Genomic DNA, 243,967 nt, shown 5'->3' on the forward strand with positions numbered 1-243,967 from the left:
ATAAGTGTGTCCTAACCCTAGGAACGTGGTGGTGGGAGGATCCTGAGTTCCAGGCCAGCCTGAGGAAAAGTCAGGAAGAAGAAGGGATGGAGAAAGAAGGTACTGGGGAGGGGAATAGGTGAAGTTAAAGAAAGAAGAGGGGAAAGAGGGTAGAGAAGAGAAGGAGAGGGCAGGGAAGGGCAAGGAAGGGTAGCTGACCCATTGATGGTACCCAGACCCCAGCATCCCAGAAGTCATCTCCATTCTTCCCTCATCACCAGGCTTCCCATCACTACCCCAGCTAATGGCAGTCTATGCCTCAGTTTCCTCATTTGTAAACTGACTTAGAACTATAACTTCTGTTTTCATCTTTTTCCTAGAGTACCAGGAAGCCCCCAGGCCCCGGTACAGACAGAGAAGCACTCAGGCCTCCTGGCTCCACTTCGGTTTCCAGGCAAACCTTTCGTTGTTAGTCTCAACAAACTGCATAGATCCCCGGACTCAGATGAGCCAGCAGCTGACATCCTGGGTTTCACACAGAGGCCTTAGGGACCACCTGGGGATTATTCCATAGGCAACTTCTATCCATGATTTCATTTGGGGACCACCAACTCCCTGCCCTTCCTTCTGTCCTGTGCTTGGTAGAGGTCCTCCAGGCAGGGAGTGTGTGGTTTTCCTATGACTCATTCTCTCTCCCTGCTCAAAGCACACAAGGCTTGGATTTCTGATCCCCACAAGCGCAGAGCCCAGGCCTAGCTGGAAGCTGGAAGACCTGGTCTAACTCAGACTAACTATAATACTAAGGCTGCCTGAACTGCAAGTCCAAGAGGCCCATGACTCCGGAACTTACTTACTGCAGGAGGCAGTGCCCTGACAACAGGTCAAGTGCAACGAATTCACACTCATCACCGAAGGCCAAGGGGCTTTGCCTCCTCCTGCCCTGGCATCTAAGTTAGCTGTGAGAGTCAGCACCCAGTCACTCAGGACCAGGCCCTTCTCTGCCCACAGTTCCCATGAGTGGGGGTGGGGAGAGACTGGCCAATAGGAGGTGACAAGGAAAGCTGGAGGGCATCAGACCCCCTGGAACAGGAGTTACAAGTGGCCATGGGCCACTATATGGGTGATGGGAATCAAACCCAGGTCCTCTGCAAGAGCATCCCATGCTCTTAACCACTGAGCCATCTCTCCAGCCCCTCAAGCTTTGTTCTTGAGGCTACAGGACAGAACAGCTGTCACAGCTCCCATCATCCACAAGTTTATCCAAGCCAAATTTGAAAGTTGAGAACAAAGATAATTTCATCTTGCTTGCTGCATTTCACCAGGAAAATAAACCCTTCCCATAACTATGTCAACGTTCATATTCTAGCCAGAAGAGGGGTGACCAGGATATTTAGCAACTCTTATTCGAGATGGGCCTACCCAGAAGTCCCCATCTTGTAGCTCCCTGAAATCTAGGCAGAGCAGGGGATAGTCCTGAAGTCACTAACCAGATGACCCTCATAGTTACTGAAGGTTCCAAGACAGGAGGGGATGGGGGTGTAACTGTTGAGTGAGCAACCAGCCATGGCTGCCTCATGCCCCTCGAGTATGACCCTGGTTTAGTCACTCCCTTCTGTTCCTCAGCTTTCTCATCTGCAAAATGAGGGAGCTTGGTGAAATTTGGGGCTTCAGGCTATTTACCAGGTCCCTTTGGTTTCAAAGATGTGCCTTGGGGCCACTGTTAGAAACAGGAGACAGGATGCTGGCCCAGGATCAACAGGGTAATTTTATTTTATTGCTTTGGAAATAAAAGATTCTGCTTGCTGGGTAGTGGTAGTGCACACCTTAATCCCAGCACTCAGAAAGCAGAGGCAGGTGGATCTCTGTGAGTTCGAAGCCAACCTGGTCTACAGAGTGAGTTCCAGGACAGTCAGAAGTATTAATTGTTACACAAAGAAACCATGTCTTGAAAAACAAAAATAAAAACAAAAAACAAAACAACAACAACAACAAAAGATTCTGCCATGTGTACTTGTGCTTGCTGGGTTGTTTTGTTTTGAGATAGGGTCTCATGTAGCCCAGGATGGCCTCAAACTCAATATATTGAAGGATAACCTTGGACTTCAAATTCTCCTACCTTCCCCTCCTAAGTGCTAGGGTTACATGTGTAAGCTACTTCCACAGTTTATCAGTGCTGTAGAAAAAAAACCCAGGGCATCATGCATGGTAGGCGAGCTCCCTACCAACTAAGCCACACCCCTAGTCCCAGGATACATTGATTTTTTTTTTTAATGTCTCTTGCAGCTTTCTCAAGGACCCAAATAGAAAGCCAGAGATCAATTTATAAAACTAGTGAATCATGATAGCACAAACCTTTAATTCCAATGCTCAGGAAACAGAGGCAGGCAGATCTCTGGGAATCTGAGGCCAGCCTGGTCTATATAGTGAGTTCCAGGCTAGCCAGGGCTACGAAGTTATACCCTGTCAGGAGAGGAGAGGGAAAGAAAGAGAGAGAGAGAGAGAGAGAGAGAGAGAGAGAGAGAGAGAGAGAGAGAGAAGAGATAAACCAGAATGGTGTTCATACAAAGAACGATCCATTCACTTTGAGGTTGTTCATAATTAACTTATAGATTGATTAAGGTTTTTTTGTTCAATGCCAGCTCCTTGTCCATCTGTAGGATATCACAGTCTCTCTGTCTTGGAGTACAAGACATTTGCCTGGACTCCGTGTTTTCTTCAAATAAGAGAAAGCAAACCCTTTACATATACACAATTATTTTAAACGACTTATCTTGTACAGGCGCATTGATCTCTGTGGGTCTTTCTCCATGGCCTCGATACTGATAGATCTCCCAGGAGATGCTCTCAGAGAGGGCAGATGCAGCCCCTAATGGATAGCTCTCCTCAGCTTCCCCTGAGGGTCTTCTCCATCTGGAACTTCCTTGTTTCTTTTGTGGATTTAACTCTGTAAGCACCATTAAGAAGACCAAACTCCCTTTACCTCTGTCATCAAAAGACCTAATCAAAGGTCCCAAGATACAGACTAAGAAAACAGTGAAGTACCAAGAACCTCCAGGACTTTGCCAAGTCTTGGCTCTCCACTGAATACTTCAACACCCTTCATAATGATCAGTTTGAATGCCAATTCACCACAAATTAGGATTACTTCAGTCGGGAGCCTCAACTGAAGACTCATCCTAATCACCTTAGTTGACTTGGGAAGACCCACCCCAAATGTGGGTGGCACCTTCTGGGAGCACCCCAGATTTTAAAGGGAGTAGGGCACAGCAGGAAGATTATTCCCTTTGGCTCCCTTGGCCTTCCCACTTGCCTCAGAATTGATCTACCTTGTGGCTGCCGCTGCTTCCCTCACTGATGACAGAACCAGTGTTTCCAGATGATCTTTGTTGACTGAGGACCAGTAGCTCTCAGGAATCCTCCAGGTTTTTGGAGCTAGATTGGGAATGCTGGCTGAGGTGCCCAGCCTCAAGGACTGAGCAATGATTGGATTTCCGCCTCTAAGATGTGAGACGGCTGTTGTGATTACTTCAACGTAAGCTGATTTAATAAAGTATATACACACAGACACATATGTATTCTTTGCTTTGTTTTGTTTTTCGAGACAGAGTTTCTCTATGAAACAACAGTCCTGACTGTCCTAGAACTCGCTCTGTAGACCAGGCTGGCCTTGAATTCAGAGATCCATCTGCCTCTGCCTCCTGAGTGCTGGGATTAAAGGCATGCACCATCACCACCTGGCTCACACATCTATCTATTCTATTGGTTCTCTTGCTCTAGAGAACCTGATTCATACAACCCCCATCAGCTGTCTCCCAGAAAAATAACTTCATCTTCTCTCCTGTGACCCAGGTATTCATAGAACAATACCAGCCCAGCCTCCAATTTGTGTGGGGTGGTGGGTGGGATGTCTGGAGAGTAAACCCAAGGCCTCACAATGCTGCATGAGTACTCTACCCTTGAGTTACTTGACCATCATCTTCTAACTTAAAACAGCTCCCCTCCCCTACACACACACACACACACACACACACACACACACACACACACACATTGCCCAGACTGGCTTTGAACTCATTTTGGAGTCTGGACAGGCTTTGAAATTATAATCTTTCTACGTCAGCCTTCTGAGTCACTGGAACTAGAAGCCTGTATTACCAGGCCAAGCCATCCCACTAGACCCAGGATTTGTGTAGCCCCTTTGTAACAGAGGTCTATGGGACCCTGGAGGCTGTGCTGTCCAATCAGCACCTCACATTTTTCCTGGCTGCAAATAAGTCACCGCATCCCCATTTTACAGATGACAAAGAAACAAAGACCAGAGGTGCCGAATGGGTAGAGGTCTCATACAAGGTCATACAGGTAATTTGACAAGGTCAACGCTTGAATTTAGCGCAGATGTTTCTGAACTGAATGTCCCCACAGGGACTGACTGTACTGATAGAGTTGATGTTCTAACTCCTCCATGAGTGCCTAGTTCCTCTTATTCCTCCCTCTCCTCACTCTCTCCCTCTTCCCCCCTCCTTCCTCATTGCCTCATGATTCAGCACAGATGAAACGAGAGGTCCAATGGCCAGACGTCACAGGATTTGTCAGGGTACTTGTTAAATGTCAGTTCTCTGTGTCAATCATCTGTGCCACGTGAAAAATGAAGGCAGTTTCACACTGAAACATTGCGGAGCTGGGTTTTGGTTTTTTGTTTTTGTTTTTGTTTTTGTTTTTCCAAGACAGGGTTTCTCTGTGCAGCTCTAGTTGTCCTGGAACTCACTTGTAGACCAGGCTAGCCTCAAACTCAGCGATCCTCCTGCCTGTGCCTCCCGAGTGCTGGGATTAAAGGAGTGTGTCACAACCGCCCAACTTCAGTGCAATTTCTACCTGGTATTTCCCTGGCAGATCAGTGTGCTATGCTCACATTGCTCATTTACAGTGAGGCCTGCATCCAGGATGTCCTCGGGCCCAGGAGGGTGGGGTGTAGATAGTAGGAACCATGCACTTGATTGCATAGACTTAGGGTGACCCGGACTCCCTCCAGCAGCCAAGCAGCAATGTCTGCACTGGGCTTCTGGCCTTGGGCTTTCCATCAACTGGCCTTGTTCCCAGGGGACATTGATTCCCTCTGGAATGGTGGGACCTTTTGTGGGACAATCAGATGGTTCTGAAGAGACCACACATGAAGCTCATTTGGGGAGTTCCCCCAAGCAACTTGAGAATCTTCGTCCTGTGTCACAACTCTCGGGTGACTCACGAAGGCCAGAATATCCAGGCACATGTCCTCTCTAATCCTCTCAAAGTGGGGAATCCTTTACCCTCCTCTACCCAAGGAATGCCTTGTGGTCCCTGAGCCCAACTTGGTGACAAGCATCTCCAGCTGGCCAAACCCAGCACAGTGGCTCTGTCTTAACACCATGGCTGGCTCCAAGATTCTGCCCTTGGGGAGGGCTGGATCGTCAGCACTCAGTCCCATGTCCTGTACCTGCCACATCACCACTGGCCAGATCACAGCAGGACGACAGGCCAGACCACACAACCGCTTCACCAGGCACACGCTTCCCCCCAGGAGCAGCAGCAGCTGTTTCAAAGCTGGTTTATGAACTTGCAGTCATTCTGTGACGAAGCCTGGGGAGCGGAGATGACAGCCGCCCTTGTTTCCCGTAACTGCAATGGGCCTTTCCGAAAGGACGGGCAAAGATAAAAATCCATGAAAGTCACAAAGCCAGTTTATGTGAAAGGAATGACAGCCTATAAAGTCAAACATAAATAAACAACTCCAAACTATTGGGAAGCTAGCTGGCTGGAGCTCTCTAACTCAGGGAACATTGGAGTCATGTTTGGAGGACAGAAGGGGCCTTAGGAAACCCCTCCCTGGTCTTTCAGGAACCAGAGCTAACTTGGAGACCCTCAGCCCATCCAGGCAGATCCTATGATTGCACCAGCCAGACAAAACCTGGGGCCTATAGCAGGTTCTCTGTGAAAAACACCCAGATCTGCAATATCCCTGCAAATATTTCCTATTTTTAATAACATAGTATCAATTTGCAAACAGAGTAATGATCTCTGTTACTTTTCAGGAAATTATGTTTAATATCATTTACTAGAGCTAAGGAAGAACAATTTAATTGAAAGAGCCGCTCTGAACCATATTTAACCTCACATGTACTAAATGGAGTGTCTCGGAGATAAGTTATGGTTTTTAATTTAACGTAAACTAGTCTGCGCATAAGCACTATTTTGTTGCCGCACTAATAATGACTGGTTTGGGCTTAGGAAGTTCGAGGGTTTTTTGTTGTTTTGGGGGGTCTTGTTTTTTTTTTTTTTTCTGATTGACTCTTTTCTCTGATGAGGAAGAAAACGTTCCTTGTGAAGTTTAAACATGATCTGGGGGTTTTTCACACAGACTCTCAGCGAGGGGTTTACAGCCTGGCAGACGCACAGCCTCAAGACGTCAGTGCCCCTAACGTGAGCTACTTCATGCTAGGTAAAAGCCCCAGTTTCTGAGAAGTGCCCATATTTCACTGGCAGGGCTGATGCCTCGCCAGGCTGGCTCCTTCACCCCTGATTAATGAATGCCAACCACTGTAGTGGCACGTTCAATGAACTTTAGTGCTCGCCAAGATTAATAGCTGGATGAGAAACACTGGGACTTTATTATTCATATAATTCACTTGAAGGGATAATCCCAGGAAAATGTAGTGTGTGGCTGAAGTTAGTCATTTGACAGTAATCGATGGGAATCCAGCCGGAGGGAACAGGTGCAGCATCTCACAGCCTAGCTACCCACAATGAGGGCTCAGGTAAACTGGGATCGGCCTGGTAGAACAGCTGCTTGCTCACCCATTGGTGGTCCAGAAGAGTTTGCTTCCAGGCCCTCCTCTCCCCACGCCTGACTCTGCAGGTCCTCAGGTGGCTGGCCTGTTGCTACCCTGTTTGACTTCCTTCATCTTTTCTTTGGCTTATGTTCTGGTCAACAGAGCGTCGGTGTTGTGACTCCCCCCCCCTCCCCCCATCTCCGTTTGAGTTTCTGTCTTTTCCACAGGCAGTACTCTCTAGGGAAAAGCATCAACAAGATGACTGCATGCCTCTGGCCAAGTGTTTAGCTCAGAAACAAACACATAGGAACTGGAGAGATGGTTCAGCTTTCAAAAGCACCTGCTGCTCCTCCAGAGGACCTAAGTAAAGTTCCCAGCACCCATATCAGACAGCTCACAACCAGTTGTAACTCCAGCTCCCGATGGTCCAATACCCTTTTCTGGCCTCTGCAGGCAACGGCACACATGTGTGCATGTACACATAGACACACAGACATACTCATAAATAAAAATAAAAAAGTAAGTAATGGACACATGGCCTAATCAGGGCCAATGAGAGATGGCAAGACAGATGATAGACAGGGAGTTTGAAAGCTCAGGAGCCACCATGCCAACACAGGAGGATAAGGGTGAGGCCATTTAGGTCTTTGGTGCATGATGCTAGGCGTAATTCTGAACACTGAACACTTTTCAATATGTGAGTCATGGCTGACCCTTGAAGCCACTTTGAATGAGATGTTTTCCTTAGGAATCCTTAGTAAAATGATGAAAAGACAAGGAATCTTAGCTAGAGGCATCACGACTGGGGTCTCTCCCCCACCCTCAAGACTCCTGAAATGGTCTGGTAATGTGTGTCTTCAAGCTAGAAGCCATCTAGGGCCAGTGAAATGGCTTAGTGGATAAAGGCTGCCAAACCTGACAATTGGAGTTCTGTCCCCAGGTCCCATATGGAGAAAGGAGAGAACTGACGCCTGCAAGTTGTTCTCTCACCTCCACACGTGGATCATGGCACACATGTGACTCTTGCCCCAATAGATAAAAAATAAATGTAATTTGAAAAGTTTTAAAAATAATTTGAGTGCTGCAGAGTTATATCAGTAGTTAAGAACACTTGTTCTTGCAAAGGGACCTCAGTTTAGTTCCCGGCACCCACATGGTGGCTCACAATCATCTGTAACTCCAGTTCCAGGAAATCAAACACCCTCTTCTGACTTTGGCACGTACCAGGCACACATGTAGCACACATACATATGTGCAGGCAAAAAACTCATACACCTAAAATAAATGAATCTAAATTTTTTTTGGACAGAGTTTCTCTGTACAACAGTCAGTCCTGGCTGTCCTGGAACTCACTTTGTAAACCAGGCTGGTCTTGAACTCACATAGATCTGCCTCTGCTTTCCGGGTTCTGGAATTAAAGAAGTATGCCACCACATCCTACTAAAAATTTTTTTTAAAGATTTATTTATTTCATGTGCATTGATGTTTTGCCCGCATGTATGCCTGTGTGAGGATGTCGGATCCCCTGGAACTGGAGTTACAGACAGTTGTGAACTGCCATGTGGGTGTCAGGAATTGAACCTGGGTCCTCCGGAAGAACAGCCAGTGCTCCTAACCATTGAGCCAACTCTCCAGTCCCTGCTAAGAATTTTTTTAATAATTATTTGGGCCATTTAATAGCCTGCCAATGGACTCATTTTCAACTCAAGTTATTGGGATATCAGTTCCCCTTGCCCACACCTCAGGCTCCCTGACACAGCGCTGAGCTGTCGGTGCAGACTGTTCCTGGGCTTCTAGGCTCTGTCACTGTGGTCTCAGGCAACATAGACCCATCACCTCTTTCATCTTCAGACCTGAATCTGCACACATCACCAAGGACAGAATCGATGGACAGACAGCTGAAGGGTAAGTCACATTGCAGAAGGACATCACCTATGGACCGTTCACACACAAACACTAGAGTGTCTAGAGAGGCACACGTGTGGGCAAGATGTCAAGCCTGAAGAGGAAGGCTACAGGCCAGGTTCCTGTCAGCAGCTCCCTCTCGGCAGAGGGGGAGGAGAAAGGTGCTGACCAGGGTCATGAAGGAAGTCTCTGCAGGATCTGCAGTGTTTCATTTCTGAAACAGGCCTAAAAGCTAGGGGTGCAGCGCATTTCAGTTGGCAGCACGACTTCCTGACATGCATGAGACCCTGGGTACAGTCTCTAATGCCACCTGAAGCTAAGCATGCTGATGCATGCCTGTATCCCAGCTCTTGGAAGGTGGAGACAGGAGGATCAGAAGTCGAAGCTTATCATTGGCTACCTTGTAAGTTGAAGGCTAGACTACTACATGAGACTCCACTCCTACCCCCACCTCAAAATAAATGAGTAAATAAATAATAATATGTAGCTAGAGTTTTCCTGCCTGGCCCACAGTCAGGACAAATCTCTCTTACCTGCCAGTCCCACATCCGCTCAGACCCGACCAAGTAAACACAGAGACTTATATTGCTTACAAACTGTATGGCCATGGCAGGCTTCTTGCTAACTGTTCTTACAGCTTAAATTAATCCATTTCTATTAATCTATACCTTGCCACATGGCTCGTGGCTTACCGGCATCTTCACATGCTGTTTGTCATCTTGGCGGCTCACAGTGTCTCTAACTCAGCCTTCCACTTCCCAGCTTTATTCTCCTCCTTGTCCCACCTATACTTCCTGCCTGGCCACTGGCCAATCAGTGATTTATTTATTGACCAATCAGCAACACACTTGACATACAGACCATCCCACAGCAATAATAAATAAATGAATAAATAAATAGATAGATAGATAGATAGATAGATAGATAGATAGATAGATAGATAGATAGATAGATAAAGCAAGCAAGCAAAACAGACCTGACATCGTGAAAGTACCAACAGGCATGGATTCTGGTGTGCTGGGCAAAGGTGATGGGTGAATCATGCTCTCAGATACTATGATTCTTCTCAAGCTTTCCTTTTTTTTTTCTATTTTGTGTGTATGAATGTTTAGGTACCACATGTATGCTCAGTGCCCCTGAAGATACCAGAAGAATCCCCTGAACTATAGTTACAGATGGCTACGAGTTGCTGTTAATTCCACCAGTGGAGAATAAGACCACTACCACAATTTAAAGCCAAACTTGAAGCAGGCTTTAATTAAATACTGGCAAGGTCCATCTCTAGATTTCCAGAAGATGGCCCCAAATCAAGTTTTGCAGCAGCTTAACTATTTTCCATCAGGTCCAATCAGGGGCAAGCATACATCCTGATGTATTTCCTGCCTGTGTACCTCCTGCCCCCATGTGATCAAAAGCACCTCAGTGCAGATGGGTCAAACAAACTTGTTTAGGGGAGTGAAAACATGTGGCTTGTTATTTCCCATAAGCAATAGCCTCCAGCATTTCAGGAACTATCTGTCCCTGGGCAAAGGGCTTGCAGATCAGAGACATTTTTGTTTCATGGATCTCTTAGGCATAGTAGTTAAAATGTAACTTTGGCTCTCACACTGCCACATAGGTACTGGGAATCGAACCTAGGTCCTCTGGAAGAGCAGCCAGTGCTTTTAACTTCTCTGTCATCTTTCAAGCCTCTGGATTTTTTTTTTAAATAGGGTCTCATGTAACTCAGAATAGCCTCAAAATCAACAGATAGTCAAGCATGGTCTTGAATTTCTCCTGCCTCTACCTCCCATGTGTTCGGATTATAGGCACGCACCACCATCCAGCTGTGAGTTTTTGTTCTAAAATCAAACACAGCCCCCACAACCAGTGCGAAGAGTTACCAGCTGAGATGATTGTTGGACCCTGGGAGTGGAAGGTCCTCCTGAGGAAGATCCTGACCATGGCTTTTACCTTGGTCTTTAGGAGTCAACTTGGAACTGGGCAGTGGTGGCACATGCCTTTAATCCCAGCACTCGGGAGGCAGAGGCAGGCAGATCTCCGTGAGTTGGAGGCCAGCCTGGTCCACAGAGTGAGTTCCAGGACAGCCAGGGCTGTTACACAGAAAAACTTTGTCTCAAAAAAAAAAAAAATCCTTAATCTTTTATTTCTGGTACCGTTACCACAATTTACAGGACAATATACCTGAAGCAATGAAAAGAAAACGAAAAAGACAAAGCTACAACAGGTAAAAGACGGCAGGAGTGTCCATCTAATCGACATGACATTGCCTGAATCAATAGCTGGACGTTTCATCAACCGTGGCTGTGACAGTCCTGAACAAGAAGGGTTTCCTGTTTAAGCCGCAGTAACTCTTCTGACTATGGATCATCGCTCCTTCTGTGGCAGATTTTTACAGTTCCTCTAATCATTTAGGACGACCTGTAGCTTTCCTGACAATTCCTCACGCTCTCTCCTGCTAAGAACTGGAGCCTTTTCTGCTGTTTCTGCTACCGTATCCACCACCTCCGCCCCCAGATCCATAGCCACCCCCATGGGGACCGCCTGAGCTTCTTCCACCAAAACTGACCGCCTTCCTGGGCCCATAATTTGATTGCTGTTGTCCACTATAATTTCCAACAACGTTATGATTCCCACCACCACCATAGTTACCTCCACCAAAATTTCCTCCTTTATTGTAACCATCATATCCTCCTCCTCCACCACCATGGTTTCCATATCCTGGTCCACCACCACTGGATCCTCCTCCCCTACTGTAGCCAGGACCACCACCATAGCTGCCACCATCACCTCCAAACCCATTACATCCACCATCACCACCTCCATAACTACCTCTGCTGCCAACACCTCCGCCACCATAGCCTCCTCTTCCACCAAAGTTTCCACCACAACCACCATTACCTCCACCACCTCCAAAGTTTCTTCCACGACCCTTAAAGTTGCCAGATCCACCTCCACAACCTCTCTGTGACCCAGCAGATTGCATCTCTTGTTTAGAAAAGGCCTTTTCCACTTCACAGTTATGCCCGTTAATAGTGTGGTATTTCTGAACAACAATTTTGTCACCTGGGTCCTGGTCATCAAACGTTACAAAAGCAAATCCTCTCTTTTTTTCCACTCTGCCTGTCTTCTATAACTTCCACAGTTTCAGTCTTACCATACTTTTCAAAGTGGTCTCTCAGGTTATATTCTTCTGTAATAACGTTATTCTTCTTTAATTCCACCAACAACCATTGTCTTCCCTGTTAAGCGGGCACCAGGCTTTACTGAATCCTCTTTAGAAGTGGCTCTTCGGTTCCACCACACGCCCATCAACCTTGCGTGGCCGAGCACACATTGCAGCATCCACCTCTTCAACACAAGAGTAGGTCACAAAACCAAAGCCCCTGGAAGGTTTTGTTTGGGGAATCTCTCATTACCACGCAGTCTGTAAGTGTGCCCCATTTCTCAAAATGTTCTCTTAAGCTATCATCTGTGGTTTCGAAGCTCGGACCACCAATAAACAGCTTCCTTAACCGTTCTGGTTCCTTTGGATCGTGGCTCTCCATTCTGAGACCGGATTCGCCTCTTCCAACTCAAGTTCAATATTATTTCTAGTTTTTTAATTTAAAAAAATACACTAAACGTAAAGAGCTGCAAAAGTCTAAGAAAAACATGACTACCTGTGACCTCTCTCTACAGCTGGTACCCACTCTGGACAGTTAATTGGCCCCTTGTACAGCAGCTACAAAAGACAATACTCTTCCGGACCTCAATATAAACTTTTAAATGAATTTGGGAGTCAGGGAAGGGCTGATGGTCAGCCTTGATTGTCAACTTGCCTAGATGTAGATACCATGGAAACACACCTCTGCGTGTGTCTATGAGGGGTTTTTCTAGATTAGGTTAACTGAGGCAGCCCCAGCCTGTGGTTGGGGTCCTAGACTGTGTAAAATGGAGAAAGTGAACTGAGCACAGACATTCTTCTCTTTGCTTCCCGACTGCAGACCCAGGTGACCATCTACCTCACACTCCTGCCGCCGTGACTCCCCCGCCGTGATGGACTGTACCCTCCAACTGGGAGCCAAAATGAGCCCACTTCCCTCAAGTTGCTTTTTGGTACCTAACACCAGGCACGCCGCTTGATGGCTGGTTTCTCTGTTGGGACCAAATGAACAACAGCAAACCCTCATGTTCACCACAGGCAGGTGCGTGTGCGAAACGCTTTCAGAACACCAACTCCTTCAGGCCCCCACAACCCAGTAAAGCAGGTGGCTGTTAAAATCCCCACTTTCCAGAGGAGGAAACTGAGGCCCAGGGAAATAAGAGTCTGCCTGGGGTCACGCAGCTGGCATGGACATCTGGGTTTCAAAACGGGAAGATCCTTTTCTCCCCTGCTGCCCTGCTTCTCAAGGGGGCTGCCATCTGCCGAAAACAAGCCAGCGTGTGTGTGGCCACGATGCGTGCACTGTGTGTTCTCAGACGTAGCTCTCTCCACCCACGCAGTAAAGACTCTCACTCAGCCATCCCATCGTACCGGTGGGGTTCAGAGAGGGGCATCACACTGAAGAAAAGGCCGGTGTGGCTGACTTCCGACCCCAGCTCTTCCCCTCAGCTGGGGGTCTTTGAGGCCATAGGATTTCTGAGCTGGCTCATTCCTGACCCTTGTGATATTTTCCATGCCGAGCCAGGCAGCCAGCGAGCCCTGGATAGCTCTGCACACGTCTCCTTGGCAGAGGTTAGCTCTGAAGGCAGCGTAGGCCTCCGCATCCCAGCCAGCCTCCCGCTGGCGAGTTCACCCGAGCACAACTCTGCGCATCCAACCAATGAATAATAAATTTAATAATTAAAGAATAATTAATTACACCTGAAACTTCTCACTTGGGGGTACAATTAGCCTCTGGCTCCTTTAGAATGAGTTGCCAGTGACTAATGGTGCCCTCAAGGAAGCATTTTGTAAGTACAGTTAATTGTGTGCAAAATTGAACCCACAAATACTTGGGAGCATAAAAATTATTCCCACAAAAACAGTTTGTTCAAAATCCAGCCCTCAGTTTTTTTTAAAAGAGCCCTGTGGCTGGTTCCATAGAGCCAGGAAGATGTTGGAGGCCTGCGTGGGGGGCCGTCCTCCCCTGCACCAGGGTCACCTGAGGGCAGAGGCTCCAGGAGGCAGAAACCCAGGCAGCCACACAGCAGAGCAGCGCGTTGTGCAGAATCCATAAGGAATTAATGAGAAGTTATGGGAAAGATCCGAGCAGGATAAAGCAAAATTTAAGGGCAAACCTCCTTCTTTGTTCTATCAAACTTCTCAGCCAAAGCCAAATCCCTCCGAAGGCAGGAGACTGGTGAGCGGCTTCTTGCTCTCTGCCGCACCTGAAATACCCCTGTCTGTGGATGAGTTTAAGCATCCTGCCACAAACAGAATGGGAGGGACACTTCACCTGCCCTGGGCAAGCCTCTCTCTTACTCATCAGTGATGCTCCGGGACTCATAGACGCAGTCCTGAGTCCTCAGGTGGTCTCCAAGGAGGAAAAAAAAATTTCGAGTCCTCTCACCATCTGGTACGTAGCACCTCTTGCTCAATATCCCACCATGTCCACTCCCAGCCTTATGTCTCCACCACCTGCTGTTTCCTCTGCCCAACATGCCCTTCCAGAGAGTCACAATGTACACATGTATACACTGAACTCACAGACACAGATAGATGCATATGTACAGACAGGTTTAAGGCAGTGCACATTTATCCGAATGCATATTTATACATACACATGAACACACATGCTCATAATCATAATACACATTCGCAATGCTACATGTATATACTAAACACACAAACAAATGTATATGAACAAACGTATGTTTGATGCATATGTTTGAGACAATGCACTTATACATACATGTATGCTCATACAGTGTACATATATATATATGCCAAACTCCCACATATACACATACTCATAATGCACACATAGATACTGAACACAGAATATATATAAATGCATATGAATAGATATGTATAAGCCAGCGCACACTTATGCACCTGCATGATCATACACACTTATAAACACATATCCTCATAATCACACATGCAAACACCCACATACATACATTTACAATGCACATATGTATAAATGTAACATACACACACACTTTTGTACATATATTACAGATACATAAATATGTATTCAGACATCCATTCTTACACACACACACACACACATACACACACACACACACACCCTTATACACATATGTACAGATACATAAATATGTACTAGCCATCCACACTGACACTTGTACACATATAAAAACAACAGGGTCGCTGGGCAGTGGTGGCGCATGCCTTTAATCCCAGCACTCGGGAGGCAGAGCCAGGCGGATCTCTGAGAGTTTGAGGCCAGTCTGGGCTACAGAGTGAGTTCCAGGAAAGGCACAAAGCTACACAAAGAAACCCTGTCTCGAAAAAAACAAACAAACAAAAAACTAGGGTCACTTGAGTACAGAAGTCACACATGTGACAAATATGTGTATATATGTTTTCTTTTCTCAGATGGTACACCAATGTTTCCAAGGCTGCAAGCTTTTCCTAGCCACCCACAGATAAGCTCTCTCTCTCTCTCCCCTCTGGGCACTCTCAGACCCTACCTTCCTTCTTCTCTGACTTCCTGTCAGCCCTGTGACCGACTGACTCCCCTCCTGTTTAGAAGGCCTTCATGACAGGATCTGTGACCATCCCTTTGTACCCAGTGGCATGACAGTGACACACACACACACACACACACACACACACACACACACACACACACGGCAAATGTTCCTTATGTGTTTAGGGGTATAAATGACAAGAGAATAAGGAAGGATCTCAGGTCTGTGTGCCTGTGAGGAATCCACGTGGACTTACTCTAGACCATTGACCCAGGAAACACCGAGGTGGTAGTCACCTTCCGGAACTGCCCTCTTGAAGGCACCAAGCAAAGGAGACCCTAGTTCATTCCCTCGTTCAGGGAGAGGTCTGCTCACAGTTCTCGGAAGACGGAAGCCGCTGCCCTCAGCTCTGAGACTGAGGGGGTTTCTCCAGGAACACCATCCTGTGCTGTGTGCCAAGGGTCTGCCAGGGCAACAGACAGCCCCAGAGGGGGAACAAAACAGGACACACATGAGATGAAGCTGAGGAGGTGAGCCTTCCAGGCGGAAGACAAAAGGGACCGGGCTGGGGGGCTGAAGAGATGGCTCAATGGTTAAGAGCACAGGATACTTTTCCAGAGGCCCCGGGTTCAATTCCTAGCACCTACCTGACAGCTTATAATCACCTATAACTCCAGTTCCAGGGGATCCGATGCTTTCTTCTGACCTCTGAGGGCACCAGGTATGCATGTGACACACAGATGTATATACAGGTAAAATACTCATACACATAAAAAGAAAAAAATAATAATTTCCTTAAGGATGGAGCTGGAGGAAGCAAGCGATGGCAAGATGTAGGGAGGTGGTTATTTTGTGTGTGGCCTCTGCTGCACGTGAAAGAGGTTTTGTCACAGCCTGGAAGAACTGAACTGGGGAGCCACCGCAGTCTCCAAAGGAGAGGAACACAGACCAGATGTTTTTCAACTCCAGCAGAGAAACTTGGACTATGTCTGCTAGGGACCAGTAGGTACTTGACATAGTGTACTGTGTGCTCTTGTTACACACTATGGAACCCTATCAACCCTTCCACATGTCACTCTGAAGCCATGGCCTGGAAGAAGCCCATTTCCCACCAGGAGCAAGCATCATACCACCAGGAGGCATCTTAGAGTCTTTGGTTATTCGATGGCTGCCCTGTCCTCACCTCAGGCACAGATTTCTTCGCTACCTATCCCAGGGCCAATCAACATTTGGTGCCAGCAAAGGGTAGGAGAAAAGTGGTCGGCCCAGGATGGCAATTGCTCTGCCTGCGGCCTCATGCCCAAAGAAGTGATAGACGAAGGCCATTTCACACACCCAGATGCTTGGTCCTGGTTTTCGTCATGCTGCTGCTGGAAGGCAGACATCCTTGGGGCCACAAACATGTGTCCTGGGTCTCTGGTTAGAAGTCTGCATTCCTTTATTCGTTTTCTTCTTGGAAGTTTCTTAGAGTGTCATTCCACTGTCTTCTGGTGCGGATGTGGGGTCCTGAGTATCTAGAAGCCCCTGGAAAGTCACAGCGGGGCAAAGCATCAGCTCTGTCTCTTCAGAACTTGGAGAAATTTTAATGAGTCCCTAGGAGGGGCTCAATTACAAAATAAAACCAGCCACTTAAGAAAGCCTGATACTTGGCCTGGGGAGAGTTCTGTCCATTAAATTTTGCCTTGAAAAGCACAAGGAATTGAGTTTAATCTCTAGAGCCTATGTGTGGGAGTTTGAATGTAATTGGCCCCCATAAGCTCATAGGGAGGGGCACTATTAGGAGGTGTGGTCTTGTTGGAGGAAGTGTGTCACTGTGGAGGTGGGCACTGAGGTCTCGGATCTACTCAAGCCACAGCCAGTGAGACAGTTCACTTCCTGCTGCCTGTGGATCAAGATGTAGGGCTCTCAGCTCCTTCTCCCACACCCTGTCTGCCTGAGTGCTGCCATGTCCCACCATGATGATAATGGACTAAACGTCTGAAATTGTAAGCCACCCCATTAAATGGTTTCCTTTATAACAGTTGCCGTAGTCACGAGGTCTCTTCACAGCAATAGAAACCCTAAGATACTATGTTTAAAAAAAAAAAAAAAGCCAGGCATGGTGGCAAACACTAGTACTCCCAGCATCCGGGAGGGACAGAAAGGATGTAAGAGCTGGAGGATACTATGAATGGATGTCTTCTGGACGTGGCATGGCCGTTGCATCCTGAACTCACAGCAGGTAGCTACAGTGACCTAAACAAGACCTGTGCAAAACCAAGCCAGCCAAAATTCCAGCGTGGGTACGGGAGGGGCTTGAATGGCTCCCTCCTAACTGAGCACCAGACTTGGGTCTTCTGCAAGAGCAGGAAATGCTGTTAACCACTGTGCGGTCTCCAGCCCTCTTCTCTGCTTTTCATACCACATGTCTGTTCTGCCGTCCCTTCCACCACTGAAGATTTCCCACAGCCCTCGTGAACGGAGCAAATGAGGCTTCACGGGCACAGGTGAATGTCATTTGTCTGTGCCATGTTCCTGGCCTGGGTGACTTGGTACAGATTGGTGCATTTTCCTGTCTGACCCTCCACATCTCAATTCTGAGTCTGTGTTGAAAGTCCTCCCTAATTAGGAGGCTCCCTGCTCCCTGCTGGACTGACCTTTTGGGCCATGTTTATAATTAGAGTGTTGGACTGGCATTCTATTAACTGTAAAAATGGTGATTCTTAGATTGAGTTAATTGCTGGTATCTATGTGCAATGGTCCCCGAAGATACTATACGTTACAGTAAATAAACCTCTGGTCCGAATCTTGTGATGTGCTCACAGGCTTGATAAATGCTCTGTCATACTGATGGAAGCCCCAATCATCTAGGCCCCTCCCAAGCACCCTCTGGGCAAGCTTTTCAAAAGTAAGTCTACTCCTGGGAAAAGTAGCCTCCTGGTTCTCAATGCTGTTTGTTTTTATTATTTCAAATTATACATAGGTGTGTGTGTGTGTGTGTGTGTGTGTGTGTGTGTGTGTTCTCACATATGTGGATATGTGCATATGACTACAGGTACCAGGGTGGCCAGAGGCCATGGATACCTTAGAGCTGCAGCTGCAGACCGTTGTGAGCAGCCTGACATGTGTGCCGGGAACCAAGCTTGGGTCCTCCGGAAGAGCAGCACATGGTATTAACCACTGAACCATCTATCCAGGCTGTTCCTTTGATTTTTCAAGAAAATAGGCCAGCCAGGCAGATACAGTGATGTACACCTTTAACCCACAATTTGAGAGGCAGAAATAGGTAGCTATCCGAGTTCAAAGCCAGCTTTGTCTATACAGTGAGTTCCAGGCCAGCAAGGACTACACAATGAGGACCTGTTTACAAAATAAAAGGTGGGGGAGAAAAGCAACCATCAGACTTCCCAGCCAAGACTCTTGTCACTCCTTTGCAGACACATGTCAACAAACCAAGTAAGATGTTGCAAATGATTTTCACTGGTTGTGACGGAGACGGCTACACACTGGTAGTGGAGTGGTTCTTACCCATCCAACCCATTGGGAAGTATTTGTTAATAGAGTCAAGAACCCTAAAAATGCCCACCTTTTTTTTTTTTTCCCATAAAATAATGTTGCATTAGTTACCTGTCTTGTTGTTGCAGAGGATCTGAGTTCAGTTCCCAGCACCCACTTCTGGCAATTTACAACCTGTAACTCTCTTCTGGCTTCCAAAGGCACCTGAACTCATATGCACATACCCACAGGCAAACACACACATGCATACATGTAATTTAAAAAATAATAATAATAGAAGCCAGGCGTGGTGGCTCATGTCTTTAATCCCAGCACTTGGGAGGCAGAAGCAGGTGGATCTCTGTGAGTTTGAGACCAGCCTGGGCTACAAAGTGAGTTCCAGGACAGCTAGGGCTGTTTACACAGAGAAACCCTGTCTTGAAAAACCCATAATAATAATAATAATAATAATAATAATAATAATAATAATAAAAAGGCATGGTGGAGCACACCTGTGGTGATATATTGTGTACCCTAGTAAATCTGCCTGAAGATCAGAGAACAGAACAACCATTAGATTAAACATAGAGGCCAGGCAGTGGTGGCATACACCTTTAATCCTAGCACTCGGGAGTCAGAGATCCATCTAGATCTCTGTGAGTTCAAAGCCACCTTGGACTACATGAGATTGACTCAGTCTAGGAGAGAAACAGAGCCAGGCAGTGGTGGTACATGCCTTTAATCCCAGCACTAGGAAAGTTGAGACAGGAAATGATATGAGTGGGCAGAAAAAGGTATATAAGGAGTGAGGAGACAGGAACTAAAGCCTTTTCAGCTGAGGAAGCTCATTCAGCTAAAGGTCTGTCGGCTGAGGCTTTTCAGGCTGAGGAGTCCTGGAGGTAAGAGGTGGCTTGTTCCGTTGTCTCTCTGATCTTTCAGCATTCACCACAATATTCTGGCTCTGGATTTTTATTAAAAGAACGTTTAGAATTCGTGTTACACACACCTTTAATCCCAGCACTCAGGAGGCAGAGGCAGGTGGATATCAGTGAGTCGAGGCCAGCCAAGGTCTACAGAGCGAGTTCCAGGACAACCAGGGCTACATGGAAAAACCCTGTCTTCAAAAAGAAAAAGAAAAAAAAAAAAAAAAAACGAAAGAAAAGAAAAAAAGAAAGAAAATTACATTATGAACTTGAGGTGGCTAATTAAACTCCAAGTTAAAAATAGACCCTTGCCTGTCTCAAACTTCCTTCAAAACGATCACAGTCATTTTTTCTCAGGCTTGACGTCCCGGCAACATCTACTAGGCTCAGGGCTGTGTGCTCCATCGTAGAAGCGAAGCGGGATTGACTGTGAGGGAGCAGGCTTCTATTCAAGTGTGTTGAAAATGCCGTTGTTCTCAGATAATACAGATCACTCCTTGGGCGCACTCGGGCAGCACTCCAATCCCAGCACCTACTCCGTCAAAGCAGAAGCGTCACCGGCATTCTCTGCCGCTGAATGGAGTCTGGAGTCTGAAAATGGACAGTCGGGCCCACTTGCAGGAGAGCGCTCCCGCTCAAGTGCATTGCCCGCTTCTTCCTGAAACATCAGACACACGGTCTTTCTGGGCCTCACTCCCCCAAGACAGGCTCTGCTCCAAGAGTCACGGCTCCTCCTCTGGCCATGAGCTCACTCACACATGCTCTCTGGGCGTGGGATGGCACCACCAAACACCTTGCTTCCCCCAGAACTGAGGGCCTCAAATGAGAAGGGCTTCCGCCTGTCCTGCTGACGAGCGCTTTTTATATTGAGTCTCTTAAAAGCCAGGATCCTAAAAAGACATCTGGTGGGAGTGAATTGGAAAAAGGGTTGACAGTAACTACACAGTTAGCTTTGACCTTGTTCTCCTTTTTCAATTATAAAAGCATTTCGTGTTGCGGGGTGGTGGTGATGCACACTTTTAATTCCAGCACTCAGGAGCAGAGGCAGGAGGATCTCTGTGAGTGCGTGGCCAGCCTGGTCTAGAGAGTGAGTTCCAGTGACACAGAGAAACCCTGTTTCAGAGGCAGGTGGGGAGTGGTACTTGTTAAAGGTTTTTGTTTGTTTGTTTTTAATTAAAAATGGCTGGCAAGATGGCTCAGTATGCAGAGCAATTACTGCCGAGACTCATGGCCTGAGTTCAACCCTGGGGACTCACATAATGGAAGGAGAGAACTGAGGTTTGCAGATTGTAGTCTGACCTCCACAAGCAGGACAAGTGTGCTTGCGTGCACAGGCTCACACACCCCATCCCAAATACACACACACACACACACACACACACAAAATATTCTTTTAAAAAAGCTTATAAGGTAAAAAGTGAAAGTTAGCTGGGCGATGGTGGTGCACTCCTTTAATCCCAGCACTCAGGAGGCAGAGCCAGGCGGATCTCTGTGAGTTCGAGGCCAGCCTGGGCTACCAAGTGAGTTCCAGGAAAGGCGCAAAGCTACACAGAGAAACCCTGTCTCGAAAAACCAAAAAAAAAAAAAAAGTGAAAGTTACTTCTCAGCTCTCTAGGTTTCACTTTCCAGAGTGTGCCGGTGATGTAGTCTACTTGAGAATTTGTTTTTATTATTCTATCCTTTAAAATTTGTTATGTCCTGGCTGAATATGATGGGTCATGTCATGTCTGCAGTATCAGCACTCATGAAGCAGAGGCAGGAAGATCTCAAATTTGAGGTCACCTTGGCATGGCTTCATAGTAAATTTGAGGCCAGCCTTGGCTGGATGCTGAGAGACCTTGTCTGAAAAGGAAAAAAAAAAAAAAAAAAGGCAAAAAAATGCTTATAGTCAGCAAGATGGTTCAGCAGGGAAAGGTACCTATCACTAAGCCTGATAATCTGATTGTGGAGAGCCATATGGTAGAAGGAAAGACTAGATTCCCAGAAACTGTCACTTGATCTACACACATATACACACACAATACACTAATGTAACAAAAATTTAATTGCTTATTTATATTACAAAACTGATATGAATTTGTCTTAGAAAATAGATTCAAACACAAGACTATATAAAGCCTAGTTCTAACCCAGATGCCTTTGTTCATTTTCAATGTAAACCTTCCAATTTTAATTCCGTATATATGCACATGAAACAATCAAAGTTGGGACCACATTGTAATTCTAAGTTCTTTTTACTAGGTTTTTTTTTTTTTTTTTTTTTGGTTTTTCGAGACAGGGTTTCTCTGTGTAGCTTTGCGCCTTTCCTGGAACTCACTTGGTAGCCCAGGCTGGCCTCGAACTCACAAAGATCCACCTGCCTCTGCCTCCCAAGTGCTGGGATTAAAGGCATGCGCCACCACCGCCCGGCTGTAATTCTAAGTTCTAATGTGCCTTTTCTTTTTTATTTATCATTTATTTTTATTATATGTGTCTGGATGTTTTGCCGACATTCATGTTTATCACATGCATGCCTGGTACCTTCAGAGGCCAGAAGAGGGCATCAGATCCCCAGGAACTAGAGCTACAGATGGTTGTGAGGTGCCATGTGGATGCTGGGAACCAAACCCAGGTCCTCAGCAAGAGCAGCAAGTGCTCTTAACCACTGAGCCATCCCTCCAGCCCCAAGCTTAGCCACCTTTTATGAGTAAATTTATCCCACTGAACATCAGTGATATTTCTCCTTGCTCCCGTCTTCTGCTCGCTGAAGTTTTCCTGCTTGTGTGACCTTGAGATGCCTTGTACATGTAGAATCCTACGGTGTTAGTTCCCTGGGGCTGACTTATTTCACTTAGTTCAATGTCTTCTAGGTTTACCCATGTTGTCACACATTACAGTGTCTCCTCTTCCTTCTCTTCCTTCATCCCTTCTCCTTCTCCACTCCCCCCTTCCTCCTCCTCTTACTCCCATCTTTTTCCTTTTCTCCCGTCTCCCATTTCTTCTTTCTCTCCTTTGCTCTCCCCTTTCCCTTCTTCCTTTACCTCCATCTCGCTTTCATCTTCCACTTCATCTCCTCTATCTTTTCTTCCTATACCTCCATCTCCTCCTCTTCTTCCTCTCCATTACCTCGACCGTCTCCTCCACTTCTTCCTTTTCCTCCATCTCCTCCTCTATCTCTACCTCATCTTTCCCCTCCTCCTTCAACTGGGCCTTGCTATAGCCCGAACTGGCCTGAGCTCATGATCTACCTTCCTCTACCCTCTTCCCAGGGCTGGGATTCCAGCATGTGCTACCATGCCCAGCTTGGATTTCCTAGTCTTTAAAGGCTTCTTGATATTTTGTTGCATGTTTAATGCCACGTTTTGTTTATCTCTTAATCTATCAATGGACATTTGAGTTGTTTCCACCCCATTGGTTTATTGTGGAAAATCCTACAGTGAGCACATGTATACAAATAGCTCTTTAAATATTGCTTTGAATTTCTTTAGCTGTATCCCCAGAAGCTGGAGTGCTGGATCATATCATAATTCTATTTTTAATTTGTTGAGGAGCCTCCATACTGTTTCTGTGGAGGATGCACCATGTGGCACTCCCACCCACAGTACACTAGGGTCCCCTCCTGTCTCTCCACATCGTCAACAAGGCTTTTTTTCCCCCAGTTCTTTTGATGGGTGTTGGGGGAGAAACCTCAGAATGGTTTTTTGTTTCATTGTTTTTAATTTGTGAATTTCACAAATTGAATTTCTGTAGCCCTGGGTGATCTGGAACTCTAGATATCCCATACTGGCCTTCATGGTAATCCTTCTGCCTCCATCTCTTGAGTGCTGGGATTATACTGGCCTTACTATGACTTTCATTTGCCTTTTACTGATGGTTTTTGCTGGTGTTTAGCATACTTTCATGTGTTAATTGACCATTTCAGCCTCTTTTTTCCTTTGTAGATATGTGTGATGTGTTTGCAGGTGTAGCATGCATGTGTACATGGAGTTGGAGTGGGAAGGTTCACATATGTATGCAGGTGTGTGTGGAGGGTGTCTTCCTGGATCACTTGTACCCAGAGCTCATCAATTCAACTAGTCTAGCTGGCCAACTTGCTGAGGGGATCCCCTGTCTCCACTTTCCAAATGCTGGAATTATAGGTGGGTTGTTTGCCACACTTGCTTGGCATTGACATGGGTGTTAGACTAAAGTCCTCAGTAGGTACCATGCACATGAAGCCATCTTCCCAGCTGCACATGGAGCCACCTCCCCAGCCCTAAGCTCTTTTTCTTTTCTTCTCTTGTTGTTATTCTTTCTTGAGACGGGGTCTTATTATGGACCACCCCCATACCTGATTCTAGTTTTCTTTTTAGAAAGAAACTTACTCTATTACCCAGGCTGGTCTCTAACTTTTAGGCTTAAGCTGTCCTCTTTCTTCTACCTCCCAAGTGGCTGGGACTGCAGGCACTCAACACCACATCAGAGCTCAAATGGATTTTTGTTTGTTTGGTTGGTTGGTTGGCTGGTTTTTCGAGACAGGGTTTCTCTGTGTATCCCTGGCTGTTCTGGAACTCACTCTGTAGACCAGACTGGCGTTGAACTCACAGAAACCCATCTGCCTCTGCCTCCCAAGTGCTGCGATTTAAGGTATGCACCACCACGCCAGGCCATTTTTGTAGTTTTCCTGTTCTAAATAGCTGCCTTGTTTCCGAGTTTTATCGCTGAGATTTAAATGGCCATTGGCTCTGGCATAAGCAAATGGCTGAGGAGACCTCGCTTCCTTTCTCCATGTTCCTCCACCTCCAACAGAGCCCATTGTCTTGCTCTGCTGTTCCTGCTAGCTCTTACAGAATACAGTAAGAAACAGACCTTAGGTAATAGGGGGTTATTTGCAAGTGTTATTCTGTTTCCCTGAGCACAACTGTTCCCTGTTAATAAATGAAACTTACTGAAAACTCTTTGGGAATCCTCAGGAGTGGGCAGAGTTGGACAGTCTGTTCCCAGCCACCAGTGGTGACTGATGAAAGCAGGAAAATGGCTCCTTGTCAGCCTGACAGCCCTCCCAAGGAGTCTCTTTGAAAAGCGAGGGCTTCAGTCATTCCTCCGTGTGGGCCTTCCCATGAACTGACAAGCTGTGACCACTCTGCAGCCCAGCCATCCAATGGGAGCTGCTTCAACCTTACTTCAGCCAAGGCAGTGAGCCACTCTCAAAATGGAGCCACCAAGCCTCCCCCGACGAGACTTCAGAAGTGACAGGGTTGGTGAGGTTGAGCACTCTCATGATTTTTTTTTTTAATATATTTTACTCTTATGTGCATCAATGTTTTGCCATGGATGTCAGGTCCCCCGAAACTGGAGTTACAGACAGGTAGGTATGAGATGCCACATGGGCTGGGTATTGAACCTGGGTCCTCTGGAAGAGCAGACAGTGCTCTCAATGGCTGAACCATCACTGCAGCCCCTCTGGTTTTTGTTTTTGTTTTTGTTTTAAATATATACATTTGGGGAAAGGACACACATGCCACACTCCATGTATGGAAGTCAGAAGACAACTTACAGGAGTTCGTTTGTTTGTTTGTTTTTCAAGACAGAGTTTCTCTGTATAGCCCTTGCTGTCCTGGAACTCACTCTGTAGCCCAGGCTGGCCTCAAACTCAGAGATCTGCCTGTCTCTGTCTCTCAAGTGCTGGGATAAAAGGCTTGCACCACCACTGCCTGGCAAATCCCCAAGATTCTTAGAACCAAGCAATCCTCAGTCCTCGGCAATAGGCTTGAGAAGGAACCACCCATCAATGTGTTGTTATCAGCAGACCTGCTATGTATCTAGTTCAGTCCAAATTTATTATGAAAAAGCACATAAACTATATTATGGAAATCCATGCAAAATATACACCATGTGTGAGGAAATTGGGTGTCACAAAGGACCCCAATAGGATACAAAGACAGATCCCAAATGGAATGTTCTGAAGAGGAAAATCCCCCACAAGGTAGTGCAGCTGCCTGGGGCTACGCTCACTCCTAGGGCCCAAGGGCAAGAAAAGAAGAAGTTCCAGGATGCCAGAAAGATGTACCGGTAGTGTCAAAAGGATGCCTGAGGGAATTCAGGCTCATGTAACCAGAGGGATGAACCTTGAAAACAGGTGAGGAAGCCAGAAGGCCAGCTGTTGTGTTTTCATTCATACAAAAGGCAAAGGGACAGAAGGTAGATTCCTGGATGCTGGGAGATGGGAAAAAGGAAGGCTGGGGACTACTGACAAGTTACAGTTTTCTTTGAGGGTGACAAAAATATACGGGAATTGAAGCTGGAGAGATGACTTGGTGGTTAAGAGCACTCGTTGCTCTTGCAGAAGACCTGAGCTCAGTTCACAGCTCCCACATGGCAGCTCGCAACCATCTACAACTCCAATTCCAGGGATTCTGACACCCTCTTCTGACATATAAGGGCACTGTGCACATACGGCACTGTTGTGGGTTATTTGCACACCGTGTGAAGATTCATTGCTGTGATTGGCTTAATAAAGAGCTGAATGGTCAATAGCTAGGCAGGAGGTATAGGTGGGACTTTCAGGCAGAGAGAGGAAGTAGGAGATGAATCTAGGTGCACGAAATATACCACGGAGACGAGCAAAGAATCGGACACAAAGAATGGGAAGAGGTAAAAGCAACATGGTAGAACATAGATTAATAAAAATATGGGTTACTTTAAGTTATAAGAGCCACTGAAATGGAACACTTTAAAATGGAGACATTGCCAAAGGCACATGCCTTTAATCCCAGCACTCTGGAGGCAAAAGTGGGCAAATTTCTAAGACATCAAGGCAGCCTGGTCTACATGAGTTCCAGGACAGTCAGGGCTACATAGAGAGGCCCTATCTCAAGAAAAAATAAATAGAAACAAACAAAAAACAAATAATAGAGACACAAAAGTGAGGTAGACCTCAACATTTAATTGAGGGGGCATAACCTTTGATGGAAAAACACAGCCAGCCTAAGGCAGCCTAAGGAGAGTGGGAGAGAGAGGATCAAAGGAGATCAGAGAAACAGATACACTGACCTCCCTTACACTGACCTCCCTTACCCTTCCTCTGGGCAACTGGTTTCCATTGGCTGGCTAATAGATAGCTACCCTGGAAAGACAGCAGTGATGGAGCAGCTATGTAGTTCTTGGATGAAGTCAAGACCACGAGGAAGGTAAAAACTAGGTTTTCTAGCAACTAGCACAGAGAGAACTCTGCCAGATGGGGAATGCTCATGGCAGGCTTGCGGGAACGCAAAGTAGAGGGATGGACACAACAGTTTGCTCCAACTGGGCATGTGGGAAAGGTGCGGCTCTTCCCTGGCAGCCCAAGGCTTCCTACTCTCACCGATGGGTCAGTGCCCCTTCCCAAGTGAGATCAGTACTGCACAATCACGGAACATGAAGGAAGACGGCACAGTGGCCTTGTTAAGAGTTTGGTCCTGAGGCCAGGTGGTAGTGGTACACATCTTTAATACTAGCACTTGGGAGGCAGAAGCAGGCAGATCTCTGAGTTCGAGGCCAGCCTGGTCTACAGAGCTAGTTCCAGGACAGCTAGGGCTGTTACACAAAGAAACCCTGTCTCAAAATAAATAAATAAATAAATAAATAAATAAATAAATAAATAAATAAATAAATAAATAAATATGTCCTAGAGCTGGAGAGATGGCTCAGGGATTAAGAGCACTGGCTGCTCTTCCAGAGGTTCTAAGTTCAATTCCCAGCAACCACATGGTACCTCACAACCATCTCTAGTGGGATCAGATACCCTCTTCTGGCATGCAGGTATACATGCAGAGCACACTCATACATAGAATATAAATAAATAAAAGAGTTTGGTCCTGGCATCGGAGGGCACTGTATATGACTATTCTCCAAGCCAATGCTGCTGTCTTCATGAGTTTAACAGTAATGGGAATGCAAGTGCCCACTTGCAAAAGATAATCCCAGCCGGGCTTGTTGACTGTTTCCATCACTTCTCGAGGGGCAGGGAGGGTCACGGGACCCTCACCTAAATATGCAGTTGCTCTATGCAAGTCTGCCTCAGGGAAGGAAGGGCTAGAGCACATAGGTTGGAGAAGAGGGGAGAGACCTCAATCTATGTGTCCCAGGGAAAGTCACTATCTCTGCTGGGTAAACACTATCCAGTGGCATTTTGCAGGAGATCATCCACTCACCTATCCTCTGAAAGGAATTTCAACAAACTCGTTGGTTCCCCCAGAGTGAACTGTAGTGGAATCATACTTTGGTTTGTTGTTGGCACCTTAGGAAGAGGGGTAGACATGGCTTATGTCTCCTCTGAGAAGGATTTTAGCTGCAGACAGCTTGAGCCAGACCCCTGCTCTAACAGTTAATTCACTTTGACCTGTGAAAACAGACTTAATCTTTCTAAGGATTTATTTGTTTTTCTTCCTACCTTCCTTTTTTTGTTTTGTGGGTTTGTTTTTGTTTGGTTGGTTTTTTGTTTGTTTGTTTTTTGTTTTGAGACAGGGTTTCTCTGTGTAACCTTCCTGGCTGTCCTGGAATTCAATTTGTAGACCAGGATGGCCTCGAACTCACAGAGATACACCGGCCTCTGCCTCCCAAGTACTGAGAATAAAGGCATGTGCCACCACCTGGCTCTTTCCTTACTTTCTTATTTGGTTTGATTTTTGTTTTTTGTTTGTTTGTTTGTTTGTTTGTTTGAGAAAAGATCTTGCTATGTGGCTCTGGCTGACCTAGAACTTGCTGTGTAGACCAGGCTGGCCTCCTCAAACTTGCAGCAATCCTCCTGCCTCTGAATCTAGAGTACTGTATTTACAGGCCTGTACTACCATGTTTGACTAAGCCATAGTTTCTACATCAGCAAAATGGGAACAGTTTTCAGCTGGGCATAGTAACAAACACCTTTGATCCCAACACTTGGGAGGCAGAGGCAGGAGGATCTCTGTGAGTTCAAGGCTGGCCTGGTCCACATAGTGGGTTCCAGAACAGCCAGAATTACGTAATGAGACCCTGTCTTAAAAAAAACCAAAAAGGCCAGGTGGTGGCGGCACATGTCTTTAATCCTAGCACTTAGATCTCAGTGAGTTCGAGGCCAGAGAAACCCTGTCTTGAAAAAACAAACAAACAAACAAAAGGGTATAGTTTTCTTTTTGAGGTGGGGTCATTCTATGTTGCCAAGGCTGACCTTGACTCCAGAGCATACTGTCTTGGCCTTCTAGATAGTATGTGCAGTAGAACTCAGCTAAAATGAACTAGTCTCAAATCTAGATCTTATAGGAATATTGTGAAGATTAAATGCAATGATGTTTGGCAAGTACACCATACTATTCCTGAAACACAGTAGGTGCTTAGCAAATGTCTAGGTTGGTACAGTAGGTTATGATGATGATGGAGGTTTGAGTCCCTACTTTTTTTGTATTTTTAATTATGTGTGTGTGTGCCCCATATGTACAATGCCCACAGAGGCCAAAAGAGAGTTATCAGATCCCCTAGAACAGGAGTTAAAGGTTAATTCTAGGCTGCCTAATATGGGTGCTAGGAACTAAACCTGAATCCTCTGTAAGAGCAGCAAGCATTCTTAACTGCTGAGTCATCTCTCCAGCCCCCCCCCCCCTTCCTATTTTGAAACAGGATCTCATGTACCCCAGGCTTGCTTCAAACCTACTATGTAGCCAACCATCCTGTCTCCATCTCCCAAGTGCTTGGATCACAGGCGTGCACCACCACACCCAGTTCATGCTTATATACTGGGTATCGAACCAGAGGCTCTATGCGTTTTAAGCAAGCACCCTTCCCACTGAATTTCATCTCCAGTCCCTCTAGCCTCTCATCTAATTTGCTCAGTTTTAAATTTATTATTACTGTGTCTATATGTGCATGCTGTGCGAGGCAGCCCATGTGAAGGCCCACATGTGGGGGTCAGAGACAACTTTGTGGAGTCAGCTCTCTCCTTCCACATTTACATGGGTTCTGGGGATTGAACTTACGCCACCAGGCTTGCAAAGCAGATGCTTTTACATGCTGAGCCTCATCATTAGCTCATCTTTATAGAGAAAAGAAGGAGGCCCAGAGAGAGCCATGAACCACCTGGTCAGAAGAAAACGGTGAGTCAGGCAGAGATCCTAGTTTGCAGGCTGAGTGCCCCATGGAAGCTTTCTGCAATGACTCTTGTGTTTAGGTACTTTGCCTTGGACAGCCCAATCAGATTGCAGATGGGACGAGAGCAAAGACCACAAAACCAGGTTGTGCTATGCATACAGCAGGCATTAATAAGTGCACCTGTGTGCACTTGTGAATTACTACCATTGCCTAATGGACCAGAGCTCCTGACGGACTAAGTCTGTGCCGGATTCCTCTTTGTCTTGCTAGTGCCTGGCACAAGAGCCTGGCATGAATAAAGTGTTTAATAAATGTTTTATATGTATTAATAATTAACACCTGAGGCTATTTATAAATATCTCTGTGGGAAAAGCCCAGTTGGGATTGTGGCCTGTATCAAAAGTTAAATTCTCAGCTCATTTACCAAAGGCTATGTCAACACAGGCTTCCGATCTCCCCAAGAAGCCTAGCTTTGTTTAGAGTGATACAAGAGTGTCAATATTGTCCGTTTAAGGTAACCATTTTATTTTAAGTCATTTCCATTTTTTATCTCTGGTGGACAGAATGTGGTGAGGGTCAGCTTCTAACCCCTGGTACCTGTGAATGGGACTGTATTTGGAAAGAGAGTCTCAGCAGCAGTAACGGAGTTCAGGTGAGGTGGATTAGGAGGGACCTTCGAGCTAAGGGAAGAAAAACAAGATGCAGACACAGAAACCCAGTAAATGGTCACATGATGGCACAGGCAGATGCTGGAACAGTGTGTCCACAAGCCGCAAGAGCATGAAGGAGGCAGGAAGGACCGATCTTCCCTGGGCTTTCAGAAGGACAGCCATAGAGACAGAGAACTCGAATGCTGTTTCTTGCTTCTGGAACTGGGAGATAATAAAAATCTGTCGATTCAAGCACCTAGTTTTGCTAACTGGTCACCCAAGAATATATGGAAGGGGATAAGCACAAGGGCCCTAGGGCTAGACTATGCTGAGAACTCTGAGAAGTGCACAGAACACGTTCCAGGACGTCTCTCTAAAGGGCAAGAGCCCAGCACTTTGCTCCTGCCCTTCAGTGACAGCTGCCCATGGGTTTCCCTCTTGCCCATTATCTCCCTGTGCTCCATGACGGTCTGAGGGGTGAGTGAGTGGGTGGCATCTTCTGGTGTCGGAGGTAATCAAAGCCAAATGTAGCATGTAGGGCTCCCTGTGCTACAAGTATCTGCTGAGGTGTGAAAGGAGTGAGCTTACACCCAGCTGTTGGCTGCACCTGCTGTGAAGCTCACAGGTGGGCCAGACAGTTATGGAGAGGAACACCAGCCACAGAGCTACAGAGAGCAAAAGGAAATACAAGACTCTTATTAGTAACTATTAATGATGATTGTCTAGGAGGGGCATATTGATACAGGGTCTCCCTCTGTAGCCCTGACCACCCTGCTATTTACTATGCATCTAGGTTGACCTCAAACTTGTGTGCCTGCTTCACCCTCCCATGTTCTGGGATTACCACCACCAGACTAAGAATTTCAAGATAGATAAGAGTTGTAGAGCATTAAAGAAAATATGGGTGTTTCTAAGAACGGGGCTCCAAGCTCCTACATAGACTGTAACTTAGGCAGAGCCCAGTGGTACCTGCTCTAAGCACCATGCACCTCACACCGTGTTGATGCTTTACACAGGCAGTGAATGGTGGCATTACCTTATGGAGCCTACCTTGTGAATCATTCCTCTGCAGTAGGACTGGATTTAGAGGGATGGATGGTGCTTCTCAACTCAGCAGTCCCTAGACCAACACTGGGACCTGTATTCAATAGCTGAAAATCACCTGGAACCTAAATTGCACGGCATTCAAATTATTTTTTTTTTTTTTATTTTTTTTATTTTTTTTGAGATAGGGTCTCTTTATACAGCCCTGGCTGTCTTGGAACTCACTATGTAGACCAGGCTGACCTCAAATTTACAGAGCTCAGCTTGCCTCTCTGCCTTCTCAGTGGTGGGATTAAAGGCGTGGATCACCATGCCCAGCTCACAGCACTCAATTATTGTGCAAAGGTTTTCCCCAGAACTTCAGGTCATTCTCAATGGCATATTGAGTTTGGGTCAGCCTATTTAAAAAAAAATGTTTAAAAGAAAGTGATGAGGCTGAAGAGAAGGCTCAGTGGTTAAGAGCACTCGTTGCTTTCACAGAGGACCAGGCTTCTTTCCACACGGCAGCTTACAAACATCTGTAACTCTAGTTCTAGAGGACCCGACACTCTCTTTTGACCTCCACAGGCACCGGGCTGATTCACGTGGTACACATACATACATGCAGACACAGGCACCAGACATGCATGTAGTGCACATGCATACATGCAAATGAAACTTCGACAAACGAAATGAAGAGAAGGGAAAGGAAATGAACTTTCAGATTGCGGATTTTGCATTTTTACTACTTTACAGGCAATAATTTCTCTTAGATCTCATATTCAACAAGTGATATACCCTCTTACCCAGTCTACCTTTTCAACCATCCATCCACCCAACCACCCATCTATTCACTCAACCATCCATCCAACCACTGCATTCACTCGTCCATCCACTTATCCATCTATCCACCCACTCATCTATCCTTCTACCGACACATCAACCATCCACCCATCCATTCATCTGTCTATCCATCCACCTATCCCCATACCCACACATCCATCAATCTTCCCACCCACCCACCCAACCGTCCAAGCAATATCCTGAGTGCCTCTGAGGGGCCAGACCTACGAGTAGATGAACTCATCATACTAGTACATGTTTGCAAACACCGGGGGCTGGGGAGATGGCTCAGTAGGTAAAACACAAATGTGAGGACGTGAGTTCGGATCCCCAGAAGCCACAGAAAACAGCCAGGCGTGGTAGTGTGTGTCTGTAATCCTGGTGCTGCTATGGCAAGAAAAGAAGCCCAAAAGAGTCCTGGGAAGCTCGCAGGCCAGGTTGCTTGAGCAACATGAGATCCTGTTTCAAGTGCTGCCCCCTAAAAAAGTTTTTTTTTTTCTAAATAGGATCATATGAAAAAATTTACAATGCCTTTGAAACACCACTAACCACCTTTCTCCCGCAGCAAGTGCAAAAAGGGGATGTGGCTTCATAGAAAATAGTACTAGAATGGTGATATTTTATTTGTATTAAAATGTTATTTGTATGTTAATAAATAAAGTTGCCCGGGGGTCAGAGCTATTAGCAAGCCATAGGAAAGCAGGGCAGTGGTGGCATATGCTTGTAATCCCAGCACTTGGTAGGCAGAGCTAGGTAAGTCTCTGTGTGTTCAGGGATACAGCCAGTATTGGATACACATGCCTTTAATTTCAATACCAATCACAGAAAACCTGGAGGCCTATACAGACAGGCCGGGACGACGTGGTCATGTGGTTTGGTTTACAACCAATGAGAAGGCAGAACAAGAACTCTATATAAAGACTTTAACATAGGGGTAGCTCTGGTTCGGAGAGGTAGGACCACCGCAGGAGGAAGGGTAAGGTTTTAGCTCTTAGCTCTGACCTCTTGGCTTTCTTCTTTGCATTGGTTCTGTGTTTCTTATTTAAAAGAAGGTTGGTTACATCTACACTAGATGGCAGGTGGCGGCGGCCCATGTCTTTAATCCTGGCACTCTGGAGGCAGAGGTAGGCAGGTCTCTGATTTCAAACCCAGCCTGGTCTACAGAGTGAGTTCCAGGATAATCAGGGCTACACAGAGAAACCCTGTCTTGAAAAATCAAAGCCCAAACCAGTAGTAGTAGTAGTAATAATAATAATAATAGTAATGAAAAGAAAAAGGATAAAAGACAGGCAGAAAGGAAGGAAGGAAGGAAGGAAGGGAGGAAGGAAGAAAATAGTACCAGAATGCTAGAATGGCTGGTATTCTTTTTTTTTTTTTTTTTTTTTTTTGGTTTTTCGAGACAGGGTTTCTCTGTGTAGCTTTGCGCCTCTCCTGGAACTCACTTGGTAGCCCAGGCTGGCCTCGAACTCACAGAGATCCGCCTGGCTCTGCCTCCCGAGTGCTGGGATTAAAGGCGTGCGCCACCACCGCCCGGCTTATGGCTGGTATTCTTAAGCACTAAATTTAATTTTGAACGTCCTGTGGGCTGAGGTAACACTGAATCTGGGTGGCTTGCAGTTTTAAGGATCTGTTAGGAAGCAAATTCATTAACTCTTTAAGAGAGATGCGCTTTGTTTTGTTGTTCGGGGGTTTTTTTTTTTGTTTGTTTGTTTGTTTATTTTTGTTTTTGTTTCGTTTTGAGACAGAGTCTCTTTCTACACAGGCCCAGCTGTCCTGGAACTCGCTGTGTAGGTTAGATTTGCCTCAGACTCGTTGAGATCAGCCTGCTTGTACCTCTTGACGGCTGGAGTCAAAGGCATCTGACACCATTATGTCCGGCTCAGAGATAACACTTTGTTTCTCTTGTAGGTAGCAATGCAGAACAGAGGTGACAGACACTAACCAGCAGGTGGCTGGCTTTGGCTTTTTGTCAGCGTCTCAGATAGTGTAGGCCGGACTTGAACTTCCTGTGTAGCTGAAGATGACCTTGAACTTCTGATTCTCCTGCCTCCACATCTGGAGGAGTGTTGGGATTATGGGTGTGCACCACAGAGCCTCTTTTTGTGCCAGGTGTTGATGAAGCGTCTAGGCCAGCGTTCACTGTCCCTTCCCTGGGATACTAGTGGTGAATGCAGAAGCGTGATCTGATGGCAAACTGTGAGAATGTCTCCACTCCCTTTCACTGAGGCCAGATGGAACCCCAGGCCGAGAGGCAAAGAATAGGCACTGCAAATTAAGGGAAGAATGGCAACACCAGCGGTCTTGGTGAGGGCAGCAGACTGTGCCCTTACACCTGCCCCAGGCACACCTGCCTACACCTTGCTGGCCTGGAAGGCCAGTCTGGTCTCCAACTTGCCGTCATCCCCTAGCTCCAATCTCTCAATTGCTGGACGAACTGTGAGCCACCAGGCCTGGCCTGATCATAAATACTATGAGAAAAAAAAAAAAAAAAGTTTGCTGTCAACTTTGTGAACTCATGTTACTTCCTCTTAAATATAAAAGCACATACGGCTTTTTTATTTCCAGCCTGTCAGAATTTCCCTCTGGCTTTCTCATTACCACAACTTTGCCAATGTGCAGAAATTGAGGCTCAGGAGCCACCCCTCCGTACCCAACTTTGTCTCCTCACCTTCTTTCTTCCATTCCACGGCAGTGTCTCACTCTGTAGGTCAGGATGGACTAGAATTCATGGCCATCCTCCTGCCCCAGCTAGAATTGCACATGTGAACCACCCCATCTGCCTTTGTCTTTCCCGTCTTGTAAAAAATAAGTTATTGTAACTTTCTGTGTGTATGTATGGACACATGCATGTGGTTCCGGGGCTCCAACTCAGGTCACCAGTCTGGCAGGGCAAGCGCTTTACAACCTGAACAACAATGCCCACACTGCCTCCCTTCAATTCCAATCACCATCACCGTGCTTCTTACGGTTTTGCCCATTTACTTACCACATGTAAATGGAGGTACAAATTATTTGTCCTCGGTGCCCGGTTTGCTTCATTAGCCTTTTTTTTCAATGTTCATCTATATTTTAACAATTCAGAATTTCCTCTTTTTAATGGTATGTGTGTGTGTGTGTGTGTGTATGTATACAGCTGTGCATACCCATGCCACTGCACAGGCCAGAAGAGGATGTGGGTGTCCTGATCTGTCACTCTCCACTTTAGCCCCCGAGACAGGGCCTTTTATTGAACTGGGGACATTTTTTCACCTAGACTGGTTGGCTATCAAGCCCTAGTGACTCTCTCGTCTCTTCCCACACTATACCCCACTCCAGTGCTGAAGTGACATTTCTGGTCATATAGCAATCCCGTGTTAACTTTCTAAGGAGCTGGCACTCCCACTGTGGGGGAAGCACCCACACCGCCATCAGCACTGCACAAGCGCTCCCATTTCTCCACATCATTTCCCCTTCTGTTGATAATAGTCATCCCAGTGGATAATTAGTGGTATCTTACTGTGGTTTTCATTTGTATTTCCCTAATGACTGAGGCTGAACATTTTCTGAGCGTGCTTATTGGCCATTCGTACATCATCCTCAGAGAAGTATCTATTAGAGCCTGTTTATATTTTTAAAATTTAAAGGGGGCTGGAGAGATGGCTCAGTGGCTAAGAGCATCGGCTGGTCTTCCGAAGGACTCTGGTTTAATTCCCAGCACCCACATGGCAGCTCACAATTGTCTGTAACTCAAGTTCCAGTGGATCTGACTTCCTCACACAGACATATGCACAGGGCAAAATACCAACACACATTACAAATGAAATAAATATTAAGTAAGTAAAGAAATAAATTACTTAACACTTCAAGATTTTTGAGTGTGTGTGTATGCACACACACATGTTGGTATCCATGTAGATCAGAAGAGGGCATCAGATCCCTTTAGAGCTGGAGTTACAGGTGATTGTAAGCCACCCCATGTAGTTACTGGGAACTGAAATCAGGTCCTCTGGAAGAGCAGCAAGTGCTCCTAACTGCTTAGCTATCTCTCTAGGACTGGGTTTTTGTTTCTGGTTTTGTTGTCTATATTCAACATCTTTTTAAAAAATGGTTACTATCTGAACTAATTTACATGCTGATGGTAACTGGACTTACGTTTCTTTTCTTTTAATTTTGTTTTTAATTTTATGTTCATTGGTGTTTTGTCTGCATGTACGTCTGTGTGAGAGTGTCAGAAGCCCTGGAACTGGAGTTATAGATATGTGTGTACTGCCACGTGGGTTGCTGGCAATTGAACCCAGGTCTTCTGGAAGAGCAGCTGGTGTTCTTAACCTGAGCCATCTCTCCAGCCCCGGACTTACATTTCTTGAAAATGTTAGTACACTTATTTATATTTTGTGTGGTGGGCATGCCGTCCATGATACATGTATGGTGGCCGGAGGAAGTCGGTTTGCTCTTTCTAGGTTGTCCGGCTTGGGGGCAAGTACCTGACACACTGAGTCATCTTGCCAGCCCCAAAGTATTACCAGTGCAACATCACCTGGGTGGTTGCCAGATCCCTTGTCCCCAGGAGCAAGGGATGAACCTAGGACCTCCTATAAGCCAGTCCAGTGTTCTGCGTACAGCACTACTTCCCCCAGGCTGGGCTCCATATTTTAAAATGCAGGCTGTCAGTCAGAAGTTCGAAATGATTTTTAGTTCTGAGTTCCCAAGAGGGTAGTGTTTTTTTATGGTTGTGTGATAGGTGATGCATGAGCAGGGGTCTGAGGACAATTTAGTCTGCTCTTTCCTTTTACTTTTTTGTTTGTTTTTTCGAGACAGGGTTTCTCTGTGTAGTTTTGGTGCCTTTTACTAGGCACTGGGGATTGAACTCAGATCCTTGCAGGCTGTGCCACCCTGAAGGACCCACCATGGTATTTTTCTCAAGTGGAATTCAAAATTAGACCGGAGGAAAGCTGAACAAGCAATAAGAAAAGCCAGCCGGCTGTGGTTTCTTGGTAAGAAGAGAGGGCCATGAAGGGCAAAGATCTGAGAAACAAGACGCAGGAGCCTTCACTACCACAGCTTAGGGCCAAGGAACTCATGAAGCAGGAACTGGTGGCACAGGAGCCTGGGTTATGCGACGAGGTCAGTTTACAAGCAGGTCTTGGGCCCCACGACCTTGGAGGGAAGCTGCTGGGGAAACAGTGGATTCTTTAGAGCAATTTATGAGAACACAAAGCCCTGACAGATGGAGGGGTTGGGGTGGGTGCACACCTGTGAATTCTCTCACAGGACATCAAGATGGTGAGCTACTTCGTGACTGACCAGCCCCAGGCCTATTAGGGGCACGTAAAAACCATGTTAAGTGTGTTTGGGAGGGACCATTCCCGCGTTGCCATTCAGAAAAGGTTTGTAAACTAGTTTTAAAACCAGTTTGACTATGCCACAACCATAGAAACCACACATTGCCAGTCTTGCAGGCAGCATCTGGGTGTGCACTTTAGCAAACAGGACAAGATAAAGTGCTCTCCAGAACGCACAGAGATGGGTCCAGGAGCTCGGAGGCCTCACGCGGCTCAGGTCCGCTATAAATTTCTCCGGTCCTTAGAAGGCCACACCACTCGAAGTGGCTCTCTGAATGGCAGTCTCTGTGACCTTCAAAGTTATGACACTAGACCCCCTCCTCTCGATCATACAGTCCAACATCTCAATCCAATCGCTAGCACCCAAAAGATTTAAAAACAATTGCACCCAAGGGCTCTGCTCAGCGCTATAGGGGTCCTTAGAAGCCGCTCGCCTAAAGTCTGGTTAGTAAGCTAGGGAGGCCCTAGGCGCAAGGAACTGGCTCCCTTCCGGGGACAGCGCTCGGATGTCGCGGGTCATGGCCAAGGAATCTAGCCCAGATGCTGTCTAGTCTCACGCGGCCGCAGTGCCCGCAGTGCCCCATCGTCGTTGGGTGTCCAGATTCCAATCGCTGAACACCGAGATACTTGTGGACCCGTGAAGGGGCACCGCGCAAGCGACCCTCGGGCCCCCAAGGCCTCAGTGAGGCTGGGGATCCCTCCCAAGGCAAGGCTTTCAAAATAGCCCCAGCGACATCTAGACAGCAGAAAGACAATTTTTTTAAATGTGTAAAAACATTTGGCTTCTCGTAGCGAACACACTGCGGCAAGTTCCAGCACACAGACCAGTCTCCGCGCGCACCCACAGCCGGCACGGTCTCCGGGATCCGGGATCGGGGAACGCAAGTGCCCCCTGTGGCCGGCCCGCGCCTGACCTCGCGGGCCTGGGACGGCACCGGTGGCCTGCGCAGGGCCCAGGAGGAAGTTGGAGCCTCGGGGCCGAGTAGAGGGCAGGTCTGCTGCGCGGGCGTGGTGGGGGCCCTACCCAGCCGTGGCCACCCGGGGGACCGCGGCGAGGCCCGCTAGAGCTCGCGTCTCCCCACGTGGCGGGCCCCACGTGGAAGGGGCGGAGGAGGAAGGAAGGCGAGGGCGGGTGGAGTCACCGCACCGGCCTCGGGACCCCCGCGCCTCCCCAGAGCCTCCAGGGTGTGGTGGGGCTGGGCCGGGGAGTGCCGGCTTTGCCCGGCCCCCTCGGCTGCCCGCAGCGCCAGTGTGCACTTTCGCGTAGCCGCTAATCCCTGGAGAGAGCCGATTTGTAGTGAGAAGTATCTGTAGGGGCGAGACCGGACCATGTGGGGTTGTGTCATTGGTTTGCAAAGAGAGACCCCGCCTTTGAAAAAAAAAAAAGCGAGTGAGCGAGCGGGGACCCTCACCTCGCCTCCCGCCTCGCTCCTGCGCAGCCGGAGGGCACCGGAGCAGCGGCCCGCGCCGCTTCCGTCCTTCCTTTCCTTTTCTCTGCGCTTTCCTCCTCCTTCCCCGGAGGAGAAAACAAATAAAGAAGAGCAAATAGCCAGGAGGCGCTCGGCTTCTAGGACCTTCCCTCCCCGGATCCAAGTTGCAGCCAGCATCCTCTGGGGGGTGAGCGCGGTGCGGCGCGGGCGCGGGCCGGGGACCCCCAGCGCAGCCCCCGCCTGGCCCCGGGGCTGGCGAGAGGGCGCGCGGCCGGGATGGGGGGGGTGATCGGGAGCCGGTGGGCGGGGGAAGGGGGTGGGGTGGGTGGGGAAGTAGGAAGAGGCTCAGCGGCGACGGGAGGAGGAAGGGAAGGGAAGGAAGGGAGGGAAGGGAAGGGAAAGGAAGGGAGGGGAGGGAGGGAGGGGGTGGGGCGCGGAGCTGGAGAGATTAAGTTTTTGTGTGTGTGTCTCTGTGTGCGCGTGTCATTTTAAGGTGGCTCGGGAGCGGCCCAGAGGAGCCAGCGGCGCCCAGAGGAGCGGGAGACCGAGCTGGGAGCCATGCCGCGCTGAGGGGGGGCCTCACCGCCAGCGCCACCACCACCGCCGCCGGGTGGGGTGGGAGGGGCGGGAGCCGCCGCTACCGCCGCCGCCTCCCGGGTGGGCGCCCTTCTCCGTGGACGCCAGCGACCCAGGACGAGGTAAGAAGGGGGGGTCCTCGGGGAGGGCTGGGGCTGCCGCCGCCCCCGCCTCACCTGCGGCCGCTGGCTGGGGCGCCGTGCCCGCGCCTCACTGCGCCACTCCGGGAGGAGGAGGAGGGCGAAGGACACCGGGCCGGCATCCGAGGACATCTTTGGTCAGCGCCCCCGGCCCCGTGTCCGCACGCTGCGCCCGGGGGTGGACGCCCGCCTGGGGGTTATCGCCCGCCGCCCCTCGCCACCGATTGCGCCTGCTGGCCGCCCTTTGCGCCAGGATTTTTGTTGTTGTGATGAGAGTTGATGAATGCGAAGTAGGCGGTCACCTTCCTTCCCATCAGGATTGGAAAAAAAAAGGAAAGAAAAACCCGGAGCGCAGCGGCGTCCAGAGGGCAGCGGCGGCGGCGTCTGGCGACGGTTTCCTAGGCGCCCCCGGCTTGCTCCTGGAGCCCGGTGGGTACGCGCGCGGGGGCAGCTGGCGATCTTGGACGAGCGCGCTGCGCGCCGCAGGGACAATACGGCCGGATCCCTGGGGACCAGGAGTCCGAGCGTACCGGGGTGCGGCAGGCCTTGCGCCTGTGAGGCGGGCGGAGGGTGGGGGGAAAGGAGAGGCCGGGGTCGGCGGGGACAAGTCGGGGCGCGCGTGGCTCGGGGCCCCTGGGGGCGCGGCCCCTGTCGGCCCGGGATCCCGCGCGTCTCCCCGAGAGTGTAAGTGAGAGGCCGGGAAGGAGGCGAAGCGGATCCCTTTTGTTTTGCCGGCCCGGCATTGTTGGCTCCTTGGGGCAGCCGGGGCCACATCTGCCGCCGCCGCCGCCAGTGGCGCGCGGGGCTCGGCCCGCCAAAGTCGCGGCGGGGCGGGGGGCCGGGGCGGGCTGCAAGGGCGGGGGCGGGCGGCGCGGGCATTTCCTCTGCCCGGCCGCGCTCCCGCGGGCACCACTTCCTCCTCGCCCTCCGCCGGCTGTCCTCGGCGCCCTCGCCCGGGCCGCACTTTTCGGGTGGGGCGAAGCAAAAAAGAAAGTTTCGTAGAAGGGGCTGACTAGGGCGCGCCTTGGGCAGCAGGGACCCAGCGTGGCGTGGGCACGGCCGGGCCGCCGCGGTCGCTTCCCTGCTCCTGGTCTGCTTCGCGGAGCCGGACCGACCTGCGGAAAGAGCCTTTCTTCTCCGGCTCGCGCCCTCCCCAGTGCCTTGGGCGACCCGGGCTGGGCAGTGCGGGAGTGCCGGCGCGCCCAGGCCTTGCTCCTGCGGGAGGCCCCGCGGCGTGGCCGGTCGCCTGCAGCCCATGCTGCGCCCTGGGGCTCGGAGGCCGCGGGCCCGAGAGCTTGGCGCGGTCACCGCGGGCACACACTCGCGCGCACACACTCCCTCCGGTGGCTTGCTTTCCGCCGGCGACGACGGTCGCGGACACCCAGGGTGCGAGTGCGCGTGTTCGTGGTACCCCTGCCCAGCCCCCACCCCTACTTTTCCCAGAGGCGGCCCAAGCAGGGGATGGCTCCAGGAGACCCCCTCGTTTGGGATTTTGTAGGGGAGCAGGGGGGATATTTATGAAATCTCTGCGTGCTTGGAGGTTGCTGGCAATGGCCTACGTCGCCACGCCAGGCTCCCATCCTCGGGCAAACAGACCTTTCTAGATATTTGCCCTCTTTTCTTTAAAAATTAGAAATGGGGGGAACTTCTTAAAGAGTCCTTGGTGGCGAGTGGCTGGAAGGGTAGGAAAGAGAACTCGATGCATTGGAAATTTAAAATGCTAAACGCCTTTATTTGCGATTCTTTGGGACGTGTGTATTTTTATCTTAGGTGGGTGACTTTTGGGGGAACATTGCATTGTAGGGTAGGGGGGTTACAAAAGTGGTTCTGCTTTCTAACTTTGACGGGATGCATCAAACTATCGGACCTCTTTTCGGAGGGAGATACCGCCTCCTCTCCTCGTGCTGGGTTCAAAGACGGTTTAAAAATTACCTCGCGTTCAGCTCCTGGGGCTGCTGTTTGCCTTTAGATAGATTCTCAAAGAACTAGTTTCCATCTACTTCGGAGAATTCTGGTTTGAAACATTTTTCAAAATAAATCTTTTACGTCTTGAGTAATGGGATTTTAAAAGGATCTTGTTTTTATACTCACTTGATTTCAAAGAGTACTTCTTAACAGCAATTACAAAGTAATATTTTAAATGCTAATTCAACATTTTCAGCCCCAGCAACTTTAATGTGAAAACAAGGTTTCCTTTTTATTTTAATAAATAGCAACTGTATCTTAAAGTTGGAACATTGAATATCCTTTTGTCTGGCTCTGACACACTCCTGGAAAAACCCCCAGTGCCCTTTTTATAGCCCCCCAAAGAAAAGTTAATGAGCTGGTCGGTTTCAAGCAAGAAGCAGGTCCTCCCTCTTGCAAAATATGCTTATAGTCGCCATTGAAGTTGAATGCTAGCCGTGAATGTACTTGCCTTTAATGAAACCAGTTTAATCGTTCACACTTGATCAAGTATAACATGACCAAACAAAGGAAATAAGCCAGCATATTTCTGTAGAGCATTGAGGGGTTTAGTGTAAGTGTTGATGTTGGGTCGCCCCTCCCCCCACCCGCCCCAGTCCAAGAGAGAGAGAGAGTTGAAAGCTAGGGGGATTTATGACACTGATTGGTTTTTCTGTGCCCCAGGGGTAGGGGACCCGGGTACGTCTCTGTGGAAAGCAGCTATTAGAGGGAATTAAAAGATCCCAGGTTTGGAGCTAGTTCCGAACCTGACAAGGTGTGTTTTGGTTCCTTGTTTGGGGAGATAGTTAAGCTGAAGGAGTATATCCCCTCCCCACCTGGTAATGGCACGTTAAGAAGGGAGGGTGGAGGGCGGTGTGGTGTGCCTGCTGAGGGGGAGCTCACGACTACGTGAGTTATTTACGGTTTCGCTTGGGAGCTTTGAAACTGGCCCTTGAATGGGTGTTCTTCTGGGGGAGGGGCGGGGTGAATTACCTTTTCTTAGCTGTGATTTAAAAAAAAAGAAAAAAAACCTTTGTCCCTCATGCATTTCCTTGCTAAGCGTGAGTTGCAATTTATGTGTGGGATTCAGTCGTCAACTTAAGTGAAGAAATGTCTATAAAATGCAAAGGTGTCACTTCAGAGTTAAGAAAGTTAAAAAAAAGTTTACCCACCAAAAACCAAACATAGCCACTGTTTAAAAAAAAAAAACAAACAAAAACAAAAATCCAGCACCAGTGACATACTTTGTGAAATATTTTGGCCTTTTAAGACTTGGGCACACCTGTTCCTGTCCCTGCTGAGTCGTTTGCTTTCCCTGGCATTGTTAATCTGGCCCTTGTACACAAGATGAAAGAGTCAAACTTGGTAGTGGAATAATTATTAACTACTCCATCCGTTCCCCTTTCAGGGAATAATCAATAACTTCACTCTCGACTTGAAAAACTCCAGACAGAAATTCTACTCCTATAAGTCTAGAGAGTGTTTGGAAGAAAAATGGATTCAGAGAAACAAATGGTAGCAACAGACAAAACTGTAAAAACCAACTTGTACCATTCTCAATGTTCTCGAAAGCACTCAGTAAATGGGTATACTGAACCAGCAGCGCCCTGAATTAAAAAAATACTGTCATCCGGAAGCTTTTTTTTTTTTTTGGACACAGGGTCTCTCTACATGGCCCTGGCTGTTCTAGAACTTATTATGTAGACCAGGCTGGCCTAGAACTCACAGAGAGATCTGCCAGCTTCTGCCTCCCCATCCTAGGATTAAAGGCTTGTGCCACCACACTCTGCCTTTCTTATTCTTATGCTTGACTTATTAAAGAACAGAAAAGGACATCCAAAAGGACATCTTTGAGGGAGGGCTCCTGCTGCGCGGTAGCCCCGGGAATGTCATTTGCCAACAACAGACCCTGGCATCATGAATCAGTTATCCCCTCTGTACTCAGTGCTTTTCATAAATGGGGGGAAAAAATGTGAAGTAGAATGGTGGCCCCAGTTGTCATTTTTTACCTCTGTCACTGCAGTCTAGAGGGGCTGTCATCGTAATGTATGTGAGTTCAGTCTGGGTCCCTCTGTTAATAATCTTTCTATCAGCCGAAAGCAGCAGGCCAAGTGTCCCAGGTGCCTGATGGAAACATAAGCATCCACGGAGCACATGGTTGCACAGCACATGGTTGGGAAGGGACATTTACCCATCGTGCTTGGTATGAACAGCTCAGTTAATATTTCTATGTCCAGGTGATAACAGTTCCATGATAGACGGTGGAACACTATTTTTCAGTCTTTACCAAAAAAAAACAAAAAACAAAAAAACATAGTGAGCTGGGCGGTGGTCATGCATGCCTTTACTCTCAGTACTTAAGGTACAGGCAGGTGGATCTTGTGAGTTCAAGGTCAGCCAGATCTACAGAGCGAGTTCCAGGACAGCCAAGGCTACATAGAGAAACCCTGTCTAGAAACCCCACCCTTCCAAAAAAAAAAAAAAAAAAAGAATAGTGTAGTTTGACCCTTCACAGGAAAGTCCTTGTGCTTAATAGAGGTGGCACCTTTTGGTGAAATCTTGGGGTATCTTACTAACAGTCTTTCTGTGGACTGGTAGCTCAGGAATGCTCAAGAGGCCTGTGTGTGCCGAAAAGTTTTGCGGGCACAGGGATGCTTAGTGGGTAATTTGTAGGTGTGCTGCCTAGGTAGATCTCCTTAACCCTTACAGCTGGTAAGCGTGACCTAATTTACCTTGACTGCAACTTAATGTTACAGCCCCCACAGAAAGTAGGGAAAATTTGAGGCTTTCCCCAAACCCATCTTTTGAAGATAGTTTTTATTCACATCTGGATTTAATGGAATATGTGTCATAGAGTTTGAAAGGTTTTTTTTTTTTAAGCTTTATCTCTGAGCTTAGAAAATTATATTTAATAATCGCCAAAAACTTCAGAACCATTTTTAAAGGTTTTCAGTGGCTCTTTTGATCACGGTTTAATGAAAAGTATCCCAAAGCCATCCCTGTGATGCTGACGATGGCCACAAATGAATGTTTGGGCCTAATCTGGAGTTTGCTTTTAGATGTCATTATTAATGTTGAAGGCCTAAATTATGGCTACACTTGGGCATTCAGAAGCTCTCCTATGAAAAGAAGGGCTTTGCACATTGTGTGGAAGAGGGGGGATTCACAGATGAATATAGAATGTACAATGGTGAGAGAACCAGGCCATTGTTTGTGTGGAATGTTGACAATGGGAGCCAAGGGGCAGTTTTGCCTTCTGCAGGAGAACAGAATGGGGATGGGAACCAGCCTGGCATTCATCTGCCTTGGTCAGGCATGGAAATTTGGCCAGCTTCCCTTCCTGAGTTTTTCTTAGAAGGTGGTCTTACTGGACTCCTAGGGAATGCATGCTTTGGCTTCTTAGCAATCTGCATTCTTTTTTAGGAAAGATTACAAGAGCAAATAGAAACGTTTCCAAGAAAAGCGTTAAGAATCCAAACTTTTTCTCCCCCGCCCCCCCTTCAAATTTGATATTAGGAGAATAATATATATGCCAGACACTGAGGCACCTGACGTCCCAGGAAGGAGCTGTGTTTGTTTTTAAATCCTCCCTGTGCCTCTGTGCAGCCTTTAGGGACACTCACTGTAGGTAGGGCCTGATTGTGGCTCCTGCTAGTCTTTCTGAGTCTTCATTCTCAAAGCCTCCCCTCTCCCTTCCACATGGGGCCCATGATGGCTCAGGTGACAGGCATTCCTGGTACCTTGTAAAAGCCTCCATCCAAACTGGAATCATGTGGGTAATTGTCTATTCCCAGGGCTCCTTCTGTTTGGTGTTTAGCAATGCGCAGTCATAACTTGGAGGCCCCTTGGCAGTTTCCATCTGTACCTAGCTAGGTCTCCAGTGGGTGCTTAGAAATGGCCTGCTTTAGCTGCGCACCTAACTTAGATTTAACAGATGACTGCTAGAGTGGACTTGAATTTCATAGAAATTGTGATAAAATGGTTGGGTTCTGACTAATGGGGCAAGCAGTCATGTTAGTTTCATAGGGAATTATGACTTCTGTCCTAGGTAATAATAGAATTTTCTTCCCCATCCCACCCAAGCTGGTTGGTGTATGGAGGATGTTAACCATGAATAACTGCCTGGTGACTAGGTTTGCCTTGGCCTCTGGTGACCAGGAAAAGCCCCGATAAAGAGGAGGTGCTTTTTATTCATTGTGGTTATAAAAATCCTTTTCATTTGTAAACTACAAAAGTAGACTTTGCCCTATGTTATTCTTTTGGTCTGGGCTCATGTAGCACAGGCTAGACTTGAATTTGTTCCTGGTCACGTTTAGTGGACTACCACACCTGGTTTATGTTGTGAATTTTTTTTTTCTGGATTCTGGTCAGCAGAAGTGTGCTTCTTGCATTACATCTTGAATTATGATTTAAATTGCCTGGTTTAAAGATTGGTTGTTAGGAGACAGCAGCAGTAGCTTTGTGTGTTATTGGAGCCCAGATTGAGGCCCTCTCAGAGGATGTGGAATACAGCACCAGGCCTCCTCAGACCTTGTCAGTTCATCCTCACTGTGGCTCTGCTCCCATCATGCTTGAAATTTGGCCCCCAGCTATCTCACCAAGCTCAGGACAAACAAAACCTTTATTATTGGAGTCATGGAATCCTAGGAGTTTGTCTGAAGGAACTAAGAGACCTACCTCATGACCTATTGGGATACTTGGTGGTTCTTCTTGGTCCTATTATGACAGTTAAAAAAAAAAAAACAACCACCTTAATATGGAGGCTAGCAAAGTAGTGCTTTATGGATGCAAACGGGCATAATAAAACCTCGAAGTGTATTTTATTATATCTGATCTCAGAGCTGAGAAGAGAGTCCTGGGAGGGTGGGGTAGGAGGACCAGGTGAAAATGAGTTGCTGGAGAAGAGGGTTCCTGCAGCCTTCCCTGGTTGTGACTATTCTATTGCTGATGGAGAATTTTAGTGTGGTCTGCCCAGGAAATAAAGTGCTTCTCTACTGTTAGGTCCGGCCCATGTAGGCCCGAGGACAGGTGGGGGTAATGCCTCGCACATACTTGAAACGCTGGTGTCCTTACACCCAGACTGGCCCACCTGAAAGCCATGTGAACACGGCCGAGAGAGCACTTTAAAACCAAGTCTCAGGGATGGTTGAAGGAAAGAGGTTAACATCCTGAACCCCCAACCCCCATTTCCAGCTCAACAGTGCCCTCGGCGATCACGTGGCCTGGCATTACTCAGGAATGGAGAGGGCAGGGCAGGGGGCGCTGCTTGTTGGAGCTGCCAGGCCAGATAGGACCAGACAGTGTGGGCTCCCGCAGTGGCAAAACTTAAGGGACCACTGGGGCCCGGGTTTGGCTACTGGTTTCCAAACACCAGGTGGAGGCTGAGCCTAATAGGATTCCTTAGGAAGATGCCGTTTCATTTTCTTTCCTAATGTAGTGGATGGCCGATATTTTCAAAGTTTGATTTTCACTGCCTTCTCCAGATGTTCTGCCAGTCTGCATCGCTGGCTGGATATGCTAGCCTGCCTTTTGGGGCGAGGCTAGAGCAGGTGGCTCGGGTGGGTGCCAGGGGTCAGATTCTGTCCCGAGAGCACCCACCCATCGCTTTCTCTGTTAGTCTGAGATCTGGTGATGAAAATGTGACTTGGGAAGCGTGGTAAAGAGTGTATCAGACATCCATATGCATATATGAGTGCCTACAAGTAAGATCTTGGAATTTTTTTTATCTTAAAAACAGTTCACAGCCATTAATCTTAACGAGGCTCCTGCGAGCTGGGTAAATACAGCAATTCCTGTTTATTTGCGAGAAAGAAATACTGAGTTGCTTCCTCCAAGTCACGAAGGGACTGTTTTTTTCGCTCCTAGTTCCTGTATCGCAGAGTTGGGGAGGTGGATCAGGCCACCCGGGACCCTCTGCCTTCTGCCCAGCGGGACACCAGGACGACTTCCGGTGTCCCGCGCGACCTTCCAGGCGGGGAAGAGGAGAGGCTGGGTGTGAGGAAGGCCTCCGCCACACCTGGCCCCGCCCCTGGAGTGGGCGGGGTCTGGCTTGGGGACCCTGGGGAAGAGCGGGGGGCGGGGGCGGGGGGGGCTTAACGACTTGACTTTCTAAGGATCCCAGGACCCGAATCGCACACAGGTGGAGTGGGCTGCTTGCCCCTGGGGTGCGCGCACCTGGCGACCCCGCCCGCCTATCTCTGCGCCCGGGGTGGGGCACCTGACACCGGGAAAACTCCCTTTGCCCGCGACTTTTCACTTGCTAATCAAAACAGCAGGGAAGTCTTTAGGAGATGGAAATGGACCCCGGTTCCCAGCCCCCACTTCCTTCCTCCTGCAAGCTTCCCTCACCAGCTGGCCTCCGTGGCGGGGAGGGAGCTGCGGGGTGACATGAGACAGTCTTTACAATGTGGCCGGCTTGCGGTTGTGTGATAAGTTTTTTCAGTGCTGCGTTATTTGTACTACACACCGGGCCATAGGGTTGACGCAGGTAACTGCCAGGACCGAGGCCTGCCGATTACCCCAACTGCTGGGGTGTTGATTATGGCGGTAGTTCTGGTGTCTGGGGCTTATGACCGGAGGTGCCTGGGCATTGAGGGGCAGCAGGCTTTAGATTTTTGAATTGGGGGTTCTCCATGGTGAAACAAACTGAACGATTGGCCTTCTGTCTTTGTAGACTTAGAATTCTTCACAGCATTGTCACTTTTGATGGAGTAACAGTGTAGACAGAGGCCACCTATTGAGTCCTTACTTGGCATCTGGCCGTGACTGGTCTACACTAACTAGCCTTTGTTTCTCCTAAGGTGGAATGATGGCTGACCCAGGAAGCACTTTGAGCTGCTTTGCCTACGTGTGCCCACAGAGCTGGGACCTGAAGTGTGGAAAGCTCACACTTCCTGGTTGGAAAGACCTTCTCCCTGGGTGGAGCCTCCTCCCATCTCCCTTTCCTCTCTGCCTTCAGAGCAGAGGGAAGGAGCAGGTTCTGTGTTCTTCCAGACTTCAGGCAGACTTCACAGAAGTAATTATTCCTTACCCTGCCTCCACCACACAGCTTTCCCAGAGCTCATGGAGCTGTAAGAAGTCCAGCTTGTTTTCATTTTGTCCTTTGGGTGATCTTTTTGTTAGAGTGGCCCAGTCCAAAGCAGGGAGTGCTTCCTGCAGGCCTTTAAAAGTTTATTGCACTTAAAAACATTTTAAATCACATTTATTTGTGTGTACGTGGGGAAAAGAATCAAAGTGTGTAAGTGTGCACCACCACCTGCTGGTAGGTTCTTGCACTCTTGTCCTGGAGATCTAGCCTAGGGTCTCATACAAGCTGAGTAAGCACGCTAAGCTATAGTTCATCCCTTTTCTCTCTTAAGATATGCAGGCTGGCCTGAAATTCACTCTGCAGCCTCAGTCTGCAGTATCTAGAGTTCCAGTGACCCAGTCTTCTTGATACTTTAAAATAACATTTATTTCTGTTTCATGTGTATGGGTGTTTTGTCTGCACACAGTACACGCAGAGGCCAGAAGAGGGCATCTGACCCCCTGGAACTGGAGTTAACAGAGCTTTGTAGCCATTACCAGTGCATGCTGGGAATTGAACCCTGGTCCTGGAGGAAGAGCAGTCAGTGATCTTAACCATTGAGCCGTCTCCACCCACTCTTCACTGTCATTTTAAAGTGACTATTCACACCTGGGAGGTCTCTGGGAGCTTCCAGCTGTGTGGAAAGAATTCTCTGGATTACCTGTATGCCCCACTCCCCTAAAATGCACGCCCCCCCAGGATTGCACAGACAACGCCTAGTACTTAAGGACAGCCATCACTTTTTCAGTAGTTAACACTTGAATTTCCGTTTTGTAGGCTGGGTTAGCAGGATCTCAGTCTCCTCAAAGCAGGTACTACCATTCTAGTGCATGCCCCTCCCTACACCCCACTGTTCCTCAATTTCTGCACATAGATATTTGGAGGATATAGCAGGATAGTAGAGTCCCCCCTAAGGAGGATGGGATGGTCTTTCTGTTCAACTCCTGCAAAACCAGTAAAAACTTCCTTTCAAGGAAGTTCTAGGTTACAGCCATGCATTTGTGTAACACTGGCCTAAGCAAGGAAAATGAGTGAATTCTCCAGAACAAAAAAAAGGATTAGTCTTCTTTTCAAAGTGGGGATCAGAACTGAAAGGGAATGGCACGAATTTGGGTGTGTCCTAAAAATCCAGAGCCTAGCCCTGCCCTTGTGGTGATTAACTCACCTCAAAGGCACCCGGGGCAGGAGCTCTGGACCTAAGGTCCCCATATGGTGGGGATTTTCCTGAAAAACAGGCTTTCATTAAGAGAGTACCTTCCTGCTCTGCAGCCCTTCCTTCCCGATCGAGAACAGGTGTGGGCCTGTGAACTGGGAAATCCCTTTAGTTATGCTGGGGAGGGGTATGAGCCTGAAAGAGTGGGTGCTGGGGACACAGGTTCCGCCCTGACTGAGGACAACATGCTGGATGGTCTCTTAACAAATTACTCATGTTTGCCCTGGTGTCCTGGCCCTGCTCCAACTTGGGTAATGATTATATTACTGTCTATTTTAAGGTCCCCCTCCTCCTGGGTTTCAAACAGGTCTCCATTGTGTGCTTTACATCACTCAGAGGAGGTCAGTTGGGGGTGGGGGCTGTATTCTCTGTTAGCTTTTACTGTACAGGTCTAGATGATGAGACATGAGAGGATAAAGCCCCTTCTTCAGAGGCTGTTTGCCTGGAAGGTGGGCACAGCTGAGTCTTGCAGATAGCTGAGCACCAGTGTGACTTCTGTGGTTCTCGCAGCCTTTGCTGACTGACTCCTGTATGTAACTTCTTCGGGACAGTCATCCCCTGCTAGCCACAGTTTCAGGTGGTCTCCGAACCATGCAGGTGGGTCTGGGATGCAGGAAGTGTATACACACACACACACACACACACACACACACACACACACATTCCTGGCTTGCTTCAAGGGCTCAGGGGTCCTTTGCCCTGCAGAAAAGCCACTGAGGCTGGCATCTAAGTTAACTCCCTCAACGCAGGGTAGGGGCCAGGGCAGATGATCTGCCTACCGTGGAGGTGCACACTAGTCTCCTGATCATCTAGTTTTTCCCATCCCGTGCGTGTACAGTTCCATTTGTTTCCTTTGGCCTTTCACAGCGCTTTTGACTTGGGGATGGAGACTCCTATTCCTCACCCTCACCGGAAGACATCCTTTCACTTCTCAACTAAATGGAGGATGAAGAATGTGATTTAAGCTGTGAGGCACACACCTTTAATCCCAGCATTGGGAGGTAGTTGCAAGCAGATCTCTGAGTTCAAGGCTAGCCTGGTGTACAGAGTGAGTTTCAGGACAGCCAGGGTTGTTACACAGAAAAACCCTGTCTCCAAAAACAAAAACAAAGAATGTGAAAGTCTCTCTTCTTGAGTATACTGGACTAGTGGGTCATTCCTTTCCTTCCTAAGCTGGTCAGGTGTACCACAGGGTACTATCACAAACTCATTTGGGGTTGCTTCTGACTTTGTTTTTTTCCCCAGTAATGACTGGGGACTTCTTATAGCTTGTGTATAAGGATCGCAGGGGGATGTAGTGATCCCTGGTTGGTTGGACTCTGTTCACACATGCCAGTTAGGCCTGTGAACTTCAAGTATAAGTTCATAACTGTTAGCCAAAAAACGAACTTAGGAAAAGACTTCCCATCATCTAGAGCAGGGTCAGGCTTGAAGCTGCATTCCAGGAGCATTTCAAGCTGGTGATAACTAAATGGTGCTCTAGGGACCCTCCCAGCGGCAGCCCAGTTGGGGAGCACTGGGGGCCTTGTACTGTATGGAGGCGAGGAAGAGAGCTAGTGCAGGGCCCCCTTTGACAAACCTATCTCCAGAAATAGTTATATTATGATTCATAACAGCAAAATGATAGGAAGTAGCAATGAAAATAATTTTGTGATTGGGGGGTCATCACAACGTGAGAAACTGTATTAAAGGGTCATGAAGCATTAGGAAGCTTGAGAACCACTGGGCTAGTAGGATGATTGGACTTGCCCCAGAAGACATACGGTTAGACCTAAGAGAGATACCCTTCTAGAGCTTAGTAGAAGCATCAGATACACAGGGGTTAGACTCTTCTAGAAAGTGTGGCGAAGATGGGGTGGAAAACGCTTGCGCCCTTACTGCATTGCATTTGCTAAGCTCTTTTCAAGGGCTTCAGTTTCTGAGTATGTAGACTTAGAGGTATGTTAAAAGATCCCACGAGGTAATGTTTATAAGTGCTCAGAACAGACTGACACGTTGGTTTGATAAATTAAAAAATAAATAAATAGTGTAAAGTGAAGTAAATCTGCCGTTCTTGTACTAAGGAAGCCCATTGTGCCCTTCAAACTGGGTGGATGTTGAAGGGTCCCCATCAGGCATCCAGAGAGTTAAAGGGTCTGGAACAGCAGAGAGAATCCATGGGCTCAGGACTGACTGGGGGCATTATAAAGGATATTTGGAATATGTAGTGACCAGCCTAGGGAAAGGCACTGGGTTTGGTTTGCTTCTCATTGGTTCCTGGGGCCAAAGTGAATGAACTAAAGAAACTTTCAAGATGCTGTTTTTAGACAGGGGCCCATTACTGTACATGCGTTAAGTCCAAGAAGCCTAGTAAAATATTCATGTGTTATTGGAGACCTATTCCTTTTCCATGAAAGGAAAATAAATTGGCTCTCCTGCCTGGTGGGCAGTCAACACGGGGACCTCGCCTGGTCCAGCAGCTTGAGACAGGTGGAACCTTCTGAGAAAAATGGCCCAGGGTTTGGTTGTCTCCCCTAGGAGCCTAGCTCCCACTGCACAGAGCAGGAAGCCATGGCATGGGCAGGAAGACAACACTCCCAGAGTCTTCCCCTGCCCCTTCCCTTGTGACGGACTGGCCTTTCTTATTTCTTAGCCTTTCTTAGTTCATTTCCCTGGTCCCCAGGCAGGAGGATCTGTGCTCATGGAATCTTGTGTGTGTCATCTGCTTGGTACGTGGTAGTGAGTTCTTGGTTGGTAAGAACAGCTTTGGTGCCTGGGTCAGATTCAGTGGGGTAGTGGTTTTGCGTGTCTAGGCAGGTTTCTGATCCAGGCCCTTCCAACCCTGGACACGGTCTCCAATATATCCATCCACTATCAGATATTGAGAAAGCACCCGTTATGAGCCAGGCTGATCATGGATGTGCCTTTGAGATTCCAATTTTAACCCTCCCCCCTTTTTGTGTTTTGTTTATTTGGGGTTTTTTGTTGCTGTTGTTTTTTTTAAGACAGACTCTTGCTGCATAGCCCAGTCTGGCCTTGAACTCTTGACCTATCTGCCTCAGCTTCCCAAACGCCAAGTTCACAAGGCTGATTCCAGTTTCAGCATGAGCTGCTCTCTCTAGGCAGTGCCACTCCTCTGTGCTACCCATCAAGTTCCAGGTGTGAGTAGTAAGGCTGTGCACATGTGCCAGTGTGGAAGACACTGTTTGTTACCTCCGAGGAGGCCTGGTCGTTTCATGGACCAGCAATTTCTTTGCTCAATTCATGCCATTGAAAATTTAATTTTGAGATGGTCCTTGAAGATGCCCTTGGAAAAACGGGTCTGCAGTGCAAGGGTGTGTGTGTGTGTGTGTGTGTGTGTGTGTGTGTGTGTGTGTTTATATACATAGTAGGCCATTTGTGAGAATCTGAAGGTCCTCCACCAGATTATGAGAGGGGATGGGTAAGTCCATATGATGCTGATGCCTGTGGCATTTGCATAGTTGGTTCTATTGCCTCTGTGGTTTTGGTAGTAGCCCCAGGGGGAGGAACATCAAAGTTAGAGCAGCATTAATAGAGCTCAGAAGAAGAAGTTGTCTTCACCTACCTTGTGTTGCATGTAGTATTCTAGCTCCCTGCTCCCTCTGCATTGCCGACTGGCATGGGGGTGGAGTTAGGGGCCTCCCAGGAGCACAGAGAGGTCCTCTGGGGGGAGTGCCAGGATCCTTTAACCAAGGAGCCCTTACTCTCCAGGTTAACCCATGCATGTTGGGTTAAGAAACGGGCTGTGGGTTTGGTGGTTTTCACATGAGTGACTTCCCACAGTCCCCAGGGAGGACCTGATGGCTGGGTGGTTCCAGAGAGGCTGGCTGCCAGAGCAGGGGGATCCCCGGGGCACCCCTTCTAGGAGTCCGTCTCCTGGGCCCTGCACGCCATCGTGTTGGACAACCCCCAACATCTGTATTTTTAGCCAACTCCTCCAGGTGGTTCTCCCTGTAGTCAGCTCAGAACCTGCCAACCACACACAGTCTGTCTTTCTTTAAACACAAACCACTCCCCCAGCGCTACACCCACACACTTGAGTCTGGTTATTGAACATTTGGCATGCAAACGTGGTTGAAAGAAGGTTATATATAGCTTGAATAACCCCCAGATTGAATGAAGACATTTGGAGTTTGAAGCATGTATTTGTGCCTTTCTGTCTTCTCTTTAAAAGCCTCTAGAACATCACCAGACATTCCTAGGAACCTGGGAGGAAGTTTCCCCGTGTGTGTGTCTGTTACTCTTGGGGCTGGTTCCATGTGCAGATGGACTTGACATTGAACTGTGTCTGTGCGCAGCAGTGTTTACTCAGATGAGCCTGCACCGAGAGTCGTGTCTTAGCATGCCAGAAGGAAAGGAACTTTTTAAGACTTGGCTTGGTGAAGTGCACCATGAACATCGCCTGTCAGAGATGGATGCATGAAGTCAGCTTGTTGGTTTTGAGACACGGGGTCTTACTCGCTAGCCCAGACTGGCCTGGAATTGGTGGCAGTCCTCCTGCCTGAATGTCCTGCCCTGGGATTAGAGATAAGAGCCACCTTGTTCTGTGTGGAAGTTGATATGCTTAATACTAGCTGATAGGAGCATTAACATGCGTAGATTATAGACACTTCTGCCTCTCCCAACAGACCAAATCCACCTTTACCCATGCAGACAGCGTTGTTTGGTAATAATGCTAGGCACTACGCAGATTTAGGAACAATACCTTCTGTTTTAGAAATGACATCCCCACATGGGAGGCAGAGGCAGGCAGATCTCTTGTGTTTGAGGCCAGCCTGGGCTATACAGAGAAATCCCATCTCCAAAAAGAAAAAGAAAAAAAAAAGAAATGACATTGAATGCATTTGTGGACAATCCTTTTTATTTTTTTCATGAGATGGTCAAATTACCCTCCTGTTTTATTTGAGCGTTAACTGCTGGGGCTTTTGGATGATCACCTGATGCAGCTTTGTTTATCATTAGTGTTTCCAAGGCTGGTTGGTAGATTGATTGATTGATTCCTTCCTTTCTTCCTTCCTTCTTTCCAATAAGGTCTTATGTAGTCCAAGCTGGTCTTTTAATTCAATATTTAACTGAGGTTGGCCTTAAACAGATCCCAAATGCTGGGATTACAACATCTCACTACACCCAGCTGCCTAGCTCGTTTTCTTTTCTTTCTTTCTTTTTTATTTTTTGTGTTTGTTTGGTTGGTTTTTTTTTTTTTTTTTTTTTTTTTTTTTTTTTTTTTTTTTTTTTTTTTTTTTTTGTGGTGTTTCTCTGTGTAGCTTTTGCGCCTTTTCCTATAACTCACTTTGTAGCCCAGGCTGGCCTCGAACTCACAGAGATCCACCTGGCTCTGCCTCCCAAGTGCTGGGATTAAAGGCGTGAGCCATCATTGCCTGGCTTCTTCTTCTTCTTCTTTTTTTTTTTAAAGATTGATTTATTCTACTTTATGTGAATGAATGTTTTGCCTGCCTGCATGTGTGTGCACCATGTGCATGCCTGTTAGATCCACTAGAACTGGAGTTAGATGGTTATGAACCACCATATGAGTGCTGGGAGTTGAACCCAGGTCCTCTGGAAGAGCAGCTGATGTTCTTAACTGCTGAGTCACCTCTCTGGCTCCTACCTCATTTATACAAATGCCTTGTCACCCATTGGCTTATTTTTTTACTAACAACCCTGTGTGATGCAGTAAGGGACAGTGGTTATTTCCCACTTTCACCCTGTCAAAGCTGTGTGGAGCGATCACCTCACAGTTCTGAAGAGTGAGACCCTGAGGTGGGGTTCTCTGCTAGTGCCAAGCTATATAAAGAATGGCCGGGTTCTTAAATAATATGAGTCTAGGAATGGGTAAGTGCAAATTTGAAGACTATTTGTGTGTGTACATGTCTGTGTGTGGGTGTATATGTGTGAGTTTATCCAGTTGAGTCTCAATCCTCTAGTGGTAATTTCCTGAGTTCACAGGGGAAATGGACTTAACTTTGAGAACGTTCTTAGGTCTCTTCAGATGAGGGACAGCGTAAGGGACCTCAGTTTGCTTGAGTACAAGATTGGTAACTGGGACCTTAGACAGAAAAGCCTCACTGGTAGTGTGGGTAGCTGCTTTCTGGGGTGCTTTTGGAGCATCATGCAGCTGTGACTGCGAGAGCCCTTGTAGCCATGACCTGAACTCTTGTGGCCTGGCTCACTGAAGCTTGGGTACACTAGGGCCACCTGAAGAAAAAGCAAGAGGCTAGCCTGCTTGAATATATGGAAAATGGAATCTTTGGGGCCAGCCAGCTTCTTTTGGGGGCTGCTTTTGTTCTACCAAAACAATGACTTTGTGATTTATGGTGTTTATGAAGTCTAGCACACCTATCTGCTCTCATACAGACAACTTAATAGAGACTAAGTACAGAATAAAGCTGATGCATGAGCCGAGGTTCTCCCATAAGCAATATTGGAGTTTTAGACAGTCTAATTATGTTTAGTACGCTTCCCATTTAAACAGACATCGCTGGAGGAACTATCTGTAAGTGATTTGGAAAAGATTTATAATTTAGTAAATCATACGAAAATAGATGTCCAGTGTGGGGGGTGTCACATAAGGGTACTACTTTAGAAAATAAATGCCTATCTGACCTGATCAGATAGAGCTCCTACTGTGTGCTGTAGTTCGAGGGGGGCCTGGAGCTTAATGGGCAGCTGGAATTGGGACAAGAGGTTGGGTCATCCCCAGGCCCAGAGCTGTAGTGGGTGGGCCCACTGGAAGAAAAGGACATACTTGGTTGTCTTCTGCAGTATTGTGGTGAGGTATATCATCTCCAGGTATGTGCTCCAGGTACTTGCTGGGGACGCTGGGCCGAAGACTCCACCTCCCTGGCATTCTGGTATTATGCAGGGTGTGGAGTGAGTGTTCCTTCTTTCTCTCTGGAGTAAGGAACATTGGGAGAGATGAGTCTGGAGAGAAGGGATGTCTGGGAGTCTGGGACTGTGAGTTTGACATCATTTGAAGATGATGGTGGGCTGCTGAGAGATTATTGTGTCCAGGGCCTAAGAATGTAGCTCAATTGATAAAAATGCTTCCTTAGCATGTGTGAAGCTCTGAGTTCGATCCCCTGTACCACATAAACACTAGGAAGGTTGGCACATGCTTGTAATTCTAGCACTTGGGAGATGGGGGCAGATGGATCAGTTTCAGCTACATAGCAAATATGACAGACAGCCTGGGCTACAGAGTCTGCCTCTGCCTCTGCCTCCTGAGTGCTGGGATTAAAGGTGTGTGCTACCAAACTCAGCTGAAGTTATTTCATATAAAAGCCATTGCTGTGCCTGGGAAAATGAATCAGTGGGCTCACTTGCAGTTTGAATCTAACGCGGAAGAGCTGTAAACACTGGTGTGAAGCTTGCTGTAGGGCAGACGGGAAGAGCGCTGGGATGCACAGGCAGTAGTTGTGGGGTGGGCAGAGAAGGTGAAACTTGTCTTTTAATTCGTCGTGCGTAAGGTGTCTTCCTGCTTACGAGTGGAATAGCAGTATGAGGCATGTGGAATCAATCCCAGGGGCCATTGGTACCGACCTCAGGTGCAGAGCATCCATGGAGCTCTTTGGCCATGTTCGATTGTGTGGCACAGGATTGTAGTGTATTCTAGTTGCCAGGTGGTGCTGACTTGTGTACATTGGTCAGGTCTGTGGTCATTGGGTACTGACTGTAATGTCTTCTAAAAGAGGACTGCTGTGTGCTAGGTGCTGTTCTGGGACTTTTGAGCTACCCCCTGTGTCATAGATGAGGACCTTGAGAGCAGAGAGAGGTGTGCTGTTGTGTCATAGATGAGGACCTTGAGAGCAGAGAGAGGTGTGCTGTTGTGTCATAGATGAGGACCTTGAGAGCAGAGAGAAGTGTGGTGTGTGGTCATGTGATTCAGAGCATGGCTAAGTCGTGGTTGAACCTTAATCTTAATGAAGCCCAAGCTCATCCATGGTCCCATTATGTCCTGCCAAGAGAGGGCTGACCTTTGAGAACCTCCCCTCAGGTAACTCGGGTTGCTGCTGGTTTGCCTTACGCATGCTTTTTCTAGATGTCCACGGAAGGGACAGAGTTGGATTCTGGAGTGGAAGTTTACTGGGGGTCCTGATGTCAATCACAGACAAGTACAGGTCCCTTTTTTGGGGTACGAAGTTCCTCCAGCAACTTGGACCAGCCAAGAGAGTGGGACTGTACCTTCCTGCTTAAATAGGCACTACTGGGTTTGAGGCTATACAGAGGGGGGATGTATGTAATGCACCAGCTGTGATGGGTAAGAGCTGTGATGAGGTTTAAGCTGATCAGGAAAGTGACTGGAGGGGAATTCCTTCCACATTTCCCTGGCCATGAAATTTCCAGAGGTAGCCAAAAGATTTTCCCTCACAATGTTGTTTGTAGCATTACTGTGAGTCTACAAAGAATCTACAAGTGTTTTCCAAACGTCTGCTTCTGCGGTTGGGCTCCCCTTCAGTTCTTTCCAGGGAGCTGGGGGTAGATGGTTGTAGGGCCAGACTTCAAGGCCACTGCTGAGTTAATGAGCTTTGCAGTTTATCCTACAAAGTCATTGCTATTACTCATTTTTTAAAAAATTTTTTTATTTTAGAAAAGGTGCCAACTCCCTACAATGTCGTGTAGATATACTTGTAGACAGTAGAACTCGCTTGTAGTGTGGAATTCTGCAAACTTTGCAAAATGAGATAAATATCACTTGGTTGCAGAACAGTGCTGTGCTTTGGAAAATATTCTGCTTCCCTGTATGTCTCCCTGCAGGCATGCGGAGGTGAGAAGACAACTTTCAGGACTCAGTTCTTGCCTTCCACCATCTGCGTTCTGGGATTGAACTAAGGTAGTCTGGCTGGGCTGCAAGCAAGTCTTACCTATTGAGCTGTCTTGCTGAGCCAAGTCGCTTCTTTTTGTTAGTAGAAAGACTTAGGAAGTTAATAGAAGTTGGTAGATGTTCATGCAAGAGGCTGGGAGTTTCTGGGTCCTTCGTAAATGACTAAGGAGCGTGCATGCCCACAAGGATAGCCCAGGCACAGCAGATGGGCACGCCTGGGTGACCTCCTACTGGTGCCATGCCAGGCATGCCTAAGACTTAAGGACAGACTTTGGCTCATACTAGACAGCTAGCATTAAAAGCCAGTCACTGAAACCCAAGTCTTGTGTGCCACATTAAGCCACCTGTCACCTCAAAGTACCCTCCCATCTCAGACGAGCAGTTCTGGGCTCTCACACTTGAGGGCCCGGTGCATCTAAGGCCATGCCATGATCCTTGGGCTCCCTGGGGACACAAAACAGCTGCTCACTGCCTTTCCACAGCTTCTCCGCAGTGTCCCATCAGCCCCTCTTGGAAGGGCCTGGGAACACGTGTCTGTACTGCCTGCCGTGGCTCCAGGTCTGGAGGGACACTGTCTGCTTCGTCCTCTCTCCTTTTTTTCTTCATTCTTTCTTGGTTTGGGAGATAGCTGGGTGGTGTGCCGCTCACAGCTCTGGGGCTGCTTGTGTTCCCGGGACTCCCTGGGTGGCTCATGGGTCATGATTTGTTTATTGAAGGTAGAGGCCAGCTGAGCCAGCCGGCTTCCTGTGGTCAAGGAGTGTGGTTTGTGAATAGCCCAGAGAACTGGAGCAGTTCCCAGGTGGGGAAGGTCAGCCACATGGATCCTTTGCAGGTAGTGGAGTATGGAGTGCCTGAGTTTGAGTCCTCGGTGTCCAGTCCTACGCCCCTACATCTCTGGTCCCTGTGGATATACGGGGCCGTTTTTTAAGGAGGAGAAAGGAGCCTGTGCTCTTGATGCAGCTGCTGGAGGAAGCCAGCATAGTGAGACACTAGGTCACTTGCTCTGTTGCGCTCTGGGATGTGAGTAGAAAACCATTTGCTTTCTTTGTAGTAATATATCCTCTTACTTCCATCTATCTGTTTGGAAAACATCTCTGGGTGTCTTTATTTTCTCTCTCTCTCTCTCTCTCTCTCTCTCTCTCTCTCTCTCTCTCTGTGTGTGTGTGTGTGTGTGTGTGTGTGTGTGTGTGTGTGTTTCAAGACAGGGTTTCTCTGTGTAGTTCTGACTGTCTTGGAACCAGGCTGGCCTTGAACTCTGAGATCTGCCTACCATCCCTGTCTGGCTACAGATTTTTAAGATGATTATGTGAGGAATCACTGCTGGCTATTTCTGGACCTATCTTTTTTTTTTTTTTTTTCTTTTCAGACAGGATTTCTCTGTGTATAGCCCTGGCTGTCTGGAAACTCACTTTGTAGACCAGGCTGGACTTGAACTCAGAGATCCGCCTGCCATTGCCTCCCAAGTGCTCTAAAGGTGTTTGCTGCCACCACCGCCTGGCTGGAACCATCTTTTTAAGGCTTGTGATCATTTCTGCTCTTAACATTAATTATACCAGTCCAGGGCTGGGTGGCTGCCCCTCACTGACCCAGTGTTGCCTGGGAAAACCCTTAGATGTGGGAGCCGAGACCAGAAGTGACCTGGACTCCTGCCTTAGACTAATGCGTGTGTGGCCTTGGGTTCTTTGGGGTGGTCATCTGAGGAGGTGTGGAGACACAGGCAGTGGCCTACAGAATTCTGGGTTGGGAGCCTTGAAAGTGTAAGCTGAAGGGGAGTCTGGATGAGGAGCTAAAAAGTGGATAGGGCACATACCTCAAAGACTCCAGGGCCGTGCATGGGGCAAGGTCTGTTAATATGGAAGTGCTCTACTCAGCAGAAGTCGGCTTCCTCACAGGTGTTGGTATGAGAGGGCCTACAGAGTGGAGAAATCAACTCTGTTGTCGGGCCGCATGCCCACCCCCACCCCCACCCCCATCCCATGGCAGTTCTCTCCTCCATCCTTGGACAGCCTAAATGTTGAGATTTTCTTACGGGGCAAGTTGAATACTGGATTTCAATCGAACACAGGGGCAGCAGTTGGGAGTTTGAGGGGGGGGATATGTTTATCACCATAGTTGTGGCAAAGGGTTCACAGGTGTATGCATTTTTTTTTAATTATACCTTAAATAGGCTCTTTAAGCATAAGGAGGAAAGTGCTCGGCTGGCATGAAGAACATTGGCAAACTTATTAAGAGCCGTCATCCCCAACAGGAAGCAGCCCACAAACCTCCTCAGCCAGAATCCTTCTGTGAAAGACAAGGCTGGTGGGCACAGCAAAGCCGCAGGGCTCAGCAGCCACAGGGCCCGGTGGTGACGGGGGCACAGGCTGCCCTCTCTCCACCTGTGGGCTGGCATGTTTCTTGTGGATTGGGAAACCCCAGCTGGCTTCTTGGAGAAGGGCAGACAGCTTGCCAGCTGATTAGGGAAGCCCAGCGCTTGATCTGGACTTAGAGTTTGAAAGTTCCCACCCAGTGTGTCTGCAGTGGAGAAAACCAAGGGTGTGTTAGGTGATGGAATCTTTGAGAGGAGCCTCTTCAGAAAGGCCTCTCCTTAGATGTACCTTAAGAAACAACACCACTTACTGTTTATAAATGAGGTTCCTTCGAGGGAGGAGGTGGAAATATATCTCGTGGGTCCCTCATAGTCACGGGTTGAGTGCCCTTTATCTGAAATGCTTGGGACTAGGAGTGTTACATTTGATTTTGGAATTTTTAAACTACGCCTATACATAATGATGTGTCCGTCCCCACACCCCACACCCCCCCCCCCCCCCCCCCCCCCCCCCCCCGGTTTCTCTGTCCTAGAACTCACTTTGTGGATCAGTCTGGCCTCTATCTAACTCAAAGAGATCCGCCTGCCTCTGCCTCCCAAGTTCTGGGATTAAAGGCATGCACCACCACTGCCTGGCTGATGGAAGGTGTATATATTAATCAGGGATCTCTGGAGGAACAGAACCGATAGAATGAATATATATACACATATATACGTACCATATATACATATATTGAGTTCAAGGCCAGCCTGGTCTACAGAGCTAGTTCCAGGACAGCTAGAGCTGCAGAGAAACCCTGTCTTGAAAAACCAAAAAAAAGGGGAGAAAAAAAAAAGATTGCTATAGCAAGAAAGTCTAACCTATTCCGGTGTTCTCTTCCTCATGAGACAAGCCGTTATAAAGGCTCAAACAATATTAAAATAAAAATAAAAAATAAAAAAAAATTTACTTTATGCACACAAATATTTGCCTGCCTGCCTTTATGTATGTATGTGCACCACATGCATGAAGTTCCTATGAAGGTCAGAAGAGCGTGTGGGATCTCCTGGAACTGGGGATAGTTGTGAGCCACCATATGGAACTGGGAACTGAACCCAGGTCCTATGGAAGAGCAGCCAGTGAGTGCTCTTAACCACTGAGCCAATTCTCCAGCCCCTCTCCCCACGAGATCTTTTGCATATACATAATGAGGTCCTGAGTCTAAGTGCAGAGCTGATTAATGGTTTACCTTTCCCTGATACACAGATGTAAGTAAGTGGTTAGCCTTTCACAGTGTTAGCAGCTTGGCCCATAGAACTTTTTACCTGGGCTGTGCCAGCACTCAAAACGATTTTGAAGCATTTTCAGACTGGTGATGCTCATCATATAAATGTCATACCCCACAGACTGGGCTCTATTACCCAGCAGGCACCAGTGAAGCACGGTTAGCCATACAGAGATCATACTGGGTCTTTTGGTGCTATATAGGAACCTCAGCAGAACTTCAGATCCACTTTGTTCAGCTAAGCATGAAGGAAGAGATGTCAACAGACGTACCTTTTGCTTTCTGAAGCGGTGTATCTCACACCCAAGTCAAAGTCTTGAGGTGAAGGTATGTAGCAGTTTTAAGTCTGTGCCTTGCTGAAAATCCATGTTTAGTCACTTTTCTGGATAGCGGTTAGCTGGGCTGCATTTCTTTGTAACCTTTTGGCTTGGAGGACTGTCCCCTTTAGTCATGGTAATTACCCTTTTGTGTGATATGTAAATTGATTACTGCAGCTCTTTCTAGGGTGCAGTTTGATTATCCACCCAGCTTCCTTTTGCCTCTTATTTCAACTTATTTTTAGCACAGTCCTTGAAGTCCTGGTGTGAGACTGTCCATCTTGATGGGTTCTGAACTTGGAAGGTCATTCTCATCAGACCCATCACAACCTTGCCTCAAGACCTCTGCTGTACTCCGGTTATACATTACCGGAGTAAGAAGAAAGCAAGTACGCTTCTCAGTTTGATTTGTTTGCAAGTAGTTCAGTACGAAGGCAGGAGGAACAAGAGGGTCTGCTGGAGGTGACTGCTCAAGGCTGCCGGGGGTTATTTACAGAGTTTTGCTGACAACGAACCTTGTTTAAAGGAATTCCCTGTGAGATTTATGAAGCCCTTCCAATTTATTGTCTTTCCAAGTAAGGTAAGCAAATAAATAAGTTATTCTATTTTATTATAAACACAGCCAGTGTGAGATTAAAAAATAAGAGGAAACGGGCTCCATTTTTCCACCCAGTGTGTTTCAGGAATTTGGAAAGCATCCTGGAAAGGCCTTTTGTTTTGTTTTTGGCCCGAGCACATTGTGCATTTAGAAGATAAAGTCTGATCCTTGATGTTGGAATGTACAGTTCCCCATCCGTGAAGAGAACCGGCTGCAGCTAACTGGGGCGGGCCAGAGTGGCAAGGGCCCGATGGGGTGTTGGTCCTGAGAATAGCCGCTCTCTGTAGTCACCGGGCCACACCAGGCCAAGGGACTCGAGGCTCTGTGCTTGTTTTAGTACATACACTGTGAAAACTCACCTTGTACCGATTTTCAGAATTGCTAGGTTTCCCTTACATTTCGGTGAATCATGGTTTTGGTGACCAGTGTGTGAAGCCCCAGCTGGAAAAATGTAGATTTTTAAATAAAAGAATATGCAGATTATAATAAATAAATACATGAGACTATAATAAATAGACAGTTCTCTTCCTGGTGGTAATGTCAAGCTAAGGGATTGACCTTCCCCTCTGCCTGCTCAGGGTCCATTTGAAGTCACCTGGCTCTTACCAGACCATAGGCTACACCTGTAGTAGGAAAGCTTCTGGTTACCATTCTGGGAGGATACATGCTCTCTGTCTTTGCTCCTACATGTTGCTGGGGGAGGGGGTTTAATAGTGTTCTGGATGACATCTTGTAACACCGATGGGTTCAAGTTCCTCAAGCCCTGGCATGTAGAATATGCAGTGAGGCCAAGCGAATGCATTCCCTGCAGGAGTTTGTTTTGGAGCAGGTCAGTCTTAAGTGGGAGGCTTGGAGGTGTTAAAGGCACAATGCCCACAAGAACAGGCTTGTGGGCTTCATTTCTTATCCTTCTCGCCTGCATTAGAGAGGTGGATCTTCACTCACCTTTTGTTGAGTCATGGGGAGGGGGCAGCACAGTGTGGCCTGAACAAGTCTGACTGAGCCAGCCCTGCTGGAAAGGATCCCATCACCCTCCCAGAGGGCAGTGGACAATCAAAACCCAGCAGTAGGAACTTGGGAGTCCTGGGGGGAGGTGTCTCACACACACACACACACACACACACACACACACACACACACACATACGCCTTGAGGTCATGGGCTGCAAGGGTAGGGGCTAGGCCACAGCCCCTTTCTTTTGGTCTTCTGCCCGGGCTGCCTCATACTCCATACTCCGAATCCTCATCCCTGTGTGGACCTGAGAATCATCTGGGAAAGTTCAAAGCCCCATCCTCTCAGACTGTTAGTGGCCTAGGGAGAGACCTGCCTTGGCTAGTTTTAAAGTTTCAGGTGATTCTAATGGACCTCCAGCACAACTATAACGTTGTCCCACCAGCAAACTCTGAGTTTCACCTGAGGCGGAAGGTACCGTCACAGAGAAACCCAAATTACCTGCCTCCCAGGCTCAGCAGAGTCTGAACACAGTGGCTAAGGGCTGCTGTGAGAACTTCAACTCTTCACACGCTACCTGAGCGAGGGTATGTAATCTCCCTTGGTGTGGGCTACACAGGAGGGCGATACCATGAAACCCCTCCACTTTACCTTGAAAAGGGATACCTGGCTTCCCATTAACAGGATGAGGGGCGTCTTACATAGCTTTGCCATTATGTTAGCCCACCCCTACCCCTCAACAGGGAAATACTTATAAATGAGGCTGCTGTGAGGTAGTTGATGACAACCCAGCCAGCGCTTTTGCCCGTGAATCTCAAACCATTGTGAAGATCTGGGAGCAGGGACTGGTCCCCGTGAAGCTGAAAAGAAAAAGCAGCTGTTGCCTAGGAAACAGTTTTAGTGCTGAACTCAGGTTGGGCGAGCACCCTGGGGACGTCCAATGCTCCATCCTAGGTGGAGGGGGATGAACCCCATAAAGGGAGATGGGTGGGGGAAGGGTCATGTGCATTTTCATAGCAAAAGGGCCACTTTCTCCAGGAACTCATTCTTGGTCCACAAAAGTTGGAGGCCCAGGAGGTAGTGTTCTTGGGTAGGGAGTGAATGAGGGTAGGGAAAACTGGAGGGTGAGTTGACTGGTTCTTGACACTGAACCCCTGCAGACCTGGTTGCTGGGGTGCGGAGAACATTGTACTAGCTTATCAGGAAGCTTATCCTCAGAGGGCTCCTGCAGGTGGAAGGTCTAGAAGCATGTGGCTTCTGCCTGAGGTTACCCAGATCAACCTCAGACTCAGTTGAAACCACACCCCTGACTGCCAGTCTTGAGGGGCGGGGGCATGGGAAGCAGATGGTCCCGTATTCCCTGTGAGGTGGTCCACACCGATATTTTCATTCATTTCCTCCAGTTGGGTTGGGGCATCACAGGTGGGCTCAACTTGAGTTTCAGTCTGTTTCTGTTGTGAGCTCTTGAACAGGACACTGAGTCTCGGCCCATCTGCTTATGAGTTGGAAAGGACATGGCATTACTGACTGGGAGTAGTGCTACGTTCTTTCAGAGTCACACAGAATTTAATCGAGTACTTGGGACAGTCTTGATTTTTTTTTTTTTCTCCCATGGCAGGGGGACCCAGGACCCAGCTTTGATGTGGCTTTCTAGTCTTACCTAGAAATGTCGTTTTTAGTTTCTCATGGAATGTGGTCGTACCTTTGAATTTCTTCGTGTGTCTGCGACTTCCAGATTTCTCCTCATGCAGAATAAGCTCTAGTCTTGGGAAATGTCGTGGTGTGTGCTTGCCATAAAAGGACAGTTTTTGGGTATTGCCTTCCATACAGTGGGATCCACAGAAATGAAGCATCCTTGTCCCCAAGGCCCCCAGGTTGGGCAAAGATGCTATACTTCTGTCTTAGGGAAGTGGTTAGGCTTTAGGATTCTTTGTAAAAACAACTGGAGGAATTTGTTGCCTTATTATTTACAAGGCTGAAAATGTCATTTCAATAGATTGGTCTGGTGTTCACATACTGATTGACAGATGTTGTACAGTCATATTCAGATGTGTCCTGATCAATCTCCATACCAAAGCCTCTGTTCACAGGGAGAGGGCCTCAGCTTAAGGAGCCTCCAGCCTGCATCCCACTAGGCTGCAAAGCATATGGCTGGGGTTTCAGTGTGTGTCCCTGGCTCCTGGTTTTTTGTATGCAGCCTGCTAACTGCATACTTGTGGTCAGTTGGTTCAACTCCGGGACTTGAACTTGGGTGTTTTCAGTGCAGTGAGGGACTTGACACAGATTGTAGCATTATACAGCAAGGTGAGTAGTCTTGGTCTACCTTAGCCTTCATCTTAACACCTCCATGTTCTTCCAAATACCGTGATGCTGCCCAGGAATCCTCACTTGATGCTGATGGTCTTAGTGAGGTGGATGCCCTCTGTGTTGATAATGTGTGCTGACCCACCTGCTGCATTCTCAGTTACACACATACCAGACACCTGTTACCGGAATATGCCTTAGCAGGGGTAAGGGGTCTCGGGGCTCTGATGTTTCATGTGCAAGCACACATCAGACATCCATTCTTCACCTTTTCTGAGACAGGGTCCCATATTGAACTTGGAGCCCTGGGATCCACCTATTCTCCCCTATCCCCTCCTTGAGGGCACCCCACCCCCACATCCATACCAAGATTATGGACAGACATCTACATTTTTAGGTCTTTGCCAGGGCGTCTGAACTCAGATCCCCATGGCAAGCACTCTATGACTGAGCCATCTCCCTAGTCCTGTGTCTCAAACTCCTTCCTGCTTCAGCCACCATTCAGAGCCCAGTTCACATACACAGACCACGAGGGAGACCCTTTGAACAGAGTCATCCCTTACATTTTTTTCTTATTGGCATCCATACTCAGCAAAAAAGAGTTCATTTTTTTTTTTTTTTTTTTTTTGGAGCTGGCATTCTGAGTTTCATTTTGCACCATACCATTAGAATTTTGAGTGTCTGCTTGATTTGTGTTTATTGAAACTAAATTCATTAGGATGTGAAAATAACACTCAACAGTTTACCAAATTGGATTCTTATTTTTGATATTTTTGTACATCATTCGTTCTCACTTGAATATCATGGAATTTTGTTGAAGTGTTACAGATGAAAAATCATGTTTTAGTGGCTTTTTTTTTAAATTCGAGAGTTGATAAGAATATGCTTGGTTTGCCATTGTGGCGGAGTCTGATGTGTGAGGTCTTGGAGCTTGGCATGGTCATTTGGAGTTTGTGTGGCAGGAGGCAGCAGTGTGGAGCTTAGCCTCACGTCAGGCACTGATTCAGAGGCTGGCTGGAAACTCCCTCCCTGTCTGCCAGTGGAGTGACAGGCAGGTCTCCTAACCCTGGGGAGCCCCAGTTTTTATCTGAAGTGGGGGTTCCTTGTGTTCCTAACCTTATTGGAGGTCTTCAGTGAGAGTACTTGTATTTTACAGGTTGACAACATTTTAACATCTCTGGAATCAAATGGTCATTAAATAAATAGATCCAGTGCCATGTCTCGGCAGCAATTTTTCCTTGTTTGTGGTTTAAAGTCATGCTGGCCTAAGCTTTGTTTTATGGTGCTGAGGATGAACCTCGGGCATCTCTTGTGTGCCAGGCAAATTGGCTCCACCAGACTTCTTTTGCTTTCTATTTGGAGACAGAGTCTCAACTAAGTGTGTAACCCTCCTGTCTCAGCTTCCTTACCCTGCTCCCCTGCCATCTCTGGACCACACTGCGTGGATGGCCATTTCCTTCTGCCTCCCAGGTCCTCTAGCTTCCCCCAAGAGTCTATTGGCTTGGCTTCTGTGTGTGGAAGAGACTGAGTCTAACACACATCTGTTTACCATCTTGTGGGTTAGAGGGCCTGAGACCAGGAGGCCAATTTCTTCCCTAGAATTTCAGGATGCCTCCCCTAAAATGATGAGCCTCCACCAGGTGATTTCAGAATCTTCCCCGATGAGAGAGATAGCTAGGATTCCATTGAGGGTCACAGCAGTTGAGTCTTTTATCAGAGGATGTGCTTTTATCACAGTGTCCTGCCATCTGGCAATAAAAATGGAGTGGATGCCGCCTCGACCTTTTAGAGTGTCTGCACTCTATTTTAACTGGGGAGTTACGTGTATTTTCTCTACTTAATACTTTAAAAAGCCTCTTGGGTACTAAGAGAGGCTTGTAAGTACCGCTGCATGTGACCTACCCTGAAAAGGAAACTTCAGATTGAGAAGTCACTTTATTTAATGGCAGCCTTGTTAGAGTCACGTGCTATTTAGCAGCATCCTTCCAAAGGGACCCTGGCAGAAATAGTTATGCTCTTCCAGAGCTGTTGAGCCAAAAAGGCTGCACTGCCCAGACAAGGCTTGGATGGGAGAGTCAGGTGACCCCATGGGCTGGCTTTAACAAGACTCAAAGCCACGTGGAAACTTGTGTGTTGCCACCCTCGCATTCTGGTCCTTTTCTGGTAAGAGATCTCAAGTTTTTGTATTTTTTTACTCCATGTATTATGTGGTGTGTGTGTGTGTGTGTGTGTGTGTGTGTGTGTACACGTGTACACATGGGTGTCTTCCTCCACTGCTTTCCACCCAGAGCATACCGATTCAGCTGGATAGCCAGGTCTCTTAGAGACATTCTCTTAGAGAATCCCATCTCTGTCTCCCACTTCCCAGCACCGGGATTAAAGGCAGGCTGTTAATACTTGTTGAGCCATCAAAACTTGAGGTCTTTTGTTTTTTTGTTTTTTTTTTTAATTGTGGGTTTTTTCTTTATAGTGCATTGGTGTTTTGCCAAGGGTGTCGGGTCTCCTGGAACTGGAGTTACAGACAGTTGTGAGCTGCCATGTGGGTGCTGGGAATTGAACCTGGGTCCTCTGGAAAAGCAATCAATGCTCTTAACCACTGAACCATCTCTCCAGCCTGCATTTGCTGGTTTAAGCGGGAGCCCCTGACAGTCAAGTCTGTTCATCATAGAGTACTGCTGGTCCTTGGTGGTTGCAGTGGTCTGCGTTCCCAGGACAAGCCCTGGGCTGATGAGTGAATGGTTCACCTAACGAGCTGCTGAGGTTTCTGTGGAATATCAGCCGGGTAACTCTTTACCTTTGGCTACAAGTGTCAATCTACAGCAAGCCCGGCTCAGCCACCCTAGGCTCTCCTGCCAGCACTGTACACTCCACCTCTGCCCTCTGCTCCAACCTGGTCTTGGCCACATTACTGGGATGCGTTTCAGAGCTCAGCTTCACCTAGAATAATTCAGCTTCCTGTCATGTAAAGGAAGTACTAATGGGCTGCAGTGGGGATTGGTTGAGAAAGAGCAGGCACGTGACCTATGTTGGTCATCAGTGTGCCATCAATGAGTTCTGACAGGTACACTTGCATCTTGGACCCCATCAAGATAATAGAACTTAGCTGCTCCATCCAGAAAGTCCCCTGGTGGCCTTGTCTGGACCTCTACCACCTCAGGCAATCACTTTTTTTTTTTTTTTTTTTTTTTTGGTTGGTAGGTTTAGCTTGGTTTTCCCAACAAGATTAGTCTTGCTTGTTCTAGGATTTTCTATATAATACCGCATATGTATATTATATGCAATACACATGCAAACACACAGTATCATGTGCATTGGCATGGTGTATACTTTTTCCTTCAATCAACACATTTTCAAGTGTATGTAGTCGCAGGCTAAGCTATGATATTGGGACCCCATGTCAAAAAAGAAAAAGTCAGATGTTTTGTAACCCACTTACTGGAATTCTGGCTTTCTGCTTGGCTGGATTGGGGAGCAAGTCCAGGTCTCTGACTTATTCCTTGATCTGCCCTTAACAAGATGGTTTCAGGGTGTGCACCCTTTTTTCTGTTGGAAGTAGGGTGTGGAGTCTCTGCTGGGAGAGAGCACGCTCACTTTTCCTGCTTATTCTGTGTGATTGGCTCTTCCCTTCTTTTTCCTGCTGCCTCGCCCCATCAAAATGCTAGGCTTCCCAGTAAAGCTTCCTAGAGGAAGCATGACAGTCTTGTTCCTGAGGTCTGCCTGGGGACTTTACTGAGGCATGTTTTATAGGGTTACCAGAGAGACCTTGAATGGTTTCCATTTTACTTATTTATAGCCTTCCTCTTTCCAGAAACCACTCTGAGGACTTAACATACAATGCTAGGTGGGCGTGGCGGTTCAGGCCTGTGATTCCCCACACTGAGGTGGAGACATGTGATTGGTGTTCTGATGTACATATGCGATTTGATCCTCCCCTTCCCCCCAAAGCATTGCCAACACAGCCACTTATCTAGGGTTGCATTTCCACAACCTCAGCTTGTATCTGTAAGTCAGAAGCACAGTATTGAGGGAAGGGGTGTGGTGAGGAGCCCCTTCTAGGGTCATTTGATTCCAAGTAGGATTTGAGAACTAGTCCAGTTGATGGTTCCATTCAGTGTTCCAAAAAGCCAAGTGTCGCAGCTGATGCTGCCTGGGAGGGAGCTGAGGCCCATTGCTACCTTAACAGAAGGCTGTAGCACGCATCACTGGCCTGGGGAAAGGTCAGGATTCCGCATTCCAAGCACAGTTTCCATTGAAGGTGTGTTACACTGTGGAACGGTCAAACCATCCAATGAACATACGCTCATGAGCTATGTGTGAATATTAGACGCCATTTGATTCACGGGTTGATGGCAAGGTCAAGTGTTGGAATGCTGGTGCCTGGGAGAGGAGGTGGTGACTTCTGCAGGGTGGAGACAAGCACTGGAGCCTTCATAGGGAAGGATCAAGTGCAGGGCTTGTGGATTGGGCTGATGGGCCTGGCCCTGTCGTGCGTTCCAGCTCATCTACAGCTCTCGATGCAGCTAGCTGTGGATGTACCAAACGCCAGTTTTCAGAATGCATTACTAAGACATAGTCCTGCACCATGAGAGGGCCTTGCCACTCAGGAAAGGAAATTTGCCAGAATCCAAAAGAAGAGAGCTCTCCTCCGCCTCTCTGGCATTTGTACACGCTGGAATCCGCTTTGGCTGTTAAGTTTCATGACGGCCTGTTTAGAACTTGAGTGAGAATTTTGGGGGTAGTTGTTACTGTTCTTTCCTCCCTCCTGTCCTCTCTTTCCTTCCTTCCTCCTTTCTTCGTCCTCTACTCTCCACTTGTGGTTGTTTTAGAGCAGTACTTACTCTTGGTATTCCCATGTGTATCTGCGACTGAATCCCCCCCCCCCCCACCTCCCAAAGCATTCCCACACAGCCTTTGAGGCTCTTTGCCACGAGGCAAAGTATATAGTCTATACTAACCTCCCAATTCTTGATCCTCTTGCCTCAGTCTCTCCTGAGTGCTAGGATTACAAGTCTGTGCCATGACTGCCAGCTAAATCCTGTTACCTTCAAGATGACTGTGCTTGGTGACTGGTTAGTTCCCGTTCAGGGTTGATGAGTGACTTGCTCCCCTGGTTCTCCCTGAGTTCCATAGGGAAGTATGCCTACCTAGCCCCTCCCCCTCCATACTAGTCTGTGTAATTGGCTCTCTTATGGTGTGTAATCCAGTAAGCTCCACTCCAAGTGCTGCTTTTCCTTCAGAGGTGAAGGTATCTGCATCTGGGTTGGGTTGGGTGTATTGGTTGTTCACTTCTGCCCAGACACCTCACATTGCCCTTAGGCATGCAGTTGCTGGCTGAGTTGGTTCACCTTCCTCCAGAAGCTTGGGTGGAAAACACTGAGAGATGGTAGCAACTGAGCCGTGGTTTCTACCTGGTCTTTCATCATCCCTCTCTACTCCTTTCCTTTCATCTCTTGTGGCTCAAGATGATCAGATACTGGTCCTTGCCTTGATACATGCTGTGTACTTTTGTGACCCTGCTTGTCACCTGTGTTTAACTAACTTGAAGTCATCTGACCTACGTTTTGTCCCCTCTGAGCACTTCTGTGAGCCAGGTGCTAGGGAACCTGACTGCCTTTGCTGAAGTTGTAGCGGGAATGTTGCTACTGATGGACACGGCTCTTCCTGTCCCCGTGGTTAGAAAGATGGAATAGTGGTCTCTTCAGAGTTCCCCAAACGCTTGATGCCGGCAAGAGGAGGAAGGCTGGGGCATAAGGCTTATTTGTCTCGAAGCGTTTTAGAAAAAAAGATAGCTGTGCTGTGTTTAAATATAGCATGGTGTTTGCTACCGGGATGGCAAATAAGCAATTGAATATGTAGGTCATTGACTTAGGAGAATGAGTTGGGAGTTTTCCTTGCATCTGATTAACACTGTCTTACAATTGGGCCATCAACGTTATGCCAAAATTGGGTTACGCAGAGTTCAGCAAGCCATCTGGGTGGGGGAAGAACTAGAACTCAGCAGAGGGCACCTTTGCCCTCTTAAGGTATGAAGAGTGTGGCTTGGTGTCAGGCCCTGTGGTTTGCAGCCAACTGCTGTGGCGCTTACTTCGCTGAACCAAGAGAGCCTGTCCTGGGGAGGAGGGATGCCTCTGTAGGGCTTCTAAGCACATCCAGCATAGAAGCCCATCCACTCGGAGAGAGGAGGAAAGGGCGCTACTTAAGTCAGGATAAATGCCAGCGGTGTATTTTAATACAGTCTTGATTCAGAGCACACTGTTTGGAATTGCATATTTAAAAGGAAACTGCCATCTCCTTTTGAAGGTATGTGACATTTAAAAGATCTGTAGCAGAAGATTGGTTTGACAGCTTCGAATTACATTTGAAAGAGTTTTTCTTGTAAAAAAAAAAAGAAAATGATTACTTCTATTTTAAATGTCATCACAAAGACATAAACATGTTTAATCAAATTATATATTTAATTTATGTAAAATGTAATTTTTATTCATGTGGAAGATTCATGGGTGTTTTTTTCCCAGCAGCTTTGAAGCCAAGTGAGGCTGGTGGTTGGAAAGTGGCTCACTTATTCAAGAAAACAGCCTTTTAAGGTTTCATCAAAATCTAGGGGGGGGAAGGAGTATTAGTATTGAAATCCTTTTTTGGTCCATACACCTTACGTCACCAAGCGTTTGGGGGAAAGAGGTATTTTCTTGATGTTGCCTGGCGATAGTGAGGATAAACTCTGGAGGGATGAATCGGGGAAAATGCAAGCCCGAAGACAATGGAGGCGGACATAGCAAGGACGCTCCTGTAATTTTCTTCTTCTGGATTCTTTGAATCAGCAGGGAAGTTACTGTGAGTCCTAGCGCTCCGCTCCTTAAAAGGGGAGGCAGCGAAGATGTGGGAGGACAGACCTTTTGCCTGGAATAAAAAGGCTGACACAGAGGCTGAGGCCACCAACTGGGTCCCTGAGTTGCTTGAGGAACTGGCATAACCGTGGGTCTGCTCTGGGCCAGGCAGCTCCACTGACCCTGGCGATCTGTTGGAACACTCCAGTTCCAGAACTTTCTTTGAGTGAGCTGGGCATTGGAAGCCAGCCAGCCCAGCGTACACACGGTGGCTGGGACACAGTTGTAGCCAATTCCAGCCTGCTGTCTGTAGTTTCGTTTTCAGCCAGGCTGGATCAGGGACTTCTGATCCCAAGGGGGCCCACTCACCCAGCTGCTCCAAGAGCTTATTTTCTTTCTTCCCAGGCCCCAGGTCAGCAGCCTTCTTCTGTCAGGTGTGGCTTGCAGGGTGACTGGGAAGTAGCATCTGGAAGGAAACAAGCCAGACCTGCTTTTTTGGGAAGTGCCAGCTCCAGTGGAAGAAGGTCAGGGTTCAGGGAGCTGTGTGTTCTTACAGGCCAGGTGCCAGAAGGCTGCGACCCCAGTCCAGTGCCTCTGTCTGTCAACAGGAACCTCCCTGGTTTCTCTGTGTCTGCCTCTCATCTCAACCATCAGAGGAGTGGAATTATAGTTCTTGCTACCTCTCTGGCCTTATTTTGCTTCTGGGGATTTAAACGTAGGTCTTCACGTATGTGTGACAGTTTTTTTACTCGCCGAGCCTTCTCCCCAGCCCTATTGTTAGATTCACATATAGGTGTAGCAGAAGTAATACCCTGAGATGGCAGCTTCCTCCCTCCCGCCTCTCTCTCCCCATTGGTAACAGTGTCCTAGCCTGGAAAGAGACACTGGTATATAGCACACATCCTGTGCAGGTTCTCCGTGGGACTTGCATGGTGCTCAGGGGAACTAGAAGTCTTTATAGCCCCTGCACACCAGTCCCATTTCTCAGATGTTGCAGTACGGTTTTTGTGTCACCATGATTTGGGTAAGAAGTCTTCTTCCTCGTGTGTTTCTACACAGAATACAGTGACTAGTAAGCAACAGATCCTGTCGAAAGGATTGTTAGGTTCCAGTGTTAGGTAAGGTTCCAGCAAGGGGTGCCGACCTGCACAACTCCAGCCTGGGCTGTTGGTGTCTGTGGTTCTTCAGGTAGAGGTCACATCGGCCTCCATCTTGAGCATGCTTCAGTGAGGTTGGTGAAAACAGCACATCCTGGGAATCTAATTTCACAGAAAATATTTGAATACTGTTTGGCTTTTGAGACCCTTTGTATGTCTAGCTAAGGCTACCCTTGAACTTGCTATTGGGCTCCAGTTAGCCATTTTGAACTCACAGCCCACCCCCGTCTAAGCCGCCTTGCAAGTATTTGGATTACAGGGATGTACCACCACACCTGGCTCAAGCTGTTTCTCAGCCACGCCCGCACTGACACATTGTGTGAATGAGGATAACATTTAGCATTTACAAATTGCTGTCCTCACGAATGCCAGGGTTCCACGGCTGTCTCTCTCCACATCTTAGGGATAATTGACCACTGCAGTTCTGACTTCTGAATTGAAATTTCCAAGAGGAAGGGCATCATTTCGTAGTAGCTTGAACTCTGTGAAGGACACTCCGTTTCTTTCATAATTTACTGTGCTATACTGCAGCTATTTTAAGGACTCACATCCCAAGTCGGGGTCCAGGTGGCTGGAAAATGAGACAGGGACAGCCTGGGAACCTCTGTTCCCAGCTTCAGCTCCGGCCCTTCTGATCTGGCCACTTGCAGCATTATCTTGATGTCAGGAAACACATGCTCTTTGCAGAACAGGGAAGCACACAGGGAAGAAAATTAAAATGAATAATGAATAACTGTTCCATTATATATTTTAGAAAAATCACTTTTAATCGTTGCATGGAGAAATAACACTTTAGATTTTTTTCTGTCTCATGCATATATGTATACATTAAAAGATGAAATTCACTAGAGAATATTTTTAAATAAAAAAAAAACTGAATGTGTTCTGTATTTCATTTTCCATTTGACCTATTGGTATTCCTATATCTTTATGTCTTTTGAAGTGTTTGAAATCCGTATCATCATAACATACGGTATAAGTCACACAGTAGCCCTGATGTTACCTAACGCCTCCTGCAGTGACGTTTTACTTTCCTGTAAGTATTGACCACTTGTCCCATTATTCCTCAGTAACAGATTAGGGATAGCGTATTGGTTTCAGAGATGGTTCCAGAGACTAGATGAGCGGTACTCTGCCCTGCAAACTCCTCAAAGCCATGAGCATTCATTTTCCCATTGTGCCTTCCAAACATTAATGCAGAAGCTTATGATGGTGTCCAGCCTCCATCTTGTTATAATACCAGTCTGTGCACCAAACATCTGGAGACATCTGTGCTGACTACCCTGGGCCCCTTGTCTTTTGCTCAGCTGAGTGTTGGTGGGTGCCTAGTGCCGAGGCTGGCTCGTAGATAACATTCCACTACCTCTGGTGGACAGGGTGTACTAGCTGGTTCAGTCACTGCCAGTTCAACCTAGGCTTGTATCTACTTTTTCCAGCCGATTCTTTAATCTCTTAATGTGGAGCTTGCTCCTCATTGGTCACTTTGGTCTGGTTACTGTTTGGAATGATAGGCCAGAGAGGAGACACCATTCAGTGGAGTTTGGGTAGAGGTTGAAAGGGGCCCTGGTGAGTTTTTTGGGGATGGGTCAGGCTTCTTTTAGGGAATTCTGATCAGCTGACAGACTTTCCTCACATCCCAGTTTCCAGTGAAGGTGGTTGTACAGTCTACAGTCCACCCAGTACCTATGGACACTGCCTCCCACCTCATCTCTGGGAGCCTGTGCTCAGATTGCTCACAGTAGCTTGTCTTCTGTCTCCTGGCAAGCTGGGCAGTTTGGGGTGTGGGAACTCGGCTTGAGGTCACAAAATGACATCGCTGTGTGAGTTGTCGCTCATGGGTCTAACTTTCATTCCTTTTAAAAAACTTTGGTCATCACCAGTCCTGAGTAACAGATCCCAATAATCAAGGGACATCCAGTGACCTCCAAGACACCCCACCTGCTATCCCTGTACCCTCCATGAGCCAGTGAGATTGGGGTGCTCCTGCCGCCCAGTGCCCCATCAAGGTGAGGCTCCCAGGGTAGTGCTTCCTGTCAGGTAGTCCGTGGAGACACAGCCGAGGCTTGGGCATTTTCCTCTCCTTACTCAGGTAGTTCCAAGGCTTGCTTTACAGTTTTCACTAGTAGTGGAAAGCAGTTCTCACGTCACGGCTGTTGAGGCTATTCACATTCTTTTTTTTTTTTAACCCCTTTTTTGTTCAAAACAGGATTTCTCTGTGTAGCTCTTGCTGTCCTACTACTCTGTAGTAGACCAGGCTGACCTTGAACTCAGAAACCCACCTGAGTGCTGAGATTAAAGGCGTCCACCGACCCTCCCAGATGGCACATGTTCCCCATGTCGGATGTGGGCTGCTTATTCTGCCCTGCGGGGGACATTATTGTGTGCATGGCTTTTCCCCATGGAACGACTTCATACCTCCCCTGGCTTCATACCAATGAGCCAGGCCTTCCTGGAGTAGGCTTGTATTCAGTGGGCCAGTTACATGATACTCAGGGTAGTGATGCAGGAGCCATGACAGCCCCAGGGCCTGGATCACCATGGGACCCAGTAGAAGAGGCTGTGCCCCTCCAGCCGCTGTCCCTTGCACCACATTGAGTTCTGGATGTGCTGTCAGACCCTCAGCAGCCCCAAGTGTGCACATCCCTTCTCCCTGCTCACTCAGCTGGCATAATTCCCGTGGTGCCCGCTGCTCAGTTCTTGCCTGTAGTTCAGTGTGCAACCTCACTCGCTGTCCCCGCTCCCAAGTGGAGGAAGAGGTAGGTGAGCGTTAGTTAGGCTGCTCCCCCCCCCACCCCAGGTGGTAGGTAGATCTTGCTGAGATTAGATGGCCAGAAAGATGGAGGACAGGGCTGCCAGGCAAGCTTGTACTGAGGCTGCTTGGGATCCTGGGGTCGCCGAGTTAGGAACGGTGGTGATCTTCATCAGCGAAGTCATTTCTGTGTCTGGCCGTATACTCCTGGAAGTTCTTAGAGAAACCTGCCAAGAAAATTTCCCCTGGTGCATCCTCGGGGCACGACTCATGCTGCACTGTCAGCAGGTATCTGCTGAGACACGGATCTGAATTCAGAGGTGGGTGTTCTGGAGCCCCGCTCTCTGTAAGTACCTCCTCCAACCTTCAGGTAACAGTGGTGCCAGCTTCAAAGATTCTGACGCTTTTCCAAGCCCTTGAACGTTTTTAATCCACTAAAGAAGCTGTCACCCTTTGCTCGGCTGAAGGCTGCAGGCTCTTCCGAACCCCCAGCTTGAAATTCCACGTGAAGCCCCCTTGAAGGCACAGCTGCGATTCTGTACTCACTTTTAGTATGGACTGTCTCAACTGCAAATAAAGCCTGTGTCCATCACCCACTAAGATTAAGCAAGGGTAGAGTTTCTTTGTTTCCTTCAAGTCTTGGTTTATGATTGAGAAACATTACAGTCTGGGTGCACTTTACCCACTCAGTTTCTTTCTTTTCCCCCTTATTTCTAAAAGGGTTAGTATTGTCAATCAAGTGGGTATGTAATTTCCTTATCCTTTGGGAGGTTTGTTTGTTTGTTTTGAGACAATCTCACTTGGTAGCCAAGAATTCAAAGAGATACAGAGAACACATGCCTCGGTATCCTGAGTGCTGGGATATAAGATGTGTACTACTACACCTGGAAAAAAAAAATATATATAATATATATGTATGTATGTATATATGTATAGTGTATGTACGGTAGAAAGCGAGAGAGATCTTTTCTCCTGAGCATATCATTGACAATGGAAATGAGAATCCTGTGGCACTTTCAGGACAAGCCATAATTATCAGCTATGTTGATAATTAATACTCGATTCCCTCCAATGTTCAGAAAGGAGGATATTGAACATCGGCTAAAGTCAGAAGGGAAGGAGTTAGAGAAGGTACCTGTGAGACAGCTTTTAAAAGTGTATGGAAGTTTGTCAGACGAGCACTGCTACCTCAGAAGGATGGTTCTTTGGCTGTGATGGATGCTTCTGTCATTGCTCTAGACTACTCAGAGGATGTGCACGTCCCTCTCTCTGTTCCTGACACTTGAGAGCTTGGAATGTCTACCTTAAACCACCTTCCTGAAACTGGGCTGTTTGGGTTGTAAGGTGTGTGTGTGGGTGTGTGGGTGTGCGGGTGTGCAATGGGCAGTAAACTTCTCTGCCTGTTAGCCAGGCCTCCTCCTTTTAAGTGAGGAGAGCTGTATTAGGAGATTAGGGCTGTGCACGCCTTTAATCCTAGCATTCTGGAGGCAGAGGAGCTCTGTGACTGTGAGGCTAGCCAGGGCTAGCTACACAGTGGGATCCCTGTCCCTCTTTGTCCCCTAAAATTGTATGGCTGGAAAAGTCAGGGCTAGCTGGGAAGCTAGTGATTTCATGGCTTTCGTTGGTGTGTGGATTTTTTGTTTGTTTGTTTGTTTGTGGTGATGGGGAGTATATATGTTAACCAAATATTGGAATCCAGGTTAAGTGGTGAGATTGGGGGAGGGTGGATTGGAGGCAACAGTTCATGAATGTAATGTGTGTCCCTCACCCTTCTAGCGGGGTGCTTTCATATGTGGGCTCTGTAGTTGCGTAGCAACCCACACTGGTGGAATTCCATCTTCATGGAAAAGCCATAGAGAAAGACACCTGGCCATGCTTGTGGGCCAGATGTTGGCTTTCTCCCTCGGCCACAGGACTGACTTCACTGCCCACCCCTGCTGCTGCTCTGCCCAAATGGGAAGCAGGTCAGGTGACTGGGATGGTACCATATATTTCCCCCACCTGGGTTTAAATGAATGTGAGTGCTGCTTAATGCAGTACCTAGCCTCATACTGCATTTGCCAAGAAAGTGCGATTTTTATTGAACGTTAGGATTGAATTCTTAACTGGGTAATCAATTTCAGTAGTGAGTTAAAATGCCTTCTATTAATGGACAGCTGCAGCCGTTCCTCCGACTTCCAGAAGATTAGCAGTTGTCAGCATTTATGCTAATAGCACTTATAAACCAGCGCTTATGAAATGCACTTTATTATTCTGTATCTCTTAGAACACTTGCTAATACTTTTTACTTGAACGTATTGATTATTTGGTCACTTGGTGTGCTATGTGGCCCTGTGAAGGAAGCCAAGGGACGTTTTCACGCCGATGACACCATCACCTCTCTGGTTTTGCACTCTTGGCTTCATGTCAGAGAGGATGGAAAGGGTCCATTTGTTCTGGTGCTCCCCTGTTTAATTTGATCTGCCGTGCAGCTACAGCAAGACAAATAGTATTTTTAATGAAACCATTTAATAACCTGGTAGCTTCGAGTGGAAGGCATTGGAAAAACGCAATTAAAGGATGGCTGGGGGTAAACAGAAGCGGTGCTTCTTCCTCACTGACTCGGCTCATTGTGTTTTCAGGGTTTCAGCACCGTCGATGGTTGTAAACCGATGAAGCTGCACCCCCTTACAGAGACGGACAGCCCATCAAGTGCGCTGTAGAGTTTGTGGACGCGTTTATATCGGTGAGTTACTGTGAAACATCTCCAGGTAAAAGTTGAGTTTTCTAAAATCCCTTTTGGAAGGTGTTTTCAATTAGCAGATGACTATGGATCGCTGGCGGCCTCTGGGTGCTTCCCTGGGATGTCTCATGGCAGGATCATATTGATTGTCTTTCAATTAATTGCATCTGGTATTTTCATTTATCAAAGCAAAATACATGTAATTAACTCTGAAGCACTACAGTCCAGTGGCGAGAGATTCCTGCTGCTGCTTCTCTGGAGATAAGTCAGCAGAAATTATCCTACAAGGAAACTGGAGTCAGGATGGAAATAGTTGTAGGACTTCTCGACGTATTAATTAGAAGGAATAAAAATGAATTAGGGAGATGGTTTCTTGCCGTTCAGTTACTTTGTGAGATGGTAGATGGATGTCCTTAAGAAGGCAGCGGCTGGCCGGCCATGGCAGTAGTGCTTATGCTTTTGGAGTTCCAGCCTCAAGGATGTCTTGTGATCTAATGATTTTTTTTTCCCCCCTGAGGGAGTCAATGGGGACTGTGGGTGTAGGTGGAGGGGGCATGTGGCAGAGAGAATATTGATTGGGCATGGCGCAGTCCTGCACTAGCAGCAAGGTTTAGGGTTTTTAGTTTACTCTTAACATGCTTTTTGCCGTCGTACACAAAATCTGGGTCTTGCTCAGAAGTCTCAAAGTGTCAACTTCTGCAGTGGGATTGATTCCTGCCGTGCCCCACCCCCCACCCCTGCGCTTTTAAAAAATACATATTTCCCCCTTGAACTAACAGTGTCGTTCAAAAACGGGGAGTCAATCGTGAGCTTAGCTCATTATTCTTACTGTATAGTTTAGAGGTTCGAGCTGTGGTCAAGATGGTCACAGCTGGATTATAGCCGGCTTTCTCAGCTTCCAGGAGCAGCAAGTGGTGACCCCCGGGGGACCAAGCTGAATCTCAAGTGTGAACAAAATGGCAGAGGGAGGTTATAGGGTTGTAGATTGAGAAAGGTTCCGCTTGGGTGGCTTCTTTCTCATGGAGCAAGGCCAGGGGCACAGCAGCGTAGCCAGGCAGTCCTAGGCTTGCAGATGTCTCCCCAGCTTAGTGCCTGTCAATAAGGAGCTTCATTTTGGGGTGTTGGAGGAAGGAAGAGAGTATGTGGGTTGAGATGCCCCTGTCCCCTGCCTTGCATTTGACTGTAGAGACCTTTGATAAAGTTGGCAGGTGCTCACATTGGGCACTTAATGCAGGAGTGCTTGGTGGTCTTTGGACAATTACCAATCTTAGCATTGGGGTGGGGGTGGTGATGGACTTAGATTATCCATGAACCTTCTGTAGGGGAGGACATATGAGGAAAGCCCAATAGCCTCTGCTTTGGCTAGTTTTATGTCACCTTGAAACAAGCTAGAGTCATTTGGAAAGGAAGGACGAGCCTGTGGGACATTTTCTTAATTAGCGATTGATGTAGGAGGGCTCAGCCTGCTCACTGTAGGTGGTACCACCTCTGGGGTTGGTGGTTCTGGGTGCAGTAAGAAAGCAGGATAAGTAATTGTGAAGAGCAAGCCAGTGAGCAGCCCATGGCCTCTGTTTTAGTTACTGCCTCCAGGTTCCTGTCCTGACTGCTTCTGAATGATGGACTGTTATGTGGAAGTGTAAGCTGAAATATTATCTTCCCCAGGTTGCTTATGGTCATGATCTTTTAACACAGCAATAGAAACTCTAACTAAGACAGCTTCTTTCAGTTTTTTTTTCTTGACTTCCGCTTTTCAAGGTTACATTTCACTATTCCCCTAGGGCAGTGGTTCTCAACCTTCCTAATGCTTTGACCCTTCAATACCTCATGCTATGGTGACACCCCCACCCCCACCCCCACCATGAAATTATTTCGTTGCTACTTCATAACTGTAATTTTGCTGCTGTTATGAATTGTAATGTAAATATCTGATATGTGCCCCACAGAGGGGTCATGATCCACAGGTTGAGAACCATTACCCTAGGAGACCTGTGCCAATGTCTATTGGCTCAGGATTCCACGGTCGCTGTGGGCCTGGGCTGGTGCACTGTAAGTTATTATTGAGAACTGTGATGCTGCCACAGGTGTGTTCGGTCCTGTCCCGGAACTGGCAGTACCTACTACAGATGCACACCCATTCTTACATGGGTCAGGGAACCCCTGGGCTGGGGAGCAGTTCCTCAGAGGGACACTTGTATTTTATGGATTCTCCTCTTGGGGTTGGGAAAAGAAGCGCATTTGTAAATACCTGAAAAAGAATGGAACTCACATCAGAGCCCTTGGCTGTTCTTAATATAAGACAATGGCAGAATCGTGGTGGCGTGGAGTTTTATGAGAAGTGGATCTGGATTTGGCTGCCTATACACACTTCCTTTCTTCTCTTTCCTTTCCTTTCCTCCCCGCCCCCTCTTTAAAAGATTGTTTGTTTATGGATGTTTACCTGTACTCCCAGAGGAGGGCAATGGTCCCCTGGAGCTGGAGTTAAAGATAACGGTGACTTACCTTGCTGCTGGATACGGGGAACCAATCCCGGCCCCTCTGTAAGAGCAGAAAGGGTTCAGAACACTGAGCCATCTCCAACCCCACGCTGTATTTTGATAGATCGTGATACAGATTTGGATCCCTGGAGAGGCCATCAGAGGTGACAGAGAGCTGCTGCTGGTCACTCAGTGTGGTGGAAGAGACCTTGCCATGGTCTGTCATGCCAGCTGACTGAGTGAGCTGGGCTTCCAGCTGTCTAACAGTACCAGGCGAGGTCACCACTCTAGACACTGGGCTTCTGATTTATTTCTGGCAGGAAGTTACCTTTCTTTCATGAAAAACAGAAAATAACAACAGTCTTGCCTTGTTAGAAACAAATGCCCAAAACTTGGGATCTGATGGTATGGGTTGTGTGCTAGTTTTCAGGATCCCGGCCTTCAGCCTCCCGGGTGTAGTTGCTAGCTCCAGTCAGTATGTCGCAGTGCCTTTGAAGAACATGCGATCTGCTGGAGTGACGTCAGGCTACCAGGGTGAGAAACAAAAAGCCGCAAAGAAAATACAAGTCTGTAAGCCAGGAGCTGCGTACGGGTAAGGCCGAGCATGCTGGAGGAGAGGAGTCAGCTAGCTCCTTGTGGAGAGGTTCTGCAGCTGGAGCCCTTGGTTCCTGTTGGAACTTGATGTCCCCAGCAGAAGCCAAGCACGTGATAAGCACTCCCAGCCTCCCGAGAATAAATGGGAAGTGTTGGTGGACCCACACTTCTTCCTCCTGAGAATTTCAGCATCCAAGTGTCACTTCCTGAGTGGGACTAGCCCCTGGGATCCTCCCTGTTACCTCAAGTCCAGGGCTCCCAGGCTCCTCCCGATGGGTTTGGTTGCCTGCTAGGTTAACAGTGCTCTCTATCTTCTGCCCCATCCTGTTGTTGAAGAGGAAACAGGATGAAACAGCCTCACTTTTCACTGCTGCCACTCATGGGACAGAGTTCTGTCTGTTTTCCAGGGTTCTCGGCCGGCATTGGGATTCCTGCTGCAGGGCCCTCTTTTGGAAGATGTCTCCCAGCAGGCTTTATTTAGCATTGTCAGTGAACCCGGTCAGTCAGCTGTCTTCTTTTAGCACTGTACACAGTTGGGCACTCTGGTAGATGCAGAGATAGAGCCATCTCTTTCCCTAATGACCAGAGCTGAGACTCTGGTGTGCAGATCTGCTCACCGACATGTGGAGCCTTCTTGCTGAATTGGGTGCATCTGTCTCCTAATTCGTAGACCCTTGGGATCAGTGAAGAACTCAACACTGATCCACTCATCTGCAGTGAAGCCTTTCTGCAGACCCGGGGTTAAGGTGGTGATGGTATCGTCCTAAGCCCAAGTTCTCTCTTGTGTCCCTTCTTCCTGGTGACGTCTTTGAGAAGCACCACAGTGGCTTTGGTCAGCGTCACCTGGGGTAGGAGAATCCATTTGGAGTTGGCAAGGACATTCTGGGGCCTTTGATCTTTCTGAAGTTCATTTCTCAAGTGTATAATGGCACTAGGTCATGCCTAAGCTTGTGAGAGGCCAGCACATGTTTCACAGAGCATGGAGGCCGGCCTCTGGATGCTTCCTGTGGGTTGGCTGTGGGGGGACTTAGGCCCCCCACCCCCCGCTGTTGACTGACCACACAAGTTTATGATCCACCCAAGGTCTCCCCGGTAGGTTTAGAAACCACAGACAACATTCTGTGGGAATACTAGATAGAAACACCAGTGACCCCTCTCTGCCCTTCTGCCTGAGGCGTGGAGCTTGGATTCCATGGAGTGGAAAGGAGAGGGTGTGAGGAGAGGCTCTGACTTGTTGAGAAATGATACTTTCTTGTCTGAGCCCTGGGCTGCGGGTGTGTATGTTAATGTGTAAAGTGCGGAGGCAGGAGGATAAGCTTTCTTACAAAAATTTAGCTTGATTTCAGATTAAGGTTTCCACGTGTGATTAGTAGAGCAGAGCAGGATTATTTCTTGTGGACAGTTCCTCATCTAAGCATTACGTTGCTGGCAGAAGACCCGTGACGCCTACTTTAAAAAGTTCGCCTTTATTTTTAATTTTGGATATGCATGTGTGTTTCAAGTGTGTACATGTGTGTAGTGCCAGTGGAAGCCAGAAGAGAGTGTGGGGTTCCCTGGAGATGGAGTTACAGGCGTTTGGGAGTGACCTGACATGGGTGCTGGGAGCCAAATGTGCTCTGAACTGCTGAGCCATCTCCCCAGCCTCCTTTTTTTTCCCCCCTGCCTGAAACATGGCCTCAGGTCAAGTCACTTTGAGTTGATTTTTATGGCAGGACCTCCTCCATGATATGCTTGGACATGCCCGGCTTAGAGAACAGAAGGACTTAAATTTGAACTTGGAGTGGTTGGCAACTCTAAATGCTGATGAAACCCTGACAGTGGCTCTACCTTCAGAGAGCCTAGCGATGAGGGAACTCACGGGTGTCTTAGTTTAAAATCAGTTTCAGGTCCCTGTTTGCTCTTGGCTTAAAGAGCAGAACGTCAAGTGCATTTCCCAAAGCAGGGCTGCAAGAGCCACCAGAGATCCCATGCCCTCCTACAGCCGGGCTCCAGCCTAATGTTTTATCTGGGTCCAAAAGAAGGATGCTATTGGCCCATGGCCCCGTCCTTCCCCTTGGCATCCATCTAACCCCGTCTAGAACACTCTCTCTCTATTGATTGACTTCCTTTATTTTTTTGGCAAACTTTGAGACTCCCACCTGGCCCCAAGCTGCATACAAATAAAGTCTTCCTGCTAACTGAATGCATTTTGCAATTCACTCTTTCCACACAGCAATTAAGATAATTCCCCTAGACTTACACCAGCTAAGGATAAATAGCCGGCTTTAAAAAGAAAATGCTGTGTAATTTGCCTTTTTAGGGTGCGGTCGTCCATGAGAATGTCTTCTGTGAGTGACCATTTGTGAAAAGAAGGGGAGTGGGCCATACCTCTGAATTTTCTCTGAGAAGCCGCCTTAATAGCAACGTTTGTACCTGTTTCATAATGTGGTTTTTGTGAGCACAAGACAAATCAGTTTCTCAGCAGTGGACTGTTGAAAAGAAGCGGCAGCAGCATGTGGGGTTAAGTTGCAGAAGCTGTTAAAAGTAATCATACATGTAAAAAAAAAAAAGAACATTAGAGGGGAATGCTAATGGGCAAGGGTTTAAAATAATTACAACTGTTGGCTAGAGAGCCATTCAGAGCACCTGATAGTGGTATGTGATTCCCATTTTCCATAGATGTATTTGCTGGCAGCAGCCACTCCATCACAGGGCTCTCCACTTCCGTCCCTCCGTCCTCTTGTCTGGGCTGTTGGTTCTGTCATCCCTGTGGACTTCCGGTTGGATCTCTTAGAGAAAGACTCTCTCTCCAAGTGCAGTTGCGCTGTGTGTTGATGGGTTTGAGATGAGTATGTAGGTGAAGTTGCCTGTTTCTCTTGCCTTACAACTGCTCAGCCTTTGGGAAGTCTCTCACAGCTCACACCTTAAAGAAAGGTCCCAGAGTCCAAGTTAGGTTTGTTCTTTTCTCAATCACTCAGTCACAGTGTGTCTAGCTCCAGGTGTTGATCAAAGACACAACCCGCTTCCATATAAGTCAGGGACTTGGTAGCAAGCTTAGGCAGGAGTCACAGGAGAGGGGTGGGATCTCACATCCCATGGAGATCTTGACCATTGTCTCCAGCAGTGGTGGCAGCCCTTGCCTTGACCTTCTTGGGGACATCGCTTGAGGTGATCACTGCCTTTCCCACATGCTTGTATTATTACCAATGCTTCTTGAATGCAAGAAGGTGACCTGTTGTCTGGTGTGGTCACAGCTGGAGCAGTAGCCAAGGATGTTAGTCTCTTCTAATGGAGTCTCTCTTTTTCCCTTCTGATGCTTCTAGCGGGTGAGTGAAACTAAGTGAGACTATTCAAAAGGGAGTAGGATTAGAGTTGCACTTTCCACTGCTGGAAAGTGGAGGCATAACCTGGCTCCCTGCGTGTAGGTAGGGTAGGGAATCTGAGCCCTGTGTGGCTTGGGAGCCTGCCTATGCTTTCCCATCTTCAGGAGCGCTGGATTTGTGCTACCTCATAGATAACAGGGGTTTGTGGTTCTGCTGCCAGGACTGGATCCAAGTCGTGACCATGAGGACAGCACAAGAGCTTAAGTGGCTCTCCCAGTCCCTAAGCTCTGGTTCCCTTGGGGGTGAAATTCAGATGACTATCAAATTCCTTCAGGGACCAGCACAGCAGCAGCAGCAGCTGCCTGTGTTGCCGCCATTAGAGGCCTGGAAGCTTGTGTTTCCTGTGTGTAACCGACAACCCCAGTCCCACATTTGTTTGAAGCCTTCACTTGGATGAGCACACAGGACTCCAGCTTTTCATGATTCAATTGCTACCCACTGCCGCTCCCTAATTACAGCCAAGGATGACCTCCAAGCCGCAGCGCCGGGCTGCAGCTTCCTCTAGGAAGGAACATCCATATTGATTTGTGCCCTGGACTCCCCTGGGCTTATGGGGCAGCACTATAGGGCCCGATTCAAGCCAGAAAGCCTTCTGTTTAAACAGAGCAGATTGACTCGGCACTAAACTTGGCCGGGAAACAGCTCAGCGCTTTGTGGAATTGCACCCGAGCAGTCTTTCTCCGGCGGCCCTGGGGACTTTGGCTGCTCTCTCTCTTGTGTTTGCAAGGGAAGGTAAAAATTCCAAGGCCTTGGTGAGGGGTAGAGGGGCACAGTCCTGATACCATGGCCAAGAAATTCTGGTGCCTGGACCTTGACTTCCTGTGATGACAATGGCCTTGGGAAAAGTAAGCCACCTTGAGCTTAATTCCTGAGATAATTGATTCCCATTCCCCTGATATCAAATGGAGTTAACAGTAGTATTTATTCTCCATGCAGTTAGGATTCCATGAAAGTGTATGGAAGAGGGCTTGGTGAGTACCTGGTACACTTGAGGAAATCGTTGTCCTCATTGCCATCGCCAATGGCAACCACGGTACATGCAGGGCCGAGGGCGCATCATGGTCAATTATAATGAAAACTTGGTAGACAAAAAAAGAATCTAGAACGCATGTTTGCTTGCCTACAACATAGTTAATGAGTTCATGACTGCTCTGTTTTCTTCCTGGGACTTAGCGGGGATGGGATATGTCCTCTCATTGTATCAGCCTGGTGGTGATATTTCTATTTCTTCACCCAGCAGTGATAGGTTTGGGGGTGTCTCCAGGTTCAAGTAAACTTGTTTACTTTTGTGGGGATATACTGGCACCATGATGCATTGCCTGTGACAGGTGCATGCGGTAGAGTTGACGCCTAACCTGCTAATAACGTGCATCCCTCGTGTCCCAGTTGATGGCTTGAGACCCCACAGTTTGCCTGAACCTTCTGTCTGTATACTGCAGGCTGTTGGATAAAAGATAACTTTGTTAGGGTCGAGGACCCTGGAAACCCTGGAACCCATCTCATGAGGTTCACCTTGTGCACTGTAAGGCGATGAGGCCTTCACACAACCTGGTCAGGGTGTTCAGACTATCGCAGGGCCCCATCATCCTCACAGCCTCAGCAGTTTTTGCTTATCCCCCAAAGGCTCCATCTCCAAATATATAACCACATCTGAATGTTGGGGGTCAAACCTCCAACACTTGAACTACTTGAACTTCATCTCATGCATAGCAGGGTCTGAGGTCCACCGCAGCCTCCATCTCCCTCTCTCTCTCCCCAGCCTGGGAGAGGAGGAGGACACGGATAGGGTTTTATCTGGGAGCCACGCGGGGAAAAGCTGGTGAGCACCCACCACTTCACATGAAAGGCTGTTAGATTCAGGTCACTGGGTTTGGACTCCTGCATTTTATGGCAAAGTCTAAAAATGCAGATTTGTAACAACGAACGTTAATGAATTCAGACTGTTTGAATTTCACGCTGAATAATGGCTGGAGTTATCAGAGCCCACAGCTTTTGAGATCTCGGATCATGCAATCTTTTCTCAAGATTAAATTGATAGAATGATGTAATACTGAGTTTCTTTTATTAACAGTACTGGCCATAAAAGAAACACACTTATTAAGAGAAGAATTTAGTAAAAACAGTAATAACTAGACAATCTGGAGTATGTAATCTATTCAGTAACTTTGAAAATGCCACATCTCATTTTGAATGCAGTGTTGTGCCCATAGGTATTGAATGAAATACCTTGTACCCTAGGGCTTCCTCTTTTCTACATTAAAAATATTCTATTTAAATGCAGATTTTGATTTGCAATCTAGGAAGAGAATTCTAGAAGAATACGGAAGGACAACTCTTCATGTATTAACTTAATTCTGGTTTCACATCTTCCTCTTGTTCTTTCTTCTTGTCCCCTCCCCCTTTCAAGGGTCATGTCGAAACACACAAGTATGGAGAGCTTAAAGTTTCAGAGAATAATAATGTTATTATACCTTTGTCTGTCTCTGCATTATCCTCTGTCCTTTCCCCTCCCCCACCCACAGTCAAGTTGAAGAAACACAAAAGGCTTTGGATTTTCTCACATGACAGGAGCCTGAGAATTTCTTCCTTTACACTGAGTTAATTGCCACAGTAGGGGATGGACACACATCCTCGAACCCTGTTAATATTTATATGTTTTGTGTATTTAAGCTTATTTTAATCGGGTATTCTGGATTTTGTGTGTTGTTGGCTGTTTACCCTACGCTCTCTCTCCTCCCTCCTTCCTCCCCTCTGTCTCTCCATGTGTATGCTCATACATGTTCGTGCATGAATGCATGCATGCATGCCGAAGGACAGCCCCTGCCACTGTACACACACCTCTTCTAGTTTTGAGAATCTCTCACTCTCCTGGAACTTCCCAGGTAGGCTAGGCTGGCTAGTCAGCAAGCCGACTGATCCTCTTGTCTCTGCCTCCCCAGGGCTAAGATTACAGAACAGGTCACTATGTCCGGCTCTTTTCACGTGGGTTTTGGGGGTCGGACTCTGGTCCTCTAGCTTGGCAAGGCAAACACCTTATCAGCCGAACTGTCTCCCCCTCTCCTCCCCTGACTTCTCTGTATACATTCCCAGCAGCTTACCTGGAAAGCCAGTGGAACAGCCTCCAGGCACATGTTAGGGAGCGTGTCAGGGCTCCCCTTCACATAGCGCAAGTGACTTGTTTGATGTTGAGCTTCGGTAACCAAAGACATGCATGTATAGCTTTTGACATTCTACTCTTGGAATTAATTAGGTGTCTAATCATTATAAATACCGTTTTCTTTCGCTGCTGTCTGCTGCTAATCCTGCCTCTCTTGCTACATACACTTGTCAGTTTCAAACTGAGCATTGTGTTTTGGCTTTTATGATCTGTCAAGGGAGAATGGAAGTAAATTCTTTATAATATGCTAATTGGCCTATTTGGGGATTTTAGAAACAGACATCAGTGTGTGCCAGTAACACAGTTGATGGCCTCTGTTCATCAACAGTCAAAGGTTTGGTTTGTTCACGTGATCTTGGGGAGGCCTGCTCTGTCTTCCCAGGGCTTGGCCCTGTCAAATTTGAGGTCCTTTTTGCTGGTGCTTGAGACCTGGGCCTGTGACCCCGTGGAATGTGTTTTGAAGAGGCCTCTGACCAGGGTGGGCTGGGTTGTGGTTGGTTCTAAGAAGAGCCTGGACAACTACCCAGGGCAGCCTGGCTGCAGCTGTGGGCCGAGACGGTGTCTGTGGCCCCACGGAGTCTTGTGCTCTTTCCTTGTGCTCTCCTTCAGTTGGGTACTCTTGGCAACTCGGAAGCTCTTGTTTCATACAAACCCATTGACGGCCCCTGCAGGCAGCGAGGCCTGGCTCTCCTTGCTGGAGATGAGGGACCCCACCGTCGTAAAGGACCGTTTTCTTCCTCAGACGGTATAGGGCATCGTGGAAACAAAGGCACGGGGTGAGGTGGAGAGAGTGGCATGGGGATAGTACAGAGCAGCTCTGTTTGAGTTGGAGGTGTGTGTACTTTTCAAGGAACGTGAAGTGTTGGGTTTCCCGGTCAAGAAAGCAGAGTGGGAAGGAGAATCGTTTGAGTGCTCCAACCACTGGCTCTGGAAAGTCAGCTGTGTGTTCTGTGTTCCTTGTGAGCTGGAAACACATGTGGCCTCTGCATGTGGTGTAGAGGTTACAGCCTTATGCATTCCTGTTAGTGAGCAGAATGGTGTGAGGCACGCTGACTCCATGGCACTCGGCAAGGACATAAGATTTGAACCGGATGGAGAGGTCTGGTCTGAACACCCGGCACGTTCTGCTCTTCTGTCTTCTTCAGACAGATGGACTTCAAGTGTAGTATAGGATTGGAAGTTGGAGGCCACATGTTCGTAGATGGCTTTTCTCTAGTCCGCCTCTGGGGTGTCCCACATTTCCCAAGAGGCCCTTTGTGGCTCTTACTGCATGGAGTTTCGAACTTGCTCTTTACATATCCAGCCTGGTAGGGGTGATGTCAAGCCAGGAGAAGCTTGGATTTGCCTCATAGTGCCAGAGCCTCTGGTGGACCAGTGTAAAAGGGCAGCGCACATGCTGTGCTGGCTGCTTGCTCGCTTGCTTGTGCCCCCGCCCCAATCTACCTCTTAGCCCCAGGATAACTCTGTAGACATACCGTCTCTCTTCCTCCAGGTCTTGGCTTTCATTAAGGACTACCAGGAGGCACAGGGAGGCTCACTCATCCACTCAGCCTGTATGTGCGTTCTTAGACTAGTATTAATTCTCAGCCACCAGTGAGGGGTTGGGGAGGTGTACTGACATCATCCTCATGAACAGCATAGGAAGAAATGGACTACAGGTTCCTAAGGCCCAGCAACTTGTTTCCAGAACTCAGCATTCTCTGATTCCTAGCAGTGGGATTTCTGTCAGCATACCTTCCTAAGTGTGGAGTTTGGGGTCTGTTTAAAAGAGAGGGGTAGGGGCTGGGCTAGAGAAATGGCGTAGTGGGTAATAATAGGGTTTACTTTGCAACCACAAGGACCTGAGTTGTTAGAACCCCAGCACCTACATAAAAAAGCCAGGTGCGGTTAGCCCAGCGTTGGAGGACAGACAGAAGGCTCTGTAGAGCTTGAAGGCCAGCTGTCCCAGCCAAAGTGGCGAGCTTCCGGTTCAGTGGGAGACTGTTTCTAAAAGTAAGAGTAATAGAGGAAAATGTTCCATGTCCTGCTCTGGCCCCACATACATGCATACGCAAAGGTGCATGCCCACACATACACCACACACATAAAATCAGTTAAAAAAAAAATAACAGATGCACATGGCAGGTCTTTCGTGAACAGTGACTACAATCTGAGACTAGGACTGTCAGCTCACCGCCCCCGCCCCCCCCTCACCCCCCCGCATCTAGATCTTTTGGCAAAAGGCAGTAACAAGGGAGCCTTGACCGAGATTGGAGCGTCAGTGCCTCTGACCTGTTATTTCTGTCTGACTCCCGCAGGCACATTGAGATGCACTCATGTGCAAACACTTAAACACATACTTCCATGACTGCATGCTCATCTGCTCACAAATGCACACAGTCTTGGACACATACAAATGTTTGCACCCTTGGCTTTATGCAAGCAGAGATGGCACAATACACACACAAGCACATGCTCAATATCAAATTTCACGAAACACGCACACATACATGTACACCCCAACACACCTGTACATACCCGGTGTGAACTGGGTGGAGTTTGCCTGTGGTGTGTGTACCCGAGGAGGCTGAACATTGTAGTCCCTGTTTTCTGGTGCTCAGCAGCAATTGCTTTTGCAGCCTCTGAGGGCTGGGTGTGAGAAGCCGCCTTGCCTTTGGCTTCTGTGCCAGAGAACTCTTGGACAAGCAGTTGTCCATCCTAACCATTCACGGAAACACCTCTGGAAATGGTCCCTGGTGATAATTCCACCAGGCCTCTTGCTTCTCCTGGTCCTCTAGGTTGATGAGTAGGGCCAGTTTAATTTGAGGCCAGTAAATTTTATAATTGGATGTAAACAAGTCAAGTTTACACATTACCTCCAGCACTCTGGCCAGGGGAGTGATCCTATCTGGATCAGATTATTTTATTACACCAATGTGAAAATCAGGAGCGCACACATAATCAAGGAGTCAGCAGGTTCATACACTACTATCTCATTAAATTTTCAGGCAAAAGCTGCAAAAATTAATTGGAGGCATGTAATAGTTTAGAATGTGAGCCGGCTTACGGTGATATAAATTACAGGGGGAGAAGACAGCTTTATATACTGAGAGAGGCGAAGCTGGTTCCCTTTAATGAGAAGAGATAGGACGCCGAGCTATTTTTTCATTACCGATGCGCTCTAAAGTGTTTGGACTTGGCTGATGAATAGAGTTAATTCGCCGCTACACTTCCAATAATTCATGTTGCACAGTTTAATGACTTCTAGATAAAAACAGGATTGAAATGTTAATTTCTCTGAAGAAATCGGGGGCACTCTTGTATATCGGACGGCCTCCCTCACCTCCGTGCCTACATTAAAGCACCGGTTAATTTCACTAAACAAGTGTCCTGGAGGTGTTTCTTGCTGCAGAGATGTTGATGTTTCTTACCCATGTCCATGCCCCTTTTTCTAAGTCTCAGCATACGCTTGATTGACTGTCTCAGGCAAGAATCTGTCAGGAACCGGGTCAACATAACTCGACCCGTCAGTGACCACAGGCTGCCATCTCCCTTCTGAGCACAAGAACTTATTTTTAGACTTGATTTGACTGTTGTTAGCCGTGGGTTTCATCGAATAGATTAGCGTCTCTACCTCCCAGCTGGGAAGTAAGAGCTAGGGATTGGTCGATACTGGACTTGGGGCGGTTTGGTCTCATCGTGAAGACACATTTTATATTTATTTAATAATTGTGTGTGTGCGCGCGTGCGTGCGTGTCCGTGCAGGCTTGAGTCACAGCATGTGTGCTTGTGGGTGTCTGGTCTATCCAGGTGGGTTCCAGGGTTTGAACTCAGATCGTGAGGTTTGGCAGCAAGTGCCTTTACCCCTGAACCACCCCAGCTCTGATGGGGAGCATTTAGCATTGTGTCCTTGTTTTTTTCTTCCACTAGTCATCATTTGAGGACAGATGGACACTGAGTCCAGTGTCGTCTTTTCTCAGAAGATGAGAAGGAAATGCTGAGCATGGCAATGTTAACCTGCTGCAGCCATACTTGGCAGGTGCTTGGGTCCCCTCCCTCTATTTCTTCATCTTCCTCCTCCTCCCCCTTTTTTTCTTTTTCTTTTTCTTTTCTTTTTTTTTTTTTTTTTTTGAGACAGGGTCTCATGTATCCTAGGCTGGCTCCAAATTCATGATGTAGCAGAGGATGACCTTGAACTCCCAATGCTCCTGCCATGCACCACCTCTCAGGACTGCTGCTGCATCCTCTCCCGGTCCCCCGCCCCCCACCCCCACAGAAACAGCTGATTCTGTCCTTGGTCTCCATCTCCTCTTGCCCCTTTTCATCGGGTGCCTTCATTAGCACGTTTCTGGTGTCCCACATTGGTGGAAAATTGACTTGGCTGTAAGTAATACCACCTATTTCCTAGATCCTTAGAAATGTCATGATTCTATTAAGGCAGCCTTTCCTGACTTGGTCCTCATTGGCATTTGGGGGCAGGTATTATCTCAGTGCGGGCCTGCCTAGTTGGAAGCATTCGCCCACAACGCAGTCAGTTGTCTGTAGTAGACATCGCCAAAGTCCCCTGAGTGAGACTAGCCCCTCTTGAGCACCACAGGTTTAAGGAAGGTTGAAATGAGTGGTGGCCCGTTTTCATTCCCTCCATTGTGGTACAGCAGAAAGCTCCCGGCGTTCTGCAGGGTTGATCAGTGCTGAGGTCAGAGGCTCCACCTCTACTGGCTCTTCCTCACACGCCCTCCTTTGTACCTCCATGGCAGAGGCAGGGCCCGTGAGGGAGGAAGCCACTGAGACGGAGGCCCTGCCTCTTACATCGCCTCACGCCCGCCCAGTGCCTGGCTGCTTTACTCTCACACGACTGCTCATGGCAGTGCCTTTGACAGACAGATTTATTTGTCACCTTGTCATGGTGACATGTTGGGATGGCTTCACCGCTCATGTGCCATTGACACTTGGCTGTCTGAAGTCGGGCTGCTGCATCCCTCAGACGGAGTGGAGGCTTATCAGCAGCAGGCATAACCTCGCCGCCTGCTTCCCTGTTTCTTTAACTTTTAATTGAAACCGCTTAGTTACCACCCCTGCTGTTAGGAATCTGGGGACAATTAGGAAAGTCCCATCTGTCCTTTGAACCATATTATATTGCCTTTTCCCCCTTCACTATCTCGAGAAGATGGTGAATCTTTGCAGCAATGTCTTTCCCTGGTCCTCTTGCTTCCCCACTGGCTGGGTTTTTATCTCAGTTGAATGAGTTATGGCAACTCTTTAATTCAATTATTTTCTGTCGTAGGCTTGGAGATGATTTAGTCGAATCAAATGCTGGGCTTCTTCTCCGCTGCAGAGCAGTGACTTCCCACAAGGCTGGGGGTGGATTTTTTTTTTTTTTTAAGTCTTCACTTCCAGCCACTGTCGCAGGCATGTGTACTGCTTACCCCTCCCCCTCCCTTCTTTGGCACAAGCTCCTAGTTAGTGTTCCCAAGCATAGATTGGAAACGGCAGATGCCATGGGCTTTGCCAGTCTTTCCCCAAGGCAAGGAATTATCTGTCCAATGATATTAGGTCAGTGAATTCCCACCCAGCTGTGTGGGGGGGAGATGGGGGCGGGGCAGCCTGGGTGACCAGGAAGGCCCTGTATAAGCCTCAGTGTGGTAAACAATCGCTCCTGCTTTGGCATTTGACTCTGAATTTTAAAATGTGCCTGGAGTGGCAATGTTTCACACAACTATCTTTAACCTTTGTGTTTTTTTAATGCAGAATGTCTGTTCTAAATAGAACCTTCTTCGGTCAGTGGCTGTCTCAAGTACATGGTCACCCAGACAGCAGGTGGGATTAGAAAGAATATTTAGGCCCTATCGTTCTTCAGTGGGAATTCTCTTAGTAAGGCTGTCTTACCTGGTGCTTTCCTGATAGGCCTGTGAACTCAGGTGGAAGGACACAGCCAAGATGCTTTTAGGCCAGTGGGCATTAAAACAATTGCAGGTGAAGGACCTAGGTTGAGGCAGGAGAAAGTGGACAGAGGTTACCTGGTGTTTGATTGCCTCAGCTGCTGAGTACTGGGTACCATTCAAGACCTGTATATGTGCATGCTAGGGTTGGGACCCTCCCCAGGGTGATCTCTGAGCCCTGTTAATCTTGGGCAGCACATGCTGTCCCCTAAGGAACAGGGCACACCAATGTTGCCACCCTACCCTAGCCTTTTGGGTGTCATAGGCCCCATATGCTGTGTGAATACCCATCACTAGAGTATAAAGGTGAGAGTTTTACAAGCACTCTGGCTCCTGAACATAGCCCCATGCTCACACCTGGTGCTTTGCAGCATAAACAGCAGCTTCCTTCATCATCTTGGGACTTATCTGCACATAGACGCTGGCTACACAGCAACGAGCCATCTCTGTTCTACTTGAAGGCTGTGCTGGCCTGACTGGTACTTACTAGAGCTAAGCCCAGGGAGCTGAGACCACTGTGCCTCTCTGGGTCTAGCCCAGTACTTCGTAGGCAGGCTAGAAGAAGATAAATAGATGCGGTGCCTGGGGGTAATCCCTCAGAAACTTCAAGCAGATGAGGAAGCCATTATTCACTTTCAAGAAAGTGCTACCTTTATTCTTCTACCTAGTGATCGTCAGTTCTTCATAAACCAAGACTTGGGGAGTGGAGAGATGGTGTGGCAGTTAAGAACACTTATTCTTGCAGAAGAAGACCCACCAGATTCCCTTCCTAGCGGCCACATGGCAGTATATAACCCCCTGAAACGACAATTCCTTGGGATGATAGCCTCTTCTGACCTCTGCAGGCAGCTGCCATGCACATGGTGTGTAGACATGTGTCCAGGTCAAATACCCATACACATAAAGAAAAAGAGAAATCGAGACTTTGGTCATTTGTGGTTTTGATGTTAAAAGGATAGGTATAGGGCTGGGGATATAACTCAGTTGGTATAGTGTTTGGTCCCCAGGATTCCATAAAGTCGGTGTGGTAAGGCACACCTGTAATCCCAGCACTCAAGGGTAGAAGTGGGAGTCCTTGTCAGATAATTCAGAGCCAGCCTGATACAAGAAATACCATCTCAAAAAGGTTCCTCACACCCTCAAGCATTGACAGTTTAAAATGCAGAGTTGAATGATTATACGAAAGGGAAAAGATTCACTGTTGAGGCCTAAAGTAATCAAGAGGCCATCTTATAGTAAATAATATTTTGATTTTAGACAGATTCTCACTATGTTTCAAGCTGGTCTGGAATTTGTATATAGACAGGTTGTCCTTGAACTCCCGAGAGATGCTCTTGCCAGGCGAATAGTGTGTTTATCTTTATTTGGTAGAATTTGGGTGATTGTGACTTTTTACATCCCTTCTCCTCCTTCCCAAACTTGTAATGAGTGCCTGTTATTTTTTGGTGTGTGTGGGGGAAATATTGACTACTCACTGCTTATATCTGAAGAGGGAAGCCGTACAATGCAAACCATAAAGGCAAAACAAGTCATGCGCCATCCCCACCTCCTCAGGATCCCAGCAGCACCTCTCTGTCCCTAGCTTTTCAAGGTCAGAAGGTCCTACAACATATGCATGATCTCAGCCTTAAGGTCAGCTCAAAGCATAGGGAGGACAGACTGTGGTTCACTTTCCTATCAAAGAGACTTGCTTTCCCTGTGTGCCCATTTGTTTTTTTTTGTTTTTTTGTTTTTGTTTTTTTGGTTTTTTTTTTTGTTTGTTTGTTTTTTGGTTTTTTCGAGACAGGGTTTCTTTGTGTAGCTTTGCGCCTTTCCTGGATCTCGCTCTGTAGACCAGGCTGGCCTTGAACTCACAGAGATCCGCCTGGCTCTGCCTCCCGAGTGCTGGGATTAAAGGCGTGCGCCACCATCGCCCGGCCTGTGTGCCCATTTGTGATAGTAGATGGTCGGTAGAGATGGTTACAGGTTGAGCTTGTGTTCTTAAATTCCCTCTGGTCTCTCAGCACATTCGTGGACTCAGGCTTCCCTGACAGCGGAGACGGTACTCGTGGTTTTCGTATGTGTAAGAGGTATCACTTTGTTTTCATGTCTTGGCAGGACCTTGTCCCCTAACTTGAGCTGCCCGGACTCAGGCACACCTCTGCAGTTTGCTAGTTCTGCAACCTCGGGAAGATGGTGGATCTTTTCTGTGCCTCAGCTTGCTTCCTTCTGTCTCGTAGGCTTGTATGACGAAGCAAGCCGGACTGAAGATGTAGCCCAGCGTAGCATGTTTGGGTCGCACATATGAAATCCTGGTTTTGATTCTGGTACTGCGTGAACTAGGCGTTGTGGCACATGCCCGTGGTCCCAGTGCTTGGGAAGTAGAGACAGGATTAAGTGTGAGGAGTTCGGACTGGAGGTGTAACTCAGGCAGAGCACTTAACCTGGCACGCACAAGACTCAGCCCACACTCGGCCCTTAAAATGAAAGAAAAAAAAAAAAAAAGAGCAGCTGCAGCACCCCCCCCACACACAACCCCACCCCCCCATCCCCCGGCATACCAACCAACATGTTAACCTGTCTGTAGTTAAGTCTGCTTTGCTTTGTTGTGATAGACAGGGCTGTTGGACAAGGCTACCTTTGGGGTACTCAGTCCTGAAACTGCTTTACTCCTGGGGCCCCATCATCCAGAAGTGGCTGGTTGAGTATGAACCAGCAGAGGACGGCATTGTCGTCTTTGTGCCCCTCAGTCCCTCACTATGAGCTTCCCTTAAACAGCTGGATTGCCAGGAGTGGTTTCTTTGGTTGGGCATTTGTGAAGAGCCTACTGCGTGTCGGGGATTTCGCCAGGGGGCTTGGCCTGCTTGAGGTGCCCATTTGCTCCCTAGCTGTTCATTCCTGGGGGGATCAGCTACTGGGGCTACGTCTACACCGTCCTCTCTAGGTCAGCCCCACTGTTACCTGTAAGGTGTAGCTGTCACCATAGTTGGTCACCTTTGCAGAGAAATTCAGGCTTTGTTACCCTGATTGGACGTTTTTCTGTCAGTTCAGATTCTTTTGAGTCTGCAGATGTTTAGAAGCAGCATACTCTGTTAGGAGTGTTTATTTTCCTTTTTTATCCTATTGTGGTCAAACATTGCTTTGGGGTGTGTGTGTGTGTGTGTGTGTGTGTGTGTGTGTGTGTGTGTATGTGTGTTTAATTCTGGTGGAAGATCTGTCAAAGGCAGACCTGTTAAAGTGAAAAAATATTTCACAGTATATTATCAGGTGCTGAAATATTCTGTGTAGGTTTTAGCTTGTTTGGAGGCGTAAGTAACTGCCCTAGGAGAGCTGGGACTCAATTGCTGCTGTTTGAAGGGGAAGCTGGAATGAGATGGGTCCGACTTTTTAGAAAGTCCGTGGTACTGTGTGACGCACCTGGCTACAGCAGAAAGCAGGTTTGGGGTAGGAAAGTGAAGAGGCGCAGTTCAGCATTTCACCCTTCAGCGTCTGATAATCGGACTCTCGGGGAGGCTCAGGAGGACCTCCACTATCTCCCTTCCATCTTAAGCAACTTGTTTGGAAGTGGCTGGTTTATAGAGTAAGTGGTGAGAGTGTGGATTCTGAAGAAACATTGTTGTTCCCTGGTTGGGGGAGAGGGAGATCATGTCTTTGTGCCGGGCCTTAGTTGCTCTCCACCTTACAGAGAGGCAGGATCTTTGACCTGAACAGAGAGCTTGCTCTAACTAGCCAGTGTGACTAGCCAGCTTGCTTTGGGAATTCCCTGTCTTCCCCTCTCAAGAGCTGAGTTACAGGTTGGCCCATGGAGGTGCCAGGATCTAATCTCCAGTCTTCCTTCTTATGTGGCAAGCACTTTACCCACTGAGCAGAAACTGGGCCCCATGTTTCTGTTTTTAATGCAGGGAGACATTGTGAGGTTGTGGGCAGGGCTGTTGACTTCTAGAGACTGGAAGCACTAAGTTATTTCCAGGAGAGACATCCAGACAGTGTTGACTCATCTCGTACAGTTTGGAAACAGTGGGCAGTTTCTGGTCATTGGAGTGACTTAGATATTCCCCCTGGGTTGCTTGGAACCCCGCTTGTTACTTAAAGTGATTGTGTGATGCCGACCTCAGAGGGGCTCTCCTCACTTTGCACCGGAGGTTCCTGAGGGGGCTGCACTAGTGCCTCTAGCCGGTCTGTGGGTGGTAGAGACAGTATTTGCATGCTTCTCCAGGTCGTGGTTTGTAACTTGCACCTGCCTCTTAGTTCTTCATAATCACACTAGCAGTCCAGTCCACGCCTGTGGAAGGCTGACTCCTCACTCACCGGATCAACTTCTCACGCCTTCTCCTAACAGCTGCTGCCATTCATTCTGTGTGCTGCATCTTTGACACACAGTAGGTATTTTGTTTCTCTCCTTCAGCTCTTGGGTTTGTTTCCCTTTTCCTCCTGGCATCTGGAGCCAGAGGGGAGCACTGTGTTGCACTCAGGATTACAGTGCTTAGATTCCAGGGCTGGGTGTCCACCGCACCTGGATCCTTGTAGAGTTAAAAGTTCCTTCCCTTAAGGTCTGGTACAGGAAGCCCAGAAGAAAGAACACTTGTGTCCAAGAGTACAGCTGAGCTGAGGGCAGGAAGAACGATTAGTTCAGAGGGAAAGACACAGAGCCACATGCTGGTGGATTGTGTGACAGGCCACCAGGCCTCACCTGAAGGGATCAATGCACATCCTGGGATCCTGTATTGAAGAAACATGGAGGTCTTGAGTATTAAAATGCATTCCCTGTGTCCCTAGATGGTGGCTCTTAACTTCTTAGCCAAGCCGAAAGACTCAAGGAGAAATATGTTAGGAAAGGGATTGATTGTGAGGCCTGTAGGCGGGATGGTGGGTCAATGGCATGAAGGAATTGTCTGCAACAGGGAGTCCCAGTGGGGCATCCTTTCTCTGTTTGTTCCCTCTCCATAGATCTCTCTTTCTGACAGTTTAGGACCAGCCTTGGGGTACAGTGATGACTGGCCTTCATCTCCTTAGGGTTGAGATTGGGGCTAAAAGACAAGGCCATGTCTTTGCTACATACGCATTCATTCAGAAATTGGTGTGTGTGTGTGTGTGTGTGTGTGTGTGTGTACACGTACATACTAGAGCATGCTTGTGCCTGCCTGCCTCTTCATCTCACACACTCATGCGTTCATGTGCACACGTGCATGCATGTGAGGCACAGTTCTTCAGCCTCTGCAGCAGCACTGGACACAGCTGTCACTGAGATTCTGTTTTAGAGGCAGAGCACTCCTCCAGGGCACATTGCTTCCCTGCTGGCTTGGTGTCAAATTGATGATAGGTTGCTTCAGTCTAACTTGCTCGCTCTTACAGGAAACAGTCATAACCAGGCAGCTTGTAGACAACAGGAATCTGAATGATTTGGATGCCTGGAAGTCGAAGACCGAAGCCAGCAGAAGCCAGGCTTGGTGGTGCAGGTCTATCATCCCTGCTCCTCCTGAGGCTGAGGCAGGAGGCTGTAAGCTTGAAGCCTGTCTGAAGCAGAGCGAATTCAAAGCCAGCCCAAACAATTTGCTGTGACCTTGTCTAAAAATTAAAGAAGGGTGGGGGGTGGGGGATGGAGACAGGCTGGGAATTTAGCTCGGTGGTTCAGCATTTGCCTAACACACGTGAGTCTGGGTTCAACTCTCAGAATTGCTAAGTAAGTAAATAATAAAGAGACGAGCAGATTCTGTGTCTGCTGAAGGCCACCTTGCCATATGCTCAGATAGTGGTCTGAAAGGAGCTTTCTGGAGAGAACCCCTATCCCATCTTGAGGACTTAGCACTCATTGTCTCACAATGGTCCGATGACCCACCTCTGGGCTACTAACTGTCACTTGGGGCTGGGGCTTTCTCCATAGGAACTTGAGGTACCCAAGCATGCATGCCAGGATATACACTGTGGGCCAGGAGCCCCTCTGAGGCCTGTTGGCCATGGGCCTCTGAAGAGAACACCAGATTAGAGCTTCAGGAGACACGTTGGGAAGAGCAGGCAGAGAGAATCAATGAACAGAGCAGGAGTTTATGGCCCTGCACAGGGAAGGAGGGAGGGGGGCAAGGGCCAGAAAGTATGATAGTACCAGCCAGCATAGTAAATCTTTATGTTGCCATCAAGGTATATTGAGGTGTCTTTAGTGAATTACTAGGTCGGCGTGATGTTTTAGGATTTACTATTTTTTTTTTTTGGTCCGGGGTGGGTCTAGGGTTCATTGTATCTGAAAATGATGTAGATAAAGGGCTAGAGGAGAGCAAAGAAAGAGATAATAGATGAGATGTATAATAGATCAGGGCCATCTCAGCTACTGTAGAGGCTGAGGCAAAAAAAAAAAAAAGAAGCTCTTAGTTCAAAACCAGCCTGGCCCACACAGTAAGATACTTTCAATAGAGAATGGGCTAGAGGTAGGGAAGAGAATGAATGAATGAGACAGAGAACAGTCCGGCAGAGGTGGCAGCCTGAAATGGACAGGACCAGGCTGTACTGCATCCTGGAGTGACGTTCCCGAGCCTCCTGCCCTCGGAGCCAGAGCACTCAATCAATACGGCTGTTGGAGGCTCTTTGCCCTGATTTCAGAAGGAAAGCTTCCAGCTCTCCCTGGAGTCAGAGATGGAAATTGTCTCTGGCTAATAGGATCTTTACAACAGCTAAATCCTCCACTAAACACTTTATGTAACTGCTGTTGCACCCAGGGTAGCTCCCGTCCCCATATGTCTGCGAAGCTCTCTTTCACTGTCGTTAAAGAGAGTCAGCCCTGTGCCTGAAAAGGAGACAGGATCCTGCTGGAATGGCTGTCTATCTACACCGTCCTTTCTCAGCCTGCTTAAATCGCTGTGAGGGCAGCGCAGGGATCTTGGAGGAGGGAGTTTTCTCTGATATAATTATGCCGTTAGTAAAAATGGTGGTGGGTCTTTGCCTCCTTCCTTAGCCACTAAAATAAAACTCTTGATCTCGGACTAGGCAGCTGTTTGCAATCTGCCTCCTTTTTCTCGTTGATGGATTAGTGCGAAGGCTCGGGTGGTGGGTGGCTGTGTGAGGGCTGAAGGTCCTTTTTGTTGTCTCCAGCCACGACTTGGGCTGTTGGAGGCGCTCCAGGTTGGGCTGCTGTTCATGGGTCGTATGTCCCTGGTTTCGCCTGGTGTGCCGTTGCTAAGAAGTGGACTTTGTTTTCATGGAGCCCGGGGAATGCTCAAGGACAAATACACTTTGGCGAAGATTTGCTGATTGGGGAAGACAGCTAGGTGTTGAGTACCGGCAGTAACAGGTGGCGAGGTCAACATCCCTGGGACTGATTGGGGTAGCAGAGAAGGGGGGAAGTTCGTGGAGAATCACAAGATACCTTGGTGGAAAAGATTAACAAGGATCGAGGAGGCTGAAGTGAAGGAAGGAAGTGTGGGTGGGGCCCGAGGATGACTACTGCATCCTGGGTGGGTCTGACCTGCCCGATCTACTGTACACACACACACACACACACACACACACACACACACACACACACACACGGCCAGGGAACAAAGGATGGGTGGGACAAGTATTGGAGGTGTTTCTGAGAGCCTGGCTAGAAAACTCGCTGCTGTAATGGAGGCAGCCATTGAGGGCCTTTGGGACTGAAGGTGTGGGACTGGGGAGGTAATTTCCAGAGTACCACCTCTCAATGTCTTCCCTTCCCAGACAGGGGGACCGCTAATGGGTGACTACTGGATATAGGGGCTTTACTTAGAAGATGGCCCGTCTGAGGCAAGCAAGGGTGGCCTCTAGATCACCTCCTGATGAGTCACACACTTACTCATTCCATCAGTCACCTTTCTGTGGCTGCTGTGGGCTCAAAATAGAAAGATGACTGGGCCAGTCTCCCCAGCCGCATGGCTCCCATGTTGCTGGAGGTAGCTTCGGAGCTGTGGGCTGGCTCCTGTTTTCAGGCTGTGGATAGTAAGTGCAGCCAGTGGGCCCTGGATTCTGTTCAGAGTGCATACATCATCACCTTTTATCCCAGTTAGTCATAGTTTGGATTGCATAGCCATGGTAGCCATAGTAACGTGGCATCGTTTCCTCCTGCCGATGAGGAAACTGAGTCTGGGCAACTCATGTTCCTGAAGGACAGGTTGGTGTGCACGGCATGACCCTAGCCAGTGCTCGGCCGCCAGCCGTGGACATGTTCTTCATGGTGGGGCCGTGGGGTGGGCTTCAGATGGCCTCAGTACTCCTCCTCTCCAGCACAAGGCCCACTCCTTGTTTGCATCCGGATGTGAAATCCAGAGAGGTCTTCTGAGCAATGAGGCCCAGCTCATGCTGAGCTTTGTACAAGCATGCTGAGGACATGTGCTGCCCCGACTGCAGCATAGGTGGATTTGGTGTCAGAGTTGGGCTTATAGGTAAAGCATTAGCCTGCATTATTTAGACCTATGGGTGCCAAGGATGAACAGCCAAGATGCTGTAATTGGGATCCCCTGGGCCTCCTGACAGTCGTAGCCTCCCAGTCTGGCTCAGTCTGGCCCCAAGCAGACCTCTCCTGATTCGCTGACCTCTGAGCTAAATATTGCAGTAGAGGTCTAATCGCTTGGGTGGAGCGCAGTGATCGTGGAGGCAGTATGCAAATGTGACTTGAGCTAATCACAGGAGACAGAATGAACTGTGAAAATGCTACCAGAGGCAAAGGATATTTTATTATTTTTTTCATAAGGATCGATTATATTGTAAAATCAAAAATAGTTACAGCAGAAGGAAGTTCTCCACAGGGTGCTACTGGGAACTCCCTTTGTAGACCAGGCTGGCCTCGAACTCCGAGATCCTGCCTACCTCTGCCTCCCAAGTGCTGGGATTAAAGGTGTGTGCACCTGTGACATGGCATCAGCATCCTCCTCCTCCCCCCGGCTGAGCTTTAATGGGGAAAAGGGTTTGGTTTAGGTCCTGCTTGCTGCCCAGGGGAGGAAGACCTCGCTGCAGCATGGGCAGGCCCTGTCCTTGGTCCACTTCATAAGCTGTATGGTCCACATGGTCTGGTTACTGGAGAGGTTAACTTGGATCACACAGTAAAGGTGATGTCCCACTGTTTTCTCAACCATAAAGCTCTGAGGCTATGCTACAGTTTTACGGGACATCCTGCTGACCCTCGGCCTCTCCCAGCACAGCAGTCTCAACATTGATCATACCTGTCTGATCTGTAGTTATGGTGATTGCTAAATGGACAGATATTGCTTTGCTGTTTTGTCTGGTTTTCGTTTTTCCTTTAACTTGCACACAGTCTTTCGTCTGTGAGGATTCCTGGCTTCTTCATCTAGTTAGTGTGTTATACCTAGGCGTTCTGTTTTGGCTTTCAGATTGGTTCAGATTTGACCAATGCTTTCTTTGGGTGGGCTGTGTTATTATCTTGTGTTGTCTTTTATGTCCCGTCTTACCTCTTTGGCCAGCAAGGAAGAAGATGTGCAGTTATCTGTCCTGTCATGCTGCATCGGGACGGGGATGGAGGAGGCTGTGGTGAGCGTTCCTTGCTAATAGGTGTGACATGCTTGGGATCACTTGCTGTGGACACAGTAAGCCATAGTTAGTGGTGAATTCAGAGGTTCTTCTCAGACTCAGAGCCCCTGCTGTCGACCTTTGAGCCACAGCTTGAGACCCACATCATGCCCTTCCAGATGGGCCATGGCTAACATTCCCTCATTCTGTAAATAATTTATGACTTCAGCTGCTGTGGGCATGAATGTCTTCTTCTGCCTTCTTCTCCCTTTTTATAGTGCTTGTGTGCATCTGGGGACCTTTTGGTTTTAGGGCGTTGGGGTCACTTTAGAAAAAGCCAGAGGGGATTGTTTTTTTTCCAAATGGGACAGATACTCAAGACAGCCCAGATGTCAGCCCTAGGTGATGTGATGCTGGGACGTCTCCAGGCCGCCGTGATCGATTGCCACCCGTCATTCTATAGCAAAGAGGACAGTACCCAGATGTATATAGAGAGGAGAGGTGTGTACTGTGAAGACCCAGTCTCTCCCCACACTACCCTGGTCTTGCTGGACTGCTCTGTGCTTGGTAAGAGAGTAGACTCTTGGCGCGGGGTGTGGGCATGTGTTTGCTCCCTAATCCATGGAAATTGGTATGTTTCTTTATAAGTTTTGACTTCTGTTTCCTTAAGTAGACTTAAGGAAGCCTGATTTACCTGCCCCTTAGTGAAGTTAAGCAGAGTGTAAAATGCCTTCATGGTAGTTGAATTTACACTCTGTTAAAATGATTTGTTCACTTTGCAGAAAGCTGTGATATTAGATGCATAAATATTCAGCAGTGTTAACTCGGGGGAAGATTTTATTTGACAGGATCACGGAAAGTGCTGAGGTACAGACAGGTTTGGAACCGTTTAGTATGGTGGCCAGTAATGGACATAGAGAGTGCCAGCTCGGGGTTTAAACTTCTACCTGAAACATTCGAAATCAACAGGAAAGGGTGTAAGCGCTCCTCACTGGTGTCTCGTGGTGGCAGTGGTTTTCAGCAAAGACCACCTTGTGGTTTCTATGTTGGCCTCACTGTTTCATCTGAGAGAATGCCTGGTTAATAAAATCACAGCTGAAATAGTCCCTAGCCCTGATTTTGGAGCCCATTCTGTGCAAATGAGTAACACTGACAACTATTTGGATCTTTTGTGACTGGGAACACACGGTCTTCTGAGAATGGGCCAGTTCGTCCATAGGACGTTTCAGGGAAATTAATAGTTAATAGACAGCTGTTCTTAACCCATCGTGGTATTCACTTCCAAATGCTGATAGGATTTTCTCTACACTGTGGACTGTTTCAAAATGACATTTTCCCGTTTCTTTGTCATCTCGAGGAAAGCCAGTCACTGTGTGTGCATCTCAGTATGTGTAAATACAACCTGATGGCATAAGGTCCCCAGTACCGAGGGGACTGTAGCTCTAAGCCGGGAAGGTCACACAAGTAGATGACAGACCACTTAACAGTGGTTTCAAGTATGCCCCTCTGTCCTGCTGGAGGTATGCATGCCCTACCAGCCTCTGAGTTGAAAGGTGTGCAAGATGGTAGGACTTCCGTTCACTGCAGGCCAGGTGGTCAGATGACCAAGGACCTGACTGCAGAGCCAGGTGACATCAGACTGGCCCCTAAAACCCCAGGGAAGTTTGAAAGGCCTACCATTGAAGGCAGATGCTTAGCGGGTGTTGTCTCCCCCAAGTCCCCTCTTTCATAGAAGATCCACACTTTCCATCATTAAAAACCAGGTGGAAAGAAACATTTCCATTGACGAGGCTCAGATTAAGATTCAGGGGAGAGCCGGGACAGCCGTAGGTATCTAAAGGTCCTCATGAATGCATCCATCTTTGCAACATCCAGTGTGGGCTCTGCTTGCCTTTGCCGCTCAGTTATCTCATAGCCTGGCTTGCCGACGACGACCACCTTCCATCAACTCAGAGTGGCATGTTCCCGAAGTCAGAGGTTGGAGGTGTGTTTTGGATTTAAAAAGCTGTAGAAGTTAGGAGAATCTTGGGGTGGTTATAGGGCCAGTAGCTCTCAGAATTGAGTTGGCCTTGAGTAGACTGGTCAATGGAGTTTGCTTGAAAAGAATACGTGCGATGATGGGTAATACCAGCTGGAGTGGCGAAGAGCACTTACACAGAGGATCGGGTTTGGCTTCCAGCACTCACATGGTGGCTCAGTAACTCTACTTCAGGGCATCCAATGGCACCAGGCTTGTACGTAGTACACATATAAACATTCTGGCAAGATGCTCACACACATAAAACAAAAATATTTAGTGAAAATTATGAAAAGAAATGGTACCAAGATCTGGGTCCTAGATAAATTTTTAAAAAGCTGGTCTTCTCGGGCATATCAGAAGCAGGTGGCCCTGTGGGAAGCATTTCCCAGATGCTCCCTCTAATGTCAGTCTCAGTATCCAGGCCTGTGGCACCTCCTCGGAAGGCCTGTACTTGTTTCTGGAGGCATTGTGATGACAAGTTCACATCACGGCTTTAGAACTGGGCTGGGGAATCAATCAGCCTGCCAGTGCCTGTCTCCAGAGTCAGGCTTGGTTCTCGAACCCTTTTGGCCAGGAACGCTGATATCACAAGTGGTAGCCCTCTTTGGACTAAGTGCATGAGGCGAGTGATGGGTGAATCTGTGGTACACAGTTTCCAGCCCCATCCATCACAGCCTTTTCAAGGTAAATTTCATCAGCTAACCCGGGTTTCTTCTATTCTTCTGGGCAAGTTCCTGTTTGTCTGCCACAGAGAAAGCCCTTTTTGTTGAAAATCCCGAGCATAGAGCTTTCCAGAACATGTTATTGGGCACAGCTTTATTCTTTGATCCCTTCAGAAGATTAAACTCCGGTTGGTGTTGGCTGCCAGGTCAGGTGGGGGCGGGGGGCTGAGTGAAGCTATTGTTGGCGCCCAGGCAGCTTGGAGCCTGGTACTTGGGCCTTCCTTCCCTGTCTCTAGCTCCTCCTCTTACTCGAGGAACATGGGTAAGGGAAAGAAACCCCGTCTTTGTGTGTCCTTGTCAGCCATAGCCACCTCCGTACCCTGCAGGCGAAGGGACTTCAGCTCTCGTCAGCTCATACATATCAGGAGCCCCCACATCTCATTACATGTGTTAAAAAAGTGTGTGTGTGTGTGTGTATGTGTGTGTGTATGTATGTATGTGTGTGAACTTCTGTGCCTGCCTCCTCGTGATCAGTGTCTTTCTTCCTCTGAACTAGCTGCTTTCTGTTGATAGTGGTGCCCTGTGTGTGTGTGTGTGTGTGTGTGTGTGTGTGTGTGTGTGTGTTTTTTGATACATGCAAGTGTGCATGTATATATAGGTGCACGTGAGTGCACATGCATATGGAGACCACATGATTAGCTCTATCACTCTACCTTTTGGGTACATGTGTTATGTTCATGCTTATGAAAGTGGCACAGTGGGCCACTGGTTCTCCACCTTCCTAATCCTGTGACCCTTTAAGACAGTTCCTCATGTTGTGGTGACCCCCAGCCAGAAAATTATTTTCCTCGCTACTTCATAACTGTAATTTTGCTACTGTTATGAATCTTAATGTAAATAGCTGATAGGCAACCCTTGTGAAAAGGTCATTCAGCCACCCCAAGGGGCTACGACACACACGTTGAGAACCATTGTCCAGAGGATATTGAGTGTCTTACTCTATCACTCTCCACTTTATTCCCTTGAGGCAGGGTCTCACTGAACATGGAGCTAGGCTGTCCATGATCCAGTGCTGTGGTTTTACACACACACACACCTTTGCCGAGTAGTGAAGATTCACACTCAGGTCCTCAGGCTTATACTGCAAACACTTCACCCAATGAGCCATTACCCAGTCCCGCACACCTCATTTTCTGTGTGACTTAGAAAACCTTCAGAATGCCTCTGTAAACAGGGCTTTCATGGCATATGCGAGCCGTCATTTTGGTTTCCTTCCAAAATGGAGGCATGGTGCATTCTGGGCATGGCCGTTGGCCCAACCTTTTCATTCATTCACTACAGGAAGTGAAAGTTTGCATTGACATCACCGTGGGGTTATTTCTCGTTGTTGTAATTAGTAGGCTAGCAGGAAGTAGCTGGACAGATGATTCTTGGCAGAACAGACCATTTAGACGGGGAAGGCCAAGAGGGAGATCTGGGGAGGAGACAGCATTTTGCAAGTTCACACTCTTCAGGGGAAGAAATCTGGAGGGTCACAGGCGTTCCTGGGAACAGAGCTGCCTCTTGCCTGTGTGGGCATTAACCATCTCAACCCTCTTCCCCCATGGTCACCCCCAAAGCCACACTGCCCTGACTGGCATTGGTGTCAGATGTGTGTGTACTGCACTATCTCTCAGTGAGCTGTGCTTTGGGAGCAGGCTCTGCCTCTCAGATCCCAGGGCCTGAAATAGCAGAGTGAGGGACTCACAAAGGTTCTTGGAAGAATCTGAGGCTTCCAAGACCAAAGAGCCGCATTGGCCCATCTTTTAGGTCAAGCTGTAGGGGATGTGTGGGACCTCCTGAGCTGAGTGAGGGAATCTAGAACCGGAACCCTGGTTAGCTGCCCTTTCTGCCCTGTCAGGGATGATAGGATGCTTGCCTCGCCTGCGTGGAGGCAGTATGCCGAGTGTCCGAAATATACCTGCTTGAGGCAGGTTCTGGTCCGGGGAAGATCTGAGGTGCCCAGAGTTGGTGGGTTGTGTCCCTATTCACAAGGTTGTCTGGTTTATGGGGCTCTGGAATGTGGGAACAGAAAGGGAGATGGGTAGGATTGTAGCATGAATCTTAAAAGGTCTTATTAATAAAATCAAACCTGGAGCCAGGTATTGTGGTGAATGCTGGAAGATTAGAGAAGCAGAACAAGCCACAGCTACCTCACCTCTCCAGTTCCTCAGCTGGTCCTGTTTCCTCAGACTGGAAGCCTCTGAGTCCTCATCCAGAATGAATCTCAGCTGAACTGCTGCTAGAAGCCTGAAAGTTTAACCAGCCAAAATGCTTCTAGTTTCTTTCTGGTCCTCACGCCTTATATACCTTTCTGCTTTCTGCCATCACTCCCTGGGATTAAAGGCTCACTTTCTGAGATTAAAGGCGTGAGTCACCATGCCTGGCTGTTTCCAATGTGGCCTTGAACTCACAGAGATCCAGAGGGATTTCTGCCTCTGCAATGCTAGGATTAAAGGCGTGTGCTACCACTGCCTATCCTCTATGTTTCATATTGTGGCAGTTCTCTTCTCTGACCCCAGATAAGTTCATTAGTATGCACAGTATTTTGGGGAACACAATAACCACATAGGATGTGGACTGTTTTGTCAGGCATCTTGTATTTTCTTTTAATGAAAATAGAATGTTTGCCCGGCAGTGATGGCACACATCTTTAGTCCCAGTACTCAGGAGGCAGAGGCAGGTGGGTCCCTTGAGTTCGAGGTCAGCCTGGTCTACAGAAAAGAGTTCCAGAGCAGCCAAGGCTACACAGAGAAACCTTGTCTCAAAAAGACCAAAAAAAAAAAAAAAAAAAAAAAAAAAAAAAAAAAAAAAAAAGAAGAAGAATGTTCAGTGGTCATTTTAATGGTATTTCTGTGACTGTGTTACCATCTGTAGTTCTGTTCTGTTCTGTTCTGTGGCATTGGCATTGAGGCACAAATGTCCAGCTCTAGAGGATTCTTCTGCCACTTTACACTCTTGCCACCTCCACACGGGAGTTTGTTCTTAGCCTCCCACCTCTTAGCACGCCTGAGGTCATTTTAGTGATTCTGCTGCATTTGTAGTACTGTTTGAAGGCATTTCCAGTTGGGTTGGCATTCTCCTGAGCAGTACCCACCAAACTTCAGTCTCTGTTAGAAATCGGTTTCTTGAGATTTTTCTTATGGTGCCATCATCTGCTCTATGCTGCTATGATTGAATGGCGTAGGCTTATAACTTACAGCGAACAGAAATTCACTGGCCTGTAGTTCCGAGGGCTGACAAGTCCAAGGCCAAAGGGTCCAGCATGATGAGGGCCTCATGCTCAGCAATTCCACATCAGAAAAAATAAAAAGAGAAGGAAAGCAGATAAAAGGGGGGCAGAGTTTGGACCCCCCTTTTCTCTTCTCATCTTCCCTTGAATCCTAACTCTCTGTACTTGTGTTTAGGAAGACATTCCAATCTTCCTGTACTAGAAATGTAGGAATTCCTGACTGATTCCAGCTACAAGGCTTAATGTTGGTTGGATGCTTGTGTTAAAATATTCCTCTCTTTTGCATTCTCACTGTCTTTGGGGGTTTTGTTTGTTTGTTTGTTTGTTTGTTTGTTTGTTTATTGGTTTTTCGAGACAGGATTTCTCTGTGTAGTTTTGGTGCCTGTCCTGGATCTTGCTCTATAGACCAGGCTGGCCTCGAAACTCATAGAGATCCGCCTGGCTCTGCCTCCCAAGTGCTGGGATTAAAGGCGTGCGCCACCGCTGCCCTCACTGTCTTAAAATAGTTTTTGTTGTTTTCTTTTAAAGATTTTTTAATTATGCGTACTTGTGAGTATGGGCACAGGTGCGCACAGAGCCGTTGGATCCCATTTGAGCCCGAGTAACAGGTGGTTATAAACCACCCAGTGTGGGTGCAGGGAACCAAACTTGGGTCCTCTGGGAGAGCTGTACCCACTCTCAACCGCTGAGCCATCTCTCGAGCCCGTTTTTATTGTCACATTTTGTGGTCCGTGCCTTTCCGTGTAAGTTCAGTTTATGGTGGGTCTTCCCTGAGATCCTTCACCACTTCTTGGTTTCCTGTGGAAGTCTGGTGGTTTAACTTTTCTGCACTTGGAGTCCACTTCAGGTGAGAGTGGTGGGTCCAGGTTCTCACTTTTCAGTTGCCTGGGCTCTGCATTTGGTGGTGATCCAAGTCAGCCGTTTTCCTGATTCTGCAGACAGCTGCCGACCATGGAGCTCACGGCTAGACAGGCCTCTCATGCCTTGCAGATGTGTCAGAAAGCAAGTCAGGATTAGGCGGGGAACAACCTCCAGGTGTTGAAGGAGAGGTCGGGTAGACTCCACTCCAAGGCAGCATGTCATTCCCAGACATAGGCTAGTCAGGTTTGGCTAACTCTAGGTGTGTGGCTGCGACATCTCCCCTACTTAGATCTCTCTATCTTGTTGAATCAGCAACTGTTGAGGAAGAACAGCCTCAGGGTGATGTGTCATACCTGGTGGAAAGGCTAAGGCAGCAGGAAGTAGCGTGCAAGGTTCTTAAAGGGGCAGCAAGCAATTACTGAAGGGTGAGAAAGAATTTAGTGCTTTGGTTTCACAATGCACCCTGAACCACAGTTATTCTGGTGTTGAAAGGGCAGTGGTTGCTGTAAAGGATGGCATCCAGCAAGGTCTTTTTGGCCTTCCTAACACTGCTAGCAAGATTCCTATAACAGGTTGTGCAGGGGATCCTTTGTCACCCCAAGTCTCTCTCACACATATGTGCACTCTTTGAACTAGGATGACCTTGCACTTCTGATCCACCTGTTTTTTACATCCCCGAGTATAGGAGTTACAGGTGCACACCACCACACCTGGTTTATGGTATCAGCATATCCAGAGTTGGGGCTGCTACTGGTGTCTAGGGTGTGTAGGTCAGGAATGCTAACAAACAAGCACAAAACATAGACCAGCCTCTACCTCAAGGAATTGTCCAGCCCAGCACATCAGCAGTGCTCAAGCCTCGAGAGCCTTTGGTACTCATGGTGCTTAGAAAGTTCGTCACTGTCTTAGCCCCTGACTAGTTTGGGGATGGGGCCAGGGATCCGTCCACATCTGGACTGTAGAGTTAAGAGCAGAACCTCCTGTCATTGAGGCCCAATGAGATGGTATCACACAGCATCCAGCTCAGCCCTGGCCATAGTGAATGAGTCTTTTGTCCTGGACCACTCACACATCATCACGCGTGGACCCTTGCACCCAGCGGCAAGTCTGAACACAGGCCGTTTTACATGTCTGGTCCCAGCAAACCTGTATTATCTAAGAACATTTTTGATGAAATCTGTCGAGCCTTCATTTTGTGTCTAAATCCCTATACGAGTCCAGGTTGTTTGCTTTGCTTCATCAAAAGTGTTTGCTGGGCTGGAGAAATGGCTCAGCAGATAAGCCACACAAGTGTGAGGACCTGAGTTTGGATCCCCGAAACCCATATAAAATACTGTGTTACATTATAATCTCGGATCCTACAGTGGGGTGAGAGGTGGAGACGAAAGAATCCCAGGAAAGTCACAGTCCACCTGGCTAGGGTGGTGTGTGTAGCAGCAAACGACCATCTCAAACAAGAGGGTAGAGCAAGGATCAACACCCTGGGTTACCCTCATGCCTGCTTGTACTCACCACGGGTACACACGTATAAACACATACAAATAGAATTGTAAAAAAAGGTGTCACATGCCAGTTGGTTTCTGAGTCTTTTATATTGTCCATTTTGTGTGAAATGCTCATTGGTAAGCAGTGTAGATCCCATAGAAGAAATCAGGTGTATTTGAGATTTTCTTAAGTGAGCATCGCCAGTAGTAAGATGAATTTGCAAATCTGTATAAAAAGCAGTGGCCTCTGCAGTTTGGCAGTGAGGAAAAAATACCTTGAGACTGATGCATCAATCATGGTTCACTTAAGAAAGCTGCGGTGAGCCTGTTCTGGATCTACTATGGCTGTGCTCCTTCCCTAACCGTGTGTTCTCTGAAGGTAGACTCTCAGCTGTTTGCCATTCTGCTCTGTCTATCTACCTATTGTATCCATCAGTTTAAGTAATGACTTAAATAATGACTGCCAGAGCAGTAATCAGCGTTTTTGTTAATGATTTGGGGCCTTGTAAGGTAATTAGTCCTGAAGCGCGCGCGCGGTGTGCTGCATGGGGCAGGTGCATACTGAGTCTCGGAGAGCAACCTTTTCTCTGGGTTAGCTTTGCAGCAGTGTTTGCAGCCTGTTCCCCTGAGCCTGTTCCCTGGTGCCTCAGGCTTGTTCCTGTGCTTCTCAAGAAATCGGCAGGTGGTGGGGGTAAGGCACACCTCCAGTGGTAGTCAGTGGGCCATAGCTTTGGACTCTCCCCCACTCTCTGGGATCAATCAGAAATTGGTATCTGGTACTTTCTCATCCTTCTTTTGGTGCCTTTTTGTGTGGGCTGGATGCTGCCTTTTTGAGTGGGCTGGATTGGGGCTGGTTGTGGCATATAGGATTGTATCCTCAAGACTTGGATTATGACTTGGAAGGAACAGCTCTGCTGTGTCTGTCCCATCTGGGAGCTGCTGACTCCACTGACCCACCCTGCTGCATAGGAAAGTCACCAGATTCCCTTCACTACCTTGATTCTGTTTGTGGCCTGGTAGCTTGCAGGGGAGTTGAGAGACATGTTTCATATGGTGGTCTGTGTAATTTGCAAAGTAGAGTTAGTCTGCCCATCTTTTCATTCTTGGAAGGAGGATTATTGGACTCTGGTTTTAAAGATTTGTCTGTTGGCTCAAGGTTTTATTTGCCATTATTTTCCTCAGCCACCCTAGTGAGCCACCCTCTTTGCCATGTCCTCTCGAAACCTGGCCTACTTGTCTGTTCTTGGGGCTCTCTCTGGCTGGCTGTTGTGGCCTTTGCTCCATTTTCCTTTGAGTCTTGGGACTTTTACTGCTTGCTTCCATCCCGGCACCTTGTTCCAACAGTTGGAGTCTTGGCATGCTGGATTGATTTCCTGTTCGCTTGGGCTGGAGCCAACCACACAAGTGGCTGACTTTTGCTTCCTGACTGCCCCTTCTTCAGACAGCAGTTCACACAGAGTGTGTGGTGTATGTTTCCTGGTTTCTCCAGGGTGTTCCAAACCCATGGACCTCTAGTGCCATACATGAACTGCCAGCCTAGCTATTCCCTCACACCATGACCTCCCGTGTGTCCACAAACTATCTAGAGGACTTACAGACCCCTCCTGGGACACAGAGCGGTTGAGTGTGGAGGGAATAACCTCTGCACAAAGTGAGCTGAGGGAAGAAATCACCACAGGGAAACAGTGAGAGGACACTCAATTTAAAAATTGAATCTAAAAATTATTTTAAAATACTTTTATTTTTTAGAGCAGTGTGAGACTTGACAGAAAAAAAAAATGAGAAAATGGTATGTGTCTGTATGCCTTCTACCAATTTTTCTCATTATTAGCCTCTTAAGTTAATGCCATGTTTGTTTCAATTAATGAAACAACGTTCACACATTGTTAATAACTAAAGGCTGTAGTCTATTTGGAGAGGGTGGCCTTTTAGGTCTGCATGGCTCAGTTCCTCTGGGGGGCGCTATGAGGAAAAGGAAGTAATTTCACATCTTTGGTAGAGTTCTGTTTGGCTTCCTCTTTGCGGGGAGGAAGGGAAGTGAGTTGGTAGACCGTACAGGGTGGTGGTCCTCCATGAACTGGGCAGTGGCCAGTGCCCTCCTTAGGAGTCTCACATTGGAAGTAAGTGGGAACTTTGATCACGTGTCATGGTTGACCTAGATGCCTTGTGGGCTAGCCCTTCCCTGACTCCGATTTTAAAATTTCAGACCTGAGAGTTGCTGCCAGAGTTGGTTTGCAGTGATAATGCAATCAGCAGAAGTGGCCAGTGGCCCTGAGGAGGGGTGGGTGTTGCCTTGGTAGGGCTTCCTAAGGGGGAGGTCGGGTAGGGGTGACCAGCCTTCAGGCTGTCCAGGGATGCTGGTGTTCAGGGAGGGCACCTGCTCTGCCTCAGGCCCTTCCTGCATATTGGTACATTCCTCAAGTTTATCTCCCAGCTGCCGACCCAAGAGACAAAAAGGATTATAGGTGTAACTGAGTTAGTTGCACAAGATCACGTGCAGGAATCCACAAAACCTAAGGCTTAAAGGCCGAGGAGGTGGGCCGGGTAATGTGTTAGCGGGATTCGAGAGCTCACACGGTCAGTCCCAGGTAAAGCTCTCTCAGGTACATGCTGATTGCTGTGTTTCTTATGCCATTGCAGTCTGCAGCCTTGTCTCTTTGGGGAAGAACATTCTCATTTTCGTTGTCCGCTGATCTAATACTGGCAGTCGACCCCAAGGCCTCTCGCTCACGTACATGCTAGGCAAACACTACCACTGAGTTACCTCATATCTGACCCATCCTTACATTTGAGCAGGACTTGAACTTGCTATTCTCCTGCTACAACCTCCCAAGTAGCTGGGATTGCAGGCTTCCACCACGCTGCCCACTTGCTTCCTAGGCCTCGGCAGGTTGCTATTTTTGTGAGAAAGAGGATGGGCCTATATGTGTAAATTGATGTTTTCCTTAGGTTTAAGTTAGTAACTTTGTACGTTCCTTGATGTAAAGACTTTTAGAGTACTAACTAGAAACAGTCCATCTGGTCATGGGAGTCGTGGCCTTCCACAGTTGAGGAAGGTCACTGGAGCAGAACTCTGGATCTACCATAACCCTTCCCAGAATCCTCTGGAGTTGGGGTCAGCAGGGCTTATTGCCTGGCAACAAAATTCACCTGCAGTTTTGCATCTTCCTCTCCCTGTAGCTTCTTCTTATTGTACATGGCAGCTGAGGTGAGGACCTTCCAGTTGTGTGGGGTGCTGGGTGCCTATCTAACGCTGCTTGCCACCACAGGATGGGCTTCTGAAGTGACAGGCCCTCTGTAAAATGGGTGGGTGAAAGCCCCGCTTGGGAGATGGTTTCATAGGATACACACTGGACTTGTATCTGACAGGTAGCTAGCTAGTCCTTAGGGGCTGACTCGTGAGGGCGCCACAGGTGTCTAGAGTCAGGGAGGGCCAAACGGTCGCCCTCATCGTGGCGCTTCATGTTGGATCCATCATAGGGACAAGTCAGGGCCTTCTTCTTTCAACTAACTTGCTAATGAGACCTTGACCGCTGTCACAGAGCTAGATGGCAAGATTTGAATGGTTTGAAAATTATAAAAGAGCTGAAGATGGCACAGTGAGTAATTTTATTTCTCCTCACCCAGTTTCCCTACATGTACCATTTCCCAGTGGTGTGCTGCTTTTGTGAGCATGTGTTTATTCACTGAATTCTGGAGTTTGGGTGATCTGGGTTTCTAGTATAGTCATTTGGTCTCTGGGTTGTCCTGGAGTTTGTCTGAGGTCTCATGATTAGCCTGGGCGATGCTGTGGATTTTATAGGAGACAGTTTTCCTATGAGGAACAATTCTTAGTGCGTGGCCAGCTGGTGCCAAGTTGCTCCTGGGGCAGGGAGATGTGGGTGTCATCGAGAGGGGCTGCCCCTGCATTGAAGGGAACTTGGTGGCCTTGCCATTGATGGGTTCTTCCTACAGACAGCAAGGAGGTCTGTGGGAGCAGATAGGGAGAGGTAAGTCAAGCTGTCCTGAGTCTTGTTCACCTCAAGGCATTAACCGAGGGACGCCAAGGGCTACGCTAGTCTCTTTCTTTAGGCTACATTTAGAAGTCATGGTGAAGTAGTTCTTACTGCCACTCAGGATTCCCAAATGTGATGGTTCAGATGATGCCCAAGCATCTTGTGGCCGGAGCACAATGTCGTGTCTAATGTGCAACTGTTACCCTCCCTCCACAATCTAGACTCAGTCTTTTCACTGGAAAGATGCTGCCTAGAGGCCATCAACACTGCCTGCCTGTCTGTCTTGCCAGTCTCTGTCTGTGCTACCCACCCCTCCTGGCTTCATACGCATGATGATATCACTTCGTGTGTGATGCCACACATATTCCTCTCCTATTATAGTGTGTACACTTGTATCGCCTGCCTGGCATCCCCTATGTCCCTTATCTAGATCTTTGAAACACTGAACTTCTGCTGGTCCCGATGTGTACAGCTCTACTTTCTACAGAGTCTTACTCTGTGGAGTTGACATTGAGGGTGCGTGTGCAGGTGTGACTCAGAGGAGGAGTGGCCACTGTGCCTTGTCTCCACCATGCTAATGGAAGCTGAAGTGTGGGGTTGGGGCAAGTTCAGACATCCTTCCCCTCAGAGCCTTGGGGGATGCCTTTCTTCTCCGTTAGTCTGGCCCTTCAGGTGCCATGAAAGACTGATGGGCTAGGGTTCTACTCTCACTTTATCTGGAGCCCTCACTTCTCACTCCAAGACCCACCTCCACAGAACAAACCCTCCCGGGAGTCTGCTGTGTTAGCCACAAGTACTCCTGCTTTGAGAGGAAGGGACTAAGCAGCCAGGTGAGGACATTACAGTGTTGACTTTTCCTTGGATTCTTTGCAGTATTTAAAACGCTGTCACGTATCCAGAAACACACCAATCACAAGGGAGTGCAGCACACTGAATTATCACAGGGTAAACAGGCCCTTACTGGGTGGGCCTCACCGCTTCCTTGGGGTTCTAGTGAGGGCTTCAGCTCCCCTGCCAAGACCTCCCCAGGGATTCTGTCCGGCTGAAGCAGCCGCCTGACCCTAAGTTTTGTACACAGGAGCCCATGGGGGCAGCGGGGAGAGCCGTGGATTTCCTAGAAGCAAGCGTTCGTTCGCCCAACAGCAATTAATTCTCTTGGGCGTTTCTTGTTCTATGCAAAGCGAGGTTGGTTAGCTGCAGGTGCACTGAAGATAATCATTTCAGAATAGTCTCTGCTCATTAAGTAGTAAAACCAGTGGGATGGAGAACCTTGGAAAACTGAACTGTTAAAATGTAAAACTTCACCAAGAGAAAGAGAAGAGAACAAAACCACCTTTGAGGTAAGCAACCAAACCAGAAAGGTACCATTCTTAGTCATGTTTCCTGTGGCCCGAGGCAGAATCAATCCCTGCCTCCCCATTCTATGGGCAGGGGAGCCGAGGTTGACAAAGGGACAAATCGGAGTGGCCAGAGATGGGAAAAATCAACATGTGGTTAGTAACCTGTGACCACGGGGAAGCCTAAGTTTAATTTTCCCAGCTCTGCTTCAGAAGAGGATCACAGGATCCTGGGGCCAGCAGGACGGCCCTGTACGTAAAGGGACCCACTGCTGGCACTGGTGATGGGGGTTCCTAGGACCCACGTGGTAGAAGTGGAAAGCGGACTCGGGCTAGTTATCCTGTGACCTCCACGTGGGTGCATACACATCCCCACACAGTAAATAAATGTAATAAAAACTTTAATTATAAAGAGCGTGATTAGATGGTTCGGTGGGAAAAGGCATTCACCATCAAGTCTGAAAGTCTTAAGTGTAATCCCCCGGAACCCACATGAAGGGCAGAGAGAACCGACTCCCCATGGGTTTCCTTCTCTGACCTTTCCATGTTGACTAGCATGCATGGGTGCCTACTTCCTGTACATAAATACAGTTTTTAAATTAATACATTCTTTTTTTGTAAAGAACATAATTATAGCGCAGGTCTGAGCTCCATGGACAGAATCTAAAGCAATCATGATGTTCACGATGCCGTCCTCTCGTGGGTCTCCCCTGGCACCAGAGCTGTTTTATTTCTTCTTGAGGACAAACCCTTTGTATCGTCCTTACTGAGGTCTGTGTTCTGAGAGGTTCTTGCAATTGCGAAATCATTTCTTTCTCAAAGCTTGCATTGTGTCCAAGTGATACAGCCGAGGGGTCTGGATCAGGTTCCTTTTCTCTGCCAGTTAAAAGGCAGGGAAAGTCTGAAGTGCAGCAGGTAGTGGAGAAATCTCAAACACGGCGCAGACAGAATCAGCAGCTGAAGAAGGGTGTTTATTGGGGGTGAGGAGACATACATGCAGCAGGCACACAGAAAAAGATCCTCCACAAAGTGTGTGTGTATGTGTGCACACACGCGCGCGCACGCGCGAGCACAGGCTGGGTGTGGGGGGAGCTAGGCGTTTTAAAGATTCCGAAGAGACTTCCTCCCCTAATTTAGGGTTGGTCAGGATGAAGACACAAAAGGTGCTTGATGGATTGGTTTGCACCTGTGTGGGACATGGACCGCTGCGGCCTTGGACTTGTTGAGCCCATCAGAGGCTGGCTATCTTGGCTGGCTATCTTGGCGATTCACAGGCCCCCTCTCCTTATCTGACCACCTACCAGGGAGTCTTACACCCTCCTAGGCTTTCACAACAACTGGGAATTGGGGAGGGGAATGGAACGCGGGCGCTCATACTTACTTGGCCTTGTTCACATTAGAAAAAGATGGCCCTCTCACCCCTTCACAGGCACGGGACAGGGGGCTGCGTAGACGGAAATAGCCCAGGAAATGAGTGATGCTCCTACTCTCCAACAGGTACATCTAGTAAAATAAAGATGGCCTCTGCCCCTTCTGAGTTCCTCTCTGTTTAAACATCTGTGGAGCTGTGTGAGGTGTTTATAAATTCATTGCCCTCGCAGGAAATAAAACAAGCTATCGCAGTGAAAGGAACTGGGTTTCAGTTCGGGGCTGAGGAATTGAGTCACCCGAGGGCAGCGTCCCTGTGCCGGGTGATGGAGCCATCTGGGAAATGACCAGTGGCTCTTGCAAATGATCCCCATGGGTCTCCCACCCTTGGGGGTTTTGCCAGAGAAGGCTCTGAGAGGAATCTAGCTTTGAGAATCCTGTGACAAACCCACAAACAAGCCCTAGCCATTGGCTGTCTTTGTTTACTTAGGACGATTGTCCTACCTACATGAGTGCATTCACAAAACTTTACATTCCCCGTGAAGCTGTCACCACAGAAAACACCGTAGTATTTCAGGTGACGTAGTTAAAGCTCTACTGTTGAGTTGTGATTTCCATGAGTTGATACAGTGTATAGCTTCATTTGGTGAGAATCAGTGATTGTGTGTGGCAATTAATTTTTTTCCTACTGGGCAAAAGCCAAAAGGCGTGAAATTTGTCTCATCTTTGTGCTTATTGAGAACTGAGAAGTTCTTCTGTGTAAGGGATGTCCTATGGATTGCTGCGTTATGGTGGCCTCCTAGGTGGTATGCTCCATGGTAAGAGCAGAGGCAGTGAATGAATATATGTTCACCACTCTTTGGGACATGATAGACCTTGTGTCACATGTGTACCCCTGTGGCTCGCAGATAAACATTGTCCAGATTTCTTCAGTGAGATGTGCCCAGAATAACTGTTTTTACCTTTCCATCAAGCTTTGTGTAGAGGACAGTGTGGCTGTTAGCTGGTGGGGCTTTCTGGCTGGGGCCGGTGGTTATTGTGCAGCCAAGGTCTGTCTGCACAGCTGTCTGACACTGAGCACTGCTCCCCAGGGCATTGCTGGAGGGGGCTGAGTGTGCTCTGCAGAGAGAGGACTGGTCCAGAAAGGTGATCTGTGCTCTGCCGGCTTTCCAGAGGCCCAGCAGGAACCTTGGTGCTCAGTGAGCTTTTTCCTGAACCTCGGCATGCACGTAGCCCACCAGAGCACTTAGCTCACGCCATTAGAAGCTCCACTGTATGAAGAGGGTTGTGCCTGTTCCCAGGGTCTTCCTAGCAGTTGCCCAAAGTAATGACACTCTCCCCATTTCACAGATGGGTGATTTAATTTTGAGAGAGGCAGGAGTGGCGTGGGGGTGGGAGGGGGGAGGAGAGAGAGAGAGAGCGCGCGAGTGCGAGCGCGAGCGCTCATGTTCGCTCATGAATATCTGTTGAGCCTAAAGGACACTTACCCTTTCAGGTTTTGTCCCTCAAGCACCGCCCTTAGGCACCCCACCCCCCACCCCCACCCCTGAGATAAGGTTTCTCATTGGCCTGAAACTTACCAAGCAGGCTAGGCTGGTCGGCTGGCTGACCCGGGAATCCACAGGTTGCCCTGGGATTGCCAGGGCATGCCACCACACCTGGCTCTTCTGGGAATCCAAGTATTGGTCGTCCTTACAAGGCAGGTACTTCAGCAACGGATCCGTCTCCCCAGCCCATAGATGGTCAATTTTGCTTATTCCTGGAAGCATTCAAACATACCACGGGCCCACTCCATGTAACAACTCCTCCTGCCCTGCCAGATTGTTTTGAAGCAAATCTTTTACATCGACTCACTACAGCCGCTCTTTTGCATTGTGAATTATTAAAAGACAAGGACGGCCTCCTTTGGTTAAATAAATAACACAGTATGAGTCTTGTTGAGCACCTGTGTACCTCCTCACCCCTCAGTTCAGGGAACCCCTCTTTCTAGTTCTCTAGAACTCGGGGTACAGAAGTCTGGGTCCTGTTAAGCCTGGAGCATAGACACAGCCAGATCTCCTAGGTTCAGGGTCCCTACCCCAACTTCCACCCCTAGGCCCTATATCTGAGCATGTTCCGCCATTGTGAAAAGGATAACAACACCCCGTCTGAAGTTTCTAGAGACTGAATGAGCCCAGGACTCTGGGCTCTGGAATGTTCTTATCACCACACCTGTTGTCCTCAGGCTCTTAGGCTTGAGGAGCAGCTTGGCTTTTGAATGAGCCAGGGGTGAGAAATCACTCACTCTGCCCCCAGGGAGTGCCCCTGAGCCTGTGCTTGTTGCCAGCTGCTCCACCAGGGGGCGCAGTTCCGCTCCTGAGCCACCAGGGAGCCTTTTTTTACAGCAGAGAAAGAGAGGTTTGCTATAGCGAACTGTTAAGATTCCCCAAAACATTCCCAGATACCGCCAAGGCCTTAGCTGAGAACAGTGTGCTCAGTTGGGTTGGCTCCAGGAAGAATGTTTTGAGTGCAAATAAAATAGTACATACCAGGGCTGTTTGCCTCTGCAGGAATCCAGTCAGCGGCCAGCATGGCAAGGCCAGGGTCTAACTGAGGCTGGCTGTGAGGTGCCCTCAGGCATACCTCCTGGGCCAGCTAGAAGATTCCAGAACAGCATAAATCATGCACAGGCAGATGTCATACTTCGTGCCCTTCTTCCCTTTGTTTTCCTTGGGTAGATGAGTCCTGGACCGAGCTTTCTGTCTCCTGTGGGAAGGTGGGGGTTTGTGTGACTCTGTAAAACTAACAGCACTCTTAAGACCTCTCCTTGCAGCTTCCTGTCCCTTCCTGATCGTGGTCTGCCCACATGGTACTCGAGCGTCTCTCCCATGGAAGTATCTGTCCAGTAGGCAGAGGTGAGGTGGAGGCTCTAGACCGTCCCCTGCCGAAGCCTCAGTAAGCACAGGCGCTTGATCTAGTAACACGTTTGTCACGTGCTCGGCATCAAACATCGCAGGCGGCGTCTCACGATGGACAGGGCGAGAATTGGTGTTTTCATTTAAAACACCAATTGCCTTGGTTCTTTTCTTAGATTTCAATGCCCCGCGACTTGTTTGTGAACGTCATCGTCCCCGAGACAAAGGAGCGGGTAGTGTGGCGTGGTGAGTTGTTCAGTGGAAGTGTGAAGTGAAGTAGCAGGAGAGGCTGCAGCCTTTGTTTTTCTGTGTGGATTTCCTTGGCAGTCTTTCTGTGGAGGGTAAAAATAGCACCTTTTGCCTTAAAATAAGTGCTGTGGGGAATGCTTGTATGGATCTGCTGCATAGCCACATATGTTCACAGTCTCTATTGTTCACTCAGAATGACTTAGGTTCCCATCCACCCACCTGCTAGTTCCAGAGAGTAGGCCTTGACTCCCCTGGGTGAGGTGATCCCAGGACGGGGCAGTGGGCCTTGCTTAAGAGGTGTACTCATCACGGAACTGTGAAGTCCCCAAGGTGAGCCCAAAACCCTACACAAGCTCCCCAATACACACTCTTTCCTGTCCGCTTGTGAGCTCAGACAAAAAAAGCTTACAAGGCACCTGTGAGCCACTACCCACCCCAGTGCTTCAACTCCCCTAGACATTTGCTCCCAAGGTCATGGTTGAATGTAAAGCCAAGATTGTGGACCTTCCAGTAGGGAAGGGTGTGATGGCGTCTGGCCTAGCTGCTTCTTCCTATGGGTCCAGGGAGATAGGTGTGAATCAGAATAAATGCCTGCAAGTGCTGTGACTTACGTCCTATGGCCTGTTCTCTCCCCCTCTACACTCCTAGAAACAATATTCCACTTGCCTGATAGGAAATTACGTTACCCTTGGTGAAGCTTTCTGTAGCTGCCCTCCTGTATAAGCCAGCAGGGGAACCCACCACTGTTTGGCACTAACTGGCAAAATCTGGTGTTGTGAGTGCTTTGTCCGTCCGTCCATCCATCCATCCATCCATCCATCCACCCACCCACCCACCCACCCACCTACCTCAGTCCTTTTTGATTCAATGCCTTTGATTCAAGAACAAAGTGTCTTATCCCCAGATAGGTCACACTGTGACCTCTGTGTAGGAGACCTCATTCCTTTCTTGATGGTAAAGAAACATACCAGAGTCTAGTTTGGTCCAGTCGATTCTGTGTATATGCGTCTCGGTTTTTTACATGCTGAAAGTATGCACTGTCCCTTTAAGAAGACAACAGGCCTGGCATCGTAGCTCAGATGGCAGTGCGCTTGCCTTGCATGCACTGAACCCTGGGTTTGATCCCAGAACTGCATAAATGGAGTGCATGCCTGCTTGAGAGGATCAGGCAGTCGGGCCGCAGGCAGGACTGCATGCAAAGTGCTGCACAGGACCCATCTTTGTATGGGAGGTGTTCAGGCCGTCAGTGGAAGAATCTCTTTCATTGGGAGTTCCTTAGTGCCCGCATCCCTTAAAGCGAGTACCCTTGGGGAGAATAGACGCCTTTCCTGTCTTCTTCCTGCACAGCCTTTCAGGTGTACCCTGCTTCCCTCCCCCCTCCCCCCCATCCCACCCCAAGACAGGGTTTCTCTGTGTAGCCTTGAATGTCCTGGAACTCACTCTGTAGACCAGGCTGGCCTCGAACTCACAGAGATCCTCCAGCTTCTGCCTCCCGAGTGCTGGGATTAAAGGTGTGTGCTACCACTGCCCAGTTGAGATCTGTGTTTTTCTCAGCTGGGCCTTATGAAAAAACCCTAAGAATCCAGAGAGAACAGTCAGTCAGTGATAACAGAAGGCCTGTGGGTCTCATCAAATGTGATGGGAAGGAGGCAAGCAAGCCTCACAGTTTATGGAAAGCACCAGACCTGATCCCTGCTGTGGGGCTGGCCTGACTTCCATGAGGCTGTTTTGGGGCTTGTGGACAGGAAACAAGAAGGGCCAGGATTGATTGTAACAAAGACCGGGCCCCCTGAGCCTGGGGGGCTAGCCTGGGTTCCTACAAGAAAGAGCACCGGGAGGTAAGCGGGCTCCGAGGCCACAGCTTTGTCAGCAGATGAAATGAGCCCTGTTTTAAGGCATGCTGTGTACCAGCACTTCCTGTTATTCCAAAGGAACCTCTTGTTTTGGTTTTCATGGGGATGGATTTATTGAAACATGTGCTAGTGGAGTGACCCAACCACGTTCTAGGGCAGAATGAAGCCAGAGATTCTGGGGCCTCAAAGGGAGGGCACACCTTCCAGTCACCACACCCCAAAGACTACACGGGTTCTCTGTGGGCAAACAAAGATTGTTTGCCTCTCAGGGTCCCAGACAGGGGACCCCAGAGGCGGGGCTGGTCAGAGGACAATTGAAAGGGGTTTTGTTGGCCCTCTAGGGCTAAGTTAAGCCATGTGTGTCTCTTTCCAGGAGTATCGGTCCAGCCAATCGGAGCCGTGTAAACCCCACTCACTTCCTGCCGACCTTTTGACACCGCCAGATGGTTTTCCTTACAGCTGTCGTTAGGGCTCCATACTCGCTGACCTCATCAAATTGTATTGAGGCCATTTTCGTCCTAAAGTCCATTTAACCCTTCCCGAGTGCCCTTGCCTTGTGAATTAGCAGCGATGCTTCTGTCCCATGTCCCCTAGCGTTCCATTCCCCAAGCTGGATAGAGGGATACCGGTGTTTTCCACAGCAGGATAGACTGCAGAGTGGCACACAGTATAATAAGGGCCAGGAGGAAACCTCCCGAAACTCAATGTAGGGGGGGGGGGGGGGGTGTGGCCTGGGATCCGGGGCCCCTTGTGGCTATATCACGTGGTTCCTACAGGATCCGAGAGTGACCAGCCTAGAGGTCCTGAGTCCACAGGAGTTAGTTTGGCTAGTACCTCTCATTGTGTCAGAACTCTAGAAAACAGAGTTGCTTGTCAGCCTTTCTGTAAAATGAACCGTGAGGTGGTCTCTCCAACTTACTTAAAGTCACTAGCCTACTCTTAGGACTTCTGGGGTGGGGTTGGGGTGCCTGTGCTTTGCAAGCACTTGATTTGGGGGGCTCAGCTAGCAAAGTGATGACCCAGACAGTCTTCTGTGTGCCACGGATGCCTTAGATGTGAGGATCGTTATCATGATGTGTGTGGGCTGCTGCTACAAGTGTGTGACTGAGTACCCCGAACCACACTTGGACCATCTCTACACACTAACTTGTAAAAGTAATGCTTGCCTGTGTAAAGCGCTCCAGCCACTGGCAGCGAGACAGCCCTGTCCTTCAAAGCTCCTGCTCACATCAGGTCTGTGTCCCCATGGACTTCTTTGTCTTTCTGTCTAATGCCTTTTCAAACCCGTCCAGCGGGTTCTAGAGAGCACGGCCTTTGAGTGGTTCTAAGCCACAGGCTGGGGCTCCACGGGAAGTCGCTGGTCCCTGGGGCTGGTTCTCACTCCCTCGATTGCTTCCAGGCTTCTCAACAGTAACCTTCTGCAGAGCTGTTCCTGGGAGAGGTGGGGTCAGAAGGAAGTTGTTGGATTTGATGACTTGTAAGAGGGGGCAGGCTTCAGGGGTGCCATGCCTCCAAAAAGTCATGAAAGACCCCGCAGGCATTGAAGCCCGGGGTTGTGTTACTTGGCACATGTAACTCCTGTTCATCCTGGGTTTCAGGCAGGCCTTCAGCATATCTAGCCTCACACCTGGGGTTTCCCATCACAAGAATGGCCATGTTTGTGACTGCAACCTTGAGTGTTTACCTGTGTCTTCAATGACTCTAGGAGCTCACCCTTGGTTCAAGGACCACTTCCAAGGAATCCAGAGGGCCTTGTTTACCCAGTGAATTACCATGCAGAGGGTGGCCTGGGAGATACATTGTTAATGTGGGGCTCATGCTCTGATAGATCTGTCTAATCATCCCCCAGATTTATGAGTGTGCATGGAGTCAGTGTGGAGACCCCAGGGTGCCTTAGTACATGTGGAGGGGAGCCCTGAAATTTATTTAAAGTGTCTGGGGTAATGTTCCACTCTTGGGGCCGCTGGGTATTGCTGATGTGAGCAGAGTAGAGTTTACCCCGGGAGTTCACAGAGTGGATATATCACAGACCTCACATCAGTACAGGCAGCTGGGATTTACAGCCTTTGGTAGGTTTGTTAGTGTCCTGCAGCCTGTAGGTGCTTGGCGCTTGGTGTCATGCATTACAAATGGATCCGTGGCTTTGTCTCTTCTGTTGAACTGCACTCCATCAGTGACCATAGTAAATTTGATGGGCTGCGTAAAGGGCTCTGATACTTATCTATTGCTGTGTGACAAATTACCTCAGAATGTAGAGATTTAAGCCACAAAGCCTGGTCTTCATTTCCTGGGGTCAGAATCTGCCCCGCTTAACTGGGTGCCTGTGGCTAGGGTGTTCTCTCCCATGCTACTGCAATCTGGATATTGACCATGGTTCCTCACTGATGGTCCATAGCTCAGGCCTCTCCGTAGGACAGGAGATGATTGCTGGTGACCCTCTAAGAATGCCAGCAAGAGCCTGGCGATGCCTGAAACCACAGTTGTCTTTCATCTGATGTCTGGAGTGATACGCCAGCCTGATTCGTGTGCTAGGTATGAGCAGAGATTGCAAAAGGATGTGGATGCCAGGCTGGGGGTGGGGAATCCCCAAGGGATCAGGAGCCACAGTATTCTTTTTAATAAAGTTTTGTTTGTAAATTCTTGGACACGCAGGGCTTTGTTGTGCAAATTCGCCATCCCGCTGTACAGATCTCTTAAATGGTGGTCCAGCAACAGTGGTTTGAATCTCTATAGTTTTTTTTAAAAGGAGCTGGATAGATCAGTAAGTCCTTGTCCCTGGAACCCCCCAAGAGGAGGCAGATCCTCTGCTGGCATGATGCAGCATCTGGCTAGTGCCCTGCTGCCCAAAAGCAAGGCTGTGTGTCTGCTTCCCTGCTTGATTTCCGTTCGTCCTCCTACAACCTGAGATTTCCCCACCACCGTCTAGAGCCGGGTGGTAGGAATGAGTGAGGGCCGCTCTCTTTGCCGTCCATCCCCTCACAGGGTACCTTCTGAGATGCTCACCCACAGGTCCCCTGGGATGTCAGCCTGTAGCCCAGTCTAACATTTCTTTGCTCCTTCCTGTCCTCTGAGGCAGAGACTTGATTCTCCTCCGGCCTTGGGATTTCAGGCAGCTATTGGACTCTGCGAGCCACACAAGGCTATGGGCCCTGCCCTGGGTGAAACTTGGGAAGGCAACCGGAGAGGGCAGGAGCCTTTGACTAGAGTGACATGGCTACCAGGCAGACAGGAGGCTGGGCAACGAAGGGGAGGGATTTCTATGCCTTGCCATAGGCCAATGAAGCTTTATTTGTCAACCAATCAGAGCAACACATACTCAGCTTACAGGAAGACGTCCCACAGCAAGGCAGGACAATTACAAATTCAAGAGTGCTCCTTCATGATTGAAATTGTGCCCCTTGGTTCCCCTTTTTTTTTGGGGGGGGTTGTCCTGTGGAGAGTATGGGGTTAGGTGAGGCATGGTGTCCCTCCTGTAACATCATTGGGTTAAGCAACCCCTTCTCCCCTGCATCACTTGGGGCTCCCTACTGGAAAAGCTGGTGGGCTAGGCTGGTGGGCAGGCAGGTGGAGACTCTGCTAGTGTCATCCCTCCCTATAGGGAAATCTAGGCCAGTGAGGTGGTTTAGTGCCTAAAGGTACTTGCCACCAAGCATGACATCTGGAGTTTAAACCCAAGGCCCAAATGGTTGGAGGAAGAGAACCCAACTCCCAAAAGTTGTTCTTTCACTTCAACACATGCCCAGTGTATATGTCCCTCCCCAAAATAAACTAATAAAATATGATTATTTTAAAATGGGAAGTAAAGTGGCAGTTTGGGGCAATTCCACAGAGTCTGTCTGATTACAAGCAAAGGGGAGTTGGTTTCGGGATCCAGGAGAGGTGAAGCGCAGTCCAACGGGTTCTCTGGAGAACTCCACCTTGGTCTGCCGTACCAGCATCCAAGACCACAGGGTAGTCAAGAGAGTGAGCACATATGCATTTCAGGTCTTAAGGGGTCTCCCCTCAGCCACACCTGGGAGGGGGCAGGTACCTAGCAGTGCTTCAGGGGTGAAGCACAGACAACCACCCCTACAGGGAAGTCCTCTTTACTTTTCCTTCCCCCACTTTGCGTATACTATTGGGGGGATGGGCACCTACTCTGAAGTCTTACAACAAAGGGACCTTAGGGTCAAGGAACAATTGCTCAATTGTATACACCCTCCGCCACCCCACCCCCACCCGCCCCCACCCCCAGTTTCAGTTTGATGGAAACTCCTATCAGGCTTTAGCAGAACTGCATAGCCTCACACCTCCACTATTCTCTCTTATAAATCCTGTCACTGTCAAGTTCCCATCAGCCATTACCGTGGTTCGTATATCTTTGGATGAGAACTGCAAGCATAATGGAAAATCACCCCATAAGGCAGCCCATGCCTCTCTGTGGGCCCAAACCCCACACCCTGGGTGAAGAACCCCACTGCTCCTCAGCCTGAGCTTTGAAAGGGGGACCCTGGCTCCTAGTGGAGGTTAAGATCATGGGGGGAGGGCTTGGCATTTTCTTCTTTGCTAGCATTCATGGCCAGAAGGGAGGCCAGATACCTTGCGTCTCTCTTGCTTCCAGAGACATGCAGTGCTCAGGCCTTTCCTTCCAGGGTAGCTGACAGTCTTTTCTCTGGGTTCTCATGGAGTCTACATTGAGACCCAGGCAAAGCTACCCAGTCTTTGCAGCCTGGGATGGCCAGGCAGGGTGAGCAGTGCCCTCTGCTGGCTGAAGAGCCCCATTGCTGGGACCATGCTTCTCCTAGGCTGATTTTGCTCCTAACAAGACAGGTTGGCCACGGGGCAGGAGTGGGGTGGGAACATGTCTTGTTTTTCATTGCTTTTGTGACAGCAGGTACTAGGGCATGTGTTTTGGACCTCACATGTCAAGAGGTAAGCCGCTGGGCTCTCAAGTGACGATTGGGCAGACAATCCACAGAGGAGACGGGCCTCTGTGTGGTCAAAACAAAATCAAGAGTCAGATATGTTTAAAATAAAGTAATCCAGATATTTTAAGGGGTTTTTTTTGTGAGTTTTGTTTTGGGGTTTGTGTGTGTGTGTGTGTGTGTGTGTGTGTGTGTGTGTATTTTTTGAGACAGGGTTTCTCTGTGTAGCTTTGGAGCCTGTCCTGGAACTCTGTAGACCAGGCTGGAACTAGTAATTTTTCCATAGAAAAATAGTCCAAGTTTAACAATAAGCCTAGGTATTTGTTTGATTATAATGACTTGTGTTCACAATATATTTTAATATATAACTGTTGTCTAATGTGTTGTAATTTAGTGAGTAGCCTCTTGTGTGTAGTCTGTAATCTCCATACTATTCTCAAAGATACATGGCCTACCGAGTCTCACTGTGGTCCAACTCCTGCGTCTAGGATGCTGGTGGCCATCTACCCGTTGCCTGCACACAGCACTGGACCCAGGAGATTATACTGTGTTTCATTTTTGTCACAGGCTGTGAGCTCTGCCCTCAGTGATCTTTGTGGTACTGAACCTCCGTCCCCACCCCGCAGCTGTATGGTGACCCCTCTGCAGATATTCTGTCAGAACTTCAGAGATTGTGGATTCTTTGTCTTGATGGTAGCATCCTCTGCTTGTTCAGATGAAAACATTCTGAACCGTCTCTTGCACTGTCACCAGGGACAGCTATTCTGTCCCGTAGAATGTGAGATTGCTGATGCCATTACATTGCTTAGCCAGGCTCCTGGGCTAAGGAGCACGCATCCCACTCTGGGGCGGGGACCAGTCAGAGACTCCCCAGACTAAGCCGCCGGAGCACACACCATCGTTTCTGTGCCTCTTAATTTGAGTGGACGTTTGCTTGTTTGCTTTTATCCCTTCTATTCTGCCTCTATTATTAACTAAAATATTTATTTTCAAGGCATGTTTGGAGGACTTTTAAATTAAATGTGTGAAAATTCTAGAGAGTTTCTGTAGAATGTGAAGGCTCACGAGTGGATTCCCAATGTGACCAAAATAAAACAACCAATTAGGAACATTGGAAGTTCTTCCTGCCCAAATCCTCGTGCCTTGGTTATCACTTTTAGCAAATGAAAATATTTAGAGTTCTTGGGGCTTGCATTGAGCACTGGGAAATATATGGACCTAGAATCCCAGCTCAGAGCAGTACTGCACCACTTGCTTATCCCAGGAAAATCAGGGCTTTAAAGTTAGTTAATCACCTCCCTTGACTGGGACAGCCTTTGGCCTGGTGGATTCTCCATGGTACAGTAAGTCTGTTGCCACAGCTCAAACCCAAGGCCACATAAAAGTTACTAGAGGCCAGCCCTCTGTCACCAGCGAGTACCCTCCAAATTCTATGAAACTCTGCCAGTGGCAGAATCTGGCAGACCTGGCCTAAATTATTGACAATATATGTTATCTTTACAATCTGGATTAGTCTGGTTGACTCGATAGGATCACATGGTATGAGATTTTTGTCTTTATTTTTCTAGTATGGAATTGTAGTGGTTGGCCTGGGGACAGGCAAGTCAAAGGTGATAAAAGGTAACGTTAACGTTTATAAATCTCCAACTCTTATACATTCTGGAGCTACCCAGATTGGAAAGAGGCTGTGGCTGGCCCACAGCAGCCTGTGTGTACATTCCAGGTGCTTTTGCTTTGAGGGTCGAGGATGGGTCTCTGACCAATTGAGGGTAGGTGACTAGAGTGGGACCCAGTCACCCAGCATTGGGCTTCCCGGAGAAAAGAATCTCCTTTGTTCTTACTGGATGGTGGACTATCCTGTCCCTGGGACTCAGCGTGAAGCTGTGTTTGTGTCTCAGAAAGGACCCTCTTAAGTTAGTTATCTCCAGGGCCTGAATGGGGGACTCTGGGAAAGGGAGGCTTTCTCTTCCCACCCCCTAACCTACACCAGAAAAAGGAAGGAAGGGGGGACATTAGCAGAATCTACTGGGTGCTCAGGGAGTGACAGTCCTCTCTGACCACTACCAATCATTCCAGGCTACGGGAGCTCAGGAGGCTCAACTCAAGTACCTGGTACCTGGTGAGGAACATGAGAGGATTTAGGGGGCGCACACGCGTTCTGTCCGTAGGAATCATTTAGAAACTGATTGGTACTTTCTTTGCAAACTTGGTAGTTTTGTTATCAGTCTTTGGTTGTGCTTGGCTCCTGAAAACCATGGAATGGCTTTGTTAAGGTATGAGTACCATTGGCTTCCTTTTTCTGGGTCTAAACAAGGAGCATCACAGAGGCCCTAAGCCCTCACCCATGCCTCACAACAACGGGGGTCTTCTTTTCCTCGATGGTGCAAGGTCCTTGTTGTGCCTCACCTGGGTTCTGTATACAAGAAAGCCTCGGAAAGGAGGGTCCCAGCTGTGGAAGAAGGTGCACGACCACGCGCCCTGATGCTGCTTTCTGGGTGTATGGACCCTTTTCTATGTGCATTAGCTCGCCACAGCACTGAGGTTTGAAATCAGCACCTGGTTTGTGATTAACAAGGAGGTGTGTCCATTTAACTACAGTGGTATTAATCCTTTAAACTGTTGCAAAACTTGATCTTTCTGTGTGAACATGATGAGTAAGTAGATTCCCTTAAAAGAAGGGAAGCTGTCCGTGGTGTTAAATGGGTTCTAGAAGCATTTTCGTCTGGAGAGACAGTGTTGGAGATGCGCACTTGCTCCTCAGTTGACTTGCTCCGTCTGGTCTTTGTAGTGTCTGAACTGGAATGGAGACACAGAGCCCCTTTCAATTGAAACAGATTTGTGAGGCTGGGATTTTTGTGCTACAATTGCATGGTGGTTTGGTTTGGCCAGGAGGTAGCTGTTGGTGACAATTGGTGGAAAGTGCTTATCTGCCCAAACTTAGACTCTGTTGGACAAGTGGTTTCTTTTGCCTTTAATCCTGGATGGTTTTCTTTCAGTTTAATGTCAGCGTAGGTCATTTTTAAATGGGCCAGTCTTTCATTTTTGTCCTTTTCTCGAATCTCTTCGACACTGCCATGAAGCAGTGTCCCATGCGAGCTTTCTTACCTAAACATCTCTTTGACTTACCCATATTGTTAACCCCTTCTTCCAGGGTTGGTGTGTCTCAGGACCAGCAGTAGATGCCTGATGAGTAGAGAATGCCAGATCTTATTATAGAACATTTCCCCCTTATGCATACACACCTGTAGAAGCATCAGCGTTCCCCTTCCTGCTCAGAGGAGGGACTTTGGGCTTTGCTTTGGCGTTAAGCAAAACCGTTACTGGAACATCTGGATTTCAGCACTGCAAGGATCAACTGGCTATCAAAAGCTAGTTACTGAGTAAACTAGTGGTCAGGTGGCAGATACAGTGTGGACCCACTAGACAGCAGGATGGCTCCAGCCCTAGCTGGATGTTGCAGGGTGGCCTAGGGTTTTCTCATGCTGCTCAGAGCCATGCACAGTTTGAAACGTAGTGATTTTAACTGTGATAATTTTTAGACCTCAATAGAACAGGAGTAACTGAAGCTGTGGAAGACAACACCTTAGTGTTGTGGGAAAACTACTACGCGTTAAATTTCATTTTGATCACATACAGTTTTCAGGAGGTTTCTATCTCTGGGTTGGCCTGGTATTCCTTCCGTTCCCTCCTGTGAGGTTGGGCTTCATGCTGCCTCCTCATCCATGAATGAAAAGACACTACACAAGCACACACGCACAGGATTTCTCTGTGTAACAGCCTTAGCTGTCCTGGAACTCACGCTGCAGACCAGGCGGGTCTCGAACTCACAGAGGTCCACCTGCCTCCCCGCCCAGCCTCACTTCCTCTTGACTTTGAACTTTACTGGCTTTTGCTCCCTGCCTTAGGCCTGGTGTGCCATTGGCACTTTGTAGAAAGTGTCAAGACCAAACCCAAGGCTGGCCAGAGCAGTTCCTAGAAAATTTCCTGTCTGTCTTAGACATGGTGACATACAAGGAATGCCTTTCCTGCTCCACAAGCAAGGAGCCCAAGTCTCCAGGACAGCCTGCATCAGGTCATTCTGTAGCTGGGCTCTGGAACTCCAGCCCACCTCTGGGTTTCTTCCTGCTGTGATTCAAGTTGTGATTTCAGCAAAGAAAGTCTAGAACCATAGCACTTCCTCTTTTTTTCTTTCTTATGTACTTTTGCATTTTTGTTGAACATTTTGACTAATGATATCAATAGATGACTATTACAGATTCCTTTGCCTGGAGGATTATGACTTGGATGTGAGGACTGACTTACAATAAAGGAAGGGCAAGCTTGATTTTCCTAGCAAACCCAAGAGGGCTGTCTGTGATTGATGCCTGGGAGCCCAGTGCCAGTATATCTGGTGCAGGGTGGGCATTACTGGTATGGACACGCGCCAGAGGCCACCGTGCATAGCTCCATTATAAGGCATATCTTGTGTCTGACGTTTGTGCAGTGGCTGTGTTAGTCTTCATAAATAGCTTGCTTCTTGGAAGGGAAAAGAAGAAAAATGTCTATTTCATACTTTTTTTTTTTTAAGCAGAAGTATTGTAAGAGGGGGTGGTAGCTATGTGTTATCACTGCCCCCCGGTCTGGGCAACACCTAAACTAGCTGGTCCACAAGTCTACATTCGCTGCTGATGTGGTGGGTGGGTACCTCCGTTCAGGGTCTGCACTGGACCGACCCCTCAGAAGAGCCCCAGAAAAGCTAGGCAGGGCAATCAGTCACAGTAGTAAGACACAGACATTTGTGTAAGCTGTTGGCTGATCTCTGATTGCATGATCAAGATTCTGCTTATCAATTTTTCAAGAAGCCGTCTAATTATACAAATTAAAATTCAAAGGGAAGCAAAAAGAATGATTACGCCTCACAGGAGGAGGAGGGTGCACAGCCCATCTTGCCGCCGATCATAATGCTGGCAGTTTTCATCTCCATAGCACTTCACAAATATTAACTGGGCCTTTGGATGGGGTAGATAATGAGGGTTGTGTTTTTACCAGAAGGTGCCACACTCTAGTGTGGACATCAGAGCCTCAGCCTCAGCAAGGTAAAAGGGCTAGCTCCGACTCTCTGATGTGCATGTGGGCTTGGGTCACTTTTCTGTGCTTTTGTGGCTGATGTTCATAGGTCTTTCTGTCCCATCTCCATTTTCCTGGAGTTAGGGGCTTGCTCACACACGGCTGCCTTTATGGAAGAGCCCAACAACGACAGCAGGAGTTCTGTAAGTGTGTCCATGTGGTGACTGGCTGCTTTTTGTGTTAGAAGGAGTCTCATGTCCTTTGGATACTGTGGTCATTATATGGCTAGAAACTGTTTTTCCCATCTCCCCCTCTCCATCAAATTCATGCGATTATTGCTATAACTCTTTAGGATGCCTTACCAGCCACATTGCTGGGAAATTAGCCATTAATTACCAAAAACTTGCTACATGTTACTACGCAGACCTGTGCCTGCACCTTTGATAGAGGCCACGATGCCCGTGCACACCAGAGTTTCCACTTTTAACCCTTGAGCCTTATTTTTCTACCTCTCCTTTCTCTGCATGATTCGCCTGATAGCCGAGAACAGGGGTGTGTGTGTGTGTGTGTGTGTGTGTGTGTGTGTGTGTGTGTGTGTGTGTGTGTGTGTTGCTGTTAGAGTTAGAACAACACTGGTTTTGAAATTTTGCCACGAAGAATGGGAGACCAGAGAATGGGTCCCTGCTATTCTCGCAGTGACTGACAGACCACAGTTCTGAAGGAGAAAACTCAGGAGTGCCTGGCTTGCAATTTATGAGCTGGTACTTAAAGAGGGGGTACTTTGGATCAGGGCAGATGTGGTTCAGGCTCTTCCTCTCCTGATCCTGACTCATCAGGGAATGCTTAGAAAGTTCAGCAGCTGCTGCTTAACCAGAACTACCAGTCCAGGAATGTGGGATTAAATAAATGCAGGGCCAGCCATCTACATCCCCCTCTGCATTTAAGGCAGGAAGGTTCTAGAAGATGGCACGGGCAAGCCCGTTTTTACACAGGGAGTTTGTGTTGCGCTGTGCTGCGCTGCACTATGTTGTGTTTTTGGTGCCTGGTCCCTGCAAGTCCACCGTGGAAAGGAAGCACTTTTGAAAACTGCCCAGCGGAGGCCTAGAGAGAGCCAGTCACTGGGGTGCGTGGGCACTCCCATGTGATTATCGTAGGACAGTGTTCCAGAGCTGTCTATGAGACTGTCTCCTTGGTGGTGTAGCACTTCTGAGGTGCAAAGAAATAAATGGCAGATCCAGCCAGCTGTCTCTTGGTCTCTGGCCTCGGAGTTGCAGTAATAATTGAGGTTGGTCCGTCTGTAATTGGTGTCCATAGCCGAGAAGCCAGTGCACTGACTGCCGTTTGCTGTTTTCAGCAACGCGTGCGGCCAGTGTCCTTTCTGCCGGCTTGCTTTCTGACGGATCCCAGGTAGAAAACCGGAGTTTGTGGAGGCTCCCGTGTTTTGGGAAGAGAGCAAGCAGCACGTGCCAGAGCAGCAGCAGGACCCTCTTAGAAAGTGGCAGGAAGTCGTGAATGACCTTGTGTCCTGGAGGTCTCCAGAGAGTTAAGGATTCTTTTCTCCTTGTTTCAGGGTTCATAGTGGCGCAATGCACGCAGACTCCTGCGAGTTCCCCTAAGTTCTTAGCGGACTGCTTTGCCTTTTGAATCAGAGAGTTGCAAAGTTCGATAAAGAATGGCCCTTGTGGATAAGCACAGAGTCAAGCGACAGCGATTGGACAGAATTTGTGAAGGTAAGAGCCAGCACGGCTGGCGGGTTTTCACGAAAGACATGCAGCCCCTCGCCTCGCCCAGATCCTCTCAGGCCTGCTCATTCAAGGTAGCTGGGCCTGGCAGTGTCACACCCTGGCACTGGGACCTCCAGGTTCCCTGCCTACACCACGTCCTTGGCTGTTCCTTTGGCTTTAGACAGGGCCTGGCTTGTGTGGGGGTTGGGCAGAAAGTGAGGGAGGGTTGTAGGCTGTGAGGTGCCCCTCTTCCATATACCTAGGGTTCCTTTGCATATGAAAGACACCACATATCAGGACCAGCTTTTTTAACTTCCTGGAGTTTCTAGACTTTATCTGTTTTCCATTAAGGTATTTACAACAATGAATTCCAAGATACTTCTGAGGAGCCCACTCTTGCCCCTCTTGATGTTTCCAAGTCCTCGGTATCTTTGAAAATGTCTGGAAGTGTTTTATTCATGAAAGGAAAAATAAACATAATTAAAATCTAATGGAAACCTGGGGATAAAATTCTGAAACATTGATTAAGCAGTATCCTTTCCTAATTAGTAGCAAAGAACCCTGAGCCTGCAACTCGAGGTTTATACGGCCTGTGTCAGCCCAGAATCAGTGTTTCAGGGTTAACCTTGTCTAGGGGTTATTGGGAGTGTTGGCAGGGCTAGCCTTGGTTCCTGGTATGGTGGGTGCATTGCCTGTAACAGAGGGGAGGGTCCACGTGCAATGGCTGTCCTTCTGGCTCACAGGCAGGCAGACACGCCCCCATCTCTTTCCCCTGCAGCCACCCATATGGAATTGCTTGTCCTTTAAATAGATGTAGCTTAAGCCACATGGGATGGGGACATCAAAGCCATTCTGCTTGAGACAGCCCTTGAGCACTCTGCTCAAAGTATGCAAGAACTCCACCCCCCTACCCAACCATGTCCCTTGGGTTCTGCTATAGTTTAGTTTATGGAACTTGGCATTTAACCGGCTTTTAAAATAAACATCAAAAATATTAAATCTCTGCTATTGGTCTCTGATAACACAATTTAAACCCTATAGGAAGATTGGCAGACTAGTGTCATGAATACCATTATTTTTTTCAACTGCATTTACTAACGTAACATTTTATTGCTTTTTGTGAGGTATAAGGGCATGTGCGTGCGTGTGTGTGTGTGTGTGTGTGTGTGTGTGTGTGTGTGTGTGGTTTGCTGTGTGAATTGTTTCCAGAAGCATCTGAAACAAGCTTGTAGATGGCAGTGGTTTCCGGTAACCACCCCATGGCATGTGTCTCCTGTTAGGATAGTTTCCTACATAACCACAATAGCATAATCGTCCCCTGAGACCCCATCCGATGCAGATTACATGTTCGCGTCTCCCGCGTGGGCCTGTTTGTAGCTATCTTGTTTTTGTCATGTCCGTTTGTGCAGCCATCCGGGGTTGCACATTGCATTTGAGTGTCGTGTCTCTTTAGTCTGGGGAGAATCTCAAATGATAACCTGGCCTGTTAGAAACTTTGGAAGCATTGTTGTGATGGAAGATTTGGGACCGAGCGGCTCCCAGAACAGTCCACAACCTGAACTCACCTGGTTGTAGAAATTTTGACTTCCAGCAGGAAGGGGCTTCGTGGAGGCTGGTTGCTGAACCCTCTCTCCGGGAAGCCCCAGTGAGTCGACTTGGCAAGGGTAGCGTCCTGAAAGACTCCACCCATAACTGTCCCACTAAATTAGATGACAAATCGAAAACAATTCCACAACTCAATGGACCACACCTGGGCCAGCCACTGACCATGTCTTCTGTCCTGCTCACCATTCACCAACACTCTCACCCATCCCTGTATCCGTGACCGAGGCTGGCATATGACGGAAAGTTGTTCAGTTGTATCTTCATCTAAATGTGCATGGTTTTGCAGAATCAGGAGCAATTGCATTTTGAAGTTGGCCAGGTGTAGTCCTTCCTCTGTGACCCTGTTTGTCCAATGTCTAAGGAAGTCACAGCCATTGGGGGTGTGTGCCGTGCCGTTCAGTGGTCTGGATAGGTAGCGCCCATTTTATGGATGAGCTGGTGATTTGTGCCTTGTTCCTAAGACAGCTCTTCTTTCTTTAGCCATTCCCAGAGCTCAGCTCTCTGGACTGAAGGCCTTGTACAGCTGCCACACAGCACTCCCATAGCTTTGAATTCTCACTATGTCTGTTTAGCATAGTTTTCCAGAGATCCTGCTCCGCTCTTCTCTGCCCTTTCTTACCACACTTCATCCCAAGGATAATTCCTCTCTGTCCCTTAGGGACGTTGGATGGGTGGGTTGGGTGGGTGGGTGGTTATCTTTTTAAAATAAGGTCTTGCTGTGTGTATCAGGCTGTCCTTGAGCAATCCTCTTGCCTCAGCTTCTTTAGTACTGGGTTTATCAGTGTGTACCACCATGTCTGGCTTGGTTTTGTTTTTAATTGATGGAATGCATGTGTCCTGGGTTTTGGAGAACTACCTTCTGTTTTCAGACAGTGCTAACAACCCCTTAACTGTCTCTTTGATCTTTGATCACATGCCTGCTGGCCACCTACCTGTTTCTGGGATCCCTTGCCAGAGTTGGGCAAGACGTTGAGTGCCACAGGAGCTGGTCAGATGAAATCTTTGCTTCGTCCCTGTGAGGATTCTTCCCCCAGAACTCTCCACTGAAACCTGTTGTCACCTTCAGTTTCTCTCTGGGATGCCTGCATGTTCTGCTCAGAGTACCATGTCCTGAAGCTTCATCTTTGTTTCTACCCAGACTGGGAATGTGGGCCTTCACTCACATACGCACCTAGAGAACGTCTCTCCTCTGTGTCGAGGGGGCAGCCCAAGTCATTGGGACTCCATCCAAATCAACTAGAATAATAAAATCTTTTAGGCTGACTCAAAGGCCAGGTTTGAACGTGCTTTTGTAGTCGGCCCTTTTTGATATCTGTAATTTGTTCTCTGCTGGTTTTCTTGATGCCTGCTCTCAGACAATCCTGGAGTACGTTGTATGGAATAATTATGGAACAGCCTTTGATCACATGGCCCGCTCATCTCTAGATTGCAACCTGCTTTCCCTCTGATGTATAATTTAGGCGCTGGCTTTCTTCTCTCTGGTTTGCTGACATAATTGACGCAGTCCATTTGTGGATTGTACTGACGGGTGGATTTGAATACCCTGTTCGATCATGCCAGGGCTAGTGTGGTTTTCCCCAAATGTTTGCGGGTCACAGACCATGCATGCTGTCACTCAGCCTTGCAGAGCTAACCCACGGTTTGGGTTTGTAGAGCTGTAGAAGTCCACTGTGGCTTTGCCTGTGATGTTTTTCTGTTAGGCCGTCTTACAATGGGTTAGAGTAAAGTCACACCCTGGATACATTCCTTTCCTGTAGCTGTTGAGGATGCGATTTGGAAAACAATATAATGAAGTAGGTATTTTATTGTGTTTTTAATTTATTTATTTTACTTTATTGTGTTCAAGTGTTTCTTTAGAAATGTGGAAACGGGTTCCAAGAATGGTACCAGCTGAGTTATGATAAGCAAAACAAATACATAAATAACTAAATACAAGGAAGTGCTATGAAGTTGTGATCAACATTCCTTCCCTCTCCCCACTCCCACCCCCCAGGAGTCTCATGAGCACAGAAGAAAAGAAAGAAGGAAGCATGGCTCTTCCATGTCTTCTTGGTCACCACGAAGGACACAGCAGCGGTGCTGCAGGTGTGGGGCAGCTTGCTTTCATGGGTAGTGTTTTCCACTCTGAGTTGGATCTGCTTACTATCAAGCGCCTCAACACAACATTCCCCAAGAAGGTACTTGGGTGATCTTCGAATCTCTAAGATCCCTAAGATGTTTCTGGATTGTTGAGGAAACCTGAGTAGCAAAATGCCCAAACCCAGCTGAGGGCCTGGTGGTATGGGTCAGCTCATAGGGCTTCTCCAGCTGCCAGTCTTGCCTGGCAGGGCCCATCAGACAGAGCCCACACCACCTGTACAAGGATCAGGACCGGGATCATTTTGTTTCATGTTTGGTTTTCCTTATTTAGATTTCTACATCCAAGATGCTATTTGGTTTCACCTGTCCTTTTTTAATTAAATGCATTATGCATTTGTGATTTTAGTTTTTGCATAGGAACAGCCTTGAACCCTATTGTCCACAGGTACTCCTGATCATTTTTAATAAGCTGTCTTTCAAAGTCCCCCAAACCTACGTCTTAAAAATGGGATTCATAATGTTGCTATACATTTTAATTATATGTTGAGATCAGGCAATTATGCACATTTCCAGTAATTAAGTGATTAGCTGCAATTACTTTAGCTGTGTAAATAAATATACAATAGTCAACTAGATGTGGCTCAAAACTCTACAATACAAACAAATGTCCCAGATAATGCGCGACATTGTAAAGAAATGCTCAGACAGGAAAGCCAAAGCCGTAATGTGCATGCGATAAAAATCCCCTGTTTTGTCTTACTTGACTAAATGAATTGGAGCAGTGACCCTGCCTATTGGAGTCCAGTCTCCCTTGTTGTTCACTGGCACCTGGGGAGGAGGTTCGTGGTATTGTCTGCTCTTTTCTGGCCAGGCCTTCACTTGAAGCTAAGAGTCAAGTTGCGCGCTGAATTCACTCTCCCTCAGTCATTGGTCCAGTACAAATGCGACTGTGTCTTGTGCTCCTTGGTGTGCTCCTGGATGGCTGTCTGTGCTCGCATCTCTAGTTGAATGTGGCTGCTTAGGTTTTGCCCTGGGGCTCAGGGATGTGTGGTGCCATTGGAGACCCTGGCAGGGGATGCACTGCTGTTGTCTGCTTTGGTCTTTTGGTGGCGGCTTTCACTGTCCCCTGGTTCCATTGCTACATGAGCTCCGGCTCCCCTGAGGGTGTTTTGGGGCCACCCGGTCGTCTTCCCAGCCTGGTTTCTTATTGATGAATTCCCTTCCTCCTGGTCATGGTTAGGACAATGATGATTTTCTAATGAGGAACCAGTACACTCACTCTACAGTAGGTCTGAAAGCAGCCATGGGTCATGGGCCACAGTGTATCCGAAGCCCAAGATACACTTGACCGGCTGCGTCTTGCCCTTCTTCCGTTTCATCTACAAGTGTTAGGGTGTGCAGCGAAACCCCTGCAGTTTGGCTTATGTCGTACTGCTCAGACTGTGTTATGTGGCCTGAGCAGTGATCGAATCTCTTGCTAAAGAGCTTACCTGTTTTGGCTCTGTCCTGCTCCCTCTGTCTGCCGAGGGCATCCGTGTGCCTTTATTTCGTGGCTTCCTTTCTCTGTCCGGCAACACCCAGCACTAGGCTGTGAAGGAATCTTTGAAGGTGGCATGCGTTTGTGCGTGGTGGCTCTCCATGTGCGCGCCCCTCTTCTCAGGTGGATCACTCCTCAGAGAGGCTGAAACGTGTGGGTTCCGTTCTCCACATGTTGGAGAGGCATGTGTAAACCCTGATGCTTCTTCCCTTCCCATTGGCACCTGGAGGGTGAGAAGCGGCTTCTCCCAAGGTCCACAAGGAGGGCGAACACTCATTCTTCAGGTCCCATGGAAGATCTTTGCAGCCTGTGCCCTGGCTGTGCACCAACCTTCTGCCCCCAGTTGTCTCTTTGGAGCAGAGTAAATATGTTCCCTGGCCTCACTGCTCCAAGCCCACAAGTAGTGAGAGTGCCACTGTGTGGTGAAAGTGATGTGCTTTATCCTTGACAACTAAACTGGCATGGTCCCCAGTTCTGTTCATTCATGTTCTCCTGTCATTTGAATAAAAGTGGCCTCAAACATCCTGTGGCTATTTTCAAAGTGCATTGTAGAGGAACACTTACTTTTTAGTAAAGGACATTGGTTGCACAAGAGAAAAGGCCACTCCCCCCAACCCCACCTCAGGAAGCTGCGTTTCAACACACCCTAGATCACTGATCTCCACCGAAAGACTAGGGTTTTTAAAAAGCCAAGCACAGCCTGTCCACATTTAAAAGTAGGAAGTAGGCACGGCTTGGGGCCTATTTCTTGACTCTGTCTCAGCCTGAAGGCAGTGTATAACCCAGTAAACTCAGCAGCAACCCTGGGAAGCTGCAGGCTGTAGGTAGCCGTGGCCAAGGCTTCATCCTGGTGACAAGAAAGCCCTGCTTTCCCCCAGCAAGTTCTTGTTTCCACCCTTATTCTCAGAGCTTTGTTGGTGTAGAGGAGCACCCACGGAGGCTGGGAGCCGGATTGTTTATGCTCCACCCTACCACAGGTAGTTCCAATGTTCTGAGCTGGGGCCAGCTGCTGATAAACACAAGCTGCCCCTGAGAGACTGAGAGCCACCTAGACCCATCATCCCACCAGGTGGGCAGGGAGTGGCATGGGGAGCTGGACAAGGGCTGACCTTCATAGTCAAGTGGCCTTGACGTTGCTGAGTGCACAGCCCGATCTTGTCTCTGAGACAGTTAGATTCTCAGTCACCCTTCTGAAAGTCTTAAAATGGTTGCTCGTCTGTCTGGTCACGAGGCACTTTAGGGGGATTTGGCATGGCACGGGAAATTGCCCTTGGGGTGTCTTGACCCTCATCTGCCTATTTTCTTCCCTGAGCTTCTGAACCTGTCCCCATCCTTTGAGAATCATGCCCCATGATTCTCACAGAATTCAAGAACAAGCTTCCAGCCAACACTCCCTTGCAGCTCTGTGTTGGCCATTCAGTTCTTCTTCACATTGAACTCGTTATCAGGTTTTCCTTGTCTCCAGAGCATGAGTTGTTTCTTACTTTAGACAAGCATCATGTTTTTACTTTATGATCTTCTATGGAGGGGATTCTTACAGGATAAAAAGTTATATCCATGAAACTCATTGCCTTTCAGAAACTGGACCCATCCTGCCCTTTTTAGGCAGACAGATTTCTCAGAAAGTCAATATTTATTCAAATGTTATGGGGGCAAAAAAAAAAAAAAATTTCCAGAGTGTTTGGAGAAGTTTGTGTCCAGGTACAGGTGTTTCTCTCACGGAAGCAAACATCTGTCATAATATTTGAGTTGCAGAGCTGAGGCTTCGTGAGTTTGGTTGGCTTCCAGACAGAACCAGCTGGAGGTTGTTGAGAATGGAATCTGGGCCTCCTGGTTCTACTGCAGAGGGGACCCCAGGCCGGACCCTGTCTTCCTCCTCCACGCCGCCCGCGGGATGGATCACGCCTTTGTAGTGTCTCGGCTGCCTGCCTGAGAGTCATTGCTGGTTTCTTGCAGATTTGTGGACTTGGCCATTACAAAACTCCTGGCAGTAAACTGGTAAGGCACCTAGAGCTCCCCGGGGCAGGGGCCAGTTCTCAGACAGCAACCAGATTGTTCTAGTTATGTCTGGAGGAGCCTGTCCACACTACAGGTAGAGCCTCCAGGAGTTAATGCTATATCATGCCACGACAGCACTAACACCAAAGCACTGAGCAGTGGCCACCCTTTGAAGGCTACAGACCCTGTGTGCATGCGCAAGTGTGCGCACAAGCCTTCCCAGCTTATCTTTCCTGGACCCAACAGGCTACTAAGTACTATTTAGTGCAGTGAGCTGGTGTGCGAGGTGTTCCTGGCTTTGCACCATTTGCTCTGGGGTGTGTGTGTGTGTGTGTGTGTGTGTGTGTGTGTGTGTGTGAGCACAAGCGCGCCATATTCTCAATGAACCTGCTTAGAGGTAGAGAGTTGTAAATCCTCTCCTGGGTGTGTCCTGACCTGTCCCCTCGGCCTTCCTGACCTGGTCCTCTGCCTGTCATCCGCAGTGTGCTGTGGATCCGTTCCAGACAGTGGCAGGAATCTGATGCGGTGCAGTCTTTTGCCTTTCCCAGCTCTTCACCCTCTTCTTGAATCCTAGGAAATGGGGAGTCGAAACAGGATTTGGGTCTCTTTGCACCGAGTATGACGTTTGGGTCAGGAACGGCAGCAGTGGTGTTAGCCCGACGGTCTGTAGTCTTTGGGAGCATGTGCTTGGGTTAATTGCACCATGGTCCAGCCTTGGTCACAGCTGGGTTTGGAGGGGTAAGAACTCCTTAAGGGGTATCAGTGGTTTCCACAGCTCTTGTCCCAGAATTTGACATGAATTGACTGGGCTTGGGTAGGGTGAAAGCATGGTACCGCCATAAACCTGCTTCATAGAAAAGGTACATTATCCAAATTCACACCCCACAGTAAGTTTTCCATGCTTCTCACATTTGGATTTTTTCATTTTAATGGCTGGTATCTCTCTAGTTGAAGGTTCTAGTTAAATCTTAGATTAAGAGAGAAGTGGGTAAAGGCACATAATTTCTTTGGTCTCATGCCTGCATATAGTTATATTATCTCATTTAAATATACTTCTTGATCACCACCTTGGTTTATTTTATGAAATCTGACATCGAGGTTTGGCGGAGGGTGGGGTGTGTGTGTGTGTGGCACGGGCAGGAGCAGGGAGGATTGGGGTTGTGCACATGGCCCACAGGGTGAGATGAGAAGCACAGGAGTCCCTGGTCTTTCTTCCTTGGTGTCCGACCCTCGGCTCAGCCTGGTGCTTGTTGTCTTGCACTGATTAATTCCGGGTCTTAACCCACACTTTGTCTTTTTCCCTGGTGGTATGAAAAAAAACCTGTCTTTGGATCTTAGGGCGAGGAGTCTATTTGGATTTGCACAATGTGACCTGCTAGGGACTACAGGCTTGCTTCTCACAACACCTCTTCTGGAATCAGCTGCAAGGCTCTCCTGTGCGCCTCCATTTGGTCTGTTCTAGCTGTGCGCTGCAGATTAATGTCCCGTGCAGTGGGATTAGCACCGGACGGACAGCTAAGCAGTCCTAGTTTGTTTCTCTTGCCATCAGTGGAGAGGGGCTGGCTGGTCAGGGGCTCTCCAAAGAGGGACAGAATGACCGGGCAAAGGATGGGAAGGGATCAGCTTGGGGGCGGGGGGAGCCGTGCTAGGCTTGGCTAAGGCAGGCAGCCGGCTTTATCAGTCTGAGATGTCACATGGAACAAAAGCTTTAGGGGTTTTATTTAGCGCCTAATCCTCACGCTGCAAAAGCCGAGGGCCATGTGAGCACAGCCACCGGAAAGGGGGCCCAGCAGGCCGGAGTACAGCCTCCTGTCTGGGCTACAGTCGCACTGGACAGACCTTGTGGGCTACCGTTGGGGAATGAGGCAAAGTTACCGTGAGTCTGCTTTTTGCCTGCTAAGGTTTCAGAGGATTAATAATTTAGGCCGTGCCTTGAAACAGAAACCCCTGGTTGGTTGTTCCTCTGCCGTCTTGGAAGGGCTCGCGTGCGGCCAGGTCTGGTTTTGATGTATGTAATTGAAGATTTATAAAGAAAGGCTTCCTCCCTGCCTCTGCTGGGGTCATTTGCTCTGCCAATGCCGGTTCCCAGCAGGCACATCAATATTGGCCGTTCTCAGAGCTGGGATGCCGCTGGCTGGTACGAGGTCCCTTGGGAGAATGCTGGGCCTCCCGGGAGGAGAAGTTCTCTGACGTATGGCCCCGGAGAAGGGACCTGGAGTGAGCTGCTAAACCACTGCGCCCAGGACACTGAGCCTTACCTACCCCGGGAAGCTTTTTACAACTCGCTGCCATCGAGAAAGGGGTCGGTGCCTGACTTCGCCTTCTACGACAGCAGACAGGCAGTGATGTCTGGCCGTGGCTCCGTGCTGCCACAAGACTACTGTGGCGACCCATCCAGGGCCACCAGGGTACCCAAGGAGCCTCCCTTCTATCGGGACCCAGGAGCCAGCCGGCCAGTGCCCAGCTACGGAGTGCTTGGCAGCAGAGTGCTGTGGGAGCAGGTACAAGGCCAGTTACCTGCTCTGCAGGATACTGGCCACCTCTACCGGGAATCTGGGGCTAAAACCCTCCCACATGGGCAGAGGACACATGGCAGGACTCCATCTCCTGGGAGGTATGGAAGGGAACAGCCTGATACAAGGTTAGGGATAGACGCACCCACCTTCTCCCCCACCCCCAGTCAAGTCTACAGTGATATCTGTGAAAGACCTGTTGATTCTGCCCCTGCCAGACAGGTGGCCCCAACGTGCCTGGTTGTGGACCCCAGCTCGGCTGCTCCTACCGAGAACAGCACAGGAGTGGCCCCGGGTCCCCTGAACAGAGGCTATGGGCCTACCCGGGAAAACATCCACTCGAAGCTGACGTATGAGAATTATGAAGCTGACTTGTCTACGTTCCAGGGGCCTGGGGGCAAGAGGACCGTGTACCCCGAGTTTCTGGCCCTGCTGCGGGCAGAAGGTGTGGCAGAGGCCACCCTGGCAGCCCTCTTACAGCAAGGCTTTGACTCCCCCGCCGTCCTGGCCACCCTGGAGGACGCCGACATCAAGTCCGTCGCACCCAACCTGGGCCAGGCCCGTGTCCTGAGCCGCCTCGCCAGCAGCTGCAGGACAGAGATGCAGTTTCGGAGACAGGACCGGACGGGCCCTCCACCCCGCGCTCGGTCCAGTAGCTTCAGCCACCGGAGTGAACTGCCCAGTGACTTGGCCTCGCTGGGCACCACAGCCTTGCAGTTCCATCCCGCTGGGCCTTTGCAGGCACCGTCTCCAGCCCGGGCTGGAGACGCAGCTCGCCGCCCCTCCAGCGCACCTTCCCAGCACCTCCTGGAGACAGCAGCTACTTACTCTGCCCCAGTGGTGGGGGCCCAACCCCCCCACTTGCCCTCCAACTCCGGGTACAGCTCTCCTACCCCTTGTGCCCTAACAGCACGCCTGGCTCCCTCATATCCTTCCCAAGCTGCTGGGGTAGCCTTGGCTAACCCAGGTCCTTCTGTCTCCCTCCACTCAAGTCCCAGAACAGCTTACTCCACCTCGTACACAGTGCCCATGGAGCTGCTGAAGAGGGAGCGCAGCATGACCGCCTCTCCGCTGCCCAGCCCCCACGGCAGCCCCCAGCTCCTGCGGAAACCTGGAGCGGCCCCCATGGAGCCGCCTGCCCTGCCACCAGTCAGCCAAAGCCTCCACACACCTCACTCTCCGTACCAGAAGGTGGCCCGGCGGACGGGGGCTCCCATCATCGTGTCAACCATGCTCACTCCAGAACCAAGTAACTTACCCTTCCTGGCTGGGAGTTCAAGGGGTCGGGGGGGAGAGGAGTACAGAGATTTGAGAAGAAAATAATGTGTTCCTACTGATCCTATGTGTCTTTGTCTGTGCCCGGCCCCCTAACCCTACCAGAGTACTAGGGCGAACGCTGGGGTCAGTTCCTTCCTCCCATGGGCTATTCTTGAGTTCTGCAGATTTATGTAGCAGGTTAATACCCCAGTTTGCCGGCTTCCTCATCTGGTTTTTGAAACATAGCCGCTTTCCGGAGAGGATCAGAAGCCGTTCTGAGAGACTGTCCCGTTTTTATGCATGAGAAGGGTGGTTCTCTAATTTCATTGGATAGCTTTGGAAAAGCCAAGAGTATCTGATGGAATGCCTCCTATAATTTGTGCATGGATAATTTGCTGGTAAAAGTGCCTAGCAGTGTGGGCAGCACCCCCCTCTGCAAAAGCAGCACACAGTATCAAAGGCAGAGATTCTCCTGCCGACAAGAACACGTCTGTCTCCATAGTTGTGGGCTAAACAAAGCAACATGTTGAAATCTCTTAGAACTGTTTGAAAGGGGGAAAAAAAAAAAGATTAAGCCTCTCATTTTAGAAAACATGGTTGGGAATTCTGCTTGTTCGTGGGGGAAGATACTATTTCCCCATTGAAGTGGGGGGGGAATGCTAGGTGGTTTTCTTCAAAGCAGAAGCCCAGAGTGATTGATTCATAGTGTGCTTTTCATTGGACACTGTGGTTAAACAGTTAGTGTTTAGCACTAGAATCCGGACTGAAAAGGTCAATCAGTTTCTCCTTGCCTTTGCCTTCCAACATACATAATTTAGAAAATGGCATCATTTTTACACTGATTTTTGTTTTGTTTTATGTGTGTATGAGTGCCTGCATGTATGTGTGTGCCAGGGTTCCCAGAAGCAGGAAGAGGGCATCGAATGCCCTGGGATTGGAGTTACAGGTGGATGTTAGCTGCCCGATCCAGGTGCTAGGAGTTGAACCCAGATCCTCTGCAAGAATAGCAAGTGCTCTTAACTGCTGAGCCCTCAAAAGGTTTTCAAATACATTTAAAAATATCTAGCGTATCGGACAGGGGTAGTGGAGTGGGAAATGTACATGTTCTACAGTGTCCTCTGAAACCGCCTTGGATAAGTCTGGTCTTCGGAGCCTTGAGATAGGTTTTTCTATGAGGATGGCATGGAGTGATTCAGGACTGTAGAGCCAGCCCTCCAGGCCTTCTGTCTTTCTAAAGAGACTGGCTAACTGCTTGGGGGTGGGATGTCTCCTCCAGTTTGTTGTTGTTGTTTTTCTTGTTTTTCTCTTGCCAGTGAGTCTGGTGTTATGCTCCCCACCCCCACTTTTTTATTTGTTTATCTTTTAAAGTCTGATTATATACTTTGACTTTGAAATCCGTGTGTGCCAGGAGGGGAGTCAGTAAGTTTTGAGGGCCTGTGTGCCTTCTTTCTCTCTCAGTCCAACATTCTTTCTTTGCAACCAACTCATTTGCATGGCGATGACATTTGTTGCTCCAGTAATTTCATCTGATAATGGCTGGGCTTGCAAAGCGGATCTGAAAACATATTCCTTAATTATGTGTTGCTAAGCAACGGAAGGGTTTGGTCATAATCACAGAAAGATTATCTCCTCACTGAAGTCCTGGAAAGGTTTTGCTGAAGGAGGAGGTCCTGCAAAATTGCCGTCTCCCCCCACCCGTGGCTCCCCACCCTCCTTTCTGTTTACTGTGTGCTGCATTCGAACAAAAACACTCGGTGCTATTTGGGTACGGGGTGAGGTGTGTTATATAAGTTGTTTGGAGTGTGATTGTTGACACACTGTTTTACAGACCCAAGGATATTGATTTTTATTTCATTTGCATGGCAGCGAGCCATCGCCGAGCAAGCCTGCAGTCGGGAGTCTGCCAGCAAATAAATTTCTCTGTCAAATGATCTATCCCAGAGCGCCAGTTGTCATCCTCGCTTCTTAGCGTACATTCCGTGTGACATTATGACTCTACCCTGTCGGGGCTGGGGGGCAGGGCCTCGGCTTCCTGGCTGCTTCTCCGCTGTGTGCATGGCATTTGGGTGACAGGTTTGTTTCCTGGAGTGTCCAGCCAGATCGGGGTATGCCGAAGGCAGCCGGGGACTTCACGGAGCGTCTATAGGCACGGCTTCAGGCAGAGAGGTGCCGAGTCCCAGAGAGAACGGGGTCAGACCAAGCGAAAGGCACCGGAGACCCGAGGCACATTGCTGGGCTGCCTGCCTTGCCTCTGGGCCCAGAGATGGCAACCTCCGGTCTTGAAATGGAGTCGTATTATGTTACTCATTAGTGGCAGGGTCAGCCTGACTGATTCTTCATTTTGATTTCACCGCACTCTATTGGTTTCCGCCCAGTGTGGAGGGTCCTGGATCGCCTGGGAAGTTGATTCCCCCCTCCCCCCAACACCCCCATGCCCTTATGGTGAGCTGATGTCAAATGTTAGCTGCAGAATTGTTTGAGGAATTTTTTAAGAGTCTCGTTTGGCTCTTCAGACACGGTGTGGATACTAATGTTTGCTTTCTTTTTGGTCTATGTGGACAGTAACAATAGGCTTCTATTTGCCAGGCCTGTCCCAGCCCATCAGCCAGGCAGTTCAGAACAGCAGGGCAAGGCAGGCAGAGGCACAGGATTAATGGGTTTCTGGGCAGCGCTTCGTGAGTGATGGCACCTGGTGGGTCGGCTCTCCATCCCACACTGACGTGGCGGCTGACACGGTGGCTGTCACGTGCTGTCATCTGTGGCCAAGAGTCTGAGCCACTCTGTACCAGATGCCAAGGAGCTTCAAGCAAACGCCAGTATGGTGGCGACCATTTTCCATCCTGTTTCCCCCCCCAAATCAGCAAAGCACGGCTTGCCAACGCTCAGCCACAGGCTAGGCGCAGGGTTCAGTTTCTTTGCTGTGTGAGAGACAGTCTCCCACACCCACACCCACCTCCCATATTCCCAGCTATTCTTCTTAATGTAGCCGCACTGACGAAGCACCTGAAGGCTCCGTTCTAGTTATCTTGTTGCCAAGGCTGTTACTAAGGACTCTTAAGGTCGGTTGGAAAAAATCTATGGCTATTTATCCAATGGTGTGGTATGCCATTGCGTTGATTCCAATGCCATGTGAACACATGATGTGATTAGAAATGAGGATGGGGATTGCTCCCACAGGGCCCCCGTGATTCCCTCAGATGTCTTTCTTTGAAGTGCTTTCTGCATGCTCTGAGGTTGGGCTCTTTGGTTTGTAAGGATGCTGGAGATGACCTCCTGGAAGTTCCAAAGTTCTGGCTTGTACCCACTCACTACTCTAGATAGAACAAGCCCAAGAAGGACCTCTATGTGTGACTCTGTAGACCTCTGCTGAGTGCTTGGCCTGTTCCTGTCTGAGTTAGGGCTGCACTTGACCCTGAGCTGCTCTGACCACGTGACCAAACTCTTTCCTCTGTATGAGTTGGGGAATTTCATCCTCACAGTGAAGAGCATTCTCCTTTGATTAAATGGCATGCAAGCTGTTCTTTGGTCCCTGGAGGACCAGGGCCAAGCTGTCAGCAACTGTAACAGGACGACGACGAGATTAAATGGACAAAGGGGAGAAAAAACAGGAAACTGGGGAACCAGGCTAGAACACGAGACCACTCCCGGTGAGCTTGAACACAAGGAGAAGTGGAAGGTTCTTCTGGGAGCTTCGTAGCATTTAATGAAGGAGGGAACACTTAAAAGACTCGTTGCGCCGGGCGGTGGTGGCGCACGCCTTTAATCCCAGCACTCGGGAGGCAGAGCCAGGCGGATCTCTGTGAGTTCGAGGCCAGCCTGGGCTACCAAGTGAGTTCCAGGAAAGGCGCAAAGCTACACAGAGAAACCCTGTCTCGAAAAACCAAAAAAAAAAAAAAAAAGACTCGTTGCACTGAGGACCGGACCCGAGAGCTTTTATAGCTAGGGAGCTTTTTCTGAATGACCCTGTTGTGTCCTCTTGACCGCCTAGCTAACGAGTTGGTGTCTCTAGGGTTGAGTTTACTTTCTTGTCACCTCTCGGGTCCTGTTGCCTCCTTGGCCTTCCTTGTGTTCCAGCAGCTGCCCATATTTTTATTGTCTTTATCATTTTCATTCAGGCTCATCAAAGCTTCATTCCAAATGAAGTTGCTCAGCTCTTCCATGTAGTTTTGGGCCCTGGAGAGTGGCTGCTCCCTCTTTAGTTCCCCACATCCACGCCGGAATGGACAGTAGGAACTCTTGTCTGGAGAATGGAGTGCCGAGTTCTGTGGTCCATTTTCCTGTATCTATCCCGTTCAAAGCTGGCCTCCCTGCTTGGGGACTGTCCTGTCAGAAACCTTTAATATATAGAGAGATAAATGTTACTTGGTACGTTCTGGTGTTTCCTTCTGTGTGGGGATTTGAACCTAGAATACATAGAAAAAGTGACTTTGGAGAGGAGGGGGTTGGGGACCCTGACCAGCTGCCACACTTGGGAGAGTCAGCCTGCTGGCCTCACAGATGGAGAGCCTGCAGGAGGGTCCTCAAGAGTCCCCTTCTTTGTGAGCCTGAAAACCCCACGCAGAATGAAGAAAGTGGAGCAGACGGGGGGGGGGGGGGGGCCTCTTCCCTCTTCTGTTGACCCCAGGGGCTGCCTTAGCTTCAACATGACAGTAACGTCTGTGCTTCTGGGCATTTGGCCCTGGTGGTGTGGAGAGAGTGCCGAGTCAGGTCTGCCAGGCCCCAGCCCCCTTTGGAGGGACAGGGTAGTAGCATGTGTTCCACGCCCAGGGATGAGCGGCTTGATTGCAATGGACACAGAGTGCCCACAGACAACCCTAGTCCTCGGGCATCAGTCAGCCGTGCCTCCTCTCACTGTGCCTTTGTGAGGTGAGCGCCTGGGGCACCCAGGGACACCCAGGCCTGTGCCATCCCAGTTGCTGCTGCCTCCTGGTTTCTGTACAAAAGGCCCTGCAAGAGCCAAAAGAAACTGGCACATCCTCCCCCCTCTGTCCCCTAGCTCGTGTTGAAGCCCCTGTGCCGGGTGGGCAGGGGGACCCCGGGTGCTTGAGCACAGTAGGTGCTCTCAGCCTACAGAAGGAGAGTCTGAGCATGATGAAGGCTCAGGCCTCTGCAGCCCTTCACTTGGGAGGCAGAAGTATCGCCACAAGTTCTGGTCTAGCACGGGCTACCTCGTTCCAGACCAATTAGGACCGCATGGTGAAAGCTGTCTCAGATGACCTGGACATCGGGGTGAGCTGGGCCTCTGACGTCCAGGGACCACGCGTGGGCTCTGCAGGTTCCTGTGCAGCTCCTGTCCACTTCCACGTTCCTCAGGCAGGTTTCTTTCCTGTTCTAGCCTTCCATTGTGTCTAATCTCTGGCATTCTCTGTTGCCATGGGCACAGGTTTCGTTAGCATTTAACAACTGCTCACACCCTGTCAGGATGCACCACCTTATAAGCATCCAGTTCTGCAAGGCAATAGCTGAAGACCAGAGCAAAGCCACCAGGTTCTAGCATGGGCGACGTGGGAGGTTGGAATTTTGTGTCCTTATGTTTCTTTTAAGGCCAGGAAGGATGTGCCTCTGAACCAGCCAGGTTTCTCTCTGGGGCCACACAACAGGACATGGGCCATACTCAGGGGAAGGTATCTGTGGTTCCTGCCTGCAGTTCTCAGCAATGCTGTTTGTTCTCCCGTGTTGCTCTGCCCTGGCCTCTGCAGAAGTGCGTGGTTCTCTCCATCAGTGGGTCTCTAGCTTGCAAGAGTGGTTTCCTACTTTGCTGGCCTGTGCACGGTTCGCATTCATCAAAATCTGGTAAATGAGTCTCGTGACGGGAAAGGAGAGAGAGGTGTCTTGGGAGACATGTTCCAGGCTACTATTTCTCTGGAAAACTCAGCTAGTGTGTCGGAGGCAGGTGGAAAAGATCTTTCGTCCCTGGCCTGATTGAAAGTAGAAGAAACAGATGGGCAGTAAACACCTCACATGCCACGGGGAATTAATAGCAGAAATACACAGGGAGCTTTGATTGACAGGTACTCACTTTGGATTCTGTCCTCTGGAACCCTTCTTTGTCATCCAGTTACTGGCTGGAAGGGCACCCTACCTAGGCTGCTGGAGAGTGGCTGTGGGCGCCCCAGAGTGGGCCCTCCTGACCTTGCTCATTATGGCTGAAGTGTGGTCCCTGACTTCTCTCTCTGCCTGAGGCTTTGTGGGAGGATGTTCCTTCTGAGTCAGAGCCTTGGCAGAAGCCCAAGAGTCCCTTGCTATCTCGGGGTTTCATCACACCTTGTCTGGCCCGTGGGCTAGTAGTGTATGCAAAGCTCAGGGCATCTGAGATACCAGCCGCAGGTCACCTCAAGGCTGTTCCTGCAGAGAAAGTCACACACAGATTTGTGGGATTCTGTTTTTACATCCGAGCCAGGGGATGTCTTACCTGGCATTGTCCATCAGTACATGTTAAGTCGCAGGCCACTGTGAAGAGTGATCTGGACTATGGTTCTGAGGTCTCTGGTGACTAGCCACCAAACCTCAGGCGTGGGTCTCAGAGGCCTTGTAAAAATCAAAGGGAATTTGGAGTTTTTCTCTTCCTTGGTGCTACATTGGGTGACAGTTACTATCACGGTAGTTTTTTTCTTAGGCCTCAAAGCCTAAGACCCCGCTGGAGAGAGGAACCAACCCTGCCTGCTGAGATCCTTGGCCCCGTGCAGTTCTTGACAGAGGTGTCTGCAGATCATGTCTTTGGTTGATGGGTGGGTCTGTTCAGTGAGGGCTGCGGAATCTGAAGATCAATCATCCCACTAAGGTAGCAATGGAGGAGGTGCTTTGGGCATTCTTTCTAGAAGGCTTGATGTGTTTTCTTGGCTGTATCCCTGGCCTGGCCTGGTGTTTAGGTCACTGTTAGAGTGCCTATGCATGGTGGTTGTGGGCCAGCCAGTCCCCTTTACACCACTGGGAGCCCCACCTTCTCCTTCAAGCTCTAGAGTCGTCAGGTAGAACTGAGTCAAGCCCTTCTGTGACCTTGAGAATCAGCATATTCCTTGGCCTCACTTTGTGTGTTGGAAAATCAGAACCTGCTTTAGGCATCAGTGATGCAGGATTTAAGAGCGGTGCCGGGCGGCTCCTGTAACCTGCATAGGCCTCAACGGGGACTCGTAAGGCTGCCTTGATTCCACAGTTGTGACCATGTAGACAGTACAGGACCACTGTTTCATGTGTATTCCATCCGGCTTGTGGATGTGTGATTTCATTTCTTCGCTAAAATTTTGAGGCACTGGGGGTGGATGCATGTGTCTATAGTCATAGCACTCTGGAGTTTGAGGTCAACTTGAGCTACATAGCAAGTTCCAGGCTAGCCTGGATTGCGTAGTGAGACCCTGTCTCAAAAATCAAAAGGGATTTGTTGTTGTTGTTGTTGTCGTTTTTAATGTATATTGAAAGCCAGTAATGGGAAAGTGGCTAGAGACGGGGCTTACTATTCTACATTTAAGCCAGTCCCCAGGTCTGGAAAGTATACTCTGTAAGCGGCCTAATTCCCACAGCACTGAATGTGCTTCACATGGGGGGATAGGGGCTGTGCCTCAGGAGAGAGACCGATCCTGGGGACCCTAGAGCTACGTATAGCTGCCTTTTCCTCTCCACCCCGGCTGCACAGTGGAGGGAGTCACTCTCCATGGTCTTTCCAGCATGTTTCGCTCTCCCAACCCATAACCTTGGCAGTCAGGCCTTAATTTAAAGGCTATGGGTAGCCACGACCCCTTGAGAAATACAGCCTGGATATCCATAGCTTGACCTCACAGGAGTCACAGCCGCCGAGAAGGCAAAGTGAGTCAGTCAGCAGGACCAGGGTTGACTTAGTGCCTGGGGAGGCTGCGGAATCCTAAGCCTTGAACAGGAAGTTCACCGAGTTCTGGTAGCTAGTTAACGGGGAGCACCCCCTTCTAACTTGAGGTTTGTCCTTTAAGATTTTAAGTTTCTTCCTGGCCAAGTCCTGAGATTTTACTCTGCGGCTGAGCTCAGGTGTCAGCCACATGCGCAAGAGGCTGAGGCAGCACAGGTGAGGGCCGGTGATGCGCTCTCAGAGCAAGGTTGCAGGAAGAGACTGGTGTTCCTCCCCCCAGAGAAGCCAACTGATTGAAGTAGTCTTATAGATAAAGGTTCCTTCCAGAAGACAGATGAGGGGGTCTCCAGGGACCTGGGTGCCACACTGGGAAGCGGAAAGGTCCATCACTTGAGGAACTAATACACCCTCACACTTACCCACAAGCCCGGGACTTCACCCTTCCGGCCTGTCTTCTGTCCGTGGTGCCAAATAGGACATGCAACCCATCTTAGCAAAAACTGCAGCGGAGGCTGTGCCCTTGGCTGTGCTTTAGGACACGTCCTTCCTGGTCAGCTTCTGGTAATGTTCTTCAGGGACCCACTTCAAGTCTGAGGTCAGCAGAGATGTGCTTTGTACTGGCTGGATTCTCGAGACAAGGAATTGGTTAGGAGACATTTCATTTTGGAGCACCAAGAGCTGCCGGAGACTGGCAGGTGACAGAAGCCCAGTCCCCAAATCACACAAGCCGTGCTGTCGTGGAAAGAGAAAGTTTTCTCTGGACAAGCTGCAGAGATGTCTGTCTCGGGTTCTGGGTGGAGCCAGTTGAAGTAATGGCAGATGCTGGCCTCTTTGGGGTAGCAGGGTAGTCTAAGTTTGCTTTCCTGTTACTGAACTGGAAACAACGATGTTTCCACACAGTGTAGGGCTCTCCCCTTTCACTCTGGACGGCACCACACCCAAACACACACAACGCTGGGTTAGCAGCAGTCACACAGGAAGCCTGCAGGGCCCCATGGCCATGGCCCAGGCATTTGGAGCAGCAATCTGTGCGCACCTGGTGGGTGATCATGGGGGCCTAGATGATTCTCACTTGATCTGTAACCCTCTAAAATACAAGGTGTGTTAAGCAAACCAACCTGCTTAGCTCAGCATCTCATGGCCCGCCCTGAGTCTCACCTAGAGAGCACTCTAGCTCCTGAGTTCAGAGGGCCTGGTGACAAGCTAGCTCCTCGAGGCGTATGCCGTAACAGTGGGCCAGCCCTTTCTCAACCATCTTTGCCTGTTCATGGGGCCTACCATGGGCCCTTGCCCTTCCGGGGTGCATCTGTTAGTTTTTGCTCCCTAGTAGATCATTCTAGAAATAATAGTAACCTTTCAGCCAGTGGCTCTTCATCCTAGGCATTTTATGGTACGCTCTTCTCAGAATCTGGCACAGCTTAGCCCTCAGGTTTGAAGGATTATGGGATCTTCTAAATAAGCCACTACCCCTCTGTGCAGCTGGGTGGTGCCTTACACTTGTGTTGGTGGCCCTTGCTAGTGTTGGTGGCCCCACAGGGCCCTGCTTCATTCCAGGTCATCTTGTTTACGTCGTGGGTAAATGACCTTCAGGCTCCTTTCCACATTACAAGAGTAGGTCAAGGTCACCAGTGCCTGGCAGGGAGATTTCAGCAGGCCCTGGTGTGGTGTACCCTGGTGCTGAGGGGCACTGAATCCCCAAGGCCTGTGAGCTCAGAGTTGTACCAACAAAAGCTGAGGTTTCTGATCAAAGTGGTGTTTTCTGACCTTTCAGATGGTGTGACATAAAGTGGTGACTCTTAGAAAGATGTCCCATCTGAATGGCTGAGTTTCTCCCGGGCTTCCCAGCAGGGAGCGGGCTGCTGTTGGCTGCTGTGTGTGTATCCCCACACTGGCAGGTTGGAAACCATTCTGCATGTGCTTCAGTGTATTGGCAGAACGAGAGACGCAGCTTCCTCTCCTCATAGTCATATACTGGGGTGCTTTAAGGCTGAGCCTCAATTTGGGGTTTGCATTGTGAAGCCCAAGCCTCTGGTAAACACAAACACACACACACACACACACACACACACACACACACACACACACACACACCACATCACATCACATCACATCACATCACATCTCAGTTCTGGTTTTCCACCTGACTTTCTAGAAATTGTGTCCAGCCAAGAGGGTTAGGTCCTACTGAAAAGTGGCCGTATATATAATAGGGAGAAGTCCATCCCGAAGGGGAGGCTTGTCTTACAACACTAGGGAGACTCCAGTGGGCCCCATGAGGGGTTTACCTTGCAGGTAGTAGCAGCTCCTGGGTCGGCATCACTGGCTCCATTTTCTAGGTTTCATGTTCCTATGGGTAAGGCTGGGAGCTACCCATAGACTCAGTGGCTTCCCCAATTATCTCATGGGTCTCAGAGCTACTAATGAATCATTTACAGACTTGGCTTCTTGCTAGGCACACAGCAGTCCATGGATGACACGCTTTCATCTTGGAATCTCTATAGGGGCTGTTTGACCGCCTTGACCTTGCCATTCCTGGTATATCCCTTAGGTTTTGCAGCCCAGCAGGTTAATTTAAAATCAGTGGTCTGCAGGTGGCCATATGATGCAACCCAGAAAGTCAGGACAGCTGATGGAGAACATCTAGAGAGTTCTAGCAAACTAACCTCAGCGTAAAAGAGGCTTTGTCTGGGTGCCATCCATGAGCTCCTTCCTGGTCTCTGTCTCCTGATCCCAGTGTGGCCAGTATAAGGTGTCAGAACTTCAGAGTACATTGCCAGCTTGGGAATCCAAAGGCATTTAGGTTCTTATTTATTTTTTTATGTATATGGGCATTTTTGCTTGCATGTATATATGTATATACATTGGGTGCAGGCAGTGCCCGTAGGGGCCTCAAGAGGACGCCACAGCTCCTAGACCTAAAGTGATGGTTGACATCACCATGTGGGGGTCAGGAATGGAGCCCAGGTCCTTTTAACCACTGAGCCCCGTCCCTCCATCCCCTGCAGGTCGGTTCTCAATCTGCAAGCAATAGAAACAGATCCAGACCACATTTTCGAAATGGGTTCCTTTCTTTCTTCACCTTTACTCATACAGTATTCAAGAAAATGGAAAGTGGGCCTCAGAAAGACAGGGCAAGGCTGTGGGACAGGATCACCACATGTCCTTCCTGGTAATGCTACTTTGGGAAGCATGACAGCTATGGGGCAGATCCCGAGCCAGGAGATAACTCCAGCCTTTCTGTCCTCAAAGCCCTGAGGAGGGAAGTCCTGGGGGGGGGGGGGGTCATCCATGTGTCATGTTAATGTAAATGAGCTTTACACTATAATGTATCCATAACATCCTTATACTTTAAGGGAGTGGATGGCGGGTCTGCTCATAGCTCTGTATGTTGGATGAGATCGTGTGTTTTTGGACATGCAGTATCGTACAGTGCTTTTTCCAGCTACAGTGGCCCAGAAGCTGGTTGGCCAGAAAGTTACCCACGTCTCTCTAGATAGAGGTCTAGAGGTCACTGGAGGTCTACAAGGCCCTTGAACCTGCCATTACCGGGGTGGCTGGCACAAATCTGAACCACTTAGCTTGGGGTTGTACTTGACGTTCTCTAACCTAATGTTCCTGGGGGCAGCTTCCTCTCCAAGCTATATTATACCCAGGGACCTGCAGCGCCATGGTCCAGACAGATAGATGAGCAAGTTCCATGTTGTATAGAGGCAATCCTGGAGCCAGCTAGGAATTCACTCCAGGGGAACTGACTTGAGTTCTCTACCCCACCTATAATGCTGGGTAGGCTTTCAGCAGTGGGATACTGCCTCCATTCCCATAAGAAGCCTAATCGTTGCCAGGTAGAAAAAGTCTATGGAGAGGGGTAGAGGGACACATCATCGTGTTGCATAGTCACTGAACACCTTGTCATCGGATGTGTCTCCAGTATGTGGGAGGCTGGGAATGATGGCTGCATCACCAGGTCCCTGTCAGTCTTAGAGTTTGGCTATGTGGAAAAGCTGTGAGCGTATCTATCCTAAACTCCGATTTTGGAAGGGCACCTCCGTAAGTACTATGCCTTGAGCTTCCTTCCCTCAAATTCCCCTGTTGAAGAAATGAGCCACGGCTCCAGGCCAGGGGCCATCCTGAAGACTGATCCCAGCCTCTGAGGGTCATATGTGTCATATTAATGTAAATGTGCTTTACACTGAGATGTGCCCCTGGCACCCTAATCTGTTAAAATGATACATTCTTCAAGCCTGTTGAAAGAGGTGGGAAGGAGGTCTGCCGGAAGCTGACTCTGTATTGAGATCATCGGGGCTCTCTACCTCTGATTTTGTGTTCCCCGATATGCCGTGGGCAGGTTCCCAGCCCTCCTCATACCCTGGGTCAGGTGGCTCCTGGTAGCGCTGCTCCTCAGCCACTCTATGCCAGGTTTCATGCTGTCACTGCCACCGACCCTGCCACCCCCGTTCAGCATCCTTCCCTAGCCAACAGGTCTCTATTGCCTCTGCTCCTCCCTTTTGCCTTGATATCAGAGGTTTCCCCACTGGGAGTCATACCTCAGGCCTTGGCCAGGTGTCCTCAGGGTGTTGTGGACCCACCTCAGCTGAGGGAAAGAACAAAGGATGGGATTCACCAAAGAAAAAGGACACCTTGTCAGGGAGAGAACTGATCACTAGGCAACCTGGAGTCTGTTACCCGGGTAACAGATAACATGCTCCAGTACCGTGGATGGACATCTTAGATGGTGGCTCTCAGCCGCTCCAGATGTACTGGATGGCTCTAAAGCTCTGGCTTGTTCCTGGCACTGTCTTCCCTGGCAAGGTGGGGTAAGTTACTACTTAATTAATACCTGAACTTCTGGTGTGGCAAAATGAACCATCCTGCTAGCCCTTTCCAAAACCAAGCTTCTTGGGAGACTGGGGAAGGAGTTGTGACCTGTGTGGTGTGACACTGTGTGTCTGATACTGATACCCTCGTCCCATGTTCTTGGAATTTGGCCATTTTACCCTCTTTCTTAGTAAAATGAAGGCAGGGTTATTGTCAGAACCTTACATACCTCAGCTTGAGTGCTCATCTGGGTTAGCAGATGGTGCTCTGTAGCTGAGTGACAGGATGAACACATGAGCAACTGTGGGATAATCACTGTCACCTCACTTCCCCTTCTGTGACCTGGACCTACTAAGGACAGGGAATATTGAGGCCATTTGTTTTCTCATAGGACCAACCTGTTAGTTATCTGAGCCATGGGCCAGTGAGGATGTGGGGTGTAACTTGTTCACTACCTTGCCGTTGCCAATGTGAGAGGATTTTAGAACTGGGACCACTCAGGCACCCTACCATGTGCTTCAGAGTCTCAGGCAGGTAACAGGTGCACGCCGGGAATGCTTCAACATGAGGATCTGGCTGCTGTTCATGCTGAGATGGTCCATGATTCCCTTTCAACCCAGCTTGTTCTTGTAAGACGGGGACAGAAACATTCTCTCTGCTCTGAGCTCACTGTCTGTCCTGAGATTGTGCAGGTATGGTGCGAGGATGTCACCCGCATGCAGTGGTGGTGAGGGTACTGGAGGAAGATGGACACAGCTCTCAGGAAAGCATGTCCTTCCTCAGCTTCTCACTGCAGTGTGTGGCTAGCTCCATGAGCCTGTGTGATACAAGAGGATCCCACGTGTCCAGGCCCCTACCAAGTGGTTAGTTCAAAGGCGGCCCAGGAGCTTTCGTTGGGAGGGCTGTCTTAGGGATTCTATTGCTGTGAGGAAACATAACTATAAACCACTTGGGGAGGAAAGAGTTTGTTCCAGCTTACAACTCTGAGGTCACAGTCTGTTGCTGAGGGAAGCCAGGGCAGGAGCTGAGGCAAAAGCCACAGAAGAATGCTACTTGCTGGCTTGCTCCCATGAATTGTTCAGCCTGTCTTCTTATAGCATCCAGGACCACCAGCCCCGCAGTGGTACAGCACATAGTGAGCTGGGCCCTTCCACATCAATCATTGGTCAAGGAAATGCTCTACAGCCAAGAGGTGGAGGCCTGAAGGCAAGGCTTTGGGTACATAATGCTCACATAAAGGTCACATGGTTCCTGCACCCTGTGTTCCCTATAGGATCTGAGAGAGTTCCCCTGGCAAGAGGGACATCCACATCCTACCACACCGTGGACAGCCTCTGTGAGAGAGAAAGACTGCCTAGGAGGAAGAAGACAACTCTCAGCTTGAAATAATGGCCTGGACCGCCCAAGCCCCTCAGCTTAAGGAGGGAAAGGCGGCACTCCTGGCCAGAGACCTCCCTCCCTCTACATGGTGTGGGGCTTTAGGATGCTGGGAAACTTTATGTGCTTATCTGAAAGCTGTCCAGTTTCAATTTTTGTCTCCATGACAAGGAAACAGACCTTGCCCCTTCCCAGTGTCATGGTGGTGTAGTGTCCCCAAAGCTGGGTCCAGAGCATGAGACTTTGATGACTCCAGTCAAGAGGGAGAGGCTGACTGGGAAGAACAAAAGGCAGGAGCTCCCAGACAGGTGACCAACCCCAAAGGATCAGGTGCTGCTGTGCTGTGGGTGTCCAAACCTGCCCAGTCTGCTGTATAGACCGTTGGGAGGAAAGGTGCCCCAGCCGGGCTGCATCCTGGAGGACCAGCAGAGTTCAACGGAGAACACGCACTTGGGTACCATAGGGATGGCATCCATCCCTCTTCCATCTCCATATCGGCCCCATGGGAAGCTGGCCAGCATGACTATGCTGTGTTCCTTTTGGGTGTTGGCTCTCCAAGCCTCTGTGCACAGCCAGCCTTCACTTCACAGGTGCTGGGCTAGGCTGCCTGTGGTGACATGTTGTGTCTGCTCTAACGAAGCTTGTCTGAAGAGGGCAAAGCCAGCCACTAGTTAGCCATAGAGACCAGGCAGTGGTGGCACACGCCTTTAATCCCAGCACTTGGGATCTCATGCCTCTGCCTCCAGTCCTTGGGAAGCACACACGCCTTTAATCCCAGCACTAGGGAGGTTGAGACAGGAAGTGAAATGGCTGGGCGGAAAAAGGAATATAAGGCAGGAGGAGAGGGGAGCTTCTTCGTTTTCGGCTGAGGAGTTGGTGAGGTGAGATGGGGCTGTGGCTTGTTGTTCCTTTGTCTCTCTGATCTTTCAGCATTTACCCCAATATCTGGCACTGGGTTTTTATTAATAAGACCAATTAGAATTTGTGCTACAGCTGCCTGCTTGCTTTAGGAGTTCTTTGAGAAGTTCTTTCAGAACAAGACGCCTACACGTTTGCTCCTGTTTCATTTTATGCTGGCCTGTTTGTTTGGGGACCCAGTGCACACAGGGAGGCATGCCAGTGGGCCTGTGCCCTTTGTGGGTGAGTGAGCCTGCTGTGTGGCCTCAGTCTTGGGGCCTTGGGTTTGATCTAGAGGTATCAGGCTGCAATTAGCTTCATGTTGCCTTTATTTTTATTTTTAAATGGTGCCTGTTTTCTTTTCCACATCTCTAGTGTTTTGTTGGTTTTTGGTTTTTCGAGACAGGATTTCTCTGTAGCTTTGGTGCCTTTCCTGGACCTCACTCTGTAGCCTAGGCTGGCCTCGAACTCACAGAGATCCGCCTGGCTCCACCTCCCGAGTGCTGGGATTAAAGGCGTGCGCCACCGCCGCCCGGTTTCCTTTGCGTTTCTTATGTATATGTCTATGTGTTTGTTCCCATGTGCAAAGCATAGGACAACTTGCAGGGGTCGGTTCTCTCCTTCTACAGTGTGGGAGTTGGTCAAACTGAGGTCATGAGGCTGGTGACTTGACCCACCGAGCCATCTCACTGGCCAAGAGTTTTACTTGATGGGACACTTAAAGTGAGCTACACAGTTGCCCTTCTGGGTCTTAGAGTCAACTGAGTTCATACTAGAACCTTGATCTAGGAACCTGTGGTCTAGGAACCCCACCCCGCCCCACCCCCATTAGCTGGTAAAGCTGTGTCATGTCCTGCCTTGGACGTCACTGTTGGCTCCACCAGGCTTGAGTGCTCTCTGCTTGCCTTGGCATTGACCACTGAAAAGGTCAAGATGTGCTTGCCTTGGCATTGACCCCAAGATGTCCCCTCGCACCCTCCCCACAGTCTCCTCACCACACTTTTCCTCTCTCCTTACAGGTATCCGCCCCCAGATCATGAACGGCCCCCTGCACCCCCGCCCCCTAGTGGCACTGCTGGATGGCAGAGACTGTACTGTGGAGATGCCCATCCTGAAGGACCTGGCCACTGTGGCCTTCTGCGACGCACAGTCCACTCAGGAAATCCATGAGAAGGTAGGTTACAGCCTACCTCACCTGATCCCTCCAGGCCAACTGATGTCAGTAAGCAGATTATACACAGGAATGCCATGTTTGGAATTCCTGATGCCCTTAGTCCACTCTGCCACCCTCAGGCCCCTACTCCGCCATGTCGCCATCCTATATTTCTGCTAACAAAATCTCTGTGGGTACCCAGGGGCTCTGACCCGTGGCTCATGTCCCTGCCCACAGGTGTTGAATGAGGCTGTGGGTGCGATGATGTACCACACTATCACCCTCACCAGGGAAGACCTGGAGAAGTTCAAGGCCCTGAGAGTGATCGTGCGAATTGGCAGCGGCTATGACAACGTGGACATCAAGGCCGCTGGTGAGCTCGGTGAGTCAGAGAGCCTTGCTGGCTGCCTGGGGGCCATGCTCAATGGACAGGGTAAGGGGCGGGAGGCAGAATGCAGGGCAGGCAGTTGTCCTAGCAGCTGGTTCCTGAGGTGGTCTTGTTTCCTGTGGGAGGCTGTGGGAGTCTAGCTCCTACCTTTCCCACCTTTTCTAGAGGAGGAGAGAGGGATAACAAGAAAGTATCAGATAGAAAGACAGGAACACAGGATAGCTTCGGGAGGCCTGCATCAGTACCCAACAGCCCCGAAGGTTTATTCAAAAGGCTTTTTATACCATACCAAGGGGGAGAGGCAAAAGACCTCCCCCTTGCTAGATCAAAGCTCACCGCATAGCCAAGTGTAGACCCTCCCAAACACCTTGTAATCACACCTCTTGTCAAATCATCTCCTTACACTGCCCTGCTGGGTAAAGCAAGCTCAGATTCTCTGACCCTGAGTAATTGGGGCCCCCACAGTTTCTATTTCCCATGCAGCTGTATCTTTGCTCAGCCTCAGCTCCTAGCAGGTTCAGGGGCTGGAAGATCTTGAAGAGTTGTGCTCTAGTGAGTTCCTCTCACAGAGCACACCAAGCAGACCATCGCCTGCCACCAGGCCCAGGAGGCTTCCCAGAGAAAACCATAGGAGGCAGGTAGAAAGCCAAGTAGGAAGGTGGGGCACCTGAATGGCACAGGGGGCTACTCCCTGTCCACCCCCATGAGAATTGCTGTACACTGTCAGCCGAGCCCCCAGACACTGAACCTGGGCTTACGGGGGTCATTGGGAGAGGCCCCAGAGTCACAGTATTTGGTCTATTCCTGAAGGGTGTCACCTCTTAATTCATGAGGCTCATAAATTTGAAATAACTTACAATAACTGGAAACCCAGGTGCTGATGGCCGCCACAGCAGCCTGGCTGTGCTAATGCTCATGTCGTGGGGCCTCGGCCTGCCACCTGCTGCTGCCTCACCCCAAGGGCTCCTGGAACTCCTAGGACAGGAAAGCCAGGCGGGTGCAGTGTCTCCCACAGCCATCTCGGCACCAGGCCTGAAGCTAGACTTGGCAGCTCTGTCCATGGCCCAGGGAGGGATATGCTGGCCAGCCCTGACCTGATCCCGCTTCCCTTCACAGTCTGAGTGGGCACTTGCTTTAGTTGTTAGTTCTTTTGCATTTAGGGCAGCAGTTACCCTGAACCCGAGGGTAAGAAAAGGGCAGAGGAAGCTGAACCCGGGTGGCAGGCACCAGCCCGTGCCCACAGTCTGTTTGTTGGAGCAGACTCACAGGGTAACATGGGAGACACCTCAGGTAAAGGAGAAGCAGTCATATTCAGTCCAGGCTTTTCTCGAGAGTCCTGGGTAATGACGGCTTCCTGTGTCCCCAGCCTGACTAGCCATGTGCATTTCCCGTTTACAGCTGAGCTCCTCTTTGGCAACAAAGAAACTTGGTGTGATTGGTGTGAGGCCACATACTTGAATTTAATTAAAAAAAAAAAAACAAAAAAAAAACTACCAGATGTGGTGGTGTACACCTTTAATCCCAGCATGGGGGAGGCAGAGGCCACCCTGGTCTGCATAGCAAGTTCAAGGCCAGCCTCAGCTACTTAGTGAGATACTGACTTTAAAAAAAAAGAAAAACAGAAAGAAGTTTCCAAGACATGAGCAAGTGTGCTTATGTTTAAAAATATGTATCTGAGCCGGGCAGTGGTGGGGCATGCCTTTAATCCCAGCACTCTGGGAGGTAGAGGCAGGAGGATCTCTGAGTTCAATGCAGGCATGATCTACAAAGCGAATTCCAGGCCAGGTCTGTTACACAGAGAAACCCTGTTTAGAAAAAACAAACCAAAAAGGACATGTATGTGTCAGGAATAAAGCTGAATTCCCTGAGTTGGGACTGTGCAGGAAGACACACAGCTCTCTAGTCCATTGCCCCCCACGCCCCCCCCCCCAGTTCTGTCCATGGCCAGCCCCTCATCTCCAGTCCAAGAAACAGACTGTGTAGAACCAGAAAGGAGCCTTTCCCCATAGTCCTGGGGCCCAGAGCTTTGAAAAGTGTAAAGGGGACATGAGTGTCACACTGTCACTCTCATGGTCCACTGTGATTGGGGTGGGTGCTCAGAAGACATCTAGGGAAATGGACTTTCCTCCATAGATGGCCCCTGTCAGTCAGCCAGCAGACCCTTGGAGTAGTAAGACGAGTGGCAGGTGGCATGTGTGCCCTGTTCTGGAAGGGAGCACTAGACAGGGGGCCTAGCCGGTAGTGATAACTGGGTCTTATGGAGCCCTCGAAGTATAGGTGCGGCCTGTCAGGGGTTTAATGCAGAGGCAGCACTTACAGGCAGGACAGGTCAGAAACCCACTCTTGACCCTGGTGCTGCAGAGAACATGCATACTACCCGTGGTCTCTCCTCAGAAGGGTGTTCTGCTATGTGGAGCCACCGAGTGACTCCTACATATCTTCATTTAAAACCATGGTCTTTTTCTGTGGACATCAGAACCATGTGGGAATTAGCACTCGAAGGTTCTCCAGGGAGAACATGTCCTCAGAACCCTTCGGCATGTCTGCAAGAAGACCCACCTCAGTGATCAACAGACGGTTCCTCTTCTTGTCCCGTTATTAATAATTCCCATTTGTAACTACACTTGCTCCCAGGCTTGGGATCCGCCTCTCCACATGGGTGCTAGAGCCAAGAAGCTACACATCCACACTATAGTTTGGGCTGAACAAATATCCTGCCTTGGTCTCCCTCTTTCTGTGGAGCGCTGGGCATGCCTTTATCATATGGGGACCTGCCTGCACTGGTTGTCACTGGTCACCTAAGCTATGACAGCACTGAGCCACGGCTGGGCTCACACCAGAATCTCACTTAACCTTCCACTGGGCTTTTTCTCAGAGGACTGAAAATGGTCCCTAGTGCCCAAGGTTTCTTACATGTCACTGCAATCTAAGAATAGCCTGGGACTCTGTGCTGAGTCATTCCAAACGAGCAGGCCCCTCTGTTTCGCAGGATCACTGCCCTTCACCTCATGAGGAAGATAGCTTTCATCGCCGAGGTCCCTTAGCAAATGCCTGTAGTCCAGACAAGCCCACCGCAGGCAGGCTGCGGGGATGACCTACCTGCCTTCCTTCACACTGAGCTGTCTCTTCTCCTGGGAGGCATTTGCTCATCATTGGACCCCAGGGCAGCCCTGGTAGCAGGGTGAGACATAATACCACAGATCTAAGGAGGTTCAGGGGACAGTCATCTCCTTCCTGTCTAGATGATTTTCTTCCTATTCCCCAGTCTGGAAAAGCTCACAGAACCCAAGGCCACCTTGAGTAGCTGCACCTGCCCAGATGACACCTGTAGATCAAGAGGGAGCCTTTTGACCTGAGCAACAGGATGGCCAAATGTCTGTGCCACTGCTTAGAAAACTACCTGTCGGGTAGGTCCAGGCCACTTTTGAGCCTGCCTAGGGCTCCACATTCTCATCAGGGCCTCTGCATTCTCCTCATAACTAGGCCCTCCATGATGACATCTTGACCTTGGCCTGAAGAGTGGCAGGGAAAGTTAACTACCCTTCCTCAATACCCTCTGCTCAAGGGAAGCCAGTGCTCCACCCCTCCCAAGGGCTTAGGTTTTTTTTCTCTGAGGAGTTGAAGATCCACCTGAGGTGCCCTTAGGCCTAAGGCTCATTAGCAAGTCCCCCTAGCTGCCTCCTGTTTTTTGCCAGAATCTGACACACCATGAGCTTTAGGACCATGGATAGCTCTAAAATCAAGATCCTCCTACCTCCAGCTTTCAGAGTTAGGGTTAGAGGTGTGTGTCCGAGTGTTTGCCTTGAGCTGTGTGTGTAAATGGTAATTAGTGAGTAGGGTGTTGGTGTTTACATGAGGGTGCATAAGGCTCAAACAGTCTCTGTCCCAGATACCTCCAGAAGGAGCCTCGAAAAAGAGTCTGGGTTTCTGATGCCTCCACCCTTCAGTCCTGCCAGGCTAGAGCTGGGGCTCAAGCCCCCACTGGCTTTCTGCCTGCTCCAGGGCTCCTTTGGGCCTCAGGCCAGGGCTGGAAAGAAGGGGAGTTGGGCTGGCTGTGAGCGAAGACTTAAACCTAAAAGCCATGTTGGATTTGGGTTTAGTGGTGAGGACTCCCGAGTGTGAGAGCGAGCCTATCAAACGCTTGACTTGACCCTGGGTACAGAGTAAGTAGTTCTTCATTTCTAAGCAGGGTGCCTGGGAATCCTGGGGCTTTGCTGACCTCTGGGCCTGGCCATTGCCCTTTCAGGGATCGCTGTTTGCAATATCCCGTCTGCCGCAGTAGAGGAGACAGCCGATTCCACCGTCTGCCACATCCTCAATCTCTATCGGCGGAACACATGGCTGTACCAAGCCCTACGAGAAGGCACACGGGTACAGAGCGTGGAACAGATCCGTGAGGTTGCCTCGGGAGCTGCTCGGATCCGAGGGGAGACCCTGGGCCTCATTGGCTTTGGTATGTGCACCTCTTGAGATGGATTTGGTACATGGGGGTGGGGAGGAGGTCAGGGGTCAAGAGTTATAAGAGAACTTGCCCAGAGATGAGATCTGGGGCTGTTGTACAAGAATGTGCCTATGTTGCTGGTCAGTGACACAGCAGGAGGGCACCCTCTACTGTCACTGGAAAGGAGTGTGCTTGGTCAGTCTCCCTGAGGCAGAGGGTAAAGGGTTGGGTGGACAGTTTGTGTAACAGGTGGTTGAGCAGCAGCCCTGGGTCACAGGTCCTTGAATACAGATGGCACACCCCCCCAGCAGTCACATGAAGTCACTTAAAAATTCAAGCCTGAGGGTAATAATACCAGGCTGTGGGCTTGGAAATCTCTTGTGAGAATGGGACAACACATGATCTTTCTGGACCTGGTTGTTGCCATGGAGATACTTGAGCCGAGGCCCTGGGAGTCTCCAGTCAGTGTGGTAGGGGACCAGGGAAAGTTAAAGCAGCGATGGGGGATAGACTTGTGCCACTGCTGTCGTCCACGCGGTCTCAAATAGGACCACAGGCTGGTGGTCACCGCTTCCTAACTCCATAACTGCCTCCATTTCTGCTTCTGTAACTAGGGCTTGAAGTGGGAGCAGGGATACATGTTACTGCCTCTTGAGACTGAAAGGCATCATGAGGAACACGTGGGATAGTTCAGATTCTGGCTTCCAGAAAGTTTCCCAATTTGCATCACTTTTAGCTCAGAGCTGGCTGGGGGTTAGGGCTTCTGAGAGGCAGTTTGAAAAGAGGGAGAATTTGCTGGATGACCCCAGGGTTGCTCAGCTTTCTGCAGAGCATGATTCACTCCCCACCCCCACTCCCACCCCCAGCCTCCGGGTCAGTCAGGGTCTGAGTTCAAGTGATCAGATGCTGGGGAAGGCACTGTGGTGTTTCAGGGGTCTTCAGAAATGCAGGTACCATGTATGAACACTAGAGCACTCTCTGTTGGTACCCTCTGTGCTTCCTGTGGCTCTTAAGCTGCCGTCCCTTTTAGAAGCCCTTCTTGTGGCCTGCCATGGTCTCTGATCGGGCTGTGGAGCCTGTGGGCGGCTCTGAGCTGCTAGCCAACTGGCGGAAGTCCCTCACACCCTAGGGTCTTCAGATACACCAGTCACATGCGCTTCATGCTTGAACGTTGTTTGACTGAATGGTGTCTTTCAGCTTTCCCAAGCCCTTTCACTGGCTTCCCCTGCAGTCATGGCTGCTGCAGTCTCCATGGCCCCCCAGAACTGTAGTGGACAGACAGGAGGTTTGCCTTGAGCTGCCCAGAGCCTCAAGTGAACCTGAAGCTGGGGCTGAGCAGAGGTCTCTCAAGCAGCCTGCCTGCCATATTGATAAAAATTGTCTAGATATTTGCCTACCGGTATTTGCTTTTGTTTTGAATTTGGCACATGAGGGTTTATATATGGCATTGGGGGGAAAAGGGTGCTTGTTTATTAAAAACTGGGACATTTCACCTCGTGTCACCTTTACACAGGGGCCACACTTATCTGTGTGGACTGCCAAAGTGAGGGTTTTTTTTTTTTTTTTTTTTTTTTGTCTTAAGTGTGGCCCGTGCCCTGGGGTTTTCATCTGTGGGGACTGCGATGTTGACGGTCTTCTGAGTGCTCTGGGTCAGAGTAGAAGGCAGTGAAACTTTTGTGTGAGCTGATGAGACATACTCCCACTGAGAATGGCTGAGTCAGCACAGTATGTTTAGATCTGGCTTGGTGACCCAGGCACACCTGCCACCTTCGGAGGCCCTGGAACTATGAAGGCTTCAGATCACAGTATAAGGGAGGATGAGGAAGACTCATTTATCTTCTTGGGCACAGGCCACATGATAGGGCCCCTCAAATCCCACGTTTCAAGGACGTCACCGAGTCCCTGTCACCGCAACACTTCCCTTCCACTGTCCAGTCCTGCTTGGCCCTCTGCCACACACTACCGTGTGGCTAGTCCACCTCCTGGTCAGCTGTGTTCTCAAAGTGACATTGAGGGGATGACTTGGAGACTGCAGCTGTCCGTCTTTGTCAGAGTGGCCTCATTACTCCTCCGCAGTATTTGGAGCAAATAGCGAGCTAGCGAGCTAGTTACCAGACTAAACAGGAAATGGGCATCTTCCCTTCTAACTGTCCCCAATTTCAGAAACATTTATGTGGGTCTGCATGAGGTCACAAAACAACCAGAGTCGGTTCCCTTCTATCATGTAGGGCATTGTCAGACTTGGCAGCAAGGACCCTTCCCCCCTGAGCTACCACACCAGCCCCTGCCCACACATTTGAACAGGTTTTGTTGTTATTTTTGAGACTCTGTCTCACTATGTAGCTCTTGTTGTCCTAGAACTCACTCTATAGACCAGGCTGGCCTTGAACTCAGATCCACTTGCCTCTGACTCCCAATTGCTGGGATCAAAGGCTTGCGCTACTACTCCTGGCTTGAACAGGGTGTTAGATAAGGTATACTTGGTAGTCTGCCTAGTTGAATTCCAATCCAACATCCCTCAGTCCATTTTGCTTTCAAGCTAAATGAAATAAGAAGTGCTGTCGGGATCAGTGGCTTTGAGCAGAGATGGTCATTGTGAAGTTTGGGGTGCTTTCCTGCCCTGCTCTCTGACGTCCATTATAATAGGGAGAGTCCTGGACTCTGGGCTAGAACTGGGCTTCAGAGTCCCTCAGGCCTTAATGCAGTGGTGTATTCCATCATATGCCTGTAAAGGCAAATCCAACACACAGTAGGCTGGAAACATTGATGTTCGCATACTGAGAGCATCAAAGAACGACACTTCGTTAAGAAGCTTGCTACAGCTGGGCAGTGGTGGCACACACCTTTAATTCCAGCACTTGGGAGGTGGAGCCAGGCGGATCTCTTGTGAGTTCGAGGCCAGCCTAGGCTACAGAGTGAGGTCCAGGAAAGACACCAAAGCTACACAGAGAAACCTTGTCTCAAAAGAAAGAAAGAAAGAAAGAAAGAAGCTGGTGGTGTTATTTTATTTGTACTTTAATAAATAAAGCTTGCCTGGAGATCAGAGGAAAAAGCAAACCATTTTAAGTAAACAAAGAAGTCAGGCAACGGTAGACGTGCCCTTAATCCTATCACTTGGCAGACAGGGATCTGTATGGATCTCTGTGAGTTCAAAGCCACACTGGAAACAGAGCCAGGTGTGGTGGCACATGTCTTAAATTCCAACACTAGTTAACCATGGAGGTGACAGAGCTGGGCAGGAAGAGGAAGTGATGTAGCTAGACAGGAGAGCAGATCAGGTGGCAGAACAGCAAAGCATATAGGCGTGGGTAGACAGGAAGTCGCACACATTTGGAAGCTGCAGAGTTGGTGAGGTAAGGTTAGCTGTGGCTTTCCCTGTTTCCCTCATCTCTCTCAGGCTTTCACCCCTATATCTGGCTCTGTGGTTTTTATTTGATAAGACCATTTAGAAATTCATCTACAGAAGCTTGCTACAAGACTGGGAGCATATTGGTGATGTTTGGACCTGAGGGAAGGGCACGTGATGTCCATTAAAACATTTTAATTGGGTATTGGTTTGAAAATGTCCATGATTGCTGCTCTTCCAGAGGGCTCAAGTTTGGTTCCCAGCACCCTCACTGGGCAGCTCACAACGCTTATAACTCCTGCTCTGGGAAGGTTCCCTCCCTTCAGATAAACTCTAGCTTGTGTCAAGTTGGTATGAGACTAGCCAGCACAACTGACTCCTTGTCAACATGAGTATCAAACCACAACCCTTCCTTTCTCATTCATCCCCAAGATCTCATTAAAAACATAACTTTTAAAATCCCCCAGTCTTCACAGATTCAAACACGTTAACATTTTAGTACCTTTAAAATAGCCAATCTCTTAAAAATGCCAAGTCTTTTAAAATTCAAAGTCTCTCAGATGTGGGCTCCAGTAAAATCAAAAACTAAACACTCTTATTTCAAGAGGGAAGAACCAGGGCACTGTCAGAATCCTGTCAGAGTCGAAGAACCAAACTGCAGAAGTGTGAAAACTCCGTGTCCAGTGTCTGGGCTCACTCACGATCTTCGGGGCATCCCTAAGGGGCTCGAGCACTTCTCCAGCTCCACCCTCTGCAGCACATATGGCCTGTCTTCTAGGCTCTGGCTGGCTCCACTCCACTGCTGCTGCTGTTCTTGGTGGTCATCCCATGGCACTGGCATCTCCAAAATGCTGGGGTCCTCTGCTGCAACTGGGCTGCACTTTCATCAATAGGCTCTCCTCAAGGTGCCAAGCCTCAGCTTTACCATATGAGCCCTGTAGTACCAGGCCTTCAACTGCCACTGAGGCTGCACCTTCACCAGTGGCCTCTCCTGGCCCCTCTCGGGCCTCTCACAGTGCCAAGCCTCAGCTGCTCTCCATGACCCCTTCATGCCTTCAAAACCAATACTGCCTGGGTGACTCTTACACTACCAAGTTTGGCTGCCAGCATGAAGTACAACCTTGGCCACCTTCTGTGTGCTGACTCTCAGGAAACACTTCCCAGAAGACTTCACAAACTTAATGATGCTGGTCTCTTCTTCACCACTGATTGTTAGCTCTAGTTAACCAGTATCAGTTGTCCCAGTAACACAGTTAATCATGGCTGATCAGAACAACAGAATCTTTATTCAAAAGAGCAAACAGCCCTGATAAGGGTTTCTCTGTGTAACCTTGGCTGCCCTGGAACTCCCTCTGTAGACCAGTCTTGCCTCAAATTCAGAGATCCTCCTGCCTCTGCCTCTGATTAAAGGCGTGTGCCACCACCACTGGGCTGACTCTCAACATTCTTATCTTCCAAGCTCCTAAAGAATGGCTCACTGAGCTCTCAACAGTTGATGGCTTTTCTAGCCCAAAGTTCCAAAGTCCTTCCACAATCCTCCCCCAAACGACATGGTCAGGTCTGTCACAGCAGTGCTCCACTATCCTGATACCTACTTGTCTTAGCAATGATTATTATTGCTGTGACAAAACACCATGACCAGAAATAAAGTTGGGGAGGAAAGGGTTTACTTTACACTTCCTATCACTGTTCATCATCAAAGGAAGTCAGGACAGAAACTCATAAACAGGGCGGAAACCTGGAGGCAGGACCTGATGCAGAGGCCATGAAGGAGTGCCGCTTACTGGCTTGCTCAGCATGCTTTCTTATAGAACCCAGGACTACTTGCGCACGGACGGCATCACCTACAGTGGTCTGAGTCCTTCCATCAATCACTAAGAAAATACATGACAGCTGGATCTTAATGGAGGCATTTTCTCAATTGAGGTTCCCTCCCTTCAGATAACTCTAGCTTGTGTCAAGTTGACATAAGACTAGCCAGCACAGATACCCTCTTCTGGCCTCAGGGTACCTGCGCTCAAATGCACATCCCCACAGGCATATACATAATTAAAAAAAAAATTTTTTTAAAGCCCCGTAGTTGATCTAAACATCATCACAGTTGGAGGACACACTTTCGCATGGTAACTTGGTAGCACTTCCCCAGCAAGCAAGCGGGGAGACAGCACCCAGGATCTGCATGACTTACTCACCTGAATATTCTGTCTCTGCACAGGTCGCACAGGGCAGGCAGTTGCTGTTCGAGCCAAGGCCTTTGGATTCAGCGTCATATTTTATGACCCCTACTTACAGGATGGGATAGAGCGGTCTCTGGGCGTGCAAAGGGTCTACACCCTGCAGGACTTGCTGTATCAGAGCGACTGTGTCTCCTTGCACTGCAATCTGAATGAGCATAACCACCACCTCATCAATGATTTCACTATCAAGCAGGTAATTGGACAGTAAATTCACCCAGACCAAGCTTACACTCTGCCAGAGTTTAACAGCACGAAGAGGGGATGGAAGCGGGTTCGTGGGCACAGTGGTGTGCAGGGAAGTGTCCCTGGGACGAATCAGTAATAGGGATTGTGGCCCAGCTGGCTCCCTTCCATACCTCACAGCCCTGGGAAGAAGGGAAACTTTCCTGGGTTCCATTTCTTCCCAACCCCTTTCCCTGAACTGCCACTCAGTTAAACATCAGACAAAGCATTTTAAGCCTCCTTCCAGAGATTCCGAGGTCTGACCAGTTCCTCTTTCCTTCTGCAGATGAGGCAAGGAGCATTCCTTGTGAACGCAGCCCGAGGTGGTCTGGTGGATGAGAAAGCCTTAGCTCAGGCCCTCAAAGAGGGAAGGATACGAGGAGCTGCCCTCGACGTGCACGAGTCTGAGCCCTTTAGGTATGTGTGTGGCTGCGCATGCTCCTAGCTTCCTCCCAGGAACCCGACCCAGCACTTGGCACTTGAATCCCTTTCCACCCTAAGTAACCTGGGTAGGAAATTGCAGATGGTGCTTACTGGAGTCACTGTCCCAGAGACTGCAGTGTTGTAAAAAGATCTCCAGAGAACATAGAGGGCTGAGGCAGACAAACAAGACGGTGGTGTCTTTGATCCTGGCCATTCATTGTGACTGGAAGGGATCCCTTAAGTGGCTTTTTTTTTTTTTTTTTGGTCTGGCACACCTGCTCTCATAGTTGTGGTGACTTATTCACCAATCCTAATGAAACCTGACACAGGGCTTCCTTGCTGTCTGCTAACATACACAGCTACTGTTCCAAATGGCCTCGAGGCCCCCATAATGAATAGTAATTGTATTAAACTTCTCTCATTTTACTGAATACATTTCCATTCACCCAGCTTCGCTCAGGGCCCATTGAAAGATGCACCAAATCTCATCTGCACGCCGCACACAGCCTGGTACAGTGAACAGGCATCACTAGAGATGAGGGAAGCAGCTGCCACTGAGATCCGCCGGGCTATCACAGGTGAGCCATCCCCCTGCCCCCGCCCTTAACATGGTGTCACTGTCTCTGATCCTGCTGGTTAGAAGTATTTGCTGAATAAGTTTTTGTAGGAACTAAGAACTAAACTTCAAGGAGGAATCCAGCTCCCCAGTTACAGAGGGTAGTGGAAAATGGGAAGAAGGCCCCTTTCTTAGTGGCTTAAGCTGAAGCCACTAAATGGGAAAGTTCTGTGTGGCCTTAAGAATATATGTATGGCTCAAGCTGCTAAAGGAACAGGCTTCCAGACTGAGTTCAATCACAAGAACCTCCACAGAGGAGTTGTCCTCTGACTGCCAGACATGTGTCTTGGTGCACGCACACACTAAACACATGGTTGTAAAATAATGCACGTGATTAATCATAATGTGCTCTCTCCAGGTCGCATCCCAGAAAGCTTGCGAAACTGTGTCAACAAAGAATTCTTCGTGACTTCAGCTCCTTGGTCAGTCATCGACCAGCAAGCGATTCATCCCGAGCTCAATGGTGCCACATACAGGTGAGGAGGAGAATGAAGTTTTCTGGGCCTGGAGGCAAGAAAAGCCCAGACCTGGGCCGTTGATGTAACCTGGGCCCTTAACTTAGTCCTTTCAGTGTATATTCGATTTTCAGTCCCTAAAATCCCCGGAATCAATGACTTCTCCAGGGCGTTTGGGGGAGGGTCTGTTTGGTTTGGTTTGATTTTTGAGACAGTATATTTGTTACCCAAGCTGGCTTCACACCTGTGAGCTTTCTTCCTTAGCCTCCTGGGTGTTGGGATTGTATGTGCACTCACAGCCCCATGACCAGCGCAGGAAATTCCATGTATAAGGCACAGGAGATGGGTTCAGGAAGGGTGCCGTAGTAGTTGTCTGGAGTTTATGGTGATAGCCCCGCTAAAGCCCCCTGCAAAATGAGACTGACTCTGGGGGAGAGTGTTGTTAAATCAGACTCTCTGTCCAAGGAAAACCTTCTAATATGGAACAGATACACTTAAAGGAAGCAATATAGTGTCGTTTGTGGGTGTTCCCATGATCTCCCTCTACTATTATTGCTGGCTTCCAGGGAAATTAATTCCACTGAGAATAAAGGGGAAAGAAGCCATAACCAGGCTCTGAACACTTGGCAACATTCCCATCTGGGGCCAAATGATCCTTTACCATGGCTGATCTGTGCACTCTAATGTTGATATTCTCACTCCCAACCAAGACAGGTAGATATGTGACAGGACATTGTCACTGGTTCCCTGTTCTATTCCTAGTACTTGAACAAGGTGTGGAAGGAAAGCTGAAGAAGCTATGCATGTGCGTATAGATCACATGGGTCTTTATATGCTACCCAGTCTCATTCTGTTTATCTGAGGGTGCTTTGTTTTCTGACAGTCACACTCTAGTCCAGGTTGGTTAGCCTCGTGGAAACTTCATGCTCCCCAGCCTTGGTTAGTAGGTCGTATTTTGATGAGCCACCAGCCCAGGGCCAATCTTAGCTTCTTACCTCATAAGGACTTTGACACTTGTGCACATTACAGCATCACAATCCCCTATTCATTCATGTTAGTGCCTGCCCGTAAGAGCCCCTCTCAATTCCTTCAAGTAGTAAGACCCTTTGGAACATTGCATGGACTGCAAAGGATCAGCACTTAGAAGGCCCGCCCGGATAGGTGCTGGGACTGGCACAGGTCCATGTTTATACGTTGAGTCACACTGTACCTCAGACTCATGTGCACTATAGGCAGCTCCTCCTCATACACATAGTGCATGTCTCCACATAGAGTCACTGGACCGACAGCCTACTGTACCAGTCCTCCTCTCCAGGGAACACAGGACTGACCAGCTTAGGGAGCCACTGTCATATGGGTTCAACCATCACATCAGTTTCTTCAGTGACTAATGAACCACAGTCTGTTTCTCAGTTCTGGAAGCAGAAGTCTGAGGACAAGCCATGGCTACGTCCTGTAAAGGACCCTGTTGGGAGGCAGACTGGACAGTCTCCCATTTACTCGCAAGTTTTGTCTCCTGGTATTTTAGAGACTAGGGCTTGAACATAGGAATTTAGGAAAGAAAACAAATCTTTAGTCCATATAACTTGGAGAACTTTGTGAAACCTGCAGGGAAATCAGTCAGTCATCTGACTGGTATTTTCTAAAAGTGACCTCAAGCCTAACCTGTTTGGGTATTTTTAGGCTTATTGTTGTTTTAAGCAAAAGCCACAAGTGTTAGTAATTAGTTTGTACAGATATTGTCTAAAAGCCGCAAAACCAGCCCAGCTGTGATTTGAACTTGTCTTTTAAAATGAACAAGGTTTCACGGTTCAATATAAAAGCCTAGTTTTGCCTTGCTTTTGGGAAAAGGATAACAAACCTTTGTGTACTGTCTGGTTGGAAGTGAGGAAAGGCCAAGAATTTGGTAAGTCTAGCCTGGACTTAAGGCCTTGTTTCTGTGTGCTCCTCAGGTATCCACCAGGCATCGTTGGTGTGGCTCCAGGAGGGCTTCCTGCAGCTATGGAAGGGATCATCCCTGGAGGCATCCCGGTGACTCACAACCTCCCCACAGTGGCACACCCTTCCCAAGCTCCCTCCCCCAACCAGCCCACAAAACATGGGGACAATCGAGAGCACCCCAACGAGCAATAGCAGAGAATGGTAGAAGGTGATCATTCAGATAAACTTGGGACCAAGAGACAGTAGCAAACAGATGAACTAAGAAAAGGAATTTGGTGGTCTTTAAAACTGATCCTGGATATCACTGATGTTGCAGTGTTAAAGCTAGAAGACTGAAGATGGTGTCTGCTTCTGGAAGTGTGGAAAGACTAGGACGTGATTTATTAACGACCAACTTCTGTTATTGTGTGTTAAGTTTTTCATCTGTGCATCAAATCACAAAGAATAAATAGAGCTTTCCTTTATCAGTCCCTTGGGCACAGCAGGTCCTGAGCAACTTGCTCTAGAATGTTGCATCAAGAGCTCCGAGTATTAATTAAAAAAAAAAAAAAAAAATGAGAAGAAATCCCCATCAAGACTAGTCCCTTTGGTCTCCAGGGGCTGGTGGCCTCCTTTGCCGGTAGGAAGATAAGCTGGGGAGGACACTGTTTGCCTGTGTAGACATCTACACGCACAGGATTGAAGACAAAAGCTCCCATACAGAAGTGTCTCTCAACTCTGAGCAGGCAAAGTTGGTTGTGAGTTCAGTAAAACCCTCCGATGATGCAAAAACAAAAACAAACAAAAAAAAAAACAAAAAAAGGAAAAGAACAAAAAGAAAAAAGTATTAAGTTTCACAAGCTGTTTGTACTCAAATATATTTTCTCAGTTTCAGATCCTCAGCTATTTTATTGAGTGGAAAGTCTTGGACGAGAAGGGTTCAAGAAGAATAATGTTGCATTTCCTTATGTCTCAGGAAACACTTTTTATGGTAACTTGTCAGATTGTCTATGAACAAACCCACTTTTTTAGACATTGATAAATTCTTTTCTTCACGTGATATTTTATACCAGAACACTTCAGATGTGCTATTAGATGTGACTGATTTTAACAAATCCTATTAGATTTGTATCAGCTAGTTACATGTTCTACTCATAGTCTTTTGTGAATCATTGCCTTTTGTTTTTAAAGATGGCCTATTTTGAGCCTTTGTATAGGTACATTCCTGTTTTTGTGACAAAAGAAAAACTTTAAAGTTGTCCCAAACAGAAAAATAATGGCTATCAGAAGTATGTTTTGTTTTAGTGTGAGTTACCGTTACTGTATTTGTTTATTGTAAAGGTGGACATTTAGCGTTCAGTGCAGTTTTCAATAAAAGTAATTAAAATTTGTTTTAAAAGTCCTGACATTTAAGTACATCTCACCTATATAAAAGTTAGCCCTTGAGATGTCATCACAGTGTCAATCAGCCAGGTTCCAGCTTTGGTGGTGACAGTGTCTGACTGACCTCAGAGAAGTCCAAATTGGGCAGGCTACCCTGAAGATGGGGCAGTGCTTTAGAATTAAGTCCATTTTTTTTATTTGGTGGGGGTGGGGGTGGGGAGGTAGAACTCTGAAGTTCTACTTACCTTTTTAAATAGCAGTCAATGCTTTTAAGTCCCACAATTCAAGTTTTACACCCCCTCTAAGCCTTTCTTTCCTTTTCAGGAGGAGCCCATCCTAACTGCCCTATAAAATGACCACTCACAGAAAGCAGAAAGGTAGTAAGAACACTCCCTTGACAATCACAGGTCTTGTCAAAAACATGGATGGAAAAGAGGTCCCACCTCAACTGTCTACACAGCAGTATTTTACTTAACATTCTTTGTGTGGCATAGTGAGCCTAAAGGTCGGAAACAAAAGAAGTCAGATCTGAATCCATGGTGTTTAATTAGCATGGTTGTTCAAACAGTCCTTTAGAAATGATTATATATAAACTGACTCCAGAGAACGACAACATTAGAATAAAAACAAAGTACTGGTTTCACCCGAGGAAAAAAACCAAAGTCCACGCAGTTATAAAAGTATTACTGTTCAGAGTCAGTCTAAAGATACCTACCTACACCTGTCACCCAGCCACGTATAATCTTTGACAAAGGTTGGCATACACTTTTTTGGGACAATAATTATGGCTGTTGGTTTATTTCAAGAGCTTAACATAGCACTGATTTACCAGAAGTGTTGGCCTTTCAGAACCAGTCAGTCTGCTACAGAAAACTATTATAAAACCCCATTCTTACCTAAGAAATGGAGCTATCTCTAATTCTTTCCCACAGGGAAGAATGTGATACCCATCAAATTATATGTGGTCAGAGTCACTGGTATAAATAAATAAATACAGGGGAACTTGGGAAAGGACACTCATAAAACCACAGTACACAGGACAAGGCTCAGTCTTGATCCTGACTCTGTACCACAAGGTTTAGGTGCAGTGCAGATCCACCTGGAAACCAGTTTTTCCCCTTTTCTCTGTGGCTTAACTGGATCTCTGCCTCCTAAACTGTACACATGGAGAATGGCTATTTCAGATGCTATGGATGCTAAGTACTCAGAATAGCAGCCTTCTATAGACTTGGTTATCATTCACCGGTCAAAATGAAAATTAATAGTCGATTTGTAGGAAACCATTAACCACTGGAACAGTAACATTTACCTTATTGATACCACAATCCATTTATGTGGATGGAGTCACCCACTGTGAAAACTACTTCACCTGGTTTTAGCATGCAGCATAAATAACCTTTCATCTTGGGAACACCTTTTTACTGTTCACAAGAGAAGGAACTACAGACATAACAGCTCATAGGTATTTTCCTCTTTTTAGTATTCCAGCAAACGGAAGGTTGTGTACACTTCAATACCATCTCATCAGAAAAGATTTAAAGGTTTCATAGCCTTTTCATTAAAGGGGAGAAGGGAAGTGAATGTATTTGCTATGTAACAACTGCTTGCCACATCAGTCTACTAAGTGCTTAGCAGGACACTATGTGTCGTGTTCCTGAGATAGGTCAGAAATGTTCACCAGTACTAATAATTACCTCAAGTGGTCGAATAACTCCATAAAATTTTTCTAAGATTACAGTTTTAACTTTAAATAATGGCTACAACTAACCAACATGCAAAAATTCTCGGACTACACAGAGATTGATCATACAATTCATTGACCACCTTACTGCATTTAACAATCTTTATTCTGTTTGTACTGAACTGTATTCCCAATCAGCCTAAGCAAAGGCATGCCCTCAGTACAGCATCTGCTTTACAGCAGAGGTGACAATAAAGACAAAAGAATCTGAAGACTCTCTACATGGCCACCTGGGAGCAGACCAGGTTTGAGTCCACGTGACTGTCACACAATCCACCTAGTGACAAGTGAGCCTGCTCCCTTTCCATTTATCCAGGGAATAAGTGCACAAACGCACCTGCCCAGAGTCGAGTAAGAACCCCCTTTACAGGGCACTCTTTCAAACAAATAAATAGCTAAATTAATGAAAGGGGCAAATCAGGAAACTTGAAAACAACAGAAACCAAAACCCTCTTCAAAACAAGACAATTTCTATGTAAAGTTCACTCAAAAACAAAATTGCTAGTTTTTCTTGCAGTTTGTTCCTAAGGATTTCGTTTTTATTTTATTGGGCACAACAGGAAGTAAATTATTAATAAAATAAAGGCTTGTTTATTTTCATCTTGCCGTGGATAATTTGTACAAAGTTTCCAAATCTCTGAAACAATGGAAATGGGTCTTGTACGGTGGGAGCAGGATGTCAGGTTCTAATAGAGTATCTCAACAAAGTTATCTGCCGTGTGCTTTTTACGAGTGCCCATGCTGGGGAAATGTTCTCAGTAACATGAAGATGCTGGTGCACTTTTCCTAGTACACGACTTCTTACACAACCACATGCGTTACATTCAGAGACAGATTTACAATTGGAAAGAAAAAAGTTTCTGTCAATAAAATTAGGGTCTTTTTTTACAAACTGTAGTTCAACCAAAGCTCTCCGTCTCCTCATGCAGATGCACTCGTTATCTCCAGTGGGTGTGGAGCAGAAAGATAGATACTTGGGAGCAGATCCTGCAGGGTTTGGCTCACTCCATGCTGTGTATTCTGCTTAGAATGCCACACTAATTTGTGGGTCATCTCAGTTCTGATGCCTTGGTCTTTTGCTCCTTATGTGTATGTGTTTGTGTTCATTCATCCTCATCCTCCTCATCTTCCTCTCCATCAGACAGGGATGTACAAGGCCGGATCTGTCTGTAGCGGTCAAGCCATTTTTCTACCATTTGTGTGACCAAGGGGTGGTTTCTCCTTCGAGAGCTTTTCTGCATGGCCACCAGAACCCCCCCTTCGGTCACACAGCAGTCCAGCCACTCTCGGAGCAGTCTCTCTTGCTGCTCCTCATTACCTAGCTTTTAGAGGAACATGACAAAAAAGGCAAAGTAACAAGGCAGGTCAGACTCTGGTAGGAATAATCTGAAGCTGCTGTGGTAATGCAAACAGCCGTTTCAACCTAACAAATACCATACAGTTAAATAAGGAAATGGTAAAACCCTAGAAGGCAATTTATTTGACATGACCCTTATAGAAAGTACCAAGAAAGGTATGAACTTCAGACATGACAAGGTAAGTTCCCTGAGTTAGTTACATTTGGGTTAGAATTATACAAGTTACGGTCTATGAATTCTTTTCCTTGATACTGTACTTCTAAGTGTTTTGTGGTCATTATTAAAATAAACAGCCAGTAATTTTCTAGAATGTGGGCTTTCTGGGTATTTCATATATAATTTCACTACTTCACTGCCTGATTTACACTGCTGCCTTTCCCATGGACTCCCATGTTTCTGGTCTCAACCAAAAAGCCAGTGTCTCTCTGGACTCTCTAGCTCACTCAGAGGACAAAGTCCTATAAAGACTTAAGGGTCATGTCTCCCCTCAGCTCCTTGCCCATGCCATCTCAACCCAGTCCCCTTACAGCACCCTTGAAAAGAAAACTCTATTGGGCATGTGCTTTAATCCCAGCACTTGGGAGACAGAGGTAGGCAGATCTCTGAAGTTCAAGGCCAGCCTGGTCTGCAAGAATTCCAGGACAAGTCAGGGTTACACAGAAAAACCCTGTCTCCAAAAAAATCAAATCTGTCAAGACCAATGCCACGGCGCCCCTCTTCTACTCTCTAAGCCACAAGTCAGCTTGCCTTTCCAATTTTGAAAAGGTCTGTTTTAGTCTCTGACTGGTGTTTACAGAAAAAGCAGTTCCTATCACCATTCACAAGTGTAAGGCACTAAAGATGCCACCACTTCTGAAAGGCACAGGAGTCTGGTTCCTCCAATAACAAAGGACAACATGCTACTTACCTCCTGAGCAGAAAGGAAGTGCACGTGGAGGAGCTTCCTTTCACTGTCAACCAGAGGCAAAAATGTGATGGTGACATCATCATCAGTGTTCAGATTAGCACCAGCACCTCGGTTGCCATACCCATCATTCTCCATGGCAACCAAAGCAGAGAAGTGGCCCCTTGTATAGCCCAGAGCAATTGGACTTTTCCAACAAAAACTCTGTTCCCATAACAAAGGCAGATAAACTCCTAGAAAAAAGCACAAGAGCACAAGGAGCAAGTGCCTATCTACTTCCCAATTCCCACTCCCACCCACTCCCACTGTTCTACCACCTGAACCCCAGAAGCTGCTCTGACCCTTTCCCCATAATGAGGGCTTTGACGTACAACTAGATGTAAACAAAACTACTAGAGTGCTCTTGAGGAATGGCTTACCTTGAAAGCGAGTATATCCTAAAGTTTCTCCCCGGAAACTCTTATAATATTTTACTCCATATACTATAATTGGTCGTCTAAGAATATGCGCGAGTACAAAAATGTGTGTCTGTTCCAAACTTGCTCCAGGCTGTACACATACACAAAAAGAAAAGGCAATTGTTCTTAAAAACATTTATTACCAGTCCTGGAAAACTGCTGTGTAAAAAACAGTACTATCTCAATCCATTTCCAAGAAGAAAGCCTTGTCAAAGAAGTCGACTCCCCATATACATGGCACAGTCCAACAGAATTAGAACAGAAATCTTCAGTGTCTATGCATAAGTATTCATATTCAAACTCACAAACAGAACAGATGTAGACAGTTATTTCAAGGTATCCCTTGCTATCCAATCTTAGCATTTACTCTCCAATCTCAGAAAAAAAGGGTTCAGATAGCAAGGGACACTTCATAAAATGGTATCATTTAAGTTTACTGAGAAAGTCCTACCTACAACGAAGTTCTCCTGAAAACAGCTTCACTGTTTTACTGTGCACAAATGGAAACAGCACTATCACCAAATGAGGTCCATTCTCCAACTCTAGCCACTGTGACAACACATGGCCATGAGGTGGTACATTAGTTCATGCATTATTATCCACTGTGGTCCCTGCACAAACTGCCCGAACAGAAGGAACTTCCCTTCACAAGGTTCAGATGAACCTGGCTGAACAAATCGTTATTTGTTCAGAGTAAGCCAGACTGCACTTTTCCCTTAACCTTAACACATGAATGTGAATGCAGTCATGAGGGAACAAAAGAATGTCAAATTCTTCCTCCGAGCCTGACAGTTCAGTTCCATCCTTGAATTCCCACTGTGAGCTTGAACTCAACAACTGGAGCTACTGTGGAGGTAAGTCAAACGGGCATACCACCTCTGGTTTTAAGGAAGAAGCAGCAGTCTGGACTATACCATGCTTAAAAGTCCGCATTAGATCTTGTGGTCTTGAAGGCTGTTACCCTTAATTAAGCAGCAGAGTTCTGCAGTGATGATGATCTAACAAGCAATAGTCAGTACCTAGAACCCAAGCTGACTGCCAGCAAGGAAAGCCTCTTTCCTTTGTATCACAGTGCTGTCAGTCAGCATGGTCTGATCAAACAGACTGGAAAGCTTAAAGTCAAAGCTTGGTGCAACCTTACCTGACTAGCCAGAGAGAGTATAAATGCCCAGTCTTCTTGCCATTGTTCCTCCCTCAGTGAAAAATGTAAACCGAAGCTCTGGGAATACCACGATTCCCAGTCTTTCCAGCGTGTGTAAAACCTAGCAAGTAAATTACAGACGAAATCATGATAAATAAGCTTTGAACCAGTAGTACACTACTTCCAAACATTTATTATAGTTTTTGGTTTTGTTTTGTTTTGGCAATTCCTGTCAAGAAATTAACTACATTCTGGAAACACACATCTTTTAGCATATCTCCAACAAGAATCAAATTCACCACCTATTTCTGCACCAGGTACACATGTGGTGCGGACATACATGTAAGAAAAACACTCATATATTAAATAAAAATAAATAAATCTTAAGCATTTTTCATATTCAAAAGAACTTCTAAATAACATGTTTTTTAAAAGAAAATATAACCTATATCTAATTAACTCTATAAACAAGTGATGAAAACAATTTTATTGTTATTAATAGTATCTTTTGTTTTGTTTTTTGAGACAAGGTTTCTCTGTGTAGCTTTGTGCCTTTCCTGGAACTCGCTTTGTAGACCAGGCTGGCCTCAAACTCACAGAGATCTGCCTGCCTCTGCCTCCGCCTCCCAAGTGCTGGGATTAAAGGCGTGCGCTGCCGCCACCACCACCTGGCATATCTATTGTTTTAATAAACTCAAATCACTGAAAAGCCAGCCATGGTGCTGGACACCTATAATCTCAACACTACAGAATTTACTACAGCCAGCCTGAGCTATGCAGTGAGTCTGTCTCTAAAATAAAGGTGGTCAAAATGTCATTTGAGGTATTAAACACAAAGATACCACATTTCTCCAGTGATGTATCACTATGTGTAAACACAATGCCTTGAAACATCCCATCATGTTCTTAAAAATATCAAGATCGCATGAGTCTTAGTAGCATATGCCTGTAATCTTAACATTTGGGAGGCAGACACAGACTCAAGAATCATCATTAGCTATGTAGAGAGGTTTTGATTAACCTATGTAAGACCTCATTAAAAAAAAAAAAAATACAACTAGGCTCTGAGGTTAAGGCTGCTCTTCCAGGGGTCCAGAGTTTAATTCCCAGCAACCACATGGTGGCTCACAACCATCTATAATGAGATCTGGTGCCCTCTTTTGGCCTGCAAGCATACATGCAGGCAGAACACTGTATACATAATAAATCTTTAAAAATAAAGAAATATCACCACCTGAGATTCCTTTATGTCAATAAAATCTCATGATTACATACTAACCCAAAAAAAGGTTACTGTAGCTAGAAAAACAATTCTTTCTTTGTATTTAACACCCTTAAAATGCTTTCATATAATAAATTAGGCAAACACAAATTTCACTAAAATTGTCATGTAATTTACAAAAAAAAAAAAGACCTCTTATGTGAAGACATATTTAAATTTGAAAGACCACATTTTCATCTAATGCATTTAAATTCCAGGGGGAACAAACAAAAGACAAGAAAAGCTGCAGCAGCAAAAAGTTAAGCATATCTTTAGTTTAATAAAGAGTTCTGTAAAAACTTACCCGGGCGGTGGTGGCGCACGCCTTTAATCCCAGCACCCGGGAGGCAGAGCCAGGCGGATCTCTGTGAGTTTGAGGCCAGCCTGGGCTACCAAGTGAGTGCCAGGAAAGGCGCAAAGCTACACAGAGAAACCCTGTCTCAAAAAACCAAAATAAATAAATAAATAAATCTATAGGACTCCTTCAAGGATTCAGACTTCTGACAGGTAAAAACAAGAGTCCAGAAAACAATCTTTTATAGTCAGTTAATTTTCAATAAAAATGTCCAGACAACAGAATAGAGAACAACAATCTTTTTCAGCAAACTTTACAATTAGATTTCCACAGAATTAAGTTAGGTCATAATAAATGGATCAAATACCTAAATGCCAAAAACTGAAACTAAATTCCAAAGATAAAAACAGAGGACCAAGTCTTTGTGACCTTTTTTAGTTTGGGTTTTGGGTTTCTATTGCTGTGATAAAACACCATGGCCATAGGCAACTTGGGAAGGAAAGGTTTTCCTTCATCTTTTAACTCTCAGTCATACTTTATTGGGGGAGAGGGGGTTTCTGGATGGAAACTCAAGTGAGGAACCTAAGCAGAAGACAATGAGCATCAAGGCCTACTGGTGTGCTCAGGCTGTTTTCTCATACCATCCAAGACCACCTGCCCAGAGGTTGCATTGCCTCTAGTGAGCTCGGCCCACTCATATCAATCATTAATCAAGAAAATGCCTCATAGGCTTGCCCGCAGGCCAGTCTGGCAGGGGCATTCTCTCAATTGAGATTCCCTCATCTCACATGACTCTAGCTTGTATCAAGTTGACAAAACACTAGCCAGCACAAACCTTCAGCTACAAAAGATGTTGTTAGCCGTGACTACAATAGGATGTATAATTTTAAAAGTACTGACAGGCCGGGCAGTGGTGGTGCACGCCTTTAATCCCAGCACTCCGGAGGCAGAGGCAGGTGGATCTCTGTGAGTTTGAGGCCAGCCTGGTCTACACAGTGAGTTCCAGGATAACCAGGGATACACAGAGAAACCTTGTCTGGGGGAAAAAAAATTACTGACAAATGAGACTTATTAAAACCTCAGGGCTAGAATGGGCTGAATGATTAAGAACACTGGTCACTCAGAGGATCCAGGTGCAATCCTCAGCACCCCATCATAACCATCTGTAATTCCAGTCCCAGGGATCTGACACCCTCTTCTGGCCTCCAAGAGCACTTGTGATATACAGACATACACACAGGCAAAACACTCATAAACACAAAATAATAAAATAAATTTACATTAAAAAAATAATGACTTTTGTCCCTCAAAGAAATAAAAATAAAATAAAATAAAAGCCACAGGTAGAAGAAAACATTCACCAATCACCTACCTAAAGAAGGACCTGATACATAAAGTGTATCTATAACAGAAAACCCAACTCTCGAAACCTGAGCATAGAAAGAATGCTGGGGCCTAGCTTAGTAATAGATGCTTGCTTAGCATGCCTGAAGCCCTGATCTGAGCACCAAACATCAAGGCATTAGAAAAAGCAGGGAAATTAGAGCGATATTCACCAAAGATGATTTATGAACAGTAAGTACATGAAAAAAACATTCAGTACCATCAACCACGAGAGCAATACAAATCAAGTAATAGTGAAGATAGCACTTCACATGCACAAGAATGACTGCAACCACAACAATAACAAGTATTGGTGAGGATGTGAAAAATGTGGACTCTTCATATAATACATACGTTGGTAGAAATGTAAAAGGGTCCAGATACTGTGAGACAGAGTTTGGCCATTTCTTAAATATTAAATACAGATTTACTATATGACCCAACAATTTCATTCCTGGGTACCTACACAAGGAAACAAAAGTACTTTGTTCCACAGAGGCTTGCTTATACATGTCACAGTTGAACTATGTGTAAGAGCCAGCCAAACTGAAAACAATCTACTCTCCTTCCATTGTTAAACAAGTGAATAAAAATATTTGGCTATACTATTGAGTATGATTCAGTCATAGACCACATATTTTGAGATTCCATTTATATGAAATATCCAGAAAAAAAATGTACAGGTACAGAAAGTAGATTAAAAATTAATTCCCTGCAGCTGGGGCTTGAGAAGCACAAAGTACTAAAAAAAGAGACATGAGTTCTCTTTTGAGGTGATAAATGCTCTATGACTCTGTTGCAGTGGTGGGTGTTACTCCTATAAATTAAATAATAAGCAGTGAACAATATGCTTTAACATTTTTGAGGGCAAACAGTACTTCAATAAAGCTACTGTTTTAGACAATATTTTACAAATTCAGCCTTGGAATTTCTAGACATTTTAGTGTTGCTTTTTAGTATTTTGACTATAATAATCATGGCAGCCCAGTATTAACTATATGTATCCAGAGAGGGCATAGGCATACATGCATCTATACTTCCAAAACATTTGTAGCAGTCTACACTGAAGAACATATAACTAACTCAAAATGACTACCAAATAAACGGTAATGACTCTAAAAGATCTATACTGATTTTCCCCCTTACTGACCAATTACCCCTACCTGTTCCTCTAAGAAACCGGACAGACATTTCAATGAAGTACTAGTTTCAATTGCCAATTAGACACAATCTAGAATTACCTGGAAAGGGAGTCTCACTCAATGAGGGCTCTTCCAGACTGGCCTATATGGAATTATATTGATTGTGTTAGCTGGATTGGTTAGACCATTCCCTGGGCAGGACAGCAGGATTGGACAGAGTGCAGAAAGAGTTGAGCACTAGCATGCGTGCACTGATTCACTGCTCTCTGCTCTTGACTATGAACGATGTAACCAGTTGCTTCAAGTTCCTGCCACCCTGACTTTCCTACAGTAATGGACTTTAATCTGGAATTGTGAACCAAATAAACTCTGTAAATTGCTTTTGTCCAGGTATTGTGCAGCACTTTCCTCTGTGATGAACAATCTTTCATCTTGGAAGGAAATTTACAAGCAGATGTTTATAGGGAGGTGAAACAACAGGATGCTCTAAGCAAAGGTGAAATACAATGGGAAAGCTGTTGAGACAGTTAACTCAAAATAGCTTCAGAAAGTCCCCAAAACTGACTCGATTCATTAGGCCCTCTCTCCCAAGAGTATATAAACAGTAAAGGTTGCTAAGACTCAGACAAGCCCAGTTATCAGTAAGAAGCAGAGACCAGGCAAACTGCTGTAAAAGGCTCAGACCAACTGAGTCACCTGGAAAAACCTGTTGAGTTGCCTGTAGGCTGTGCAGTGTGCTCCAGGTTTCGTTTTCATGAGTTGCCATCCATGCTGGGCTGGGCTTTAGTCATTTCTGGTCCTACAAGTAATCCCTCACCTATATTCCTATAAGTAACCCACCCCCCAATAAAACTCATTGATTCTTCAAGCTGGACTTTACTTTGGTTTGTTGTGGGCTCCTTTTCTGGGGTGAGTAGACTTGGCTGTTGTCTCCCCAGGAAAAGTCCATCATACAACACCAGGTTATCTGATCAAAGTAACAAACAGGAAAGGAAAGGAAGACAAAAGCAAGGACAATATTGTCTATTCAGTCTTGAGAACATCAGCCAGATCAGATCACAGGTGTCTAACAGAACTGCATGGCTACAAACACATAAAGACACAGAAACAGCCTAACCAAAAGTGATACAAGTTCACGTAACAGAACATTGCTTTCTCAGCTCTCACTAGGGATTTTACAGGGCTGAAGACAACTCCCTGTTGACTTAGACTATGTAGATTAGCAATTCAGTAAAGAGCAGCTTTAAAAAAGGAGCCATACAAGTGATATGTTGGCCCTTCCTCTCCTAATCTAGACTAGGACCGAAGTTTGTCCTCCAATCTCATTCTGACAGGTAATTAATAGTCATGTGTTGAGTTTAATGAGCAAACTAGTCACTGAACCCTAAATCAAGAACAGTCCATCATAATCTTTATCCTGAACCTATTTCCAAGATAGCAGAAGGAGATCTCTATGATCTGTGCTTTCCAGATGAACTCTAAAACACCAAGCAAAGGTATCTGAGGGCAGAGATTCCAGAAGATGGCATCAAGGCATACTTTTTTTCTTTTTTGCAGGGGGCAGGGTGGAGAGGGTGGTGGTGGTTTCAAGACAGGGTTTCTCAGTGTAGTCCTGGCTGTCCTGGAACTCACTCTGTAGTCCAGGCTGGTCTTGAATTCACAGAGATCCCCCTGCCTCTGCCTCCTAAGTGCTGGGATCAAAGGCATGTGCCACCACTCCCGGCATCAAGGCATACTTTCTATCAGGAGTCCTGTCTGCACAATAGCTCCAGGTCTTACCATGAAGCACACACTAGAATCAAGACTACTTCAGAAGAGTTCTGCTGCGTTAACACAAAGCTCTAAGTTTCTCCTGCTGTCGTACTCTAATGAAATGGCCCTACTTAGCTCATTTATGTGCTCTCTTGCTACCGCTTCCCCACCCTTGCACTAGACTAACAGAACCTAAAATGACTTCAGTCTAATTCAAATATAAATATCAGGAGATCTCTTACTACCAGCTTTAAGAAACAGGCAGAATAAGCCCCAAAGTTACTATTAGTAGCCACAAATGTCTTTTAAAAATTAAAGAGTGAAAAATAAAAGCTTCACAATTAGGAAAAGGAGTGAATCAACTACTAAAATTCACAATTCATTTTCAGCCTTACAAGTTCAGTCAATTACTACCAAAGGACAATTCCCAAGCTGCCTTGGGTGATGTGTTTAGTTTTGTGTGGGGAAAACTTTTGAGACAGGGTCTTCATACACAGCCAAAAGGTGGCCTTGAACTCAGTCTTCCTGCCACTTCCATCTAAGGTGTTAGGGTTACAGGTGCACCACTATGCCCTATTCCAGGCTGCTTTTCAAAGCAAATTTTGCAAGGTGGTAGATTTACCACAGTCCAGATTTGGCTTTCCAGCTAAGAAGCTAAATTTCATCAGCACCAGAGAATAATATACCCACCTTACGGGGCAATCACATTAAACTTACAAGGCAGACCTATAAAAGGGGGAAAAAAAACCAAAAACTGCCATCACAAAAACCAAACCAATCACATCCCCACAGTATAGGCAGACACATATTCTCTCCCCAACCCCCGCGAGTTAGAAATAAAACTTTTAAAATTTTTTATGTAAGACAGGCTAGAGAGATGGTTCAATAGATTTTTGGTTGGTTGGCTTTTTTGTTGTTGTTTTCCGAGACAGGGTTTTCTATGTAACCTTGGCTGTCCTGAACTCACAGAGATCCACCTGCCTCTGCCTCACAAGTGCTAGGATTAAAGGTGAGTGCTGCCACTGCCTGGTTGAGATGGCTCCATAGTTAAAAGTTATTTGCTGCTCTTTCAGAGGACCTGGGTTCAATTCCTGCACCTACATGACAGCTCAAACTGTAACTTCCGATCCAAGGGATCCAATAGTCTGGCTTCCTTGGGTACCAATCACATACATGGTATAGGTACAGATTCAATTAAAATGCCTATACACATTAAAAAAAATTGTATTATACTTGAGCAGAAAAGTAACCCACTATTGTAAGGAAATGATCCAGCAAGCACAGTCTAAAATCAAAACAGGGAAGGGTGCCAGCTCACCAATGTGAACAGTCATGCAGGCTGTCATGCAGGGCTTTCCGAAGCACCGAGTCTTTGTCATAAATGCCCCAGGTAGCTTGTAGTACTGAGTCAAGTAAACAATCTCCGGCAGTCCGGTTCCAAAGTGCATACAGTCGACTGTCCAAACGTGTAGCCAACTCCAAGGACCAGTTTATAATTGGAGATTCTTCCTCTAGCTCTAAAGGAATTTAAATAATACATTCATTTTCACATCTACAGTTATAAAGTATTTAGTGGACTGAAAATATCATCTACATCTACATATAAAAATATATGCAATTTATTAACATAAACTTTCTAAATATGTAAAACATATTGTGGTTCTGGAATAATTTATTCAACTTCCAAATCCTTTAAAATCTTGGCTAACACAGAAATATATTCATTCTAGAGTAAGTAGAAAATGAAGGTTGTTAAGCTTTAATTAATACTTGTATTTGTTCACTCTATCACAGTCAAAGGCTGTGAGTGTCTTTTTTGTTTTGTACTGCTGGTTTTGGAGTTGTGGGTCAAATTCAGGGCCTTGCATATGAGACCACTATAACACTGCTCTTAAGAACTCTACATTGTTAATTTGAAACAAGGCAAGACAGCTACATAGTGAACCACTTCGTACATTATAAAAAATGAAACGCCCAGCACTCGGGAGGCAGAGCCAGGCGGATCTCTGTGAGTTCGAGGCCAGCCTGGGCTACCAAGTGAGTCCCAGGAAAGGCGCAAAGCTACACAGAGAAACCCTGTCTCAAAAAAAAAAAAAAAAAAAAAAAATGAAACGGGCTGGAGAGATGCCTCAGAGGTTAAGAGTACTGGCTGCTCTTACAGAGGTTCTGAGTTCAATTCCCAGCAACCACATGGTGGCTCACAGCCATCTATAATGAGCTCTGATGCCTTCTTCTGGCTTGCAGGCATACATGCAAGTAGACCACTGTATAAATAATAAATAAATCTTTAAAAATATAAATAAAATAAAAATTAAAGTTAACTGACTGGATAAAAGGTAAATTACTCCATTCATCATCCACTTACCTTTTTGAACATCTCTATCAAGCACCTCATCAAATAATTTTTCTTGTACTGTTGGAGGCAAATCTTCAATATCTGCACAGAAAAATCAGGCTTAAAAGCAGTTCTCATGTTTAATAACTTAATAAACTAAATGCCAGCTTCTAATAAAAATGCCCCTTTCTATGAAAGTTGTCAGATATCTATGTTTAATGGTGTATGTAACATGACTATGTACATATAACTTCCTGAGTTTCACTACTAAAATTCTTAAAGGTAATATAAAAAATAAGGTGTAAACAAATATTTATAGATTATTTGTTCTTTTTCTTCATATGGGCTGCTCCTGCATAAACCTGCTTTTTTTTTTTTTTTTTTTTTTTTTTGGTTTTTCAAGACAGGGTTTCTCTGTGTACCCGTGGTTGTCCTGGAACTCGCTCTGCTGACTAGACTGGCCTCAAACTCAGGAGATCTGCTGACCTCTGTTTTCCAAGTACTGGGATTAAAGATGTGTGCCACCACCGCCAGACTTAAACCTATTATTTTCAAATTTAAGAATTTTCTCATAAAAGTTAATGAACCATGCACTTTGGCACACAATGTTTTTGTAACCTTCCTCAAGCATTCTATGTTCTATTCAGGTTACTTAATAGAGCGCTCTAGTATAGTAAAAAGCATTACACTTAAAAGCCCCTGGGGGCAGAGAGAGTGGCTCAATGGTTAAGAGAACTGGTTGTTCTTGAGGAGGACCCCAGGTTCAATTCCCAGCACCTACATGATGGATTATAACCATCCTTAACTCCAGTTCCAGGGAACCTGATGCCCTCTTCTGACTTCTGATGGCACCAGGCACACTTGGTGCACATGTAGGCAAAAGATTCATACATATACATTAAAATTTTAAAATCTAAAAATATATAATTTTTGTTTTTTTAATATTTTAATTTTCAAAAATGGCATTTTCAATTCTTTAAAAAATAAAAACAAAACAAAACAAAAAAACCCTATGTATGGTTTGGCAAGACGGCTCAGCAGGAAAGGTCACTTGCCACTAAGCCTGATTACCTGAGTTCAAATCCCCAAGTTCAAATCCCCAAGACCATATGATGGAAGCAGAGAACCAACTCAGTTGAGCAGTACTCTGACCTCAACAACAAAGCATGACTAGCACACATGCACACAGTAAATAAATACAACAAGGACTTTTTAAGTTAACACCTTGAGATGAGCTTAATACACAGTGCATTTAAATGAAATTCACTGATTTTAAAAGGTTTCATTAGTCAGGCGTGGTGGTGCACACCCTTAATCCCAGCATTCAGGAGGCAGAGGCAGGAGGTAACTGTGAGTTGGATGCCAACCTGATCTACAGATCTAGTTTTAGGACAGCCAGTAACACAGAGGAACCTTGTCTCAAAACAAAAAAAAAAGAAAAAAGAAAAAAAGAAACAAAAAAAGGATTCATTTTTAACCCTTCCCACATGTAAATACATTTGCCTACAAAAGTGAAAATACTTGGGTACCAGATAGAACATTTACTTTTAAAAAAAAAAAAAAAAAAAGAAGAGCCAGGCGGTGGTGGCGCACACCATTAATCCCAGCACTCGGAGGCAGAGGCAGGCGGATCTTTGTGAGTCTGAGGCCAGCCTGGGCTACAGAGTACACAGAGAAACCCTGTCTCCAAAAACCAAAAAAAAAAAAAAAAAAATGTTCTTTGGTGTATTTATTCAATATCAATTCAAAATTTATTCAGTATCAATTCACAGGCAATCTCCAGATACTTTCAACTATTAGAGAATTAAAAACATTAACAAATGCTTCATAAATAGCAGAAATTAATGGATGAAAACCAGTGACATGCTCAAAGGTACCATTATTTTTAATTCAAATAACCTAAGCCATTAAAAACCTATATCCTAATCCCAATTTTTAGTAGTAGCCAATGTGTATATAGTTTCAAAACAGAAAGACTTGAAAATAAAGGAAAAATAAAAAATAGGAGGCTAAAATAAGGATATTCTAAAAGGAAAAAATGAATGGGCAATATATATGTATGTATGTATATTGTATATGTATGTTTGTTTTTAATATGCCAGGTGTGGTGGCACATACCTTTAATCCCAGCACTCAAGAGGGAAATCTCTGTGAGTTCAAAGCTAGCCAGATCTACACAGCAAGTTCAAGGCCCAGCCAGGACTATACAATGAGATTCTGTCTCAAAAAAAGGAATGGAACATGGTGGCTTCATACCTATAATTGCAGCACTCATGTGGATGAAACAAGAGATCCTTGAAAGTTCTAGATAACCTAAACTACAGAGTGAGAACTTGTCTTCAAATAAAACTAAGGCCAACAACAACAACAACAAAAATCATTTACTGTCTTCTAACCAAAGTATCTGTTTACAAATAGTTCTTGCATGAGTGACTTCAGCATAAACAGAACAGTCAAATCTTAAGATCCTAACCTATGATAGGGGCTAGTGAGATGGCTCAGCAGTTAGGAGCACTGGCTGCTTTTCCAGAGGACCCAGACTTGATTCTTAGCACCCACATGGCAGCTCAGTATTGTCTCTAACTCCATTTCCAGGAATCTGATGCCATCTTCTGGCCTCCATGGGTACCAGGGACACATGTGGGGCACTGATATACATGTAGGCAAAACACTCATACACATAAAATATAAAAATATTAAAAATCCCAACTTACTTGCTTTCTTACAAAAACATATTTTTACCTCCACATAAAAAGTAACTAAGAAAATAGAGATTGCTTTTCATAATAAATTTTGGGGTTACCTGCTGGCAATGTAAATGTTACAAGGTCAGTCAGAAAATAGCAAGCAAAATCTCCCTTTCTCTGGTGAAGAGAAGCAGCTATTTCTCTCCGGATTTGTTCTGTCAGTTCAGGACACACCATTGCTGGAATACACTTTGCTGCTTGTTGAGATACCTTAAATACAGAAAGAAACTTCCTTCTGTATCTTATTTATCATGAACAGAAACAAAATACAACAGCACTTAAATGAGTAAAATTTCCCCCAAATTCTTTTTTTTTTTTAAATCTTAAATATACTACTTGGTATTATTTCCTTTGCCAGTGGACATGTATATCATTGGGGCAACTGTTCAAAGAACAGTTATTAAATGCAGAATGGCAACAAATGGTACAGATTCCAACTAGCATTCCAGTTGTACTTAATGTGTGGCACAGGGAATGAGGGTGCATAATCACTAGGAAGTCTGTGGTGGGAAGATCAGGAGTAAGAAGAGGCCAGCCTGGGCTACATCTCAAGCCCCCCTTTCCCCCGCCCCCCCAAAAAAAAAACTTCTATGGAAACTCTTTAAATCACAGAAAGGATATCTGTTAGTAAGTGGCATGGACACTGAGTGAGCCAGTCAGCTCTGTTCTCTGTTGTTAGATCTGGTGAGAAAAAGCTAGCTAGCTATCACCTTACTTTTTAAAAGCCTCCTTCCTACCATAAATGGGACCTGGAGCAGCATGTCTTATAGTAAGCTACTGAAAGTGTGTTTTGCTAACAATGTCATCTATGCATTACCGCTGTTAAAGGAGCCAGAGATGTTAGCTCCGCACAATTAATACAGCTATAGGACTCTTTATTTTGATTTTATCAGATTTCACTGACTGCCAGTAACTATGAAAATTTTCACTACATTCTAGCTCTATGAACTCAGAAACTCAAAGTTCAAGTAACTGAAAATCAGGAATCAATTATCAGGTATTATCCCAATTACTATTTGTCAGAGAACACTGCTAACATGAATACCCAAAATTCTTTTTAAAATAACAACACGGAATGAACTCTGAATACATTTCAAGAGAAGCGTGAAACATTCCCTTCACCACCATCCTCAAACCTCAAACCATCCTCCCTTAGGCCAGTTGTACTTAACCTGAAGTCCAAGTACTGGGAAAGATCCATGGAGTTCACTACATAAGAATCTTTCATTTTCCTTGGCCAATGGCCTTAACTACAAGGCATTTTCTTACAATGAACATGATAGCACATTGTCTCTAATTTTCAGCACTCAGGAGATGGAAGGTTGTAAATTCTAAGCCAGAATCAGCTACTCATGCAAACATTCTCTCCCCCCCCCTCTCGTTTTTTTTTTTTTTTTTTTTTTTGGGGGGGGGGGGGGACAGGGTTTCTCTGTGTAACAGCCCTGGCTGTCCTGGAACTTGCTTTATAGACACGGCTGGCCTGGAACTCACAGAGATCCACCTGCCTCTGCCTCCTGAATGCTGGGATTAAAGGCGTGTGCCACCATCACCTGACCAACACACAGACATACACTATCTTATAAGTCACAAATTTGGTTAACTATTCTGATAGCTAGATTTCCATTGTTTTGTTTTGTTTTTTCTTCACAAAAAGGCCATTTTTCTAGGAGTTCATAAGTCCTACCTATCTACCAGGTCCATGACACAAAACTTAATGAAAATCTGTCCCAGACATATATCCTACAATCCAAAAGAACTTGGTTCCGTGCTTTTTCTATAGACATACCCTCTTATATAAGATTCACACCCTATCTTTCCACTCTCCCTGATGGTAAATTTCCCTTCCCTGAGTCTACCCAACCTCTTCCCCTAATGTCACTGGAATCTTGCTAAAGTAACATAATGGCTAGCCAATAAAATCAAGTTTTCATCTATCTTGCATATTTTTAATCCCCATACAATATCTGTACATAATGGTTCCCAGACAATGGTAATCTTGAATTATCAATTTATATACTTATAAAAAGTATACTCAAGAAGATGTGTAGTGACAAAAATTGAATACACAATTATCTGACTTTCTGTACTTTTATTCTATTTCTCTTATAGTGAAAAATAAAGTTTCTTAACCGAATAATAATGTCATATCTTTGGGATCATATATCCAGAGATATAATTCCTTATACCTTCATAGTCTACTTAACTCAATTCTCCACCAAGCTTACTTCACATGCTAAGTTCTACTCCCTCTCCAGAAATCTGAGGAAATGGAATTTGGGGTATACCTCTTTTGGCAGACTGCTTGCCTTGCATGCACAACATAACCCTAGCACAACATAAACCAGGTGTGGCAGGGTTAGAAAGTCAAAGTTATCCTCAGTTTCATAGCAAGTTGCAAGCTAGACTGGGATACTTACTATCCTATGATGGGAAGAAGGCAAGGCAGAAAAGAAAGAGCAGGAGCAGAGGGACAAGGAAACTTGATGAAATGTGACTTGCTAAGCAGGAAGGGAAGATACCTCCCAAGCTCTTTCCTATGTACTCAAATGGTCATTTACTCACAATATACAGAAATACCCACTCATTTCTCCACTTCTCTAGAAACTCAATAAAGGAAGAGTCAACATCCTTACAATTCTATCCTCCTGAGCCACAGAGCTTGGCACATAGCATAGGCACTAAATATTTCTTAGTTGAATGAATGAATGTGTGTTTTAATCAAACCTAATGAATGACTCAGGTATTATGGAGAAAAGTCCTGCTTCAAAAGGCTATATGGCTGAGGGCAGTGGTGTACATCAGTAGCTCCATCAACTCAGGAAACTGTATGCATATGTATTTCAAAGCTAGATGTTGTATGTATAGGGGATCACGGCCAGCCTAGGCAACACAGTAGTACCTCATCACAAGAAATGGGCAGTGGTGGCACATGCCTTTAATCCCAGCACTCAGGAGGCAGAGGCAGGTGGATCTCTTAGAGTTCCAGGTTGGCCTGGTCTACAAAGCAAGTTCTAGGACAGCCAGAGCTGTTACACACAGAAACTTTGTCTCAAAAAACAAAACAAAAACTGTGAATGTGAGTGTGTGTGTGTGTGTGTGTGTGTGTGTGTGTGTGTGTGTGTGAGAGAGAGAGAGAGAGAGAGAGAGAGAGAGAGAAAGAGAGAGAATTGGTAAGACAGGCCTACAATCTAAGCACTTGGGAGATGGGCAGAAGGATAGGAGTTCAAGTAGTAGTCCTTGGCTACCTACAACATTCATCCTCAGTTAATGAGACCCTGTCTTTTAAACAAACATGTTGCACAAATCTCTAATCGGTCTTATTAAATAAAAAACTCAAGAGCCAGGTATTGGGGTGAACGCTGAAAGATCAGAGAAACAGAACAAGCCACAGCTAACCTCACCTGGCCAATTCCTCAGCTGATCTTGTTTCCTCAAACTGGAAGCCTCTGTGTCCTCATCCGAATGGATCTTAGCTGAGCTACTGCTAAGAGCCTAAAAGCTTAACAGCTTCTAGTTCCTGGTCCTCACACCTTAATATACCTTTCTCTTTCCTGCCATAACTTCCTGGGATTAAAGGCATGTGTCTTTCCCAAGCAAGACATGAGATCTCAAGTGCTGGCATTAAAGGTATGTGTCACCCATGCCTGGTTGTTTCCAGTGTGGCTTTGAACTCACAGAGATCCGGATGGATCTCTGACTCCAGAAGGCTAGTATTAAAGGTGTGTGCCATTTTCTGGTCTTTATGTCTATCTAGTGGCTGTTCTGTTCTCTGACCCCAGATAAGTTTATTAGGGTGCACAATATATTGGGGAACACAGTATCATCACCTTTCCCCTTTTTTGTCTAAAATAAAAAAAGCTTATAACTAATGTAAGAAAAACTATATCCTATAAGTATATACAATATATACAGTCAAGAATTACACTGGAAGCTTGGAAGCTGCAGCGTGATGAGATAAGGTTAGCTGGTATCTATTCCTATTTCCCTGATCTCTAAGTCTTTCACCCTTATATTTGGCTCCGTGGTTTTTTTGTTTGTTTGTTTGTTTGTTTTTATTTAATAAGACCGCTTAGAAATTCGGCTACACAAACAAACAAAACAAAAACATCTACCACACCAGGGAAGGAGTACCATTTAAAACACAACTGAACGGGCTAGAGTATGAGATGGCTCTGTAGTTAAGAACACTGAGGACATAGGTTTGTTTCCTGGCACCCACGTGACATCTTGCAATCAACTCTTAACTCCAGTTCCAAGGGGATGTGACACTATCTTTGGCCTTCAAGGTCACTGCACTCATATTGTGCACACACATACATACAAGTAGGCAAAACACTCACACACTAAAAATAAAAATAAATCTTAAAACTATTAAAAATCTCTTAAATTTAAAACGATCTTTAAAAGCAAGTAAAAAAGTTTAAAACATGTAAGAATAGTTTTGGGAAATGTTGTAACATTAATAACAAAAAATTAGGACTGAAGATAAAGCTCAGTGGTAAAGCACTTGTCTAGTATGTACAAGGTCCTATATTCAACCCACAGTACAGCAATAAAAAATAAAAGTTAAAAAAAAAAACAAAGAACTAAAGAACCCCTTTCTTCAATATAAAAGAACATTAAAGCTGGTAACAGTTCAGTGATAACATATTTACCTAACACATACAAGCCCTGGGTTCAATAACCAAAATGCCACACTTACCTCTGTAAGCAGTATTGCTAGCATGTCCTGCCTCTGAAAGCGTATGGCCAGGTGTACCAGAGTGTAGCCAACATCAAAAGCAGAAGGTCGGTTCAGCAAGCGTACTTCATCTGCAGTGAGCTGGCGTGCAATGTCTCCTCCTGATGACTTGTATGCTTCTATGGCTGCTAAATCACCTTCCACAACCCCTGAAACAAGTACCAAGATAGAAAAGCACTTAAATCTATTTTTCTTCAAGACATACAGGTGAAGCAACCACACTAAACACTTGAAACAGTCCTTTGTACTTCTTGGATCCTGGGGCATCATTTACATGTCCTAAAGAAAATAAGAAAAATTAGTATTTTCCTACCATTTCACATTTTCTTTCCGGAACTAGAACTGCCTGGTTTGGCACTTACCATCATGACTAGGCTCCAAACTTTGGCAGGCTTTAAAGAACTATTAGAATAGAGTAAATGAATTAAAAATGAATAAGGACAACCCAGTTTGAAAAACTAGACATCATTGAAGAAATGAGCCATTATTGTCTTGCATTCATCCTGACAGCAAAACCCAGAGATACACATGTGCTTCCAGTTGGTGTTTGGCTATTTTTAAAGCAGAATAAAACAAACACTGAGCTTTCTACAGAGCTGTGTAGCTCTAAAATAATTTTCATTTTAAGTAGAAATTGGCAGCATTTTGAATTCAGAATCTCCCACAGTCAAGACTTCCTTATACACGTTACACATTGTTCATACATAGCTGAATGTGTCGGTTCACAACTGTAATTGCAGCACTCCACTTGGGAGTTAAAGGCTGGAGGGCATAACAAGCCTGGGCTACACAGTGAATTCCAGGCTAGCCTGTGTTAGAGAAACAATGTCTCTAAAGAAAGTGGGTGGTGTACATCTTTAATCCCAGCACTTGAGAGGCAGAGGCAGAAGCAGCCAGATCTCTGTAAGGTCTACCTGGTCTATATAGTGAGAGAAAGAAGGGAAATGATAACTGTTAAAATAAAACGTGTACTACATGATTTTAAATATGCTAAAAAAAAAAACAAAACAATTAGGAGCAGGAACATAAAATAACACTTTTTTCAAAGCCATAAACCTTCCATTCCCATTAAATCATTTTATTACCTTAACACAAATTAATGTTAAGACAGTAATTACTGAACAATATGGATAATAAACAGCCTGGGGGAGCACATTAGCTTTCAATAAATACAGTAAAACAAATTATCAGGCCAACTGTTTTTCAGTGTTTCCTAAGTTATATCAGAAAAAAATATATATATCTTCCGAGTAAAATGCTAAGATGAACTAAAAACAGTCTTAGTGTATTTTTTTTTTAAGATTTATTTATTTATTATGTATACAGTGTTCTGTCTGCATGTGTCCCTGCAGGCCAGAAGAGGGCACCAGATCTCATTACAGATGGTTGTGAGCCACCATGTGGTTGCTGGGAATTGAACTCAGGACCTTTGGAAGAACAAACAGTGCTCTTAACCTCTGAGCCATCTCTCCAGCCCTTAGTGTACTTTTTAAAAGGCATTGTAATTGCTGTTTTGAATTAGGAATTGAGAAAAAGACACTCCTTATACCTGGTATAACTAAACAGTCCTCTCTTTATTAAAGACAACCAATCTTAAAATTGTCCATTTAATTCCCACACTCACTGGATGTCTGTTGTGTCCTCAGTACTCTGCTAAAGCAATATAAGCACAAAAGACAGTAAGTATATGATGCCTATCTTTCCCCAAATCCTTTTAAATCATGTCTGTGAGGCATGAAGGTCAGCTTTAAAGGTTTTCAAACTCTTAAGAGTAATGGATCTTTTCTGCAAATCTAAATCTCCACCCACCCCCCAACATTGAAATACAAATTTTTCAGGTTGAGGGCTCACAAGAAAGTAGACATGAGAATGTGGGCTGTATAGTCACAGTTCTTAAGTGTCTCAGGCAAGAGGATCCTGTGAGCCCAAGAGCCTAAGTAACAACAGTGCAATTTTCTAACTCAAAACAATAAATAAAAACACACTATATTGGGGCTGGAAGTAGAGCTTGCTCCATGGTAGACCTTTTTTGCCTAGCACATATTGAAGACCTAGGTTCAATCCCAACACCATAAAAACAAAACCAACTGTAACCCTCATGTTATTAACTAAGAATGCTTCTTACAGAAATTTAGTTTGTATTTTGGGTCAATACATTGCTTGCCACACAGTCCAACTATAAATCAGCCCTAATCCAATTTAAACATAAAGGCTTCAAAACATCCTTGTGAAGAAAAGTACCCTAGAAGTCACCAGGACCAAACTGTAGTAGAGTTAGCATAAGACAACATAACATCTTCCTGACACACAAAGCTCAAGAACAGACATAAGTAATGCTACTTACTAAAATCGTCAATCATTACAGAGTTTTCTATTTTTAATTATGTTCAAGTATACAAAAAGTCGAGAAATAATTTAATGTAATTTATATTATTTAGAACTGGGTATACCCACCCCCCATCTCCTTTTGTTTCTGTAGGTGTTATTTTATTATGTTTGCTGGGGCCTCACAATGCAGCCCAAGTCTAGAACTCACTATGTGCCAAAAAATGACCTCAAAGTTGAGACAATTCCACTACCGCAGTCTCCCAAGTGATGGGACTACAGGCATGTGCCACCACATCCCATGCTACAGTGTTTCTTTACAAAGACAACTGTTTTCCCTTCAGGCCTATCAGAGCCAGAACTAGGGCTGGAGTTAATCCAGTGATAGAGCACATATCCAGCAGTGGTGGTATTGTGTTCCCTGAAATATTGTGCACCCTAATAAACTTATCTGGGGTCAGAGACAGAACAGCCACAATATTAAACATAGAGGATAGGCAGTGGTAGCACGCGCCTTTAATCCCAGCACTTGGGAGGCAGAGCTAAGCAGAAATCCATGTGTTCAAGGATACAGCCTAGCATGGTGACTCACGCCTTTAATCCCAGAAAGCAGCCTTTAATCCCAGGGAGTAATAGTAGAAGGCAGAAAGATATATAAGGCGTGAGGACCAGGAACTAGAAGCATTTGGCTGGTTAAGCATTCAAGCTTTCAGGCTTCTAGCAGCAGTTTAGCTGAGATTCATTCTGGACTCAGAGGCATCCAGTCTGAGAAAACAAGACCAGCTGAGGAATTGGCAAGGTGAGGTAGCTGTGGCTTATTCTGATTCTCTGATCTTCCAGTATTCAGGCCAATAACTGGCCTCAGGTTTGATTTTATTAATAAGTACCTTTAAGATTCATGCTATATCCAGCAATTGAAAGGCATTGGGTTTCATCCCCAACATGGGAAGAAAAACAATGCATCTCTGCACCTTTTACAGATTTTTGGCTTAAAAATCTAAAAATATTATCTATTTATAAATACATATTACACATAAAATGCTCCAAGTTCTACAAGTAGAAGCTTGATCAACTGACCTGAATAGACAAAGAGGAAGATCTGTGCATATGTATACAGATGTACAGGCATGCAGGAAATTTCTGTGTGTTCAAATACTTTTTTCCCCCAAAGCACAAATATGAGGCAATCTAAAGGTAAATATCAAGTGACTCCTTTCTTTGGTTTGGAAGATGGGAAGATGCTCTACATCACTGCCTTTACTCTTTAGCTAAATCTCTGTACAGCTGATGTCTTGGAAGTCCTTAAGAATTCATTTCCTCACTAATGTTTCTGAAGAATGTCTGAAATTAGCGCTGGCACATGGGGTGGGAAGAGCAGACCAGCTAGCACACTGAACTGTGCAAACCACACCTGGGACTACAACTGACACTACCGCCTGCCTGTCTTCAAAGTATCCAGAACTTCAAATGCTGACCTCCATGTTGTATGTATCACACCTCAGAAAGCTGAATCACATACACAGAGCCAGTCAGAATTTTCATTTGATTTGAACATCAAAAATACTGAATTCTCCGCTCCCAGTCTTTGTTAAACTCAAGTAGGAACAATGCTGTTGTTCCCCAAAACAAAGACTGGAGACAGATGGAGGAGGCAGAAGAATAAAACTCCAACCTTCCCAGCACACAACTGACACAAAAAGGAACAAAACACCTCTTTTTAATAACACTTACTGTCTAATACTTTGGGAATATGGATATTGTATTCATTAGCCTAAAAGCTCACAGCTTTAAGCCGGGCGGTGGTGGCGCACGCCTTTAATCCCAGCACTCGGGAGGCAGAGCCAGGTGGATCTCTGTGAGTTCGAGGCCAGCCTGGGAAAGGCACAAAGCTACACAGAGAAACCCTGTCTCGAAAAACCAAAAAACAAAAAAAAAAACAAAAAAAAAAAAAAAAAAAAAGCTCACAGCTTTAACAACTGTTAAGTTTATTACAGATCAAAGTTCATGAGAGCATCATGAAACTGTCCAAGTTTTGTTAAATTTTACTACATAGTGCTCAAAAAGAGCTACTGATCAAACTTAGAGTTTCTTCACATCAATTTTCACTGTAGGTTTGATATTTAAAAGGACCTGGCTTGTGTCATATAATTAAACTTTAGCCACCACATTTTTTTTGCTTAGGGAGGAGGAAAGTATTACAATCACAAAGATGTCCCCTAGCTCTTTACATGCTTAGTAACTTCATCAAGGATAAAAGAAAGAAAAACCAAAGCCCAGGAAAGCAGGAAAGGGCAGCACATAAATGTTAAAACCTTACTTCACAGAACAAAGGCTGGGGGTGGGGGAGTTGACCCATTCTAAGAGAAGAGGCAGGTAGGATCTATGATCACTCACATCATCTCCAAAAGTAACTGAAGCACCTTAGTATTCTTTAACAAACTTACGCTGTGTATTCTATCTTGCCCCTCCTCCTCTGTATTATTATAAAGGTAAATAAAGACAACTGGAAGCACTCTGAGACTAACTCCAAACCAACCAGCAACCTAACACTGACCCACAGTATCATTATACATTCAAAATTAGCTAACTATTGGCAATTAGAGGTAAAGAAAATGTTAATGTACTTCTTAAATTGTGTAGTCTTTAAGTAAATGAAAGCATATAGCATATTACTAGCTACCCAATAAAATCTTTAAGAGGCAGCTGCAGCAGGAAAGCTCCTATCATGATGTCCTATATATTGGGCCAGAGTGGAGCTTAACAGATTTTGAAGCCACAGGTCAAAAACTCACTGGGGACTTCACAGCTACTATGGAACTCCATTGGTTAGCATTTGGAGCTGGCTCATTAGATGTTTAGATAATAGACTTATTTTTCCCCCATATATGGCACAGTTTTCAAAGTTTTGCCTTATTTTCCTTTATGATATAAAATCATAAGGGTAACTAACTTTGAAAAAGATGCCAAATGGTAAAAAAAAAAGCCAGGACTTACCTGAACCCACATGGGCCAGCTCAACACTACCCTGGAGTTCTATGGTAGCTGTGTAACATCACAGCATGGTTTATGCTGTGGGGTCAGGGTGGACCTGGAGACAGCAGGCACAATTTCAGGAACCCTTAAAGAGAAAAGTTAGTTTTAAATGGTAGTGTTCAGAATGTCCTGAAGGATGGTCAGCAGAAAGATACACACGTGGCTGGTTGTATTGTCTAGGCAGTTTCCTCTACCTAAGGCTTAAATTATTTAATTGATTTTGGGTATTAACAAGAAAACTATCCCACTCAGTAACCAATTTTAAAAAAAAAAAAATCCTTGTATAATTTATAATCATAAACCTGGGCTCAAATATTTGCAAGGAATTTTTAATACTCAAATAAGAGTTGTATTTTTTGTGAGTATGCATGTGTGTATGTACATATGCCTACAGAAACCAGAAGAAAAGGTCACTGAGCGCCCTCTCAATCACTCTCCACCTTACTGCTTTGAGACAAGGTCCTTCACTGAACCTGAAGATAGACTGGCAAGCCAGCAAGCCCACAGTCCTGCTAAACAGAAGATGGGTTACATGTTTGCAGCCACGCCTAGCTTTTTACATGAGTGCTGGAATCTGAACTCAGGTTCTCACGCTCACACAGGAAGCACTTTTACCCACTGAGCCATCTCTCCAAGATGAAAAGCTGAATTATGTTTTAAAGCCCTTAATATTTTTAACCATGCCTTCACATAGGCACAAGCACAGACAACTACAGAAATAATTTGAGCAGACCAAACTGTCTCCTAGTTTCATTTTTCACACTATAACCAAAGGTAACAAGCTCAGCCAGCCATTTCTATTCTAGAAGTGTCTCAGAACAGTGACCTTTCAAAAAACAAGAAATCAGAAATTGAAAATAAATTGTTTTTATTATTCATTTGTATTTTATGAGTGTTTTGCCTACATGCCTAAATGCATGTATCCTATGTACATGTCTGGTGCCAGAGGAGGCCAGAAGAAGGTGTTGAATCCCCTGAAACTGGGGTTACAGATGAGAGTGAGTGTTGGGAACTAAACCCAGGTCCTCTGCAAATGCAGTAAGTGCTCTTAAGCACTAAGTCATCTCTCTAGCTCTGAAAATAATTGCTTAAATCCAATTATATTTAGTTCTTAAAAGATGAAAACTTTTTTTTTTTTTTGAGACAGGGTCTCATGCATCCTAACACACTACACATCTGGAAACCTTGAACTTTTGATCTTCCTACCTCTACTTCCCAAGACTTGAAATCACAAGCATGAGCCACTATGCCTGGTTTGTGTGATATCCCACTAAAAGGGATGTTGGGCAGGCATTCTTCTAACTGGGCCATAACCCCAAGTCCAAAAGATGAAAACATTTTGATCTCTCTCCCACCACTATCCTCCCTCCCTCCCTCCCTCCCTCCCTCCCTCTCTCTCTCTCTCTCTCTCTCTCTCTCTCTCTCTCCCTCCCTCCCTCCGCCCCCCTCTCTCCCTCCCTCCCCCCCCTTTCTCTCTCTCTCTCTGTGTAGGGGGGTGTGGGTGTGTGTATAGCATATGCTGGCCTCTAACTCACAGCAATCCATTTGCCTCAGCCTAGACTTCCAAACGCTAGGAATACAAGCATGGACAACAATGCTAGGCCAAACGTCTAAATTTGATGAAATAACAAATACGCCAGTAAATTATAAACAAATAAAACATGATATATGTATACAATAGAATATTATTCAGTCTTTAAAAGGAAGGAAATTCTGGGGCTGGCAAGATGGCTCAGCAAGTTAAGGGTGCTTGCAACCAAGCCTGACAACCTGAGGACCCACATATTGGAAGAAAAGTGACTCCTGAAACTTGCCCTCTGTCCTCTACCCTCACGCTGTATGGCCCATGGGCACATGCACACACATATACACAAAAAATAAAGTCATTAAAAAATTAAAGAAGGGGGCTGGAGAGATGGCTCAGAGGTTAAGAGCACCGACTGCTCTTATAGAGGTCCTGAGTTCAATTCCCAGCAACCACATAGTGGCTTACAACCATCTGTAATGAGATCTGGTGCCCTCTTCTGGCCTGCAGTCATACATGCTGTACACATAATAAATAAATAAATTTTAAAACAACAACAACAAAAAACTCTGCTAAGCGTTAAAAAAAAAAAAGCTTTAAAAAAATTAAAGAAAGAAAGAAAGAAAGAAAGAAAGAAAGAAAGAAAGAAAGAAAGAAAGAAAGAAAGAAAGAAGAGGCCAGGCAGTGGTGGCGCACGCCTTTAATCCCAGCACTCGGGAGGCAGAGCCAGGCGGATCTCTGTGAGTTCGAGGCCAGCCTGGACTACCAAGTGAGTTCCAGGAAAGGCGCAAAGCTACACAGAGAAACCCTGTCTCGAAAAACCAAAAAAATAAAAAATAAATAAAAAAATAAATAAAAAAAAATTAAAAAATTAAAGAAGGAAACTGACTCATGCCACAACATATGAACCTTAGAAGACTGTGCGCTAACTAGAATGGGCCAGTTACAAAAGACCAAAACACCATACAATCCCATTCATGTGCAGTTCTTAGAGTAGTTAAATTCACAGACTGTATAATGCAGTTTGCTGGGGTGGGAAATAGAGTCCCAGTCTACTGTAATGTAAAATGAAAACAGTCCTGAAGGTGGAAAAGGTGGGTGGCTACACAGCAATGTAAAACTCACACCACTAAGAGTGAGACAAGGTGTGGCGCAGTAGACTGCATGCCAGCATATCCCAGGACTCAATTCCCAGCACCAAAAATTAAACTGGATTAAAATGGTAAAATGTATATGTACTTTACCACAATTAAATTCTAATTTTGTGTTTTGTTTTGTTTTTAAGACAATAAGGGGGCTGGAGAGATGGCTCAGAGGTTAAGAGCACTGATTGCTCCTCCAGAAGGCCTGGGTTCAGTCCCAGCACCCACATGGCAGCTAATAATCACCTATAACTCCAGTTCCAGGGGATCTAGTATCCACTTCTGGCCTCCTTGTGCACTGCACATATGTGGTGTAAACCTCTAAGCAGGCAAAACACTCATATACATAAAATAAATAAATCTTAAAATATAGAGAAAGACAATGATACACAGGCATTATTCAGAGATATTAGAAGCACTGCTAAAATAACTTCACCTCTGCAGTACTCCTCCCTCTCCTAAAAGCAATACCTAACTAAATCTATATCACAGAAAAACCTAAAATTCCAAATTGAGACACATTCTACAAAACTGGAATTTTCAAAAACGTTAATGTCATGAAAAATAATTTTAAAAAACTGGCACTGCTCTAGACTGAAACACTGAACAGACAAAAGAACTGAACACAATGTCATCTGCCTTGATTCAACAGGGTGGGGCAAAGCATTCAGAGGAACTGGTGAAATGTGGACTTCAGTACTCCATTTCCTGTGTAATTATATCCTGTGATTATGTAGGGAAAATATCCTTGTTATTGGGAAATATATGCTAAAAGACTGAGGAGCAAAGTGTCATATGTCTTTGGCTAAAGTGTTTCAGGAGAAACAGGCCAGTGAGAGAGAAGACAGGCACCAAATGTTAACAAAGTAGACAATGAAAAACCATGGCAAGGCTATGTAACCCTGTAACTTCCATACAGACTGTAAAGTTTTTCAGAATAAGCTGATGATGAAAGGTAGATGTCTTCAAAGTAAGACTGGGAATGAGGACAGAAAATAAGAAAAATGATTTTTATCATTTTTTAAAAAGAAGCCCAACTATCAATGCTTGGGTTTTGCTCCCAATATACACAACTTATTTTAATAAGGCTTTTAATTTTGTTTGTTTTAGACTAACACTAACTCTAAGCACATCCTTTCATAGTCCATTATGTAGCTCAGGCTACTCTCCAACTTGTGGCAATCTTCCTGCCTCAGATTTCTAAGTGCTGGGGCTACAAACATATACCACTACATCCAGTCACTGTCCATTTTTAACTAGAGGTCTTTACTAATTTAATGACCTATATATTGTATCATATAATCATATGTATAATCAAGAATCACCAGCACAAGGCCCTGCTTTGAGAAACAGCAGAAAGAAGGTACTGTATCCATAAAAGGCTGGCTGGCTGGCCGGCCACATTTCTTTTCTCAGCATAGGAAGTACAAATTGCTAGTTGGCAAGCCTATGTGATCAATCATTTCTGAAAGCCAGAAAACATGTCTGAAACATACCAAAAGCAACCAGAAGAAAACTGTTAGGGGCTCTATATCTGCCAAGCACCAATCATCAATTTGCCTTATATACTCCATTCCTAGAAGTTTTGATTTTTTTTTCAAACCCTGAGTGTCAAGAAGTATTCAAATATCAAAATAACCTGCCCACCATCAATTAACAGTGAAAAGGAAGGGGGTGTTGTGTGTACCCATACATGTATGTGTTCCCTATTTCTTTAATGATTTCAAAAAATCATGATTTAAAATGCTATTTTATATTCAAAGTTCCAAAATCATAGAAGAAAATCCTTAAACTCTCAAAAAAACTACCTGAAGACAATAACTTCTTTTATAGTGCTAAATATAAACTCCCTGAGATAAGTAAATCCATGAGCAATAATGTTTATAGAGCAAAAGATACTGAGTTGTTTTTTGCTTTTTGTTTTTGAGACAGGGTCTTACTATGCAGCCCTAGCTGGACTGGAACTATACAGACTATGTAGAGACCTTGAACTCACATAGATCCACCTGCCTCTGCCTCCCCAGTGCTGAGATTAAAGGCGAGCAGCCCTACGCCCAGCTAGATGCTGAGCTGCAATAGCTATAACCACACACCCCACATTAAGAGTACAACACAAAGTTAAGCAATGGCATACAAAGGATGCACCGCCAGCATCCTAGAGGCTCATTTTCCTTTTATGGATATAGCACCAAAGATTTGCTACAGGAGTCTGAATATATTTTTGATTCCATTAAAAGTCTTTAATATAATATTTTTGTTCAAAAGGCAGGGATGTCCAGTTTTAAATGTCCAAGACTATTAATTAATAAGATACCAGATATTTTTGTCTGGTTCTGCCTTCATTCATATGTAAAGTAACATATTAAGAAATAGGACACTAAAGCAGAGAAAATCTTTCAGTAGAATATTCAGTTTGGCAAGAATATAAAATCAAAGTTCATCAGGCAGAGTGGCACATTGCCTGTAACCTCAAGGTAAGTGGAAGCATGAGGATCAGGAATTCAAAGTCACCCTCCACTACACAGAAGATGGCGGCAGATCTGGGCATGTACATGAGACTCTGTCCTAAAAGAAGGAATAAAATAAAATAATTAAATTAAAATTCACAGTTTAGCACTCAAACAACCACAACTGAAACCTAACAAGGTAGTGAATGGTTTTATTATTCTTCTCTAAATTCCCAAGAGATGATTTCTAAAGCTGATATATTAGGACAAATGTCTGCTACTGAGCCCACAACATGGAAGTAATGATTGCAAAGCAATTCCTTAAGGAAGGAAGATCTCTAAAGATGGAAAATAAATTTTCCAAATGGTGTATGAGGTATATTGGATGGAAATAAAACCAACACAAGCAAATCAGAACAAACAGAACACAAAACCCCACACAAAACATTAAGTGCAAATAATCTGACTGACCCCTGGATGCTGTGAACTATCAGCAAGAGACAGACTACCCTAGGATACAAGAAGCTTCATACAGACATGTTTATTTTACTGCCTTCACAAAAAGGGCAAGACGCATCAACCATTATTCAAAAGCTCTAGAAACTGATCCTTCTGATCTAGTGCTCGAGCAAACAGAAGTCTCTCCCGCCTCTGCTGTGGGATGTCGTTCTGTATGCTGTGAATATGTGTTGCTCTGATTGGTTGATAAATAAAATGCTGATTGGCCAGTAACCAGGCAGGAAGTATAGGTGGGATAAGCAGACGAGGAGAATTCTGGGAAGAGGAAGGCTGAGTCAGGGATCACCAGCCAGACACAGAGGAAGCAAGATGATAAGGCAGAACTGAGAAAAGGTACCAAGTCACATGGCTAAACATAGATAAGAATTATGGGTTAATTTAAGTGTAAGAGCTAGTCAGCAATAAGCCTAAGTTAATGGCTGAGCAGTTATAATTAATACAAGCCTCTGTGTGTTTACTTGGGGGACATGAGTGAGAGAGATTTGTCCCAACCGTAGGCCAGCTGGGACACAGGAAAACTTGCAGCTACACATCTCTGTACAGAAAAGACTAGCAGCAGCATGTCTCAAGTTAGTTTCTGTACAATGTCTTCCACCAGACAACAAAAGAACTCTAAGCTGCCTAAAAACTGGTACAAACTAAAGATAAATTTTCTGGTTTTGATTTTTTCCAATTAGTTGAGGGCTGGAGAGAGAGCTCAGTAGTTAAGAGCACTTGCTCTTTCAGGACCTAGGTTCAGTTCCCAGCACCCACACAACAGCACACAGTCATCCATCTGTAACCCCAATGCTATCCTCTGACCTCTGTGAGCACTAGGTACACCCACACACATACATACACACAGGAGAAATACTTATAAATATAAATGCTTTTTTTATTTTTTAAATTAAAAAAAATTTCTCATTGTTGCTCTAACAAATTACCACACATTTCTTGACTTATAACAATAAAGCTTTTTATCTTAAAATTGAGAAGCCCAAGATGGTGATACACTCCTTTAATCCCAGTACTCAAGAGTTAGAGGTGGGAGGATCCAGAATTTAAGGCCATCCTAGGTTAAATAGCCAGCCTTGACTCTAAAGAACCAATGAACCTGAAGTATCTTCAATGGTTTTATTATGGTTAGTTTTCTTACTATAATTAAAAACCTTATGCCATCCCAACTGACAATACTACAATCTATCTAAAACTAGCCTGACTTTCTTCAATGTAATTGAGCCTAATTTTGTTTTCAATATTATAAAATATCCTTTTCATTTAACTAGATATGGATTTCAAAACTAAGATTTTTTTATTAACATGAGACTGATTACATTGTGTAAGTTTTGTTTTCCACAGAAAAAGAAAAATACCACTAATACAAACATTTTTACTAGCTTACTTCCTTTGAAAATAAAATCTTCAATAGACAAGTTGGAAACATCCATCCCTCTACAATTAATACCAAAGCAAGTTGAGTTTTATTTGTGTGTGTTGTATGGATGTGTATGTAAAATGGGCTTGCATTTGTGTGCATGTGAAAAGGCCAGAGACTGGCATCAGGTGTCTTCTTTCTCTAACACTATCTTATTTTCTGAGACATATTCTGCTACACTGGCTAGGAAAGCACCTAGAATCCTCTTCTCTACTTCCCAGCGGAGATTACAGGAAGGCACTACAGCACCTGGATTTCTGGTTTTTTTCAATGGGTACTCGGAATCTGAACTCAGGTCTCATGCTCAGGCAGCAAGCACTTTACTTACTGAGCCATCTCCTTGGCCCTGTAAACAACCTATATAAAAAACCTATATACTTTTTTTCCCCCCAATGGACAGGGTGTTTGTGAAACCAAACAGACAAATACATTCTGACAAATCTATTATCAAGCTGTAGTTCTACAGTCACAACCTGGCAGGCTAGTTTGGGCTCAGTACACAGGATTTTAGCAAGGGGGCAAAAATCCAATTGGCATCAAGATGGAAAATACCTCAAATATTGATTTTTCATAGACAAAAGTTATAAAAATTGTGGTGATACTAGATCAAATTTAACAATATATTTGCAGTTGACAGAAAAAGCACAGTTTAATAGCTTTCTATATTTAAAAAAAAAACTAAACATACACGTAATATTGAATACTGAAGATGGACCCTTCTAGGCACTAGGATACCACTATGAACAAAACTCCTGACATCCAAGAAGCTCAAATTTCAAAGCATATACAAATAGCAAACAAGATGAATAAATGCATCAAAAAGTGACAAGCATGGTTTAAAAATAAAATGACAGCAGTAGGGACAGGGCAAAGATGAAATTTTAAATTTATCAATCAGGAGGGCCTCCCTTAGAGGGAATCATCTGAGAAAGACTTGACAGTGGCCTGTTATTAGCTCAGTGGTAAAGCACTTACCTAGCAGGTCCAAAACCCTGGGTTTCATTCCTAGCACCAATAAATTAGTAGAGAAAAGACCTGAAAAAGGTAATTTAGCAAACTCTGCAACCCAGACAGAGGAAAGGTCTGAGGTTGGTCTATAAAAAACAGAATAAAGAAAGTTACCAGGTATGGTGGTACAGACATTCTGAAGGCAGGAATATCACAAGTGAAGTTCTCCTTGGGCTACATAGTGAGTTCAAGGACAGCCTAGGCAACTTTTTAAGGCCCTATCTCAAAAGCAAAAGTAAAAGAGGATTGGGGATAAAGCTCAACGGACGAGCACCTGCTCAGCATACACAAAGCCCTGGGTTCAATTCCCCAATACTAAAGAAAAGAGAAAGAAAGGGAGAAAATAGAGGGAATGAAAGAAAGAAATGGTTGTCAGAATGCTATGAGCCAAGTACAACAATAAATAAATCCCAGGTTAAATAATGTTTTGTTTTGCTGGGGGGTGGGGGATAGAGGGTGGGAAGTGGTGGAGGGGGGTTTCACAGTTTATAGATGACCTTGTAGGACTTTGAAAAACTTTAGTTCTTACTCTGGAGCACAAGAGTACATTATAATCAGCCTAGGAATGGTCTGCATGATGTCATCCCAACACTCCCACCATTCAGAAGTAGAAGCAGGAAAATTAGGAATTGCAGTACAGCCAAAGCTACATGGTCAGTTCAAAGCCAGACCTAGTCTCAAAAAAAGAAAGAAAAAAAAGAAACAAAAAACCTAGCACGGTGGCACACATCTTTAATTCCAACACTGGGAGACAAGAGGCAGGCAGATCTCTGTGAGTTGGAAGCTAGCCATGTCTAAACAGTGAGTTCCAGGATAGCCAAGACTACATAGAAAGACCCTATCTCAAAAACAGAAACAAAAAAAGAAAAAGAAAATTAAAAAGACAACTGAGAGATAGCTAAGTCACACTGGCCACTCAAGCATAAGGCCTGAGTTAAGATGCCCAGCACATGAAAAAGTCCCATAATCCAAGAACTAGTGACGTAGACAAGAGGATCCCTAGAGCAATAGCCAGTCAGTCTAGCCAGCTGATGAAGAGACAAATCTCAAAAAATAAGATGGAAGGCCGGGAAGTGGTGGCACATGCCTTTAATCCCAGCACTTGGGAGGCAGAGCCAGGTGGATCTCTGAGTTCGAGGCCAGCCTGGTCTCCAGAGCGAGATCCAGAGCAGGCAGCAAAACTACACAGAGAAACCCTATCTTGAAAAAACCAAATAATAATAATAATAATAATAATAATAATAATAATAAATGAATAAATGAATGAATAAATAAAATCTTGACAAAGAAATGAAGAAATCGGATAGAGAAAATATGGTATAGGAAAATAAAAAGTTAACAAAAGCTTCTGGAACATGGATTGTCATTGATCAAGATGGTAGACTGGTAGCTCAGTTGAAAGAGTACTTTTCTAGCATGAACAAAGCTCCACATAAACCAGATATGGTGAACACTTCTGATCTCAAATCCATGAGGGAGAGGCAGAAGGATCAGAATTTCAGTCAGACGCTGTCTCAAAAAAAAAAAAAAAAAAAAAAAAAAAAAGAGCAAGGTTATAAACTGAGGAAGATCCCAATCCCTCACTGGCTCTGTAGTGAGTTTAAAATATTAAGACATGGGGGCTGGAGAGATGGCTCAGCGGTTAAGAGCACTGGTTGCTCTTCTAGAGATCCTGAGTTCAATTCCCAGCACCCACATGGTGGCTCACAACCATCTATAATAGGATCAGATACCCTCTTCTATGATGCAGAAATACATGCAAGTAGAACACTCATATATGTAAAATAAATAAATAATAAAAAAATATCAAGACACTATGGTGATATTTTATTTGTGCTGAAATGTGATTTTATTTGTATGTTAATAAATAAAAATGCCTGGGAGTCAGAGCTAATAGCAAGCCATAGCAGAAGTCTGGCAGTGGTAGCACAGGCCCTTAATCCCGATCACATGACAGGCAGATCTCTGTGTGTTCAAGGACACCACCAGCATGGAGACACACGCCTTTAATCTCAATACCAACCACAGAAGACCTGGTGGTCTGTATAGACAGGCAGTGACGAGGAGGTCATGTGGTTGGGTTTACAACCAATGAGAAGGCAGAACAGAAAGTCAATAAAAAGATAGATACACAGGAACTAGCTCTCTTTTGGAGGGGAAGGACGGCTTCTGCTCTGACCTCTTGGGCTTTTAACTCTGCATTTGGCTCTGTGTTTCTTATTTAATAAGACCATTACATCTACAAGACACTCTAGGGAAGATTAGATTTTAGTAGATAATGTAAGTCTAGGGTTCGAATACATGTGCTATAAGCAGAGATTTAACTTAGGAATTGTGTGAAGCTTGTGTCTTTGGACATGAGTCACAAATTGGAGCACAGTTTTATCAGGGAACTGTCTCAACATAGCTCCAGAACAAAAACTGTGTAATTAAATAGGTATTCTGCTCTATGTTCCAGTTACATGCTATCTAAGAAGGAAAGACAAGAGAGCTCTGCTTTTACCATCCCCAGGTAACACTTCTACTGACAGCACATTTGGGCACTGCCATCCCAACACCCTCTCACAACATAACATGACATGTGAAATAAACATCCAATAACCACAGAAGCTTGTTTGCTCAGCACTGTTGATGCTTTCTCAATTAAGTCAACCTTCCTCAATCTTATTTTATCAACTTCAAAGCTGGCCTGACTATGAGAAGAATCTTTTTCAATTTTAAGTGAGAACATCTCAGAATTTACACTCAGGATACAATTTTATGCTCTATCTCTGCTTTACACACACACACACACACACACACACACACACACACACACAATTTCTGGAGTTAGGGTCTCATTGTGTAGTCCTAGATGGCCTGGAGCTCACAGAAACCCACCTGCCTCTGGCCTGAGTGCTAGGCTGTGTCACTATGCCTGGCCTAGAGGTGATTTTTGATACAAAGTATCAATAACTCACAATGTACCCACATCTAATAAAACCTGGGGAACATGCAGGATGGTGATAGCTCATGAGTTTAATCCTAGCACTTAGGAAGCAGAGGAAGGAAGATCTCAGTGAGTTCAAGGCCAGTCTGGTCTGCAGAGTGAGTTCCAGGACAGCCAGCGCTATAACACAGAGAAACCCTGTTTCAAAAAAAAAAAAAAAAAACTTTTCCACCTTTCTATTAGGCTTACTCCTTAGGTGGTTTTGTGTTTTGTATTTTTAATTAATCTAACATAATGTCAACAAGCTCTTTTCTCTTTTTAAAGTTAACATAGATGAATGATATTTACACATCAGGATATGACTACCCAACAGACACAGGTCCTTAACTTTTGACCTTATGGTTAACATTACTCAGCTAATTCAGCAAAGACAGAATCCACCTTACCAAGAGCCATACACAAGGACCAAAACAACAACAAAGAAATCTGTAAATGAATTAAGATCAGATCACACTGGCCATACATTTTTGCTCTGTCATTTAAAAATGAACTCCTTGCTGTTAAAATGCAGAAATCGGATGGTAATTCAAAAGAATTAAGAATATGTAAAATAAAATAAATGGTAGTACCAAGAAGGCATAAAGACATGAAATACTAGCAGTCATAAAGACAAATATGCTGACTGGTCTACCTTGTGCTTACAGAGAGGGAAAAAAAAATTGAAAAACATTTTTTCTCCTGGTATCCTCAGACTTAAGGCACTATAAATTCTTGATTCCTAAAAGAATTCTATAACCCTCCAAAAGGGTAAAGAAGTTAGTTCATTTCCATCTGTAAATTTATATACACTATTTGTATTTTAACCATCTGATTAAAATACAGATGGCCTACTACCACTGCAAATGTGATTTTAAGTATTACAAAGGCATACAAGTAATTAAGACAATCACAACACAAAAGGTCACATAATTCATTAATTTGAATGAGATATTCTGGAGGTCAATATAATTCTAATTCAACTTCTTGAAGTCACATTTTTGTGATATTTTTAACAGAAAGCACATTGGTGGAATGGGGGTGGAGGGAAAGTGTTAACTTCCTTATAGGTAAAAGGTTCCCTTTAGGTAACAAAAATCTTTTAGGGCAAAGCAAAGATAACTATATAACATTATGAACGCATTAAGTGGTACTAAATATATAAATTTGACCCCAATAGGAAAAATGTAATTAAAAAAAAAAAAAACGAAGAAAAGGGATGAAATAAAGCAACAAAGTCAACAGAGTATGGTTCATGCTCAATGGAAGGAAAATTAGAACAGTTGCTAAGTGTTACTATGACTAAACTTCAGCGGCTCAACTGCTAGGACATACATTTTGACATTATAAATAAAAAAAAAACTTTCAGATTTCATAACTGAAGAGATGGGTTATGAGCACTGACTGCTCTTCCAGGGGACCCAGGTTCAATTTCCAGCACCCACACGGCAGCTCACAACCCTCTGTAATGCAGTCCCCGGGGATTCATTGCCCTTCTGGCCTGCACAAAGGACTGCACACATGGTGTACAGACATGAATGCAGGCAAAACAACCATGAACGTTGAAGAAAATTTAAAAAACTTCACGGGGTTGGGGATTTAGCTCAGTGGTAAAGTGCCTGGGTTCCGTCCTCAGCTGGGGGGGCGGGGGACGGGGGTGGAGACTTCACATTTCTTCTGTTTTTAAGATTTATTTTTCTTATTTTTAATTATATGTAGGTGTGTGTGTGTTCATGTGGCTATTTACAACTGGGTGCAGGTGCCTATGAAAGTCAGAGGCATTGTATCCCCTGGAGCTGGGGTGACGGATGGCTGTGAGCTATCTGATATGGGTGCTAGGAACCAAACTCAGGTCCTCTGGAAGAAAACAATTGCTCTGATACTGAGCCATGTCTCCAGCCCTGAAAAACCTCAGATTTCTTGAGGACTACATCTACATCTTCCATACTCATGGGACTACTCCAGAAGGTTAAATCACATAGAGGAGGGGCACTACTGTTCCACACCAAGTTAACCTTAAAAATCACTTAAATATTTCTAAACAAAAGTGAATGTCAAAATAAGCAACCCACAGAAATAATTTAAATAAAATCCAAACACCTAATTTACTGGGAGCAGGGGGGGGGGGACTTTTAAGAATCAGCTAATACTTTCTGACAGGTAGATAGATCTCTGTGAATTTGAGGCCAGCCTGGTCTACATAGTGAGTTCCAGGACAGCCAGGGCTGTGTAGAGAGACTCTGTCTTGTAGAGAGACCGTGTCTCAAAACAAAACAGAATTAAGTAACACCTTTATAAATTATACCACAAATTATTAATTCATCAAGTTAGTAGCTGGAGTAAAATCCTCCTTCCACCTGTCTCTGTCCTTTAACATCTCTGAACAAACAATCGTGCCTAATATTATGTGTTTCTTTATGAAAGCATTGAAAATACAATACACATAAATCATAATCTAACTATGGAATCAGCTGGCTATATGAAATCAGTTCCACCAAGTGTGTAAATATTTACTACATGACATTCATGTTAAGTTAACATCAGCATTTTCAAGGTCAATGTTATGTTCGTTCAACTTCTTGGATCACACATTTTTATGGTATTTTTAACTTCTGACTAAAGCCTTTATCATCACAAGATGCTCACACTGTTTACAAACACCAAGAAAGAGCAGCTGGTATTCCTCTGTCACATCTTGTTACAATAAATAAGAGAAACAATTTTAAACTTCAGGTATATACTTTCTCCCTGATGTGTTGTTCACAGTCTCTTTTACTTAAAAGCTTTCTCTCAAGCTGATAAAGAGGCATGTACACAAGTGGGCACTTTGGTACAAGGCAGACAAGGTAAAAAATACAGACCATTATATATATATGTATACTTGAGCTATCACACCAAATGAGTCAAATGCTAAGTAATGCTAAGTAATGTTTTCAAGCCATTTTCAATGCCTTTTCCCATCTCATTCAAAATAATGCAAAAAATAGAAACTTACCCACACAGGCATTGAGGAATAGCCAATCAGTCTTTTTCATCCTATTTTTAATCTGCTTTAGTTTTTTAAAGTCCACTTCAAGTTCCTCCTTGCTACCAACAGCACCAGCCAATTCAATTCTCTGAAAATCCATTTTCACTTCAGAGTCCCGTTTCGTAGTTGGAGGCGATCTTCTTTGGCTATTACCACTACTGCAGCTCCCCCTCCATCGAGCTCTGTCTTGTTCATTTATTATTGAAGAAGCCTCTTCAGTCTCTGCCAACTCTATTGCTTCAATGTTATTAGGTCTGGGATGATCACAAACAACACATTTTTTAGCCTTAGCCCAGTTTTCATATGTGCAAACAGAACAAGTCCAATGCTGGGTCCTTGTATTCAGTTTATTTCTATCATTGTACTCTTCACAGGGATCAACAGAAAAAGCAACTGGTCTTGAACCAGATCCTGAGGATTGAGGAGATTCTGTGGGACTCCTGGTCCTACGTTGGGATAAGCACTGAGTACATCTGATTGCTCTTGGCCAGTTCAAATATGTGCACATGTGGCATGACCATTTATTTGCATTTTCCATGCTGTATGAAGACTTAACCCTTGGTCTTGCACTAGAGTCTGGACATATCAAAGGACTACTTCCACCTTCAGTACTGGAGGGATCCCAATCTCTACCAACATCACTTGAACCACTTTTAAATGGATCTTCTGTAATAATTGTTCCACTGGGTCTCTGGGCACGACACATAGTACACTTGATTGCAGACGGCCAATTTTCATACGTACAATATTCACAGGCCCACTTAATCCCATGTTCTGACATTGTGTACTTCTTGAAGTGAGTTATGTCAGGCAGGAAGCTATAAATAATTAGGACACTGTTATTAAAGAAATAGCTACATAATTCCACCTCTGAAAATATGTCCCCAAAGATAAAAATACACTTCCACTTAGAAAATATCTATGTCTTAAAAGACACATGTAAATTTTCTTATTGAATTATTCTACTTTTGTTTGGGGACTTCCAGAGACATACTGGAGATAAATTCCCAAAGAAGCTCTTAGACTTTAGAATTTAATGAAAATTTACTTTGGACTGCTGAAAGTGACAAGAAGAAATGAATACAGACTTGTTCTACAGGGGAAAAAGATAAAAATAGTAAGTCACTAGTAGAAATTATTCAATTTCAGCTCAGCTGTCACCACTAATTTAGAAGTTAAAAAGACCTGTAGGCAAGGGAAAGAACACAAACCAAATAGTACCTTAAACATATAACCACTCTCAAATTACATACAATGTGGATCATGCTATTTATAGTATGTCTGATCCACGAATTCCGAAGATCAAAGTCCTACCTAATTATCTTTGCTAAGGGAGAAAAATAGCTTGAAAGTGCTAATTATTCACTGCTTTTAATTGGCACAAATAGAAAAGAAAGATGCTGAAGAGCACTGATCACAATTAACAAAAAAACATAAATTAGAAATAGTTCTGATATTCTGTATCCTCAAAATCTAATTACATTTGGAGCAAAAAAGTTACTCCTTATTACCTATACTCTCAGGAAAGTCAAATGGATAAAATGTCTCTAAGAAAACTATTAGCATACTCATGTCAATCTATTCTTGATTGTTCATATTTGATATTTTAAAAATTAATGCACTAAAGTTTAATTAATATTAAAAACAAATTTGCTATCTAAAAGGTCCTAGAAGGTGGGAATACTGGCAATGCCTGTTATCCTAGCACCTAGAAGGCTGAAGCAGGAGGATTTCGAGACTGAAGATAGCTTGGGCTACACAGTGAGAGACAAGTCAGTCAATAAATATTCCTAGGGCTCTACAGTGGGCTTACTAACACTACACTATAATGAAGACTTTATTGTTTAACGACAACTAATTCATAAATGAAGCAGTTTACATGGCAAATTTAATGATATTTTAATGACTTAAATTAGAACAGGAAACAACCTTTCAATTTTTCAATCTGTTCTAAATTTAGTACCTCCCCCATGATCTATTTTAACCAGGAAAGAGAAAAGTTTCCTAGGCAGAATGATGGGTATTTTTCCTTCTTTCTGAACTTTGGATAAGTATATTCTGTTCCTTCCTATATAATCTACACCCTACATACAGAGTGACCTTTGCTAAGAGGACAACTTCATAGAAAGGATGCTATTTAGTAACTAAAATAAAAAGCACACTTACTAAGATTTTAGTTTCCATGCTATAACCTCCACCTTGCACATGGTTACAATAAAGGTAAATCAGACCAAAGACAAGATTCAATCTTCATGCTGGCTCAGACTCTGACTTCCTCAGGAGATACTGCAAAACGTGTAAGTGGTTCTGTCTGACTGTGAATAGCTATTCCTGTAAAGGAGACCAAAACTGAATTTCACTTATAGCCTTCTATATTCAAAAGTATTTTTAGAAAGCCTAATTTTTAATCAATTCCATTTTAATTATACTTACTTATTTTAATAACGGACTATTATATTTAGAATTTTTACTTTAACACAGCAAGAAAAACAGCTAATTTATTGGGCTGGTCAGCCAAATTAAACATAAGAATTTCCTGCATAGTGTTGTATATGTGCACAGACACATGTACACACACGTGTGTATGCATGTCTCCTTATTTTGTGGAGCCAGGGTCTCCACATGTAGGCCAGATTAGCCTCAAACTTGCAGTTCTTTTGCCTCAGCTTCCCAAATACCTGTGGTTGTAGGTGTGTACCAATACAACCAACAATAGTATCATGAGTATGAGTGCTGAGTCAATTCCAATCTGTATTACTGTAAAGGAAAAGGTGAGATGATCCAAATAAGTAAAAAAATAACTACTTATAATTTAGTTTGAAATGCTTATAATTGAATTTGTTCGAGGTTTTTCCCCCCTTACTTAATAACCAGGTAATTTGAATCATCTTGCTTGGACATTTTTAAACTCTGTGTGTGTGTGTGTGTGTGTGTGTGTGTGTGTGTGTGTGTGTGTACATATATATGTATGTATATGTATATATACGTGTGTGTATACATATATATGTATGTATATGTATATATACGTGTGTGTGTATGCAAATGTACATATGGCAGCCAGACAACAACCTCGGGAATATCACTCATCTCCTTTGAGACAGGCTCTCTTACTGGCCTGGAGCTCCCCAATTAGGCTAAACTGACTGGTCAGTGAGCCCCAGGGATCCTCCTGTCTCAGCCTCCCCAGCACTGGGGTTCCAAGAGCACACCTTTTTACTGCCTTTTCACCTGGGTGAAGGGATCAAACTCAGGTCCTTGTGCTTGTAAAACAAATGCTTTACCAACTGAGGCATCCTCCCAGTGTCTTGCTTAGATTTTTAAATTTTACTTTATACACACTGACTATACCCAATCTAACAGCACTGAAAGTGTGTTCAATGGCAGGGAACTATCATCATACAAGCATACATAAAGTGGACAACAGAAATTTAGTGGCAATATTCATATTCATTAGGCATTTCCTTCCTTTAGTTTTTTTCAGAAATGAAATGTAAATTACTTATTCATGCTATTGGAAATTATAGCAAGCATGCAGAAAGTTACCATAACAAGAACACGTCATTAATAAACATACACTAAAGCAATTACAGTATTTCATTTAAAATATTTACATTCAAAATCCATGCTTGCTTTGATGCATTTTATATGTGCTTGTACTGCATGCTCAACTAACAGCCAGTTACCTTACTTTAGCTAATCTCCATGGAATCAGTGCTCTGTCATAACATACTCAAATTTTCAAGGCTGACAAAAACAAAGAACTGCCACTGATACAATCACATTGGAGCTCTAAGATTGCTCAACAGGTAAAGCTGCCTGCTGCCAATCCTGACAACCTGAGTTTATTCTTGGGATCCACATGGTAGGTAGAGAGAACTCCTGCAAGCTGTCCTCTGGCCTCCCCATGCTTGCCAAGGTACACAACTCACACAGGCACACAAAGTGAAATTTTTAATGTAATAAAATTCAAAATAGTAATAATCATATCAAGACTAGCTTGGAGGCAGAGTTCAATGGAGAGCATGTCACTCATATGCAAGGCCCTGAGTTAAATTTCAGTACTACATAATTATCATCATGACTATTCATCATAAATGAAGAACAAACAGCAGCCTAATTTCCCTGCTCATTCTGAAAATACAGGTAACTTTGCAATTCCAAACTGAAATTCGAGGAAGACAAGAGAAGCACACTAGACTGTTTTCTATAGAGACACATACTCTGGGGAGTTGAAACTCAACAGGATACTGTGTTTTAGTAACTGAAAGCTACAATTCATTAGAGATCATCTGAGAGAGCCATTTTTATCTGTGGCAATCAGTAAATCAAAGAGTGAGGACAATGTGTGATTTTACATTCCTAAGAATTAACAGAAAGTATCCTTTTTCTTTCAGATTTGTCACACCTCATGAGGTATATAAAATTATTTTCAAGGAAAATAGTTCTAAGAGGGTTTTTTCTTTTAACAGTTTTCTTTTTAATTGTGTGTATCGGTATGTCCGTGTAGGTGTGTGTGCATATAAGTGCAGGTCCTGCAGAGGCCAGAAGAGGAATTACAGGTGGTTGAAAGCTGGAAACCAAATGCAAGTGCTCTACAAAACAGTATTTGCTCTAAACCACTGAGCTATCTATCCAGCCCCCTTGCTTGAAAAAGAACTGTGACTAAATATCATGTTACCATATTATAGCCAAGTCATTTAACTTAGTAAGTATAATTCTGCATGCAATCTATGTTTCCAAATTCTATTCAAGGACCCATATTTCAATAAATTGGTACAATAAAATCTGCATAACAGAGGCTTTTAAAAGATTTTTTAACAGTTTATTTTTATTTTATGTGCATTGGTGTTTTGCCTGCATGAATGTCTGTGTGAGGGTGTCACGTCCCCTAAAACTGGAGTTAGAGACAGTTGTGAGCTGCCATGTAGGTTCTAGGAATTGAACCAGGGTCCTCAGGAAGAGCAGTCAGTGCCTGCAACCACGGAGCCATCTTTCCAGCCCCCTTAAAGGATTTTTTTTTTTTTTTAAGCTCCTGGATTCATTTCTCCACAGAATTATATGTGTTATACTTGAACCAAGTAACATTTGTCTTAAGAGTCACAATTATGTCCATTTCTTCTTAAGAAGTCTTTATCAGGGCTGGAGAGAGTTTACTGACTAAGAGCAGTTGGTGCTTTTGCAGAAGACTCAGGTTCAGTTCCCAGCACCTACATGGCGTCTCACAACCATTGTAACCCAAGTTCCAGAGGATCCAATGCCTTCTGACCTTCACAGGTACCAGGCAAACATGTAGTACACATACACATGTACAGGCAAAACAAACCTAAAATAATTTAAAATTATATTATTCTGATTAGTTAAGTCTTATTTATGAATTATTACTAAACACTCAATAAACAAAGCCACATTTAATTTATGCCTCATGAATTAGGTACTATACTACAAATCTCGACCCTCTATTAAAGTGATGAAGTGCTGGCCTGGCCTGCCCAAAAACATCTGCACCCCACTGTTAAAAAAAATAAAAGCAAAAAACATGAAACATATATGAATAATCCTCATCAAGCACAAACTCTTTAAAAAACAAACTGTGGTTAAGTTCAGTTGTCAATAGTTTCAAATGAGAAATTTTTCAAAAGGATTAATGACAGCAGTCTTAAAAGTATTTTTTTAACTTTAACATAAACTATACATAATATGTAGTTACTAATATGAAGCTGTGGAGATTTATAAATGTTCGCAGGGCATCTTAAAAGACTATAGAAAATGAAAGAGGGTACACACACACAATTTCCAAATTCTCTTAAAAATATTACAGAGTAATTCTGAATTACAAAATTAATATATAAATAAAAAAAATCAAAAACATTGGTGGTGGTGTCACATGCCTTTAATCCCAGCACTTGAGAGGCAGAGGCAGGTGGATCTCTTGAGTTTGAGGCCAGCCTGGTCTACAGAGTGAGTTCCAGGACAACCAGGGCTACACAGAGAAACCCTGCCTTGAAAAACCAAAAAAAAAAAAAAAAAAAAAAAAAAAAGAAAAGAAAGAAAACACTGCTTGACTCTTAAGCCAAAATTCCCATTCAATTTCTCTTTTCTCATCTTCCTATATCACTATCTTCCTCACAACCATCAGGAAAAATAGTGGTGCTACAGCAGGATCCTGACGACATGGAGAACCCACTAACTACAAATTTAATCCCATTCCAGAGCTCAGATAACTTATCAAATCCCCATTAAACCTCTTATCTTTTCTTCATAAGGCACTCCTATCCTGATTTCTCCAGTTTCCACAAATGGTATCATTCATATCCCTGGACCTCAGCTGAGAATCTCAGAATCACCTTGAATTCTGCCTTCTACACAATTTTTTCCCAGTAGTTTCCATCTGATCAGTTATTTGTTTCCACCCCACTGGCCTCAATCCTTCCTCAGCTCAGGTCAGAACTACCATAATATCCTCCTAAGCACCTTTGTTTTCTAAACACGTCCAGCTGACTGTTACCACAGCACTCCTCTTTTCTGAAGTTTTCTCCAATACAAGCTCAGTTCCCTCCTATAACACATACACAAGCCCACTCACTCACTTCCATACACACGACACATACCCTCAACTTATTGACATGTCATCATTCCCAAAGATGCACACATAAAGTCATTGCCTTAGATAGGCTCATCCTTAAAACTCAGTTACCTCTCATCACAGGAAGCTCTCAGATGACTCCAAGAACATTTCAAGCAATCATGCTTTTATTGATATGTGGAGTTACTGTGTTTCCTCTGAGGATTAATTTCTGGAATATCACTTTCTAAGTTCACTGCCACCAATTTTCAATCAGGGCAGCAAAGGTTTCCGAAACCCCGTCTCACAGATTTTAGAGGACAAAGCCTACAAAGCCTACAGACCAGTACACTGTGTTTTGTAAGACCAACAAAATACAGATAATGTCACATTCCGTGACCTGGAAAAAAGCAACAGTGAAGCTTTTGAGCAATCTCTGAATAAATTCTAAAGAGTAGATCAACTCCATGGGTAAAAGTGCAGAAGTACCAAGACCATGGTGAATGTGCTTGCAAGACAGTGTTAAGTAGGAAAAGGTAGGGCTTTGTTGTTTTTTTTTAAGCCTAACAAGATAGTTCATGTCTATAATCACAGCAGTTAGAATCAAGAGATACAATGAGAGTAAGCACAAGGTCAACCTGAGCTACAGTCAAATTGTGTCTCATAATCCCAATTGCTGGGGACATAGCTGAGCTATATAACATATACCTAGCATGTTCCAAGGCCCTGAGTTAATTTCCAGTACCCAGCACTACTGAAGAAAAGAAAAAGTGCCAAGCCACAGGCATTGGGAGTCCACAGCTGGCAGCAGAACCAGAAAAACTAGAAGGAGCCTTATGGAATACAATGAAAGACAACACTTTACCTAGAGAAGGTAAAATGCATAATGCCAAAGTTCTAAAAACAACAACACTACCAACAAAAAACCTAGGAACTGAGATTGAATGTCAAGAGATTTCAAAGTTCAAATCAAGCTGATTTAAACAAAGCAAATGAAGTAGTACCACCTTTCAGACTGAGGTTTTAGGCTGGGGTTCACGTTTGATACATCTGAGATCTATTCCTATCTAGCTAGACAGATTACAAACTGGCACAAGCTAGCTATACCCGTTTTCCCCCCTTATCTTATCACACAGGTTACATATGTATCACCAACTATCTAAAGTGTTTCGCTGAAAATCATGGTCTTTACTGTGCCCTCCTCTCACTTCACTCCCCATCAAAATATAAACAACGGATTGGAGAGATGGTTCAGCAATCAAGAGCACTGCTGCTCTTCCAGAGGACCTGGGTTTCATTCCCAACATTCACATGGTGATTCACAATCATCTGTAACTCCAGTACCAGAGGATTCAACCTCCTCTTCTGGACTCCACAAGTACCACGCACGTGGTGAACAGATATACATGCAAGGAAAACTTTATTTATACACATAAAATAATAAATTTTAATTTATAATAGCATAAATAAATATGACCAGGTGTGCAGACACATACCTGAAATCCCAGCACTAAGAAAAGTACAAGCAGGAGGATGTCAACTTCTGGACCAGCCTGGGCTACAGAGACAGTGTCTCAGAAATACACTATTTATATACACTATTTATGCACTGCATAAAATGTAACTTATAATAGAAATAATATAATTTCCATAACAAAATTATAAAACATTTTGCCCCTGCTACTTTGATATTTGGAATATGAATAACTTATGGGGAAAAAAAGAACAACCATAAAATTTGTCAAATAGCTTAGTCTGGAGCCTTCTGGTCCTGTGACCCACAAGTAAGCACACTGTTCTCACCAGACTTCAAGACATGTTTTGGCTTTCCTATATTTCTCACTAGCTCTTCTCCCTCAATCTTTGTTGGCTTCTTTTTATTTCTGATTTCAGGCACCAAGAGTTCCTTGGTTGACACAGCTCTAACCACCGACTCACTCCTTTAGGAATTTCAATCAATCTGTGGTTTTACTTTTTTCCCTTCCTTTCTTTATTTGTATGTAGTTCACATGTAGGTCAGAGGACAACTTTCAGGAGTCAGTTCTCCCTTTCCACTATGGGTGTTACAGGGATCAAATTCAGGTCATCAGCTTTGGCAGCAAATGCCTGTACCTGAGCCATCTCACTGGCTCCCATCTGTGGGTGTTAAATCCTACCTATATGCTGATGATTCCCAAATTCTATTTCCAGTCTGACACTCTACCCAACTTCAGATTAATGAATCCAGCCGCCTCCAGAACATTTACTCAACTATTTAACAAACATCTCAAACTTACCATTTCCAAAACTGAATTCTACATCAGAATTTCATGTTTCTAAGCTTCAGTTTAACTATCAACAGTTTAAAGGGACTAGACTACTAAGAATAAATTGTTCATTAAATACTTGTTCCAGCTGGGTAGTGGTAGCGCACACCTTTAATTCCAGCACTCGGGAGGCAGAGCCAGGCGGATCTCTGTGAGTTTGAGGCCAGCCTGGTCTACAGAGCGAGATCCAGGACAGGCACCAAAACTACACAGAGAAACCCTGTCTCGAAAAACAAAAACAAAAACAAAAACAAAAAGAAAGAAAGAAAGAAATACTGTTCCATCCCTCGATACCTGAAAGTATGCCATTCTATGCCAGACTTCTGTATTAAAAATCTGAGCAACATGAACTATTATCACAACCCATGTACTGATTATTTGGATAGTGCTACACAAAGGGCACAAGTACCAGTTTTTTAGAAATCACTAATTTTTGGTAGTGGTTCTGAGGAATTAAAAAAAAAAAAAAAACAGGGCTTTGCATGTGCTGGCAAGTACTCTGAGCTATAGTCCAAGTATCATCTAAAAATACTACATACATGTGAAAACAATGTATAAGTAGATCTCAGAATTACCCTTCCTCTACAGAAATCACTGTTACCTAGGAAAGAGGCCCCTGTTATCAAAGAAAACTGAACTGAACAAACCTGGTAAAAGTCCTCCCAAGAATGTGAAAAGTAGTACAAAATAAATTCAAGTTAAATAGCAGTTATCAGACCAGGTGTGGTGGTGCATGCTTTTGAATCTCTGTGAGTTTGAAGCCATCCTAGTCTACAGAATGAGTTCCAGGACAGTTAGGGCTGCTACACAGAGAACCCCTGTCTCAGAAAAATAAAACAAAACAAAACAAAACAAACAGCTATCAGAATGACACTGGCCACACCAGCACTATGCCATTACTTGCTGTGGGATGGTCTGTATGTCAAATGCTCTGATTGGTCAATAAATAAAACACTGATTGGCCAGTGGCCAGGCAGGAAGTATAGGCGGGACTAACAGAGAGGAGAACTGAGAGAACAGGAAGGTGGGAAGAGACATTGCCAGCCACCGCCATGACAAGCATCATGTGAAGATGCCGGTAAACCACAAGCCACATAGCAAGGTACAGATTTATAGAAATGGATTAATTTAAGATATATGAACAGTTAGCAAGAAGCCTGCCATGGCCATACAGTTTGTAAGCAATATTAAGTCTCTGTGTTTACTTGGTTGGGTCTGAGCAGCTGTGGGACTGGCAGGTGAGAGAGATTTGTCCTGACAGTGGGCCAGGCAGGAAAACTCTAGCTACAATTACTTAACTGAGGCAATTACCCATACTACAACTAGATGATCTATCTTCATTCCACACAAACCTCTTTCTTTTTAATATTTTATTTATATGGGTGTACATACTGAGTGTTGGGAACCAGATGTGTCCCCTGAAACTGGAGTTACAGGCAGTTGTAAGCCACCTGATATTGGTGCTGGGAACACAACTCCTGTCCTCTTGCAAGAACAGTACATGGTCTTAACCATTGAGCCATCTCTCCAACCCCGTTAAAGATTACCATTTCAATGTGATAAAAATGTATTAACTAACCCAGGCAGTGGTGGCGCACGCCTTTAATCCCAGCACTCGGGAGGCAGAGCCAGGAGGATCTCTGTGAGTTCCAGGCCAGCCTGGTCTACAGAGTGAGTTCCAGGAAAGGCGCAAAGCTACACAGAGCAACCCTGTCTCCAAAAACCAAAAAAGAAAAAGAATGTATTAACTAGCCGGGTGGTGGTGGTGCACGCCTTTAGTGGCACTTTTGGGAGGCAGAGGCAGGCAGATCTCTGTGAGTTCAAGGCCAGCCTGGGCTACAGAGTTAGTTCCAGGACAGCCTTTAAAGCTACACAGAGAAACTCTGTCTCAAAACACCAAAAAAAAAAAAAAAAAAAAAAAAAAAAGTATTAACTAGGGGGCTGGAGAGATGGCTACAATGGCTGTTCTTCCAGAGGACCTGGGCTCAATTCCTAGCACCCACATGGCAGCTCACAACTGTCTGTAACTACAGTTCCAGAGGATCTGGCACCCTCACACAGACATACATGCAGGCAAAACATCAGTGCACATAAAAAATAAATCTTAAAAAAAATAAAGAATGCATTAACTAGGGGAGAAAACATAATAAGAGAATTATCACAGGTTCTCCCTCTTAAACAAGAATTAGCAATCCACTGATGAGAAAAAAAAAAGACCTAGAAGACACAATTATTTACAATTGTATCCAATGTAGCATATAACATATATATGACATTTATATAACATAAATAGTGACGTTTCTTTTCATCTACCTCCTAGTCATTTCAGGAATTCCCTTTACTTACCAACTTTATCTCATTAAATACAAAATCAACTTTCTCCTAAGCATTTCAGTTACTAGACAGTGTAAGAAAGGAGGTAAGGAATACTACATACATGCATGTCCCTCAGTTATAGTAAAATCAATTTTACCATAACTTCAGAGTCATGAAGTCACCCCAAATTATAATCTCAAACAAAACTAATCAATTTACAACTCAGAAGGAGTAGACAGATACAACTAGGTAAAACATTCTCCTTGTGCTCAGGGAACTATAGAAATGAAAAATTACAGACTTCTTAGATGTGTATGGGACTGGGACAATTAACCTTCAGAGTACATTGCCAATTCAGCATTTAAAAATAAAAGAGAAGACACACGCCTTTAGTCCCAGAACTCTGGAAGTAGAGGCAGGTGGATCACTTTGAGTTCAAAGTCAGCCTGGTCTACAGAGAAAAACCCTGTCTCTAAGACAAAAATAAATAAGTAAAAATAAAAGAGGGCTGGGAGTTAATTCAGTCTAGCATGCCTGAAATCCTGGCTTCCATCCCGAGAATCATAAAATAATGAGACTTTTCTAAGAACTAATAAGGAGACTTTTCTAAGAACTTAACTGTAGCCTGAAGTTTCTCTGGTCCTGCCCTGCCCCGCAGTCTGGACGAATCTCTCCCACCCGCATCCTGCAGCCACTCAGTCCCAAGTAAACACACAGAGGCTTATATTATTTACAAACTGTATGGTCTATTGGTCAGGCTTCTTGTTAGCTAGCTCTTATAACTTAACCCATTTCTATTAATCTATATGTTGCCATGTGGCCATGGTGTTACCAGTCTACTGGCATCTTGTTGCTTCTTAGCGGTGGGGGTGTCTCCCCTTACTCTTCTTTCTCCCTCTTACTATCTCTCTTGGATTTTCCCACCTGGCTCCATCCCACCCTGCCATAGGCCAATCAATGCAACTTTATTTATTAGCCAATGGGGAGTAACACATATATTCACAGCATACAGAAAGACATCCAACAGCACTTAACATGTTCAAAACTTCTTTCATTATTCTATTCTCTGTAGAGATTGCCAACAGATTACTCCCAAATTACAAAGCACCTATAAGAAAGTTATTGATTAGTATATCTAACTCACTAATAGCAGCTTTTCATCAGATGCTAAAGGAGCTACGTGTTTGACAGGGGAAGGAGGTAGAAACCTGCAACTTTTACATAAAAGTATATGAAATAAGGCTGTGAAAAAGTGGCAGAAGCAAACATCTGAAATACTCCAAGGCAGTGCCAACTTAGATTTACCATCTGATTCAAAAATACCAATCTCTCAAATCAATTCAACTTCTGTTATTCATTTGAAACATAAAAGTTATTTTTGAATTAAAATTGTATAAAAACATCAGATATAGTGGCCCATATCTTTACACCCAACACTCAGGCAGAAGCAGGCAGACCTCTGTGAGTTCAAGACCATCCTGGTGTACAAAGCAAGCTCCATGTTAGCCAGGGTTAAATAATGAGACTATATTTTAAAAAAAAATTTATTTTTTTTTTTTTACTTAAAATGTGTTACTTAATAATGTAATCTAGAACCAGACAGTGGTGGCACATGCCTTTAATCCCAGTGCTCAGGAGGCAGAGCCAGGAGGATCTCTTAGTTTGAGGCCAACCTGGTCTACAGAGGGAGTTACAGGACAGCCAGAGATACACAGAGAAACCATGTCTTGAAAAAAACAAACAAACAAACAAACAAAAATCAATGATTCCTATAGTATAAATAATAAGAACAGGATGTAGTTTTTTCTTTTTCTTTCATTGTAAAGACAGCAAAGGGCATCCCGCAGAACAGTGAAAGCACTGTTTGTTCCAAATCGTTAGAAGTGGGTGAGCAGTGAGGCCAACTCTGTCTATTTCACAATTCTGCCAAAGTTAGCCCTGTTCAACAAGTAAACATAATAGCTAACAAACCTTGCTAAGCATTATATGAAACATTTTACATATATGAGCCAATTCACTCCTCCGAACTATTATTATGTCCAATTTTAAAGACTAAAGACAAAGTACAGTAACTATCATTAAGAAAAAAAAATAATAATCAGGAGCTGCTAAGTGATAGCACCACAATTTGAATCCAAGCCTTCTATATCCAAGCGCAGACACTCAGTTGCATGTTCCCACCATCCAAAACTCGAATTATTAACTTGCCTGAGTTTCTTGCAGAGCAATCCCTCTGAGACTACCAACAGGCAATATCTAAACATACATTTTGAAAAACAACAGAAACTTGGTGACACACATTTTATTCATGTTTTCCTTTTTAGATTTAGAACTATGAAAGAGATGTCTAAAAAGTTGAATAAGTAAGCAGAACCTAGAAATTTATTTAAAAACTAAACACTAAATTTGTACCTAGAATGGGTGGGGGTGAAGGGACACACTACAGGCAGCCTGACTTTAGACTAATCTATAACAGTCTAGATTGGAGAAGGCGAGAGAGAGAGAGAGAGAGAGAGAGAGAGAGAGAGAGAGAGAGAGAGAGAGAGAGAGGGAGAGAGAATATGAATCAGACTCAGGAGGCAAAGGCAGGCAAATCTCTGAGAGTTCCAGGACAGCCAGAGCTACAGAGGGAGACCCTACCCGTCTCAAAAAACAACAAAAACAAACAAACATGCTATGTTAATAAAAATTTTAAAAGCCTTCTGTTTGCATTCAGCCAAGTGAAAAAGAGTAAGTCTAACTACATGACATGTTCAGATGGTATAGAATCTACAGATGATCACATTGTAAAGAAAAGCAATGACTGTCTATGTGATTAGTAAGCATATTCTACATATCTGTTAGAGCCAAAATCATCTTTCTTGTAAAAATAAAAGGCAATTAAATAATGTGCTCTCCAGCATGGTACTACACTAGTTAGCAAAGCCTCTGTTCTGTGTAAAACTCACTTTAGAATTTCTACTAATGGACTTATTCTGCAAACACCTTATTTCCAAAGATAATGAAAAAAATAAATTTTCCCTGTTTTCACTGTAATATACTGAGTTAAGCTCAAATTTTAAAACTTAACTAGCTGAGGAGTGATGGTGCATGCACTTGGGTGGCAGAAGTAGGCGGATCTCTCAGTTCAAGGCCAGCCTGGTCTAAAGATTGAGTTCCACGAAAGCCAGAGCCACAGAAAGAGATCCTGTTTCGAAAAACAAAAAACAAACAAACAAAAACCCTAACTAGTATTTAATTTGTTACTACATAACAGACCTGAGCAATATCAAAACCTGTTTCTAATGCTGTCATATGCCCTACCATGAATTAAATGTACCAAATAATATAAATGGTAATAGAAATAGAATGTGATCAAGCCTCTGATATGACTGCCGAGTTATAGGATGTAGTAGACAGAGAGGCACAAGACTGCTTGTCATTGGAATAGTTCCAGTGGGAGAGGGAAATCAGCACTGAAATATTTACAGTTTTTCTTTAAATAATCCCCAAGGAAGAGGTAGAAAAACTAGAAATGAAACAATGTGTGCCATGTGTTGATAATGAGGTTATGAACACATGAGAATTCATTGTCCTGGAAGGGACAGAACAGAACACAGAATGAAATGTTTTGGAGATTATTAACACAATCCTACTGAAAATAATGGTCCAGGGACTTACAGACTTGGTCTATAAACACTTTACTGGATTGTAAACAAATTCAAAGTAAATGTTTAAAAAAAACTGTTCTTGCAATTTTACAGAATTTTTTTTTGGTTTTTTGTTTGTTTGTTTTTTTGAGACAGGGTTTCTCTACGTAGTTTTAGTGCCTGTCCTGGATCTCGCTCTCTAGACTAGGCTAGCCTCAAACTCACAGAGATCTGCCTTCTGAGTGCTGGGATTAAAGGCAAGTGCCACTGCCGCCTGGCAGCTATATTAAGTTTTAAAAATAATATTAATTTCCAAACCCAAACTGAATGTTTTATGTCATTGTATTCAACACTTAAAAATTATTCTGGATAACCTGGGTGGTGGTGGCGTACTCCTTTAATCCCAGCACTCAGGAGGCAGAGCTGGGCAGATCTCTGTGAGTTCGAGGCCAGCCTGGTCTACAGAGCAAGATCCAGGACAGGCTCCAAAACTACACAGAGAAACCCTGTCTCAAAAAGCAAAACAAAACAAAACAAACAAAACAAAAAACAACTTAATATAGCTGTGAGTGGTAGCATATGCCTAACAAAGCCAGCACTCAGAAAGCTAAGGTAGGAGGATCACTTTCCTCAAGTTCTAGGTCAGCCTGCAAAGTATTCACCAAACTAGCCTGGAGTACACAATGAGATCCTGTCTTAGAAAGAAAAGAAAAAAATTCTACAACTTACAGGTATGGTTTAAAAGTGAGAAATACAACAAAATACAAACCGAAGTTCCTTTCATCCTAAACTTCCACAGATGAGTATACTTCAGGAAAATGTAGTAAAATGCTGCCTTCTTAACAGTTTGGTACTGCAGAGCTGGGGATTAGCTTAATTGACAGAGGACTCATCTAGCATGAACAAGGGCATGGGTTATATCTCCAGCACATTCCTGTAATTCCAGCATTGGGAAGGCAGAGGCAGAAGATCAGAAATCCACCTACATGCCAAGTTTTAGGAAAGCTGGGCTACATGAGAACCTGTCTCAAAGAAGAGAGGAGGAGGAGGATTTAGCATGAATCTTAAAGAGTCTTATTAATAAAAACAAACCCAGGGCCTAGTTAGTATTGGGGTGAATACTGGAAGATCAGAGAAGCAGAACAAGCCACAGCTTCCTCACCTCGCCAATTCCTCAGCTGATCCTGTTTCCTCAGACTGGAAACCTCTGAGTCCTCATCCGAATGGCTCTCAGCTGAACTGTTAGTCAGAAGCCTAAAAGCTTAACCAGGCTCTAAGTGCCTGGTCCTCATGCCTTATATATCTTTCTGCTTTCTGCCATCACTTCCTGGGATTAAAGGCTCACTTCCTGGGATTAAAAGGCATGAGTCAACATTAGCTGTTTCCAGTGTGGCTTTAAACTCACAGAGATCCGGATGAATCTCTGCTTCCCAAGTGACAGGATTAAAGGCGTGTGTGCCACCATTTTCTGGCCTCTATATCTAGTGGCTGTTCTGTTCTCTGACCCCAGATAAGTTTATTAGGGAAGAAGAGAAGAAAAAAAAGAAGAAAGGTTCATGAGTGTACAAGCACAAAATACATTGCACCAGGCACAGTGTACACAACTTTAATCTCAACAGTCAGAAGGCAGAAGCAGACAGATTTCTATGAGTTCAAGGCTGGCTTGCTCTACATAGCAAGTTCTAGGCTTGCCATGAGACACTGAGACCCTGTCAAACAAAACAAACAGGTGGGCCTGGTGTTGAATGCCTTTATTCCCAGCACTTGGGAGGCAAAGCATGTGGACCTGAGTTCGAGGCCTGTGAGTTCGACTTCTGAGTTCAAGGCTAGCCTGGTCTACAGAGTGAGTTATACGAAAGCCAGGGCTACACAGAGAAACCCTGTCTTGAAAAGACAAAATAATAATAAATAAATAAATAAATAAATAAATAAATAAATAAATAAATAAATAGTTACATATCCAAGTGAGATAAATAATTGAACCAACAAACTGATTAACTATTAAAAATATTAATGTAGCCGGGTGTTGGTGGCGCATACCTTTAATCCCAGCACAGGCGGATCTCTCTGAGTTTGAGGCCAGCCTGGTCCACAGAGCAAGTTCGAGGACAGGCACCAAAACTACAGAGAAATTCTGTCTCAAAAAAAAACTAAAATAATAATAATGTAACCTTATCAAGTCAATGGGCTACTTGGATTTGTAAAAAGCACTTTCATAGACCAATACCAGTAATGAGACTGAAGCCTAGATCAGTTAACATTCCTACTAATAATTAAGTTGGATCCCTTACTTCATATCATTTATAAACTTTTTTTTCTTCTTTTTGAGACAAGGTTTTTCTGTGCAGCCCTTGCTATCCTGGAACTCACTCTGCAGAACAAGCTGGCCTTGAACTCACAGAGATCCACCTGCTTCTCCCTCCCAAACGCTGGGATTAAAGGCCTATGCCACCACCGCCTGGCTGACCATAAACATAAATTTAAGAGCTAAACTATAAAATATTAGATGAATCAGGGTTCCAACTTAATTTTTTTGAATGTAGCTATCCATTTCTCCTATTGTATGTTGAAATTTACTGAACTTTAAGCCTAATTATTCTCAACTATAAGCTCATTATTTTGAGACAGTATTCTTTATATGTATGCCAAAATCCCTGTTGTGTAGCTGAAGGAAAGGATCCTCATTTAGTGCCGCATATTAAGCTGCAATAACACACTTGCAATTCGAATTCAGAAGACAGTATATAATGGCTGTGATTTGTTGTTGTTGTTTTGCTTTAAATAACCCCCTTCAATTCTCTGCTTCCTTGTTTAGGACATATAATTAACTTTCTTCTTTTATTTCTCTTTGTATTTAATGAAGCTAAAGCTTACCTGTTTGTTTATTATTTTTATGATGCTAGGGATCAAATTTGTTAGGTAAGCATTCTAGCTCTGAGGTACATCACATATTCCTCTGTCTCATTGGCCTTTTGATACATACCGTCAGCATCAGAGGATAGAAATGCAAACTGAGGCTACAAATTATTGCTCCTTCCCATGTCATTTGCATACAATGCAGGATGGCTACCCTTCCTGTCACTAGTACCAAACCCAAAGCCAAGTAACTGCCTCAGACCCAGTGAAGGAAACCAGACATTTTCATTTGAATAATATAATACAGTCATTGGAAAAATATCAACACCTTGTACTAGTTTAAAAAAAAAAGGTGCTAACAGATGTAAACATACTGACCAAGTATTTTTAAGACATGACCATAGTTTCAAATATTTTGTCTCATAAGTCAACCAAAATCCCAGAAACTCCAATAGTAGAAAGCATATAAACTGTATATCCTGGAATACCTCTATAACCAGAAATACTTTGCCAGACCGTATTTTCAGGGCCAACTGTACTGTCTCCATAGATAAACTCATTTCTCTGATCCTTAAAAATACAGTTGGGAAGCAGAAGTCATAAAAAGAAATCTACATTACCACAGAATAAGGGGAAAAAAAGGTAGAAAAGTTTCACACAAAAGAAGAGCAAATATATCCCTCCAGGTTAAGCTCTCAGGGGGTTATTTTTTGTTGTTTTGTTTGTTTTTCGACACAGGGTTTCTCTTTGTAGCTCTAACTATCCTTAAACTCACACCTCTGCTTCCCAAGTGCTAGGATAAAAGGCATGTGCTACCAGGGCCCAGCCTCAAGAGGGTTCTTAGGAGACAGCACTGAAGTTGTCCCACACTAAGACCCATGAATCACACTAAGACCCATGAATACAGAAAGGGTGGATTAAATAAAGACCAAGAGGAGACTTCACAGGAACAAAAAATTTAAGTTTGGCTAGACTGAGCTTCACATAGGGAAGAAGAAAAAATTAATACTAAAGGATACATCAACACCAGACTACTGAGAAACTTGAACACCATAAGGAGTTTGAATGTTTTTCATTCATTTCTATAGGTTTATATATTGTGGCAAGAGGTGTGTTTAAATACACAAAATATAATGTACCCAAGGCATAAGTGGGAATTGTCATATTCCAAATAAGCCACCACAAACTGAGAAAAGTGTTCAAACAAGAGGGTATTTCTAGGGAAGAGGGGAAGGCCATAGCAAAGCCCATATAAAACCGAATCAAGTTACATAAAAAGTTAGCATCCTACTTCTGCAACTACATTTAAAGTTTAAAATTTATAAAAGCAATATAAATATAAAATACATGAAATGACTCTCACTGTATCAATTACACATGAATCAATTTACCTCAAATGTTGTACAACTGAATTCTGTTAATCCTCAGACTTTATTTTTTATTTATTTTATTTTTTTTTTTTTTTGATGGGAGGAGGAAGGTTTTTCTCTGTATAGTCTTACTATCTTGGAACTCCATCTATAGACCAGGCTGGCCCAGAACTCAGAGATTCACCTTCCTCTGCCTCCTGAGTGCTGAGACTAAAGGCGTGCGCCACCATTCTCAGCTTAATCCTCAGACTTTAAAAGTGATATGTCATAACCCCTATGAGTACACTGAGCTGGATCAAGGCCATTAGCTTAAAATACACTACCGTGAATGAGTTCATCATCCTATCCCAAACACATTTCAAGAGTAAATAAATGGGTGTCCCAACACTCAAAAGCACTAATAAAGGTGTTAAAATAGCAACAAGTAAAAATCTCTCAAAGCATTCAAATAAAATCCTCTCCAGAAAAATGTAAAATGTCTCATTACCCTCAATTAAAAAAAGTTACAAAAGTTTAATGAGACTATTTTACGAGCCCCCAAATCAAAAGAGAGCAGGCTTCTAAATATATTTACAATTACTTCATTTAATTAAATTAACAGGATCCAGCTTTACCTTTCCCAAGTATAGCCATTTTCTAATGGCCCCTGTCAAACCAAGATCTCCCCTGGCTTCTCTACGTATACCAAGTCACCCATGTTTGATCACCAAAGGTACCATGGATGCTGCAAAAGTTGACAGAAAGTCAACTAAATGAGAGACCACAGGGTACAGGAGCCATTCATTATATAACACTTCCAAGTATTTGTACATCATGTTTATTATCATCATCACAGATCAAACGTACGATGAGCCCAAACACCGGCAGCAGTAGAGGATAACAGTGAGTCAGGGTATGGTAACCGAAAGGGGAAATCGAGGGCTGAGATACAAAATTCTAAGCAAGGTGGTTTCAAAACACCAGTGTGTCTCCAAGATAATGGGCGGGTTCAAACTTCCTGCTTAACCTAAACTGCCTGTCCCCGGCGCTTAAAGCAAGTATTACATTTTTGTCTGTGCAATGACCGGCCAAATCTGAGCAGAAAAACAACAACAAAGCACAAGGTAGCTGCACTAAGCGATCGTTACTAGGAGCAGAGTTCCAGGTGCTCATCGCCACCGGAAGCCTCAACTCTCGCCCTGATTTGCTTTAAAATGGCAACAGCGGCAAGCCACTGTACCAGCCGGAGAGAAAGCGGACAAGGGACCAAAATACAAGTTTGGAGACCAGCACCAACTTATAGCGACAAATGCGGGTGCTTACGGCCTACTTGAGGAATGGGAACAAGACCCACACACTCGGACTCGGGAGGAATCCCAGTTGCCGGAATGCGGCGGGCAGAAGGGCAGCGCCAGGCAGGCAGCCGACAGTGGCCAACTCAGGTCGGTAAACAAGCCGAGCGGGCCACTCTCCCTCAGCCTCTGGGCTCTCCCCGCACCGGGAAGCCCAAGATGGACGCGCGGCTGCCGGCAGTCCCGGGCCTGCGATGAGCTTTCCCCGCAACGCTGCCGCCCGGAGGCTCAGCAGCCTGGGCCCCGCGAGGCCCCGTCAGGCCGCGGCCGACCCGCGAGGGGCCTGTGCCGCGGCGCCCCCAGCCCTGGCCCGGTTACCTGGCGGCCGCGGCTCCTCCTCCCCGTCTGACGCGCGGCGCCCGGCGGCCGCGGCAGCGGCGGCGGCGGCGACTCCCGCACGGCCCGCGGCGATGAGCCGAGCCCGGCCCCTCTCCGCCTCCCTCGGCGCCGCCGCCCACCCCGCTGCTGCCGCCTCCGCCCTCCCGCCTCAGTCAGGACATGGTCTCCGCGGGCCCGCGCGCGGCTCCCAGCGGCCGGAGGGGCGGAGAGGCGGCGCGGAGGCGGGGGCCGCGGCTCGGGGGCAGGGGCGGAGCGGACGAGGGACTGCCTCGGGCGCTGAGGACTCCGAATGGCGGCGGTCAGGACCCTAGAGCTAAATAAACCCCGCGGCGACCGCACAACGTCAGGGACTGGACCTTGCTGCTCGCCGTCCTGTGATTGGTTCCGAGGCCGCCGGAAGTCCAGCCAATAGACAGCCGGCTCTTTCCAGGCGCAGGAGGCGGGCCGCGGCCGCTGACGTCAGCAGCGTGCGTCCTGATTGTGAGGCCGCGGCGCGCGCGGTCCCGCGACGCGTCCTCGGCGTTGGCAAGTGTCCCGAAGTGCAGGTAGGGGATGCATGTGGAAGGCAGGAGGCAGGTACGCGGGGCCGCCGTGGGCTCTTCTTTGCAGCAGAGTCGCCAGAGCTTTGAATCAAGCGCGAGTCTTGCATCTCAGAAGTGAGCTGCTTGCTAACTGGGAGGCTGTTTCGCTGTTCCTTATGCAACTTAAAACTTTTTTTTTTTTAATTTCAGTATTTTGAGACAGACTCCCATTCTGTAGCTCAGGCTGACCTAGAACTCCTAATAGTCTTCCTGCCTCAGCCTCCCTAAGAGTGCTGGGATTACAAGCTCTGCTTAGTTTGCATTTTATTGATTGAGATTGATTGATTGATTGATTGATTGATTGATAAGGGGTCTCTTGTAGCCCAGTCTGCTTCTAACCCCAATAAATAGCCGAGACTGGCCCTGAACTCCTGAACCTCCTGCCTCAGCCTCCCGAGTGCTGTACTTAGAGGTGTGCCACCACCATGCTCGGCTTCACCTAAAAAATTTTTATACTCAAACTTTTTCAAAGTGTAAATTGCTTTAGAAGTAATGTGTTGAGGGCCGAAGTGGGTAAAGGTGCCAAGCTTGACGACCTGAGTTCTGTTCTCACTACCCACATAGTGGAACAAGAGAACTCCCACAAGTTTTCTGATCTACACACGCGATAAGTAAATGTGATTTAAAAAAAAAAATAATAATAATATGGGGGCTGGAGAAATGACCGGCATTTAAGAGCACTTTCTGCTCTTTCGAAGAACCAGAGTTAACTTCCCAGCAGCCACTTCAGTGGGCTACAGTCTCCTGTAACTCCAGCTCCAGGGGGTTCCGTGACGTCTTGTGCTGCTACCAGCACCCACACTCACTTACACAAACACACACATAAAAATAAAAACGTTTAAATAGTATGTTGCCAGAAAATTACAGCACTTTGGGAGGGCATTTAGTGGTTGTGTTGGATCTATCAGGTACAAGAGGATGACCATGTTACTTGAAGTTTGACGTTTCCAAACTTGGGTAGGACCTCACTTTGTAAAACTGTCTATGGTATTCTAAATTCTTTGCATTAAATGATATAAGATATATGTACAGCTGCACCATGGCCAGCAAAGAGTAATGTCTTTTATAGCTTCCCTTCACCAACGTCTTCCATAACCCTTGGGGTGCTTCTTTTTCCGTAGTCATTGCTATGAAGTAGAGGCCTTCAACACCCTCATGCTGCTCAAGAGCTTATCCATGAATTCAGTTTAAACAGAAATAGCCTTTTGCCTATAAAACAACACATTCTTGAGCATATAATTAACTCATATATAGATAGAATCACACACCGTGTTATTATGTAAGAACAATAGTTCAACTAACACTTTGGAAATATTTCCTTTAAGCACTTCTGAATACTTCCAGCTTCCCCTTCCTGAATCAAAGCTTCACAGCATTTTACCTACAAATAAGCAATCACATGATGAGGTGTCCAAGCTGTATGTTATTTTAGCAAGAAAAAACAATATGATTTAGACGAAGCTTTTTTTTATTTATCTTTATTTTGTGTGCATTGGTGTTTTGCCTGCATGTATGTCTGTGTGTGGGTGTCAGAGCTTGGAATCACAGACAGTTGTTAGCTGCCATGTGAGTGCTGGAAATTGAACCCGGGTCCTCTGGAGGAGCAGTCAGTGCTCTTAACTGCTGAGCCATCTCTCCAGCCCCAAGAGGAAGCTTTTTAATTCAGTTTAGTCTAGTAAAAATCTGCGTACCAAGGAATAAGCACACAAAGTAAGGAAGGCTCATCCTAGTGGCAAGAACAATGGCACAGAAAGAGGCTAAGTCAAAAATAACCACAATTACCAAATGGGATTGCTAAGTAAACTAAAGTGAAAGGTAACTTATCATTGAAAGGAAGAACAAAGTCAGAAAACCACTTTAAAGACAAAAAGACACTTGATAGGAATCTAGTAGTTCTCAGAACTGAGGAGATGGATCAGTACATAAAGAGCTTAGAGTTCCGGCCCCTGAATCCACATAAGAAAGTCAAGTGTAGTAGAGCATGCTTGTGATCTCACTGCCAGAAAGGAGACGAGGATCCTGAGCTCCCATGGCCAGCAGATCACAACTAGTTGCAGGCCAGTGAGAAACCCTGCCTCAAAACACAAAGGTGGATGTTCTTGAAGAATGACATCGAAGGTTGACCTTTGCCTCCAGGCCTGCACACACCCACAAGAACATACACAAAAGGGAATGTATTAGTTTTCAACCCTGGCAACACATTAGAATCGATGGTGCAGCTTTTTAAACATAGATGTTGGGCTCCACCTGTTGAGATCTATTGAGAAGGTCCCTAGTAGGAGTTTCTGGGCATCAACAGGTCTTAAACATCCTTCAGCTACTCTAATGTGTATCCAGGTTTGAAAACTACTCTTGGAGTCCTACCCCCAAATTCTGCACATGAGGCACCATATCTATAGATACTAAGTGATTTAACATGCCAACAAACAGAATAAATGACTTGGTCATAGATAAGAAAACAATTTGGGCTAGGTGTTGGTGGTGCATGCCTTTAATCCCAGCACTTGGAAGACAGAGGCAAGTGGATCTCTGTGAATTCGAGGCTAAGCTGGTCTACAAAGAGAGTTCCAGGACAACCAGGGCTGTTACACAGAGAAACCCTGTCTTGGAAAACCAAAAAGGAAAGGGGGAAAGAAAAACAAAAAAGAAAAAGAAACGAACTTGGAGGCCTATGAGTTGGCTCTTGTGGTAAACATGCCGTAAGTCTGATGACCTGAGTTTGGTCCCTGGAACTCACATAGTGGAAGAAGAGAGCCAATTCCCATGGGTTGTCCTGTACCACAAGTGTGCCAAGAGAGGCATTTGTCCACACATGCACAATCTCACACATACACGTAATTTAAAAATTGAAAAAGACTGGTTTGTACTATTTGGCAAAGAAAACACCATTTTCTTAGGTATATTTGTGGTTTGAGAAATAATTCATTTA

At 46.2% G+C, this 243,967-nt stretch overlaps 2 protein-coding genes, 1 long non-coding RNA gene, 1 other non-coding gene and 1 pseudogene across 15 annotated transcripts; 2 read left to right on the top strand and 3 right to left on the bottom strand.

Annotated features, from left to right (window-relative positions):
• Positions 1-11,145: 11,145 nt before the first annotated feature.
• On the bottom strand, positions 11,146-12,235 carry LOC131905768 (heterogeneous nuclear ribonucleoprotein A3-like; annotated as a pseudogene).
• A 27,411-nt stretch (positions 12,236-39,646) lies between these two features.
• On the top strand, positions 39,647-179,100 carry Ctbp2 (C-terminal binding protein 2). Of its 10 annotated transcripts, none has more exons than XM_059265271.1 (11): positions 39,647-39,729; positions 79,886-79,989; positions 136,453-136,612; positions 163,520-163,674; positions 163,891-164,035; positions 168,288-168,494; positions 174,044-174,258; positions 174,574-174,704; positions 175,161-175,288; positions 175,685-175,802; positions 177,734-179,100. In XM_059265271.1, the coding sequence occupies exons 3-11, from the start codon at positions 136,555-136,557 to the stop codon at positions 177,912-177,914; spliced, it is 1,338 nt and encodes a 445-aa protein (XP_059121254.1). In that variant the 5' UTR covers positions 39,647-39,729; positions 79,886-79,989; positions 136,453-136,554; the 3' UTR covers positions 177,915-179,100. The 10 variants fall into 10 exon arrangements, with proteins under 10 accessions (XP_059121254.1, XP_059121247.1, XP_059121286.1 ...); XM_059265264.1 differs by lacking the exon at positions 39,647-39,729 and adding an exon at positions 57,835-57,963; XM_059265303.1 differs by lacking the exons at positions 39,647-39,729; positions 136,453-136,612 and adding an exon at positions 57,835-57,963.
• On the top strand, positions 61,889-62,014 carry LOC131903210 (small nucleolar RNA SNORA28). The gene has a single exon (XR_009377455.1). It is a non-coding gene; the product is annotated as a small nucleolar RNA SNORA28 (small nucleolar RNA).
• LOC131912996 (uncharacterized) lies at positions 151,497-158,189 on the bottom strand. Its single transcript, XR_009379784.1, has 3 exons — positions 158,075-158,189; positions 155,831-156,039; positions 151,497-151,929 (listed from the first exon to the last, which is right to left on the bottom strand). It is a non-coding gene; the product is annotated as an uncharacterized LOC131912996 (long non-coding RNA).
• Positions 179,101-180,913: 1,813 nt separating the features above from the next.
• Zranb1 (zinc finger RANBP2-type containing 1) lies at positions 180,914-240,832 on the bottom strand. Of its 3 annotated transcripts, none has more exons than XM_059265344.1 (11): positions 240,814-240,832; positions 221,915-222,079; positions 219,716-220,566; positions 200,304-200,491; positions 195,658-195,811; positions 192,885-192,956; positions 191,838-192,036; positions 184,687-184,807; positions 183,507-183,636; positions 183,091-183,320; positions 180,914-182,147 (listed from the first exon to the last, which is right to left on the bottom strand). In XM_059265344.1, exons 2-11 carry the CDS (start codon positions 221,953-221,955, stop codon positions 181,929-181,931), a joined length of 2,205 nt encoding a protein of 734 aa, XP_059121327.1. In that variant the 5' UTR covers positions 221,956-222,079; positions 240,814-240,832; the 3' UTR covers positions 180,914-181,928. The 3 variants fall into 3 exon arrangements, with proteins under 3 accessions (XP_059121327.1, XP_059121320.1, XP_059121332.1); XM_059265337.1 differs by lacking the exon at positions 240,814-240,832 and adding an exon at positions 240,437-240,562; XM_059265349.1 differs by lacking the exons at positions 221,915-222,079; positions 240,814-240,832 and adding an exon at positions 240,437-240,494.
• Positions 240,833-243,967: the final 3,135 nt, after the last annotated feature.

The sequence above is a fragment of the Peromyscus eremicus genome, chromosome 1, assembly GCF_949786415.1.
Source record: "Peromyscus eremicus chromosome 1, PerEre_H2_v1, whole genome shotgun sequence".
NCBI lineage: Eukaryota > Metazoa > Chordata > Mammalia > Rodentia > Cricetidae > Peromyscus > Peromyscus eremicus.

Excerpts from the sequence above, each read along its gene's own strand:
- Ctbp2 (XM_059265249.1), top strand. The coding sequence starts at position 145,901 with ATGCCGGTTCCCAGCAGGCACATCAATATTGGCCGTTCTCAGAGCTGG. Across the intron at positions 164,036-168,287 it reads CAAGGCCGCTGGTGAGCTCG|GGATCGCTGTTTGCAATATC; the intron begins GTGAGTCAGAGA and ends TTGCCCTTTCAG. Across the intron at positions 175,803-177,733 it reads CTCAATGGTGCCACATACAG|GTATCCACCAGGCATCGTTG; the intron begins GTGAGGAGGAGA and ends TGTGCTCCTCAG.
- Zranb1 (XM_059265344.1), bottom strand. The coding sequence starts at position 221,955 with ATGTGCAAGGTGGAGGTTATAGCATGGAAACTAAAATCTTA. Across the intron at positions 200,492-219,715 it reads ATTCCTCAATGCCTGTGTGG|GGGTTGTGGAAGGTGATTTA; the intron begins GTAAGTTTCTAT and ends TACTTGTTTCAG. Across the intron at positions 192,957-195,657 it reads AACATTTACATTGCCAGCAG|ATATTGAAGATTTGCCTCCA; the intron begins GTAACCCCAAAA and ends TTTTCTGTGCAG.